Source organism: Aquarana catesbeiana, linkage group LG07, assembly GCF_042186555.1.
Source record: "Aquarana catesbeiana isolate 2022-GZ linkage group LG07, ASM4218655v1, whole genome shotgun sequence".
NCBI classification, from domain to species: Eukaryota; Metazoa; Chordata; class Amphibia; order Anura; family Ranidae; genus Aquarana; species Aquarana catesbeiana.
The window spans coordinates 108,503,484-108,791,841 of NC_133330.1; the positions used below are offsets into that span (position 1 = coordinate 108,503,484).

At 44.1% G+C, this 288,358-nt stretch overlaps 1 protein-coding gene across 2 annotated transcripts; it reads right to left on the minus strand.

The window, feature by feature from the left end:
- Window positions 1-6,472: 6,472 nt before the first annotated feature.
- MICALL1 (MICAL like 1) lies at window positions 6,473-241,583 on the minus strand. Of its 2 annotated transcripts, none has more exons than XM_073592611.1 (16): window positions 241,041-241,583; window positions 177,876-177,924; window positions 97,919-98,060; window positions 95,946-96,013; window positions 94,120-94,250; window positions 77,847-78,193; window positions 77,644-77,707; window positions 74,096-74,412; window positions 57,080-57,519; window positions 50,422-50,556; window positions 27,598-27,724; window positions 27,433-27,520; window positions 27,278-27,351; window positions 26,566-26,680; window positions 23,735-23,781; window positions 6,473-17,951 (listed from the first exon to the last, which is right to left on the minus strand). In XM_073592611.1, the coding sequence occupies exons 1-16, from the start codon at window positions 241,184-241,186 to the stop codon at window positions 17,815-17,817; spliced, it is 2,427 nt and encodes an 808-aa protein (XP_073448712.1). In that variant the 5' UTR covers window positions 241,187-241,583; the 3' UTR covers window positions 6,473-17,814. The 2 variants fall into 2 exon arrangements, with proteins under 2 accessions (XP_073448712.1, XP_073448711.1); XM_073592610.1 differs by having other exon boundaries at window positions 27,433-27,523; window positions 241,041-241,579.
- Window positions 241,584-288,358: the final 46,775 nt, after the last annotated feature.

Genomic DNA, 288,358 nt, shown 5'->3' on the forward strand with positions numbered 1-288,358 from the left:
TATCACTTTAAGACCTCATGCACACTAGATAACCTAAAAATGCCATTGTTAAAAATGCGTCAGCTCATTTTTCACTCCCAAAGACCATAACGCATTGCAAAACATTATTTTTGTTTATGAGCATTCAGGCGTTTGAGATCAATAACTACTCTTTAGAACATGACTTTGGAGGATTTTTCTTCTGCCTCTAAACTCCCGACACTAAACACCTAAAAACGCCTATAGTGTGCAAGGACACATAGGCTAACAAAGAAGCGAGTTTAGAGGCAGAAAAAAGCTCATACATCTGTAGAAGCAGCTTTTTTGAGCTGCAGTGTGCATGAGCCCTAAGTCCAGTTTCAGCCTTCCATATTCCCACTCTTCATGGGGAGTTTGCTACTTATAAAAAGTTGTAGAAGAAAACAGAAGAGCCAGAGCACAGGATTATTAAAACATAGTAACATTTATTGGTAAATAATACCCACATTTACAGTGCCTTGAAAAAGTATTCATACCCCTTGAAATTTTCCAAATTTTGTCATGTTACAACCAAAAGCGTAAATGTATTTTATTGGGATTTTATGTGATAGACCAACAAAAAGTGGCACATAATTGTGAAGTGGAAGGAAAATGATAAATGGTTTACAAAATTTTTGATAAATAAATATCTGAAAAAAGTGTGGCGTGCATTTGTATTCAGACCACCAGTAAATATTCAATATTTTGTAGAACCACCATTCACTGCAGTTGCAGCTGAAAGTCTTTTTGGGTATGTCTCTACCAGCTTTGCACATCTAGAGAGTAATTTTCAAGTCTTGCCACAGATTCTAAATTGCGGCCCGCGTTCTGGTTTAATACGGCCCCCCTGATGATTTGGACATTTATATATATCTTTTGTGGCCCCCAAAGATATATACCGTATTGTCGCTGCCTCGAAGGGGACAGGGAGGGGGCAGTATCTCCTGTTTACTCGGCTGCGCCTGTAATAGGAAGTCCCGTCTCCTGGGCTGCCATTGGTCGACTGTTCTGTCTTTCATAGGAGGCAGGACTTTGTATTAAAGAGGCAGCTGAGTAAACAAGAGATTCTCTTGTATGTAATCTGTCGGCGCTGGTCCTGCCCCCTCCGAGGCCGCAGATGGGCATTGATCAGGCTGCACTGATGGCAATGGTAAGGCTACATTCATGGCACATGTGAAACTGCTTTCATGGCACATGTGAGGCTGCACTGATTGCAATGGTAAGGCTGCATTCAAAGCAATGGTGAGGCTGCAGATGGGCACTGAAGCTTATTTTGCTTCACAACTCTTTATTTAAAATTTGTTTTATTGTGAAACTTCTCTCGTGACCACTTCAGCTCCAGAAGAATTTACCCCCTTCCTGACCAGAGCACTGCGTCATTTTAACTGACAATTGCGCGGTCGTGCGACATGGCTCCCAAACAAAATTGACGTCCTCTTTTCCCCACAAATAGAGCTTTCTTTTGGTGGTATTTGATCACCTCTGCAGTTTTAATTTTTTGCGCTATAAACAAAAAAATTGCGTAATTGTGATGAAAACGCATTATTTTTTACTTTTTGCTATAATAAATATCCCCAAAAAACATTTAAAAAAAAAAATTTTTTCCTCAGTTTAGGCCGATACGTATTCTTCTACATATGTTTGGTAAAAAAAAAAAAAAATTCGCTATAAGCGTTTATTGATTGGTTTGCGCAAAAGTTATAGTGTCTACAAAATAGGAGATAGTTTTATGGCATTTTTATTGATAATTTTTTTTTTACTAGTAATGGTGGCGATCAGCGATTTTTATTGTGATTGTGACATTATAGCGGACACATCGGACAATTTTGACACATTTTTGGGACCATTGGCATTAATACAGCGATCAATGCTAAAAAATTGCATTGATTACTGTAAAAATGTCACTGGCAGTGAAGGGGTTAACCACTAGGTAGTGCTGTAGGGGTTAAGTGTGTCCTAGGGCGTGTTTCTAACTGGGGGGGGGGCTGTGTGTGACACTACACTGATCGCCTCTCCCGATCACAGGGAGCAGAGATCAGTGACAGTGTCACTAGGCAGAACGGGGAGATGCTTGTTTACATTAGCTTGTTTGGTAAGCTGCATTAGCTTGTTTACATTAGCATCACCCCGTTCTTCCTCACCGTGAGACGATCGCGGGTATCCCCGTGGACATCAGGTCCGCGGGACCCGCAATCGCGGTCACGGAGCTTCCGGGGGGGCGCGCCCGCGAGCTGCCTCTTAAAGGGCAACGTACAGGTACGTTAATCTGCCTGTACGTGGCCTTCTGCCGCAGTATATCTGCGTGAGGCGGTCGGGAAGCGGTTAAAGTGAAGGTGCGCGTTATACGCCTGTGCGTGTTATATGCTGATATTCGTTGGGGCCACAAAAGATATAGATCTCCAAATAACATGCCCGAGTTCATCTCTTCACCACACACACAGCCACAAAGGCAAGATAATTCTTCTTGGGCGGTGTATACATGCTCGGACGAACACACGTAGACTGAATTTTAATGCTTCAAAGAATGTCAGGCAAAATGGTTGCCCCCCCACGCATGTTCACTTCATCAAATCTGGCCCTCTTTTAAAAAATTCTGGACACCCCTGATCTAAACCATTCCATTGTAGCTCTGGCTGTATGCTTAGGGTCGTTGTAATGCTGGAAGGTGCCTCCACCCCAGTCTTAAGTCTTTTGCAGAATCTAACAGGTTTACTTCTAAGATTGCCCTGTATTTGGCTGCATCCATCTTCCCATCAACTCTGACCAGCTTCCCTGCTGAAGAAAAGCATGCCTACAACATGATGCTGCCACCAACATGTTTCACAGTGGAGATTGTGTGTTCAGGGTGATGTGCAGTGTTAGTTTTTCACCACACATAGCGTTTTGCTTTTAGGTCAAAGTTGACCAGAGCGCCATCTTCCACATGTTTGCTGTGTCTCCCACATGGCTTCCTGCAAATGGGACTTCTTATTGCTTTCTTTTAACAATAGCTTTCTTCTTGCCATTCTTCCATAAAGACCAGATGTGTGGAGTGCACAGCTAATAGTTGTCCTGTGGACAGATTCTCTCACCTGAGCTGTGGATCTCTTCAGCTCCTCCAGAGTTACCATGGGCCCCTTGGCTGCTTCTCTGATTAATGTTCTTCTTGCCCGGCCAGTCAGTTTAGGTGGACGGCAATGTCTTGGTAGGTTTGCAGTTGTTCAATACCCTTTCCATTTTCGGATGATGGATTGAACAGTGCTCAGTGAGATGTTCAAAGCTTAGGATATTATTTTTATAACCTAACCCTGCTTTAAACTTCTCCACATCTTTATCCCTGACCTGTCTGGTGTGTTCCTTGGCCTTCAAGATGCTGTTTGTTCACTAAGGTTCTCTAACAAACTTCTAAGGGCATCACAGAACAGCTGTATTTATACTGAGATTAAATTACACACAGATGAACTCTAGTTACTAATTAGGCAACTTCTGAAGGCAATTGGTTCCACTCAATTTTAGTAGGGGTATCAGAGTTAAGGGGGCAGAATACAAATGCATGCCACACCTTTCAGATATTTATTTGAAAAAATGTTGAAAACCATTTATCATTTTCCTTTAACTCCACAATTATGTGCCACTTTGTGTTGGTCAATCACATAAAATCCCAATAAAATACATTTACGTTTTTGGTTGTAACATCAAGCAAGGCACTGCACTGTACATCAAAGATGATGATGTGCAGCTTGAACACAGAAGGGGGTGTTGTACAGAATTAGATGGAAAACAGGCAACTGACTTGCCAGAAACAACTGAAAACAGCTGTGTCTATGGCCGTCCTCCATGTTCACGGCAGGCTCCAGGATCAGAGGGTGGCTGGGCACTACACATTTCAGAGGCTTTGCCCCCTTTGTCAGTTGTCTCTAGCAAGTCTAGCTCCATTGTGTTCGGCTATTTGTGTATACCAGCATCTGTCCGTTTTCCATCTAATTCTGTACATCTCACTATGCGTTCAAGCTGCACATCATCTTTTTTTATGCCAGTGTGCATATTGCTTACTGTGACGAACGCGGGTGTCAGATCCCTACCCTCCTCGCTAACTTGCGACGAAGGACCAGCCAACCTCACACCATGCTGTCACTAACATAACAATGCCACTCTCAGCTGCGCTCAGCACAAAGATTTTTCACCTTGCGGGAAAACAATCTAGGTGCGAGCAGCCTGAGAGCGATTGTCACTATGCAATTAACCCTTTAACTGCCACCACCCCCATTTTAAAAGACCGAGCCGGGGGAGACTCGTAATTTTAGCAATACCAATTATGATTTCAGAATAAGCGTCTGCAACACACACTGCCACCACAGACAGGTCTGCTCAGAGACCTTACACTAAAACAGTAGCGCTCTTAAGAGGCAGGTTCATTTATAGCTTGCATTAAGAGCTTTAGCGGCAAGGTTAACACTTTTCAACATAAGGGTTTATTATGAAAAGGTCAAGTTGGTACAAATAAAACATTTACAGAAAAAAGATGTTTCAAATAGATGGCAATATACAGCCACAAAGAAATAAGGTAGAATTGGGAATGAAGAATACTTGCAATTAATGTCCAAAGGTTGATCAGAGTTCGATCGATGAGCTAGGTAATCGGTTCTCAAACTTGGCAGATGTTCCTGCTTGGATGGTAAAAGGAGAACTGACCATTGTCTTGGCTTCTCCTCTTTTCTGTCAAATCAAAGGGGGTCTTGACAGCAACCAGAGACCAATCGTCTGGTCATCTTGTTTAGGGGTTGGTTGCTGGGAGGTGTCTACACTCATGACCACGTCCCAGGTACACTTTGTGATACATATTCATATCTCTGCATCTATAGTGTTTACAGACGCCAAATATCCATATTATTGTTCAGCGTTAAATTTGCTTCAAAACAAATCTAAACATGCCATATCTCTATTGTCTAGTCTACTTAGGAGGAATAAGGGGTACCAGTGGTTTCCCATATGACCTGACATAGGGGTGTCTGGACTTGAAAAGTCCACATTATGGCTGTGCTATTATTACTTTGGAAGGTATGAAACATCCTGAAATTTCATACTTATTCCACTTATGTGCATTCAGGTATTTACGACCGACGTCTGCTGGTTCTCTGAATGGAGATGGTGACAATTTTACAACAGGCCTGAACATCCTGCCACGCCAACATGAGCTGTTTTTACTGACCTAGCCTAGTTCTGCTTTCTCTTTTAAGATAACCTTTTCTTTGAAATTTTTAAAAGCTATGAATTCCTAACACAAGGGAGGAGGGAGTTCAGATTTTTCTGTAATGTTACACAGTTAGCCAAGATATCATTGCTGCCCTAAGGTTCAAAACAACATGGCAATTAGCTACAGCGTTTCATGTCCAGTACGGGATATCTTTACACTTACCAATAAATGTTACAATGTTTTATTAGTCCTGCCCTCTGGTTCTTCTGTTTTATTCTACATGCTATTATGGATCCTTCTTTGATGTTCGCAGGAGCTGTGGATTTTGGAATACTTCCACTTCATGTATCCTAGAGCTACTCAATCCACTCCACAGTCACTTTTATCACCTCCACCAGTGGATTTTTCTTGAAATTTGTCCTATAGAGCCAAGTACTTTGAGTAATAAGACGCTTGTTTTTGTTTTGTTTTTTTTGTCTTGTCTTTAGCGGGTCTCCTTTCTCCTCTTTGTTGATATTTAGGATTTAATTTGTGGACTTTCACTCAACACAGACTGAGGGCTGGGAACTGATTGTTGTTTTTTTTTTTTTTTTATAAAGTTGTGTTTTAAAAGGATTACTCTTGAGCTGGGTTCACACTAGTGTGAATTGGATTTGGGTTTCCCAGTTTGCATGACAGGAGATTGTGACTGGTTCTCAATGGAGCCGGGTTCACACATCTACGAAGCGGCTGCATAGCGGATTGCACAGGGGTCCTGTGCGTCTTTAGGTCAGTTTCAGGTCCGAATTCAGGTAAAAATTCAGGCCTGATTTGTCCATGAAACAGAGAACAGGGATGCACCTGACCCCTGCTGTCAGCTGCATCTGTGTTTAGTGTGAACCCAGCCTCGGAGCTGTCTCATACATGACACCATCTGTTGTACTCAATTCTTGTTCCCTGTAATGCAACATTTACTAATACAATTAACATTAGTCTTCATTATTAAAGCAAAGAGCAGTAGCCCATAGCAACCAAGATTAATGGCTCTCTGAATTAAATGCTGCTACCAGGAATATGGATGCTATGGGTTACAGCATTTTGCATGTGATTGCTGCTTTCTGCGATACCTCACCAAATTAGTCTGATAATGTTGTCTTGACACCACATCAGGTTCCAGCTGCTTTTCTGTAATGAAGGAAAATAAAAGCAAAAATAATTTTTCCTAATCCTGATTTTTAAAAACATCACCTTTATTTTGTGCTATAAAAAGCCTATGTGAAACATTAGCATTGCCTCAGTATTAACAATATACACAAGCAAAAATCGATATAATGTTGATTTATTTTAATACAGAAGTTTCTTTCCAAACAGTGCAATAATTTAATTATTATAAAAATACACACAAATAGGCAGCTACAGCGCAAGAACAGCGTAACCTTGGTAAGTGCCAGGCTGGTACTGTGGTATCACAAGATATTGACAAGGGTAGACAATACAAATTACATTAGCTTCTCCAAATCAAGCATCTTTAGCTCTTACAAAGTGACTTACAAAGCCAAATTTACAGTGTGACTTGCACTTGGTATACCAATGACACTAAACCTTTATTGTCCATGGCAGCTAGCTCAATGATATAAGAATGTAACAGATGTATGACACCATATGCATTTGGCACTATGTATCAAAGTATCTTAAAATTCACAATCTTTGCTCTTTATAAAAGGTGCAGTTTTTAAAAGGGACAGCTTTTTATATTTCTCCAAGACTTCAGCAGCAAGTTATGTCCCTCTGTATTCCCTGGTACATTTAACTGCTATGGAAATTTCAAATTTGCCCTCTATTAAGGTGAATGCAAGAGGAAGTGTCTCCTACCAAAGCAGAAAAGTAGCAGGAATAACTTAAAACGTTGTGACCTTGTTACCGACTTTTTGCAAGTCAAACGACAGAAAAACTATTTTGAATGCTTATTTGCAGTGTTTTTCCTTTCCAATAATTATTTTTTATTAAGCTGATATACGCCTTTGAGATTCAAAAATGTAACTACTCCAGGAAAAGTAAATTCCCTAGCAACGTTCCCTCCTTTCTTGCACATAATAGTCTTCAGGGAGCATCTAATTACTCTCTGTGCTGGTTCAGTATTTTTGCTCCTCCCTTCAGCTCCCTACATAACCTTTATGTAGCTGACGGGGGGGGGGGGGGGTTAGCAAGGGGAATACCAAGGAATATCACCTAAGTGACACCTCTGAGTCTGCTGGGGGCTGCTGACATCACATCCAAGATGGCAGTGCCCAGCAGCAGTCTCAGGACTTTTGGATGTCTACATAAGGGAGGTTTTTATGGTTAAACATGCATAAAATACATTAAAGGCACCTTTTGCAAAGATTTAACAAATGCCCCAACTTTAATAAAACTAAAAGTCTGCATTTATTACATTTTTGCACTGAAGCCTACAGGACATGGCAACGCAATCAGTGCATCATGGGTGCAATGCCCTGCTCCTGCATAGTTTACATTCCAGCCTCAAGTCCATACGGAGGTACATACCCCTTCTGTTATGGGACTGAAGGAATTAAAAAATGAACTATAAAGTTCAGTGATTTCACTGCACTTGTGCCCTGTAAATGGACCTATGAATAGATGATACGGCTGTGTGGATAGAGCCAAGCACTTCCATGCTAAATACAAAAGTCAACAGGATATTTCAAGGAAAAGCACCCTGTGATTCAGGTAGGCAGGAGTGGTTTGAGGGTGGAGGCTTGTTGAGAACCATGTGACCAGTGTTTTAGGTTGTACCCTAAATATGTGTGTAACATGAGACATGGTTCCAAAGATGAACTGAGCCTTTAAAACGCACATATAACATTTTATGGAAAGATTTATGTTGACATGAATAGTCCGGTGACAGGAGTTGCTAACTAAAATACAGAGGTTAATATATAAAAGCAGGCAGGAAAGCAGTGACCTTCAGTTTTGACTGGAGTGACCTCTTAAATCCACCTTAAAATATGTACAAAGGCTTTCTGCTGAATGCTAAAAAAAAACAAAAAAAAAGTTGTTTTTTTTTTCTTTGCTTAAGGTCTAAATGGTCATTAAAACGTTTATGAGAAGAAAAGAAAAAGGTAATGTAGGAAAAACGGTTCCCATCAAAGCTCCAACAAAATCACAAATGGCCTGCATCATTTTTGTAGTAATAAACCAACATCCAAAAGATGTCTAGCAACTTGAAATGTTGAATCAACAGATTAGAGGAAGAAAGGGGATTTCCTGTGGCCCTGTCTTCCTATTATAAGCACTGAAGACTGATCACTTAACAGGTGGACCAAAATGCTTCCTATTGTGTAACCTACATGAGTAGCGTGGAGCAGCAATTAAAGTGGCATTAAACGCTATGTTTTTTTTGTTTAAATAACAAACATGTTATACTTACCTGCTCTATGCAGCGATTTTGCACAGAGCAGTCCCGATCCTTCTCTTCTCAGGTCACTTGGCGGCACTCCTGGCCCCTCCCTCCTGCCCCCAGAGCAAGCCACTTGCTATGGGAGCACCCGAGCAGGCTCGCTCCCGAGCCGCTGCTCTGTGTCCCATTCAGACAAGGAATCGCAGCTTGGCCTCGCCTCCCCTCTCTCCTCATTGGCTCACTGATTGACAGCAGCGAGAGCCAATGGCGCCTGCTGCTGTCTAAGCCAATGAGGAGGGAGAGTTCACAGATAGCTGAGGCTCTCATTCAAACGATGGATCGAGATGGCGCCCAGGTAAGCATTAAGGGGCTAGAGGGGGGGCTGCTGCACACACATTTTTTATTTAGGTAAAATAAAACCCTTAGAACCACTTTAATCTTGCATGATAAACTCTGTGGGACTGTTAACTAAATTATGCTACTTTTGTAACATATACTACAGGAAGTTGTTTCCATATTTTGAGTGACTGACAATAGCTCTTCACAATTAATCTCTGGTGGTTTCCAGAGCATAATTAAAAAAATAAAAATCACCTGTGTAGCTCTAACCTAACCTTTGTAATGGAGATCTTCCAACCTGCTGGCTGTAAGTCCTCGATAAAGCACTTACTGGCCCCTGTGGATAGTTTCTAAATCTTTTTTATTAGGTGATAGCCGTATATGATGGTAAACTGAATTTCCTGTCACCAAGAGAGATGCAAAAATGGCTAAGGGTCCAGGAAGTGGACTGTTTTACCAAAACTTACAGCTGGTAAACGGTGGGATCAGGGACACACAGGGAACAGCACACATACAATTCATTTACATTTCCCTGTTTTTCTGTAACAAAGACCCTATTTAAATATTATCTTGGTTTCCCTCACAAGTTATCAAGCATTCTTTTTTGATAATATAGTAAAACAAATGGTTAAAAAAAATCACAAACAACAATAAGAAATAAAACTAAAAAGAACAAAAAACACATCTAGAGTGATAAGGCTACAAATAAATGACTTTTAACTTGTCACATAGTGTTTCATAAGAAATAAAAGAAATCTTGTACTTGACATAAAATCCTTTTCTTGACGTCTATGGAGCGACACAGAACCTCATACAGTATACTGTCAGTTTGTAGCAAACACAACCAAGAGCATGATCACAAGCACAGAGGGGAGAACCTGTGTCCCTCAATGGACTCAGAGAAAAGGATTTTTTTTCCCCCATCCATTTAGGGACACACACATTATACTGCCATCCACAGAAGAAATGGAGACAGAGGACAAAATACACTGGCCAGCACAGGATAACCCCACCCATAACCATCATGCCACAGCTTTTTTCTTGTGTGCTCAGGAGAGAGGTAGCGTCTTCTTCAGCTTTGCTGTTCCATCTAGTAGATTCATGTCAGATAGGTTAAATTGTGGAAGCCTCTCCAGTCAGCCAATGAGCACGTGTAGACTCATGCCAGGTATGAAATCCTGGAAATGTCTCTCCACTCAGCCACAGAACACAGATTCCCCCATTTTATCATGTAGTTCTCTCTGCGACAGTCATGACATTTCTACAGCTGCCCAGATTCAGGCCGGATATGGAAATCCTGGAAGGTTCTCCTGTTAATCAAACAGCACAAATTCTATCTATGCTGGTGTTCTCCCTGCAGGAGTCTTGAAGTTGGCAGTGACAACCCAGTCTTTCCCCAGTTCACAAAGGACTCTTCTATTCAGGTCAGACCAATTTGTCTGGCCATTCCCTATGGAGTCAACAGCTGAGGCAGTTTCAGTCTTTGTTTTAAGAACTGAGGCTTAGTACATGGTACTTTCTACAGTAGGATCTGTAGGTAATGGATGTTATTCTGTGCTGAAATAAAGGATTTGTGACCCAAGACCTAGTGTTTTTCAGACAGATTAGTACTGCATAACCAACACATGTTCCAGCAAAGCTTCTCTGGGCTTTTAAAAGCAGGGGCCTCATGCCAATGCAGACCATACTTATAGACCACAGTCAGTTTGTACTTGGGCAATCTAGTTTTAAAGCTTCCTCTGATTTACTGTAAAAGCTGCAGTGGCTTTTTAGGTGAAGTTGTTCCCAAGCAGCACCATCTACCCCCGGGGTCAGCAACCTGTCGATCGTGGGAAACCATCAGGCCAATCACAATCAGGGCTGTGCTGATGCTTCCCCCAGTCTCCACCGCTCTCCTTTTAATAGAGGAGGCTGGGGGGCAATTTTTTATTTCCTCTATGTTGTTCAGGTAGATCTCAACCTCTGAAAGGTTGCCTATCCCTGATCGACCCTGATGCAGATGTTGACAAATGTTCTGAACATAGTGCTTTCCCCTGAGGGATCAGTGAATTCTTTCCCAGCATTTATCCGTATCTGCCCAGTATTTTTTTTTTTTTAGATGGCCCAGTACTAGCTGAAGTCCTATTACAGGCCTACTTGTTGCCATTGATACTGTAGTATATTTGGACAGAGAATTAGTTTACCCCTTAGCCTTTTGTTTGGCTTTCTCTTCTATTTTTGACAAACAGAACTCAAGGTCACTTTGCACATGCAAGTGAACCGCATGATGTAGTCACACTTGGCTCTTGTGAAAGGGGGCTCCTTAGGATCTTATTTAGCTGTCTGCTGGGGACCACCTCTGACCCATGGTTTGCTAATGTCCATTTTCCCCTCTTCATCCAAATCTGACACAGACATCCTTGGCTTCTATGATTTGGTCAGGTTCCCTTTGTGGATCCGTTATTAGATGGGGTTTCTTTGTCCAATTTGAAAGCAGAATTGTTCTGATATATTTCAACATGTAGCTATTACCCTGCATCAAAGAATTCGTTTTTTTCTACCATGTTCTGTCACTAGCTTCAATTGTTCTACCCCTGAGAACAAGTGTTCCCTTTCTTCCGTAACTTCATTTTCTTTCTCTGCTTCGTTGTCAAGACCCTCCAAGCCTGATTTCCAGTCCACCCACAATGTCCGGCACTCAAAATTTGCCAAGCTTTCCTCAGCTTGAAGGTGTGCCCCCCACTTCTAAGGGGGGAGGCTGTTTGTAGATGCTTTGTCAACTTGCATTTCCAAAGCTTGGGTGCAGGAGGTAGTATCACAAGGCTACACACTGGAATTTTGCTCTCTGGCCCCTCCTCAATTTCTTACCTCCAAACTTTCTGTCACCACAAAAATTAGCAGATCTCAAGCCCTCAGGTCTTCTGGATGAAAGGGTCATTGCCCCAATTTCTGCGGCAGAATGTTTTTTTTTTTTTTTTTTAGAAGGATTTTTTTAAATCCCACTTGTTTACCATCCCCATACCTACAGGGGACGTTTGCGCAATCCTGGATTGCAAAGTAGTGAATGTCGTCATTTGAATCCGGAAACTCCCCATAAAATCCACATTTTTCGCTTCCTGTCTTTACCAGAGAGACATCTGTAAACATCAAAAGATGTCTACTTGTCCCCATCTTTTTAGTGCATCAGCAATTCCTGTGCTTTTCTGTGAGTGTCTTTACAATCAGTTCATGGCCTTGCCCATCAGACTTTTGTCTGAACCCAAGGTGCTCACCCTGGCATTAGTCTGGCTGTGCTCTAGTGGCATCTCCATTGTGGAATACTAAGATGACTTCCTGTTGGAGGGAAAAGTCAGTGTGGGCTCTGTCAGGCCACGTGGCTTTGGCTGTCCAAATGTTACAATGGTTCAGATGGATCCTAAACCTTCAGTAATTATTGCTAGAACTGACTTATTGTTTGGAGTATCAAGGCACAGTCTTGGGCACAGAATAAGCCAGAGTATTTCTTCCTCAGGAGAAACTTTAGGCTCTCCCATCAGATACAAGCTCTTGAGTTCAGGGGTAGCCCAATCCTCTGCTTTTGTGTAAGAGGTCTGCACATATCCTCCTTCAAAACAGTTCCATTTGCTCAGTTTCACTCCAGACCTCTATAACACAGCATTCTGCTATCCAGGACTATCCTAAGTCCTGGACAAATAGATTTGTTTGTCACAGAGGAGCAGACTGTCCCATGGCTCAGGAATCTAGAACCAGAGAAGTCCTTCTCTCTGATCTTTTGAAGGATCCTTAGGATGGATGCCAGTCTGTTGGACTAGAAGCCCTGTTGGTACCAATGACTTGGTCATCAGAGGTGTTTTGTTTCCTGATCAACATCCTGAAGATTCTGGTGATTTAGCTGTCTCTGCAGCACCAGATGTTCTGCAGAAAGACCATCTGTTCTGGATTCTGTCGGACAATGCCACAACCGTGGTGTACATCAACCACCAGGGAGGAACCAGAAGACTTGCCACTGCAAGAGTGGTAGATCAGATCCTGCCCTTGGAAGAACTTCATTTTACAGCCATGTCAACCTGGTACATTCCAGGTATCACAAACTGCCAAGAAGATTTCCTCTACCGGAAGCACCTGGACCCTAGAGAGTGGTCCCTACACATGGGTTCCAGAATCTGTCTCAACAGTGGGGGATGCAGAATGTGGAAATCCTGGCCTCTATATTTAACAGCTAACTGGACAGGTTTTTCTCCAGATGCAGGAATACTCCAGCAGAAGTAGTGGATGCTCTGGTGACTATTTGGGATCAGTACACTCATCTGGCTTTTTTCCCCCTAAAACTTTGTTTCCTGGTCTGCTTCACAGGATCAAAATGGAGGGCATTCCAATGATCCTCTTTGGTCCAGGTGGATGTAGTACACTGATTTTGTAAAACTCCTGGCAGATGCTCCATGGGCTGTGCCGGATTGTCAGGTTCGTCCATTTTAAGGAATGCTGCCACCCGGTTTCAAGGTTGCATGGTTAAAGCGACAGGGACATCTCTTCATATGATGCTAAAAGTTAGTTAGTTCTTGTTTTTCAGAAACTGACATTTGAACCCATTAGACACATTCCACCCTATACTATGAGGTGATATTCCTTGTAGCCATCACTTTTCTGAGGCAAGTGTCTGAACTGCAAGGAACCCTTTCTGGGTTTGTATAGAGACAAGGTAGTGTTAAGGACAGGGCTTCCTTCTTGCCCAAGTTAGATTTGGTCTTTCACCTAATCCAGTACATAAGTTTTTTTCTGCCCGTGTCCAGTCTGTTTATCCAAATGAAATGTTCCCATTATTGTCTGGATGTAGTATGGGCTGTGGACTATCTCTCAGCTATGGCTTTTGCAGAAAAAAAATATTCTATTTTTATTCACTCAGATAGACCCAGGAGGATACTCTGGCTCTCCACAATTTCTTATTAAGGCACACTCAACTGGATCTGTGAGTGCTTTTGGGACTTTTGGGCAGCTTTTCCCAGTTTGCAAGGCTACCACTTGTTCTTCTGTTTTTTGCTGAGTTTACCCAGGAGCATATCCAGCCTCATCCGATGCCAGCTCCTGGCATCGGTTCCTTTGGGTGGCTCTTTGAGCTGCAGGTAAGTCCCTAGTTTTGTGAAATTTTTGGGAGGCCTGTTGTAGTTTCAATAAAAAAAAAACTTACTACCCTTAATATCATTCTTTTGTTTACCTCCATGTGGTCTAAGTTTATGGGGCTGTTTGTTTCTATGCCTGGGAGCTGTAATGCACTCCGGATGCCCTCCCCCTTGTTGTCATAAACAAGCGGGGGTTCGCGCGGGCCTGGTCTGTTGTGCATTGGCGCCAAGCTTCACGCCAGACACGTGATGTCCACTGGCATTGTAATACCAGCACGCCTTTTACAATCCTTGCTTGATTCATGGGGAGCCTTTGGTACCATTTGTGGGTGGCGAGTGGCGCTCCAACAAGTGTGCCTCTCCCTACATATCACGCCAGCGTGACGCTGGGGGAGGACCCTGGGGTGTACCAGGTGCCTATAAAGACCCCATTCTGATTTGTTTGTCCTGTTAGTTGCTGCTATTGGGCTTACTGCACACCACATTCTGACCAGGATTCCCTTTGGGAACACAAGGTAACCACTATAGGAGATTGTTCTTTTCACAGTGATATTTCAGTAACATTTTTTCTTTTGTTTATGTTATTCATCCTTTGCCTTCGTTTGGAATACTGCTTGATGGGCTCCATGCAACACTCTATTTAATCACCATTCTCTACTCTGCTTTTCACTCAGTGGTCTTGGCCCAACATGTTTCCATCCACACTTTGCTCCTATGTGTCTAAACACCAATATTTATGGGTTATTTTATCTATTGCATTAGCACCATTCATCACATTACAGTTATACACCTAATTATATTTTGTAGACACTTTTGGAGCCACTGCTGTGCATTGCCAGCGACTGTAACATGGAAACCCTCATCCCTTTGGGGAATTGTAGGTGCGCGTCCGGCATACTCATGGGTTCTCACCACCACAGCTCCTGGGATAGACACTCGTGATGGTCCACATCTTTCCAGTACCACATGTCTGTACTCTGAGTCAATATGTAAGTAAGGGGGGTGGTAATTCTCCTTTCTCCTGGCTTTTCTCTTTCTTTATTCATCTTCCCCAGCATTTAGGTTCAACATTTGATCATACCGGCCTTTATACATCTTCTACAGATAGTAGAGGAAGTGGGGAAAAAAAAGCACGCCAAGCTCTTCAAGATGCATATATGTTCTTAATATACGATTTATTTTATTTCACAAAATTTCTGCCCTTTTAATGATCTTCTATATGGAGCAATATTGGCTCACACCATTACATACTCTATAGTAGGAATATGTAATTAGTGGACCTCCAGCTGTTGCAAAACTACAAGTCCCATCCTGCCTCTGCCTCTGGGTGTCATGCTTGTGGCTGTCAGAGTCTTGCTATGCCTTATGGGACTTTTAGTTCTGCAACAGCTGGAGGTTCGCTAATTGCATATCCCTGCTCTATAGTGACATGATGATATCCATGTATACAGATGCATTGCAATGTGGCATGGGTTTGTATATGGACAAATTATTTACACTGATATATGTATAAAATGGATGTGTTATGATCTATGTACATGTTCAAATAAATACGATATAGTGATTTTCTAGTTTTCTTCTTGTGCCTCATTTAAAGACCCCCTTCCATTTTTTATTGCAAGTAATAGGGATGGTGACACCTTTTTGCAGGCGCTTCATTTAAAGTCCCAAAAATTTCCCCTTTCTAGTCTAGTCTGTTGTAGTTTGTTGCTATGTTACCCAGCTCTCTGTTGGACTGCTTTTGGATGTCCCAACAGTCTAAGCATTCCTGTGTCCCTCAATGGATGAGAAATAACTTAACCTTTACCTAGGTACGCATCGAACACGGGAAAACAAAACATCAGATCTGTCTGTTTAGATAACTATGTGATGAACTGGAAGCAATACAGTGCTGTTCATGCTTCTAAAAAAGGGATTTTAAAGATACATAGCCTGCCAATTAGGGCTTCTGTTTAAACACCATCTAGCAGCACTTTTAAAATAAGCAGATGTCATTTGTTTGCAGCCAAGCCACTAGTAGCAAGAAGCTCCCAACTAGTCTCGTTTTTACAGGCAACTTGTTAGTTTTGGGTAAAGGGAAGAAGGATTAGAACACCTATCTGGTTTTTACTGCTGACCAGGGATACAATTAGAGAGAGCTTTCCCCTTACTTGCTGTCACTGATTCACCAGATAGGAAGAAGGGACCAGATTGGGGCTCTAATCCATACGGTTTCCAAAAAGTAAAAACTTTTTGGCGGGACTAATACTTTATATATAGGTATGTAACTTGTGAAGGCAGCTTCAAGTTACAAAAGACAAAATACAGAAATGAATTAATCCATATCGAATTAGCTTTACCATGCCTGCAAACGCATGTGCAATATAATCTAGATCTGATGGACACTGACAAGAAATGGAGGAATGTTAAGCTACAACTAAATTATTAAAGGAACTTGATTAGCAGCTTGTTTCTATATGTGGCTTGTAGTTTCTCTCCAGATAGAGAAAGACAGTTAAATAATTTACTGCACATGACGTTATGTACATCCAATCAAAATCTTTCTAGGGATTGATGTGATATTGTCAGATATTAACCACAGTCATACAGCGGAATTATTCAGCATGGAAATCCATGAACAGAAAAAACAGTCTGGTGACCAACTACATAGTCTGCCACCGGCCTTCGGTGTACTTTAATGTGATTTCTGAACAAAATGTCAGCTGCATAGTGGAAAAACAGGGTTCTCCAAATTAAAACTTCATCTCAAACATCTACTCTTAAAAGCCTTGAAATTTCTTTCACATGGAACTTTCAGTGCCATCATGTCTATGTTTGCATAGGTCAGTTTGTGATCTGGGTTTGTGGGCTCTTTACATTACTACAAACAAGACAACAAACACACTGTTTAATATCGGACTTTCAGAAAGGTTTGGATGACAATGCATGTATATGAAAAACACCACCAGCCAGGAGGATGGCTGACTGTGCTATAAATGTGTAGCTTATCTGCTACTGTTTCCTTTTTGAAAAGCTGACATTGTGATTAGGATATTAGCTATCAACTTGCTGCAATATCATTTAGTCAACTTTGGACCTCAGCTAGTAATTTTAGGCAAATATGCCTAGATGCTGGGACACATGGAGTCTACTTACAAATGTTTTCCCCCGAGACTCACACAATCTTCACCCAAGAGTTACACATTTTTCAAATTGGAAAATGTGTGAATCTTGAGCGAAAGCTGTGTGAAAACATTTGCACAGATATCACATGCTGAAAAAAAGTGTTTGTGAATCTGCAGAAATGCAATTTTAATAATGCAACAAAAATCTTACCAAGCAGAACTTATTTGGGTTCAGAAATAGAATGCTGTAAAAGCCTACAATAAACCAGAAATGTATTGTAAAGGAAGAAGAATTGATTGCAGCGAGTGCTATAGTAGTGCTTTACATTAAATTTCTAGCATCATGAGCTACAGCTACGCTTTATATAAGAGAAATTAAAAGGCTGTCCAAAACAGAACAGCTCTGCTGACCCAAGGACATTACATTTCAGGTGATGCTCATTTGTTGGTCTAGTAAACTGAATTAAGCTGTTACTTATTTACTAACTAAATGACTGGGAGTCATAAAACTACCTGCATTTCACATAAGACATATTAATGAGGTTACCCGGGTGCATATTTTTTCAGCAAGATTAGAACCTTATTAATCTCCCACGGTTATGGACTGTAGTTCATATCATATCTGGAGTCTCCTGTGATTTGATGGGAAGATTGACAGCTTAGTCTGAAGTGGAAGGGAAGGCACAGCAAAGATGTGGTTCGTTTATTCCCTTCCTTATCATTTCTGATCTACCTCTTAGCCCCTTCTCCTTTCTCTTTTTTGTCCTTTGGGCTTTTTTGCTTTGCATCTTTAGGGGAAAGCAATTTAAGAACTTTCATAGGTTTGAGTTTTCCTTTCTTCTTCTTTTGAGGATCTGCATGAAAATCTGAAAGAACCAAACGAGCAATGAGATGCAGATAATGCAAAGGCCGAAATAGAAAATAAAGTTAAGTACAATCTTAAAACATATACATGTGTACACAGGTACTTTAATCTGCATATATACAGTTGTGTTTAAAATAACAGCAGTGTGTTTAAAAAAGTGAGTAAAGCTCAAAATCCTTACAATAGCTTTTATTTCCATACACGCAAATGCATTGGGAACATTGCACTGTCTGATCCAAATCAAAAAATTAAGAAAAATGTTTCAAATTTGTTATTACTTTACAGAAAGTGAAGAAAAAGCAATATCGGGCTTTATAATGATGTGACCTAACCCAACCTGATTGTAGCAGTGGCAAGTCTCCATCCCTGATATGTATTAAACAACAGAAAGAAGAAAGAAATGGAACTAAATGGAACTTATTCAAATCATTTATAAAATTATTTATTAATAACAAATCACATTATAGAGAGTGTCAATCTGTAAATACAGGACATAATGCACTATGGTACACTTGTATGAATATATAGTTGTTATACAGAGTAAGGTAAAACATAAGCATTTTTTTTTTTACCTAAAATCATTTAGAATGTCACTACAGGCAGCATTGGTCTGTGTATGTTGTATTAAAATGGTAGAGGAAAGTTCATCAACTTCTGTGAAATTTCAAAATGGAAGCTCTATTTGATGCTGGTACAGGGCAAATTACGCAACGTTAAAAAGCAGATAAATGGAACATACATATTAGTCCGTTGGTAGTACTTACCATATAACAATGTTTATGAGACTAGTGGTGTTTTGGCAGCCGTCTAGGGATCTCACCGAGATCAAATGAAGGCTGTAGTATTTTATAGTGTTTCATAATTAAGCTGATAGAGATCAGCTGGCTCACTGCTCTTAACTCTCTCCCCCGGGAACCTCCCTGTGTCTAAGCCACCAATCAAGGCAGCTGGGGAGTTACTCCCTCGGCGTCCTGGAGGGTTATCCCCGACAGCTGCCGTCGTCACTGTGGCAACGGCATGACGCTCCGACGTCACGCGCATGCGCGATGGGTCACGGGTGCGCGTGATGCTCATGGGGTCCAGTGACGATTGCTGGATGCCGCTGGCACAACAGGACTCCACCTAGCAGCACAAAGTTGAAATGTGCCACTCGGAGCTTGAGAGGAGAACCACTGGAATGAACCAGAGTCTCCTCCGTGTTCCGGGAAGCGGGAAAAGGCAAGAGATACCCATTCCTGGGAGGGCGGAGAGGAACATTGGCGGGCGTTCACCAAAGGCTGGAATGCAAGAAAAGCAAGATTGCATACATGTAAAAAAGACTCCATGTAGTAAACATCATGTGTATATCACCCTTATAGTGTCATTACTATTGTATGTATTTAATTATTTAATTTATTTACATAGGCCTGAAGATCCCAGTAACATCGCAATCGGTGTTCTAATAAGGCATATGATTAAATTAAACTAAATGAAATGGCAAACGGTGATTAACTTGTTTTGGCAAAGTAGTGGCCTATAGATGAAAATCCGGCGCCGCCCATATTAGAGCGACACTTTGTTTCAATCAACCTCTCGATCAGGGGTAGGTATCCCGTCGAGGGTGGCCTGAAACTTGCTCATATTCGCCAAAGTAATAAAAAAAAAGCAAACAATGAAAGGAATAACTGGACCAATAGCCTGCTTTTCACAACTCCTATGTGTTAGAGGGAGGGAAACGGGTGTTTAACCACCCAAAATTATATAGAATAGGAAACACATATACATGAATTGTAGGTGCTGCAGTACGGTCTGGATGGGACTCCTCACCTCAGCCCCGGGGGAGATGATCATCCTTGTCCCCTGTCTTCCCTTGGACCTAAGGTTGGGCGCACCATTGGGCCGTATTGTAAGTTCCACACCTTTATTTTGAGAGATTGTTCTCCATTCAAAGGATATCCTATATTTATAGATATTATTGATTTAATTTCAGAGCATTTTACTCCTGATGATTGGCATGAGCCATGAAACGTGCGTCGAGTTACATCGAACTGATGCCTAGACAAGTTTGGCTCACCATGAGCAATCAATTATGTTCATTGAATTTTTATGAACGGATGAGTGTTTTTATGTAACTGTAATGCTTATGTTTTACCTTACTCTGTATAACAACTATATATTCATACAAGTGTATCATAGTACATTGTGTCCTGTATTTACAGATTGACATTCTCTATAACTTGATTTGGTATTAATAAATCATTTTATAAATGATTTGAATAAGGTATCCATTCAGTGACCTGCCTCACACAAAGTCCCAATTCTTTCTGTTGCTTTTCCAAAAAAAAAATAGTAGTGTCTTCATTTTTCTTTATAAACTCAAACATTTACTGTATAAACTAAAACATGCTTGAAGATTTAACTTTCCTGTGAAAACTGAACTATTATTTAGTTGTATGACTGTTTCTGAGAACTGTTTCACATCTGTGTTGCATGGAGTCCACCAACTTCTGGGACCTGTGAACAGGTATTCCAGCCCAGGACGATTGCACTACATTCCACAATTCCTCTGCATTTCTTGGTTTTACCTCAGAAACAGCATTTTTATGTCAACCCACAAGTTTTCTAATGGATTAAGGTCTGGGGATTGGACTGGCCACTGCAGAATGTTAATCTTGTTGGTCTGGAACCAAGATGCTGCTCACATACTGGTGTGTTCAGGGTCGTTGTCTTGTTGATGCACCCATTTCAAGGGCATTTCTTCTTCAGCATAAGGCAACATAAACCTCTTCAAGTATTTTGATGCATTCAAACTGATCCATGAGAAACATCTCCATATCATGATGCTTGCGCCACCAGGCTTTAAGGTCTTCACTGTGTACTGTGGCTTGAATTCATTGTTTGGGGGTCGTCTGACAAACTGTCTGTGGCCCCTAGACCCAAAAAAAAATAATCTTGCCTTCATCAGTCCACAAAATGTTGCCCCATTTCACTTTAAGCCAGTCAATGTGTTCTTTGGTAAATTGTAACCTCTTCAGCACATTTAGTTTTTTCAACAATGGGACTTTGCGGGGGCCTCTTGCTGATAGCTTGATCTCACATAGGCGTATTTTAATTGTTAGAGCACTCACAGTTAACCTGTTAGATCTTCTTTGATCACCCTGGAGCTGATCATTGGCTAAGTCTTCGCCATTTTGGCTATTCTACCATCCATTTGAATGATAGTTTTTCATTTTCCTCCAGGTCTTTATGGTTTTGGTTGCCATTTTAAAGCATTTGAGATCATTTTAGCTGAGAAGCCTATCAGTTTCTGCACTTCTTTATATGTTTGCCCCTCTCTAATCAACTTTTTAATCAAAGTACGCTGTTTTCCTGCACGATATCTAAAACTACCCATTTTTCCTCAGATTTTCTTGAGAGAAATGCACTATTATCCAGCATGTACAACATTTGCTGCCTTCGTGCCACCTGTTTGACGCCTGTTTTTTCACAGACTAAATTATCTCACTAACTCCACACTGCTATTATTTTGAACACGCCCCTTTCAATTAATGATTTGATTACACAGAATCAGCAGCATGCATGACTGTTGGGTCTGTTGGTTTAATATTACTCTACTACACCGACTAGTAAATTATTTGCCCTGTAGAAATGTAATTAATACCAAAAACAGTGATTGATCTGGTTAGTGATGTTGGACTGCTATTATTTTGAACACTAAATACTGATACACAATTCAACTTCAAATACGTGAACGGGGCTCTGACTAGGCCATGCAAGGACACTCACCTTCTTCTCCTTCAACCACTGTGTGGTTATTTTTGCTGTGTGCTTTGGGTTATTGTCATGTTGAAAGGTAAACCTTCTTCCCATTGCCAACTTCCTGGTAGAAGGCAGCAGATGTTCCTCAGGAATTTGATGGTATGTTGCCCCATCCATTTTCCTTCTATCCTGACAAGTGCTCCAGTTCCTGTTGCAGAGAAACACCTCCATAACAGGATATTACCACCCCCGTGCTTTACTATAGGTAATAGGTGGTTGAGGCCAAATAATTAAATTTTAGTCTCATCTAACCATAACACCTGTTTCCTTGTGGTCTCAGAATCTCAAATGTGCATTTTGGCAAAGCTCAGTTGTGACTGCATGTGGCCTTTCTTGAGCAGTGGCTTTTTTCTTGCAACCCTCCTATACAGACTACATTTGTGGAGAATTTGTGATATTGTAGTCACATGCACACAATGACCACTCTTTGTCATAAATTCCTGCAATTACTTCAGAGTTGCTATAGGTCTCTTGGTAGCCTCTCTGACCAGTTTCCTCCTGGCTCTTTCATTCAGTTTGGAGTGACACCCTGATCCTGTGTTGTACCAAATACCTTCCACTTCTTAATAATAGACTTCTAGGCATTGATAAAGCCTTTGACATTTTTTTGTATCCATCTCCTGTCTTGTGCCTTTCTTGAAAAGTGGCTTTTTTCTTGCAACCCTCGCATACAAGCCACATTTGTGGAGAAATTGTGGTATTGTTGTCACATGCACACAATGAACAGTCTTTGTCATAAATTCCTGCAACTGCTGTAGAGTTGCTGTAGACCTCTTGGTAGCCTCTCTGACCAGTTTCCTCCTGTCTCTTTCATCCAGTTTGGAGCGATGTCCTGATCTAAGGAGGGTCTGTGTTGTACCAAATATCTTCCACTTCTTAATAAAGTACTTCTAGGCTTTGATAAAGCTTTTGAACTTTTTTTGTATCCATCTCTTGAATTGTGCCTGTCCACAACTTAATCCCGGAGATATTTTGACAGTGCCTTGCCACCCATAGTTGGTTGTCTTCTTCAGTTGCACTATCAAGGACTGAAATGCTCCAGGAAAGCTCTTTTCATGCTGTGCTAATCAAAATGGCCACAGCTGATCGAAGCTGAAAGTCAAAAGCCTTTGTGTGACATTGAGAATGTGATTGACATTGACACCTGATTACTTTTACAAGTCATTTTTCGGAGGGGGGTGATCCTTTTCCCAACTCCGTGATTCTGCTTTTGAATTTTTTTCTGATATGTTGGTGTTCTATCTTTCACTTGGATGTTATCAGTTGCACTGAGTAAATACAGCTGGATAAAACAAAAACTGTCAGTTTTCATTACAAGGGGGGGATTCTTTTCTATACCCGCTGTATGCTGTGTAGATTTCTCACATTTAGTGAATATCTTATTGGGAGATTTATTGCCAGGCAGGATCCTAAAGGTTGGGAGTGCAAGGTTTTGGCCTTCACCAGTTGGTCCTCTCTTTTGTACCTGTTTTTTGAGTTTCCAGTCCTTCCTTTGAGACGCTTTTGGATGGTTTCCAAAATCCTGTGTCCCTCAATGAATGAGAAAGAAAATAAGATTTCTATACTGATCTTAAAATCTATTTCCTGAATTTCATATAGGAACACAGGTCCCACCTGTGTGTTTTTTGCTTTGCCGTTGGCAATGTATGTTGTGGAAGGAAGGGTTATTCAGGAGCTGGCTTACAATTTTTCTATTTGCCAGGGCCACAATCTCGGGACATTATAACCCAACTGTTTCTAAAGTCCTGATTGCTTTTTAACGGACTCCAAGAAATGGGTGTTACAGTAAGTACAAAGATCCTATTTTTAAAAATATTTTCTCTTTTTGCAATTCACATAAATAAAATTCTTAGGTTCCATGTATTTATGTTATACATGTTAAAAAAAAATGGCTAACAGAAAAATTGAACTAGAAATAATGTCTGCTAATACAGAGCATCTACAAATAATTCATTAAATATTTTCCATTCATTTTTAATTTCTTACCTTTCTTTTGGATCATAGCTGCTATTAATTTATCTTCTTCTTCTTCCCTAAAAAAATGAAAGTATGTAAATATGGAGGATCAGGCGACTATTTTTTTGTTTTTATGCTTCATTTTTGACAGCATTTGGCCATAACCTGTGTCACCGCATTCTCACCGAGTTCTCTGTGTTAGACACCCTGCTCTCCTGACAGCTGAGGCTCAGCGGCTCCAGTGCATCCGTGCCTTCTTAAGCTGGCCATGCATTCAGTTTATTTTGGTCAGTCAGTGGGCTGATTGAAACAAAGTGAATGGATTCCCTCATCCACAAATTTGAGGTGGATGAGGGAATCCTCCCTGTTGTGCTATTGTATTCTTAGAGTGGAGACTCCTCTGGGCAGTTACAGTGAAGCCCTGTTCATTTTAATGGGTTGCGCTCAAGGGGTATGCCCCAAGTAGTGCACCGAGCAGTACAGGAGGTATAATTCCTGCCCTGGCATGAGTACATTCCTAGCCCCTACTTTCCCAGCTAAAGGAGGAGCAGTTGAGGGGCAGCAAAAATGTGGCTTAACCAGGAGGTTTTACTGCCTTCCTCAAGTGTAAACGAGCCCTTACACACTCCCATGCCAATTCAGCCATTCACAGTGTCCCTGACCACCACCACACCAGTCCCAGTGTCACCAAAGGTCTTAAAATCACCATCTGGGGCGGGTGCCCTAATAGAAGCATAGCCGTCACTAAAGGAGGTTTTGCAAGCAATTAACTACTGTAAACTCTCTTTGAACAAATTGTCTGACCAACTTAAAACTATCAAGGAAGAGCTGTCCTTTGTTAGGCATGACCTGCAAATGGTTCGCAAAAGGACCACTGCCCTGGAGGGGAGAGTTAGCCTAGTGGAGGATGATGCTCCACTAAGAACTGTAAGAGAGCAAATGATTAACTATGAGATAAAAATGAAAAACAGGATGCAAAGAAAAAATGTGAGGATTGTAGGGCTCCCTGAACGAAGTTAGGGTCCGGACCCTACTGCATTTCTGGAGAAGCGGTTTAAAGATTTATTTCGAGAGGACACTTTTTCACCTTTTTTTTTTTTTTGCAATGGAGAGAGCCCACAGGGTGCCCTCTAGACCTCCCCCACCAGGAGGCCCTCCAAGATCCCTCCTGGTAAAATTGTTTTAATATAAGGACAGAGTGACTATATTACATAAAGCCAGAGAAATAGATAATATCCTCTATAATGGTACCAGGGTATCTATATACCCTGATTTTTCACCTGACTTGCAAAAAAACGGAGGGCGAAGTTTGGTGAAATTAAACGCAAACTACAACAACTGAAAGTAACTTATGCGTTACTATATCCAGCAAGATTGCAGGTAACCGCCTTAGGGGAGACTTTGTTTATGGATACTCATGAGGGAGTGGCGGGTGGTTGGCAACACATAAGGGGAGACTATAGAAGAACTAGAACACTTTACCCTGAGGATAGGAACCGGGAATTTCACCGGCAGCACGATTGATTTCAAGACACAGCACATCACTCATTTTAAATATTAGGGAGTTGGGGGGGGGGGGGGGGTGGTATTTAGGATAGAGGGAACAATGTGCACATTAGGGGTATGGGTTTTTTTTTCTTTGTGTTATTTTTGTTGGCTTACATGGTTCTTTTTAGAGGGAGGGGGGAAGGTTTGAATATGAAGATAATAATATCAAACACGGTGAACATATGGGAAGATCACATTAGAAAGCCTCAATATAAACCTAGAGAAGAGGTGAGAGAGACACGGCAGAGTATTAGATGATATGACTGGTATAAAAGGTTCTTGAAGGGGTGCATGAAGAACAAACACATTTTTTTCACAGGCAATATTTGGTCACAAAAAGTCACAGAAAAAGTACATTAAGAAGAATAGGTATTGGTCAAAGAAAAATTGCACGTCGTTTATAGAAATTTGAATATCAATGGTTAATGGGGTTTGGGATTCACAGGTCTTCGGGTCCTGGGCGCCAGTATGTTTACTAAAGAAAGCCAGCTCTGATTCCTTGCAGCTTCACAGCTGGCTTCCCACTGCATCTGCGCTAGTCGCGCTGCCCTTTGTAAATGGACCCACAGCCTCCCTGGACATGCGATGCATCCTACAGTTCTGACCTCAATGCATCAGTGCTCCCAGCAAAAAGTAGATGTAGTAGTGGGAGCTGGGGCATTCTAAACAGGTGCTTCCATTCAAACACCCTGCTTTGCATTATTCCATTCAACTCTGCTAAATATTTCCCCCTCTCCCAACCCCTCCTTTTCGCTGCAGTGTATAAGGGATAATTTATGCATCTGCGATGATGTCATGGTGAATAAAACTACTAACACCACAAGAACCTCAAAATGAAGCAACATTCACACACCTCATGAAAGCAGAACTAAACTCTCCTATCCTATACAGCCAAGGAAGCTGCCACTTTATATTTCAATACATACTCTTATATAGTTGAAATCAATGGTTGAGGAAAGTATCTAATTTGTCAATAGCCACGGGAGATTTCAGTATTTCATTGATACTTTAAAGGGGAATGCTTGGATAACTGAAACCTGTATAGAGTAAGGAGGCCGCCTTTGCTGACCTCCCCTTACGGATATACTAGATCACTGACTGCCTTGCTAATTCAATGGCTTCTATACTTTCTTAGTCCAAAAATCTCACTTCACTCTGAACATGATGATCTTTATACTTGTTCCCAATTAGTGTTTTCATGTACTGAAGCCTGAGACAGCCAAGTAAGTAGTATTTTCAGGCATGCAATGACAGCTTCCATATTTCTCCAACTATAGCTTTCCTTTAACCATTTCATACACAGTGGGGTGTACCTTTGCTTGTCTTCATCCAGGCACTTTACAATAGCATTTCTCTGCTCAATGAGTGTCACCAGCTCTTGCATTAATACTCGCTCTCTCTCCTTATCCTCATCCAACCAGTCTTTCTCTGTAGAGAATTAGATATGTATTAGTGAAATAGAAAAACTCACACTGATACCTTTATTATGGTCTCCCAGATTTACACTCTTATGTCTAAAAAAATAATACTTTGATGTAAGGCCTACTTACCTATAGAATCCCATTGCAAAGATCTGCAGCTTCTCTAGTGATCAGCTCACTTCAACTGTTGTTTAAGGCTACATTTACATACATACATTTACATAGACGACTAGCACTGGTTAGCACCGGTGCAAATGACAGGGCAGGAATCTACTGATTCTTACAGCCATTTCTGCCACCTGTGAGCAGCTAGCTGTGGCCGCTGAGCCCTGTACAATTCAATGACCGGTTAGCAGCTGGCGCAGCTATCTGTGACTGTCCCCCCAGCCAGCAATTACCTGCAGTGACCGTGCAGTATACAGATCATCCAAAAAAGGTATATAGTGGCAGTATTTTAATGTAAAAAGAAGATTTATAAGCTGTGGGCAACTGTGTGGGGGGCGGATGAACTATTTTCATATTACTGGGTTTAGTAACACTAAGTTGTACAATCCACAAATTAAAAAATGGTGCTTTATACATATACACATTATGTCATACATACCTGGTTTATTGAGAAGACAGCGAAGCTCATACTCTACATCTGCCTGACGCTGCTCAAGGTCTTGCTGTTTGGTCCTACAAGAATTAGAAAATATAAAAAAAAGGATCTAACAGCCCCAGTGGTATTATACACAACATGTAACCAGATCAACTCACGTGTATACAAGCTCAGACTCCCTTCTCACCAGGGCATGCTTCTCCTGAATCAGCTTGAACCAGTCTACCAACAAACTGTCCTCATCTGCTTCTGTGTGAACAAGAGAAAATTAGATATTGGTATCTTTTTTAATAGGAGTTTTCAGCACTCATCTCTCTTCTTACCATCCTCCATCCTTCGTAGCTTGTGTTCAAGTTCCACCCCACGTCTTTCTAGCTCATCCAGACGCAGCTCAATCTCTTCCATTTCCATTTGAATCTCATGTTCTGGGATGTAGTCATCAGCCTGAACCTGGTTATGGAAATAGGAAAGTTAATAGGAGTAAAAATGGAAAAAAAAAAAGTCACTGAGCATACACTTGGATCTGTGCTGAAAATTCAAGTCTAATCATCAGTTCCTTTCTTTCCAAGCCACTGTAAAAATATAGTGGCTGGATGGTAAGGGCATAGAAGGGGATTGGGGGAGTGGGTGGGTTGGTGGATTTTCAAGACAAGGGAATACATGTTCTTGCCACATTCATTAAACAAAAAAGCAAGGAGCCCCTTGTCAAGAGGAGACGAAAGGCTGCAGGGCCATCACCAACATTTATATCAGTTAGCAAAAATTAGAGATGGGAAGGCCTGGAAAAAAAACAGATAAAAATAAATTTGGAAACATGCATTTTTTTCCTAAAGTTTTTTTTTTTTTGTGTGTGAAAAGTGTAAACAAAAAAAAAAAATAAAAAAAAAAAAAAAAAAAGGAGTGGGGAATATGTTCTTTTACAATGATAAATAATATATCTATGACATGGTATTCATACTATATAACATGAAGTGTGAATGTGGATATTACTGCGCTAACTCTGAATTAGGTGAAAAAGCTGCTACATTAGCATATGACAAAAATGCTAGAAAGTGAATAAATATAAATGTAGCGCTAAAAAATGTGGAAAAGTCCAATGCCTATAACAGTCCTAAAAAGGAACAATAAAAATGTCCGCCACTCAACAGTAGCTAACGAAGGATGTAATGCACTGGAACTCTCCAACAGTGAGGGCATCAAAAGTGATGCATCTTCAACCAATATACAGGTGAAGTAAATGTACTCTTACCAGATCAGGTGGACTCGAATGTCAGCAACAACGAGTCATAAAAGACAAGGATGCCAGACATCGGCAGGTCAACGAGACTCCAGGGGACCAAGGACCTCCAAACACAACGCCAAGGAATGTTATAAACAGCCGTCGTACCGGACCACAGATGTTGGAAACACCAGGACTGGAACTTGGGTACAGGAGGTAAAGCTGGACCCCACAGGAACTCTTGTCCAAAAGTATATGCAAAGAAAAAATACCTCCATGTGGTGTAGGTCAAAAAAGGGTGTTTTTTATTTCTAAAAACCAGCATACATATATAAGAATAAAAACTGTGATCACAGAGTAAAAAATGGTGGGCAATGTGAGAAGCAGAAAGCATATGCCCCAGTTGAAGTCCTTTGGGACAAAACGCGTCGGGATTGGCTTTCTGCTTCTCACATTGCCCCCATTTTTTACTTGGTGATCACAGTTTTTATTGGAATTGTGTTTGAAGGTCCTTGGTCCCCTGGAGTCTCGTTGAACCTGCCGATGTCCGGCATCCTTGCCTTTATGACTCGTTGACGCTGACATTCGAGTCCATCTGTTCTGGTAAGAATAGATTTACTTTGCCTGTATATTGGTTGAAGATGCACCACTTTTGATGCCCTCACTGTTGGAGAGTTCCAGTGCATTACATCCTTCATTAGCTACTGTTGAGTGGCGGACATTTTTATTGGTCCTTTTTAGGACTGTTATAGGCATTGGATTTTTCCACATTCCCATTATTATTGCATGATGACATCATTTTGGATTAGTCACAAGCATATGTGTTTATTTTTTAGCGCTACATTTATATTTATTTACATAACATGAAGACCTTAACCGCTTCAGCTCCAGAAGGTTTTACCTCCTTCACAACCAGGCCATTTTTTGCTTTGTGGCACAGCGCTATTTTACTTGATAATTGCGCGGTCATGCAACACTGTACCCAAATTAAATTAATATTTTTTTTTTCACACAAATAGAGCTTTCTTTTGCTGGTATTTGATCATCTCTGGGGTTTTTTATTATATAAATGAAATGAAAAAAAGATTGACAATTTTGAAAAAAAAAGAAATCCCAAAAAATGTATATGGACTATGGTTTACAGTTATAGCGTCTACAAACTATGGGATGAATATTGGAATATCTATTTATCTATTTTATACTAGTAATGGCGGTGATCAGTGACGTATAGCAGGATGATGGGCAATCTGATATTGACTGACACTTTGTGGGAATTAACTGCCACTGACATCAGTAGTGACATTATTAGAGTGATCAGTGCTAATAATATGCATTGTCACTGTACTAATGACACTGGGCAGGAAGTAGTTAACATATAGGGCGATCAAGGGGTTAAATCTGTGCCTAACAAGTGTTTGTGTGTGTGTACTGTGTGCTACTTTTCCTGTGGATCTAGTTGTTTTCATTCCCTACTTAGCAGGGGGTGAAAAAAATAGGATTTTTTATAACAGCTTACCTGTAAAATCCTTTTCTTTCGATGGACATCACGGGACACAGAGCCACAGTAATAAGTGATGGGTTATGTAGGTACCATTAGGTATTGGACACTGGTCACACCCTAAGCAGGAAGTTCAACCCCCTATATAATCCCTCCCCTTCCAGGGATAACTCAGTTTTGTAGCAAAGCAATATAAGTGTATTAGAAGAGGGGTAGGACCTCTGTGTCCTGTGATGTCCATCGAAAGAAAAGGATTTTACAGGTAAGCCGTTATAAAAAATCCTATTTTCTTTCTCGGACATCACGGTACACAGAGCCATAGTAATAACTGATGGGATGTCCCAAAGCAATGCCAACTGAGGGGGGGGGGAAATCACAACCAAGTAGGGTGCAATCAGACCTGAGGACCTTGTACCGCTATCTGCAGCACACTATGCCCAAAGGCGCTATCCTCCTGCTAAAATCTGGTGAATGTATGGACTGAAGACCAGGTTGCGGCCTTGCAGATCTGAGCCATAGAGGCCTGGTGATGCACTGCCCAAGAAGCACTAATAGCCCTTGTGGAATGTGCCCTGATCTGAAACGGAGGAATCTTCAGTTTCAAACCGTAAGCTTGAATAATCAATTGTCTAATCCATTTAGAAATGGTAGCTTTTGACGCTGCCTGTCCTCTGCTGGGGCCCTCTGGCAGCACGAACAAAACGTCCGTTCTGCGAATTTGAGCAGTTGCTTCCAGATAGGTCTTGATTGCTCTTACTACATCCAAAGAATGTAGTGACCTTTCTTCCGGAGAACAGGGATCTGGAAAAAAGGAAGGCAGAACAATGTCTTGGTTTAGATGAAAATCTGAAACCACCTTCGGTAAAAAACTAGGATGAGTGCGCAGTACCACTCTATCCTTGTGTACAATCAAATAAGGCTCTTTACAAGAAAGAGCTGCCAATTCTGATACTCTTTTAGCAGAAGAGATGGCTACCAGAAAAATTAGTTTCCTTGTCAGCAAGATCAAAGGAATCTGATGTATTGGTTCAAAAGGCTGTTTCTGTAACACTGACAGAACCAAGTTCAAGTCCCAGGGGTTTAGGGGCGCCTTAACCGGAGGATTAAGACGCATCACCCCCTGCATAAAGTTTCGGACCAAAGAATGCAAAGCAAGTGGCCGTTGAAACAATACTGATAAGGCCGAGACCTGGCCCTTGATGGTACTCAAGGCCAGCTTCATCTCTAATCCTAATTGTGGAAAATCAAGAATTCTACCTATCACATATTTTCTGGGATGCCAACCCCTGGATTCACACCAGGATACATAAGCTTTCCAGACTCCATGATAAATCATTCTGGAAGCTGGCTTCCTTGCATTGATCAAGGTAGATATGACAGGACCTGAAGGCCCACGACTCTTCAGAATGTGGGTCTCAATAGCCAAACCATCAAATTTAGCATTTGTAAGGCAGGATGGAACACTGGACCTTGAGATAACCGGTCTGGGCGTACCGGTAGGGTCCACGGGAAACCCACCGTCATCCTTACTATTTCTGCATACCAAGTCCTTCTGGGCCAAGCGGGGGCCACCAGAAGTACTGACTTCCTTTCCTGCCTGATCCTGCGAAGGAGTTGTGGCAGTAGCAGAATAGGCGGGAATGCATAAATCAGTGAGAACCGATGCTACGGAATCACCAACGCATCCGTCCCACATGCAAGAGGATCCCTCGTCCTTGCAACAAATCTGTATCTTTTTGTTGAATCGGGATGCAAAGAGATCTACATCTGGGCAAAACCAGACCGAATAACATCTGAGAGGCAATATGCACACTAAAATTCAAGTTAGACTTACCGGTAACTTGTTTTCCTTGTGTCTTTCAGGACAGCACTTGAGAGAGTGACTCCTCCCCTTGCCAACAGGAAACACCTCTTCCACCAAACTTTAAAAGGAGGCTCCTTTCCACACATTGTCAGTAGTAGTAGAGAACCTCCGGCCCCAAACTGGTACACATAATCGAGATATGATTAGTCACAGTATATATATATGTAAAAACAATAGGGCGGGATGCTGCTGTCCTGAAAGACTCAAGGAAAACAAGTAACCGGTAAGTCTAACTTGAATTTTCCCTTATCGTCTTTCAGGACAGCACTTGAGAGGATAATAGAGACTTACCCCCCTAGGGAGGGACCACAGCCTGCAGAACCTTTCTGCCAAAAGCCTGATCACCTGCTGATAGGAGATCCAGTCTGTAATGACGGACAAACGTTAAGTAGCTTGACCACATAGCCGCCTTACAAATCTGATCTGGGGTGGCACCAGCTCTTTCTGCCCATGTAGTGGCCTGGGCTCTTGTTGAATGAGCCCTAATTCCCAGCGGGGAAGATAAACCCATTTGAGAATAGGCTACATAAATAGCTGTCTTAAGCCATCTAGCCAATGATGCTTTTGATGCTGTTGGCCTTTTTTGTTTCCAGAAAAAAGAACAAATAATGAATCTGAAACTCTAAACCCACCTGTTACTTCCAAATAATGTAATAGGATACGTCTTACGTCTAAATTGTGAAACTGCCCTTCCTTTTCACCCGAAGGGTTAGCACAAAAGGTTGGTAGAGTATTCTCCTGAGACCTGTTACTAAAGCTTGCCACTTTTGGCAAAAACCCCGGATCTACTTTAAGGACAACTCTATCAGGAAAAACTGACAAAAAATGCTCTTTTACTGATAGGGCGTGCAGTTCACTAATCCTTCTTGCTGAAGTAATTGCGACCAGAAAAATAGTCTTCAAAGTTAAATTCTTTAGGGATATGGCCTGTAAAGGCTCAAATGGTTCTTTTGCTAGAGCTTGCAGAACCACCGAGAGATCCCAATTTGGGAAATGCTTCACCGGTACCGGTCTAGACCTGGAAAGTGCTTTGAAAAATCTCATGATCAGAGTTTCTGAAGATAAGGATCTCTCCAGATAAACTCCCAAGGCGGCCACCTGCACCTTAAGAGTGCTGACCGCCAGATTCTTGTCTGCACCGTTTTGCAAGAACTCCAGCACTGAAACTAGATCTTTAACCTCCCTATGTTCAGAATGACAGAAAGAAACATAGACTTTCCATACTTTGGCGTAAATATCCCTGGTTACCTTTTTCCTACTGGAAAGTAACATCGTAGTTAAACGTTCAGAAAAGCCTTTGCTTCTCATTAACTGCTCCTCAGATACCAGGCAGTGAGTTTTAACCTGCCTACATCTGGATGATGCACTGGCCCCTGAGTCAACAGATCCTGACTGAGCGGAAGATGCCAACATGGTTTGATTGCCAACTGAAGAATTGTGGAAAACCAAGCCCTCTTTGGCCAATATGGAGTAATCAAAATTATTGATGCTCTCTCTTCCAGTATTTTCCTCAACACTAGGGGGATTAACCTGAATGGAGGAAAAGCATACCCCAGGTGAAAATCCCACGGATGTGCCAGAGCATCTATCCCCTGAGAGCAAATGTCTCTCTGAAGGGAGAAAAAATTTGGGAGCTGCGTGTTTTGTTTTGAAGCAAACAGATCTACCTGCGGAAGGCCCCAAACACTGGTGATTAATGCAAACACCTTCCTGTTCAGACTCCACTCTGATTCCTGAACTTTCTGTCGGCTCAGATAATCCGCTACTTCGTTCAATGTGCCTTTTAGATGGACTGCGGATAGAGATAGTAAGTGGTTCTCCGCCCACTCCAGAATCTCTACTGACAGTAAGTGAAGAGCCCTGCTTCTTGTGCCTCCCTGTTTGTTCTGGTAGGCTATGGCCGTGGCATTGTCCGACAAAATCTGGACATGGCAACCTATGAGGTTTTGAGAGAAGAAAGCTAATGCTAGGGCAACTGCCTTCAGCTCTCTCCAATTTGAGGATTTTTGGGCCTCGAACTGGGACCATGTTCCCTGCGCTAAGGCCTGACCCATGTGGGCCCCCCATCCCTGCAAACTGGCGTCTGTTGTGACCACTTTCCGGTTTGGAAAAGACCAAAGAAGACCTCTTTGCAGTACCACCTGACTTTTCCACCACCAAAGTGAACGTTTGACTCTGGTGGGAATCTTTACTTTTGTATCCAAACTCTCCGTCTTGTGGTTCCATGTCCTTAGAAGGAACCTCTGGAGAGTCCTGAAATGCAGCCTTGCCCATTGGATGGCTGGCATTGAAGAGGTTAATGTCCCCAGAGCCGACATAACCTTTCGGACTGAAATCAGTTGATTTGTTTGTAGTGCCGTTATTACCCTTTGGACCTTGATCTTTTTCTCTTCTGGGAGAAAAATCTTTTTCTCCACTGAATCTATCAAATAACCCAGAAACAGTACTTGTTGGGCTGGGATGAAATTTGATTTTTGAACATTCACTATCCACCCTAGTGACTCCAAATGACTGCGGGATTTGTTCAAATCCTCCTGCAACCTTTCCCTGGATGGGGCAAAAAAGAGGAGGTCGTCCAGATATGGAATTACCGCAATCCCCTGGAGTCGAAGAGGGGTGAGAGCTTCCGCCATTATCTTCGTAAAAATACGAGGAGCTGACGACAGACCGAAGGGAAGGGCCCTGAACTGAAGATGTATAATCTCCTTGCCCATATTCACCGCAAACCTCAGGAACTTCTGGGACTGAGGTGCTACAGGAATATGAAGATAAGCATCCCTCAGATCGATTGATGCCATAAAACAATCTTTTGTCAGAATGTTTCTGACCGTGAAAATTGAGTTCATACAAAACTTTTTGTATAGGACTGACTTGTTCAGGGGTTTTAGGTTGAGGATAAGAAGGAAGTTTCCGGATGGTTTTCTTATCAGAAAGATGTGTGAATAGAAACCCTGACCCTGTTCTTCTGGGGATACTGGTGTCACTACCCTTTGGTGCTTCAGATCCCTTAAAAGGTTCTTCATGGCCAGAGCCTTTGTTAGATCCCTTGGTAGGTTTGTTACAAAGAATCTTTCTGGCGGGGATCCGAAAACTCTATCCTGTAACCTTGGGACAGCATGTCCAAAATATATAGACTTTCTGTCATGCTGGCCCAAAGGGGAAGGAAACCTTGAAGCCTTCCCCCCACTGGTACGCACAAGTCATTGCGTTTTACCGGAGGCTGCAGGAGGATGGAAAAGGACATTTCCTTTTCCCTTTCCCTTCTGCGATGCCCAATTTTTCCTTTTCTCCTGGGGTTTGGTTTGTTCTTGAGCCCTTTGGGAATGAAAAAAATGTTTGACTGGCTGTTTTTTCTTTTTGATGGGAAAAGATTTCTTTTTATCAGCTGTTCTATCTAGAACCGCATCTAAGTCAGGCCCAAAAAGCAAGTCACCCAGGAACGGTATCCCACACAGCTTGTTTTTGGATGCCGCGTCCCCCGGCCAAGTTTTCAACCACAAAGCCCTTCTGGCTGAGTTGGCTAGGGCAGCAGATCTAGCTGTCATTTTAATTGATTCCGCTGATGCATCAGATATAAATGCGACAGCGGCCGACAGAGTTGAGAATGAATCCAAAATCTCTTGTTTTGGTGAGTCTGCTGAGATATGGGCCTTAAGTTGCTCTAACCAGAAATCCATATTTCTGGATACCACTGTAGTTGCCATAGCAGGTTTAAGATTTCCCATGATAGATTGCCAAGCTCTTTTTAGAACCTGGTCCATCCTTTTATCCATGGGATCTCTCAATACCCCATGTCCTCGAATGCCAAATCTGTAGACCTCGAGACCTGGGAAAACGCAGCATCTAGTTTGGGGTTTTTGTTCCAAACCGCCGCTGAATCTTCATCAAAAGGAAAACGCCTTTTTAAGGCTTTGGGAAAGAAAGGCTTTCTCTCTGGCTCTGCCCACTCTTTCTTAATAGCTTCAGAAATAACAGAGTGCACTAGGAAATTGCGATTTTTGTGCTCGCTAAGCCCTGCATACATTTTATCATGCAGAGATAACTCCTTTCTTTCCTTCTCCAGACCCAGTGTGGTATAGATTGCTTTTAACAGGCCATCTACCTGTTCTAAAGACAATTTAAATCTTGAAGGTAAATTTTCTCCTTCCTCACCCTCATCAGAATCCTCAGATTGAGAGGGGGAATGTCCCTCTGGGGTAGGAGATGCCTCAGTCTCCACCGCCGGGACTATAAGTGAGCCTTGGGAGGACTGTGAGGTAGTAGGCTGACTCAGGGATGGGTTTGGTAGGGAAGAGCGAAATGATTGAATAGTAGCATCAAGTTCTTTTTTAACAGATGCAATCAAGTCGCTGCAAGCGGAAGAAGCTTCTTCTTTAACTAGCAAATCAATACAAGCTTGACATAACGTCTTCTCCCATCCTTCAGGTAGCTTGGATTTACATGAAGGACATTTTCTTTTTGCCACTGGATCAGAGCTCTTGGCCTGCCATGAGACAAAAGAAGAAACCATCCCAGTGAGACAACCTGTCCTATACCCAAGGATGCTCACCACAGGTGCACAGTAAGAACTAAACTGCCTTATGTGCCCAGACAGGCCCCTGCCACCGGGGAGGGGGAGAGATAGAGAGAGAGAGAGACACCCCACAGTACAAGGAGGACAGTATACAACTGCCCCTTACCTGGGCCTTGCTGGTGCCTGTGCCTGTCCCACTTGCTGCCGCCATCGATTCCATCGAGGAGCGCTTGCTGTGTTTGTGTGGCTAAACGCCGGTTCTGGACTCGAATAGCGCCAGTGCGCCGGACCGGAACCGCTAAATAAGCACCAGCCCCATTCCTCCCCTTTCCCTCTGCGATTTCCGGTGGAAATGACGCCGCACGCCTGTTCCGTGGGCGCCGCCCCCTCCGGATGCCTCACTTCCGGCGGATGGAGCCCCGCTGCCATCCCCAAGATGGCGGCGGTGCAATAAGCAACAGGCGGTGGACCTGAGAAAAAAGCACAGTAAACGGCCACCGTCTGTCTTGCCGCCGCCTAGGAGCGATGCCCACGACAGTCGGACTCACCCTGAGCCCATATGAAGAGGGAGAGGGAGCCCAGCCAGCAGCACTTCACCTCAGCTGTGGAATGGGAGGAACAGCTCTCATGAGGTAAAAAGTGTTTGATGAAAAATCCAGGAAACCTGAGCTCCCAGGACAGCACCTGAGAGCCCTGACTTCCCCACGAAGTGTTCCCTCCGGAGGAAACACAAAAACTGACAATGTGTGGAAAGGAGCCTCCTTTTAAAGTTTGGTGGAAGAGGCGTTTCCTGTTGGCAAGGGGAGGAGTCACTCTCTCAAGTGCTGTCCTGAAAGACGATAAGGGAAAGTATATTAATGAAAACTGATTGTATAAGAACTGTTAGCTGACACTAGCAGAAATAAGTACTGTGAAATGAAAAATACCATAAAATGAAAAATACCATAAACCTGAAGGTGTATAGGTGAACCACAAAAGTAGATCATATAAAAACTGTGGGCTGACACTAGCAGCAAGTAATTAATGTGGACAGAAGTGAAAAAAATAAAAAGACAATGTGTGTAAGTATTGAAAAAACCACAAATCCCAACTAAGGGGAGGAGCAGTTTTATGCATGTGAACCAAAGATGATGTGAAAATACTATAACATCACAAAACTGTGCTTCACACAAATAGGTGATTATACATATAGTGAGGAGGTAGGAATAAAATAATAAAATGATGAGAATGTGAGTTGTGAGCACATAAACTACTAATAAAACTAAAAGTCCATCCTGAACTAATAGGTTACTGTCGTAACTCAAAGTCCGAAAATGCAACTGAAACGATCAACAACAGCCGGAAATAGTAATGGGGGGCCCTTAAATCCGGGGATGGCATCCACAAGATAAGGTATCCAACATCTGTATGAAAGGGATAGGCAGAGATGGACTCCCAGCCAGCGGCTTGGGAGTCAAACGGGCTTGTAATGGAACGGGGGGAGTAGCTCTTTGTTCCCAACAGCTGAAGATGGTAGAAAGACAGCATCACTCACCGACCAAACCTCTCTGCTCTCACTGACTTGCAGCTTTAAAGGTGCCAGTGGAGGGTTGCTCATCAAGGGTCCGGCTCCGTGGAAAAGATGTAGATCCTCAGATGTAAAGGGATTAGAAAGAAAACTTCCCCATGGTGAAAATCAGCTTATAGAAAGCTTTATTTAAAATAAAGTAATAAAACACACTCTGGCTCTTTAAAAAAAGACAGGTATGAAAGAGTATAAAAAGCTCTATAAAACAAATGGTGGCAAGACAGGCATAACAAACCCTACGCGTTTCGTCCGATAGGACTTCGACTGGGGTATATGACTATCTGCCACTTGTGCATGTATGTATGTATATATATATATATATATATATATATATATATATATATATATATATATATATATATATATATATATATATATATATATATATATATATATATATATATATAAACTTGTAATAGACAATTAATAACAGCTGTTCGCGCCATGCATACCGCCACTTCCGGGTCCCCGGAAAATGGCGTCAGCATCCATCATGAGCCAATGACAGTGGCTCTAATGTTGGCCTGTAGCCAAGCCTCCATATGGATATCCCAATCAAATGGTGCCATAAATCGCATCACCTCACGCCGGATGGCGTGTAGGTCAGGTGATAATCTTCCTCCAATCGAAAATGAGCCAGAGGATGGAACACCCATTCAAACGCATCCCTCCCCCCGACCAATCCCAGACAAAAAAAAGAAAAGGGGCGGTATGCAGCCTCCAATGAGGGATCGTGCTAAGGACGTATGACGTCACTACGGCATACGCCCGGAAGTGACGAGGACAGCAGCGGCGATGGAGCGCAAATGCGGACCACGCCTCGCTAGGGGAAGGCTGATGGGCGGAAGTGCAAAAATGCTGAAGCTTGGAACGCAAATGCGGTCCAACCATCAAAATAAAGGAATGAAGCCCATAACTACGTTTAAAAAAAGCTGACATGGCGCGAACATTGCTAAACAAACCAGAAATGATAATATGCAATAATAAATGGCCAATGTACTATATCACTGCAATAAGGATCCTTGATGGAATTAACACCATACATCAAACTATAGTGATATCGACAAACCTCTGTGTAACCGATTATGGTGTAAAAAGGGGCATTTAGACATATAAATATAAAATATAGATCCCCACTACATACAATAACGAAACGAGCAGTATATATTAGTTGAATCATGTGAAAGGGAAGAAACAATTATTAATAATCTAAAAACTAAGACTAGAAAAGTTGAATCATATAAAAAGGGAGTAATCATTATTAATATTGAGAGTACTACAGCTATCTATAAGAAGACCAATCGGACAGTTGTAAAGCGGGTAAAGATCAAGGATCAAAACTAGGTGAAGAATATTTGGACAAATGTGTTGGGTATGAAAAATATAAACGTGAATCTATCTCCAAGTCAATCACTGCAAACAATGAGGGGCTGATCTAATAGCATAAAACGAGGACAATAAAACAAAAATTAAGACTGATTGATGAAGGCATTTATGTCCCAATCAATATTGAGGCCGAATGGCGAATAACATTTTAATTGGTGTATCCAAAAGGTCTCTAATCTTGATACGCCCCTCTTCATGGATTCACCCCTCCAATGGGGGGTGAATTTATCAATGACTTGGAACTGAGTTCCATTTGGATTTTGATTATGGCAGTGCAAAAAATGTTTGGGAACACTGTGGTTTGTAAGGCCTTTTTTGATGTTAGCTATGTGTTCATTACCTCTCACAGCAAATGTACGTATAGTACGACCCACGTACTGTTTTTTGCAAGGACACGTGATCAAATAGATCATGTATCTAGTTTCACATGTCAAAAAGTGCTTGATCCGATACTCCTTCCCTGTAGAAGTGGAGACGAACGTCTCAGTTCTCCTTCGTCCACAGATATTGTGTAAATAAACGTTGCACCGTTTCCAAGGGAAGAACCCTTTCATATTATGAAAGAAGGAGCGAATCGCAGGGGGGTCAATAGTATTAGGAGCAATTTGACTTTTAATAGAAGGTGCCCCTCTATAAATTACACCGCCTCGTTCGGGAAGAACAGGGCCCAATATTGGGTCATTTTTAAGGACTCTCCAATGTCTTGCTACAATTTCCTTAATCTGTCTGTGTTGTATGGAGAAATTTGTCAGGAGGGACCACTTATGCTTGTTGTCAAGACCACCTTTGGGTTTTCCAACCACCAAAGACTCTCTACTTATCTGCGCAACACTACTTATTTCGTTGTCAATTTCTGCCGGATCATAACCTTTATCAACAAACCTGGATTTCAGAATCTGTGTTTGGTGTAAATAATCTGTGAGATTGCTACAATTGCGTCTAATCATAGACGATATCCTCCTCCTGTGGAGAGGAAGTATTGAGTCCTTACATGTTTTTTTATGCAGGTTAAATGACAACGACATTGGGATAGAGCTGAAGTATGAGGTCAGCTCTTCCGCAATTCATTTTTTAGATCTCGAAATATCAGTAGTTGATGGCCGTTTGGAAACCAAAACGTTTTTTAAACCCACCGACCGGAATGGTTACATTCCGGTCGATAGTTGTCACCACGCTACCTGGCTAAAATCGGTACCACGCAGCCAGTTTACGCGGATTAGACGCAATTGTAGCAATCTCACAGATTATTTACACCAAACACAGATTCTGAAATCCAGGTTTGTTGATAAAGGTTATGATCCGGCAGAAATTGACAACGAAATTAGTAGTGTTGCGCAGATAAGTAGAGAGTCTTTGCTGGTTGGAAAACCCAAAGGTGGTCTCGACAACAAGCATAAGTGGTCCCTCCTGACAAATTTCTCCATACAACACAGACAGATTAAGGAAATTGTAGCAAGACATTGAAGAGTCCTTAAAAATGACCCAATATTGGGCCCTGTTCTTCCCGAACGAGGTGGTGTAATTTATAGAGGGGCACCTTCTATTAAAAGTCAAATTGCTCCTAATACTATTGACCCCCCTGCGATTCGCTCCTTCTTTCATAATATGAAAGGGTTCTTCCCTTGCAAACGGTGCAACGTTTGTTTACACAATATCTGTGGACGAAAGAGAACTGAGACGTTCGTCTCCACTTCTACAGGGAAGGAGTATCGGATCAAGCACTTTTTGACATGTGAAACTAGATACATGATCTATTTGATCACGTGTCCTTGCAAAAAACAGTACGTGGGGAGTATCAAGATTAGAGACCTTTTGGATACACCAATTAAAATGTTATTCGCCATTCGGCCTCAATATTGATTGGGACATAAATGCCTTCATCAATCAGTCTTAATTTTTGTTTTATTGTCCTCGTTTTATGCTATTAGATCAGCCCCTCATTGTTTGCAGTGATTGACTTGGAGATAGATTCACGTTTATATTTTTCATGCCCAACACATTTGTCCAAATATTCTTCACCTAGTTTTGATCCTTGATCTTTACCCGCTTTACAACTGTCTGATTGGTCTTCTTATAGATAGCTGTAGTACTCTCAATATTAATAATGATTACTCCCTTTTTATATGATTCAACTTTTCTAGTCTTAGTTTTTAGATTATTAATAATTGTTTCTTCCCTTTCACATGATTCAACTAATATATACTGCTCGTTTCGTTATTGTATGTAGTGGGGATCTATATTTTATATTTATATGTCTAAATGCCCCTTTTTACACCATAATCGGTTACACAGAGGTTTGTCGATATCACTATAGTTTGATGTATGGTGTTAATTCCATCAAGGATCCTTATTGCAGTGATATAGTACATTGGCCATTTATTATTGCATATTATCATTTCTGGTTTGTTTAGCAATGTTCGCGCCATGTCAGCTTTTTTTAAACGTAGTTATGGGCTTCATTCCTTTATTTTGATGGTTGGACCGCATTTGCGTTCCAAGCTTCAGCATTTTTGCACTTCCGCCCATCAGCCTTCCCCTAGCGAGGCGTGGTCCGCATTTGCGCTCCATCGCCGCCGCTGCTGTCCTCATCACTTCCGGGCGTATGCCGTAGTGACGTCATACGTCCTTAGCACGATCCCTCATTGGAGGCTGCATACCGCCCCTTTTCTTTTTTTTTGTCCGGGATTGGTCGGGGGGAGGGATGCGTTTGAATGGGTGTTCCATCCTCTGGCTCATTTTCGATTGGAGGAAGATTATCACCTGACCTACACGCCGTCCGGCGTGAGGTGACGCGATTTATGGCACCATTTGATTGGGATATCTGTATGGAGGCTTGGCTACAGGCCAACATTAGAGCCATTGTCATTGGCTCATGATGGATGCTGACGCCATTTTCCGGGGACCCGGAAGTGGCGGTATGCATGGCGCGAACAGCTGTTATTAATTGTCTATTACAAGTTATATATATATATATATATATATATATATATATATATATATATACACACAGGCACAAGTGGCAGATAGTCATATACCCCAGTCGAAGTCCTATCGGACGAAACGCGTAGGCTTTGTTATGCCTGTCTTGCCACCATTTGTTTTATAGCGCTTTTTATACTCTTTCATACCTGTCTTTTTTTGAAGAGCCAGAGTGTGTTTTATCACTTTATTTTAAATAAAGCTTTCGATAAGCTGATTTACACCATGGGGAAGTTTTCTTTCTAATCCCTTTACATCTGAGGATCTACATCTTTTCCACGGAGCCGGACCCTTGATGAGCAACCCTCCACTGGCACCTTTAAAGCTGCAAGTCAGTGAGAGCAGAGAGGTTTGGTCGGTGAGTGCTGCTGTCTTTCCACCATCTTCAGCTGTTGGGAACAAAGAGCTACTCCCCCCGCTCCATTACAAGCCCGTTTGACTCCCAAGCCGCTGGCTGGGAGTCCATCTCTGCCGGTAAGGGTATTTTTGCCTATTCCTTTCATACAGATGTTGGATACCTTATCTTGTGGATGCCATCCCCGGATATAAGGGCCCCCCATTACTATTTCCGGCTGTTGTTGATCGTTTCAGTTGCATTTTCGGACTTTGAGTTACGACAGTAACCTATTAGTTCAGGATGGACTTTTAGTTTAATTAGTAGTTTATGTGCTCACAACTCACATTCTCATCATTTTATTATTTTATTCCTACCTCCTCACTATATGTATAATCACCTATTTGTGTGAAGTACAGTTTTGTGATGTTATAGCATTTTCACATCATCTTTGGTTCACATGCATATAACTGCTCCTCCCCTTAGTTGGGATTTGTGTTTTTTTTCAATACTTACACACATTGTCTTTTTATTTTTTTCACTCCTGTCCACATTAATTACTTGCTGCTAGTGTCAGCCCACAGTTTTTATATGATCTACTTATGTGGTTCACCTATACACCTTCAGGTTTATGGTATTTTTCATTTTATGGTATTTTTCATTTCACAGTACTTATTTCTGCTAGTGTCAGCTAACAGTTCTTATACGATCAATTTTCATTAATATACTTTATTGTGCATATTGTCTCTCAGATGTTATTCGGTCTGGTTTTGCCCAATAACGTACATATATTATATTTTTAGCGCCACACTTATTTACATTATATCCCTGTTACAATTTGTCTGATTGTTGTGTTGGCTGCTCTGCTCTCTTGTTGGCGCATTATTATTTTTGATTTCCAGATCTACATCTGGGACCCCCCATCTTTGGCATATGGCCCAAAGGACGTCGGGGTGCAGAGACCATTCCCCTGGTAGTAACTGCTGGCGACTTAGATAGTCCGCCTGCCAGTTCTCTATTCCTGGAATGAAAACTGCCAATATGCATGGCACATGCATCTCTGCCCAGACTAAGATCTGGTTCACCTCCCTTTGAGCAGCTCGGCTCCGGGTGCCTCCCTGATGATTGACATAAGCCACTGCTGTGACATTGTCGGACTGGATCCTGACCGGACAACCCTGTAGCCTGAGAGTCCAGGCTTTTAGGGCTAGATATACCGCCCGGATCTCCAGAATTTGATGGGTAAGGTCCTCTCGGTCTTGGACCATAGCCCCTGGATCACAGACTGTTCCAGGACTGCTCCCCAACCTGACAAACTGGCATCTGTTGTTACCACCATCCAGGAAACCGGTAGAAAGGATTTCCCCTTCTGTAGGTTTTCGAGTATGAGCCACCAATTGAGGCTCTGACGCACCGCATGCGACAGGTGCATCGGAAAGTCTAATGCCTGAACCTTCTTGTTCCAGGCCGACAGAATACTGTGTTGCAGTAGTCTTGAATGGAACTGAGCATAAGGAACTGCTTCGAATGAAGACACCATCTTTCCTAGCAGCCTCAAAGGCGGACAGAAGGCCCCTTCTTGGTCCTGACTGTCCGAATCAGCTCCCTTAAAGCAGTGATCTTTGCCTGAGGAAGAAATACTTTCTCCTGGCTTGTATCTATGATCAGACCCAAATACTCCAGTCTTCTTACTGGTTTTAGGAAAGATTTTTTCTATGTTGAGGATCCAACCTAGAAGTTCTAGATACTTGACCGTGGTCCTCAAGTTCCCGTTCAAGGCAGCTACCGACCGGTCTATCAGGAGCAGGTCATCTAGGTATGCTATGACAGTTATACCCTGAGCCCTTAATCTGGCCAGAGGAGGAGCCAAGATCTTTGTGAACACTCGAGGCGCAGTGGCTATCCCAAAAGGCAGAGCCACAAACTGGAAATGGCGCCCTCCTATCTCGAAGCGTAGAAACTTCTTATGAGCAGGAAAAATGGGCACATGTAGGTATGCATCTCTGATGTCTATCGATGCCAAAAATTCTCCTCCCTGCAGGATGGAGACTACTGTCCGAATCGATTCCATGAAGAAGGACTGTATCCTTAGGAATCGATTCAGATCTCTTAAATCCAGAATGGATCTGACATCCCCATTTGCTTTTGGACCGTAAAAAGGTTGAAATAGAAGCCCAATCCTTGATCCTTTGTGGGAACCACCATAATGACCTCTTGCGACAAAAGTTGCTCTAACGCTAGAAGGAGCGACTGCTTCTTCTCTGGGTCTCTGGGAACACTTGATCTGAGGAAACGAGGAGAGGGAAATTCTTGGAACTCCAACTTGTACCCTAAGGTTACTGTGGAGATTACCCATCTGTCCCAGAAGTCCTCCCGCCAGAGCTTTGAGAACTGTAGCAGTCTTCCCCCCACTCGAGCGAGCGGGGGCGCCCCTTCATGAAGAGGCCTTAGTGTCTTGTCTAGAAGACTTCTTCCCCCAGGACTTCTTCTGTCCCTGGGGTTGACTCTTTTTTCTTGTTCCAGACGGAGGAGGCCATCGTGACTGCCTGGAGGCTGGAGCCCCTGGCGCTGGGGAAAGAGTCTGTTTGAAAGAGGGACGCTTACTCTTCTTCTTAACAGGTAAGAGTGTGCTTTTCCCAGAAGAGATTCTTTTGATATAGTTATCCAAGTCTTCTCCAAACAACCTTGCACCACGAAAAGGAAACCCAGCCAACAACCTCTTACATGGTGCTTCGGCTGACCAATTTTTTAACCATAAGATTCTACGCATATGTACCAACCCGAGTGAAAGACGTGATAGAATCTCTGATGGCGTCAACAACATAACATAAGGCCGCTGGAAGGTTAGCGAACCCCTGGGCCTGCTGTTCAGGTAAAGCTTTGATGACCTGCTTAACATGGTCTGTTAAGTATTGACAGACTCCATTCGCTGCTACTGCAGGTTGAGCCACTGAACCTGCTAAGGAAAAAACATCCTGTAATAAGGATTCCATCTTTTTATCCACAGGACCCCTGAGCATCTGAGCGTTGTCTACAGGACAAGTCAGACTACTATTTACAGAGGAAATGGCCGCATCAATGGCCGGCATTCCCCACATCTTAATAAATTTTTCTTCCATAGGATAAAGTGTTGAAAACTTCTTTGGTGGAAGAAATCGCTTATCTGGGTGATCCCACTCAGAATAAAGGAGCTTTTCAAGTAAATTATGAACAGGAAAAGCAGGTGCTGTTTGAGAGGGTTTCAGCGACCCCAAAGAAGAAGAGGGTTTCTTAACAGATTCAGGTACGGGCAACTTAAATGTGGAGCGGACCAATCCAGTAAGGATCTGTACTAAGACCTTCTCCTCTTGGGAAGCTGAAGAGGGTCCCTCTCCACCAGATTCCTCCAAAGAGGAATCATCCGTCCCATCCCGATCCTCTGAAAGGGATTCGTCTCCTTTATCCCAGAGCTCCTCTACCTGAGGGTCTTGGGAAACAGAGGAAGGCCTAGTACGTTTCTTTCCACTGAGTGAAGAAGTAATCACGGCCAATAATCTTTCCTCTAACCCAGTAATGGTTGAGGAAAAAACCTCTTGTGTAATGTATACAAGGGGCTGAAGTGCCAGAAGCCAGTACAGCCCCAGACCCCAACGGCTCTCCCTGACCAGCCGTCCCTGGCCCCTCAGGGGGGGAGGATGTAGCAGACAGGGGGTCCTCAGAACCTGAACGAGATCCCTTAGTGTCTCTGGTTCTGGGGGTACTTGAACCTCTTCTACCCATAGTGCAAAGCAACAAGGTGTGAGGTATCCAAAATGAACACTGACTGCTGAGCGATGTAGTCTAGCCAAGCCTTGCTACCAAATGCCCAGTCTGGTGTTCCCTTAGTAAATGCAGCCTAGGAGAATGCCTGTGTCCCACCTTATATGCGACCTTCAGCTCTGTGTCCCTCCAAGGCTCAGAGCACCTTTAAAGTGTGCCTTAACAAGCCATGCTTCTGGCACTGTGAGCATCTGAGCACACTGACGCTGTGCCGACGCTCCGCTCCCCCCCCTTTTCGGAAAAACGAGCGCTTCCCATGATAGCTGACCCTTCCGGGACAAGCCTGGAGGCAGGCTGGGGGTGGAGGAAGAAGGAGGAGGCCGGCAGTGATGGGGCCTGCATAAGCAATGGCGGCCTGGCGGCGGCAGCGACGGTGACAGTGACAGTGCGGTTTAAAACCGCCTTACAGCCCATCTGTAGCCTCCCCTTAGCCTGGGGGGAACGTTCCTGAGGAGAAATCCCCCCATCCCATCCTACCTGGAGCCGGTCGGAGGAGCTGTGCAGCGTCGAACGCTGAGATAGATCAGCATGAGAAGGTATGTGCTCTTGGCAGCCCCCGGTGGTCACAACAGGCATAACATGCATTTACCTTAAAGGAGAAAACCTACTAGAATTCAAGGGGGAGTTTTTCAAACAGGCTTACAAGTGGTTGCATACAGCCATACAGCCTGCTGATATGTCATTGCTTCTTTTGTACAATCTAAATAAGTTTGTTTTTTTTTTTGCATGGGTAATTGTAGTTGAAAAGTGAACCATCCCCTTAAAAATAACTTATTTTTCATTGGTCAAGAACCTCTGTAAGACTAGAAATTCACAGAAAATGTGTAGTCAAGTGCCATTATGTTGATTATATCTCCAGCAAAGGGATAACCAGTGGAGCAGTGGGGAAAAAGAGTTGGAGGGACCCTGTGCCAACATGTCAGCAGTATGAATGAGGATTCAAGTATTTTGCTGGAAATGGAGGTGTTGTTGGAAAAAAAAAAGTTCAGCTGCGAATACCATATCCAAGTCTCCCTCCCAGCTTTACCCCATGTTCACCCTACTCTCACAGCTTTTATCCACAGAGAAAGGCAAAATCCTCTAACATCCTTTCTTCACAGAACAAGTGATGAGAGTACTGCCAGCCACAAGTTGTGAAGAAGTAAATGTCAGAGGTATTAAATAAAAGATATGTGGCGCTATTCCATCAATCGGTAGTACCACTAGAAATATAAAATGTAATGGGCAGATCAAACCCCACCTTCTACAGTAAATGTCCGGAGAAAGTACTCAATAAATGTTACCATACACAAGTGGATAAAAGAATGGTGGAGATACAATTCTAAAGTATGGAAAAATTTAGAATCTATAAATATACTTTCAATGCTTAATAAACAATACCGGTTTCCCCTCATTAAGTGAAAACAAAATATTTTTCAATGTGAATCTGTGAAACAATAAAGCTGACTTCTCAAATAAGATACTCAGAACCAAAGTTCATGCAAAAGTGATGAATCAGTGCCTTACAGATAAATCAGTACCTCATAAATAATCACTGTAGATGAAATAAATAAATATACGAATATAAATGATAACTAATATGGTAAAGTGACCCTTAAACGTGAGCTTGCGTATATAAATATTAAAGTGACAAATAGTGCAAAAAAATCATATGTTCAGCAAAAAATGTGCAATAATTGATAAATAGCCAGATGAAAATTTCAATCGTACCATAAAATAATAATAAATAAGTAATTAAGATAAATAAAAAATATTAATTAATTATAATAGGGCAGCCAATCCCACCACAGAGATGCTGTCCCAAACGGTGACAATAGTGCAATGAAGTCCATATAAAGAGTGCAGTAGTGGTGGGTGTTTTCCACAGCAAAGTCTTTAAACACAGTGCAAAAACAATGTGCAGTGACTGGTGATTTTTTCTTTTTCTATGCACGTTTTAGTGCATCTCCCAGGTGTTTCCCCCAGCCTCTCACCTCCAGAAGCGGCCCCCAATGGGCCAAGTAGAGCGGGTGGATAATAACTAGGAGAGGATGTGTTCCCTGCAGCGTGTCTTTAAGCATCAAATGAGTCTGTCTCTCATCCACAGCTCCCAGCGCTCTCAGCGGTCCCAGCAATTTAATCAAGAACAGAGGAGAGGTCTCATGGTGTAGTATTTAAAAACACATTTATTTGGAAAAAAACGTAATAACTTACATTAAAATATGCAGCAAACGGTAGATGTAAGCAGACTTTGCTGTGGAAAACACCCACCACTACTGCACTCTTTATATGGACTTCATTGCACTATTGTCACCGTTTGGGACAGCATCTCTGTGGTGGGATTGGCTGCCCTATTATAATTAATTAATATTTTTTATTTATCTTAATTACTTATTTATTATTATTTTATGGTACGATTGAAATTTTCATCTGGCTATTTATCAATTATTGCACATTTTTTGCTGAACATATGATTTTTTTGCACTATTTGTCACTTTAATATTTATATACGCAAGCTCACGTTTAAGGGTCACTTTACCATATTAGTTATCATTTATATTCGTATATTTATTTCATCTACAGTGATTATTTATGAGGTACTGATTTATCTGTAAGGCACTGATTCATCACTTTTGCATGAACTTTGGTTCTGAGTATCTTATTTGAGAAGTCAGCTTTATTGTTTCACAGATTCACATTGAAAAATATTTTGTTTTCACTTAATGAGGGGAAACCGGTATTGTTTATTAAGCATTGAAAGTATATTTATAGATTCTAAATTTTTCCATTCTTTAGAATTGTATCTCCACCATTCTTTTATCCACTTGTGTATGGTAACATTTATTGAGTACTTTCTCCGGACATTTACTGTAGAAGGTGGGGTTTGATCTGCCCATTACATTTTATATTTCTAGTGGTACTACCGATTGATGGAATAGCGCCACATATCTTTTATTTAATCGAATTTTGGGGAATTGAGTGGACCTGTCTATGTTGGCGGCTCTCCATCGGGTGGTTTACCGTCAGTTTCAAGATTTTCTTGACCACATTGTGGTTTTGCGCACTAGTTCTCATTTATCTAAATGTCAGAGGTAGTTTATAAAAAATGATCCCAAACTTTAAAAATCCCATGGAGCACCATTAAATCTATTATAACCAAATGTAAAGAATATGGCACCACTACAAATCTGGCAACCGAGGGCTGTCCACCAAAACTCACAGACCAAACAAGAAGGGAATGAAATTGTAGATTCAACAAAAAAAACAAAGAGAACATTAAAGGAGCTGCAAAGATCCACAGTGGAGATGGGAGTCCATAGGTCCACTTTATACTCAACAGTGGGGGCAGAGTGTGCACAGCTTACTGTACAGGGGCGGAAAGGTAGATAAATAACTTTAATGCAGAAGAGATAAAGCATGTCTCTTCTGCATTAAAAGGTCCTGACTGATCACCCATTTTTATTTTTTTCAGCTAAAGTTCCACTTTAACCTGTAAGCTCCTTCGGAGCATGCATGCATGCTCCTTAATCAAGCTATCCACACTGGACCCCCTCCCCATCCGCCCCGGTCCTGCTGTACTTGGAGCCAGTGATCACCCGATAGGAGACATCAGTTCACCGCTTCACAGGTCCCAAAATTTGAAATCCTTGCGGCTTTCTCTCTTCTCCCCTGGACCGGTGAAGCGGCAACAATCTCTATCGGGTGATCACTGGCTTCAGGTACAGCGGGACTGGGGGGATGGGGAGGGGGTCCAGTGTAAGTTCACCTTACAGATTTTCTGTAAAGGTGAACTTACCCTTTAAAGTCAGAGCCCTGGTGACCAGAAAGTGAGCAAGTCAATGTTTTGGGGGTGGAATTACTCCATTTCTTTAACAAATCTGCCTGCAGATCTGTCAAGCAAATAAGGGCTCTGACCATACTCCATAGGCCCAGACATTCTGCCATATGTTCCTCCTTACCAAGAGTTAATGTTAATGTTAGATAAACAATATCACATTTTTTTCTCTCACCTTTCGCTTGATAAGAGGAAATCCATGCCCTGGTGCAGGTCGATGTGCAGTTTTTGGTCCTTTCTTGCTTTTTTTATTTGTAGGGGAAGTGATAGGGGAGGGCTTTCTATTGAAGGGGTTTTCCTTACATGTAGGCTGAGAAAAGAGTAAACCACAAATGACAGGTAGAACTGAAAACTTGTTTTTAACAAACGAATATTGGCTTTTTCTGTTTGTTAATGCTCCAACAGATGCGTTTACCTTTATAAAGCATACTACACCCACAGACTTCTTCTCACACTGTTAAAGGCTTTCCAATAACAGGAAAGTCAATAGACATCTGGTATTGTTCACAGTTCTAACCATTATGCTGTTTAAGTATTACTATTTTTCCCAGATTTAAAAGTTTTATACATAAATCAGAAAAAAAAAAGTAGATAAAAAAAGGGGAGGTCGGATACATTACACATACACTCACCGGCCACTTTATTAGGTACACCTGTTTAATTGCTTGGTAACACAAATTGCTAGTCAGCCAATCACATGGCAGCATTTCAACGCATTTAGTCATCTAGATGTGGTGAAGACAACTTACTAAAGTTCAAACCGAGCATCAGAATGGGAAAGAAAGAGGATTTAATTGGCTTTGAACGTGGTATGGTTGCTGGTGCCAGACGGGCTGGTCTGAATATTTCAAAAACTGCTGCTCTACAGGGATTTTCACGCACAACCATCTCTAGGGTTTACAAAGAATAGTCAGAAAAAGAGAAAATGCCTTGTTGATGTCAGAGGTGAAAGGGCAGACTGGTCCGAGATGATAAAAAGACAACAGTAACTTAAATAACCACTCGTTACAAGTTATGAAGAATACCATCTCTGATGAGCTATAGCAGCAGAAGACCACACCAGGTGCCACTCCTGTCTGCTAAAAACAGGAAACTGAGGCTACAATTTGCACAGGCTCACCAAAATTGCACAATAGAGGGTTGGAAAACATTGCCGGGTCTGATGAGTCTCAATTTCAGCTGCGACAGTCAGATGGTAGGGTAGAATTTGGCGTAAACAACATGAAAGCATGGATCCATTCTGCCTTGTATCATCGGTTCAGACTGGTGGTGGTGTAATGGTATGGGGGATATTTTCTTGGCACACTTTGGGCCCCTTAGTACCAATTGAGCATCGTTTAAGCACCACGGCCTACCTGAGTATTGTTGCTGACCATGTCCATCCCTTTATGACTACAATGTACCCATCTTCTGATGGCTACTTCCAGCAGGATAATGCACCATATCACAAAGCTCAAATCATCTCAGTTTTTTTTTACATGACAATGAGTTCACTGTACTCCAATGGCCTCCACAGTCACCAGAACTCAATCCAATAGAGCACCTGTGGGATGTGGTAGAACAGGAGATTCGCATCATGGATGTGCAGCCGACAAATCTGCAGCAACTGCATGATGCTATCGTGTCAATATGGACCAAAATCTCTGAGGAATGTTTCCAACACCTTGTTGAAACTATGCCACAAAGAATTAAGGCAAAAGGGGGTCCAACTCGGTACCAGCAAGGTGTACCTAATAAAGTGGCCAGTGAGTGTATGTAAACCGCTGCAATATAGTACAAAATACGAATTTCATTTCTCCAGTTTAAAAACAAAAGGAAAAATCCAACACTGTTTAAATATTATGGTTGATCTTTTTTTTTTACCACATGTCTAAAAAGACAAAGTTACTCTGAACAGTATGTGCTGACCTAAAACTAAAGTTATTTTGTCTTTTGTTTTTTTTTTTAAAGATTTTAAGTGGAAAAAATAGGACCTTTGACTTACCTCCAAACTATATCTTGGAGTACATGGAGTACTTGGAGAACTTTTTTTTAAAGTGTTACTAAACCCAGGATCTTGCATTCACAATATCTGGTCTCCCAAAGTACACAGAACATGTAAATACAATAGTTTTAGTAAATATAAACTGCTAAATACCTTTTTTCATCAGCGGTTAGAGCAGTCTTGTGACTTCTCTAAGTGTCTGGTTAAAGCTTGTAGGAGGAGTTTTCATTCTACTCTGGCTATCCTATGAGGCTGCAGGACTACTGACCCTCTGTCTGGACAGTGCTGATTGGCCCTGTGCTGATCACATCCCAAGAAACAAAAAAACTCTCTAGCAATACACACCAAACTGAGCATGTGCAGCTTGTCCCCATTGCTCTGATCTATCAGGACATGGTTAGGGGACTGTGAAAAAAGGGGAAGAACAGAGAACACAGGACTAAACAATGCAGATTAACCCCTTAGGTTCCACAGTGAGTATAACAAGCATGCTTTGCTGCATAAACAAACTGATTTTACTGTTGTGGGTTTAGGAACACTAATAGACCATGGGTTATAATGCAGTTACCTTCAGATTATTGGACACTAGCAAAAAGATTTTCTAGGTCCACCCCTAAAGTGCACACATACAACCCCCGCCCACTCAATGAGACTCCAGTTATTTTTAGCAAGCAAATAAGAGTGATCAAGACAAAGAGGAGAGGGGTCTGTATCCTGTATTGTACTCCAAGAAATGTACAGGTAGGTCAAAATTTCTATTATTTTGGTCATACAGAACAGGACATGGCACTTGTACTCATACATCACGGGACGTATGCAAGCAACAAAACAGGAGTTAAAGAACCTGAACAAAAATAAAAACTTAGATTACAGCTTGAAGCACCTTGCGACCAAAAGTCGCATCAGCCGGGGCCTGAACATTTACCTTTTACAACTTGGAAAACTTGTGAACACAGGACAAGGTGGTGGCCTTGCATATCTGGGAAACAGATGCTTGATGCTGAAAGGCAAGAGAGATACCAACAGCTGTGCTGGAATGGGCAGATCCTGATACTGAAGGAGGCACGGTGTTCCTAGGGACATAGGCCTTAGAGATAAGTTTCCTGATCCACCTGGCAATGAGGGCCCACAAGCAGGACAATAAAGGACCCCGACAACCCTAACTTACCACATCCAGACACAGATGTGAGGGGAAGTTGGGAATAGGCATGTTTTATATCTACTGATGCAAGAAATGTCCCTTGTCTAAGAAATGCAATGACAGATTTCATTGATTCCATCAAGAATTTTTATGCACAAAAAAAAAAAAAAAAAAAATCTGTTTAGTGATTTTAAGTATGGGGCAGATGCCCCCATAAGGTTTTGGGACCGTGGATAGGTGTGAACAGAAACCCTAAAAATGCTCTTCTGAAGGAGCTGATACAATCACCCCAGACTAGTGCAAACAACAACATACGTCTCTCCGCTCCATAGAGTGGTGGCATCCCTTAATTGTGAGGAGGGATTCTGGGAAGGCTGAGTGGACATCGGAGACTTAAGCTTTTTCTTGTCGGGCAGGGGCACCTTTTTCCCCAGTCACTTCCTTGATAAATTTATCAATGGATTCCCCAAATAGGCCATCACCACTAAAAAGGCATGCATAGAAGCTGCTTTCTACAAGCAGGTTCAGCAGACTTAGCTTTTAACCACAACATTTTTGAACACACAGACATTCTTGAGACCTAGCAAAAGTACATTATCCAGAGCTTTAACATAAAAAAGGCCCCTTTCACTCATACGGACCATTTGTCAGTTTTTCATCCATCCATTGAAGGATGAAAAACGGACATCAATGCATCTCTATGGAAAAACGGATGTAAATGGATGATTATCCATTTACATCCACTTCCGTCAACATCCGTTTTTTGGAACTGATCAAAGCCCTATTTTTCTTCCGTTAAAAAAGGAATCACACAAAAAAACAGATGTATATGAACAAATGATCAGTTTTTGCATGAAAAAATGGCTCTGGTACTCAAGTGGTTAAGGACTCTAGCTGGAGGGTATGAAAAACAGATGAAGAATGGATGAAAAATTGATGACAAACTGAGGTAAACTTCAGTTCAGTCACGTTTTTTTAAAGAAAAAACTGATGATGAAACGAATGGTCCGCATGTATGAAAGGGGCCTTAGTCTGAGAGCATCAGCTGCACTTATTCTGAGAGAGCAGGGATCTTAAACGCAGGTTCTTGGTCGCTGTTCATTTGTGTTGACTAGTTAGCAATTGTCTGGCGCTCCTTTCTGTATTTTATGGTTTGAACTACTGTTGGGTGCCCATCGTAGAAAGCCTTGCTGTGTGTGAGCTGCCTTGTCAGAGCGACTGAGCTTGCTTGAAGTTTTCCTTCATCTGACTACACTTGCCAGTCTAAAAGTTCCCAGCACCTCTTTGAGAATGTTGTTCTATAGTCGCAGAGAAATCAGCTTTAAATCAGACAGACCACATGGTGCATGCCTGTGCGGAAGTTAGAGTCAGATAAGGGATAGCGGTGTCTTACGACATTGCTCTGGTACAGGTATTACCCTGAGCGGTCTTTTGGGTTTTGTGTAGGCCATCTGCCAAACGCTGCTATTTGACCCTTTTATCCCAGTGGGAAGTCTGCAATCCACCACTGCTAAGCAAGGGGATCCCCAGTTGTGTACTCATGGTTATGGAGTGCAGAATAGATAGCGTTTTCTGTTTCCAGAAAAAGGAGTTGCTATATCCCATAAATGTGGTCTTGTGGCTGTGTCTCTGTAGAAGATGGCAGCAGGAATGCAGCAGCATACCATGCATTTTTGGTGGGAAAGGCGAGTGGGAATTCATCGTCTGGGTGGAGCCTAACACAGCATCCAGTGCCCAAAGCAATTACTACAGGCCGGCCTCAGAAAACAGGGCCCATGTACAGTCCCCCAGGATACACACCGAGGATAACCTATGTGCACAAGGCAGTAAGCAGTCAGATCTTGGCAGAAGTTTCAGATAAAAAAAAAATTGAAAGGTTTAAAAAAGAAAAATACTTCTCTAGAGAAGAACAGGTCTATCACCTAAGGACAACCTGGAATGCATGGGGAAGCGCATAAAAAAAACGCACAAAAAACACGTTAAAACCGCGCATGCAGAAACGCATCTGGAACGGGTCTGGAATGCGTTTTCGTGGTGTGAACCGGCCCTTAGGGAAAACAGATTTGTGAGAATTCAAAAGGGGACAAATGAATCTTCTCTTAACATGTCCTAGCTGTATGCCATGTTAAAGGGGTTGTAAACCCTTGTTTTTTTTAAAAAAACAAACATGGTATACTTACCTCCACTATGCAGTTCACTTTGCACAGATGGGCCCCCGAACCTCCTCTTCTGGGGTCCCACAGCAGCGCTGGTGGCTCCTTCCCGCATCGAGTGTCAATGTTGGAGAAGCGCTCTCCTTGGTGGACACCTGTGCGGGCGTGCTCGAGTCCCGCATCTGTGTCCATTCACACAGAATGCAGGACTCAGCCCCACCCCCAGTCAATGGATTTGATTGACAGCAGCGGGAGCCAATGACTGCACTGCTATCAATCTATCCAATTGGGACACGAGACACCAACTACAAATGGTATGCTCGTTCCTGGACAGAGGATGACAGCGTCCAGGTAAGTAAAACAGGGGGGCTGGGAGGCTGCAGCACTACAAAAGGTTTTTCACCTTAATGCATAGAATGCATTGAGGTGAAAAACCATGAGGGTTTACGACCCCTTTAAGTGATGAAACAGGACACAGGAGTATAATTACATTTCTAAAAAGGATAATATAAAGTCAAACAACAAATAAACCAAGTATTTGTTAAAGCAGTATTAAACCCCAGAGCAAACAAATATTATACTACAGCTTCCCAATTCTTAGATGTGATGGCTGCATTAGTTACCTTTTTTAGGCTTTTTTCTATTTTCATCAGGTGATCCAGATAGCAACTCTTGTATTTCACAAGCTCAAGCTCCCCAGCAGAATGTTTCAGTTTACATGGATGAGACAAACCACTTAACACTAGCAGGTATGATTAAAATGATCAGCTTTTATTTATTCATTTAAAACCTTTATCCCAAAAAGAAAAAAAATAGTTTGCTGTAACTGATTATAAAGTGTGATCTAGAGTCTGGCTTCAATTTGTTAGTGTATCTAAATCTGCCTAATAAATTTAACACTATCCCCCCCCCCCCCACGACTGACTCCTCCAGAGTTGTGTCTCACTAATACCGGAGGTATTGGCCAGATCACCAGGTGAAAAAAGCCAAAGACAGGAAAACTGATGCATCCGACATATCTAATGGTTGGTAAGCTGGTTTAATACCACTTTAATGTACATTGTAATGCTGGCCATACACTAAAAGAAAAATCGTCCGAAATTTGGTCATTTAGACAGTTCGTTCATTTTTTGGCCAGTTAATGGGCACAAATCGGTAATTGGCTGGGATGTTTTTGAGCCAAAAAAAAAACAAAGGACAAGTTTGGAAATTTTCTGCCGAACGATAAATTGAAAGGTTAACGCGTTTCCCGTCCAAACTGTTTGCACTAGGTATATGTAAAAAAACAAACAAAAAACTGATTCATTTATGTACACTGAACGATTTATCGGTCTGAACCATTTTTCGTATAGTGTATGGCCAGCATTAGAGTGTCAGATTTGATTAGCCTTCTGAGTTTTTTTTTTTAAAAGCGCTAGCTTGGTAAAGTGAATGTTATAACCAAACTTAGTGTAAATGTTTATACAGGTAGCTAAGAAAACATTTGTTCTTTACTTGCAGTAATATTTTTTTAACCAGTATGTATTATCACTGTCCTCCAAACTATTACACTTACCTTTACTGGTTGCTTAGCTTCTGGAGAAGGGGTTGTTAGAGCAGGATCAGGATCAGGATGACATAAAGCTTGTTGGCTGGGATTTATTTGTAGACTGTCAGAAGAGGAATCTTTCTTCTCTGGGGAAAGGCTTCCCTGTACTTCGCTTGTATTGGCTAAGTCACTGGATGAGGAGAGGCTGGTATTGGCAGATAGATTACTAGCATCGTGACTATTGGCTGTGGAATGGTTGACAATGCTTGTGTTCCCTACATCTGAAGGTCCAGATGTGGTGGGGGAGTGAATGGTTGGTTCTGAGGAGCTTTTAGGAACATTTTCCGATTCATGACCCTTCGTGGAGGGTTCTGTGGGAAGGCTCTCTGTGCTTAGAGCTGGTGATGGGCTGCCAGATGGAGGCTCTGAATGAGACAGACGGGAAGCCAGACCACTTGAGTGACGGGCTAAAGACAAAAGAAAAAAAAAAAGAAAAAAAAAAAAAAGAGGATGCACACAAAGTACAGTTACAGTAACACTTAAACTGATATTTAACCGATAACTGTGGATAATAAAAATCAAGAAATGGTCTTGTAATACAAAAACACACACAATAAAGCCAGCCATACATAGATCAAAATTTGGGCGGTTCAGCAGAGACCAGCCAAATTTTGATCCACGTATGGACACTGTGGTGGTACAGAAGTCCGTCTACAAATGCTTTGAGTCACCATCTGAGTACCCACCAAACAGGAGCCTTGCTTTATACAAGCGGCCTTACCAGAACCAGATGACGCTTCTTTTCATTCTTTTGAAACAAATAAGTGTTAAAATCTCATTGCTCTTGCATATGTCTTTTTCAGATTTTTGTGCAACAGAGGCAGGATACATAAGAGGTTAAGAGCTCACTGGGTTTCTGCCAGGATCAACAAGTATTTTTCTGTACTAACATCATTTTTATTAGGACAAAAAAAAAAGTAAACTGTGCACGTATTTCAGAAGTACACTACATTTATTAGTCTGGGCTCACACTGGTGCGATGCAGGAACCACAGCGATTCCTGCGTGGGTTCCCGCACCACATCAAAATCACAGGCAGTTCAGACTGCGCTCTGCGAACCACTGCGGGTGTCAATATAAAGTTAATGACTCCCCCAAATTGGTTCGCAAAACGCAGTGTGAACTGTGGAATCAGAACGCATGGATCTGAACTCCCATGTGATCCAATTCCAGTGCGGACAAAAAAAAAAAAAAAAAGAGTCCTGCACCATTTTGGTGCAAATACGATGCAATTTTAGCCATAAAAACTGTATGGCTGGATTCGCACCGCACAGACATCGCATGCGATTTGCACAGGAATGCGCTGCGAGTCACATGCAAATGTCTGCAATTGCATAAGTGTGAACCCAGCCTTAAAAAGTTTTTTTATTTGGGACACTGTTTTACTAACACACACAGAGTTGTTTACATTTTTTTTCCTTTCCTTTTTTTCCCCTATACTTATTTTCAATAGTGAAACGGATTCGGACAGGTACACAATGATGGATGGATGATGGATGGCATTACAGATGAATGCTGCACCCAGAAGTAGGCAGTGTTTAATGTTTAGCAATGAAGCCTTCAATCTGCATGTGATCACAAATGACATTGTAACCACATGATCAAAAAATCACTCTATTGATCATCAGGGCAACCCAGCTGTCACAGCCAGGACTGAGAATTGCAACCGCACAAAGTGTCAACTGCTTGTTCTCAATGGGGAGAACATATACTAATGTTTTCTTTGCATTTGACATCATACGGGGGGAAATGAATATACAGATTGTGAGCAGGAAGGGTTTAAATAACACTCCAGTGCAATTGCTGATAGTACTTTACTTTAAGTGGCAAAATCCCCATGCTGAAAACTGCTGTGCTGAGCTCCCCATTCTGAAACCCCACTCTTGTAACATGCAAGAATTATGTGAACTGAAAAACACTAGTTCTTGGGCCTTATTCACATATCTCTTAGCAGGAACACGGGTTCCTGCTAGAGACTTAAAAAGCACGATTCAAACGCTGAAGCATGTGTCATGCATAGGGCAGCCCATTGACTTTAATAGGTTGCCCTATGCATGTTTGTTGTTCTAAAGAAGCTCAGGGACCAAATTTGAATGGCACCCAAATGTGTGTTGTGCAATTTGTTGCGATTCCAAATCACCTATATGTGAACGGGGCCTTAAGAAAACTAAAAATTGTTATATAGTTAATCTGGTTAAAAAAGACAAGTCCATCTAGTTCAAATAGAAAAAGGGAGAAAAAATTAAAAGGAAAAGTAACCTAGACATTTAAAGTATACGGTGACTTGAAAAAATTTTCCACATTTTGTCATGTTACAACCAAAAACGTAAATGTTTTTTCTATTGGGATTTTATGTGACAGACCAACAAAAAGTGTCCGATAAACTCTTTTGCAGACTTTAACAGGTTTTCTTCTAAGATTGCCCTGTATTTGGCTCCATCCATTTTTCCATCAACTCTGACCAGCTTCCCTGTCCCTGGTGAAGAAAAGCAACCCCACAACATGATGCTGCCACCACCATGTTTCACAGTGGGGATGGTGTGTTCAGGGTGATGTGCAGTGTTAGTTTTCTGTCACATATAGCGTTTTGCTTTTACATACACCAAAAAGTTAAATGTTGGTCTCATCTGACAAGAGCATCTTCTTCCACATGTTTGCTGTGTCCCACACATGGCTTCATGCAAACTGCAAATGTGAATTCTTATGGCTTTCCTTCAACAAGGACTTTCTTATTGCCACTCTTCCATAAGGGCCAGATTTGTGGAGTGCATGACTAATAGTTGCCCTGTGGACAGATTCTCCCACTTGAGCTGTGGATCTCTGCAGCTCCTCTAGAGTTACCATGGGCCTCTTGGCTGCTTCTCTGATTAATGCTCTCCTTACCCGGCCTGTCAGTTTAGGTGGACGGTTATGTCTTGGTCGGTTTGCCATACTCTTTCCATTTTCCAAAGATGGATTGAACAGTACTCTGAGATGTTCAAAGCTTGGGATATTTTTTTATAACCTAGCCCTGCTTTAAACTTCTCCACAACTTTATCCTGACCTGTCTGGTGTGTTCCTTGGTCTTCAGGATGCTGTTTGTTCACCAAGGTTCTTTAACAAACCTCTGAGGGATTCACAGAACAGCTGTATTTATACTAAGATTAAATTACACACAGGTGGACTATATTTACTAATTAGGTGACTTCTGAAGGCAATTGGTTTCACTAGATTTTAGTTAGGGGTATCAACGTAAAGGGGGCTGAATACAAATGCACGCCACACTTTTCAGATATTTGTAAAAAATGTTGAAAATCATTTATCATTTTCCTTCCACTTCACAATTATGTGCCACTTTGTGTTGGTCTATCACATAAAATCTCAATAAAATACATTTACATTTTTGGTTGTAACATGACAAAATGTGGAAAATTTTAAGGGGTATGAAATACTTTTTCAAGGCACTGTAGGAAAATACCAACAATGAACTTCTCTTATTGGCTCCATTCTGGTCTGTTAATTATACAAAGCATTTTAATATATTGGTTGGATAAGTGGGAAAAAAGCTGTCGATCTTGTCAGAAAATCTGATCTGTCCCATGTCCTGTGCAAAATTCCTGTATTATATTTAAGACCCCCCCCTAATTTGTAGTTTGGGAAAAGACACTAAGGGGAGTGATACCACTTAAGGCAACAAAAACGCTGTACGTCCACAATAGAAACTTGATAAATTAGTGCATTTCAGGCAGATCAACAGTTTTTTTTTTTAAATGATTTTTTTTTTTTTACCAAAGACATGTAGTAGAATAGCCCTCAAAATTTCCACTCGCCTACTGGCATTTTGCGAGACAAAAACGATTGAGGGCGAGTGTGGGCTGCCTCCGGGGGGGGGCCTGGCAGGTTGAATGGGAGCCGTTCTCCCAGCAGAAGAGAGAGGGGAGGAAGAGGAGAGCCGGCCAGATTATCAGAGCGGGGGTTGCCCCCTGTAACAGCTTTCATTTGAGTTGCAGTCTGCTCGCCATTGCACACAGTGCCTCCTCCTGGCCAGGTACTTTGATAGACAGAGCATAGATCCAATGCTGGGACGTGTGACGTCTATCAAAGGAGGCGGGCCAGGAGGTGGGACTGTGTGTGACGGCGAGCGGACTGCAATTCAAATAAAAGCTGTTACAGTGGGCAATCCCAGCTCTTATAATCTGGCTGGCTCTCCTCTTCTTCCCCTCTCTCGTTCTCTGGACAGGTCATGCTGCATTGATGAGCACATGTGAATTGCATTGGTGGGCACTGGTCGCGCTGCATTGGTGGGCACTGGTCGCGCTGCATTGGTGGGCACTGGTCGCGCTGCACTGTTGGGCATAGGTGAGCCTGCATTGATGGGCACTGGTGAGGCTGCACTGATAAAGTTGTTAATATTTATTTTTTACCTTAATTCTGAATAAAACAATTTTAAATGTAATTTCATGAGATAATTTTTGAGGGCGTGTTTAGGGGCAGAATTAGGGGCGAGTAACCCTTAAGACGTGGCTAGTAGCTCAGGACTTGAAATTTTGAGCCCTGTAGTAGAATACATTTTGGCCTAACTTTATGATAAAACTATCATAAATGTTTATATGTTTTATAACATAAAGTAGAAAATATTTTTTTTTTTTCCCTTACAATTTTTGGTCTTTTTTCGTTTTTATAGCAAAAAAAAATAAAAAAGCCCAGTGGTGATAAAATACAAATAGAGTTTTCTTTTGGTGGTATGAAAAAAATTATATAAATTTAATTTGTGTAGTGTTGCATGACTTCACAATTGCCAGTTACAGTAGCACAGTGCTGAATAGCAAAAAATGCCCTGGTCATGAAGGGGGTACAACCTTCCAGAGGTCAAGTGGTTAAATAGACTCTATGAACCAGCTACATGAACAAAAAATAATAAATCAAAAATATCCAAGAACTAAATAGCAAAAACTGAAACCACCAACTGTCTTCACAGCTAAGCATTTTTTAATACAAATACCCAAAAAGAAATAACATTTAAAATCCATTGTAACAACAAACCCTAATCCACTGGTCTGCTGAAAAAATATATAATAAACACTACTAGTGATTCTAAAGATAAAGCATGTAAAAATCACCTGGGATCACACTATAAGCTCTGGTTCACACTATGAATCGCGCCAAATTCCTGTGCAAGTCACATGCGATTTAGCGTGGTGTGATGTAAGCCAATTCATTTTGAATGGACTAAAAGCGCACTGCATTGCACCAAAGTAGTACATATACCAATTTTAGAAACGCACTGCAACCGGATCACATGGTTGTTTTGTACCATGCGAACCGATGCAGGAAAACGCATTGCGTTTGTGACCTGCATTTGGGGGTGTCGTTAACACTGCACTGACATCCTCTGCAGATCACAAGGGCAGTACGATTTGAACAGGGTGCAGGAAGTACGCACGGATCCAGGGTTACCCGTGCCGCATTCCAATGTGAATCAGGGCTAAGTGCATAATTTCAACATATTTAGGCACTTTTGATTTGCTTAGTCTGTCATCATTCTGTTTACTATTTATTTCTTTGATGTTTTTGGTTATTTGTATTTTGGTTCATATGGTGGTTCATTGAGTCTAGTTAAACAGGGCTGAATTATCAGTTCTAACATATACACAGCTTTTGCCACACAGCACAGCCCTGTCTAGCGGGAAGAATACCTGATTTGAATTTTTTGCAGTCAAGCAAAATCTACAGGTTTATCCCCACAGCAGCCTGTGACTGGACAGAATTAGTAGCACACTGATGAAGACATCTGTCTGTCACTCTGCTCTCTCCTTCAATCAGCATGTACCCTGTTAGCCAATGAGCACTGAAGCCAAACTGATTAGCTCATTGTACTGTTTCAATTACATGTCCTACATCGTAGTAGCCTGAAATTTATGGCAAAAGTAATTCAATGCTAAAAGGCTGCCTGATTACTTTAACCTGACTCTGAGTGTGCTACACCTACCCTGCCCTTCTGGCTTGCATCTGTTTACTCAACACGTGCGATTTGAAATGCAGATTTTAATGTGAGCAAAGAAAATGAAAAAATAGGATTTTTATTACAGCTTAACTGTAAAATCCTTTTCTTGGAGTACATCATGGGACACAGAGCCTTAAGTAATTACTTAATGGGTTATAGGCTACATTCAGGTGTTGACACTGGTAAACCCAATCATGGAAGTTTACTCCCTATATAACCCCTCCTCCTTCCAGGAGCACATCAGTTTTTGTAGCAAAGCAATATACTTAATCCCAAAAGAGGGGCGGGACCTCTGTGTCCCATGATGTACTCCAAGAAAAGGATTTTACAGGTAAGCTGTAATAAAAATCCTATTTTCTTTATCGTACATCATGGGACACAGAGCCTTAAGTAATTACTTAATGGAACGTCCCATAGCAATGCTACTTCAGGGGAGGGAGAAATAACCCGCAGGGTACCCACAGACTTGAGGATTTATACTGCTGCCTGCAGTACACTGCGCCCGAAGGAGATATCCTCATACCTCCTTACATCCACCTGATAAAATCTTGTGAATGTATGCACTGAAGACTAAGTTGCGGCCTTACAGATCTGAGCCATGGAGGCCTGGTGACGCACTGCTCAAGAAGCACTAACCGACGTGGTAGAATGCAGCCTCACCAGTGCCCATCAATGAAACGGGGGAATTCTACCCCTTACATCATAAGTTTGAATAATCACTTGCCGAATCCACTTAGCGACAGTGGATTTCGACGCTGCCTTTCCTTTCGTAGGACCCTCTGGCAGAATAAATAAGACATCAGTCTTAGGAATCTGAGCAGTTGCCTTAAAATAGATTTTCACTGCTCTCACCACATTACAATGTAGTGACTCTTCTTCCCTGGAACATGGTTTTGGAAAAAACGATGGCAGGACAATATCTTTGTTCAGGTGAAACCTGAAATCATTTTTGATAAAAAAAGCCTGGACGAGGGCAAAACACCACTCTGTCCCCATGACCAATCAAATATGGCTCTTTACAAGAAAGAGCAGCCAATTCCGAAACCCTCCTTGCTGAGGATCCAGCAACCAAAAATACCAACTTGTCAAAAGGACTAGGGGAATATGCTGTATTGGTTCAAATGGCTGTCTTTTGTAACACAGACAAAACTAAGTTCAAGTCCCAAGGGTTCAAGGGAGGTTTGACGGGCGGAATAAGCCACGTCGCCCCTTGTATAAAACCCCAGACTAAGAATGAGTAGCAAGTGGTCCTTTGAAATAAGACCGATAAAGCTGAGACTTGGCCTTTAATAGTACTCAAGGCCAATTTAATTTCTACCCCTAATTGTAGAAAGGCAAGAATTCTGCCTATGATATATCTCCGAGGGTGCCAACCCTTGGATTCACACCAGGAAACATAAGCCCTCCAGACTCTATAGTTCTGGAAGCTGGCTTCCTTGCACTAATCAGGGTAGAGATAACTGACCCAGAAAGCCCATGTTTCTTCAGAATGTGGGTTTCAATAGCTAAGCCGTTAAATTTAAGGACCGTAAGATAGGATGGAATATCGGTCCCTGTGAGAGCAGATCTGGCCATAGTGGGAAGGGACCATGGGCCCTCCACTGCCATCTTTACGATTTCTGCATATCTGCATACCATTACCTTCTGGGCCATGCTGGTACCACCAGAATTGATCCTGCAAAGAAGTCGAGGCAGTAAATGAATAGGGGGGAATGCCTAGATCAGTGAGAACTGATCCCATGGGGTCAACAACGCATCCGTTCCGCATGCGTATGGATCCCTTGTTCTGGCCACAAAGCTGACGAACTTCATGTTGAACCTGGACGCTAGAAGATCTACGTCCAGAGTCCCCCATCTTTGGCAAACAGCCCGAAATATGTTGGAGTGAAGAGACCATTCCGCTGGGAATAACTGCTGGCGACTCAAGTAGTCCGCCTGTCAATTCTCTACTCCCAGAATGAAGACTGCCGATAGGCACATTCCTTTCTGTCCAAGTTAGAATATGGTTCACCTCTCTCTGTGCTGAAAGACCTTCGGTGCCCCCTTGGTGATTGATATAGGCCACAGCTGTGGCATTGTTGGATCGAATCCTGACAGGACAATCCAGTAACCTGAACGTCCAGGTCTTTAGAGCAAGGCGTACTGCCCGAATATCTAGTATATTGACGGACAAGGTTCTTTTCGGTTCTTGACCACTGTCCCTTGACAGTTGTCTTTTCTAGTACTGCTCACCAGCCTGAAAGGCTGGCATCCATTGTTACCACTTTCCAGATGAGTGGTCTGAAGGATTTTCCTTTTAGCAGATTCTGGGTTAGTAACCACCAAGTGAAGCTTTGGGACACTCTTGGGGACAGCTGCATTGGCAAGTCTAAAGCTTGAATTGTTTTGTTCCAAGCAGACAGGGTACTGTTTTGCAACAGTCTTAAATGAAACTGGGCATAGGGAACTGCTTCGAATGAAGCCACCATGGTTCCTAGCAACCTCATGCAAAGGCGAATGGAGGGATTGCCATTTGACCTGACCATCCTCACCAACTCTCTTATGGAGAGGCAAGAGGCAAGAACACCCTTTCCTGGGCTGTGTCTATGATCAGACCCAAGTACTTCAGCTTTTTTAGCGGTATTAAGGAAGATTTCTCTAGGTTGAGAATCCAACCCAACTCTTCAGATAGTTGGTTGTAGCGCGTACGCTTTGCTCCAAATGAGCCACCGACTGATTAATAATAGATCGTCTAGGTAAGCTACGACTGTTATGCCCTGTGCCCTTAACCTGGCTAGAGGTGGGGCCAGCACTCTGGTGAACACCCGGGGTGCTGTGGCTAGCCCGAAGGGCAGGGCTACAAACTGGAAATGCTGCTGTTCTAACTCGAACCGCAGAAACTTTTGATGAGGGGGAAACATAGGGACATGCAGATATGCATCCCTGATGTTGATTGATGCCAGAAGTTCTCCTCCTAGAAGGATAGAAAACTGACCTGATTGTCTCCATGCAAAAGGAGCTGATCTTCAGGAACTGATTTAGATGTTTTAGATCTAGAATGGGTCTGACATCTCCCTTTGGTTTCGGTACCATAAAAAGGTTTGAATAAAACCCCAAACCTTGCTCCTTTGTGGGGATCTGTATGATCACCCCTTGAGCTATTAATCAGTCTAGTGCCTGAAACAGAGATTGTCTTTTCTCTGGATCTTTGGGAACGCTTGACCGCAGGAAGCATGATGGTAGAAAGTCCCGAAATTCCAGCTTGTACCCCAGCATTACCGTGGAGATGACTCATGTGTCCTGAATTTCTTGCTTTCCAGACTTCTGAAAACTGCAGAAGTCTTCCCCCCACCTTGGTGAGGGGGGTTGCCTCTTCATGATGAGACTTTAGGATTCTGCTTTGCAGGTTTCCGACCCCAGGACTTCTTTTGAGCCTGAGTCTGACTCTGAGATCTTTCTCTAGAGTGTGACGGCGGAGGCCGTCGGCCCTGGCGTAGGGAAAAGAGCCCGTTTAAATAAAGGGCATTTTTTACTTTCTTTTGACTGGCAAAAGAGTACTTTTCCCATTAGAAATTGTTTGGATATATTTGTCAAAGTTTTCTCCAAATAGTTGAAAAGGGAGCCCAGTTAGGAGGTCTTTAAATGGTGCTTCAGCTGCCCAAATTTTTTAACCACAGGATTCTACGCATATGCACAAGCGTAAGGCGGATGCCTGGCGAATAGAATCTTTAATAGCATCTATGGCAAAGCATAATGCTTTTGGAAGTTCAGCCAAATCCCGAGCTTGGCAGTCAGTGTGCAGCCTATCACGGACATTCTCTGATCATCATCCGTGGTATGAGGATGAGAGAATGTAAGTGATAGGCTGACCGCTGGGAAATAAAGTTTTCTGCCTATCATGGACGAGGAGGAGGTGCGGCTTTTGAACAATGAATGGCCGCCGAATAGTAATAGCACATGCTGATCGGTGCAGAGCGGCACACGGAGGCATGCACAGGACACAGGTAGGATGCACACAAACACATGTACACAGGTACATATACACATGACATATGCACAAATACACAGGTCACAGGTACATATGCACATGACACATGCACATATACACAGGACACAGGTACATGACACATGCACATATACACAGGACACAGGTACATGACACATGCACATATACACAGGACACAGGTACATGACACATGCACATATACACAGGACACAGGTACATGACACATGCACATATACACAGGACACATGCACATGACACATATACACAGGACACAGGTACATGACACATGCACATATACACAGGACACAGGTACATGACACATGCACATATACACAGGACACATGCACATATACACAGGACACATGCACAGGACACAGGGAGGTATACAGCTGCAGATGGGCATTGTTGACCCTCTTTTTCCACTTACAATAGCTGCTGTATTTCTCACCCACGTCTTATACTCGGGTCAATAAGTTTTTCCCATTCTTTTGTGGTAAATTAGGGCTTCCACTTATACTCGTATAGACTTATACTCGAGTATATACGGTATATGTATATCACACGTTCTCAACATAAAAAAGTGTAAATATGTGAAATCATGTAGGCATGGACGTATGAATCAGAGAGGAACACCAATCCAATGGTCCCACGGCCAAGCATGAACATGAGCACTTTTCTGAGGGGGTGGGTGTTTAGGGGAGCAGGGACCCATCCAGCAGCAGGTACAATGAAATCAGCCACAGTAAAAAACAATTAGCGGCCGGTGGGGGGGGGTAATGTAAGGGGGGTACAGAGCTGCTATCCCCCTAACCCTCTGGTCCCATCATGGGAGAAGAAAACATTTTTGCAGCTTTCTTTTACCTTGCAGAGTCTCCCTCCACACGCTGTTGCAACCAGACATGGACTGAGCTTACAGTGAAGAAAACAGAGTAAGGTATGTGCATAGACTCCCTCTAGTGGAGAATTAAGGCATGACAAAAATGTTTTCCCTAATGGGAGAAATACATACTGTAGATGTTTTTAATACCCAAGTTTCTTCCCTTACCTTATCCTCGCCACAGGATTTGCTGAGTTAACAGGCAATCCAACCTTCACCCATCACGGCGGGGCTGCGTAGCAAACCTTCAAGGAATGGATCCCTAAAACGTGGTTCCAACTTCTCGGTCAGCCGGCTCAAGAAACGCGTCGCACAATCTGTGACGTCACTATCCCTCACCTGGATCACAGTTTGCCTTCCAAGCCTCACTCTGATATCCACACATCGCTGTCGGCCGGATTACATCCAGCGTACCCAGAGATGAACACAGAGGACATACATATACATCCATGGCGAATAGGGACTGACCTCACTGATGACCCCGGTTGCCCTTGGGACCATTTTATGCCTATTTTGCTCTGCGAAAATGTGAGTGTACATCTTTGCTGCATTTTTAAATTAAAGTTGTTATACAGTCTGCACCCAGAGGCGCCGCCGTCTTCTTGTCTTTTACAGTGTCTTGGGAATATGGGTTCTGCTCCCACCGGACAGCTGCCATGAGCGTGGACTTTGTTTACAGCAGATGGGTTTTGCTTTCCCACACATGTCTAAGTGAATGAAAAACCTGCTTTAAGCAGGTCAACTGCAGGTCAAATACACCTACTGTATCAATAGAAATCTAAATTATTTCATAAGAATCTCAAACTGATACTACTGACACAAGTCCAAATGCCTTCTACACAAGCCCTATATCTGTGTCTTTTATATCTGCGTGGAATCGAGCCTTAAGCTTTGTTTACACCAGCGCATTGCAGGAACGCATGCAAAATCATACGCTTTCCTGCAATGCACAAAAACACAATGCTCCTTTGCAGACTTGCAAATTCTCACACGCCAAAAAGCATGGTACCGCAATACCATGCGTTTTAGTGCAGCACAATTTTTTAAATGGTGAAGACACCTTTTTGCATGTTTCTCATGCATAGGGCAGCCCATTGAAATTAATGGGCTGCACTAAACGCGACGCACGGGAACGCACAAAAAAATTTGCTCACTCAGTCACACTTCCTGTTGTTAATAAAGGCTTAAGGTTTGATCTATCGTACAAAACAGAAGTTTTATTAAAACAGGTGTCAATTTCTAAAACTCTTTGATGAATTAGGCCCTATTCACACACTGCAGTGACCTGCGTTTTCCAGCCATAATAAACAATTTTACCAAAACTGCAGTGTTCATCCTCGTGACACATCACAGGAAGCACCCTCATGGCTAACAGGGGACAGAATTAGAATTAGACTTGGGAAACCACATTAATAAATCACTGGGACCAGACGGCTTGCACCCGAGGGTACTTGGGGAACTCAGTCAAGTAACTGCCAGACCATTGTTCCTAATTTTTACTGACAGTCTACTGACTGGATTGGTACCAGCGGATTGGAGCAAAGCCAATGTAGGACCAATATTTAAAAAGGGCCCAAAATACATCCGTGGGAATTACAGACCAGTTAGCCTAACATCATTAGTATGCAAGCTCTTGGAGGGGATGATAAGGGACTATCTACAAGATTTTAGTAATGAAAATGGTATCATTAGCAGTAATCAGCATGAAGAATCATTCTTGCCAAACCAAACTATTAACTTTCTATGAGGAGGTGAGTTGCCATCTAGATAAAGGAAGGCCCGTAGACGTGGTGTATTTGGATTTTGCAAAAGCATTTAACACAGTTCCCATAAAAACGTTTACTGTACAAAATAAGGTCTGATGGCATGGACTATAGGGCGAGTACATGGATTGAAAACTGGCTACAAGGGCGAGTTCAGAGGGTGGTGATAAATGGGGAGTACTCGGAATGGTCAGGGGTGGGTAGTGGGGTCCCACAGGGTTCTGTGTTGGGACCAGTCCTATTTAATTTGTTCATAAACGACCTAGAGGATGGGGTAAACAGTATTTGCAGACGATACAAAGCTAAGCAGGGCAATAACTTCTCAGCAGGATGTGGAAACCTTGCAACAAGATCTGAACAAATTAATGGGGTGGGCAACTACATGGCAAATGAGGTTTAATGTAGAAAAATTTAAAATAATGCATTTGGGTGGCAAAAATATAAATGCAATCTATACACTAGGGCAGGGGTCTCCAAACTACGGCCCTCCAGCTGTTGCGGAACTACACGTCCCATGAGACATGAGAAAACTCTGACATTCACAGACATGACTAGGCATGATGGGAATTGTAGTTCCTGAACAACTGGAGGGCCATAGGTTGGAGACTCCTGTACTAGGGGGAGAACCTCTGGGTGAATCAAGGATGGAAAAGGACCTGGGGGTCCTAGTAGATGATAGGCTCAGCAATGGCATGCAATGCCAAGCTGCTGCTAACAAAGCAAACAAAATGTTGGCATGCATTAAAAAAAGGGATCAACTCCAGGGATAAAGCGATAATTCTCCCACTCTACAAAACTCTGGTCCGGCCGCACCTGGAGTATGCTGTCCAGTTCTGAGCACCAGTCCTCAAGGAGGATGTACTGGAAACGGAGCGAGTACAAAGAAGGGCAACAAAGCTAATAAAGGGTCTAGAGGACATTAGTTATGAAGAAAGGTTGCGAGCACTGAACTTATTCTCTCTGGAGAAGAGACACTTGAGAGGGGATATGATTTCAATATACAAATACCGTACTGGTGACCCCACAATAGGGATAAAACTTTTTTGTGGAAGGGAGTTTAACAAGACACACGGCCACTCATTAAAATTAGAAGAAAAGAGGTTTAACCTTAAACTACATAGAGGGTTCTTTACTGTAAGAGCGGCAAGGATGTGGAATTCCCTTCCACAGGTGGGGGGGCATCGATCGTTTAAAAAAACTATTAGATAAGCATCTGAACAACCATAACATACAGGGATATACAATGTAATACTGAAATATAATCACACACATCGGTTGGACTTGATGGACTTGTGTCTTTTTTCCACCTCACCTACTAAGTAACTATGTAACACAGTGATTATTACTAGCGGCTATAATAGCCGCTAGCAATAATTGCATGTAAAATCCAATAGGCTGGTTGTACCCAAGATGATCGATCAATCAACTTGGGTACAAGCAGCCTGCACATATATGGTTCGAATCTCAGCTGGTTCTGGCTATACCGGTTAAGATTCGAACAGTCTATGGCCGGCTTTACTCTGTTGAGGGAGGCCAATCCAATTCTCTCCTGGATGGAGGAGAATCTGCTTTCCATCAAAGCAACATACATTCCAGAATGCCAGAACTCCCAAGAGAATTTTCTCTCCAGAAACTTCCTGGACAACAATAAATGGCAGCTAAAACATCAACTATTCGGGATGATATGCAGAAGATGGGACACATCATAAGTGGACCCATTGCATCTCCAAGGAATACGAAGCTGCCCCATTTTTTTTCTCCCAGTATGCTTGCAAGGAAACTCTGGGAACAGATGTACTGGCACAGCCCTGGGACTTCAAACTGGGGTATGTGTATCCACCAAGCCCACTAATTTTGAGATTCCTGCAGAGAATGACAGTGGAAAGGGTGACTGTCTTGGCAGTAATTTCTTTCTGACCTCAAAGACCATGATTTACTCTGCTATCCTCTCTGGCAGTCGAGAATACCAGTAGTCCCTTTCTTTCTTTTTCAAGGTCAAGTGCAGCATCTGAATCCAGAAGCATAAGTCTTGAGGGCATGGAAGTTGAGCTGAGCAAGCTTCAGTCCCCTAAGCTGTTCAGATACTGTCATTTCCACTCTTCTAGCCTCCAGGAAGAAAAGTACCAATGCTACATATTACAGAATATGGGAGAAATTTGTTCAATTCTCAGAGACACATTCCTTGAATGCCTTGGATCCACAAGTCCATCACATTCTGGACTTGTTGCAATCAGTTCTGGACCTAGGACTGGGACTTAATACACTCGTATTACGTATTACACACTACACAAGTCACACACTGCTATTGAGAGTTTTTTTTACCTTAAACGCCAGGAATGATTTACAAGCACTTAAGAATTATCACACAATGTAACAAAATGATAATTATTCTTTACCACTTACAGCAACTTTTACATTTTTTGCACGCATGTAAAAAAAAAATCTGCATTTTTGGCTATAAAAGTTACCTAAAACCCTCAGAAAGTTATACATTTTCTGAAAGCAGAGATCCTGGAGAATAAAATGGTAGCAGTTGCAATTTTATATGTCACATTTGCCTGTTTATCAAAAGCATGTTTTCAGAAAAAAAAATTATTTTAGTGTAAACACACAACATAATACCCAATTTTTAGTAACATATAAAAGATGTGGATTACATCAAGTAAAGAGATACCAAAACATGTCAAGTTACAAAATTGACAGCGCCCATGAGACACAGAAAAACTATGACATCCAGAAATCTCCAATGGCAACGTTTTAAACGCCTTGACAGCTTATCAGTTTAGTTACAGTGTTTCTAAAGTCATTTTTTTAAAAATTAAAATAACAAACATGTTATACTTACCTGCTCTGTGCAGTGATATCGCACAGAGTGGCCCCGATACGCCTCTTCTGGGGTCCCCGGTGGCAATCTTGGCTCCTCCTCCTCTTCTTACATCCACCATAGCCAGCCGCTTGCTATGGGGAGAAGCGTGGTCTGTGCACTCTCGACCCGTGTGTCTATGGAGCCGCGCTTCACAGACTTACACAGCAGGACTTAGCAGTGGCTAGTGCTGCTTCTCAAATGCTGTGTGAAGGTAAAGTAAGGGGAGAATAGATGCAGCCGTGCAGTGGGCTGATATCTTCTCTCCTCTTTTACTCTTCACACAGGGGAAGGGGGGCATAGGGAAATTGAAAACGTTTTTTACCCTAATGCAAACAATGCATTAAGGTAAAAAACCTTTAGGTTTAGTAACACTTTAAACTTTGGTCTAGCTATGCTGTTAAAATAATTGCTCTTACACAGAGGTTCATGACAATACCTCACATGTGTGGTGCGATAGTTTCAATACATGTACGCACTTAGTATGGGTTTTATGATTTATTTATTTTTTATACATTTTGTTATAATATTTTTTTTTTTTTTAACTTAGATCCTGCCCTTCACAGCAACTGACTAAGCACAGATTATGCTTGGTTAGATGCTTTCCTTGCTGTGTCATCCAGGGAATTACAGCTCAGAAAATGGAAGTAGTGAATTTATTTTCGCTTCCGGATTTATTCACTGCAGAGGAGTTAGAGGAACGGATGTTTCTCGGTCTCCTCCCACTCAGCACCCTGGGGGGTGGGGGGAGGTCCAGGTAGGGAGACCAAAACACTCACTGTAATAGTGATTATGTGGCTATACAGAAGCCTGGATGATTTTAACTTTGCAGTTGGGAGCTGGCTGTGGAAAATGGGCACAAGCTGATGGCTGCTGCCATCAGCTTGTGCTTTACTCTCCACTCTTTGGACGTACATAGTACATTCAAAAAGCTGAACTAGTTAAAGTGGAGCTCCATCCACTTTTGAAAGGTGGTCTTGAATGAAAGACCACCTCTCCAGTGCTCGTTTTTGGCTAGTTAAAAATAATTTTTTTCTTCTAACTTTCCTTTTTATGAAATACAGCCTGTACTTCCGATCCATCCGGTCCGCAGCGCAGGACGTCATATCCTCTTCTTCGGCAAGCCCCCCAGATGTCTTCTGGGACATGTGTGTGTCCCAGAAGACAGCTGACCATTCACAAAGCGCCGCACGACTCGCGCATGCACAGTAGGAAACGGGCAGTGAAGCGGCAAGGCTCCACTGCTTGTTTCCCTTAATTAGAATGGCGGCGCCTGCACCCAATCCAATGGATGGATCGGCCTCGGGGGGCTGACATCGCGGGCCCCCTAGACAGGCAAGTGTCCTTATTAAAAGTCAGCAGCTACAGTGTTTGTAACTGCTGATTTAAAAAATAAATACATTTTGCGGGTGACTCCAAATGCATGTGGTATAAGTTACAACTCTGTGATGCCATGCCATTAAATGATACATGTAAGTAAAACTAGGCCTAGTACCTACTGGTACATTCTTACCCAGAGGAGAAGCATTTGGAGCTTTGGGTGCTGGTCTTTTTCGTGCTTTAGGGCTGCTGGTTGGGGTAATTCCATACCATGGATGACCTGGCTTTAGATTATTCTCATCTGATTCCTGTTCCTCATCTTCCTCAAATGGATTGTAGGGTTCAAGCTTTGAGGGGATCTGACTTGCAACTTCTGATTCTTTGGAGCTCTTTTCCACATCATCCTTAATCTGCGTTACAGATGGAGGCAGCGGGGCAGCCCTTTTTTTAGGCTCACTTGCTGCCACCAAAGTAATCCAAGGAGGATCTTTAGGTTTTCCATCCTCTTCCCTATAAGGAGAGCAATATCACATATATAAGATGCAAAACTAAATCTACTTGCCAAAATAACAAGGGTTACCATTTAAAGAAACCCACTAACCCCCTATAGATAACATTGCAGGTTTTGATAATTCATTGACAGCAGACAAAAATACAAATATTGTTTCCCCCCATTTAACTAACACTTTTCCCGCTTTGCCAATTTGCTCATTGGATCTCCTTAGGTTTTGATATTCTTTGTTTCCAATATGCCAGTATGCTGTATGATAATGACATTCCTCCAAGATGTTGGTTCCATTAGTATTAAAGTGTTTTTTAAGGTCTCATGCACACTGGACGTTTTGCTATCTCTCCTAGACTCTTTTCCTCCTGGCAGCAGCATGTTGGCAGAAAAAAGGATGGATGCTTGCAATGTAATGTGTGTAACGTGTTTAAGCACATCTACAAGCGTCAATAGCTTGGCAGATAGTTCTGCTGCTAAGAAGCCAATCTGTGGGTGCCAAGCACTGGATGTCCGCCGACACTCGCTGATCGTCTGGCAGAGACACAGAACGGAACTCTGCCTATGTAAACAAGGCAGATCTCTGTTCTGACAGGTGGGGAAGGGATAGATTTTGTGTCCTTGCAAAACAGGGAATAAAATCCATCACTTTCCTAAGTAAAAGCAGTACACACAGTACATTAAAACAGTGGTTAGGCACACAGTTAACCCTTTGATCGCCCTAGATGTTTAACACTTTCTCAGCAAGTGTCATTAGTACAGCAACAGAACAAATAACGCATTCGGTATTTAACTACAAATTCTTAGTGAATTGAACACTTACATAAGTTTTACAGCATACGATTAGCAGTTATTTAACTCTTAGTGAATCAACCCCTTTGTGGAAACCAGTGACCCTAATACAGTGATCAGTGCAAAAAAAAAAAAATAAGATTGACGGTGGATACATCGTGGGACACTACTTTTTTTCTCTTTATTTTGTTTTATTTTTATTTTTTAATAAAAGAATTGTCAAGCATTGTTTTTGTTTTTATTACCTTGTGACACTTTTTTGGTGAATGGGTAGGAGTACTATGTACCCGATACTCATTCACATTCACATGGGGGGTGGGATCTGGGGGCCCCCAGATTGCAATTAGCCCCCTGCACGCAGACCCCCACAACCACAGGCCACAGTTGTGGGAATGAGGCCCTTGTCCCCATCAACACGGGGAGAAGGTGCTTTGGGACGGGGGGGGGGGGGGGGGGGCTCGCTCATCCCACCCCTTCCTGATCTGCCGGGCTGCATGCCCAGATAAGGGTCTGGTATGGATTTTGGAGGGGACCCCACACCACTTTTTTTTGTTTTTTACATATTGGCTTCCCTTTAAATCCATACCAAACCCGAAGGGGGGACGCACGCCATTTCTTTTTTCTTCATACTATTTAATTGTCTGCTTTTTTTTTTTTTTTTTATTTGACAAATACCACATGTGATACTGCCAGAAAAACCCTGGTGGTAATTATCGCATACTTTTTAATGCTCTTATCTATTTTTATACGGTATTTACTGGCACATTCTCCCCCCCCGATAAATACTGCATTATCATTATTTGTTTTGTAAATTGGACTTAGTTTACCGCCTTCGATAATTTAAGCAAATGATACCCTTATCGCATGCGGTAAATGTTCGTGAATTGACCCCAAAGTGTCAGTTAGTGTCTGATTGTCCCCACAATATCGCAGTCGATGATCGCTGCCATTACTAGCATTAAAAAAATAATAACACAGTATATATACACACTATAGATTGTAGATGCTATAACTTTTGCGCAAACCAATCAAAATACACTTATTGGGATTTTTATTACCAAAAATATGTAGCAGAATACATACTGGTCTAGATTTATCAAGAAAAATGTATGATTTTTTAAAATTTTTGTATTGGATATGTTTTATAGCAGAAAGTAAAAAATTTTGTTTTTGTTTTCAAAATTGTCAGACTTTTTTCTTTAGAGCGCAAAAAATAAAAAATGCTGTGGTGATCAAATACCTCCAAAAGAAAGCTCTATTTGTGGAGGAAAAAAATACAGAAATTTTATTTGGGTACAGCGTTGCATGACCTTGAAATTGTCAGATAATATAACAGTGCTGTATCGCAAAAAATGGTCTTGTCATGAAGGTCTACCAGAGCAGAGATCAACTTTGGGTGGTGAGGGTAGGAGTTCTCTACTAAATACCAGAAGGTGTGGCTTAGTGATTGCAGCAGGCAGGGCTTTATCTAGATAGAGATAGAGAAATGGGGAGGTCCTGTGCACTGCCTGAGCCTAGGATTTAAGAAACTCCACAGGAACACAGAGTTTGGTTTATAGACCTACAGAGGAACTTGCAGAAACCAATAAAGCCTTAGTTCGCATATTTTGCAAATGTTAACAAAAACGGTCAGTAGGTTTCTTCATTTAAAATGATTAAAAGCTACATTGTCTCTCATGCTTAGAATAAATAAGGCACTTAAAAAAAAACTCTTCCATTCACAAAACAGTAAAGAACAAAGGCAAGCAGATTTGTGGCTAGTTTACATATGCGGCAGCCCTTGCTGCTCCACTGAAAAGAGATCCATGATGAATCGCTTTTCAGAGGATGGTTGGAAGGCAAAAGGTCATCTCCTCACAATGTATTTTAACCCTGAAAAGCCCGCATCCCTGTGCCGCAACAGCATGCATTACAAATGGTTGTTGCGCAGCCCCATTAACGTGAATGAACTGCGTATGGCAGCAGTCCTGCACACTGACATGTGGTATAATTTCTGCCAGGGTATATGTACAAACCTGTCCAACCGCTGCTGCAGCTTTAGGGGGATGTTGATGGGCAGTAAAACCATTGATTAACCACCTTTTTTTTTTACCAGCCACCTGTTTGAATGATCCCTTAAATTGATGCTAAAGAATAGCCTTATTTTCCAAAAATCATCCATACACAACCACTACTTAATGCCCTGTAATATATTTATCATGAAATCATTTATCACTATTTTTTTCCTCCTCTGTGAACACCTTAACTGCCTTTCTTCTTCATTTCCTTCTGAGCTTCCTCAGGTTTGTTTGGAAGGAGCAAAGAGAGGAGCGTTTGAAGGGTGGTAAAACTGCAGCTCAACTGCAGGGTTTTACCGCCCCCAATCACAAATGTAAACAAGTCCCTAAACTGTTTAAATAACATGCCATCATGGATCAACCTCTTACTTAGAAATCATTGTTATTCACCTTTCCGCAGACCTCTGTCTACCTCTCGGCTTAGGGACTGGTGGAGTTGATATCTGCTGTTCACCTATAATGCAAACAAATTTGATGTGAAACACTTATTGTGATGGTGCTAACTTCCATGTGTGTTTTTCATTTTAAAATGTATCAAAATTAAACAGATTTCTTGCAACATGGGCCTTCTAAGCATCATTTAATTATCTTACCATTCACAAAACTTGTTGGTCGTGCAGGGCTCTGCCCTGCTCCAGATCGAGCTCGAGGCAGAGGCTGAGGCGCTACATCACTAGTCCTCCTTGGTGCTGGCACGGGTCGTGTGTATGGTGCACTATCTGTATCAAGTTCTTTTTGAGGTTTGTTCGGAAGAGGAGGTTTTGGAGGAGCACGTGGTTTAGGTGGGCTTTGGACTGCATTTTGTATAGAATTTTCTTCAACAGACTCAGGACTGCTGGTGCCTGTCCGAGGCCGATGATGGTGAGTACACACAAACGTGCCAGTCTCAGATCCAGGTCGATAAGAACCTGGCAGCAGAGTGCTGGAGCATTCTTTACACCTGTAATATGGGAGGGAAATACTTATATAAATAGGTCACTTTCTTACCAGTTTAGATAGGGGCAAAATGCATGGGGTAAATTTGCCTATAAACAGGTTAAACATGTGCATTCACCTTTAACAACTTTAAGGCTGAACTCCAACTTTCTTTTCACTAGAACTGAATGGCATAATCAGTCCCAGCATAGATCATACCTCTGTACCATGTTGCTCTGTTGTCTGCAGATCCCGATTTCTGGGTTTAGTTGTGGCTTTGTACCATGTGACACACTGTATATCCTGCTGTACCTTCCACAGCCACTTCCCGATGCAGCTAGAATCTGTAACACTCTGTAGTATTTCTACTTTGTAGTCTTTCAGACACTGCAAATGATGTCACTTTCATCACAGCTCTGATGGTAGGTGGAAGCGATTACATCCTAATTAGGATCCAATCTTGCCCAGTCACTCCTACAGGAAGAGTCCAAACCTCCCAAGTCCTGCCTCACAGATCACAGCATAATTCAAGGAGGAAAACCCTTCATAAACAGCCTGTTATGAAAGCTAGCGATTAATCGTTAAAAAAACGTGATCTCGAATTAACCCCCTCATGATTTCTATGCAGAATTTCCTGATTTATTCATGTAACAAGTGTAGAGTTTTCTGCTCACTCAGCTGTCAAAAGAAAAAAAAAAAGGGCACATTGTAACTTTTTGTTCTTAGATCAAAGGAATGAACTTCGGTCTGACATGAGGGAAGTTTAACCATTTAAAGACTAAACCTTTTTCTGACACTTGTTTCTTACAAAGTTAAAATCAATATTTTTTGCTAGAAAATTACTTGGAACCTAAAAACATTATATATATATTTTAGCAGAGACCCTAAGGAATAAAATGGCGATTGTTGCAATATTTTTTGTCACACTGCATTTGCGCACTTCAATAAATTAAAAAAAAAAACTAAACAGTAAAGTTAGCCCAATTTTTTGTATAATGTAAAAGACGATGTTACGCCGCGAGAATCATGAGAGAATCGTGATCTTTATTCTAAGCTAAAAATTTGTGATTCTCACTTTAGCCAGAATCATGCAGCTCTACTAGCTAGGCTGCTGCTGGACAAGATGAATGGATCATAATTAGAATTCAATCCTGCCCAGTTAAATATACTGACCAGTAAGAACAGGGCGAGTCCTGCTCTCTGTGAAGGGATTTGTTTACACATGAAGCAAACACCTTCATAATCTCCCATAGCCCTTTCTCTGTAGTCTTGCAGTAAGCCATTATTCTTTGGCATGCTGCAAAACAAAAATGACAAAGCAGGGGGTATAACACATTTACACCTTTCACTACCCACATGAAGGCCCAGAAACACCCAAAGTAACTCTAGGCCCACCCACATCAACTCCCAGAACTGGTACAAGTGAGTCCCATAGCCCAACCTGAAACTACAGAGGCTCGAAGAATCACGGGACATGTAGTATTAGGACTGGCAAAGGAAGGAAACAGAAAGTCAGAAAAATTAGAAATTCAGCCAGGAGGAGTGACATCAGAGACACACAAACCTGCTGTAAACAGCTAAAGGAGGTAAGTTACACATGAACTGACAGTGGGGTTGTAATTCATTTACATGCACAATGCATCTGTTTGGGTGGGAAAGCTGGAGTTCTACTTTAACCAGTTGCCAATCGGGCCATAGCCGAATGACAGCTACAGCGCGGTCTGAATAATTCTGGGAGGCCGTCAGATGACGTCCTTCCAGAATCGCGCTCCCGCACACCTCCTGGGGCCTGCACTTGGGAATGTCCATAACCGTCGGGTCTTGAAGACCCAACACATCACGAATCAGGGTAGAGGGCCAAGGACAGCGGCTTTTTACCACATGATCACGCCGTTCAATGACGGCTGGATCTGAAGTGCCCACAGCACTGATCTGTGCTCATCCCATCTTCATTCTAGCTCATCCATGCTCCCATCCATGGCTCACCAATGCTCCATTATGCTCAACCATACCCATCATCCATGGCTCATCTATCCCCATTCTGGCTCATCCATCCTCAGTCAGGGCTCATCCATCCCCATCCATGACTCATTCATGCTCATCCGTGCCACATCAGTGCTCATCCGTGCCACATCCGTGCTCATCCGTGCCACATCAGGGATAATCCATGCCACATCAGTGATCCTACGTGCCACATCAGTGATCCTACGTGCCACATCAGGGATCATCCGTGCCACATAAGTGATAATCAGTGATAAACTCTGCTCCACTCTGAAAGACGACAAGCAAACAAGCATTTTACGTTATATATGAAGTCAGATTCCCACTCTCTATCCACTAACATGCTCCTTCTTCTCTTCTTTCTCACATCAATGTCTTCTATCCTCAAATTATCCTTACTCTACCCCTCCTCTCTACCCTACAGCATGCACATATCACTCTCACTGCTACCCTCTCCCTACTACTGCACCCATCATCTCCTGCATTTGCTGCACCCACATGCTGACATAAACACCAGGGCCATTAGACATGTGCGCTCATGCACATTCCACTCCCATCTTGCCTTCCTCACCCTCCTTTTCCTATTCTCAGTTGACATTTCTCCTAATCCTGGTCCGACATTTTCCAACTGCAACACATATCCAATACCCCTCAGCCTCTGGCAACCATCGCAATTTGCTCAGTTTAATTTCTATCCCGCTTCTTCAAACCAGCCCCCCAATCTCATGCGCCCTTTAGAACACCCGCTCCATCTATAACAAGCCAACATCTGTGCATGACCTTATCATTTCTCATGGCTTTAACATAATGGCCATAACTGAAACCTGGCTTAAAAATTTTGACTCAGCTTCTCCTGCTGCCCTCTTCTAAAGTGGCCTCCATTGCACTGACTCCCCCCGACCCAACGGACAGAAGGGAGGTGGAGTTGGATTCCTTCTATCCCCACAAAGCACCTTCCAAGTCCTTCCTATCCCTGCCTCTATATCACTCTCTTCTTTCAAGATGCACTGCATTCGTCTGTTTTCTCCCATTTCTCTGAGGATGGCAGTAATTTATCGGCCTCCTGGATCAGTATCGTGCTTTTTTGATGACTTCGCTGCCTGGCTACCCTACTTTCTCTCCTACGAAATACTCACTATCATTCTAGGTGACTTCAACATTCCTGTCAATGTTAACAGCCCAGCTACAGCTCAACTTTACCTCATCTTTTGACCTAACCCAATGGACACATACTTCCACTCACTCCAATGGTAATACCATCCCTGTATTCTCCAATCTCTGCAATCCTGGCAACCTCACCAACACCCCCTTTACTCTCTCTGAGCACAACCTCATCAGTTTCACTGTATCCTTGCCTCCAACTACCCATCTCTCCAAGCAGCAAACAATTACTCGTAGGAACCTTCGCCACTTTAACCCTTCTCTTTTTTATTCTGCTACTGACCACCTATATGACATAATCTCTCCCCTGTCCTGGCCACCTCTGTCTACAACAGTTCACTCTCATCATCACTGGATGCAATTGCTCCTCTAACCACACACATAATCAGGCCCCGACCGCTACAACCCTGGCAAAGTGACAACACTAGAAATCCCAAGAGACATTGCCGTGCTCTTGAACGACTGTGGCGTAAAACCAAATGCCTGCAAGACACCCTATATAAATCTGCCCTTCTAAAATACAATTCCTGCCTCCATGCTGCCAAACAAGCCTACTTTGTCTCTCTCTTATTAATAGCTTGTCATCCAGTCCCCGTCAGCTCTTCTCAACTTTTTTTTTTTATCCAAAAAGACGTTTTTATTGAAAGACAAGTACATACAGTCCAAAAAATCTTCAGGTAAGTTGTACAAAACAAATGGGTACAATTCCAGAAATAGATTTGAGAATGTACATTGATATAATCCCCACTACCAAACAATAAATTTACTATGTCCATTTCCTCTCTGATCCCTCCCCTCTGTCCTCAGCAGGCAGGGCTTTCAAGCACTAATCAAATCTAATGCTGGGTACAAAAACGCATTCAACCATTATTAAAACGCAATAGCCTATCCATGACCAGGTCCTCCGGAGCTAGCCCAGGAGTACCAAGCCATGGCTCCCAAAGTTTTTCAAATTTACTTGAACATCCCCTGTGTTGGTATATGATTTTTTCCATTCTCAGTGTATTGCCTAGTGCGGCAATCCATTCCTTGACTGAAGGGGGTGTTTCCGACTTCCAGTGCACCATGATCAACTTGCGGGCCATAAAAAGGGCCCTAGTGAGAGCCTCCCTGACATGAGGGTCCCACTCCAACTCATCCAGTACATTCAAAATGCAGTGTCTGGGGTCCAACGGAATCGAGACCCCAAACACCGCACCCAGCACATCCACCACCTCCCTCCAGTACTTATGCAATCTGGGGCACCTCCATAACATATGTATTAAATCTCCATGATCTCTTTTACATCTAGTACAGGTTGGCGTGGAAAGCAGACCCATATTATGTAGCCTATGAGGTGTATAATACGTTCTCAGAAGTGTATATAGCTGCGTTAGTCTTTGCGTTACGTTCAGTGAACATACTGAAACTGATTGAAGAGCCTCCTCCCATTGATCCTCATCTAAGGGCCCAACATCCAGCTCCCATTTTCCTTTTACTATCAAGGGGTGTTTCATAAGGTATTTGTGGAGTAAAATGCTATAGCTCTGGGAAATGAAGCCTTTAGAGGTCTCAGTACCTTTAAGTAAAGCAATAAGAGGGGTCGAGTCAGTATGCCATTCAGAGGTTTTTGATTGGGTTGTAAATGCATGCCTAAGTTGCATATAATAAAAAAGCATGAAGGCCGGCAGTCCATATAGGTCCCTCAAAGTGTCAAACGATCGTAATTTCCCATCGCTTATAATTTGCTTTAAGTAAAAAATACCAAACCTTTTCCACCTCTCCGCATGCTGTAGTTTAGCCATCTCTGGATAGGATTCATTTCCCCAAATAGGACTATACTCATTAATACCTGCCGCCTCCTGTATTTACTTAGTTTTATTCCATATTTTTTGTATAAGGGCATATGTGGGGAAACTTTGAGGCTTTCCAAAAGCTGAGGCCTCTAGGGCAGTTGGAACAGACTTCCCACCTACCATGTGTAGCATTAAACATTCTGAAGCACTAGGGGTTCTGACTGTAAGGTCCCCCTCCGTGGCCATGGTACCTATCAAATGTTGCATTTGCGATGCCAAGTAGTAAAGCCATGGATTCGGTAATGCAAGACCACCTTCATCTTTAGGGCGTTGTAGAGTTTCTAGTTTTATCCTAGGCGGATGATTCTTCCATATCAGTTCATGAAAAATGGCATTCACAATCCTGAATATCTTTAGTGGAATCACTACTGGTGAATTGTGCAGTATATATAACAATTGAGGCATTAGAATCATTTTAATTAGATTCACCTTGCCTGCAACCGACATACACAGAGCATTCCAGGTCTTGACTCAAACGAAATCGTACCAACAATGGAGAGATATTTAACTGACTGTATTCCCTGATTTTAGTGGAAACCTGTATCCCCAAGTATCTAAAGGAAGGGGTTATAGATATATCCCCCACCTTCTCGACATTTAGCAGATGTTCATCATCTATCGGCATTAGGGCTGATTTGGTCCAGTTTATATTAAGGCCTGAAAATTCCCCAAACCGAACCACCGTATCCATTGTGTTTCTTAGTGATTGATCCGTATCTCCCAAAAGAATCATGGTATCATCAGCATAGAGCATCACCTTCTCCTGTCTATCTCCATAGCAGAAGCCGGTGATATCCTTGTGATCTCTAATCCGTATTGCCAGTGGTTCTATTGCCAGGGCAAACAGCAGGGGGGACAAAGGGCACCCCTGCCGTGTGCCCCGGCCCAGAGCAAAGGGCAGCGACATTCTACCGCTTCTCTAGTTAATCGCCTGAGGGCAAATGATATAACAAACGCACCCAAGAAATGTATATTTCACCAAAGCCAAATCGCCTCATTACCTCCCATAAATACGGCCATTCCACACTATCAAAGGCTTTCATTGCGTCTAGTGACGACAGAGCCCTCTTATCTTTGTTATCCGGCTGGGACTGCATGTTAAGCTATAACCTTCTAAGATTTATTGCTGTGGATTTGTTGGGCATAAACCCTGCCTGATCGGGGTGTATAATTGAAGCAATAGTCTTATTTAACCTGAGAGCCAAAACCTTTGCTAGTATTTTTATATCTGACTGTAGTAGGGATATCGGTCTATACGAGGCTGGGTCCACTGGGTCCTTGCCTGGTTTTAGAATTAACACAATATGGGCCTTAGACATGGAGGGTGGTAGGGTATTGTGTTCTCTTGCAGTATTAAAGACATTTAATAACTTGGGAAGTAGTGTCTCAGAGTAAGTTTTATAAATTTCCATGGGGATGCCATCCCCCCAGGGGCTTTACAGTTAGGGAATTCTGCCACAGCAGTCTGCAACTCATCCAGAGTTAACGGGGTGTCTAGTTCTTTTCTCTGGGAGACCGAGAGATGCGGAAAAACAATACCATCCAGGTAGTTGGATAACTCCTCCGGGGTGCTCCTCAAAGAGGAACAGTATAGTGTTTCATAAAATTCTGCCAGCGTTTGGAGTATCTGGTCTGGGGAGTGTACCAGCCGCCCATCAGCCTTTTTTATAGAACCTATTAATGGGGATCTCTGTTCTGAATTAGCTATTCTAGCCAAAAGACGGCCTGTCGTTTCACCCTCCTCAAAAAAAGCAGTTTTATAGAAAAACCTCTTTTTGTCCGTCGAGGAGGCCAGCAGGTGCTCGTACGCTGATTGAGCCGACTGCCATGCCTCCCTAGCGGAGTCAGTGGGGTCCTGAACATACTTTGCCTCCAGAGAATTAGCATGTGATTCCAGTGTTTCCCGTAGTGCCTCAGAATGCCTTTTAATCTTGGTAACCTCATTACCAAGTATTTTCTTAAGATGGGTCTTAAAGGCCTCCCACTCTGTAAGGACAGACAGATAGCCCGGTTGAGAGGAGAAGAACTTCTTGATATTGCCTTCTATATCTACGTGGGAGGTAAACAGCTGTAGCCAAAAGGCGTTAAATTTCCACGGTGCCCTTAGAAGTGTGGATTGATGAGATACAATAAGGTTTATCACCATATAAAGAGTGATCAGATACACACCGGGGTTTATAAGAGATGTCTAGAACCGAGGAGAGCATAGCCCGGTTTCCCACTGCCAAATCTATTCTAGATAGAGGTGCTTTTGAGAAACAGGAGAACTGTTTAGCAGTGGGATTCCGGTGCCTCCATATATCCATCCAACCCACCTCCTGCAACAATCTAGCCAGAGGCGTTGTCCTGAGGGGAGCAAGAGAGCTCGGGCCCGGGTGTTTATCCAGGGCCGGAGCTAGCCAACTATTGAAGTCTCCCACTAGTAGTAGCGCGAGGTCCGGCTTCCCCTCCAAAAATTCCAGAAGAAGCCGGAGTACCCAAGCATCAAACGGGGGAGGTATATAAACACAGGCCAACACACATATGAGAATACCAAAGCGACAATGCAAAAATACAAATCTACCCTCCTGATCTATTTTTGAATCAAATTCCTGATAATCCAGGGAGTTGTGTATCACCCCCCGAGAAAAGGAGGTGTGAGTGGAGTGGTACGACCACCCAATCCATCTATATTTCATACAACTTTTAGATTCGGACGTTAAATGCGTTTCCTGCAAGCATATAACCGCAGGATAGAATTTTTTCAAGCATGAGAAGATCATAGTGCGTTTTAGGGGGGAGTTCATGCCCCTAACATTCCAGATCATCACCGGAGAGCCCGCAATTTCAAAAACAAAGTCAGCTGCGGGGGTGGGCCATAGAGTGGCCTCCTTGTATAGAAACCACCGGGATCCTGGTTAAAGGAATGGCAGTAGGCTTCAGTAGTATCAGGGTTCCATATAATCGATGGAGAGAAGAATCCTGGACTGCAGAATGGGTTATAAAGTAAAATACAATAGTACAATAACAGAGCACAACGGTGCCAGTGAACAACCATGCAACTGTACTTCCATGTATGGTTTGACGCCCTCACTTCAGTGAGAGACCATGCAAAAATAAAAAATATGATCAACCAGACAGACCTTGCCAACAGGGCAGGTCCATAGGGCCTAACACGGCCTAATGACAGGCCAACTAAAAAAATCACACATCTCAAGCTGAATAAGGGGGGGTTACACAGTTCAGTTCCTTTCACTTAAGAGATATAGGATAATTCCCGGCATTTAGGTAACTTGGAGAGAGACAGGTATGTTGGCGGGTAATGACAAATGGTAAAGAGACAAAGTTAGAATTATGGTAGTAACGTTGCAATAAGAAAAAAGAAACCCCCCCCCCAATAGGGAGGAGGGAGTATGGCGTCTAGGTATACAGACAGACCTCTTTTTATTCGGTGCAATGTCCCGGTCAGTCACCTTCCACATCCGCACGGTGACGGCGTAGCGCCTGTTCGTTGTGATCTAACCAGGCAGACGCCTCTCTGGCAGAATCAAAGAACTGTGCATGACCTTCCGCTGTCACTCGCAATTTCGCTGGGTAGAGCATAGCATATGGCAGTTGTAAGGCTCTGAGGCGCCTCTTTACCTTGCTGAACTTCGCTCTGTTTCTCTGCACCTCGGCCGAGAAGTCTGGATAGTAAGACACTCTTACTCCATTAAACTTTACATTGTTCTGCTCCCTCGCGCAGCGAAACACCGCCTCTCTGTCACGATAGTGTAGCAGCTTGGCCAGCATTGATCTGGGGGGAGCACCTTGTGGAGGAGGCCGCCCCGGTACTCTATGGGCCCTCTCCACTGTAAAAAATGGGGAAAAAGCTTCACGGCCAAATATCTCTACCAGCCAGTTCTCCACAAACGATGTGGGATCCTTACCCTCAGATTTCTCCGGGAGGCCGACAATGCGGACATTGTTTCTGCGCAAACGGTTTTCCGTGTCCTCTGCTCTGTTGTATGTGCCTTGGGCCATACGGTATGCTGCCTTCGCTTCTCGCGCCACGGGGTAATTGCTCCTCTATATCACAAACTCTGCTCTCAACTGCAGTTGCTCTTTCTCTAACCTTTTGAAGGTCTTGTCTTAGTAGAGACACCTTCTCTCTCAGGCCCCCAAACTGCTCCTTCACATCAGTGACTGCAGCCGTGCACACATGAACAGCCTTTAGGATATCAGCCAGTGTGGGTTGCTCCAGGTTCTCTAATATTTCACCCGAGGGTGGGGGGGAGGGAGGACGAGAGATATCTTCTTGAAAAAGCACAGGAGTACTGTCTGTATCATGGCCCCAATCGGCCTGTGTAAAAAGATCTGCAGCCTCCCCATTGCTTGCCGTCCCCCCCAACCCCCCCCACCCGTCCTCCGGGCCAGGCAATTTCTGTGTATAATATGTCATGTCCCTGTATTGCTCCTTACCTGATGCTTTCAATTGTTTCTTGCTGGTATTGTCCCTGGGCTTGTCTGTCGTGCGCGGCGTGCGCTGTGCTTTGGCTGCTGCAGCAGCGGCGCCATCTTGGGAGTCCGGTCCCGCCATCTCCAACAGGCCTCGGCGGGTCTTCCCTCGTGTGCAGAGGGCCGGTGGTGGGTCCGGATGGTGGGGGGTCTCGGAAGCCAGCTGGGGGGCCGAAAAAAGCAGGATCAGAGTTGCCGGGAGAGGATCAGACTATGGATCAGGCAGGAGCTGTGAGAAGTGCGTCCTCTCACATGCCGATCTTCGCCACGCCCCCTCTTCTCAACCCTTAACTCTGCTTCGTCCCCTGCCCCCTCTACCTACCAACTCACTCACTGCCAAAGAAATTGCCAATCACTTCAAAGACAAGATTGATGCAAATCGTGAGGACACCTAAACACAGACGTTAAGGTCTAACCCCACCCAACACACCTTGCCTAACAGTACATTCAACACTCTCATCTTTTGAACTGGCTACTACTGAAGAGGTTACAAAACTTTTCTCAGATGCCCAACTAACCAATTGTCCCCTGGATAATGTTCCCTCACAGCTACTACAGTCACCCTCTTCTTCTATCCTATGCTCCCTCACTCACATCTTCAAACTCTCTCTCTCTAGTGGCACCCCACCCCCCCTGTAAAACATGCGCAGATCACTCCCATACTTAAAAAGCCCTCACTGGACCCCACCAACCTGAATTACTTAAGACCCATCTCACTGCACTCATTCACCTCTAAACTTCTAGAACACTTGGTCTACAACCATTCTAGCTCCTACCTCTGTGAAAATAACCTTCTTGGCCCCTTATAGTTTGACTTTTGCTCGCAGCACTCCACGGAAACTGCCTTACTAAAACTCAATAACGATTTACTAACTGCTAAAACCAACAGCCACTACTACTACTACTTGACCTCTCTGCGGCCTTTGATACTGTTGACCACCCGCTCCTTCTCAATAAACTCATTTCCCTTGGCCTCCAAGATTCTGCTCTATTCTGGTCCTCTGCCTACCTATCACAGCGCTCCTTCGGTGTTACCTACAATTCTGTCCCCTCCATTGCCCCTTTCTGTGGGAGTCCCCCAAGGCTCTGTTCTTTGACCCCTTCTCTTCTCTATCTACACCTCCTCCCTTGGTCACTTGATAACCGCCCATGGCTTCCAATACCACTTATACGCCGATTACACCCAAATCTATCTGTCTACTCCTCACCTCACTCCTTCAGTCTCCTCTCGCATTACTAACTGAGATATAAACATGGATGTCGCACCACTTAAACAAAATCTCTCTAAAACCGAGCTATTATTATTCCCCCCCCGCCCTTGCCCCCCTCCATGACTTTTCCATCAAAATCAACAATGCAACCATCAGCCCCTCCCCTCATGCCAGGGAACTAGGTGTAATCCTAGACTCTGACTTGTCCTTTCAGCACTGCATAAACTGTTAGCACTATATAAATCCTGTAGAATAATAATAATGCCACATCAGTTCTCATCAATGCCATATCCATGCCACTACAGTGCACATCAGTGCCTCACAAAAGTGTAATAGGTAGTCAAATTAGATTTGAAATTTATGTCCTTAGAACACCTGATGGTGCTCCCTGCATGTGGGGCCTCTGTATGTGGACAGGCTGTCTCATCCATGTGGTAGCGCCATACACAGGATGAGTATGTTTTGGGGTGTAATTTGTGATATGCATATTCCGTGTGAGAGAAATAACCTGTTAATATGATGATTTTGTGAAAAAAAAGAAAGAAAAGAAAAAATCTTAATTTTGCAAAGAATTGTGGAAAAAAATTACAACTGCAAAAAACTTACCATGTCTCTTACAAAATACATTGGATTTGGTCATTTGGGGGGGTATTTGTACTTTCCTGGCTTGTTAGTGTCTCAAGAAATGAGATAGGCCGTCAGTACATAAGGTGTGATCAGATATGATCAATTTTCAATGATTGGCACCATAGCTTGGAGACTCTATAACTTTCACAAAGACCAAATAATTCACACTGATTTGGGTTATTTTTACCAAAGATATGTAGCAGTATAAATTTTGGCCAAAATTTATGAAGAAAAATTACTAATTTGCAAAATTTAATAACAGATGCAATTTTTTTACCAAATTTTCAATCTTTTTTCATTTTTTTTAAATAGTTTTTATTGCGCACATGAGTATCAATCATACTGTACATCAGACAGGGGTTACATCAAGATCAATGAAAAAAACCCAACATACATCAGTAGCAATAATGTTGTACATATCAATGTTCTCTTAACTGAGCACATTAAGTCTCCACCCCTATCTTACACTGGAGTATAAGTGCCTTTTTTTTTTTTTTTTTTTTTTAATATATAATAAACATTAAACCAGAACCAAAACCAGTCACATAACCAAAGAAAACTCCTCCCTCCCCGGGGGATGTCTGCATTCAGTGTGGTGTTCGATAGGATACAAGAACCCAATTCTGTCAACCTTGAGAGACGTATATTCACTGGATTTAAAGTTAAAAAATCTTAAGCAGTCTAATGGTCTATCACCCCTCCTCTTCCAACGTGTTCTCAGAGTCAACCCACCGAAACCATACCTTCCTAAACTTCTTGGTAGCCCCTCTAGCTTCATAGGTCATTTTATACATCAGCACATCTGCATTTATTATTTTCATCCACATAATCAGCTGTTCGTCATGTATCCAGCGTCTGGCAATGAGTTTTCTCACACCAAAGAATAGGATCCTAAGGAACTGTTTTGTGTATGCATTCATCTCTTCTTGATCAAAGACCCCAAGGAGGCAACAAAGGGGGGAGCAAATGTTAGGCAAATCAAAGTTATTCGAGATAAATTCAGTTACCTGAGGCCATAATGGTCTCACCTTTTTGCATTCCCAGACCATATGTATGAAAGTGCCTTCTGCCCCCATACATTTATGGCAGATAGCCGATTCGCTTCTGTGCATTCGGTAAAGTCTAGCTGGTGTATAATACTGCTGGTGAAGGAAATGAAACTGAATCACTTTATCCATAGAGGAGATAACAGACACCAAATATGTGTCCAGTACCTCCTGCCACAGTTCTTCCGAGCCCCTTGGGAACCCCTCTAGCTTCATAGGTCATTTTATACATCAGCACATCTGCATTTATTATGTTCATCCACATCCCCAGAGTCTGCTGTTCGTCATGTATCCAGTGTCTGGCAATGAGTTTTCTCACACCAAAGAATAGGATCCTAAGGAACAGTTTTGTGTATGCATTCATCTCTTCTTGATCAAAGACCCCAAGGATGCAACAAAGGGGGAGCAAATGTTAGGCAAATAAAACTTATTCGAGATAAATTCAGTCACCTGAGACCATAATGCTGGTGAAGGAAACAGAACTGAATCATTTTATCTGTAGAGGAGATAACAGACACCAAATATGTGTCCAGTACCTCCTGCCACAGTTCTTCAGACAACTCCAGGACAATGGCCTCCCACCACGCCATGGGCTTAGAAGCTGAAGTCATTACCCCCGGGCCCATTGCCCCATAGTATCTAGAGATTCGCTTAGCTGGATCCGGATCAATCAGAACCTTTTCCAAGTCCGTGTTCTGTAGCGTAATTTCACCTCCCCCAAACTGAGCTATCACTGCATGGCACAGCTGCACATAGCGAAAGAACCAGGTTTTAGGTACTCCAAATTGTTCTCTTAATTGTGTAAATGTACAGAAATGATTATCCTGATAAATGTGGTGCAAGTATTTTATGCCGTATTTTGCCAATGTGCTCTGCCCACCCGGTAAATTCAGAAACTCCTCTAGGGTCCTATTACACCACGGGGGGCTATTTGGAGATAGCCACAAGGGGTCATCTTTCCTCCGTTGAGAGCACAAGTGAAACACTTTCCCAGGAAGTGCCATTATGATCCCACCTTCCTCCCCGGGATCCCTTTTCTGTACAACATATTTTGTAGTGTTTCTTGTCAGGTGGCAACTGCTGCCTCTAACAGGTTAGTGGCATTGGGCGTTTGTGGAAAAAGTTGCCAGTGCAAAAAGGATAGCTGTGAGGCCATAAAATAAGAATGTAAATCAGGAAGGGCCATCCCTTCCATTGTGATTGGCAACTTTAAAACCGCTAAAGATACCCTGGGTGCTTTGGAACCCCATAAAAATCCCACAATAATGGAGTCAATGTGCTTGAAGACCCGTCACAAAAACCGGGGAATTCGTGAGAACATAAAGAAACTTAGGAAGAAAAATCATTTTAAACAGATTTATCCATCCCATCAAGCTGATCGATAAATTCTGCACCTTCTCCCGAAAATTTCCCACAATCGGCGTCACATTCGTCTCCAAAAATTTAAAGATGGGAAGCTGAACCTCAATCCCCAAATACTTAAAAGAGGTAGACAATGGGATGGGGCAGTCCAACGGGACTACCACTGCTTCATCAATAGGGAAGAGGGAGGATTTTTACCAATTAATTCGGAATCCGGAGTAATCTCCAAACTCCTGAATCAATCGGAAGGCTTCTGAGAGGGAAGGCCCCGGATCCTGCAGATATAACAACATGTCATCTGCATAGAATGACACTTGCTCCTCAAACTCCCCAAGTCGCAGACCAGCCAGGTTTGGAGTAGCTCTCAGCTTAACCGCTAGGGGCTCTATACCCAGGGCAAACAGGAGGGGTGAAAGTGGGCACCCCTGCCTGGTGCCCCGAAATATAGGGAAGGAATCTAAGATAATGCCATTAACCCTTAGTCGGTCTTTTTTCATTTATAGCGCAAAAAATAAAAAACCCAGTGGTGATCAAATACCACCAAAAGAAAGTTCTATTTGTGTGAAAAAAATGACAAAAATTTCATATGGGTACAATGTTGCATGACTGAGTAATTGTCATTCAAAATGTGAGAGCACTGAAAGCTAAAAATTGGTCTGGTTAGGAAGGGGGTTTAAGTGCCCAGTGGTTAAATATGTCATAATTTAAAAATATCTAACCATGCAGCAATCACATGCAAGTGTTCAGCCCATGGCAGTCTTCGTCCAGGGCTAATCACTCGCATGTAATCTCTGCATTACGTGCGAGTGGCAGTGATTAGCTGCGAGGGGGTTGGCAGTCTCCTGTTCAATGGGGCTGCCTCCTGCAGCTGATAGCAGAACCTCTGCTGGGTTCTCACATCTGAATCAGAGTGCTGGTGCACTCATAGGTGTGAATGCACCATAATGGATAATAGAGAGGAAAAAAAAAAAAAAAAAGATTTTGGACTGGCACTTAGACACCTTCCCGCCCAGGCCAATTTTCAGCGCTGTCGCACTTTGACAGACAATTGCGCGGTCATGCAACACTGTACCCAAACAATTTTTTTTATCATTTTGTTCCCACAAATAGAGCTTTCTTTTGGTGGTATTTGATCTCCTCTGCGGTTTTTATTTTTTGCACAACAAATTAAAAAAAAGGAAAATTTTGAAAAAAAAACAAGTTTTTCTTTGTTTCCGTTAAAATTTTTGGTAAATAAGTACGTTTTCTGCTTCAATGACGGGCACTGATATGGCTGCACTGATGGGCACTGATATGGCTGCACTGATGGGCACTGATGGGCACCGATGAGGTGGCACCAATGAGGTGGCACTGACGGGCACCACTGGTATGCGGCACTGATGGGCACTCATAGGTGGTACCGATGGGCACTCATAGGCGGCACTGATGGGTACTTATGGGTGGCACTGAGTTGGCACAGATGGGCACTGATGGACACTGATGGGTGGCACTGATGCCCCTAAGGGTGGCATTGCTGGACATTACTGCAACATAATGGTGCCAATCAGTGCCCATTTGTGGACACTGATTGGCACAGATTGGGCACTGACTGGGCACACGTGGATGGCCATGGGGTACATACCTGGCCATCCACATGTTGCCCCTTCCCTGGTGGTCCTAGTGGCGATCCCTGGTGGTCCAGTGTGGTGATCTGAGGGGGGGCTGCGCTGATAAACAATCAGCACAGACCCCCCCTGCCAGGAGAGCCGCCGATCGGCTCTCGTCTACTCGCGTCTGTCAGACGCGAGTGAGGAAGAGCTGATCAACGGCTCTTCCTATTGACGTCGTGATCAGCTGTGATTGGACACGGCTGATCACGTGGTAAAGAGCCTCCGCCGGAGGCTCTTTACCAAGATCGGTGTAGTGGTGTGTCAGACTGACCCACCGATCGCCCGATCGCCGCGATGCATGCCCCCGCGGGCGCGGGGCGGCATGTTATCCTGCTGGACGTCATATGACGCCCAGTCAGGATAACTGAACCACCGCCCGGCTATCATCTGCTATGGGCGGGGCGGGAAGTGGTTAAAAAAAAAAAAAAATTAGTGAGCAGCTTGTCTTATGAAGTTAAAATCCAGGCTATCATTATAGATATACAAAAACTGTGATATAATAGGACACAGAAACCGAGAAATGATTGGCAAAGGGAGGAAAATAACCTCAAAGGGAATAAAAGAAAATGGCTTAAAGGTGTACCTGAAACACTGCCGATGATACAGCTTTCCATCTACTAAGCATCTCTGTACAAGGTGAACATGATGCTGGCATAAGGCACAGGTGCTGCTCAGTGCCACACGAGTGGCTGTACTTGTGGTATCCAAATTACCCTAAATAAGATAAAAAAAACACACTTTACATATACTGAATCTCTCATTATATACTGTTTATGGTTAATTACCTGAATGGTGACCAATAACCAAAGTAAATGGGAAATTAATCTGATTGTAAAAAAAGCAGTAGCCAAAAGTAGAACTAAAGGGCAAAACTTTTTTATTTTTCATTTTGGATAGCGTAAGGTAGGGTTATAAATCCTGTTAATTTTTTTGTGTGCCATTGGATAGATTCCCCTTTACTTTCCATCCAATATTCAAAACAGAAAGTGGGTGGAAATGTAAGTGAATCCCTGATTGTCACCAGGGTAACCAGATCTAGTTTCTCCATTGAAAGATTTCCCATGAGTGCCGATTCACACAGGGGCAACACGACTTCAGCGCGACTTTGCAAGGCAACTTCAACGCGACTTTAATCAACTTACAAAGCAAATTCAAGTCACCCCCCCAGGACAGGCAACTTTGGCTGTGGCCAATCACAGAATAATCAGCTCTCTGGGAGGGAGGGGTTTGCCTGGGTAAACTAAATTTCTTTACCTGTAAAGTTGCTTCAATATAGATGGAGATCTGACTTGGAGGGGACTTCCATTGAATTCTATGGGTACAGGTCGCCTAGAAGTCGCCTTGAAGTAGTACAGGAACCTTTTCTGAAGTCGGAGCGTCTTCAGTAGTGTACATTAAGACGGCTCTCATTGACTATAATGCAATTCCCAATGTCAAGCGACTTGGGTCGACTTGAGGGCTGACAAGTTGGATCCCAAGTCGTTGTAGTGTGAACCGACCCTTACTGTTACGGGGACAACACAAAATTTTAGATTTTCTTTTTACTTTCACTTTCAATGATAACAGTAAACAGGACAAATAAAAAGGGTGAATCTCCCCAACAGGGACACGGACAGCAATAAAAACCTAACAGGTGTTCTGATCCCTCTCCACTCTATTCAAACCAAAAAAAAAGTTTTTCCTTTGGTTACAATTTAGGGTGCAAATATAAATGCAGGTTTTCTAAGAATGCTTATATTAGCATTTCTCTGCTAATAATTAAAAGGTGTATGGGCTGCTGCTGCTGACATTCCCAAAAGACTGTTCTACTTTAATACCCTTTAGGATAGAGGAGCTGATCATTCAAAAGCCGCACCAAGTAATGTGGCTCTCAGTGTCTTTAGTGCCTCAAGCATTATATGAACAGTTAGCATTCATACCTGTCAAGCCTAAGCCATTTGGGCAGTTCAACAGGAATAGGCAAAATTTGTGTACCCCTCTCTGTTCAACACAAACCGGTTGTTAGACTGGCTTCTGTCAAACACTCCTGCTGAAAAAACAGTATTCAATTAGGCACCGCACAGGATGGGGGGGGGGGCCATGACTGAGAGCTCTGACCGGAGTGTTCTGGCAGCCACCCCCCTGTCAGAACACAATAGCTCAGCAGGGGAGATGTACTAACATCACATAATTAGTACAGCGGTTCCGACCTGAGCTGTCTGTTTTTTTGTAGTGTGTACGAGGCTTAACATCCCCTCTGCTCGGGAGCGAGAGCAGACTGAACCATGAGCGTGCAGAAGAGCTCCTATCTAAAGGTGCTTAGAGAAAAAAGGTAAAAACACACTCCCATTATTGCCACATAAGAGAATGGCTAATGGGAGTGTGTTTATTACAACCACTTTAACTCTATTAAGTGGGGCTATTTTTTACCTGAGGCTGTGCAACTTGACTCTCTCCTTGCTGCGGTGGGGAAGTCTGTTTGAACTGAGGAACTCCAGCTGTGAAGATAAATAAAAGTATACATTAACGAGAATAAAATGGTAGCAGAGTGCAAACTACCAGAAAAAGAGTAATGCTGGCCATACACTGATCAAAATTTGGCCAATTCAGCAGGGACTGGCCGACTTTCAATCAGTGTGTGGCTGTCCCCATCTCCTTGTGAGGATGGAGGAATCCCCCCTTCTGGGATATTTTATTGAGACAGCAGTATCCGCAGATGTCATAATATACCCAAAAGGCAAATGAAATATTTACTGCCACCGTTGTGCTGATAAGGTGGAAACCAAAAGCACCCAGTGATTAATCCCAATGGGGAGCAGCTCACTGTCACAATCGACCCCCAAGATTACTGAAAGGTCTGAAAGCGTTTTTGTATAGTCCACTCTGGACTGCCATCCTCATATATGAATCTGAATTACAGATGAATACATCAAGATGGAAATCCCATATGCATGGAAAAAGAAGTCACCAATTGTGAATTACCACTTAAAAACGATTTATTATAAAACTAAAAAGGTTAGAAAGACAGAAATAGTGTCCGAATGTAATCAAACGTTACAGACTCAGACTCCAGCACCAGAAACCAGTCACTCACATAGCTCAAACGCATCTAAGCGTGACAACACCAATGGGAACCCGCCATACACATGCAAGTTTCGTCTGAATGAGGAAGTCAAAACTGAACGCTTTTGAGGTACGATAGTGCCTGGTTTGTGGCACCAGATTGTGAGTCCATAGCGTGGGATTTAGGACATGCTGACATTATTTCTGCCTATGTGAGTGTAACCTTTTTGTTTTAAAGTGGTACTTCACTATTCACTAGAACCCAAAACGGTTAGCCATGCCAACCACTCTAAAGCTAAAACCAGCCAGTGGGGCAGAACTCAGACCAGGCAGCAAGCACAGAATTGAGGCCAACCAGGCCTGAAACTAGTCAAGTGATTCAGTCTGCAGTACCATTGATGAAACCCTGCATAATAAATAAAAAAATAAGAATAAAAAAAGGTGCTGCAACCTGGTGATCTTTGATCTCTACATGTTGTTCAGGTAGATCTCCACCTCTCAAAGGTAGCCTACCTCTAGTGCTCAAAATAAAGTTGTTCCAAGTACACAAGAATATCAGCGCGCACACACACACAGATGGGTGTCCAAAGTGAAAATGTCCAGGTATGAGCTATTTTCATTGTCCCAAATGTCAGCACAGTAGAGAACGCATACATGGTGCCAAGCTTTATGCCATGTAGACTCAACAGTAAGTTAGAGGATATCTTTTCAATGTGAGGGAAATTTCTTCTTAGGCTTGGTTCACATATATGCGAATTGGATGCGTTTTGAACGCGACACGTAAACTGGCAAGCCTTCTCTATGGAGCCGGTTCACATATCTGCTGGCCGGCCGCGGTCTATTTTAAAAAAAAATTCTGTGCGTTTTCTAGTCCGGTTCATGTGCAATTTCAAGTAAAAATTTGAACCTGAATCGCACCTGAACTGGTGAACAAAACTGAACCAGATTCCTTTAAAAAAATGCAGGGAAATTGCGGTCGAAACATATGGGAACAGAACCAGCGACAGCTGTCATAGAAACAAATATCCCCATTGAAACTAGCCCTTAGACGAGTGAATGTTCCTGAAGAAGACAAGGACAACAACATAAATGTGACAGTGGTTCTAAACCAGGGGTAGGCAACCTTGGCCCTCCAGCTGTAGTGAAACTACAAGTCCCATGAGACATTGCAAGACCCTGACAATCACAGGCATGACTCCTGGAGGCAGAGGCGTGATAGGATTTGTAGTTTCACCACAGCTAGAGTGCCGAGGTTGCCTACCCCTGTTCTAAATCCTCACCACTCTATCAAAATCTAAAAAGAAAAATGTTTTGCGTTTAGTTATACTTTACTCACTGACCTGGGTTGGAATTACGGAAAAGGTTGTAATACTGAGATACATAGGTCATAATGCTAAGACGGTCTGGCACTTTCATGGATACCATGTCATATGGGTCGAGCAATGCCGGTATTTCCAGCTCACGCTCTGCCACATCAAAAGCCTGAATGGAAAGAAAAAGGGCAAAAAGCAGGTGAAAAGGAGAACACTTTAGAAAGTAATGGGCAATCATATGCAGTATTCCATAACAAACAAGTCAGCTTTCATAAATGTTGTACTGCTAAAATCGAGTTTCAGCCAAGGAACACTTTTTATAAAGTTGTGAAGAAAAGACCACAAAAACAGCAATGTAGAAAAGGGAATGTTGGGGAAAACCAAAACACAGTGGGGAACTTTTATCAATACAGTCCTAATGATTGTGGTGTAAATCCATTCGTTGCATGTTAGATTTTATATCACAAGCCAGGAACAGATTTATTTGTATGAAAGTTGTGAACTGAATTAGACTATCTGCACTTGTTTACAAAGTGGAACCCTTGCACTTCTGCAACAGATATAAGCTAAAATCTCACAGAAGAGGTGCTTGCAGCTGTGGTAGAAGACAAAAAAACCTCTAAGGTGGACGACGTCATCAATAACAAGAAATTTCTGAAATAGCACCTCTAAGGGATTATTTACATTATAGAGCTGCATTACCATACATTGTGTTAAAGAGACCATGTCGCCAACTTAAAAAAACTGCAGGTAAATAAATACTTACTAGTGTTTTTCTTTTCTATATATTTTTTCGTATTCATTGCAATGCATGTTTAAAACTTGCTTGAAAAGTGGAATACTCCAGGGAGATTCAATTTCCTAGCACAAGCCCCTCCATCCATGTCATAGTCTTCTCCCAGTTTGGGAGTGTCAAATGTATCTCTGTGCTGGCCCTGCATCTCTTTCCCTTCACCTCCTTACATAACTTTATGTACCTGCCAGGGGAGGAGCAAAGGGTACATACTGTGTCTAGGGCTGATCACTCAAATGTGATCCCAGCATGAGAGATTACATGCGAGTGGGCATGATCAGCTGCCCTAGCCGGCAACCTTCCCTTGCTTTCAATGGAGCTGCCTCTTGCAGCTACAGTATCTCACAAAAGTGAGTACCCCCCTCAGATTTTTGTAAATATTTTATTAGATCTTTTCATGTGACAACATAGGAAATTACACTTTGCTACAATGTAAAGTAGTGAGTGTACAGCTTGTATAACAGTGTAAATTTGCTGTCCCCTCAAAATAACTCAACACACAGCCATTAATGTCAAGACCGCTGGCAATAAAAGTGAGTACACCCCTAATTGAAAATGTCCGAACTGGGCCCAATTAGCCATTTTCCCTCCCCCGGTGTCATGTGATTCATTAGTGTTACAAGGTCTCAGGTGTGAATGGGGAGCAGGTTTGTTAAATTTGATGTCATCGCTCTCACTCTCTCATACTGGTCACTGGAAGTTCAACATGGTGCCTCATGGCAAAGAGCTCTCTGAGGATCTGAAAAAAAGAACTGTTGCTCTACATAAAGATGGCCTAGGCTATAAGAAGATTGCCAAGACCCTGAAACTGAGCTGCAGCACGGTGGCCAAGACCATACAGCGATTTAACATGACAGGTTCCACTCAGAACAGGCCTTGCCGTGGTCGACCAAAGAAGCTGAGTGCACGTGCTCAGCGTCATATCCAGAGATTGTCTTTGGGAAAGAGACGTATGAGTGCTGCCAGCATTGCTGCAGAGGTTGAAGGGGTGGAGGTCAGCCTGTCAGTGCTCAGACCATAGGCAGCACACTGCATCAAATTGGTCTGCAGGGCTGTCGTCCCAGAAGGAAGCCTCTTCTAAAGATGATGTACAAGAAAGCCTGGAAAGTTTGCTAAAGACAAGCAGACTAAAGGACATGGATTATTGGAACCATGTCCTGTGGTCTGATGAGACCAAGATAAACTTATTTGGTTCAGAGGGTGTCAAGCGTGTGTGGCGGCAACCAGGCGAGGATTACAAAGACAAGTGTCTTGCCTACAGTCAAGCATGTTGGTGGGAGTGTCATAGTCTGGGGCTGCATGAGTGCTGCGGGCACTGGGGAGCTACAGTTTATTGAGGGAACCATGAATACCAACATATACTCTGACATACTGAAGGAGAGCATGATCCCCTCCCTTCAGAGACTGGGCCGCAGGGCAGTATTCCAACATGATAACGACCCTAAACACACCTCCAAGACAACCACTGCCTTGCTAAAGATGCTGAAGGTAAAGGCGATGGACTGGTCAAGCATGTCTCAAGACCTAAACCCTATTGGGGAATCCTCAAACGGAAGGTGGAGGAGCGCAAGGTCTCCAACATCCACCAGCTCAGTGATGTCATCATAGAGGAGTGGAAAAGGACTCCAGTGGCAACCTGTGAAGCTCTGGTGAACTCCATGCCCAAGAGGGTTAAGGCAGTGCTGGAAAATAATGGTGGTCACACAAAATATTGACACGTTGGGCCCAATTTGGACATTTTCACTTAGGGATGTACTTACTTTTGTTGCCAGCAGTTTAGACATTAATGGCTGTGTGTTGAGTTATTTTGAGGGGACGGCAAATTTATACTGTTATACAAGCTGTACACTCACTATTTTATATTGTAGCAAAGTGTCATTTCTTCAGCGTTGTCACATGAAAAGATAGAATGAAATATTTACAAAAATATGAGATACTGTAATTGCAGGAACTCCAGCTGGGGTTCTCGCATATAAATCGTTGGCAGAGTGCATTTGCAAGTGTGAATGCACCCTTATACCTTGTAATAGTATGTATAAAAACATTTGATAAAATTGACAAGATAAGCAAATGCAGCACAGGGCATAAGTAAATTATAACAGATATAACAACAAGTCTAGATTGATGACTGTATCAATAATTACTGATACTGCATTTTGCTGACGACTGGAAAAACCTTGAGGGATTCACAACACACTAGTATAGTAGCCAACAGTCAACAAAGCATTCATGACTGTTCATGCCTGTGCTTACCATAGAGAATGGTTGTCTCCATGAAGAAAGATGTGCATGTTGTAACCAAGAAGCAGATCAGGGCACATAATGCTAGTTAGTAAAAGTCCTAAACATCAAGTAAAGTGCACCAGCAAAAAACAGCCTCACTTATTAGGATTTATAAAGGAAGACCACTCAATGACTGTACTTAAGAAATGAAAGGTGATGTAATTGCTTATTGTTGGGTGAAATAGTTTTCCTTCAAGCACTACGATAAAACATGTCCAATATGCCATGTGAGAGGGAGAGACGGCACTAGGAGACATTTAGGTGTGCTGCAGTGCACACTGAAAAACAACGAACACACTGTCAGGAGGAGAGAGCAAAGGGATGAGATCATCACTTTTCTACTGACCAATCAGCAGGCTAATCACACCTCTTGAAACTGTTTCCTGTTATACTCATATGTAGGTTTGAACATGAAACATGACAACAATCCACAGCCCACCCCTTTCATGAATCCTGGGGTGCTTCTCCCCAACACTTCTGCTGATTTTTTTCCTTTATGCAATATGAGCGCTTTAACTACAGAGAAAATTCAGGTCACCAGCCTGACTCTCCTGTCCGGCAGGGCTGTGTAAATCTCAGGACTGGCCGGACAAAACTGCAAGTGCTTTAAGTTGCAATTCAGGTTTCATACCTTTTTTTAATGCTTTCACGGCAGATTACAACTCATAGAAAAGGGCTGACTTTGTACAAGAGAATAAATTCTCTAAGATAAATATAGCTTTTCATTTTAAATCACTAAGGTTATCACAGGCTTGTCATGCATGTTTTTCCTTTTAAAATGCCAGATAAATTACATTGCTGAGCTTTTAAAGCACCTATACTTTGTTTGTGAAGGCAGGAAACACTAGGAAGGAAGTTTGATGAAGAATGAGATGTGCATTACTGAACCACTTAGGGGTTAGCATCCTTGTTTATTGAAAATATTATGTATATAACATTTTGCAGGTTTGCCCTGCCGAGTAAAGCACATTTGGTGATTTGCAGTTTTTTTTGGGGGGTGCATTTGTACAAGCGTTTTTGCTGGCGTCTAAGACTACCTGTCAAAACTAGACACCCATCCCCACCCCCCAAAAAATATCCTCCAAATATGGCAGAAGAGGAGGGGGGAGAAGGAGGAAGAGCAGAACGCCCCCTCTTAACCCTTTCATGACTAAGCCTATTTTTGAAATTTGGTGTTTACAAGTTAAAATCCATTTTTTCCTTGTCAAAAGTAGTTTATTGAGTATACAATGTCATAAAGATACATAAAGTAAGTTTACAATGATCTTTAAAGTAAGCTCATTGTTTTACAGTAGGGTTTATATAGGTAAATATCATGAAATTTCAAATATTAAACATTGGGTTCACGTAAACCTAAATTAAAGATATATGTCATTTCCTTAGTTACTTTTGTAGGTATTTAAATGATTTATACCTACTATACATATTGTTTACAGGTAGAGTGTATATAGGTCAAATAAATTCTGATAATGAGCTTTAATCGTAAGGTGGAGAAAAGGAAAGAGAAAGAAGAAAAAGGGTAGAAAGGTAGAGGTATGGTCCACAAGGTTGTCCCGCTTGTCAGTTTATTATTCTTTTTAGTTCTCTTTGAAGCCTTAGAATGGGTGTCTCTGCAAGTCATTTAATCTGTTACCATGGCAACAGGACAGAGTCATTGAAGTTTGACAGGAACTGTTGTTTTATCCAAGGATGCCAAAGTTTTTCAAATTTTGGAATTTGATCGATGGCTACCATCTTAGCATGGGACATTGTATTATTCATTCTGTGAATTGTTTCTGCTAGTACCAATGTAGGAGATTTCCATGCCTTGGCCACTGTTTGTTTTGCAGCCGTTATTAGTTGGATCATAAGTTTGAATTGAGAGAGTGTTAACCATTCCGGTTTTAGATTAAGTAAAGTTATATATGGATCTGGTTGTATTATTTTTTTAAATATTTTAGATGCAATCACGAAGACTTCCTTCCAGAAGGTTTGGATTACTGGGCACGTCCACCATATGTGTAAATGTGTGCCTATTTCTGGGCATCCTCGAAAACAAAGAGCTGAGGTAATAGGTGAATATTTTGCCACTCTAGCGGGTACAAGGTACCAGCGAGTTAGGACTTTATAATTTGTCTCCAGTGCTAAGATGTTGGGTGAAGATGACTTAGATGTGAGCCATATGTTAGACCAGTCCGTGTCTTCTAAAGTTCGTCCCAGGTCCTCCTCCCACCTCTGAACGTAAGAGGGTCTATTAAGATTTGCTACTCCATAAAATTGATTATAAAGTGATGAAATTGTACCTTTAGCAAATGGATCTTTTGTACAGATTGATTCAAAAATGGATAATTGGGATAATGGTGTATCCCCCTTTAGGAATGGTGTATAGAAGTTTTTGATTTGGAGATATCTAAATATCTCAGAGTTTGGTAGATCATATTTTTCTCTAAGCGATGGGAATGAAAGGAATGATTTAGATGCTATGAAGTCATTTAGTGTCTGAATGCCTGATGTTGTCCAAGCTTTAAAAGAATTTGGGTAGATCCATGCCGGATAAAAGGCCGGATTTCTGATAAAAGAAAGGAGAGGATTGTGTGGAGATTGTAACTGATATTTGGTTTTTAGTTTATCCCAGAGAGATAAGAAGTGTTTAGTTATGGGATTATGAATTTTAAAGCGGTCTTTAGGATCAAGCCATAATAAGTTTGATATTAATAGAGGGTCATTTTCTGAAGCCTCTATAAATACCCATAATGGGATTTCCTGTTTTGCATGGTATTTGGACAGACTGGCCAAATGTGCTGCTCTGTAGTAGTTATTAGGATATCCCAGGCCTCCTTTATTTTTGGGAAGATGTAGTGTGTGTATAGGTATACGTGGTTTAGAAGAGCCCCATGTAAACGAAGTTGCTCTTTTTTGTACTATTCTCAAAAAATAGGAAGGAATTGGAATAGGGAGGACTCTGAATAGATAAAGCAATTTGGGTAGAATAGTCATTTTGATTGCATTAATCTTCCCTATCCAGGATAAAGGAAGTTGCGACCATTGTTTTATTAGGTTTGTGATCTGTATTAATACAGGAGGATAATTGGTTGAGAATAAGTCAGAATGAGATGCTGTTAAATGAATTCCAAGATATGGGATTGATTTTTCTGCCCATGTGAATGGGAGTGCAGCCCTAGCCGGGATCAATTCCATGTTTGTGAGTGAAATATTAAGCACTAGGCATTTCTTAGGATTAATCATAAGGCCGGATAGGGCTGCAAATCCATCAAGAGCTGGTATTAAGTTAGGACCAGAGACCTGTGGTGATGATAGAAAAAGTAATATATCGTCTGCAAATATACATAATTTGCGTGTAATACCTCCTACTTCAATGCCAGTTATAGTTTGGTTTGTTCTGATGTATTGGGCCATGGGTTCGAGTATAAGGGCAAATAATAAGGGAGATAATGGGCAACCCTGTCGGGTACCTCTTTCGATATTAAAGGCGTCAGATTTGTATCCAGCATATTTTATATAGGCTTTGGGTTTATTATATAATGCTTTGATCCATGTTAAAAAGTGGGGTCCAAAACCCCATTCTTGTAATGAATATTGCATATATTGCCAGGATACTGTGTCAAATGCCCTCTTAATATCGAGAGATAGAAAACATAAAGGGATTTTCTGTTTTTTAGCAATATGTGCCAATAACACTGCCCTACGTATATTATCGCCTGCCTGTCTATTTGGCATGAAGCCTACTTGATCTCTATGTATTAATTTTCCTATAATGCTATTGAGGCGTTTTGCTATTATTTTTGCTAATAATTTAATATCAAGGTTTAACAGAGAGATAGGCCGATAATTCACACAGGAAGTATCATCAGAAAGGGGTTTTGGGATCATACAAACAATTGCCATTAATGTTTCTTGCCGAAAAGAATGTCCATCTAGAAGTTTGTTAAAAGTTTCAGTGAGAATGGGAGAGAGTATTTCTGAGAATGTTTTATAGTATAAAGCCGAGTAGCCGTCTGGGCCTGGTCTTTTATTAAGTTTTAGGTCTTTTATGGCGTTAGCAACTTCATCTATAGTTATAGGCTCATCCAAACTGCTTTTTTGATTCTGAGATAACTCGGGTAAGGTTATTTTTGAGAAGAAGGATTCAGCCTCTGTAGGATTAAATTCATTGTTTGTCTTGTATAAAGTTGCGAGATGTGAGTGAAATTTATGGACTATTTTAACTGGATTACAAGTATAAACATTTTTTGATAATTTCAAACGTATTGGTTTGAAAGATTTGTTAGTTGAATTTAATGCCCGAGCCAAATATGTACCTGGTTTGTTTGTATTCATGTAGAAATTGTGTTTGGAGCGTTTGAGGGATTTATCAACTGACTCAGTGAGAAATAGATCGTATTCCAATCTAGATTTTTCCAGATGAGATTTTGTACTCTGAGATGGATTATCTTGGAATGATATGTAGGCTGCATTAAAATTGAGTTCTAGTTTTTTTGCTAGATTTTTGCGTTCCTGTTTAAATAGTGCCATTTGTCTTTGTATTGTACCACGCAAGACAGGCTTATGAGCTTCCCACAGTGTTATTGGGGAGATGTCTGTTGTATTATTAATTGATATGTATTCCTTTAAAGCTTGTTCAATGGCCATCTGATGTAGTGGGTGTTTGAGCATTATGTCCGGTAAGTACCACGTTGGGTCATGCGCTTTTGGTATGGCTGAGGCTATAGTAGTGTATACTGCATTATGGTCAGACCACGGAATCGGAATTATATCTGATGCAATAATTTCTGGTATCATTCCTATTGTTAGAAAAATATGATCTATTCTGGTGAAGTTTTGATGAGGGTGCGAGAAATAAGTGAATTTCTTTTTCATTGGGTTACTTTCTCTCCACGAATCTACCAGATTGTATTTGGAAAGAAGTTGAGAAAAAGGTAATCTAGAGGTTATTTTGGATGGTGTAAAAGGTGATTTATCTAGAAATGGGAGGAGGACCTGGTTCGAATCCCCACACATTATCACTGTTCCTATTTTGTGTGTATTAATCACTTGTAATATATGTGAGAGGAATGGTGTAGGTTGTTTGTTAGGAGCGTAGTAGGAAATCACCACGATTGCTGTATCCATTATATAACCCATGAGTATCACGTATCTACCTTCTGGGTCTTTAATTTCTGATGATAAGGTGAATGGTGTGGATCGGTGAAATGCAATTAGAGTTCCCCTTTGCTTGGTACAGGCAGAAGCCGTGTAAATTTGTTGATAAAATGGAGAAATATATTTTGGAGTAGAATCTTTGGTGAAGTGTGTTTCTTGGAGGCATACTATGTGAGCCTTCTTGTTATGGAAAGTACGGAAGGCTTTGGTCCTTTTTTGAGGGACATTTATTCCCTAAACATTCAGGGAAAGTATATTCAGTGGTGCCATGGCAACAGATCAAATAGTTTTGACTTACTTTTTGTTATGCAGAGCTGACTGCGCAGATCAACCTGTGTGGACTGAAGAGATGAAAAGATAGAAAAGAAACCAGTGAATTCTGGAGTAAAGAGTAAACAAAAAACATATGAGATTAGATGATACATTGTATAAATTATTTTTTGCAAGTAATCACAATTTACCCGTGAAAGAGAATAAATATCTCTCTCAGGGGAATAAGTGCCTTCGTCACACTCCCACATAATATGGTTGGGAGAATGAGGAGGGCTAATGGGGGTACACGGATCTTCCACTTGCAGGAGAGAAGTGCTATGTCAAAAGACATCAAAATGATGTTTCATTAATTGGAGTGCAAAATATAGTTTTTGTTGAAATTATTTATCCCAGGGTGGTTGTATATGGTTAGTCTTGCCCTAGGCTAAATAATTCAGTTAGAAAGGTACTGTTAATAACTTTGGTATTGATGAAGATAGTTTGAATTATTTTGGGATTTTAACCCTTTTAGAGTAAACAATTACATATTTTATTCATATGTAACTGTTTAGATATGTTAACTCATAAAATTGAGGTTGTATTGCTTCAGATTAGAATAAACAAAAATATAATTCTAGGAACTAGTTAGGTAATAATATATTTGTTTTAAGAAAAAAAAGAAAAAGCTTCCATTACTTCTGAATTATTGAACATATTTGTCCTAAAAAGTAATAAATCTATTGTTATTACCTGATAATATATAACTGAACAAGAATTTCCTTATTTCACTTATATATTCTAAGGCTATATGAATCAGAAGCAATAAGAAATGTAACTGGAATGTAACATGATCCCACACAGTGTGTGACTATCAGAATGTAGTTACATTCAGTTATAAATACAGGTTTTTTTATAGAGAACCATCTCTTAGTATAATAAATGAAGAGATATCAGGAATTAGGATGTCAGTCCATTGAATCTTCTTGGTCCATGGATAATGTGGCATAACGGCCTCTTTTGTGAGAATGATGATTCCCATTTTGTTCTGGAATTTTCTGGGTGCAGCCTGAAGGTGAAGATGATGCCATTCTTCTGCGCGTGGGAGAGTTGCTGCTTGTGGGTTCTGTCAGATTTAATTTTAAAAGGGTTTGTTGTAGTTCATCTGCTGATCTGCTTCTGTAAATTGTACCTTGGTGGTTAAATCTGACTGAAAAGGGGAAGCCCCATTGATACATAATGTTGTGGCGTAGCAGTTCCATTAGTTGGGGTTTCATGGATCGTCTTTTAGTAATAGTAAGTTGGGATAGGTCAGCAAAAATTTGATAATTGTGTCCTTGAAAATTAAGTTCCTTTTTTTCTCTTGCAGCAATTAGTATTTGTTCTTTCGTTCTGTAATAATGAAATTTTGTGATTATATCACGTGGGGGTCCATCTTTCTTTTTGGCTGTGAGGGCTCTGTGTACTCTGTCCAGTTCTAAACGTTCAATAGGGATATCTGGCTTTAGTTCTTGTAATAGAGCAGTAATAGTAGATTGCAGGTCTGTCACAGTTTCAGGTATTCCCCTTATGCGCAAGTTTGAACGTCTGGCTCTATTTTCGTAATCTTCGAGCTTAGTTTGAAGTATTAAATTCTCTTCTTTTAATTGTTCCAATTCTGTTATATTTTCTTGGGTTGTAATTTCAATTTCATCCATTTTTATTTCTAGGGCTGCGGTGCGGTTTCCCAGCTCTCTTATTTCTTTGGTTAGGCTTTTTGTTATTTGGTCTGAGGTTTGTTTTAAAGCCTTATGAAGTATCTTTTCAAACTGTAATAATATTTCTGGGGATGCTGAGGAGGCTTGTGGAGAAGTTTGTGAGAGGATTTGTTCTGTATCTGACTCAAATGGAGAGTCTTGCTGTGACATTTTCTGTCTGTGAGAGCGCCCTGATGCTGTATCTTGTGAGGTGACTGGAGCTGCTTCAGCTGCAGTGAGTGCCTGTGAGCTCTTTGTGAGGTGATTTTTATTTCTGCCACAGTTTCTTCCCAGTACCATATTTCCTGCCCAAACTTTCACAGTTTGTTCCCAGGGGCAAAAAGGTTCAAATGGATACCTTTTGAGCCTGCAGGCTCCGCTTTGTCCTTCTCTTCTCTCCTCAGCGGTGTGGAGCTCTAACAATGCATGTCTGCTCCGCCCATCTCCCCTCCTAAAATCCATTTTTTTTGCTAGAAAATTACTTAGAACCCCCAAACATTATATATATTTTTTTAGCAGAGAATCTAGAGAATAAAATGGAGATTGTTGAAATATTTTATATCACGCGGTATTTGTGCAGCGGTGTTTTAAACGCAAATTTTTGGAAAAGGGACACTTCCACGAATTTTAAAAAATCCAAACAGTAAAGTTACCCCAATTTTTTTGTATAATGTGAAAGATGATGTTACGCTGAGTAAATAGATACCAAGCATGTCAGGCTTTATAATTGCACGCACTCGTGGAATGGCGACAAACTATGGTAGCTATGAATTTCCATAGGCGACGCTTTAAATTTTTTTTTACGGTTACCAGGTTAGAGTTACAGAGGAGGTCTAGGGCTAGAATTATTGCTCTCGCTCTGACGATTGCGGCGATACCTCACATGTGTTATTTGAACACCGTTTACATATGCGTGCGCAACTTCTGTATGCGTTTTCTTCGCTGCGCGAGCTCGCGGGGACGGGGGCGCTTTAAAAAAAATTTTTTTTTTTTATATTTATTTTAATACTTAAAAATTGTGCTTAAAAAAAAAAATTAGTTTTTTTTACTTTTATTGCTGTCACAAGGAATGTAAACATCCCTTGTGACAGTAATAGGTGGTGACAGGTACTCTTTATGGAGAGATCGGGGGTCTAAAAGACCCCCCATCCCTCCTTTACACTTCACAGTATTCAGATCCCCAAAAACGGCGATTCTGAACACTGTATATTTTTTTAAATTCGGCGCCATTGGCAGCCGAGTAAACGGGAAGTGACGTCATAACGTCGCTTCCGCTTTTACATTGAGAAGGCTGGAACGAAGCCGCCCACAGCTTCGTTCCTGCCCGCCCCCAGACGTCGGAGGCAGACGATTGGACACCGGGCCTCCCGATCGCACGGGAGGCCCGGTAAGAGCGTCGGGAGGGGGGGATGTCCCCTCCCGCTCCTCCGGTATAACAGCCGAGCGGCTTTCAGCCGCATCGGTTGTTATATACAGGTAGCCGATCGCCCGCTCTGAACAACAGTACCGGGATGATGCCTGCAGCTGCGGGCATCATCCCGGTATAACCCCCGAAAGCCAAGTACGCAGATGTGCGTACGGTCGGCGGGAAGGGGTTAAATTAGGTTCCGCTTTAAGGTATTTCACCTTCATGCATGAGAGCAGCGCCTCTCCCAGCTCTCACCTTCTTTTCTGGACAAATTGATAGCAGCATCCATTGGCTCCTGCTGCTATCAGTCAAATCTTATGATGAGGGAGCGAGGCAGGGCTGAGCCCCACTGCCTGTCTATAGGCGCAGACAGCGGGGCTTGGGAGGGAGCCCGCATGAGTGTCCCCATAGAAGGTGGCTTTCTATGTTTCTATGGGTGCACTTGCAAATTGGGAGGAGCCAGGAGTGCCAGTGTGGAACCCCAGAAGAGGCGGATAGTGGCTGCTCTGCGCAAAACCTTTGCACAGAGCAGGTAAGTATGACGTATCTTTATTTTAATTAAAAAATGGAAGCTTTAGAAACACTTTAAGGCCCCTTTCACACTGGGGCGGTGAGTGCTTCGGCGGTAAAGCACCGCTATTTTTAACGACGCTTTACTGTCAATTTTGCGGCGTTATTTGGCCGCTAGCAGGGCACTTTTACCCCCCACTAGTGGCCGAGAAAGGGTTAAAACCACCCGCAGCAGCGCTGTGCCGGCGGTATAGCCATGCTGCCCCGTTGTATACATCACTCCTTCACCGCTCCAAAGATGCTGCTAGCAGGACCTTTTTTAGCATCCTGCCAGCGCACCACTCCAGTGTGAAAGACCTCGGGGCTTTCACATTGGAGAGACAGCAGTGGCTCTTTCAAGGCGCTTTGCAAGAGCTATTTTTAGCGTTATATTGCCTGCAAAGCGCCCCAGTGTGAAAGGGGTCTAGGATAAATGGTTCACTTCGAGTATATGGCAGAACCACCTGCATAAAAGTGGTCCAATTGAGGCCTTCAATGCGTAGATCAACTAATATAAAAAGGAATATGTAAAAAAAGTGACTAGTATCAGGGACATCGTGATATAATAATACTCAACATTCAGCTAAGCATCATCAAAAATGTGTCAAAACTAATAAAAGTTGTAATGAAAAGGCGAGCATGAAGGAATCTAGGGCTGCAACAACTATTTTCATACTTGATTAGTTGGCCGATTATTGTTTTGATTAATCGGTTAATAACCTTTAAAAAAAGTGTGGTGTATAATTTAGTTAATATGTAAAGTTTAAAAAAAAGCAATTTATTCTTAAATATCTCTATGCAGTGGTAAATAAAAATAACCAACTATATGGTTAAGGAGTAAAATCTTTAATCTACTCTGAGAATAACAGACAGAAGAGATATACTCTATATACTATAAGAGGTTGTATCTGGTAAATATCATCAGACTCAATCAATTTATTTTTCAGAATCAGAATAAATCAAATGTATTTTTATTTAAAAGAAAATAAAAGTTAAAGACTGTTTTGCAGATTTTCAAACATAACTGTAATATAATATATGCTGGCCACAAAAAAACGTCTTCCTTCAAAAAAAAAAAATGTCATTTTATTATCGTTAGTGGGGTCAAATCGATGTTCATTTTCAACCACAGTGACGGGAAAATGTAGAAATAATAGAAAACCTCCTGGTGAAAGGAATTTTCAGACTGTGTATGTGGTTTTCGTTCAGAAATTACATTCATTTTAAAACAATGTTAAAAACAAGTGAAAATTTCAAACATTCTTTCATTCAGCGAATGTACAAAGATTTTTCGTATGAATATTCTCATCTGAAAATTGATCCATGTGGCCAGTATAAGGCTCGGTACACACCACTGCAGTTTGCTTTTGATCTGTTTCTGCAGTGCTTTTTGCTGTGAGTTTTGATTTTTTTTGCATGTGATTTTGCTGCGATTTGCGTTTTAGCATTTTTTGTGCCCTTTTTTTGGCCAATTTGTTGTTGGGCAGATTTAAAAAAACACAAGTTGCTGCAAAAACGCATTACGTGCTTTTCTGCAGCTTCTCCATTGAAGTATATTGAACCAAAAAAACACAGTTTTATATTAAAAAAATATGTACTGTGGTGCGTTTCTGCAAAAAGCACCAAAAAACGCATAGGTGTAAACAAGGCCTAAGATGTTTAGTTACATATAACAGGGTTAAAAAAAAAAAATTTAGCCCTTTAATAGTAAAAAAGAGCAAATAATCGCTACTGTAAGGGTTTTTTTTGTTTTTTTTTTTTACTGTGCAAAAGTGAAAGTAATATTTACAGTAGCGATTATTTGCTCTTTTTGTACTATAAAGGGCTAATTTTAGTTTCTTTTACCCCATTATGTCACTGGCCAATTAATTGATTATGAAAATAGTAATTGATTAATTTCATAATTGATCGATTAGTTGTCGATCGATTAGTTGTTTCGATCCTAAAGGAATCTAAATAGCATCAAAATAATCTTCCAGCAAACAATAATGGTAACCACACAAGGGAGACTAGACTCCTATTGATCCTACTATCACTGCATAACGTTTTTAACTGATTTTACCTGTAATATCTAAAAAAAAGTTGTATATCTTTTTACAAACATTATCATCCTTGGGGGGCCTATAAAGTCCCATCATTTCTAGTTTATTTTTATTTATCATTCCAGTTATACTTTAATATTACTTTGATCTTGCTAAAAGGATGTGGCAAGATCATTCACACTTTGCCATTTTTGTGCGTTGCGTTAATGCACTTTGTGTTACATGTTACTGTCCACTGTGTCAAATAAATGGTTTGCCTTTTCACAGATTAGTTCCTCTATGCCTGGCCTGTAGGATGGTAATTTCAGCCGCACATATTCTTCTGAATTATCATTATCTATGGTTAGGCTGGCCATACATTATACAACTATCAAGTACAATTTTCCTTTAGATTTCCCAAAACCATATAATATGAGGTGAAAACTAAACACTTTCAATTTGTATGTCATCAGGTAGGCCCTTTCACCACATAGTTGAAGGTAAATCTAAAGGAAATTGAATAAGAAAATTGTATAATGTATGGCCAGTCTAAAGCAGGCCATACACTGTTCGAACCTTGGCTGGTTCAGTGGGAACCGGTCGAGATTCAAACCATGTATGGGCAGGCTGAATGTACCAAGTTGATCGATCAACATGGGTACAACCAGCATGAAGTGTTTTACCTGTGATTATCATTAGCGGTTACTACAGCCGCTAGTAATTATCACAGTCTTCTCCCGGTGGGGACAGCTTCCCCCACCCCCGGCGGGAGAAGACAGACAATGGCCTGGCAGGAGAGATTCCCACATCCACACTGTCTATGCTGATGGGGAATCAAGCAAATTTCTTAAAATCGCTCTGTGTATGGCCGGCCTAAGTCAGCTTTGAAATGGACTTAACACTGCCTTCAATTGTAAAAAAAAAAAAAAAAATCTGTTCGCACATACAGTTTAAAAAAAAAAAAAAAAAAAGTGTCTGGTAAACCCAATACACTACAGACTAGAGGATATAAACAGTATTCATTTTTTTGGCGAAAATATTTTCATTTTAGTCGACTGAAATACAACTAAAGCTAAAACAATTCGGGTGGCTAAAATATGGCTAAAACTAAAATGGCATTTTAGTCATAGTTACATAGTAGGCGAGGTTGAAAAAAGACACAAGTCCATCAAGTCCAACCTATGTGCGATTATGTGTCAGTATTACATTGTATATCCCTGTATGTTGCGGTCATTAAGGTGCTTATCTAATAGTTTCTTGAAGCCATCTATGCTCCCCGCTGAGACCACCGCCTGTGGAAGGGAATTCCACATCCTTGCCGCTCTTACAGTCAAAAGACTGACTAAAACTAAATGGAAATTTGACGTCAAAATTAACACTGGTTATATATTACAACGGCTAAATCTGTGTCTGTAGTGCATAGTCAAGCCTTAACACAAATAATAACATATTGTTAGATTTTTACTCCAGGATTATACAAGTTTGGAAATTCTAGAGAAATGCTTAAGTAATGCATTACAATATAACTAAACCCATTAGATTTTAGTAGACTAACATACAACTAAGACAAACAATTCAGATGACTAAAATAGAACTAAAATGTCAATTTAGTCAAAAGATTATGACTAAAACGAAACGGAAATTTGACGCCAAAATAACACTGATAAACAAACTTTACTGCAGGATTCAAAATACTGTTGTGTGGGTCTTCAGCCAAGGATCAAACTGGAAACTGGCCCTCCGTGGGTAATATGTCCCTGCCCATCATTCTTAACAAGATATTTGCCAATTTGTGATTGTGAGTTTTGCAAGATGTAACCTTTAATGCTTTTTACTTTCCTACAAAGACAAAAAAATTAAATCTTTTCATTAATGGTGCACAAAAATTTCCGCCGCCGAAAATTATCGGCCGAAAACTGTGTTTTTTCATTCGGCCGAATGAAAAAGTCAGCCGATACCAAAAGAGGGCGTGGTCTGCCCCGGGTGCCACCCATTGCTGCCCAGTCCTCCACTCCCTCCTTCTCCTCCTCCACTCGCCGCGTTCTCCGTGTTTCACGGAGCTGAACTGCCCAGCCGCAGTAACAATGTCCCGCCTCCTGTGATAGGCGGCACACTGATCCAATGGTGGGACATTGAATCAGCATGACGGGATTACAGGAGGCGGAACATTGTTACTTCGGCCCCGGCAATTCAAATCCAGTTCCGTGACACACAGAGATCACTGCTGATGCGGGCACAGGCAGGCTGCACATGATGGGCACTGGTAAAGCTGCTGAACACTGGAAAGCTGCACATGATGGATACTGATGGGGCTACTGGGCACTGGCAAGCTGCACATGGTGGACACTGATGGGGCTGCTGGGCACTGGCAAGCTGTACATGATGGACACTGATGGGGATGCTGGGCTGCATATGATGGGCACTGGTGAGGTTGCTGGGCACTGGCAAGCTGCATATGACGGGCACCGACAAGCTGCATATGACAGGCACCGGCAAGCTGCATATGACGGGCACTGGTGGGGCTGCTGGGCACTGGTGGGCTGCATATGACGGGCACTGGTGGGCTGCATATGACGGGCACTGGTGGGGCTGCTGGGCACTGGCAGGCTGCATATGACGGGCACTGGCAGGCTGCTGGGCACTGATAGGCTACATGTGATGGGCACTGGTGAGGCTGCTGAGCACTGATAGGCTGCATATGACGGGCACTGGTGGGGCTACTGGGCACTGGCAAGCTGCATATGATGGGCACTGGTAGGCTGCATATGACGGGCACTGGCAAGCTGCATATGATGGGCACTGGTAGGCTGCATATGACGGGCACTGGTGGGACTGCTGGGTACTGGCAGGCTGCATATGACGGGCACTGGTGGGGCTGCTGGGCACTGGCAGGTGGGCACTGGCAGGCTGCTGGGCACTGATAGGCTGCATATGACGGGCACTGGTGAGGCTGCTGGGCACTGATAGGCTGCATATGACGGGCACTGGTGGGCTGCATATGACGGGCACTGGTGGGCTGCATATGACGGGCACTGGTGGGGCTGCTGGGCACTGGTGGGCTGCATATGACGAGCACTGGTGGGGCTGCTGGGCACTGGCAGGTGGGCACTAATAGGCTGCATATGACGGGCACTGGTGGGCTGCATATGACGGGCACTGGTGAGGCTGCTGGGCACTGGCAAGCTGCATATGATGGGCACTGGTAGGCTGCATATGACGGGCACTGGTGGGGCTGCTGGGCACTGGCAGGCTGCATATGATGGGCACTGGCAGGCTGCTGGGCACTAATAGGCTGCATATGACGGGCACTGGTGGGGCTGCTGGGCACTGATAGGCTGCATATGACGGGCACTGGTGGGCTGCATATGACGGGCACTGGTGGGCTGCATATGATGGGCACGCTGCATATGATGGGCACTGGTGGGCTGCATATGATGGGGACTGGCAGGGCTGCTGGGCACTGGCAGGCTGCATTTGACGGGCACTGGTGAGGCTGCTGGGCACAGGCAAGCTGCATATGATGGGCACTGGTGAGGCTGCTGGGCACAAGCAGGCTGCATTGATCTCTTGAATCACGTCTGCAGTCTCTGACCATCTCCTGTATCACGTCTGCAGTCCCTGACCATCTCCTGTATCACGTCTGCAGTCTCTGACCATCTCCTGTATCACGTCTGCAGTCCCTGACCATCTCCTGTATCACGTCTGCAGTCCCTGACCATCTCCTGTATCACGTCTGCAGTCCCTGACCATCTCCTGTATCACGTCTGCAGTCCCTGACCATCTCCTGTATCACGTCTGCAGTCCCTGACCATCTCCTGTATCACGTCTGCAGTCCCTGACCATCTCCTGTATCACGTCTGCAGTCTCTGACCATCTCCTGTATCACGTCTGCAGTCCCTGACCATCTCCTGTATCACGTCTGCAGTCTCTGACCATCTCTTGTATCATGTCTGCAGTCTCTGACCACCTCTTGTATCATGTCTGCAGTCTCTGACCATCTCTTGTATCATGTCTGCAGTCTCTGACCATCTCTTGTATCATGTCTGCAGTCTCTGACCATCTCTTGTATCATGTCTGCAGTCTCTGACCATCTCTTGTATCATGTCTGCAGTCTCTGACCATCTCCTGTATCATGTCTGCAGTCTCTGACCATCTTCTGTATCATATCTGCTAGAGGTGCATCAAATGGAAATGATGCTAATACTATTAGCAATGTGTTTAAGTTTAAGTAAGAGATTGCAGATATAATACAAGAGATGGTTAGAGACTGCAGACTGCATTTTTCTTGACCTTTCTTGCACTAAAAGGTGCCAATAATGGCAAACAAATTCATATTAATTTAAATTGATGCTATTAAAAAGTTGAATATAATACAATTATATATAAAAATAATATAAATATTTATTAAAACTGTCATTTTCTGTATCATTTTTCGGCCTAGTGCATCCTTCATTTTCAGTATCGGTATCGGTTTCGGCACAAAAATTTCCATTCGGTGCACCCCTACTTTTCATAGATCAAGACAGATATAGATTTTAGACCAAACATTAATATGAAAGTGAACTGATGTAATAGGAGCAACAATCTAATACAATTAAAGCCTTTGTTAGGCCAACTTGGAAAACAGGAAAGTGCAGTTGGATTCTTTTGAAAAGTAATGATGTCAAATAAATGCATAGAGGTCATCCACATCTTAATGAGCACAAGGGATGAGCAAGTATTACTAGGTACTACCAAGCCCAACCTATTATAAGAATGACTTCTAAATGCTTATGATCAAACGTTGCACATTAGTTCATTGCAATTAGGAATGGAAATTGTGTTTGTGTAATTAAAGGAAATAAATCTTATCATGTAAGAGAGTGCTTCACAGAAGTGCACTAAACTAAAACGTATTTAAAACAGTAATTCCCTTGGAATCGCTTTACAAACTATTCATATAGAGTGCGCACAATCACACACGTGAATAAATCTGGCCAGATGCCAACAGAATGTTGTTTAGTTGTGGGATTTTTTCATTGGGCTATATACACATTTCCTGTGGTGACGTCCACTGTAACCATTCACCACAACCATACGCAGGGTGCCCTTGAGTCACTGTCGCCATTTATCAGTAAATTAGAAATGGTCTTTTATTACAGTTAAAAAAAAACAAACAAACAAAAAAAAAAAAAAGGTAGAAACGGACTAGCAATTTCTAAGCATGCAGGGCCCACTGCACAGGAGGGTGTCTAGCTGCTGTGCATGCATCCCAGTATTTTAGTGTACTCAGGAGGCATGGGTGCAGTATTCAGCCTCACTGCCTGCAGCCTATCAATGTGTATTGGCAGGTTGTGACGCGAAAGGGCTGAACGCTGTACCGACTGATACCTGCGTTTAGGACAAGTGCCTAGAGAGCACGTTGTACAGGTAGTCACATCTCTTCCTTTCTTACACCCAGATCCCCATACTTGTAGTCCACCGACACTTCCTGTAGCGTTGTAATACAAGGTCTGTACTCCGGTAGGGACCAGCGGCTGCAGAAAGTCTGCAAGAGCATGTGCATTTCACCCACGAGCCACTAATTGCGGTTGCAATGCTTTGCACAAGCTCCTATAAGTATGGAGAAAGTGGACTTCGCTTTTAACTGTATGCAAATAAAAATTGACATCAATAATGAAGTCTGTCACTAGCATTAACACAGCAGTTTTTGTTTTTCTGAGTCCCCCTGTAACATTATTTCTACTGCCAGCTGAGTCTGCCAGTGGATTTGTTCGAAAAAGCATATTTAATAACACTATTCAGAGTTGCTGAAATTATGGCATCCTGGACTTTGTTAAAAATAACAAATTGTATTGGGAGTCTTCTAATAGGAATTACAATGGGCCTTTATATATCAACGTTGTGCAAAACACGCTAAAACAATTGTAACAAACTCAAAGGACCCTGAAAGTCAGCAAAAACATGTAATGATATTGGAAATGTTCAGCCAATGTCATGTTGGTCTGAGCTCTGCGTTTTCAGGCAAGCTTGTATCATGAATGATCCTAACAAAAGGGTAGGGTGAAGTGTTTATTCATTACCAAAGCTTCACGAATAAATATAAAAAAACAAAAAAAACACAAAACAGTACTGATAATTATACTGATAATTACCCACATAAGCCATCTGCTCAAACCTAATAAAATAGGTCACTACGTATTTTGTGTGCTTCTGCTTAGAACCAGATACATTCCTAAAGCATTAGATAAAGAAAAAAATGTGCATGGAAATCTTTTGGTGTAGTGTAGGCCGTTGTCAATCAACATACATTTTACAAGAAACGTTGCCTTTAGGCACCAATTTGACTTGACGCACCACTTAGGCAAACCACGGGTGAAAGTAGAGCTGTGCGATTCTGGCTAAAATGAGAATCCCATTTTTTTTTGCTTAGATCACGACTCTCTCATGATTCTTGCGGTGTAACATCATCTTTCACATTATACAAAAAAAATTGGGTCAACTTTACGGTTTAGCTTTTTTTTTGTATTCATTCAAGTGTATTTAAAAAAAAAATAAAAATTGCATTTGGAAAACCACTGCGCAAATACAGTGTGACATAAAATATTGCAACAACCACTATTTTATTCTCTGCTAAAACAAATATATATATATATATATATAAAAATATGTTTTGGGGTTTCTAAGTAATTTGCTAGCAAAAAATACTGATTTTAACTTGTAAGAAACAAGTGTCAGAAAAAGGTTTAGTCTTTAAAGTGTTTGTAAACCCTTACAGACCACTTGACTACAGGTAAGCCTATACTAAGGCTTACCTGTAGCTACCGTGGATATCTCCAAAACCTGCACGGTTTAGGAGATATCCCCTGTATCAGCATGTGCCGACGTCATCAGCAAACGTGCACTGAAGAAAAGTACCGAGCGTGCTGTTTCTTCAGTTGATGTGCTGTTAACGGCAGCTCCTGTCATCGCTGCTGAGGCCAATCACAGCATTTGGAGCCTGCGACACCCAGAAATAACTCCAGGAGACATGTCGCTGGCCAGAGTATTGTGCCGGGACCGCTGCAGTGGCTTCGTTCTAAGGTAAGTATTTCATAATGAGCTAGTATGATATGCATACTAGCTCATTATGCCTTTGTCTTGCAAACTTGGCAGGCTACCTGTTTTTTTTCTTGACAGCTGTCGGCTTGAGCAGAGAACGGCTCTGCATTGAATCGAGGAAACTTTTTTTTTAAGATCGGGAGGGGGAGTAGAATCGCAATCTCGATTCTTTAACGATTAATTGTGCAGCTCTATGTGGAAGGAAAGGTAAAATCACTTTATTCATGTGGGGGGGGGGTCTTTTGTATTCTATACAGCGCTACTGTATTCTGCCGGCGGGGGGGGTGCGGGGAGTCTTCCCGGATGGCACAATACAATGGTTACTGGCGCCGCTACCAGTAAATCGCATATATAAAAATCTACTTGGGTAAAATCAGCCTGCTCATACATGGATGGAAATTCGAGGAGTCCCTGCTGAATATGTGGTGGCTTTAACTGATGACCGGAAAGATAAAAACAAAATATAGACAATGAAGGAGAGAAAAATAAGTGAAAACAACAAGAAAAATGGAAAAACTAGCTGTTATGCCATTATTACAATGAGACAAAGCATTCAAAATACCAATGCTGGAAAGAAGCAGCTTTTTTTTTTTGAACGTTTCAGTACTTTAGGTGTTCTTGCAGCCAGTGCTAGGGATTCTTGTTCTGGTTCATCAACGTACACTTCTGTATATTTTAAGAAACTGAAGTCTGCGTGAGAATGAAGTGCAAATACTTCATCAAACCTACAGTATGTACACCACAAAGTGTGAGTAAAGGTCTGAAGCAAAAGCCTGTTATATCTAGGCAGTGGGTGACGTTAAAGCTGGTGTTTCATCTTAACTGCCATCATGGTGGGAAATTTCCACTGCTTGAGTGATGAGGCTATTGAAGGTATGCAAAAATAGGATTTTTATAACAGCTTGCCTGTAAAATCCTTTTCTTGGAAGTACATCACGGGACACAGAGCACCATATTAATTACTGAATGGGTTATACACCACCTTCAGGTGATGGACACTGGTATAATTAAAGCTTGGAAGTCCCACTCCCTATATAACCTCTTACACAGGGAGAACCTCAGTTTTTGTAGCAAAGCAATATACATATATCCCAAAAAAGAGGGGAGGGGCCTCTGTGTCCCGTGATGTACTTCCAAGAAAAGGATTTTACAGGTAAGCTAAAAATCCTATTTTCTTTATCGTACATCACGGGACACAGAGCACATATTAATTACTGAATGGGATGTCCCAAAGCAATGCTATCTGAGGGGAGGGAGACAAGAAAGAAACAAAATACAGACCGCCGTCAGACGTGAGGACCTACACTGCTGCCTGCAGAACACTGCGCCTGAAGGCGGCATCCTCTTGCTGACCTACATCCACTTGATAGAACTTCGTGGATGTATGCACTGATGACCATGTTGCGGCCTTGCAAACCTGAGCCATGGAGGCTTGATGATGAACTGCCCAAGAAGCACTAACTGCCCTGGTAGAGTGTGCTCAATGGCGTCCCTAGGAGGGGCCAGAGGGGGCCCTGACCCCCCCCCCCCCCCAAGATTATGCTGTGCCCCACCATGTGCTCCCCCCCATTTAAACTTTTTTTTTTAATTACAAAAAGGCAATGTCAGCTCCTGCGGGTGATTACTCCCCCCTCCCTCTGCTCGCTAACACTGCATAATGCGAGCGCTCACACAACCAAGGCTGCCCGATCTGCTCCTTCCCCTGCATCCTCATTGGCAGGGAGAAGGACGAGTTGCAGGAAGGACTCCACCAGGACTCTCAGTTACTAAAAGAACAGACTGATTTCTCCCGTCCTTAGGACAGGAGAACCAGCCTGTAAATTCCAAGAGATGCCAGACCAGCGCTGTCAATAGCAGGGGCAGGACAGCAAGAGGGGGCTGAGGAACCCCACAGTGGCAGCACACCAGGGCCCGGTGGCAAGACAACCTTTGCAACCCTGATAGTTCTCCCACTGCTTTGGACCCTTATATTTTCTTGGTATGCTGGCGACATATATCTCTTGTTTTCTGCCTCCCTGGGGGGGGGGGGGGGGCCAATACAGTAGGAAGGGAGCTCACTGCAGAACATGTGAAAGGGCCGTTGTGGGATCGTAGTAAAGGGCCCCAGGATATAGATATAGATATATATATCTATATATAGATATAGATATATATAGATCTATCTATATCTATATATAGATATATCTATATCTATATATATATATATATATAGAATTGCATTTTATAGTTGCCCCCCTAGTTTTGCCCCTGTCCCCCCATGTGCCCCCCCTAAATATGAAAGCTGGAGACACCACTGAGTGTGCTCTAGGACGAAATCTTTCCTTTTAAATCATAAGCCTGAATAATGACCTGACGAATCCACCTAGAAATGGTTGATTTTTGCCCTTTCCTGGGACCTTCTGGCAATACAAACAAGGCGTCAGTTTTCCATATCTGAGCAGTTGCTTCCAGATAGAAATTAACCGCTCATACTACATCAAGGGAGTATAGTAAATCTTCTGTAGAACATGGTTCTGGAAAAAACCAAGGTAAAAAAATATCCTGATTCATATGAAAACTGGATACTACCTTAGATAGAAAGGACAGCGAGGTCGTAAAAATAGGATCTTTATAACAGCTTACCTGTAAAGTCCTTTTCTTGGAGTACATCACGGGACACAGAGCCATAGTAATAACTATGTGGGTTATACAGGCCACCTTTAGGTGATGGACACTGGCACACCATAAGACAGGAAGTTCACTCCCTATATAATCCTTCCCATTACTGGGAGTAGAGGTCGACCGATATATCGGCCGGCCGATATATTGTCCGATATTTGGCTTTTTTTACTTAATTGGCATCGGCTGATTGTGCTGATAAAAAAAGCCGATTCAGCGGGACTTGCAAATGACTTCTGTAATAGAAGTCAATTGCAAGTTGTCTGAAGTTTTCTTCTCTCCTCCTCTGGGCAGCCTGCCAAGTCTGATAAGAAGAAACATTGTATCTCTTTCAGGTTCTTTTATCAATAGACTGAACTCCGTGGAGAAGTTTTCAGTTTAACCATTTAAAGACTAAATCTTTTCTGACACTTGTTGCTTACAAGTAAAAATCCTGTATTTTCTGCTAGAAAATCACTTAGAACCCCCAAACATTATATATTTTTTTTTAGCAGAGACCCTAGGGAATAAAATAGCGGTTGTTGCAATATTTTATGTCACACGGTATTTGTGCAGCGGTCTTTCAAACGCAATTTTTAAAAAAAAAATACACTAATGAAATTAAAAAAAAAAAAAAAAAAAAAAAAAAAGCAGTAAAGTTAGCCCATTTTTTTTTCGTCCAAACGTTTTGGATTACCTGTTTTTGTGTATTTAATATTTAAGATATAGTTATTTTTTTTTAATCTAAATTCTACATACACGTGAACTGATTGGAGGTTTGTTTTGTTTAATAAATGTTTAAATATAAAAAATTTTCTGTATCACTTATTACTTAAGGCTGCTTTCACACTGGAGCGGGCATGCGTTGACGGTAAAACGCTGTTAATTTTAGCGGCGCTTTACCATAATTTTAGCGGCGCTATTCGGCTGCTAGTGGGGCGCTTATAACCCAGCTAGCGGCCGAAGAAGGGGTTAAATGCGCCCCTGAATCGCTGCTGCCAAAACGCTTTGCAGGCACTTCGGCAGCGGTGCGCATTCATTTCAATGGGCAGGAGTGGTGGAGGAGCGGTATACACACCGCTCCAAAGATGCTGCTTGCAGGACTTTTTTTTAACATCCTGCCAGCGCATCGCCTCAGTGGGAAAGCACTCGAGCTTTCACACTGACTGCAGGGGAGCCGTTTTACAGGCGCTATTTTTAGCCCAAAAGCGCCTGAAAAACGCCCCAGTGTGAAAGGGGTCTAACTGTTAGATTTTATGTAATGAAGGGAAAAAAAAAAATCGGCCTAATATATCGGCCCAAAAAAATCGGCATCATATATCGGCCATCGGCCAGCGCGATTTCTAAATATCGGCTTTGGCATCGGCCAGAGAAAAACCCATATCGGTCGACCTCTAACTGGGAGTACCTCAGTTTTTGTAGCAAAGCAATATACGTGTATCCAAAGAAGGGAGGGACCTCTGTGTCCCGTGATGTACTCCAAGAAAAGGATTTTACAGGTAAAAATCTTATTTTCTTTATCGTACATCATGGGACACAGAGCCATAGTAATAACTATGTGGGATGTCCCAGAGCAATGCTATCTGAGGGGAGGGAGACAAACAAAAGTAGGGCGCCATCAGACCTGAGGACCTATACTGCTGCCTGCAGCACACTGCGCCCAAAGGCGATATCCTCATGCCTTTTTACATCCACCTGATAGAATCTGGTGAATGTATAGACTGAAAACCAAGTTGCAGACTTGCAGATCTGAGCCATGGAGGCTTGGTGTTGCACTGCCCACGAAGCACTAACAGCTCTGGTGGAGTGCGCTTTGATTTGAAAAGGTGGAATCTTCCTCTTCAAACCATAAACTTGAACAATTACTTGCCGAATCCACTTAGAAATAGTAGATTTTGCTGCTGCCTGTCCGTTCCTAGGACCTTCAGGCAGCACAAACAACATTCGTTTTCGAATCTGAGCAGTCGCTTTCAGGTAGGCCTTGACTGCTCTCACTACATCCAGCAAATGTAGCGACTTTTCCTCCGTAGAACAAGGTTCAGGAAAAAAATGAACGTAGAACAATATCCTGGTTTAGATGAAAACCTGACACTACCTTCGGTAGAAAGTTAGGATGAGGACACAATATTACCTTATCCTTGTGAATAATCAAATATGGCTCTTTACAAGAAAGAGCCAACTCTGATAGTCTTCTTGCAGAAGAGATGGCTACCAGAAAAACGAATTTCCTTGTCAAAAGGACCAAGGGAATATGTCGTATTGGCTCAAAAGGCTGTTTCTGTAACACCGATAGAACTAAATTTAAGTCCCAAGTAGGGCTGGGGAAAAAAAATCGATTTAAATCTTGAATCGAGTTGAGAGGTCAAATAGATTCAAAATTTAAGCAAATCGATTTTTTTAGATTTTTTTTTTTTTCACCGCGCCGGTCCTGAGGAGCTGCAGGCAGGAGTTTTTAGGCGAGGCCGCGGCTTCGGCCTAGTCCACGGCCTCGCCTAAAAACTCCTGCCCGCAGCTCCTCAGGACCGGCGCGGTGTCCAAAAAAAAAAAAAAACTTGATTCGGATCGTGAATCGAGTTTTTTTTAAGAAAATAGCAGATTTTTTTAGAAAATCTCCCAGCCCTAGTCTCAAGAATTCAGGGGTGACCTAACCGGTGGATTAAGCCGCGTTACCCCCTGTATAAAATTACGGACCAGGGAATGCGAAGCAAGTGGTTGTTGAAACAATACCGATAAGACTGAGACCTGGCCTTTGATAGGACTTAAGGCCAGCTTCATCTTTAACCCTACTTGCAGAAAAGCAAGCATTCTACCTATGACATACTTTCTAGGATGCCAACTCCTGGATTCACACCAGGAAACATATGCCTTCCAGACTCTGTAATAAATGACTCTGGAAGCTGGCTTCCTTGCATTAATCAAGGTAGATATCCCTGACCCTGAAAGCCCACGATTCTTCAGAATGTGGGTTTCAATAGCCAAACCTTTAAATTTAGCGTTTGTAAGGTAGAATGGAATACTGGTCCCTGCGATGGCAGGTCTGGACATGATGGTAGGGTCCATGGGTCCCCTACCGCCATCCCTGCGATCTCTGCATACCAAGATCTTCTGGGCCACAAGAATTACCGACTTCCTTTTCTGCTTGATCCTGCGAAGAAGTCGTGGTAGCAGGGGAATAGGAGAGAATGCATAAATTCACGAAAACCGATCCCACTGGGTCACTAAGGCACCCATTCCACATACGAGTAGATTCCTTGTTCTCGACACAAAGTTGTCGACTTTGCTGTTGAACCTGGACGCAAACAGATCAACATCCGGGACCCCCCATCTTTGGCATTTAGCCAGGAAGATGTCAGGGTGAAGGGAGCAACTGCTGGCGACTCAAGTAGTCCACCTGCCAATTCTCTATCCCTGAAATGAAGATTGCCGATATGCACAGCACGTGCTTTTCTGCCCAGGCTAGGATATGGTTCACCTCTCCCTGGGCTGCATGACTTTTGGTGCCCCCTTGGTGATTGATATAGGCCACTGCTGTGGCGTTGTCGGATTGGATCCCGACAGGACAATTCCGCAATCTGAATGTCCAGGCCCTTAGGGCCAAGCACGCTTCCCGAATCTCTAGAATGTTGATGGGCAAGGTCCTTCCGGTTCTGGACCATCACCCTTGGACAGTCGCCTCGTCCAGGGCTGCTCCCCAACCCAAAAGGCTGGCATCTGTTCTTACCACCTTTCAGGTATTGGTAAGAAGGATTTTCCCTTCTGCAAATTTTTGGTTATCCACCACCAACTGAGGCTCTGGCGCACCTTTGGAGACAGACGCATTGGGAAATCTAGAGCTTGGACCTTCTTGTTCCAAGCCGATAGGATACTGTTTTGCAGTCTCGAATGAAACTGAGCATAATGAACGGCTTTGAATGAAGCCACCATCTTTCCCAACAACCTCATGCAAAGGCGAATAGAAGGTTTCTTTTTTGCTCTGACCACCTGAATCAGCTCCTTTATGGCGCTGATCTTTGCCTGAGGCAAAAATACCCTTTTCTGGGCTGTATCTATGATTAGACCCAAGTACTCTAGTCTCCTTGATGGTTTTAAAGAAGATTTCTCTAGGCTGAGAATCCAACCTAGGTATTCCAGGTAGTTGACTGTTGTGACCATGCTTTGGTCTAAGCGGGCTACCAACTGGTCTATCAAGAGCAGGTCGTCTAGGTAAGCTATAATCTTTATACCTTGTCAGAGAGTTCCCTCCTGGTCAGAGGAGGGGCCAGGACCTTTGTAAACACCCAAGGTGCAGTAGCTAAACTGAAAGGCAGAGCTACAAACTGAAAATGGAGTTTTTCTACCTCAAAAACGTAGATATTTCTGGTGAGGGAGGAAAATAGGCACATGGAGGTATGCATCCTTGTAGGATGGAGACAACTGATCGGATTGACTCCATGTGAAAAGAGCGGATATTCAGGAACCGGTTTCGATCTTTGAGATCTAGAATGGGTCTGACATCTCCATTTGGTTTTGGCAAGGTGAAAAGGTTTGAATAAAACCCCAACCCCTGCTCTTCCATGGAGACCACCATGATCACTTTTTGAGACAAAAGACGGTCCAATGCTTGAAAGAGAGACTTCTTTTTCTCTGGATCTTTGGGGACGTTTGACCTAAGAAATCGAGGAGATGGGAACTCTCAGAACTCTAAATTGTAATCTAGAGCTATTGTGGAGACCACCCATCTGTCTCGAAACTCCTCCTTCCAGACCACTGAGAACTGCAGAAGTCTTCCCCTCACTCGAGCGAGCGGGGGCGCCCCTTCATAAAGACGCTTTAGTATTTTGTCTTGTAGGTTTCCTTCCCCGTTTAAATGAAGGAGCCCATTTAAATGAAGGTCGTTTACTCCTTTTCTTAACTGGCAAGAGGGTACTTTTTCCACTTGAAATTTTTTTGCTGTATTTGCCCAAATCATCATCTGTATTTGCAGACGATACTAAGCTAAGCAGGGCAATAACTTCTCCACAGGATGTGGAAACCTTGCAAAAAGACCTGAACAAATTAATGGGGTGGGTGACTACATGGCAAATGAGGTTCAATGTAGAAAAATGTAAAATAATGCATTTGGGTGGCAAAAATATGAATGCAATCTATACACTGGGGAGAGAACCTCTGGGGGAATCTAGGATGGAAAAGGACCTGGGGGTCCTAGTAGATGATAGGCTCAGCAATGGCATGCAATGCCAAGCTGCTGCTAACAAAGCAAACAGAATATTGGCATGCATTAAAAAGGGGATCAACTCCAGAGATAAAACGATAATTCTCCCACTCTACAAGGCTCTGGTCCGGCCGCACCTGGAGTATGCTGTCCAGTTCTGGGCACCAGTCCTCAGGAAGGATGTACTGGAAATGGACGAGTACAAAGAAGGGCAACAAAGCTAATAAAGGGTCTGGAGGATCTTAGTTATGAGGAAAGGTTGCGAGCACTGAACTTATTCTCTCTGGAGAAGAGATGCTTGAGAGGGGATATGATTTCAATATACAAATACCGTACTGGTGACCCCACAATAGGGATAAAACTTTTTCGCAGAAGAGAGTTAACAAGACTCGTGGCCACTCATTTAAATTAGAAGAAAAGAGGTTTAACCTTAAACTACGTAGAGGGTTCTTTACTGTAAGAGCGGCAAGGATGTGGAATTCCCTTCCACAGGCAGTGGTCTCAGCGGGGAGCATTGATAGCTTCAAGAAACTATTAGATAAGCACCTGAATGACCGCAACATACAGGGATATATAATGTAATACTGACACATAATCACACACATAGGTTGGACTTGATGGACTTGTGTCTTTTTTCAACCTCACCTACTATGTAACTATGTAACTATCCCCAAACAGCCGTTCACCATGGAAAGGAAAACTAGCCAGAAGTTTTTTGCATGGCGCTTCGGCTGACCAATTTTTCAACCACAGGATTCTACACATATGCACCAGCACAAGCGTGAGGCCTGAAAAATAGAATCTCTCATAGCGTCAATTGCAAAACATAAAGTCCTGGCAGCTCGGCCAAATCCTGGGCCTGCTGTTCAGGGATAACCTTGAGCACCTGTCTCAACTGGTCTTTCAAGGATTGACATACACCAATTGCCGCCACTGCAGGTTGAGTCACTGAACCTGCCAAAGAAAATGTGTTTAACAGGAATTCCAATTTTTTGCAACACTTGATGGACCCGATGGCTCAACCTGACCAGTCACCCCAGGTCTTTCAGGGGAGGATGTCATTGTAGAGGTGAGACTAGGGTCCTCAGAGCCTGAGGGAGACACCTTTGGGCCCTTTTTTTGGGGTGTTTCCACCTCCCCTTCTGCAAACCATAGTCCTATGCACAAACGCAGAGGTACTGCCAGAAAAAAATGCACCCACTGCTAAGCAAATAGTCCAGCAACTGCCGCTGCTATTAATGCTCGGCCTGATGCTGAGTAAACGTGCCTTGGGAATGCCTGTGTCACCACTCACATGCCCCCATCTGCTCTTGTTTCCCTCCGTCAGCCTGCAGTCTGGCAAATGGAGCTCTTTATAATGCAGTCCCGCACTGTGGACGTTGAGGCACGCCAATGCCACGCTAAGCCACGCCCCCTCCGTCTTCCCACTGCGCCCCCCTTTTAAAAAAAGACAGTTTCCCGTGTGCGTGTATGGGGGGGGGGGGGTCGGTGGAGAGGAGAGCAGATGGAGAACAGCCGTGCTGAGGTGGTGGAAGGGGGAGCGGAGCGGCATACTGCCGATTGTTCTGGGATCGGCGTGTGTGTGTGTGTGGGGTGGAGAGGAGAAGAGCAGATGGAGAACCGCCGTGCTTAGGTGGTGGAAGAGGGAGTGGAGCGGCATATCGCCGATTGTTCTGGGCTCCCTCTGCCTATTCCGGGAGAGGGGAGAGAAACTCCTATCCAGGTGGGGGGTGTTTTTGTAAGAACCCCCCCCAACATCTTACCTGAGGCTTGGGACTGCTTAGCTGGAGAAAGCCTGCAGCTTCTGCTGACACAGAGCGAGATATGGGAAGCATGAACAAGGTATGTGCTCTTTACAGCCGCCGATGGCGACTTTAAGCATGACATCATTTCACTGCACGGAGAAAATCCATAAGAAAATTTTAAATTCCTTAGGAATCTCCACTTGCCTTATCTCGCTGCAGGATTCTGTGGTAAAACCAAACAGACCCAATCTTCACCCCTCACGGCGGGCTCCGTTAAAAAAACCTTCAAGGACCGGGGTCCCTTTTTATCGGGGTTCCACTCCCTTGGACCCATATAGCAAGGCACATGCTCTTCTGCCCAAGCTAGAATATGGTTTACCTCTTTCTGCGTGGCACTACTCTTGGTGCTGCCTTGATGATTGATATAGGCTACTGCCGTGGCATTGTCGGACTGAATCTGAACAGGATAGTTCCGTAATCTGTCTGTCCAGGCCTTTAAGGCCAGACGTGCCCCCGAATCTCTAGAATGTTGATGGGCAAGGACCACTTCCCCTGGATAGTGTTCCCTTCCAAGACTGCTCCCCAGCCCAAGAGGCTGGCATCGGTTGTCACTATCCTCCAAGTTTCCCCTTTTGCACATTTTTTGCTGACAATCACCAACTGAAACTCTGGCGAACATTTGGAGTCAAGCACATTGGACAATCCAAATCCTGGCTTTTCCTGTTCCAAGCAGCCAGGATACTGTTTTGCAGAAGCCTTGAATGGAATTGGGCATAAGGAACCGCCTCGAATGAGGCTACCATCTTCCCTAACAACCTCATGCAAAGACGGACAGAAGGACTCTTTTGCCCTGATCGTGAGCACTAGTTCTCTTATAGCGCAAACCTTTGCCTGGGGTAAAAACACTCTTCTGTGGGTTGCGTCTATGACCAAACCCAAGTACTCCAGTCTTTTCACTGGTCGTAAGGATGACTTTTCTAGGTTGATGACCCAACCCAAAAGCTTCAGATATTTGACCGTGTTTACCACATTCTGATCTAGCCCTGCTACGGACTGATCTATCAGCAGCAGTTCGTCCAGGTATGCTACTACCGTTATATCCTGGGCTCTTAATCTCGCCAAAAGCGGAGCTAGAACCTTTGTAAACACCAGAGGTGCGGTGGCTTGCCCGAAGGGCAAGGCCACAAACTGAAAATGTCACTGTTCTACTGCGAATCACAGGAATCTCTGATGAGCGGGAAATATTGGAACATGGAGATATGTTCTCCTTAGTCATCCATTTTATTACCTTTGGTATTTTTTTATATTTGATACTACTAGCATATAATAACTCTATTGCAGGCACTGCCTATCCCCCTCCACCACTCCCCTAGGCCTCTGGGATTGCTTCATATGCCTGACTCCTCACAAGACACGCACGGGCAGTCTGACTCCCTTCTGGGATCGCGCGGACCGGCTGAGTTGGATCAAGTAAGGGGATTTCCCTTTTAGAGGCTATCCAATACGGCTTAATCTAATATGATCGGTAACTATATATGAACATGTCCAATACTGTTTTCTCCTTTACTTATTTATTTCTTTTCATTATGAACTTCAACTGGGGTCGAAACGCATCAGTATTTATATACACGAATCATGTACCAAATTATCTCAATGTTTGATTACTGTATATTATTGTGACTGTCACATCAGTGATGTTGCTTTCATTCTTTGTACCACAGCTGATGTTTTGATTGACTGTGTTTATAGTTTCTTTGATATTTTGTTATCATTAAAATCCCATCTACGTAACCTTATGCAGTACTCTTCTACCTTCTTTTTTACTGCCTAGAAAACCCCACGGGGAACAATTCCTTATTTTTATAACATTATTCCGGGTGTTCAGCCTTTTTCTTCTCAATGAGTGTCTTTCCATTTCAAACCCAAGTACTCCAGTCTTTTCACTGGTCGTAAGGATGACTTTTCTAGGTTGATGGCCCAACCCAAAAGCTTCAGATATTTGACCGCGTTTACCACATTCTGATCTAGCCCTGCTACAGACTGATCTATCAGCAGCAGGTCGTCCAGGTATGCTACTACCGTTATACCCTGAGCTCTTAATCTCACCAAAGGGGAGCTAGAACCTTTGTAAACACCCGAGGTGCGGTGGCCAACCCGAAGGGCAAGGCCACAAACTGAAAATGTCACTGTTCTACTGCGAATCGCAGGAATCTCTGATGAGCGGGAAATATTGGATCATGGAGATATGCATCCTTGATGTCTATTGACGCTAGGAGTTCTCCTCCCCGAAGGGTGGATACCACCGAGCGAATTGTTTCCATGCGAAACGAGGGATTGTTTAGAAATTGGTTCAGACCTTTGACATCTAAAATGGGTCTGACATCCCCATTCGGTTTTGGGACCGTGAAGAGGCTTGAATAAAACCCCAACCCCTGTTCTCTTAAGGGAGTCTCTATTATCACCCCCTGAGACAGTAGTAGGCTTAGTGCCTGAAATAATGAAGAAAAGATTGCTGGGGAATGGAATGTGCAGCACTGCCGACATCCTATAATATAAACATAGAGAACATGCAACTAGTGTTCTCTAATAGAAACATAGAGAACATGCAACTAGTGCATTAGGAGCCGCCCCCTTGGACTTTTAAGGCAGAAAGAAGTATAAAGGTACAGAAGTATGTAAAAGGCAACTGTGTAAAAGGCCTGGGGCCTTCCTTTTGGGGTTGACGGTGGAGGCTGTCGAAACTGCCTGGAGGCTGTTGTCCCCAGTGGCGGGGAAAAAGAACATGTGAACGAGGGACGTTTACTTTCTTTTAACAAGAAGGAGAGTACTTTTTCCACCTGAGATGTTCTGGATGTATTTATCCAAGTCATCTCCGAACAATCGTTCCCCATGAAAGGGAAAACCAGTCAGGAGCTTTTTACAAGGCAGCTCTGCTTACCAATAGAACCATAGAACCCTTCGCATGTGTACCAACAGAAGGACAAGGCGGGACGATGGAAGAATAGAATCTTTAATAGCGTCACCCGCAAAACAAAGGGCCCTAGGCAGTTCTGCAGTTCGTCTTTAAAGGACTGACAGACGCAAAGTGCTGCAATCACAGGCTGTGCCACTGCACCAGCCATGGAAAAGGAGGCTTTAAGCAAAGATTCCAGCCTTTTATCTGCTGGGTCTTTAAACACCTGAACATTGTTTACTGGACAAGACTTTTATTCAAAGAAACAGCAGCATCCACTGCTGGTACACTCCATTTCTGGGTGAATTTCTCCTCCATAGGATAGATTTTAGAGAATCTTTTAGGAGGAATAAAATACCTATCTGGGTGATCCCAGTCAGCATAAATAAGCTGTTCCAGCAACGGGTGCATAGGAAAAGCGTGTGAACCCTGAGGAGGTTTCAGTGAACCCAAAAGAGGAGAAGGGAGCTTCAGACGTTTCTGCTAAGGGTAACTTATAACCAAAAACGCACTGTGTTTCAGTGAGTGATTGAATTAGCAATTTTTGCGACTGTGAAGCTGAAAAAGATTCCTCTGGGACAGAGTCCTCAATTGAGGAACCATCCTCCTGCCCCTCTAGTGAGCCCACCAGGGGCACATCCGAATCCTCTACCCACTCCTGATCCGCAGATGACGGGTCCAGGACAGGGGAAGGGGACCTTTCACACTTCCTCCCAGCCTGGGAGGAGGATGCGAACAAACTAGATATCTTCCCCTCCAAACCAGCTAAGGCTGTGGCCAAATCGTCTTTAGTGACGTATGCAGAGGCTGGAGTGTTGGAGGTAGCTACAATGCCTGACGGATCCAATGGCTCAGGTTGGTTAGCCGTTTCAGGACTTTCAGGGGAGGAAGATACTGTGGAGGTAAGACTAGGATACTCAGAACCTGACTGCTGCGCTTATGCGCCCCTCCTCCCTGTTTTTGTTCTTTTATTTTGGGAATACATAGTCCTAAGCACAAAGCAGAGGTACATTAAACATGCATCAATTACTGAGCCTAGTCTTAGCAATGGTTAATATGCTGCTATTAAATGCTACAGCAAGATGCTGAGTAGATGGGTCTGAATATGCTTGTATCCAACACCCAGCGCTTATATGCCCATGGAAAAAGTGTCTGTGTCCCTCCATCAGCCACCACTCTTTACACACAGCCATAGCTTATGAAGGAGCCGCTGGTCCGCGCCTGCGCCGTGAGAAAACGTGCACGCCAATCCATGTGCGTGCCGGCAGTGCCGAGCCCCGCCCCCCTTGTGACATCCTCTTGAATCAAAGCATATGGAGGGAACGCGCGTGCAAGGCGATTTCACATTGGGAAACCCTGGGGGAGGGAGGGGGGGGTGAGCATCCTGGAGACCTGACCACTGAAAACGATCCCTCTCGAGGCGGCTGACACTAGGAGGATGGAGCAGCCCTAAGTACTGCATGATCCATCTTATTCCAAGGCAAGCATGGGATGTTTTAACACTAGGTATGTTATTTACACCCTCTAGTGGTTGACAAAAGTAAAACAGGCAAGACAACATCTAACGCAATAAAAAGAAGTCCATAGGAATTTTCCCCATTACCTTACCATTCCCGCTGCAGGGTACATGCTGGAATATCACAGTGACCCAATCTTCACTCATCATGGCGGGTTGGAGTCATGCCAGACCTTCAAGGGCGGGGTCCCCTTTGCATATAGGGTCCACTGCCTTGGACCTGTATAGCGCTCTGCCAAGCAACATGTGGTAAAGAAATGTGACTAAGGTGCTAGATCCCAGTTCTCCTTAAGAGAAACGTTACAGGCAAAACCTTGTTCTTCCGTACCGAGGCTCGGTACCATCCACTTTAGCCTTTGTCTCTTTGAACGGATCCGATTGCTCAGCTCCTTGACCGAGTCAGGACCATCTAAGGAGCATTCTAAGCACAAACTTAACCATGACCAACACCTTAGACACTGCCGAAAAAACTGAGGTTCTCCCTGTGTGGGAGGGGTTATATAGGGAGTGAGACTTCCGGTCTTTAATTATGCCAGTGTCCATCACCTGAAGGTTGCATATAACCCATTCAGTAATTAATATGGTGCTCTGTGTCCCGTGATGTACAATAAAGAAAAGACAAGTTGAACTTTTGCTCCAGTGAAAAAGAAAACAACAATCTGTTTTGTTAAAAAAACATTTGGTATTCTTCAACAAAGGTAAAATATATTCCACTTATCAGGGCTTGGGGCATACAGACATTTGATTCTTCATTGTGCAATGCTTGGGAAGATAACATTGATATATTAGGCCAGTGGTGGTCAACCTGAGAAATACACAGGGCCTCACAACTGCAGCCTCCAAAACTTTGAGTGGGCTGCACAATAATGATGCATTTTCTGATTTGTGCATTGCATCAAATTTAGCAGCCCATTCAAAATGAAGGAGTTGAATTGCTCAAAAATGTTCATCCTGCTGCATTTAGTGGGAGTGAAATCTCTATCACTGGTGTCAAAGGCTGGAATCAAAACCCCCGGCACTGGTGTCACTGAACCAAATAACCCCCAGCACTGGCGTGAGTGGACACAAAAATATCCCGCCAGCATTGATGTCAGTGACTGCAATAATAACCCCTAGCATTGTTGTGAGCGGATAAAATAATAACCCCAGCATTAATGTCAGTGGACAAAAATACAACTCCCAGCATTGATGTCAACGACTGCAATATTACCCCCAGCATCGATGTCAGTGGACACAAAAATAATCCACAGCATTGATGTCAATGGACATAAAAATAATCCCCTACATTGATGTCAGTAGACACCATAATCACTTGTAGCATTGATGTCAGTGGGCGTAATAAAAATCCTCAGCACTGGTATCAGTGTTATGCCTTTAACCCATTCCCTGCTGAGGATGTATACCATGGGCCATAACACTGAGAAGGCTGAAAATAGATTACAGGTGCGATAGCAGCCATGAGCTTTATCTTAAGTCTTATCAGCAGGCTGGGTGGCTGAAGGGATCATAGCTTGCCACTGCTTTGCAGATGTTTGAGATTTTTAGGCTTGACATGTTTGTTACCCATCTACTCAACAAAAAAAAAAAATGGGAATTTGATTGCGTTTGTGTGCACTAAAATTTATTTAGAGCATTTTTTTCCCTATAAATATAGGTTTAATAAGGTTTGCACAATGATCATGCAACTTAAAAAATTGCAACTACCACTTTTTTATTCTACAGGACCTGTGCTTTCAGAAAATATACAGAGGTCAATCAACCAGTTCCCTGCCACCGTATAGTAAAATGACGGCGGCAGAAACCCTTCGTCCTTCCGGGCGGGTGTCATTTGACGTCCTCGGCTGCCTGGCATTGTGAAGAGCGCGCGCTCGCCGCATTACTGGGGACCCGATGCACATGCCCGGCGGCCGCAATGTCCGCCAGGCACCCGCGATTGCTCATCACAGAGCAGGGACGAGGATCTGTGTGTGTAATACACATACAGATCCACGACCTGTCAGGGGAGAGGAGAACTGATCATATGTTCCTTGTACAGAGGAACATCGATCGGTCTCCTCCCCCTACAGTTAGAATCACTTCCTAGGACACACATTTAACCCCTTCAGTGCCCCCTGGTGTTAACCCCTTCCCTGCCAGTCACATTTATACAGTAATCAGTGCATATTTATAGCACTGGTCGCTTTATAAATGTCAATGGTCCCAAAATAGTGTCAAAAGTGTCCGATCTGTCCACTGCAATGTCATAGTCATGATAAAAATCACAGATCGCCATTAGTAGTAAAAAAAAAAAAAAAAAAAATTAATAATAAAAATGACAAATCTATCCCCTATTTTGTAGACGCTATAACTTTTGCGCAAACCAACCAATATACGCTTATTGGGATTTTTTTTTTACCAAAATTATGTAGAAGAATACATATCAGCCTAAACTGAGGAAAAAAATGGTTTTAAAACAAAAAAAAAAAAAAAATTGGGATATTTATTATAGCAATAAGTAATAGTGTTTTTTTCAAAATTAACACTTTTTTTGTTTATAGCGCAAAAAATAAAAAATGCGGAGGTGATCAAATACCACCAAAAGAAAGCTCTATTTGTGGGTGAAAAAAAAACGATAAAAATGTAATTTGAGTACAACGTCGCATGACTGCGCATTTGTCATTCATAGTGTGATAGCGCTGAAAACTTAAAATTGGCCTGGGCAGGAAGGGGGTGAAAATGCCCAGTATTGAAGTGGTTAAAGGCAAATATACTGTGCACTGCAAGTGCAGTTGCTCTAAGGGGAAGCACTGCTGATTTCTATCATCTAATCATGTGCAAGCAAAAAAGCTGTTTTTTTATTTCCTACCATGTGATTGAGTAGAAGTGAAGCTTTACCTCATTTACTAAGCTCTGGAGAAAGTGCACAGTATATTTGCCTTTTTTAAATCAACCCCACAATGTCTTGAGGGTTTTAAATGCAACCCCAATTCCAAAAAAGTTGGGTGAAGCTGTGTAAAATCAACATAAATACAGAATGAATGATTTGCAAATCACATAAACCCATATTTTATTTACATTAGAAAATAGAAAACACATCAAAATGTTTAACCTGAAAAAATGTACCATTTTAAAGGGTTTGTAAACCCTTGTTTAAAAAAAATAAAATAAAAATAACAAACATGTCATACTTACCTCCACTGTGCAGGTTGTTTTGCACAGAGTGGCCCTGATCGTCCTCTTCTGGGTCCCCCGGCAGGCGCTGGCAGCTCCTCCCCGCAACAGGTGTCTATATTGGAGAAGTGCTCTCCTTTATGGACACCCATGCAGGCACGCTCCCGAGTCCTGCTTCCATGTGTATTCACACAGAATGCCGGACTCGGCCCCGCCCCCCGCCTCATTGGATTTGATTGACAGCAACGGGAGCCAATGGCTGCGCTGCTATCAATCCATCCAATCAAGAGCCGAGACAATGGGCAGAGAAGAGCGTGTCCCTGAGGGAACAAACTGGCTCAGGTGAGTAAAACGGGGGGGGGGGGGGGGGTGAAAAAACACGAGGGTTTACAACCCCTTTAACCACTTCCATACCAGGCCTATTCTGGCACTCCTCTCCTACATGTAAAAATCATAATTGTTTTGTTAGACAATTACTCAGAACCCCCTAACATTATATATGGTTTTTTAGCAAACACCATAGCCAATAAAATGGTGGTTGTTGGAACTTTTAATCTCGCACGGTATTTGTGCAACAATTTTTCAAATGCTGCAGGCATCATTCAGATATTCCCACTGAAAGCTAAGGACGTCATATGACGGCCTTGGGCTGGAAGTGGTTAAGAAAAAAATAAGGTCATTTCAAAATTGATATCAGCAACACATGTCAAAATAGTTGTGACAGGGCAACAAAAAGCTGGCAAAGCAATTGGTATTGACAAGGAAGAACTGGAAGAATATTTTGCAACTAATTAGGTTAGTTGGTAAGAGGTCAGTAACATGATTGGGTATAAAACAAACATCTTAGAGAGTGTCTCACAAGTAAAGATGGGCAGAGGTTCACCAATCTGTGAAAAGCTGCATCTAAAAATTGTCAAAACAATTTTAGAATAATGTTCCTCAAAGTAAAATTGCAAAGACTTTAAATTTATTATATAAATACATAATGTCATCAGAAGATTCTGAGAATCTGGTGAACTCTGTGCACAAGGGACAAGGTGGAAAAGCAATATTGGATACTCGTGATCTTTGGGCCCTCAGACGGCACTGCAGGAGGAGAGGGACCTTCTGGCTTGTTATTAGTGCTCAGGCCGGGATCTGGGGGTCCCCCTGTAAAAGGTTTCCAGATCTGAGTAAAATATGGGTTTACGAGATTTGAAAATCAGTGCACTCCTGTTTTTATGTAGGTTTTATACAGCGTCCCAAATTTTTGGAATAGGGGTTGCAATCTGAAGCCCAAAAACATGTGCATTAATGTGTGCGTGAAAGATAAAAAAAATTTGCTTTTGGCAGCAAACGGGTTAACAGGTAAATCAGTATATTAATGCACTATTTACCTTGTTAAAATAATTAAAGTAGAACTGGTAGATAATTTATTTTTAATTTTGAATACAATAAGGGATGGTTATTACCCTTGCCAGTTTTTTTTGCCATCTGTGCCCCATTACGGAAATTTCCCCTACTCTAAAACATTAAGTTGTGGCTATGGAACATTTGCCCTCTATTCCAGATGTGTTGACCACTCAAATTCAGAACAATTCATCAGAACAAATAGAGATTGAATCTCCCCAACGGGGGACACAGACAGCCAAAAAAAAAAAAACCCTGACAAGCGTTTTAACACTTCTCCACTCTATCCAAAACTAAAAGTTTCGTCTTCAGTTATACTTAATCGCTTGCCGACCAACCGCCGTCATTATACTGTGGCAGGTCGGCACGTACGTCGGTCCCTTTAAGCAGGATAGCAGGCGCACGCCCGCTGCACTGCGGGGTGCCGATGCACGTGGCCGGCTGTCGCGATGACCGCTGCGATCGTGGGCACCAGAGGCAGAACAGGGAAGTGTGTGTGTGTAAAAACACACAAATCCCTCTTCTGAGAGGAGAGGCAGATTGCGAGTTCCTACTAGCTAGAAATCATAATCTGTCATAATAAACCCAAAGCCTATATAAAATATGCTGGATACAAATCTGATGCCTTTAATATCGAAAGAGGTACCCGACAGGGTTGCCCATTATCTCCCTTATTATTTTCCCTTATACTCGAACCCATGGCCCAATACATCAGAACAAACCAAACTATAACTGGCATTGAAGTAGGAGGTATCACACACAAATTATGTATATTTGCAGACGATATATTACTTTTTCTATCATCACCACAGGTCTCTGGTCCTAACTTAATACCAGCTCTTGATGGATTTGCAGCCCTATCCGGCCTTATGATTAATCCCAAGAAATGCCTAGTGCTTAATATTTCACTCACAAACATGGAGTTGATCCCGGCTAGGGCTGCACTCCCATTCACATGGGCAGAAAAATCAATCCCATATCTTGGAATTCATTTAACAGCATCTCATTCTGACTTATTCTCAACCAATTATCCTCCTGTATTAAGACAGATCACAAATCTAATAAAACAATGGTCGCAACTTCCTTTATCCTGGATAGGGAAGATTAATGCAATCAAAATGGCTATTCTACCCAAATTGCTTTATCTATTCAGAGTCCTCCCTATTCCAATTCCTTCCTATTTTTTGAGAATAGTACAAAAAAGAGCAACTTTGTTTATATGGGGCTCTTCTAAACCACGTATACCTATACACACACTACATCTTCCCAAAAATAAAGGAGGCCTGGGATACCCTAATTTTACTAAGTACTACAGAGCAGCACATTTGGCCAGTCTGTCCAAATACCATGCAAAACAGGAAATCCCATTATGGGTATTTATAGAGGCTTCAGAAAATGACCCTCTATTAATATCAAACTTATTATGGCTTGATCCTAAAGACCGCTTTAAAATTCATAATCCCATAACTAAACACTTCTTATCTCTCTGGGATAAACTAAAAACCAAATATCAGTTACAATCTCCACACAATCCTCTCCTTTCTTTTATCAGAAATCCGGCCTTTTATCCGGCATGGATCTACCCAAATTCTTTTAAAGCTTGGACAACATCAGGCATTCAGACACTAAATGACTTCATAGCATCTAAAATCATTCCTTTCATTCCCATCGCTTAGAGAAAAATATGATCTACCAAACTCTGAGATATTTAGATATCTCCAAATCAAAAATTTCTATACACCATTCCTAAAGGGGGATACACCATTATCCCAATTATCCATTTTTTAATCAATCTGTACAAAAGATCCATTTGCTAAAGGTACAATTTCATCACTTTATAATCAATTATATGGAGTACCAAATCTTAATAGACCCTCTTACGTTCAGAGGTGGGAGGAGGACCTGGGACGAACTTTAGAAGACACGGACTGGTCTAACATATGGCTCACATCTAAGTCATCTTCACCCAACATCTTAGCACTGGAGACAAATTATAAAGTCCTAACTCGCTGGTACCTTGTACCCGCTAGAGTGGCAAAATATTCACCTAATACCTCAGCTCTTTGTTTTCGAGGATGCCCAGAAATAGGCACACATTTACACATATGGTGAACGTGCCCAGTAATCCAAACCTTCTGGAAGGAAGTCTTCGTGATTGCATCTAAAATATTTAAAAAAATAATACAACCAGATCCTTATATAACTTTACTTAATCTAAAACCGGAATGGTTAACACTCTCTCAAATCAAACTTATGATCCAACTAACAACGGCTGCAAAACAAACAGTGGCCAAGGCATGGAAATCTCCTACATTGGTACTAGCAGAAACAATTCACAGAATGAATAATACAATGTCCCATGCTAAGATGTAGCCATCGATCAAAATCAAATTCCAAAATTTGAAAAACTTTGGCATCCTTGGATAAAACAACAGTTCCTGTCAAACTTCAATGACTCTGTCCTGTTGCCATGGTAGCAGATTAAATGACTTACAGAGACACCCATTCTAAGGCTTCAAAGAGAACTAAAAAGAATAATAAACTGACGAGCGGGACAACCTTGTGGACCATACCTCTGCCTTTCTACCCTTTTTCTTCTTTCTCTTTCCTTTTCTCCACCTTACGATTAAAGCTCATTATCAGAATTTATTTGACCTATATACACTCTACTTGTAAACAATATGTATAGTAGGTATAAATCATTTAAATACCTACAAAAGTAACTAAGGAAATGATATATATCTTTAATTTAGGTTTACGTGAACCCAATGTTTAATATTTGAAATTTCATGATATTTACCTATATAAACCCTACTGTAAAACAATGAGCTTACTTTATAGATCCTTGTAAACTTACTTTATGTATCTTTATAATATTGTATACTCAATAAACTTCTTTTGACAAGGAAATCACAATCTGTCATTACCTCCAGTCATTCCCATCCCCCTTCAGTTAGAACACACACTAGGGAACACAGGTAACCCCTTGATTGCCCCCTAGTGTTAACCCCTTCCCTGCCAGTGACATTTACGCAGTAATCAATGCATTTTTATAGCACTGATTGCTGTATAATTGTCAATGGTCCCGAAAATGTGTCAAAAGTGCCTGATCTGTCTGCCATAAGGTCGCAGTCCTGATAAAAATAAAAAAAAAAAAAAAAAAAAAATCGCTAAGCGCCGCCATTACTAGTAAAAAAAAACTCCATAAATCTTTCCCCTATTTTGTAGGCGCTATAACTTTTGCGCAAACCAATCAATATACGCTTATTGCGATTTTTATTACCAAAAATTTTAGAATACATATCGGCCTAAACTGAGGGAAAAAATTTGCTTTTTTAAAAAAAAAAAAAATTGTGGATATTTATTATAGCAAAAAGTACAAAATATTGTGTTTTTTTCAAAATTGGCGCTTTTTTTGTTTATAGTGTAAAAAAAAAAAAAAAAAAAAAAAAAAAAAAAAAAAAAAAAAAAAATCGCAGAGATGATCAAATACCACCAAAAGAAAGCGCTGTTTGTGGGAAAAAAAGGACATCAATTTTGTTTGGGTACAACATCGCATGATTGCGCAATTGCCGTATTGCAAAAAATGGCCTGGTCATTGAGCAGCCAAATCTTCCGGGCCTTAAGTGGTTAAAGTGTTAGTAAACCCAGGACCCTGCATTCACTGTATCTGGTATCCCACAGAACATGGAAATGCAATAGTTTTAGTAAATATAAACTGCTAAATACCTTTTCTCATCAGCAGTTAGAGCAGTCCTGTGACTTCTATGAGTGTCTGGTTAAAGCTTGTAGGAGGAGTTTTCATTCTCCTCTGTCTGTCCTATGAGGATGTAGGATCCCTGACCCTCTGTCTGAACAGTGCCGATTGTATGTGATCAGCACAGGGCCACTCTCCCAAAAAAAAAAAAAAAACTAGCAATACACAAAAAACTGAGCATGTGCAGCTTGTCCCCTAGCCTCTGTACTAGCTGGAGATGGTTTGGGGACTCTGGAAGATTGGGAGGATCAGAGAAGACAGGATCAAACAGCCATTTTACACAATGCAAGAGAATACAAGAAAAGTAAAAGGTAATTAAACTAGAGAACAGATTACGATTAAATACTCATTTTACTAGGTACCTTTGAATTTTGGGTTTTTGAATCAGGATGCTGGGAAAATATAAAAAAAATAAAAAGAAGGACCGGCCATTTTTCAGCACAAAAAATTAAGCACCTCTGCTCCGATTGACCAAAACAAATCAGCAAATTAAACACAAAAGTGTCAGATCTTTGATAACATTAAAATAGTTTCTCAGCAATAGAAACATTTCCAATTCAGGAAATCCACGTCTCTATTCAGGAAAGAAATAAAAGTTTGGTGTTAAGCATGGTGTTAATTTAATGCGTCGGGAGCCGAGCTCTGCCAATTTGGCAGCTTACATTTTATGTTTCACAGACAGCCCAGTGGAAGAGAAACAAAAGATAATAGCAAGCTTCGCAGACTGACACATTTGTTTATTGAAGTAATTGTAAGGCTCTGTTTCCACTATTGCAACTCCAAAGTCACGCAATTTACAGTGCGACTTTGCAATGCGATTTTTTATGTGATGTCATGCGACTGGTGAAAACCATGTGAGAACAAGTCGCACCGCAGTCGGAAGAAAGTAGTGCAAAAACCTTTTTTAGAGTCGCTGTGACTTGAGTCGCACCAATTAGAACGAGGACCATTGAAATACATGGGTTTTGACTTGTCATGCGACTTGACATAAGTTAAGTCGCACAACCAACTCTCAGTAGTGGAAACAGAGCCTAAAAGGTTCTTTTTTTTTTTTTTTTTTTAACAACAAATATGTTATATTTACTTGCTCTGTGCAATGGTTTTGCACACAGCAGCCCCAATCCTCCGCTTCTGGACTCCCCCACCGGCGCTCTTGGCTACTCCTGTCTTCCGAGTGCTCCCATAGCAAGCCCCTTGCTATTGAGGCACTCATGGGGGCTTGATCCCACTCTGTGTGTGTGGCTTGGCCTCACTGATTGACAACAGCAGGAGCTAATGGCTCCCGCTGCTCTCACCGAGTCAAGTGAAGAGGGAGAGTGAGAGTAGCACCGCTGCACTAGGGCACAATACTGGATCAAGATCGGGCTCAGGTAAGTATTTAAAGGGGGGGGGGAGCTGCAAATACATGAATGCAGAAAATGCATTAAAAAGGGTAAATACCTTTAGCCTTTACAACCACTTTAAGGCAAGCAATGGTAATTCGCAACAACTACAATGGGCGATTCTGATCCTTGAGGGCAAACTTAAATATCTTCATGTAGGTTATTTGAATTTGCAAGGAATCAAACAGTTCAGAAATCCAGGCATAAGAATTCTTAGTATGTACAAATTCTGGAGAATGAGAGAATCTGCGTTCTACCTAGGGATTTTTGCCAGGCACTCTAATTCTTGGTAGTCACTTGGCAAAGGGGTCTGATCTCCCTTTCAGCACACCTGAGTTCTTTGTGAGTCCATAGTAGAAAGATTTGATTCAGGATGGAAAGCTGAACCAGCCTCATTAAAATGAATGTATTTTAAAATGTCATGCGAATTGGATGCAGTGTAAGCAGCATCCAATTTGCATAGGTGTGAACCGGGTCTAAGGAATAGAACCTGAGGAGGCAAAAACCTTTTCTGGACCCCTGTTGGCTTTTAATTTACAATCTATTCAAGGGATCATCTCCATTTTCCCCTACTACAATGTATATATCCCCATAAATGTGGTCACAGTTTTATCTGTCCCTTTTTCTTTTCTTGGTATAAGCTGCATGCATTTTGAACATTCACGACAGAGTTTAATGCCACTTCTCCTTGGGGAAGCAGACTCTGTCAGAGAGAAACGCGTTGGAAACTTTCATATGAAGCACCCTGAATGATCATCTGGGGTTATATTTGATCAGTGACTACTGGTATTACATGCAATTGCAGTCCTTTAAAATTGTATGCATATGTGTTTGAAATATTTCTGTTTTAACTTTAAGCTTTTTTGTATAATAAAAATGTAAAATTTTAAATGGATGGTGTGGTACCTTTAAAGTCCTATTAACTTGGTTTTTGTTAGGGATTTATGATATTTCAGTGTCCAATTTGAAAGAGATTGCAAGGTGCGGTGTCCTTCCCACCTTTCTTTCTTTACCATACAGATTTGTAGACATACAGTGTTTCCTTAGCCTGTCATGAAAACTCCATAACATAAAATGAAAGCGTTACTAAACCTAAAAATGTTTACCTTAATACGTTGTTTGCATTAAGGTAAAAAAACATTTTTCGGTTTCTCTGTGCCACCCCTTTCCTATGTGAAGGAGAAAAGAGGGGAGAAGAGATCAGTGCTGTGCAAGGCTGCATCTATTCTCCCCTCTTTATCTCTTTACACAGCATTCGAGCAGCAGCAGGAGCCATTGGCTCTTGCTGCTGTCAATCAGATGCAGTGAAGATGAAGTGGGGGGGCCCAAGTCCCACTATGCAAGTCAATGGAGTGCGGCTCCAAAGACACGCAGGTCAGAAGCAAGCAGAACACGCTCTCCCTGTAGGCAGCAGCTGGCTTTGGTAGTCCTAAAAAGAGGAGGAGCCAAGATCGCTGCCAGGGACCCCAGAAGAGGAGGCTCTGGGCCACTCTGAGCAATACCACTGCACAAAAAAAGGCAAGTATAACACATTTGTTATTTTAATTAAAAAATATATATATATATAAAAAAATAAATAATTTGACTTTAGTAAAACTTTAAGCTCATTTTGTTATACAATGACATACTTCTATTGATTTAACATTACACTGATCCCAGATAGGTTTGCACATGTTGCATTAGAATTGATGTTGTCTGTTTTAATCTAAAAGCCCAATTACAGAGTGTGTCATTGTATACATGATGTCACCTTTTGCCAAATCTCACTGTCTCCAGCTCTGAAACATCTACAAAACAGACACACCCGAATGGCAGCCACATCCAAAAACCTGTTCTCTCTAGCTGGCATTAAAGCAGAAGTATTTACATTTTTAAACCTCTCACGTTTTTTGTTTTTTTGTTTTTCAAACGGACAAAGCAGAAAAAGTAATCTAGTCTTAAAATAGCAATAGAAACATTTTTCATGTTAATTGCATGTACGGTTGATAATGTGTAGATACGTTATATTTACTGGTATTAATTACCTCTCTCAATACTGCCCTAACAATTACCTTTTCCCTCCAAAGTCTTTGTTCAGGGCCGGTTCACACCACACATTTGTGATCCAGATGCATTTCTGCATGTGAGTTTTTGATGTGTTCCAGCAAGATCTTAATGTGTTTTCAGTGCGGTTTTCCTCTTTTTTTTTTTTTTTGCGTTCCGGGGCATTGCAGGGCGTGTGGCCATGTTCCAGATGCATTTCATGTAGAAAAAAAAATGCAGCCTGTTTTACCTTTGTTGACTGCACTGGAACGCACTTCACTGGTGTCATTGCCATTGCAATTCATGTCATCTCCTGCCAATGCATTTTTGATGCAGATTAAAAACGCAATGGACTGCATGTGGTGTGAACTGGTCCCCGACATTACTTACCCTTTAACGATTAGCATGATTTCCTGCACTAAGATGCATGTATAGAAATTACAAAATCATATAAATCATAGAGGCAGCACAGTTCTTTGTTGTGTTCACAAATGTTTGACCTGCTACCCTGCCCCACCTGCCATCAACTTTAATACGCACGTCAAAATAATTTCAAATACTGCGTCAAATTCTGGAAACCTCACTTACAAAAAGATTCTGATAAAATAGAACCAGTTCAGAGGTGACCAACAAAAATAGTGAAAGGTCTTGGGAATAAAACATATCAGGAGAGATTGCATAAACATAAAGCGGATCTTCACCCTCTGTGGTAACTTCCCTCTTCTCGACCCCTCTCCTCTATAGCAATAGGGTTGTGGTTTTTTTTACCTTTTTTTTTTTTTTTTCAAGCAAACCGTGCCGGCCTGCCCCACCATGCACGTCGTTGGCTAAGGCGAATAATGTGCGTAGTGCTCGCTGGGCCACCTGGGATATGCACGTCACCTCTTGATGACATCAGAAGTAAGATGGCGGTGTGAGGCCGAGTAGTGTCTGTTGACAGAAGCATGTCAGCAGGACAACGCTGGATCCGGTGGCTGGGCAAGTATCCACATTGTGCAGACATTGCCTACCGTTAAGCGAGGGTATATAAAAACAGGTCATGTTTTCAGGCTTTCCATTATTTTGCACAGGTGATTTGATCAGTTTCACTGCCTTAGTAACTACTACAGCATTTCATCTGAGAGAAATCCTGAAAACATGACCTGTTGTGGCGCCTTGAGGACTGGAGTTGAGAAACACTAATGTATAATCGGTCACGAGGAAGAAGGGAAAGGGAAGACTTGAGTGCATAAGGTTCAGGAAGGCAGTATTTTCATCAGGAAGCCAAGATCAACAACAAAAGGGAAAAGACCTCAAAGTGTTACTAAACCCACATCCTAACAAACTATCAATAAATGCTGTATTGCATGCTGTTCTGCAAAAAAACTGGTTGATCATGCTGTTCTCAATCCCCACCTTCTGTCCAAGTCCCCAATTCAGTTATGGATTTTGCAGAGCTGTGGTGGCAACTCTGCACATGCTTAGTTTTCAATGAGTTTCTATGCTGAGCATTTCCTCCCCACCACATCTGAGCAGCCCATGTGACTATAGGAGTCACACATTTGAGCGTATACACAGTGGAAAATGACGGTCTCCATGCCCACTAACCAGCTAAACACAATGGGGGTGGGATATTACATGTAGATTAACAGTGGCTTCATCTCCCTCTTATTCTAAGACACAGACACAGGCTGGGGGCTTGACACAGCCTGTGACGGGCAGGGACCCACCCACACAATATTGTCAAAAAATAATGATTTGATTTAAATTATAATTTAAAACAGTTTATTGATATTAAATTATTTATTTTTACTCTGCATCCCAAAGGCTGTTTTTATTTTGAACAGGTGACCACCATCAGAGGACTAGAAGCTCTCCCTGCTTATGTTTCTCTGCAGACAGGCTGGGAAAGATCTGGGTCATGGGACAGCTGTATATCGATTAGAAAAAGGGTACTTAGATGTTTTTGTTTTTTTATTATTATTATTAAAAATATTAATATATTAATAACTAAAATAATTACAGTGCCATCATCCATATACAAAAATAGAAGGGATAATGTAAATTAAACAGTGTGCGTTTAGTATCACTTTAAAATAGCGGGAGAAAAGTTCAAAACCTCAGAAAGTATTTTATTTTAAACGAAAGAATAATTTGTGGAGAATAGCTAAAGGGAATGAGAGGGAAAAGAGCAGGAAAGAGAATGCTAGGAAAATTTCTCTTCACTTTCTGTCCTGTAGACACAATAGGAAACGAGAGGAAAATTCCCCAAAATCAGGGGAATTCTTATCTTAGACAATTGTTACTAGAACATTTGTTCCCATTAGATGACCATGTGGACAGCCTTTGGGTTTGTGTAGATTTTATCAGTTTGACATCAGTTTTGAGACACTTGTGAGATCATTTGGAATTCCTCAGCGGGTGCATTTGCCCAGTAGACAAGCTCATCTGACCTGCTGCAAGTGTATTGTGCATTTACAATGAAATGTGTGGGATCACAAAACTTGTCTAAAGTGAACAAAAGCCCCTCAACACATGCCCTTAATGAGGAGTTCCACCTAATAGTGGAAGCTCTGCTCATCTGCCTCCCTCCCCCCTCTGGTGCCACATTTGGCACCTTTCAGGGGGGAGCAGGTACCAGTCCCCCGCTGCCAGGCCATTCACAAAGAGCAGCGTGCTTCACACATGTGCAGTAGTGAACCGGCTGTGCAGCCGCAAGGCCCATTGGCTAAATGAAAAAATAAAATGAACAGTGTATGGCCCACTTTACTCTTGTCTTTTGCTCTGGTGACAGTGCTAAAATTTTGGATTTCCTAAAACTTTCTGTCTTTGTGACAATGGCTACCAGGGCAAAACGCGGGGTAAATTATCACAGTGGAAACACAGACTGCAATAAAATTTTACAGCAGTTTTAATCCCTCCTCACACTTCTCAAAAGATGGGGAAAACAGTTTTGCCTTCACATATACAAGTAGCAAACAAACTGTGAACAGAAGTGAAGCTTTGTCAGAACAAGAGAACTGCAGAGGGATCTGTGCCATCCATTGACCTACTGAAGGAAGCTTAATGTTTGACACTGGGTATTATGGAGAGTAAACAAATCCTGTTTACGCCAGTGTTCATTGAAGGTCACAGTGCTGAATATCCTACCTGTTGGATGCCCAAAAGCAGTACCAAGTAAGGGGCGTACGAGAACACCACAAAAAGGTTAACAATTTAATAGGGGCAAACGCTTATAACCCAAGAAGAAAATTATAAGCGGATAATCACACAGCCACCTGCAGGACTGCCTTCTAAAAAGTAGCTTCACTGAAACTGCTATATCCACCTTATAAAATTTAAAGAAAGTTTGGATCAAAAGATACAGTAGCAGCTTTGCAAACTTGGGAAACCAAGGACTTCAAGTGTTACTGAACCCAGGACCCTGTATTCACTATATCTGGTCTCCCACAGTACACAGAACATGGAAATTAGGGGTGCAACGGATCAAAAAACCTCACGGTTCAGATCATTCCTTGGATCAGAGTCACGGATCGGATCATTTTTCGGATCAGCAAAAAAAAATCTCCCCACTGCTGTAATATCCATGTCACCTCCCTCACTGTAATGGACATCTCCCCCACTGTAATAGACATCTCACCCACTGTAATAGATATCTCCCCCACTGTAATAGATATCTCCCCCACTGACTGTAATATCCACAATCTCTCCCACTGTAATAGACATCTCACCCACTGTAATAGATATCTCCCCCACTCACTGTAATATCCACAGACATCTCCTGCACTGTTTATCCACAAACATCTCCCCACTGTATACAGTATAGGAAGACTAGTGTTTAGTCTTACCTTACCAGAATAGAAGCCGGTGTAACGACATATTCGGCGACCCATCGCAGCTTGCTACGGAAGTGACGTTCCGTCGCCGTCATCTTGCTACACCCCACACTCGTCCACACTAAATAGGGGGAAAGTGAACATGTTGTTACACCCACCGGAGTTTTGCATTTTACACGTATTTATAACAGTAAAGTCAGTTTATATAGTAAAATACAGTACTTAGAACTCCGTCTGACTGCTTAGATGTTGAATTTTAAAAGCAGCAAACTTCTGTCAGATTAGCAAACCTGTGAGATGAGCAGGGCTGAAGCTGCTTTTAAAATTCAAGATCTTAGTAGTCAGACGGAGTTGTAAGTCCTGTATTTCACTATATAAGCTTACTTTACTGTTATAAATACGTGTAAAATGCAAAATTCCAGTGGGTGTAACAACATGTCCGCTTTCCCCCTTCTTAGTGTATCCTTACTGTGGACGAGTGTGGGGTGTAGCAAGATGGCGGCGACGGGACGTCACTTCCGTAGCAAACTGCGATGGGTCACGGAATATGTTGTTACACCGGCCAGAGGGGTGATGACGTCAGCGCGCAGCTCGCCGCCGACCGGTGTACCAAGATGGCCGCCGCTCCGGAGCTAGGCCGATGCCGCGGCCTTTCCTAAGGTCGAGGCAGCGGAGCAATCCGCGGACCGCGTGGTGTGCCGATTTGAACAGGTTGACCTGTTCAGATCACGGATTGGTGACGATCCGTTGCAACACTAATGGAAATGCAATTATTTTAGTAAATATAAACTGCTAAATACCTTTTCTCATCAGCAGTATCTCACAAGAGTGTGTACATCCCTCACATTTTTTTTTTTTAATTTTATTATATCTTTTTATGTGACAACACTGAAGAAATGACACTTTGCTACAATGTAAAGTAGTGCGTGTACAGCTTGTAAATTTTCTGTCCCCTCAAAATAACTCAACACAGCCATTAATGTCTAAACCGCTGGCAACAAAAGTGAGTACACCCCTAAGTGAAAATGTCCAAATTGGGTCCAATTAGCCTCTCGGTGTCATGTGAGTCGTTAGTTTCACAAGGTCTCAGGTGTGAATGGGGAGCAGGTGTGTTAAATTTGGTGTTAATCGCTCTCACACTGGTCACTGAAAGTTCAACATGGCACCTCATGGCAAAGAACTCTGAAGATGTGAAAAAAAGAATTTCTGCTCCACATAAAGATGGCCTAGGCTATAATGAAAACATAAAATAAAATGTTTACAAAAATGTGAGGGGCGTACTCACTTTTATGAGATACTGTAGCAATCTTGTGACTTCTATCAGTGCCCGGCCAAGTACTGGTTAAAGCATGTAGAGGGAGTTTTAATTCTCCTCTGACTGTCCTATGAGGCTGCAGGACCACTGACCCTCTCTTTGGACAGTGCTAATCAGCCCTGTGCTGATCACATGCAGCCTCCCAAGAAAAAAAAAAAAAAAAAACTCTAACAATACACACCAAACTGATCATGTGCAGAGTGCCCCAAGGCTCTGTTCTATCAGGAAATGGTTTGGGGACAGTGGAAAAAGGGGAGGATCAGAGAAGACAGGATCAAACAGCCTTTTTTATACAATAAGCAGGATTAACCCCTTAGCTTCCACAGTGAGTATAAGGCCCCTTTCACACGATCGGACTGTCCAAGTCCGCCTGTCAGTTTTGACGGCGGACCTGAACAGGCGCTCCATGTTAGCCTATGGAGCGACGGATGTCAGCGGAGACATGTCCGCTGACATCCGACTTGGTCCGATCCGTTAAAGCAGACGGATGGCCCTACGTCCAGGTCCGTCGCTGACGGATCAGATCGGGTGAGATTTGATGAAAACGGACATCCTGTCCGTTTTCATCCGATCCCTCCATAGGTGGCAGCGGCGCCTGACAAGCCCCTCCCCCGCTCAGTGAGCAGAGAGGGACCTGTCATCCGCCAGCTCAGCGGAGATCAACGGACTGATCTCCCGCTGAGCCGGCGGACCGAGGCGGGCTCTGTGAAAACGGAGTTCACCTCGTGTGAAAGGGGCCTTACAAGCGTGCTTTACTGCATATACAGACTGATCTTACTGGTGTGGGTTTAATAACACTTTAAGTCTAAAGGCCCCTGAATTCCCCCAAAAAATGTAAGAATCCATTCTTCTTATGGAAGCTGTAGAATTAAGACCCTGAGAGCCCACACACCATTTAGAGAATGAAAAGAAAAACATGACCTGGGAAAAAGGATGGAAGTCCTCATTTAAATGAAAGGTGTACCATGACCTTGGATAACAAATAGGGCCTAGGCTGGAGTACCACCTTGTGCCTGTAAGGGATGGCTTGGAGAAACAAAGTCTGCAACAAAGTCTGCAGAAAAACTTCCAAACAGGCTCAAAGTGGGGCTTCTAGAGCACTGCAATCAAAAAATAAGAGCGTTCATTGCCTCTATCATCAGATCTATGGACCTTGAATTTATATACCCTGTGACTGAGACAATGGTCCATCTAGTTCAACGTGTGTGTCACTATCATGGTCGATATCCCTGTACATTGTGTTCATAAAAAAAAAAAACCAAACAAACAAACAAAAAAAAACATATCTAAAAGCATCTAGCATTCCCCAATCAAAGAAAAATCTGTAGGGGCAGATTTAGATTAACGGACTATTCTCCAGGATCTAGATGTTGACAACCTTAGTAGCCCACCAGACAATTCTCCATACCGAGAATGTGTACTACCAAGGGTGGAAATCCAGTGTTTAGCGAAGAATGTGAACTACCTTGCAAGTCATTTTGTCCCTTCTTGTGCCTCCCTGAGGATTTATTTACATCATCGCTGTGGCTACGGTAGAATTAACTCTGACAGGGTATTTCTTCAGAAGACTCATCCAGAGCAGCAGTCATAATCAAACCACTCTCAACTGCAACAGATTTATTGGTAGTCTTGTCCCCACCAAACTGTTGCAGTAAATCCCCAGATCTGGAGTTTGGGCATGACACCATACAGGCAGACAGTTCACCAGTGCAGAAGGGATAATGCAGTGATAAGTCAGGGTGCAGGGCTGTCACAGTGAAGTACCATTTTTCAGCTGATCTAAAGGACTCTACCCTTTTTGACTGCTAGACAGACACTTTGGGACCAGATAATCCACCATTAAACTAGCAAGAGTTTCTTGATAGAAAAAATATGACAATGAAGATTAAAATCCAGCAGTACTGGATGAAACATCTTACCCTCTCAGGAAAATGAAAAGTGAATCTGTGCCCAGATCATGCACTCTAAAATATTTACATATTCTGAACAGTAAAAGCACTTAAAAACAAGCTCTTATACATCTCTGCACCTATAAGCATTGTAGATAAAGTAATTTTCACAGTTCACATTGAAAGTTCGGCATGCTAAGCTCCCATTCGAGAGCCACTGAGTGTCAGGCATCAGGTAGTAAACAAAAGGCTCCACTCCTAGCACCAGCTACATAACAGCACAGGCACAGTAAGGCCTCTTTCACATGAGACATCAGTGCCCCGTGCAGGGCCAGGTTTTACCACCACAGGGATGCACAGGTCTTGGGCGCATAGTGTAGCTGCCAGTGGTTGCCCAGCACATTTGGTGTGCATGAGCCCTAAAGCAGCTGGTATGATAAGGGAGGGCTTGTTTAACCACTTACAGACCGGAAGATTTTCCCCCTTAATGACCAGGCCATTTTTTGCCATATGGCACTGCGTTGCTTTAACTGACAACTGCGTGGTCATGCGACGTTGTGCCCAAACAAAATTGATGTCCTTTTTTTTCCTACAAATAGAGCTTTCTTTTGGTGGTATTTGATCGCCTCTGCGGCTTTTATTTTTTGCACTATAAACAAAAAAAGAGCAACAATTTTGAAACAAAAAATAATAATTTTTTACTTTTTACTATAAAATAAAATATCCCCCCCACCCAAAAAAATTAAAATTTCTTCCTCAGTTTAGGCCGATATATATTCTTCTACATATTTTTGCTAAGAAAAAAAAAAATTGCAATAAGCGTATATTGATTGGTTTGTGCAAAAGTTATAGCGTCTACAAAATAGGGGATAGATTTATGACATTTTTAATTTTTTTACTTTACTAATGGCTGCTATCTGCGATTTTTAGCAAGACTGCGACATTGCGGACACTTTTGACACTTTTTGGGACCATTGACATTTATGCAGCGATCAGTGCTATAAAAATGCACTGATTACTGTATACTGGCAGTGAAGGGGTTAACACTAGGGGGTCACATTTAACTGTGCGGGGATGGGACAGACTGGAGAAGGAGGAGACATATCACTGTTCCTAATCACTAGGAACAGCAGATCTGTCTCTCCTCCCGTTAGAACGGGGATAGGTCTGTTTACATGGACAGATCCCCATTCTGTCTCTTGTGCCTGTGCTCAGGTCCCCCGTCATGCATTTGCGGGAACGTGCTGACCTGCCGCCGTATAATGATGGCGGCTGGTTGGCAAGTAAAGTGGAGGTCCACCCTGAAATAAAAAATTGCATAAAAAAATACCTTAACCGCTTGACATCCGGAGGACGTCATATGACGTCCTCGACTTTTGGGGCTTATATCTGAATGATGTCTGAGGCTACAGACATCATTCAAATACCGGCATTTTCAGCCGGCGATTCCGTACACCATAAGAACGATCATAGCGGCTGTTCCGCCGCTTGATCGTTCTTACGGGCGGCGGGAGGGGACGTCCCCCCCCTCCCGCCGGTGCTACTACCGACTCACCTCAGCGATCGGTGAGTCGGATAGCGGATCCGCCGGCGCCGGATGTTCACCATAGAGATTTCCGGCAGACCAGATGGTCGCCGGAGTCTCTATGATCGTTCGGAGGCCGGGCGCGATGTTATGACGTCACGCCCGGCCTCTGCATTCAAAAAAACGGCGCCGCTTCGGCTGCGAAGCGGCGATCGTTTTATTTATTTTTTTTTTGATTTTAGGCTTCCCAGCCTAGAGGTGAGATGTGGGGTCTTATTGACCCCATATCTCACTGTAAAGAGGACTGATCGTGTCATATTCCTATTACAAGGGATGTTTACATTCCTTGTAATAGGAATAAAAGTGATCAAAAAAAAAAAAAAATTTTTAAAGTGTAAAAATAAAAATTTTTAAGTAAAATTAACAATAAAAAAAAAAAAAAATTTTTAAAGCGCCCCTGTCCCCGTGAGCTCGCACGCAGAAGCGAACGCATACGTAAGTCCCGCCCACATATGAAAACGGTGTTCAAACCACACATGTGAGGTATCGCCGCGAACGTTAGAGCGAGAGCAATAATTTTGGCCCTAGACCTCCTCTGTAACTCAAAACATGTAACCAGTAAAAAAATGTTAAAGCGTCGCCTATGGGGATTTTTAAGTACCAAAGTTTGGCGCCATTCCACGAGCGTGTGCAATTTTGAAGCGTGACATGTTGGGTATCTATTTACTCGGCGTAACTTCATCTTTCACACAATGCAAAAAAATTTGGCTAACTTTGCTGTTTTGTTTTTTTTTAAAGCATGAAACTGTTTTTTTTTTTTCAAAAAAAACGCATTTGAAAAATTGCTGCGCAAATACCGTGCAAGATAAAAAGTTGCAATGACTGCCATTGTATTCTCTAGGGTCTCTGCTAAAAAAACATATATAATGTTTGGGGGTTCTATCTAATTTTATAGCAAAGAAATGATGATTTTTGACATGTAGGAGCGAAGTGTCAGAAATGGCCTGGATGCGAAGTGGTTAAAAAAAATGGAGGAAAAAAAATTTTTTACTTACGTGAAAAGGCTGTTGCTAGGCAGTCTTCCTAATCTGCCTCTTCCTACACCGCGGTGATCTTCAGTCTTCTGCTCCCTGCGTTGTCTTCTGGGGAATGGGGCGCGGTGTGTAATGGGAACTGTGTGTGTCCTACAACACATTGTGTCCCATTCACAAAGCGCCGCGCCGCGCCGCTCGCGCGTGCACAGTAGGAAACTGGCAGTGAATCCGCAAGGCTCCACTGCCTGTTTCCCTTACTTAGGATGGCGGTGCCGGGACCCGAGAGCCTCGGACAGCCGACATCGCGGGCACCCAGGACAGGTAAGTCTACTTATTTAAAGTCAGCAGCTACATGTTTGTAGCTGCTGACTTTAAAAAAAAAAAAATTCGCTGGCCGGAATCCCGCTTTAAAAGCTCTTTTACTGCTTGTCAAGAATATCTAAATATTTTAAACACCCATAGTTTTGGAATAGAGACACTTCAAGCATTGGTAAAAAAATCCTTTTCTTCTCTTTGGGCTCTTGCTTTTGCATTGTCACCCTTTCACACAAGCTTTCAATGGAGACTACAAGTGGTCTTTTTAACAGCAGGTGATTCAACCCACCAGTGGCAAATATCAAAACGGCTATTGACCTTCCTAGCTGCATGAACTGTGCAGGAATGTATCCTTAAAAATTACAACAAAGCCTCTTAAATCTGGTTTTGGTCCATCTATAACAGATTAAAAGCACCTGCTGTTTGTTTACTGGCAGGCAGATTGCTAAATTTCTAATCTTCAAAGAATAGAAAGGATTGAACGAGTTAAAAAAATTCTATAAAAAAAAAAGGCAGACTTTGTAGGCATGTCATGATGCGGTAGTTGATAAAAAATATTGTCTTTAGGAGAGCGCATACGCGAGGCTGCTGAGCAGACATGGATGCTTAGAGCTCCGCTGTCACCGGGACAATAACGGCCTCATATCATTGAGTCACAGTCGAAAACCGCATCTCCACGGTAACTATCTTATTCCCCAACTTGTACAGCACAACAACATACAATGTTTAATGGGAAAAAGACAAAATTGAAACAACAACCAGGCAAGGAAACTCTGACTAGAAACGCTTCTAAAATGGCAGCTGCGCATTCCTCCCGCACAACTTTACCTCAGAAAATGACACAGAAGGGGAATTCTAACCCTTCCTCTCCACATTTAATTGACACTGATTCTGAATTCAGATTAACTCCTATATCATTACAAGATATTCATAATGGCACTGACTTATTAAGCCAATTTGAACGTGTCTTACAAAAAGCCCTCCAAAATACCTCAGATACAATAACTGAAAAACTTACAAGAGAAATTCGTGAGGTAGGGCGCCGCACATCAATATTAGAACACAAAGTGGAGGAAATAAATGATATTACCACAGCTCATGCTGATGAATTAGAAGCCCTTAAAGAAGAGAATTCAATCCTTAATTTACGTTTAGAAGATTTTGAAAACAGAGCACGGAGGTCAAACCTGCGAATCCGTGGTATACCAGAAAACATAATAGATCTACAATCAACAATAACAGCACTCTTTCAGGAATTAGCCCCTTCAATCCCCATTGAACGTTTAGAGATTGATAGAATTCATAGATCATTAACCCCCAAAAAAGAAGATGGCCCCCCAGAGATATAGTGTTAAAATTACACGACTTCAAAACAAAGGAGGAGCTAATGGAAGCTGCACGCAATAAAGACACATTCGTTTTTCAGGGTCAGCGTTACCAAATATTTCAAGATCTTTCACAATAGACTCTCCAAAAAAGAAAAGAAATGAAGCCACATTTACAGTTTCTCCAGTACCATCACATTACCTATCGTTGGAGTTTTCCATTCGCTCTTCGATTCACTCATAAAAGTACCACATTCACCTGCAAGACTACGGATGACCTTCTAACTTCAATCCATGATCTTCGATTGACAATCCCAGAGATTGATGGATGGACTAATAAATTTCTGAAGAAATTTCATTCACTATTCTTATAATCCCTAGTCACTACATTAATAGTGACAGGTCATAAGAACTCTCAATGGAAAGGACCATACTACCTTTTCAAGGTTGATTACTTTATCCTTATAAGTTTACAAATATAGTAATATTCTAAGTTTTTAGATGGATTCCTCTCTCTTTTTTTTTTTTTTTATATCCATAGTGCATCAGCATCTTTCTGTAGGTTTTTTCAGTTTAATAAATTGCCTTTATTTACTGATTTTCGAAGGATAGGTTATAAGATTAATCCTTTTTTCAGTTATTTTAATAATACCTTAAACATCATCCTTGATGCGTATTATTTAATAAATGTTTATACAACTTTTGAAGAGGCTACAATTGTCCCGGAGACAATCCACTGCACCTTGTACTTGATCCTCGAGTTACCTGACCCTTTTTGCCGGATACTCTTTGGACGGTTAGTACCCAACGGTAGGTGATAAAATCACCTACCCTTTGATACAAGCTCCTCATAGGAGCTATATTTCTTTATAGGTCATAATAACTTCTCTTTTTTAGTTTTCTTATCGGTATATTAAGTTACTAGCCAATTTGTTTTACCATTACTAAACTCTCCGTTTCCTACCTTTTCATCACCCCCCTTTTTTTTCCCTTCCCCATCTAATTTTTATTTATTATTTTTTATTCATTATTATTCCTTATTTTTTATTTTATTTCCTACTTATTTACTTATTTATCGATTTAATTATACATTTTCAAGAAGTGTTTATTATTCTATATATTTGCTTTTAAAAAAATGTCTTTAAACGTATTATCGCTTAACGCCCAGGGTCTTAATTCACCACAAAAAAGAACAAAAGCTTTTCACTCCTTCTCATCACTTTCTGCACATGTTATATGCCTGCAGGAAACGCACTTCTCAGTTTCATCTGCCCCTAAATTTATAAATCGCCAATATCCTCAAGTCTATATGGCATCAGCATTAACGAAACAAAGAGGTGTGCTAATATCGTTTCAAAATACTACCCCCTTCACGCTGCAGAAAGAAATAAAAGACCCTGAAGGACGTTACATAATAATTACCAGTCTATTGTTAGATAATGTTGTAACTATTGTTTCATATTATGCTCCAAATAGAAATCCCCTTTCGTTTCTCTCACATCTATTTTCAGTAGTGGAATCCCACAAACAAGGTACCCTTATCATTTATAGTGATTCAAACCAAGTGATATACCCTCTCTTCGACAAATCCCCTACACCATTACAACCTCAACGCCTTAATTTTCGACAACTTCTTGAACAACATGCACTCATTGATTCTTGGCGTGAACAAAATCCCAAGAGGAGACAATACACACATTATTCTCATCCTCACAAAACATTTTCTCGTATTGACCACCAATTTGTCCATATTGGTACTTTACCACTAATACAAAATTCATTGATTATCCCATGTGCCTGGTCAGATCACAATATGGTCATAACAACTTTCTCGTCCCTGATTCCTAGACCTAATTATAGATCCTGGAATATAAATGACAATTTATTAGTTGACCCTACATATTGTCTAAGTATCCAAAAAGCTATCAAAGATTACTTAGTGAACAACAAACCAACAGACACAAATCCACTGACTTTATGGGAAGCTCTCAAGCCGTCTATTAGAGGAGTCTGTATCAGCCAAGCCTCTTACCACCGTAAAACTAAACTAAATATTCAAAATAAACTAGAGGATACCTTCTATAAAGCCTCTGAAGATTTTCAAAAATCACCTTCTAATTCCACCAAACTTGTCTATGATAAAGCTAAATTGGAATTGGACCTTTTCCTAACAGACTCAGCTGTACAGACTCTTCGTAGAACAAAACATACATTATATATGAAAGCAAACAAACCAACTACATTTTTAGCATTAGTTCTTTGGAGAGCTAACCACAATCCTAAACCGATTCGTCTACAAATAACCAAAAACACATATTCTAGCAATCCACTGAAAAAACTGAATCAATTCAGCAGAAAACTCAAAGACTTATATCAAAACACACACACACACATTAGACCCAAACAGTCTAGACACTCTACTTTCCTCAATTCACTTACCCTCTCTTTCGAATATACAACAAGATACCTTAGATGAACAAATCTCTAATTTGGAAGTCACATTAGCCATTAAATCCTTGAAACTTCATAAACGTCCAGGCCCCGACGGATTTTCAGCCTCCTTTTATAAACATTTTTCTACACTACTTTCCCCAATTATGACAAACGCATTTAATTCACTCTTAGAAGGACAATCATTTCACGCAGAATCTTTACTAGCTTCAATTTCGATGATACCTAAACCTTAAACGGATGACACTGCATGGTCTAACTATAGGCCCATCTCTATACTTAATATGGATATTAAAATTCTAGCCAAAATCTTATCAAATAGACTTAAAGGGGTTGTAAAGATAAAAATTTTTTCACCTTAATGCATTCTATGCATTAAGGTGAAAAAACTTTTGACAGTACCGCCGCCCCCAGCCCCCCCGTTTTACTTACCTGACGCCTCGAATCTTCGCTGCTCGTCCTCATTGCAGCTCAGCCTGGTCGCTGATTGGCTGCAGTGGATGGATTGAAAGCAGCGCAGCCATTGGCTCGCGCTGCTGTCAATCACATCCGATGACGCGGCGCGCCGGGGGGCGGGGCCGAGTGATACAGCGAGCGGCTATAGCCGCCGGCTGTATCACGGGAGCGCGCCCGCAAGCACTCACCACCATGCGAGGGAGCTCGCATTAAGGTGGTAAATGCTTGCGGGGAGGAGCTGAAACAGCCGCCGAGGGACCCCAGAAGACCAGGTTCGGGGCCACTCTGTGCAGAACGAGCTGCACAGTGAAGGTAAGTATGATATGTTTGTTATTTTAAAAAAAAAAAAAAATTACCTTTACAACCCCTTTAACCCAATTATAGGTACACTGATTCATAAAGACCAAACTGGTTTCATTCCCAATAGACAAACAAGTGATAACATTCGTCGTGCTACACTACTAACCCATATAGCAAGAACTCGCAAAATCCCTGCCTGCTTCCTCTCAATTGACATACAAAAAGCTTATGATACATTGTCTTGGTCCTACTTTCACACCATTCTTCATAGATGGGGTTTTGGTGATAGATTTCTGAAATGGATTTCCTCTCTTTATCATAATCCAAAAGCCTATGTATACTACTCAGGTTACCGCTCTGATCCTTTCAAGATTGAAAGAGGAACCAGGCAGGGATGTCCTTTATCCCCTCTCCTATTCTCATTAGCTATTGAACCTCTAGCACAACTCATTAGATCAAATATAAATATAAAAAGGGATTGAATTGGGAGGTCACCAACACAAGATTTGTATGTTTGCCGATGATGTATTGGTATTTCTAATCTCACCCCTAATATCAGCTCCAAACCTCATCGACATACTTACTAATTTTGGCGACTTATCTGGACTCAAAATTAACCAACACAAATCAAAAGCCCTAAATATCTCATTATCATCAGAAATGCAAAAACAGTTACAAGATTCCCTCCCATTTGTATGGTCGACAACACACGTATCATACCTGGGAATCTCTCTTACTGCAAATCCAGCCAACTTATGCCCACCTATGCTATCACAGCTAACAACCTTAATGAAAAAATGGTCTTCCTTACTGTTAGCTTGGATGGGTAGAATAACAATGGTTAAAATGTCAATATTACCTAAAATTCTATATCTGTTCCGAGTACTCCCTATAAATGTTCCTGCTCATTTTTTCCGTATATTATAACGCAGATCAGCCCAATTTATTTGGAACAATATTAAACCACGTTTACCACAATCTACACTATTCATGCCACGAATCCGTGGAGGCCTGGGCGTACCTAATTTTACAAAATACTACTATGCTTCACAATTAGCCCAACTAACAAAATACCATTCCACAAAAGAAACACCCCTTTGGGTAGCAATAGAATCAGTGGACTGTGATCCACTTTCCATGTCAAATCTGTTATGGCTGTCAACCTCTCAACGTCGTTCAATCTCCACTTAATCCTCTCCTCTCCTCCTTACACAATCCCTCCTTTTATCCAGCTTGGACTTTACCTTCCTCCTTTTCGGCCTGGAAAACTGCGGGTCTAAAGCTGGCCATACACCTATAGATTATCTGCAGATTTTCTATGGTTAGATGGAAAAAGTGCAACAGATTTCTCCATGTTCGCTAAACTGTGTGGAGGAATCTCCCACTTTTTCCATCTAACCATAGAAAATCTGCAGATAATCTATAGGTGTATGGCCAGCTTTACACAGACACATCAATTCTAGGACTCCGATAAAATCATAACATTTCCAACACTCAGTAAATCCCACAATATATCTTCTAATGAAACGTTTAGATATTTACAAATTAAAAACTTTTTGTCCCAAAATGCCCCCACCAACTTGACAACACTGGACTACACTACCTTTGAACGCGCTTGTATATCTGATCCACACAGAAGAGGACTGATTTCAGATCTATATACCCAATTGCTTACCCCAGATGCATTAGATTGGGTACAAATCTGGAAAGATACTAAATCCGCTACACCTAACATTATAGCTCTTGAAACAAACTATAAAGTTCTCACTAGGTGGTACCTAGTACCTGCACGAGTATCTAAATTCCTTCCCCAATATCCCCCTCAATGTTTTCGTGGTTATAGTGACCCAGGTACTCATCTACACATTTGGTGGACTTGCCCCATAGCGCAGGCCTTTTGGTCAAAAATATTTTACTTTCTCTCTACAATGTTTGGCACTACTATACAACTAGATCCTTCTGTAGCTCTCCTAAACAATAAACCACGAAACATCACACAACTTCAATTTAAACTTTTATTAAATGTTACAACTGCTGCAAAACAGACAATAGCAAAAGCTTGGAAGTCAGACAAACTTTGTGAAGTTACGGTGAAACAACGTATAACACAAGCTATGATACACGCAAAAATGGAAGCAATTATACTCGATCAACTTGATAAATTTAATACACTCTGGTTTCCATGGATAACCCATTTCCTACCATCAAATTTAGACTACTCCCTACTTTTACCCTAGCTGTTTCACCATTTTATGGTCAAAATTATATATAACTATGCTTGTATTGAGATAACCTACCCCCTTTTGAAGACCCCACGCCCTCCCAACCTCCTTTCAGTTCCCACCCCATTTCCCCACATAAGTTACTTTACTTTCACTATAAACAACAGTGGGAATATCTTATTTTACTCTCATACCGAATTACACCTTGATAGTAGGATATTAATCATTTTTTTAAACAACTTTTCCTGATTTGCAATAGGGGTGTTCTGTTGGGTACCCAGTCATCTGGGATTTACCGGGCCACATAGCCGGACCTTGGCCCTGGATGTCTGGATACCTTTTTAGGACATCCTAATGATAACTGATTAATTAATAAATATTTTGACCTCTACCCTTTACTCCCTATTATATGATACATTATCTATATCTCCCTTATACAATTTATTATAGAAATATTCATCATAAGAATCATATCCTATATTTATATTGATTGTTAAAATTCCCACATTCCCTTTATATTGTATCTACGCTACTGCAATATTATATTATCTGCTTTTTTTTTTACTTCGAGAAGTTATTGTATAAAAATAACAAGTTTTCAGGAATGTTAAAATTTGTATGATTAATATGTAATGATTTATTCTCAATAAACTATTTAAAAGACAAAAAATATTGTCTTTATTACAAAAATAGTTAAAATAACATATAACAGACACCCTATTACTTGACAAGGTCAACAGATATCCAATAGAACAGACATGGAGGTATGGATCCTTAAACTCTAGGATATGAAAGTCTGTAAAAGGTGCAAAAAAGCGATGTGTATATACAGTATATTAAGGGGTTAGGTCCATGAACTTCTCCATGCATGCTTGTCAATGCGTTTTGCAATTTGATAGCTTCCGCAGAACATACCGGGTAGGTGCTGTTACAGAATTAAAAGTGTACAAAAGAAAAAAGACCATAAGTATCCACGATATTGAATATTTATATATGTGACATTAAGCAATTATGTGTGTGTTTTGTTGTTATGTACATGTACAGAATTTTCCAAGGTGCATATACATATAAACGAAAACGCCACATATATGCTTGCCTGATGGGCCTTGAAACCAGGTATAGAGTGACACCATATAAGACAAACTAAGAATCAAAATGAATCCTTCCAACAGATCGACTTCCAGATGTAAAAGGCGTACAAATTTCATATGTGACACCTGGATTAAGACCCCTTTCACACTGAGGCAGTTTTCAGGCGTTTTAGTGCTAAAAATAGTGCCTGAAAACTGTCCCTTAATGCCTCCCCAGTGTGAAAGCCCAAGTGCTTGCAGGACAGGAAAAAAGTCCTGCAAGCAGCATCTTTGGGGCGGTGTAGGAGCGCTGTATATAGCACCCCGTTAGCGGCCGAAAAGCGCTGCTTAAACAGCGGTAAAGCACCGCTAAAACTAGCAGCGCTTTACGGCTAATGGACCTGCCGCCCCAGTGTGAAAGGGGTCTAAGGAGGGGAAGAAATCTCACCTCCAATATAACCATGGTCACTGGTGATTCTATGAATAGAGTAAGCAATATACTGTAAGGTATCTCTTAGTTTGCAGAATTAGAATAACCTGTATCTTGTTTATGATGTATCTTACCTATTGGGGATGAAAATTAGAGCACAGTGCTGAATGGGGAGGGAGGCCACAGAGTCAGCCACTGGAATTCAAATCTCAATATCTGGGGGTATATGAACATAGATTTCCATATGATGTTTTGGTGTTTCAGTCCATATATCAATTTGGAGCAAGGAGGAGGGGGGGGGGGTGACAAGGTTAGCATAACAGGTATACAGAGTAATCTCTCTAAAGTATGTCAAGCTTTCAAATTGCCAAACACGTTGACAAGCAAGCATGAAGGAGTTCATGGACCCAACTCCTTGATATCTACAGTGCTTTGCAAAAGTATTCAACCCCCTTGACATTTTTCGTGTTTTGTTGCCTCACAACCTGGAATTAACATGGATTGTTTGAGGATTTGCATCATTTAATTTACAGAACATGCCCACAAATTTGAAGATTTTTTTTTTTTATTGTGAAGTAAACAAATAGGACAAAATAACAAAAAAAGTCAATGTGCATAACTATTCACCCACCTCAAGTCAACAGCTTGTATACTTTGTAAAGCCACCTTTTGCGGCTATCACAGCTCCAAGTCGCTTTGGATAAGTCTCTATGAGCTTGCCACATCTTACCATTGGGATTTTTGCCCATACCTCCTTGCAAAACTGCTCCAGCTCCTGCAAGTTGGATGGCTTGTAAACAGCAATCTTTAAGTCTGACCACAGATTTTCTACTGAATTGAGGTCTGCGCTTTGACTAGGCCATTCCAACACATTTACATGTTTCCCCTTAACCACTTGCCACCCGCCCTATTACAAAATGATGGCGGCAGTGTGGTTTGAAAATCCTGACGGGGGGGGAGGGGGAGGCGCGCACCGCGGCAATCGGGGTTGACGCTTATCCCTCGAACACAGCGCATCCACAATCAGGGTAAACCACCAATGAAATTGGCTGTTTACCATGTGATCGGCTGTGTCCAATAACAGCCAGTCGCATGTCAAAACAAATTGTGTTCGCGCCTAATGCGCACAAATCGGAGATGGCGCGTGTCCCTAGGACATAGCCCCATCCCGATCAGGGTAAACAGACAATGAAATGGCTGTTTGTCCACGTGATCGGCTGTGTCCAATCACAGTCAGTAACAAGTATAAACATTGTGGCGGTTTCCAGGGATCTCTCCTCTCTCCTCACACACCGATCGTGTGAGGAGAGAGAAGGAGAGATCTGATCAGTGAGTGAAACATTTTATTTTACATTTACCTGTCACAGCCCATCAGGATCGGTCACAGGCCATCAGGATCGGTCACAGGCCATCAGGATCGGTCACAGGCCATCAGGATCGGTCACAGGCCATCTGGATCGGTCACAGGCCATCTGGATCGGTCACAGGCCATCTGGATCGGTCACAGCCACCGCCATCAGCACCATCTGGATCTGACAGCCCATCTGTCACACAGGCCGCCATCAATACCACTAATGCTACCGTACAAACAGTACCGCCATCAGTATCATCTGGGTCTGACAGCCCATCTGTCATAGCCCATCTATCACACAGGCCCGCCATCATTCCCGCCGCACAGTCCCGCCATAAGTACCATCACACAGGCCATCAGTAACCTGTCAGTACCATCACATAGGTCCGCCATCAGTGAGCTGTCAGTAGCACTACCAGTTCCGTCACACAGGCCCACCAAAAGTACCGCCATCATGTCCAGAAGAGTTTATACAGCTGAGGAGGCATACAACAGCCTTACTATGTCTGACGATGAGAGCAGCAGGGAGCTCTCATTATGCGATTCTGGTTCAGAATACAAGCCAGTGAAGGGTAGTGGATCGGAGTCCAAGTCAGCGGAGGAAACCGCCCCTCCTAAAAGAGTAAGGAGATCAGGACCTAGATCAGAAAACCTGCCTACCACCAGCAGCGCCAGACCCCAGGAAGAGGAGCCCAGTACAAGTACTGGAATTGCACATCCAGCCCAAAAGATCTGGGCCCAGTCCTACCTTCCCGATGCCCTGGCAAACCCCTTATGGTTGCCTGCCAACTCAGGATCCCCTACAATCCCCCCTTTCACTGCACAGCCAGGTGTGCAGCCCAACACTTCAAATGTTTCACAATTGGGTTATTTCTATTTGTTTTTCTCCGAAGATTTGTTGCAGTACATGGTGGACCAAACAAATCTCTATGCAGAGCAATTTATTGCTGCCCACCCCAATTCGTCCTACGCCTGTATGTTCCATTGGCGACGTCTCACACTAGACGAATTCAAATTGTTTTTGGGCCTTACTTTTAATATGGGGCTTACAAAGAAAAACGAAATGCATGCCTACTGGTCCACCCACCCCATGCCCATATACTCTACTGTCATGTCCAGGACACGATATGATTATGCGTTTCCTACATTTCAATGACAATTCGCAGTGCCCTCCCCAAGATCATCCCCACCACGACAAAATTATATAAGCTTCGCCCCCTAATAAATTCTTTTGCCAAACGATTTTCTGAACTGTTTATCCCCGACCAAAATATTTTTGTGTAGACGAATCCCTTATCCACTTTACTGGCTGACTGCAGTTCAAGCAGTATATCCCTAGTAAGAGAGCCAGGTACGGGTTGAAACTGAATAAATTATGTGATCGAGCCACTAGATACAGGTACGCCTTTCGTATTTATGAGAGCAAAGACTCCCAGCTCCATCCCAGTGAGTGCCCCACATATGGATGGAAAGTATTCAGACCCTCTTAAATTTTTCACTCTTTGTTATATTGCAGCCATTTGCTAAAATCATTTAAGTTCATTTTTTTCCTCATTAATATACACACAGCACCCCATATTGACAGAAAAACACAGAATTGTTGACATTTTTGCAGATTTATTAAAAAAGAAAAACTGAAATAGTATTTAGTAGAAGCACCCTTTTGATCTAATACAGCCATGATTCTTTTTGGGAAAGATGCAACAAGTTTTCCACACCTGGATTTGGGGATCCTCTGCCTTTCCTCCTTGCAGATCCTCTCCAGTTCTGTCAGGTTGGATGGTAAACGTTGGTTTAGGTCTCTCCAGAGATGCTTAATTGGGTTTAAGTCAGGGCTCTGGCCGGGCCATTCAAGAACAGTCACGTAGTTGTTGTGAAGCCACTCCTTCGTTATTTTAGCTGTGTGCTTAGGGTCGTCTTAGGGTTGTCTTGTTGGAAGGTAAACCTTCGGCCCAGTCTGAGGTCCTGAGCACTCTGGAGAAGGTTTTCGTCCAGGATATCCCTGTACTTGGCGTGTCAAAATTCCATCTAGAAAGCCGGGTGTACAGCCGATCGAGCACACTCATGTGTGATCAGTCAGCTGGAGCATAGAGCAGGGGAGGCATTAGGAATCCAATGTACCCAGAGCAAGCAGAGCTGGAGTGTTTCACGATACACCATCCTTTTGAAATCTGATATTATTTGATCAAGTGAACTGCTCGGTTTTCCAAATTTTATTCAATATTTTTTCATTATGTAGATGTGTGTTTAACATGCGCATGGGTATTATCTGTGAATTTATGTAAGTTTATGTATATGTTCTTTATTTTTTAATTTTTGTAATAAATACTGAAACTTCTTTTAAAACCTGTGTTATGCCTATAAAGTCCATCATTTCAAACTCCTTCCAATGATCTCAAATTATCGGGATGTGGCATTAACTATTAGTGTGTCGTATCCACAGTACCACTCTGTGGTGATACAAAATTTTTAGAGACAATGTACCCAGAAGCCTAGGCTCACATTGGTACGATTTGACATGTCAAATTGCGTGCCAAATCGGCGGTATTGCCGGCAATGGCACCTTCTAAATCGGTTTGGCGCCGTACCGATTCCCAAAAGTAGTTCCTATTCTACTTTTGGCGACTTCAGGAGGCGATTTGTATAGACATCTGTGCAGGAACCCACAGATGTCTGTCAAATCGCCCCTGAAGTCGGACTGCATTGCCGAGTTGAAATTGTGCGAGTTCAGCTGAACTTGCACGATTTCTAACCCACAGCAATGTGAACCTAGGCTAAAAAAAGACTTGTGACATGCTCCAATGCTATCACATATGGGCTTGTTAGCCCCCTTATGATACCTATTAAGTTGAATGAAAAAAAATACATTTAAAAATGTAAAAAAAAAATGTAACACATAAATAAAAGCAACTCCATTGCCCTGCACACACCTGCAGGTGCACATGAATCACAGGTTGTGCACGTGATTATAAACAGCATCTGAGCCACAAAGATTATATAATCACTGCAAACTTCAAAATGGTAGGAATAATTATAAGGCCACCATTTATGGTATACTGTAAACCAGTAGTTGTCAAAATATTAGCTAAAGGGGGCCTCAAATACAGCCCCTGACATCTCCAAAAGGGCTGCACACAATGTTCAGTATATGTAATGCTTGAGAGGACTGTCAGAACCTAATAAAGAAAATGAGAGTCAGAGAGTGTGGCCATGCTATATTTTTGGCTGGGGATATGCTGCAGAAAACAATATGAAATTAGAAACATGTTACAGGAGGCTGGTAGAGATCAGTGATATTACCCCAATCAATGAACTCAATACAGACTGCTAAAGGGCCAAGGGCCGTACACCATACACCAAATAGCCGCATGCGACTCTCTGTCTGCAGGTTGGGCACCAGGGCTCTAAACTAATGAGCTGTGAAGGTAAAGTGTCACATATTGATAATTTTGGGTACCACCATTTTTGCCATTTAACAGGCATATGCAAGCTTTGAGGCATGACACATTTGCCATCTATTTACTCTAGACTGCCTTATCTTTAATTTTGTACAAAAATATTAGGGAATAAATTGTGTTTGTATGCGTTAAAATAATTTTGGGGTATTTTTTTCTGGAAAATATAGATTGGATAAAAAGTTGCGCAAATATCGCATGACACAAAAAATAAAAAAAACTACCATCTTTTTTATTTTACAGGGCCTCTGCTTTCAGAAAATATATAATATTTTGCGAGTTTTATGTAATTTTATAGCAAAAAATCCACATTTTAACAAATGTGCAAAAAATTTTAAACTTGGTCTACAGGAGAAGTGGTTAAAGCTGAACTCCAGCCTTACCTTGCGCACAAGTGTGCACATCCTCTTATAACTGGGGAGGCAGCTGTGTTCAGAATTAAGCAATTACATTCAAACTCATGTTAAATAGGAGTCATTACACACCTGCCATCATTTAAAGTGCCTCTGATTAACCCCAAATAAAGTTTAGTTGTTCTGGGTGGCACAGTGGTGTAGTGGGTAGCACTTTCACCTAGCAGTAAGAAGGGTCGCTGGTTCGAATCCCAACCACTGACACTACCTGCCTGGAGTTTGCATGTTCTCCCTGTGCCTGCGCGGGTTTACTCCGGGTACTCCGGTTTCCTCCCACACTCCAAAGACATGCTGGTACGTTAATTGGATCCTGTCTAAATTGTCCCTAGTATGTATGAATGTGAGTTAGGGACCTTAGATTGTAAGCTCCTTGAGGGTAGGGACTGATGTGAATGTACAATGTATATGTAAAGCGCTGCGTAAATTGACAGCGCTATATAAGTACCTGAAATAAATAAAAATAAAATAGTAGGTCTTTCCTGGCATTTTCTTAGTCGCATGCTACAGCAAAAGCCATGGTCCACAGAGAGCTTCCAAAGCATTAGAGGGATCAGCCAGAAGGGTACAAAAGAATTTCCAAGGCATTAGATATACCATGGAACACAGTGAAGACAGTCAACAAGTGGAGAAAATATCGCACAACAGTGACATTACCAAGAACTGGACGTCCCTCCAAAATTGATGAAAAGAAAACTGGTCAGGGAGGTTGCCAAGAGGCCTACAGCAACATTAAAGGAGCTGCAGGAATATCTGGCAAGTACTGTCTGTGCAGTCCATGTGACAAAAATCTCCCATATTCTGCATATGTCTGGGCTATGGGGTAGAGTGGCAAGACGGAAGCCTTTTCTTACGAAGAAAAACATCCAAGCCTGGCTAAATTTTGCAAAAACACATTTGAAGTCTCTCAAAAGCATGTGGGAAAATGTGTTATGGTCTGAGGAAACCAAGGTTGAACTTTTTGGTCATAATTCCAAAAAGATATGTTTGGCGCAAAAACAACACTGCACATCACCAAAAGAACACCATACCCACAGTAAAGCATGGTGGTGGCAGCATCATGCTTTGGGGCTGTTTTTTTTCAGCTGGAACAGGGGCCTTAGTCAAGCTAGAGGGAATTATGAACAGTTCTAAATACCAGTCAATATTGGCACAAAATCTTCAGGCTTCTGCTAGAAAGCTGAAGATGAAGAGGAACTTCATATTCTCAATATGACAACGACCCAATGCATACAACCAAATCAACAAAGGAATGGCTTCACCAGAAGATTCAAGTTTTGGAATGGCCCAGCCAGAGCCCAGACCCAAATCCGATTGAAAAATCTGTGGGGTGATCTGAAAAGGGCTGTGCACAGGAGATGCCCTCGCAATCTGACAGATTTGTAGTGTTTTTGCAAAGAAGAGTGGGCAAATATTGCCAAGTCAAGATGTGCCATGATGATAGACTCATAGCCAAAAAGACTGAATGCTGTAATAAAATAAAAAAATCAGCTTCAATAAAAGTATTAGTTTAAGGGTGTGCACACTTATGCAACCATATTATTTATTTTTTTACTTCCCTCCACCTAAAAGATTTCAGTTTGTTGTTCAACTGAGTTGTATAGTTTATAGGTCACATTAAGCCTGGGTTCACACTGTAGCGATGCGGGAACCAGCGCGATTCCAGCGCCGGTTCCCGCATCGCATCTCTCCCACAGGCAGCTCACACTGCCTTCTGCAAACCGCTGCGGGTGTCAATACAATGTTAAGGACACCCCCAGATCGCAGTGCGAACTGTGGATTCAGCCAGGAATCAGATCGCATGGGTGAGAACAGTGTGGGGAAAAAAAGGCCATGCACCTTTTTTCTGCAAATCAAATGCCAGTTCAGCCATACAACTGTATGGCTGAACTGGCATTGCATAGACATCGCATCTGATCGGCACCACAGTGTGGGTGCGAATCACATGTGATATCAGTGGTCGATACAGTGTGAGCCCGGGTTAAAGGTGGAAAAAGTTCTGAAATTACTTATCTTTGTCTCATGCCACAGAAACCTGACATTTTAACATGGTTGTGTAGACTTTTTATATCCACTGTATATAGTTGTACAGACTTCTCCCCTGTACTCAAATTGCTTACATTGCTTTCACTGTAAACAGTGACCTTCTAATCATGCATATTAGTAAGTCAGCTAGTGTCTGCTTCATTTCCTGGTTAGAGGATGTCCAGCATCATCTAGCTCTTTCCTCTCCAGCAGTTGCAGAATACTAAGAGGAGGTACTACAATCACAAATCTTTAGGGATGTACGGAAATTTCACCTGCCGAAACATATGGCCTTTTCGGCAATTTGCCGAAAGACAAAAATAATGGAGTCGAAAATGGGGCGGGGCTCCGCCCCCCCGACCCTGGTGCTGCCCATTACGGGGGTGTCCTATAGCGCAGAAGAAAGAGGAGAGCCGCTGCCGCCTGGTTGCTTTGAGCGCCGGGAACATAACAGCTTTCATTTGAACAGCTCTGTGTTTTCCCGCCGTGCGCCAGGATTGGATGGGTGATCCATCAAAGTGCCCGGACAAGGGGGAGGGGCTGTATGTGAAGGCACATGGAGGGGAACACAGCTATTGAAATGAAAGCTGTTATGTTCCCGGCGCTCTAATCAAGCAGGTCGCGGCAGCTCTCCTCTCTCTTCCCACCCTTCCCCTGCACAGGCTGGCTGGCTGCACTCGGGAGACGCAGGCTGGCTGGCTGCACTCGGGAGACGCAGGCTGGCTGGCTGCACTCGGGAGACGCAGGCTGGCTGGCTGCACTCGGGAGACGCAGGCTGGCTGGCTGCACTCGGGAGATGCAGGCTGGCTGGCTGCACTCGGGAGACGCTGGCTGGCTGGCTGCACTCGGGAGACGCTGGCTGGCTGGCTGCACTCGGGAGACGCAGGCTGGCTGGCTGCACTCGGGAGACGCAGGCTGGCTGGCTGGCTGGCTGCACTCGGGAGACGCAGGCTGGCTGGCTGGCTGGCTGCACTCGGGAGACGCAGGCTGGCTGGCTGGCTGGCTGCACTCGGGAGACGCAGGCTGGCTGGCTGGCTGGCTGCACTCGGGAGACGCAGGCTGGCTGGCTGGCTGGCTGGCTGCACTCGGGAGACGCAGGCTGGCTGGCTGGCTGGCTGGCTGCACTCGGGAGACGCAGGCTGGCTGGCTGGCTGGCTGGCTGCACTCGGGAGACGCAGGCTGGCTGGCTGGCTGGCTGCACTCGGGAGACGCAGGCTGGCTGGCTGGCTGGCTGCACTCGGGAGACGCAGGCTGGCTGGCTGGCTGGCTGCACTCGGGAGACGCAGGCTGGCTGGCTGGCTGGCTGCACTCGGGAGACGCAGGCTGGCTGGCTGGCTGCACTCGGGAGACGCAGGCTGGCTGGCTGGCTGGCTGCACTCGGGAGACGCAGGCTGGCTGGCTGGCTGGCTGCACTCGGGAGACGCAGGCTGGCTGGCTGGCTGGCTGCACTCGGGAGACACAGGCTGGCTGGCTGGCTGCACTCGGGAGACAGGCTGCATCTGACAGACACTGGTGAGGCTGCATTGATCTCTAGTATCATGTCTGCAGTCTCTGACCATCTCCTGTACCACGTCCCCAGTCTCTGACCATCTCCTGTACCACGTCCCCAGTCTCTGACCATCTCCTGTACCACGTCCCCAGTCTCTGACCATCTCCTGTACCACGTCCCCAGTCTCTGACCATCTCCTGTACCACGTCCCCAGTCTCTGACCATCTCCTGTACCACGTCCCCAGTCTCTGACCATCTCCTGTACCACGTCCCCAGTCTCTGACCATCTCCTGTACCACGTCCCCAGTCTCTGACCATCTCCTGTACCACGTCCCCAGTCTCTGACCATCTCCTGTACCACGTCCCCAGTCTCTGACCATCTCCTGTACCACGTCCCCAGTCTCTGACCATCTCCTGTACCACGTCCCCAGTCTCTGACCATCTCCTGTACCACGTCCCCAGTCTCTGACCATCTCCTGTACCACGTCCCCAGTCTCTGACCATCTCCTGTACCACGTCCCCAGTCTCTGACCATCTCCTGTACCACGTCCCCAGTCTCTGACCATCTCCTGCACCACGTCCCCAGTCTCTGACCATCTCCTGCACCACGTCCCCAGTCTCTGACCATCTCCTGCACCACGTCCCCAGTCTCTGACCATCTCCTGCACCACGTCCCCAGTCTCTGACCATCTCCTGCACCACGTCCCCAGTCTCTGACCATCTCCTGCACCACGTCCCCAGTCTCTGACCATCTCCTGTACCACGTCCCCAGTCTCTGACCATCTCCTGTACCACGTCCCCAGTCTCTGACCATCTCCTGTACCACGTCCCCAGTCTCTGACCATCTCCTGTACCACGTCCCCAGTCTCTGACCATCTCCTGTACCACGTCCCCAGTCTCTGACCATCTCCTGTACCACGTCCCCAGTCTCTGACCATCTCCTGTACCACGTCCCCAGTCTCTGACCATCTCCTGTACCACGTCCCCAGTCTCTGACCATCTCCTGTACCACGTCCCCAGTCTCTGACCATCTCCTGTACCACGTCCCCAGTCTCTGACCATCTCCTGTACCACGTCCCCAGTCTCTGACCATCTCCTGTACCACGTCCCCAGTCTCTGACCATCTCCTGTACCACGTCCCCAGTCTCTGACCATCTCCTGTACCACGTCCCCAGTCTCTGACCATCTCCTGTACCACGTCCCCAGTCTCTGACCATCTCCTGTACCACGTCCCCAGTCTCTGACCATCTCCTGTACCATGTCCCCAGTCTCTGACCATCTCCTGTACCAAGTCCCCAGTCTCTGACCATCTCCTGTACCAAGTCCCCAGTCTCTGACCATCTCCTGCACCATGTCCCCAGTCTCTGACCATCTCCTGCACCATGTCCCCAGTCTCTGACCATCTCCTGCACCATGTCCCCAGTCTCTGACCATCTCCTGCACCATGTCCCCAGTCTCTGACCATCTCCTGCACCATGTCCCCAGTCTCTGACCATCTCCTGTATAAAAATATTTTTTTTAAAATAAGTTTTGGTATCGGTCATTTTCGGTATCAGTTTCGGTTTTCGGCCTAATGTATTTTTCATTTTCGGTATCGGTTTCGGCACCAAAAAAACCATTCGGTGCACCCCTACAAATCTTCATTTAGGAATACATTTTCTTTCTAAATACTAGTCATCACTAGTGGGATTAAAAACTCATATGAAAACATACCTGTTTTGTGCACTGATATATTACCATTCTTATCCCGTGTAACTTTCTGAAAGCTTGAACTCATGCCCTAATATATTATTATGACAAACATAATGCAAGGGCTAGACAACTCTGTATGGCCATAAAGACTACCTTTGCTGTAAATAGAGCTTTAAAAACAATAATTATATTGGAGGTTTTCAACAGAATTAGAGCTGTGTCATTAAGCAGAATTGTTTGGCTTTCACACAAGTCTGTCTTTCAAAATCTAGCAATTAACCACAATCTGCCTGTGACAGAAATTTTTGACGCCCGACGTCTCTAATAAACTATCTTGTGACCTGATTATTCTGCCTGGTTAACTTGCCAGAAGTTCCCAGTTTAACCAGCTTCATATTGTTCTATCTATAAACAGGGTGAAGGATATGGTAGCAGTTTAAAGTGATAATAAAAGGAGAAGTATGGCCAAAGTTCTTTGTAAAGTGCACTTAGAAGAAGAAGTATGGGATTTTTATTTTTTATTTTTGAATCATATTTACCTAGATGCTACATCTGTCTCCCGCTCGCTCTAAGGCTGAGAACCGAGCGATTAAACACTGCCAATCGCTCAGTTCTCAGAGCTCCCTGAGCAATGAGCTGGTGACTGTCAGTCACCGCTGTCTGCTCTGTGCCCCCCCCCACGCTTGCACGCTTGGCTGTGGAAGGGATGGTCATGATCTTTCCCTAGCTCAGAAAACAGGTCACAGGGGTGCAGAACAAAAACAAAGGGCCAGTTTATTGTCCTTCAGACTTTAGGAGGGCCGGATTGTGGCCAGCAGGGGTAGAAAATGTCCCGGCCCAGACATCGGTGAGAATAAATATGGCCTCAGGGTTGGTGGTCAACAGGGGGAGGAGTAGCGCCCCCATTAGTAGGAGAAATAGTATCCCATCATTGGTATTGGTGTAAGAAATAGTGGCCCATTGTTGGTGTCAGTAGGAGGAATAGTGCCTCATATTAGTGGGAGGAGTAGTGCCCTAAGGGCCGGACAAAGGCTAGCAAAAGGGCCATATCTGGCACTCGGGCCGCAGTTTGGAGACCCCTGCTTTAAAGCATGAATAACAGAACAGTGCTTTTGCTGTGTCATTTGGCCCCCTGTATCACCTAAAATACCTGGCTGATCGTGCCTGTCTATGCCCTCCCCCTGTAAACGGAGCGCGGTTTATCATGGCTGTTGAGCCCTGACACCCTGGTCAGTTTACGTGCCTCCATCATCTGCAGCTCTCCTGTCTCTCCCCTGTCTTCTCTCCCCCCCTCCCCTCCCTGCCTGTCAGCTCTGTGTCAGTGTCCACCCCCTCCCCTCCTGCTGCTGAAGATACATTTAAAGTTTCATTTCATCCTCTTGGTTTAATAATGCTGTGTGCCCTAGTGTTTGTGCCTTATAAAAATAAGCCATTCTATACCTGATTTCAGAGCGCCACTCGGCACCTCTCTCCTCCTCCCCTCCCGACTGATGTCAGCGGAGGTTTCTCGGCCCCGCCCGCTGCAGCTGTCAGGTCAAGAGAGGAGAGAGGCAGCTAGTCACGTGAGCGCTGCTCTGAAATAAGGTATAGAACAGCTTATTTTGATAAGGCACAGACACTGGGGCACACAGCATTATTAAACAGAGAGGATTGTATGAATTTTATATAGTGGCTTAACAACCACTTTAAGTCTGCACTCCTGAGACCCAGATTCAGCTGATAGTGGGCACAAAGCTGGTCCAGGCTTTGCAGGTATTCTGAAAATTTTGGGATTCGCTTACTCAGTCTCTCAGTGAGCTACTGAGAACCTGAGCTACCCGCTCCAACCCCTTCTACAGTCTGGCACTCCAGTGAATGCTGGAGGAGCAGAGCACAGAGCAGTGACTGACAGTGCTCAGAGCGGACCTGAAAACTGAGCAATCAGCAGTCTTTGATCACTCAGTTCTTGGTGTAGAGGCGGCGGGGACAGATGCGGCATTAGATCAATACTCCATTTACCTAGGTAAGTATGAAAGTTTTTTTTTTTTTTTTAATCCTGCATCTCTTTAAAATCAATTTTTTTCATAAATCAGATACTCATAATAGAACTTACATACATTTGCTTTTTTTCCTCCTCCGAGCTTGTTTTTGTAACTGTTTCCTTAGCAAAACAATTAAGCTGGTTTCACACGGACATTATGTTTTTTTGGTCAGTTCAGTTTTTTTTTGTTTTTTTAACTACTTCAATACAGGGCACTTACACCCCCTTCCTGCCCAAGCCAATTTTCAGCTTTCAGCACTGTCACTGTTTAAATTACATTTGCGCAGTCATGCTACACTGTACCCAAACAGAATATTTATCATTTGTTCCCACAAATAGAGCTTTCTTTTGGTGGTATTTGATTACCTCTGCATGTTTTATTTGTCGCTAAATAAATAAAAAAAAGACCTAAAATTTTGAAAAAAAAAAAAAACTTTCATTTGTTGCCGTTATAAAATTTTGTAAATAAGTAAGCTTTCTCCTTCACTGATAAGGCGGCACTGACGGGCATTGATAAGGCGGCACTGATGGGTGGCACTGGTGGGCACTGAAAGGCGGCACTGCTGGGCACTGATGGCACTGGAAGGCATTGGGGATGGGCACTGATTGGCAGCTGGCTGGGCACCGATTGGCATTTCCCTGGTGGTCTAGGGTGGCATACCTGGTGGTCCAGTGTTGTGACATCCGAGTGGGGGGTGTTGTTGATAAACAATCAGCCCCCCCCCCCCATCAGGAGAGCAGCCGATTGGCTCTCCTCTATTTGCGTCTGTCAGAGGCAAGTGAGGAAAACCCAATCAACGGCTCTTCCTGTTTACATCGTGATCAGCCGTGATTGGACACGGCTGATCACGTGGTAAAGAGCCTCCGTCAGAGGCCCTTTACCGAGATCGGTGTAGCAGTGTATCAGACTGACACACCGATCGCCGTGATGCGCGCCCCCACGGAGGCGTGAGAGCGGCCTTTCTGGAGGGCCGTCATAGGACGTCCACCCAGAATGAGAGCCGCGCAGCCGTCATGACGGTGGGCGGTTGGCAAGCGGTTAAACGGATCAAAAACTGATACGGATGTCAATTTTTACATCCGTTTAAAAAAAAAAAGTGACTGGACTGAACTTCAAACACTATATATAGCTGGTTGCTAAGGAGGGGGCCGGGAAGCCAGCCACCGTATCCTTAAGAACCAATGAATCATCAGCTGTCAGCAGTATTCCCCACTATTAATAAAGGAATTTTCAAAACCCGGCTCGTTTTTTTTTTTACATTTCACTGCCTTTTTGGTGAATGGGTAGGGGTAGTATGTACCCGATACTTATTGGGTAGCATGTACCCGATACCCATTGAAATAATAAAAAAGAATTGGTACCCTCCGAATCTATACTAGACCCGAAGGGCCTGGGGGGGACCCCACTCCATTTTTTCCAGCAATTTTTTTTTTGCCGGCAATTTTTTTTACATTTAGCCACCAGCGGGGACTCAACGGTTGTTAAGGACGCATCGGCCAGCTTCCCAGCTCCCTCCTTCTCTACCAGCTATATACAGTGTGCTTAATGAGGAAAAAAAAAAAAAAAAAAAGGGTTTAAAAACGGATGTCAGCGGATCAGATGTAAACATATCATCCTTTTTTTTTTTACAGATGAAAAAATAGGGTTTTCTTCCGTCATAAAAAAACGGAGCTTAGTGAAGACGATGATCATCCGCTAACGCCCGCTACCCCTTAGAGATACATGTATGTCCATTTTTCATCTGTCAACGGATGGATGAAAAACAGACATACGGAACGGCCACGCGAAAGGGGGCTAACTGTACATGCAGCTATTCAAAGTGCCTCACACACAGGCAGTGCAAGAGGTGGCAGCGGCTCCCAAGCTGTCAAGTAACAATGCGGGTCAGCTGGAGGATCTGATATGAATATTACATATTGGGAAGATCCTTGAGTTCTGCTTTAAAACCAATGGTATAACCGACAGTAATAATATGCCTATACATAAAAATGAACAGCTATCAAACAACAAATTCAAGGTAATAAAAAAAAAAAATCTTTTAAAATGCTTGCAAAAAATGAAAATATAAATCTCAAAAAAGCTAATAAATTGAACTGAACAGTAGATCTGCAAATCACCTGAAAAAAAGGGATTCCAAAGTCTTAACAATCAAAGGGAATCACGCTAATACTATGGTTTCTATGTAGCACAAGGCAGCAGTTTCACAAATCATGCACAATAAAACTACATTTAAAAAAGACCAGAATTTAAAACTTAGAAATAAAATATAATGCTGCAAGTGGAGAGAAAAACCTTAACAAATATACAGTTCATAAATGATCTGGCAGAAAACAGCAATTATGTCCGTTAAGCTGTTCATTACAAAAAACATTCCACATTGAGCTTATAACTTACCAGCCGGTTGTTCTCGAACACATTTTCTTTTGAGAGGGCACCAAAGTCTCTAGAGAGAAATAGGAAGAGGTATGTGAGTGTCAGAAGGAGGAGGGTGAAAGCGAGGATTGTTTCCCCATCAGCTGAAGCAAAACACGGATCCATTACAATAAACAATTTCAGTTTTCTTTCAAACATACATGAAGAAACAGACAGGTGGGAATGACAGCAACTACGTGCTGCCTAGAATACTGGATTTTAAAGAACAAATTATATACCATATTAGAAATAACATAATATAGCATGGTGTTCTCCTAAATTAATTTTGTTATAATAAAGCTACTAAATACTAAAGCTAAAAGCATTTTTATTTTTACCTTACTGCATTCCTTGAATTACGGTAAAAAACGGTTTCTATTTCTCTGCCCCCCCCCCTTCCCCTTCCACGTGTGAAGGGGAACAGTGGGGAGAATAGATCAAGTACTGTGCAGGGCTGCATCTATTTTTCCCTCTCTAACTTTTCGCACTGCACTTGAGCAGCAGCCATTGGCTCCTTCTGATGTGAATCAAATGCAGTGAGGAGGAAGTGGGGGCGGGGCTAAGTCCCGCTGTGTAAGTTTATGGAGCGCAGGCACACAGCTCGGGAGCAAACCCTGCGTACCTCCATAGCAAGCCGCTTGCTATGGGGACACATGAAGAGAAGGAGCCAGGATCTGTGACGGGGGACCCGAGAAGAGGAGAATCGGGGTCGCTCTGTGCAAAACCACTGCACAGAGCAGGTGAGTATAACATGTTTGTTGGGGGGTTTTTTGTTTTTTTATTTGACTTTACTTGTAAATGTTAAAAAAAGCGATGATTTGCTCTTACTTTCACTGTCATTAGTACAAAAAAAATAAAAAAATAAAAAAGGTATTGACCCTCTGTGTGCAGGTAGAAAGCAGTGTTAATTTTAAATTCAAATTTAGTTTTAGTCAAAGTCTTGACTAAAATGGCATTTTGGTTTCAGTCGTATTTTAATCATCTGAATTGTTTTAGTTTTAGTCGTATTTTAGTAGACTAAAATCTGCAGTACATTTTAATTGACTAAAATCAAATGGATTGATTTAAATTGTAATGCATTATTTAAGCATTTCCCCAGAATTTTCAAAACTCCTGCATAGGGTTGCACGGATACTGATATCGGTACCGATACAAAGCATTTGCATGAGTATTGGTACTTGTGGAAATGCTCCAATACTAGTAAACGATACCTTCAGGCTCGGTGCTGTCAGCGGAATTCCCCGCTGATAGCTGAAATGTAAACTCCTGCACTGACTTGGTCAGGTAGCTAGTTAAGGTCTGTCACTTTTGCTGGGTGCCTTCCCCACCTCCTCCTCCCCCCTCCCGCCAGCTGTCACTTCTGCTTGTTGTCTTCTCCTTCCCTCTGCCAGATGTCACCTCTGCCCCCGTGTCTTTCCAGCTCCCTCTCAACATTGTCCTCAACTCCTAAAGCCTACTACTGTTATCCACTGCTGCAAATTACATTTAATATATGTCCACAGCCACCAATACATAGCCCAGCCACCATGCCCTATCTTCTACTACCCCAATTCAACACTTCAGAGGTCCCTTCTGGCCATCCAGCAATCTCCCAATGACCCTCCCATCCCCCTCCTCTCCCTCCCAGCAATCACAGCCTTTCCACCCAAACTATCCCAGCCTCCCACCCCATAACCCCTATCCCACCCACTTTCAACTACCCTGCCTCCCACCCACTCCCAACCTACTCTTCTAGGTAATGGGTATTAGGGTTGTCGAGATACCACTTTTTTAGGACCGAGTACAAGTACCGATACTTTTTTTTTTTTTTTCCCCAAGTACTCGCCGATACCGATTACTGATACCTTTTTTTTTTTTTTTTTTTTAATGTCACGTGACAGTGTTTTTTTTTTTTTTTTGGGGGGAGGGGGTGAACGGTGTCTGTGTTTTTTTTATTTACATTATTATTTTTTACAATAATTTTTTTTTTATTCTTTATTGCAATATGTGTTTTTTTTTTTTTTTTAAATCAGCTTGTTGGGGGGGCTTTGATGAGATATCAGGGTCTTATCTCCCCCTTGAGACAGAGAAAGAGACCAAGGATAGAGATTCCCCAGTCCCTTTCTCTGCAGTCTCAGCTGCACTGAGAATGAATGGAGAGAAGACAGCGGCTCCTCTCCATTCATAAACTGACACATCGTAATCACAGGAGATTACAATGTTTCAGTTATGTGAATGGACAGAGTCAGCTGACTCTGTCCATTCACACAGCGGAGAGGGACAGCAGAACGGAGGGGGACAGAGGAACGGAGGGGGACAGAGGAACGGAGGGGGACAGAGGACGGAGGGGGACAGAGGAACGGAGGGGGACAGAGGAACGGAGGGGGACAGAGGAACTGAGGGGGACAGAGGAACGGAGGGGGACAGAGGAACTGAGGGGGACAGAGGAACTGAGGGGGACAGAGGAACGGAGGGGGACAGAGGAACTGAGGGGGACAGAGGAACGGAGGGGGACAGAGGAACTGAGGGGGGCAACGGAGGGGGACAGAGGAACTGAGGGGGGCAACGGAGGGGGACAGAGGAACTGAGGGGGGCAACGGAGGGGGACAGAGGAACTGAGGGGGGCAACGGAGGGGGACAGAGGAACTGAGGGGGGCAACGGAGGGGGACAGAGGAACTGAGGGGGGCAACGGAGGGGGACAGAGGAACTGAGGGGGGCAACGGAGGGGACAGAGGAACTGAGGGGGGCAACGGAGGGGGACAGAGGAACTGAGGGGGGCAACGGAGGGGGACAGAGGAACTGAGGGGGGCAACGGAGGGGGACAGAGGAACTGAGGGGGGCAACGGAGGGGGACAGAGGAACTGAGGGGGGCAACGGAGGGGGACAGAGGAACTGAGGGGGGCAACGGAGGGGGACAGAGGAACTGAGGGGGGCAACGGAGGGGGACAGAGGAACTGAGGGGGGCAACGGAGGGGGACAGAGGAACTGAGGGGGGGGACAGAGGAACTGAGGGGGGGGACAGAGGAACTGAGGGGGGGGGACAGAGGAACTGAGGGGGGCAACGGAGGGGACAGAGGAACTGAGGGGGGCAACGGAGGGGGACAGAGGAACTGAGGGGGGCAACGGAGGGGGACAGAGGAACTGAGGGGGGGGACAGAGGAACTGAGGGGGGGGACAGAGGAACTGAGGGGGGGGGACAGAGGAACTGAGGGGGGCAACGGAGGGGGACAGAGGAACTGAGGGGGGCAACGGAGGGGGACAGAGGAACGGAGGGGGCAACGGAGGGGGACAGAGGAACGGAGGGGGCAACGGAGGGGGACAGAGGAACGGAGGGGGCAACGGAGGGGGACAGAGGAACGGAGGGGGGCAACGGAGGGGGACAGAGGAACGGAGGGGGGCAACGGAGGGGGACAGAGGAACGGAGGGGGCAACGGAGGGGGACAGAGGAACGGAGGGGGGCAACGGAGGGGGACAGAGGAACGGAGGGGGACAACGGAGGGGACAGAGGAACGGAAGGGGGACAACGGAGGGGGACAGAGGAACGGAGGGGGACAACGGAGGGGGACAGAGGAACGGAGGGGGACAACGGAGGGGGACAGAGGAACGGAGGGGGACAACGGAGGGGGACAGAGGAACGGAGGGGGACAACGGAGGGGGACAGAGGAACGGAGGGGGACAGAGGAACGGAGGGGGACAACGGAGGGGACAGAGGAACGGAGGGGGACAACGGAGGGGGACAGAGGAACGGAGGGGGACAACGGAGGGGGACAGAGGAACGGAGGGGGACAACGGAGGGGGACAGAGGAACGGAGGGGGACAACGGAGGGGGACAGAGGAACTGAGGGGGACAACGGAGGGGGACAGAGGAACTGAGGGGGGCAACGGAGGGGGACAGAGGAACTGAGGGGGGCAACGGAGGGGGACAGAGGAACTGAGGGGGGCAACGGAGGGGGACAGAGGAACTGAGGGGGGCAACGGAGGGGGACAGAGGAACTGAGGGGGGCAACGGAGGGGGACAGAGGAACTGAGGGGGGGGACAGAGGAACTGAGGGGGGGGACAGAGGAACTGAGGGGGGGGACAGAGGAACTGAGGGGGGGGACAGAGGAACTGAGGGGGGGGGACAGAGGAACTGAGGGGGGGGGACAGAGGAACTGAGGGGGGCAACGGAGGGGGACAGAGGAACTGAGGGGGGCAACGGAGGGGGACAGAGGAACTGAGGGGGGCAACGGAGGGGGACAGAGGAACTGAGGGGGGCAACGGAGGGGGACAGAGGAACTGAGGGGGGGGACAGAGGAACTGAGGGGGGGGACAGAGGAACTGAGGGGGGGGGACAGAGGAACTGAGGGGGGCAACGGAGGGGGACAGAGGAACTGAGGGGGGCAACGGAGGGGGACAGAGGAACTGAGGGGGGCAACGGAGGGGGACAGAGGAACGGAGGGGGGCAACGGAGGGGGACAGAGGAACGGAGGGGGACAACGAAGGGGGACAGAGGAACGGAGGGGGACAACGGAGGGGGACAGAGGAACGGAGGGGGACAACGGAGGGGGACAGAGGAACGGAGGGGGACAACGGAGGGGGACAGAGGAACGGAGGGGGACAACGGAGGGGGACAGAGGAACGGAGGGGGACAACGGAGGGGGGACAGAGGAACGGAGGGGGACAACGGAGGGGGACAGAGGAACGGAGGGGGACAACGGAGGGGGACAGAGGAACGGAGGGGGACAACGGAGGGGGACAGAGGAACGGAGGGGGACAACGGAGGGGGACAGAGGAACGGAGGGGGACAACGGAGGGGGACAGAGGAACGGAGGGGGACAACGGAGGGGGACAGAGGAACGGAGGGGGACAACGGAGGGGGACAGAGGAACGGAGGGGGACAACGGAGGGGGACAGAGGAACGGAGGGGGACAACGGAGGGGAGGAACGGAGGGGGACAGAGGAACGGAGGGGGACAGAGGAATGGAGGGGGACAGAGGAACGGAGGGGGACAGGAGGAACGGAGGGGGACAGGAGGAACGGAGGGGGGCAACAGAGGGGGACAGGAGGAACGGAGGGGGGCAACAGAGGGGGACAGGTGGAACGGAGGGGGGCAACAGAGGGGGACAGGAGGAACGGAGGGGGGCAACAGAGGGGGACAGGAGGAACGGAGGGGGGCAACAGAGGGGGACAGGAGGAAAGGAGGGGGGCAACAGAGGGGGACAGGAGGAAAGGAGGGGGGCAACAGAGGGGGACAGGAGGAAAGGAGGGGGGCAACGGAGGGGGACAGAGGAACTAAGGGGGGCAACGGAGGGGGACAGAGGAACTGAGGGGGGCAACGGAGGGGGACAGAGGAACTGAGGGGGGCAACGGAGGGGGACAGAGGAACTGAGGGGGGCAACGGAGGGGGACAGAGGAACTGAGGGGGGCAACGGAGGGGGACAGAGGAACTGAGGGGGGCAACGGAGGGGGACAGAGGAACTGAGGGGGGGGACAGAGGAACTGAGGGGGGGGACAGAGGAACTGAGGGGGGGGGACAGAGGAACTGAGGGGGGCAACGGAGGGGGACAGAGGAACTGAGGGGGGCAACGGAGGGGGACAGAGGAACTGAGGGGGGCAACGGAGGGGGACAGAGGAACGGAGGGGGGCAACGGAGGGGGACAGAGGAACGGAGGGGGGCAACGGAGGGGGACAGAGGAACGGAGGGGGGACAACGGAGGGGGACAACGGAGGGGGACAGAGGAACGGAGGGGGACAACGGAGGGGGACAGAGGAACGGAGGGGGACAACGGAGGGGGACAGAGGAACGGAGGGGGACAACGGAGGGGGACAGAGGAACGGAGGGGGACAACGGAGGGGGACAGAGGAACGGAGGGGGACAGAGGAACGGAGGGGGACAACGGAGGGGGACAGAGGAACGGAGGGGGACAACGGAGGGGGACAGAGGAACGGAGGGGGACAACGGAGGGGGACAGAGGAACGGAGGGGGACAGAGGAACGGAGGGGGACAACGGAGGGGGACAGAGGAACGGAGGGGGACAGAGGAACGGAGGGGGACAACGGAGGGGGACAGAGGAACGGAGGGGGACAACGGAGGGGAGGAACGGAGGGGGACAGAGGAACGGAGGGGGACAGAGGAACGGAGGGGGACAGAGGAACGGAGGGGGACAGAGGAACGGAGGGGGACAGGAGGAACGGAGGGGGACAGGAGGAACGGAGGGGGGCAACAGAGGGGGACAGGAAGAACGGAGGGGGGCAACAGAGGGGGACAGGTGGAACGGAGGGGGGCAACAGAGGGGGACAGGAGGAACGGAGGGGGGCAACAGAGGGGGACAGGAGGAACGGAGGGGGGCAACAGAGGGGGACAGGAGGAAAGGAGGGGGGCAACAGAGGGGGACAGGAGGAAAGGAGGGGGGCAACAGAGGGGGACAGGAGGAAAGGAGGGGGGCAACGGAGGGGAGGAACGGAGGGGGACAGAGGAACGGAGGGGGACAACGGAGGGGAGGAACGGAGGGGGACAGAGGAACGGAGGGGGACAGAGGAACGGAGGGGGACAACGGAGGGGGACAACAGAGGGGGACAGAGGAACGGAGGGGGACAACAGAGGGGGACAGAGGAACGGAGGGGGACAACAGAGGGGGACAGAGGAACGGAGGGGGACAACGGAGGGGGACAGAGGAACGGAGGGGGACAGAGGAACGGAGGGGGACAGAGGAACGGAGGGGGACAGAGGAACGGAGGGGGACAACAGAGGGGGACAGAGGAACGGAGGGGGACAACAGAGGGGGACAGAGGAACGGAGGGGGACAACAGAGGGGGACAGAGGAACGGAGGGGGACAACAGAGGGGGACAGAGGAACGGAGGGGGACAACAGAGGGGGACAGAGGAACGGAGGGGGACAACAGAGGGGGACAGAGGAACGGAGGGGGACAACAGAGGGGGACAGAGGAACGGAGGGGGACAACAGAGGGGGACAGAGGAACGGAGGGGGACAACAGAGGGGGACAGAGGAACGGAGGGGGACAACAGAGGGGGACAGAGGAACGGAGGGGGACAACGGAGGGGGACAGAGGAACGGAGGGGGACAACGGAGGGGGACAGAGGAACGGAGGGGGACAGAGGAACGGAGGGGGACAGAGGAACGGAGGGGGACAGAGGAACGGAGGGGGACAACAGAGGGGGACAGAGGAACGGAGGGGGACAACAGAGGGGGACAGAGGAACGGAGGGGGACAACAGAGGGGGACAGAGGAACGGAGGGGGACAACAGAGGGGGACAGAGGAACGGAGGGGGACAACAGAGGGGGACAGAGGAACGGAGGGGGACAACAGAGGGGGACAGAGGAACGGAGGGGGACAACAGAGGGGGACAGAGGAACGGAGGGGGACAACAGAGGGGGACAGAGGAACGGAGGGGGACAACAGAGGGGGACAGAGGAACGGAGGGGGACAACAGAGGGGGACAGAGGAACGGAGGGGGACAACAGAGGGGGACAGAGGAACGGAGGGGGACAACAGAGGGGGACAGAGGAGGACAACGGAGGGGAGGAACGGAGGGGGACAACGGAGGGGGACAGAGGAACGGAGGGGGACAACGGAGGGGGACAGAGGAACGGAGGGGGACAGAGGAACGGAGGGGGACAGAGGAACGGAGGGGGACAGAGGAACGGAGGGGGACAGAGGAACGGAGGGGGACAGAGGAACAGAGGGGGACAGAGGAGGGGGACAGAGGAACGGAGGGGGCATGGAGGGAGGATGAGGTGACAGTCAGCGGTGATCGCGTGTGGGGGAGTTACAAGCACCGATCACCGCTGTATGTCACAAAGCAGCTGAAAGCCGCGGGGGGAGAAGCTTGTAACTCCCCCACGCGCCGATCACCGATGACTGTCCAGGTATCGGCGGAAGCATCGGGAGCATTTGCCCGAGTACAAGTACTTGGGTAAATGCTCGGTATCGGTGCTGATACCAATACTAGTATCGGTATAACCCTAATAGGTATGATTAATTAGTATCGGCAAGTACTTTAAAAAAAAAGTATCGGTACTCATACTCCGTGTTAAAAAAAAAAAAAAAAAAAAAAACTGTAAACTGCTGTAATGCCATTGCACATATTACCAGAATTTGATACCAACATTAAAAAAAATAAGAAGAAAAGCCTTTTTCTTTGTTTTTCTTTCAGCAGCTTAGTAAATCCTCCTACTTATTTTTATGTGCAATAGACTTTTGTACTACTTACCGTAATGGGCACCAAAGAGATACTGTTAACCACTTGCCGACCGCCTCATGATGATATACGTTGGCGGAATGGCACGGGCAGGCAGAGTAACGTACCCATACGTTACTCCCCTCCTGCGGGCGCCCCCCCCCCAGTGCCCAAGGTGGACGGCATCGTTCCAGGAGCGATCCATCTTGAGGGGGAGGCCACCGATTCATGGCCTCTCCCTCACAATTGCTCCTGACGAATGAGAAGCTTCCTCTGCTTCTGAAACCGTAAACAGAAGCAGAGGAAGTGATGTCATCTCTCCTCGTGCAACCTTTTTGTTCCGGCGCCCGAGGAGAGAAGACATCAGAGTGAGTTACACCAACAGCACACTAACACCAGTACACATAGGCACACAAATCACCCCCCGATCACACCTCCTGCACCCCCTGTCACAGTGACACCAATAGGAGTTTTCATTTTTTTACTGATCACTGCATTGGTGTCATTTTGTGACTGTTATAGGTGTTAGGGCAGTTAGTGGTAGGCCCCTTTAGGTCTAGGGTACCCCCCTACCTCCCCTAATAAAGGTTTAGCCCCTTGATCGCCCACCAGTTAACCCTTTCACCCACTGTCACCAGTGTCTCTAAGTAATCTTTTTTCTGATCCCAGTATTAGTGTTGCGGGTGACGCTAGTTAGCCTGTTAGTTATTTAGGTTCACCGTCAGGTTTTTATAGCTTCAGGTACCCCCATATACTACCTAATAAAAAGTTTTAACCCCCTGATTGCCCCCTAGTTAACCCTTTCACCCCCTGTCACCAGTGATCACCGTATAAGTGTTACGGGTGACGCTGATTAGTTTGTTTTTATAGCGTCAGGGCACCCGACGTTTTATTACCCAATAAAGGTTTAACCCCCTGATCACCTGGCGGGTGATATCAGTTAAGTTTTAGGGCCTGCGTCACCCCAGGCAGCCTAGTGCCAGTAGCGCTAACACCCTTGCACACAGCATACACCTCCCTTAGTGGTATAGTGTCTAAACGGATTAATATCTGATCAGATCGAAACTAGCGTCCCCAGCAGTTTAGGGTTCCCAAAAACGCAGTGTTAGCGGGATCAGCCCAGATACCTGCTAGCACCTGCGTTTTACCCTTCCACCCAGCCTAGCCCACCCAAGTGCAGTATCGATCGATCACTGTCACTTACTAAACACATAACTGCAGCGTTCTCAGAGTCAGGCCTGATCCCTGCGATTGCTAACAGTTTTTTTTGGTAGCGTTTGATACAGTTGCTGACAGCCTAGGAGTTTTTCCTTTCAGTCTCACTAGCGTACCAGTAAATTTAGACCCCAAAACGGCAAATCTAAGGTACACTAGTGAAGAGGCCTACACATTTCTGAGCATGACAGATAGTGAAGAGGAAGTCACTCATCTGTTTCAGGCACAGAATACAATCCTGTAGACCACAGTGGCTCCATGACAGATAGCTCTGACGACGGAGTTGTGGTCCCTGCCAAGGTCAGGGGTACCAGACCCCGTTGTTCTTCTGCTGTTGTTGAGGTGCAAGAACCGCAAGGCTCTTGTATGGAGCAGAGAAGTACTAGTGCCGCTCATCCTTCTGGTGAGCTAGCAAGCACCAGCGCCCTAGTACACCCTGGTCGTACATCCAGCACTGCAGTATCACGTGGCGAGTCCCATAAGTGCAGTTCAAGCTGGCAAGCACATGTAGTTAACCCGCTGCCACCAAGAAAACAAAGACAGGCCCGTCGTGCCCATAGTGTCCTTCCTGCAGAATTTGCCAATCCTAATTGGAAACCCACCACTTCTGCAGCACTCGTACTTCCCCCATTCACTGGCCAACCCGGAATTTAGGTGGAAACAGTTGATTTTACGTCACTTGATTATTATTTGCGGTTTTTCCCAGAAGATCTCTATAGATCTATTGTGAACCAAAGTAATTTGTATGCTGATCAATTCATCGCCGCTAATCCCCAGTTGTCCTCCCTTGCCAGAGATTGGAAAGCAATTACGGTTTCCAAATTTAAGACCTTTCTGGGCCTATCCCTCATGGGCGTAACTAAAAAGAGTGAGTTGCTGTCATATTAGTCCACTGACCCAATTCATCATACGCCCGTGTTCTCTGCTTCCATGGCCAGGACACGATACGAGCAGATCTTGCGGTTCATGCACGTCAACGACAATGAACTCTGTCGTCCTCATTTAGACCCTGGATATGATCGGCACTACAAAATTCGGCCCCACGTAAACCACTTCAACCAACGTTTTGCAGCCTTGTTTACTCCCGATCAAGTTGTCTGCGTTAATGAGTCCCTGATTAAATTTTCTGCCCGCTTGTCTTTCAAACAGTGTCTTCAGAGCAAGCGTGCCAGATACGGAGTCAAGATGTATAAGCTCTGTAAAAGGGCCACAGGCTATACATATAATTTTAAGGTTTACGAGGGAAGAGGAAGTCACGAAGAGCCGCCGAACTGCCCAATTATATAAAGAGCGCTGGCAAGATTGTGTGGGACTTGGTGCCACCCTTATTCGAAAAGGGGTACCATTTGTATGTGGAAAATTACTACACGAGCGTGCCACTTTGTAATCACTTGTTTGATCATCAGATTGGCGCATGTAGCACCGTGCAATCTAATCGCCAGGGCTTACCGGTCCAAATTCCTACAGCAACTGGTGTTGTGGAGAAACCCCTCTGTGTCCACGAATATAACCAAAATATGGGAGGGGTGGTCCTCAGCGACCAGTTGTTGGTGCCGTACCTAGTTGCCCGTAAGGCCAGACGCTGGTACAAAAAAAAGTGCCTGTTTATTTCAATTGGCTTTGCTGAACGCTCATGTGCTATACAGAGCTTCAGGACGGACTGGATCCTTCCTTAAATTCCAGGAAGAGATCGTCAGAGCCCTTCTGTTTCCAGACGGTGCTTCACCTCACCTTCCTAATCCAAATGCAGTAAGCCGGCTGCATGAGAGGCATTTTCCATAGGTCCTCCCTGGTACCCCTACCCAACTAGCCCCCCAAAGAAGATGTTGTGTCTGTAGCAAGTGTGGATATAGGCGTGACACCCACTATTATTGTGCCTCCTGTCCTGACAATCCTGGTCTTTGCATTGGTGAATGATTTGAAAGCTACCATACACTAGTGGAGTTTTAATGTAGGGTACAGCACTGCACAGACTAGGACACACTTTCACAGGGTCTCCCTAGATGCCATCGCATTTTGAGAGACCTGAACCTGGAACCAACCGTTATAAACACTACAACCGTTACAGTTACAAATAAAAAAAAGTGTAAAAAAAACAAAGCAAAAAAAAAAAAAAAAAAAATGTGAAATAAAAAAAAAAAAAAAGTTTTATTGTTCTCTCTCTCTTTCTCTATTGTTCTGCTCTTTTACTGTATTCTATTCTGCAACGTTTTATCATGTTTTCTTTTCAGGTATGTAATTTTTATACTTTACTGTTTACTGTGTTTTATTGTTAACCATTTTTTTGTTTTCAGGTACGCCAGCTGCAGAGCGGATTTATTTATCTTGACAGCAACAGCGTTTGCTCCCACGATACATAAAGCCGTGACTCCAGCGCTGTCGGAGGTGTTTCCCTACCACAGTTAAAAAAAAAAAAAAAAAGAGCATATATGCGGAAGCATGGGGACAGCATGGGTGGAGGAGCGATTTGCTCCTAACTTTTGGGGTGGATGCCCCCATGCTTCGGCATATAAATATATTTTAGGCACAGACTGCATTAAAAAATGTTTTATTTTTTACAATTGCTTTGCAGGTATGGTATGTCTTACTGTTATACTGTAATGTTACTTTGTTTTTACCATCATTTGCTTAGCAGGTACGCCATTCAGTTGCAGCAGGGTTTTATTTATCTTGACAGCAACAGCGTTTGCTCCCATGATACATAAAAGCCATGACTCCACCACCACAGTTAAAAACAAAATGGTGCATGTACGCCCATCATTAGAAGTGGGTGGATGAAGGGAGGTGTTCTAATGGTGGGCATACCCACCGATCAGTCTCTTTTTTTCCCCATTCAGCCCACAGGCTGTATGAAAAAAAAACAAACAAAAAAAAAAAAAACAAAAAAAAAAAAAAAAGATTACAATATATGCCCAACAAGCACCAGCAACGTACTGAATGATGCCTGCGAGTTTAGGTATCATCTTGGTATCATTTTTTTCAACCAGCGGTCGGCTTTCATGTAAAAGCAATCCCAGCGGCTAATTAGCCTCTAGACTGCTTTTACAAGCAGTGAGAGGGAACGCCCCCACTCCCACCGTCTTCCATGGTTTTCTCTGGCTCTCCTGTCCCAACAGGGAACCTGAGAATGCAGCTGGTGGTTCCGTCAGCTAACCATAGAGCTGATCAGAGACCAGAACGGCTCCAAACATCTCTATGGCCTAAGAAACCGGAAGCTACGAGCATTTCATGACTTAGATTTCCCCGGATATAAACAGCGCCATTGGGAAAGCATTTTATCACACAGATCTTGGTGTGGTCAGATGCTTTGAGGGCAAAGGAGAGATCTAGGGTCTGATAGATCGCAATTTTTTCAACAAAAAAAAGGAGTACCTGTCACTACCTATTGCTATCATAGGGGATATTTACATTCCCTGAGATAACAATAAAAATGATTAAAAAAAAAAAAAAAAAAATGAAAGGAACAATTTAAAAATAAAATAAAAAAGCAAAATAAATAATTAAAAAGCACCCGTGTCCATCCCCTGCTCTCACGCAAAGGCGAACGCAAGCGTCGGTCTGGCGTCATATGTAAACAGCAATTGCACCATGCATGTGAAGTAATTGTGTGAAGTAATTTTAGCAGTAGACCTCCTCTGTAAATCTAAAGTGGTAACCTGTAAAGGCTAATGTATGTAGTTTGTCGCTGCTGCACGTTTGTGCGCAGTTTTAAAGCATGTCATGTTTGGTATCCATGTACTCGGCCTTAGATCATCTTTTTTATTTCATCAAACATTTGGGCAATATAGTGTGTTTTAGTGCATTAAACATTTTTTAAAAAGTGTGTGTTTTTACCAAAAGAAAAATGCGTTTGAAAAATCGCTGAGCAAATACTGTGTGAAAAAGAAAAATGCAACACCCACCATTTGAATCTGTAGGGCATTTTCCTTTAAAAAAAAATATATAATGTTTTGGGGTTCAAAGTAATTTTCTTGCAAAAAAAAAAAATATTTTTTCATGTAAACAAAAAGTGTCAGAAAGGGCTTTGTCTTCAAGTGGTTAGAAGAGTGGGTGATGTGTGACATAAGCTTCTAAATGTTGTGCATAAAATGCCAGGATAGTTCAAACCCCCCCAAATGACCCCATCTTGGAAAGTAGACACCCCAAGCTATTTACTGAGAGGTATGGTGAGTATTTTGCAGATCTCGCTTTTCGTTATAAGGTTTTGTAAATTGAAGAAAAAAAAAAAAAAAAAAAAACATTTTTCTTTTATTTCTTCATTTTCAAAAACAAATGGGAGCTGCAAAATACTCACCATGCCACTCAGCAAATAGCTTGGGGTGTCTACTTTCCAAAATTGGGTCATTTGGTGGGGGGTTTTGTGCTAGGTTGGCATTTTATGGCCTTCAAAACTGTGATAGGTAGTGAGGAGTGAAATCAAAAATTTACGCCCTTAGAAAGCCTAAAGGCGGTGCTTGGTTTTCGGGGTCCCGTACGCGGCTAGGCTCCCAAAAAGTCTCACATATGTGGTATCCCCGTACTCAGGAGAAGCAGCAGAATGTATTTTGGGGTGTAATTCCACATATGCCCATGGCATGTTTGAGGAATATATCATTTAGTGACAACTTTGTGCAAAAAAAAAAAAAAAAGTTTGTCATTTTCCCGCAACTTGTGGCAAAATATAAAATATTCCATGGACTCACCATACCTCTTGGCAAATGGCTTGGGGTGTCTACTTTCCAAAATTGGGTCATGGGGGGGGGTGTAATTCCACATATGCCCATGGCATGTTTGAGCAATATATTATTTAGTGACAACTTTTTGAAAAATTACAAAAAAAAAAATATTTTTACAATCACTTGGGACAAAAAAATTAAAAATATTCAATGGGCTAAACCTGCCTCTCAGCAATTTCCTTGGGTGTCTACTTTCCAAAATGGGGTAATTTGGGGGGGGGGGTACTGCCCTGCCATTTTAGCACCTCAAGAAATTAGATCATAAACTAAAAGCTGCGTAAATTCCAGAAAATGTACCCTAGTTTGTAGACGCTATAACTTTTGCGCAAACCAATTAGGGCTGAAACAACTAATCGATTAATCGACAACTAATCGATTATGAAATTAATCGATTACTATTTTCATAATCGATTAATCGGCCAGTAAAATAGTGGGGTTAAAAAAATAAAATGAGCCCTTTATAGTACAAAAAGAGCAAATCGCTACTGTAAATATTACTTTCACCATTCTACAGTAAAAAAAATGAACCCCTTACAGTTGCGATTATTTGCTTTTTTTGTACTATAAAGGGCTCATTTTAGTTTCTTTTAACCCCATTATGTTACTAAACGTCTTAGACCTGGTTCACATCTATGTGTTTTTTGGTGCTTTTTGCAGAAACACACTACAGTTAATTTAACATGGTTTCCTATGGGACACGTTCACATCTATGCTTTTTTTCAGCCGCTGCGTATTTGGAAAGGGTCAAGGACTTTTTTTTTTCTTAATGCAAAATGGTGCTTTTTAGGTTCAATATACTTCAACGGAGAAGCTGCAGAAAAGCATGTAATGCGTTTTTGCAGCAATTTGTATTTTTTAATCTGCCCAACAACAAATTGGCCAAAAAACAGTATTTCTCTTCTAATAGTGTATACAGTATATCTCCTCTAATAGTGAATATACAGTACATCTCTTCTGTCTGTTATTCTCAGAGTGGATTCAATATTTTGCTCCCTAACCATATAGTTGGTTGTTTATATTTACCACTGCATAGAGATATTTAAGAATGAATTGCCTTTTTTTTTAAACTTTACATATTAACTAAATTATACACCACACTTTTTTTTTAAGGTTATTAACCGATTAATCGAAACAATAATCGGCCAACTAATCGATTATGATAATAATCGTTAGTTGCAGCCCTAAAACCAATAAATATACGCTTATTGACTTTTTTTTTACCAAAGACATGTGGCTGAATACATTTTGGCCTAAATGTATGACTAAAATGGAGTTTATTGGATTATTCTTATAACAAAAAGTAAAAAATCTTTTTTTTCAAAATTTTCGGTCTTTCAGCTTATATCACAAGAAATAAAAATCACAGAGGCAATCAAATACCATGAAAAGAAAGGTCTATTTGTGGGAAAAAAAGAAGGACGCAAATTTTGTTTGGGTACAACATTGCATGACCGCACAATTACCAGTTAAAGCGACGCAGTGCCAAATTGTAAAAAAGTCCTCTGGTCTTTAGGCAGTCAAATGGTCCAGGGCTGAAGTGGTTAATGAGTGTAATGTGTGGAACTGCATAGGACAGGGAAAAAGTTGATCAGCCAATACAGCTTGCCAATAGAGTTAGTGGGCTGGAGTTTTAACAGACAGGTGGAGCTCCAAGGGAAGTGGAAGTTCAGGTTGGTAAACGTCCCATCCCCCCCCCCCGCACTCACATTATTGTTCCATTTTTGTTTGTTGATGAAAAACATGCAGCTGCCAAAAACAATGACGAAAATAGTTTCATCTACGAAAAAAACACTGGTAGAAACCAAAAAAAAACAAGCAGAGGTTCTAACTCTTTCCCACTATTTAAAACAAAAGAATGTACTATACCAAATGCACACAATGTGTAAACAGGCTCTATATTTTCTATAGCTGGAAATTAGATGATACACAAGGTTATTTGCCTTTCAGGTGTATACTGTGCACGTAAAATCTTTTTTCTTGGGAGTCCATTGAGGGACACAGGAATTCAGATACAGTTTGGCTATACTGACTCTTACAAAAGTTTTGTACACTGGCAAACAAGCAGTACCAAGGGCAGAGCAAAAAACACATGAGGGGAGGAACCTGTGGCCCTCAACGAACCCCAAGAAAAAGATTTTAAGGCAAGTACAAAAGTCTTCTGCTCTTTATTGTCCATTGAAAGACACATGAATACAGATACAGTTGGGACATCCAGAAGCAGTCCAGCTGAGGGGTGGGCAATAGTCACTGGCGGGTAATCAAGCAAGGGGGGTAGAAACTGCCTGCAAGCCAGAACTACCTGAAGAGCCAACAGCAGAAACCGAACCAGATGTGGTGAAGTCCCGTGCAAGACAGGGAAACTTCCAATAACTATAGGGAGGTCACAGAGGGTCAATTTGATGCCCAAGAGCAGGATTACTAAAGGAAAATGCATGCAGGAAGACAGAGCCTGAACCAGCAAGAAACTGAGAAACAACAGAACAATTGATCAAGGGAGAAAAGGCCACAACGTGATGAGCTCAACAGAAAAATAAAAAAAAGCACTGTGGGAAGCCGCTAGAACAGCTCTACAGAAGAAACTAAAAAGAGAAATTCAAGCATAAGCAAATTATCATGGCGGAACGACTCAAAGGGTGTTAGGGGGTTGTTAGTGACCCCTGAGACCAACAGAGAGCTCAAGGGTATAATCCCGCAAAGTCAGCCGACTAAAAAGAGACATCCCTTCAAAAGCAGGCAGGAAGTATACCACCACCCTAGATTGGTGACAAGGACACCAGAAGAAAATAAAAAGGGGGGTGAACAAAAAATCTCCACATACTGTAAGCTCCCAGACGTATATCTGTGGTCTGACTGAACTCTGAACGACCTGCCTAACCTTGGGCACAGAAGATGGACTCAGGAACCTTCTTCAGGATGCTGCAACAATCCCAAAGGAAGAAACTATACCCAGACAATCAGTGCCATGAAGACTTCCAGAAGTACCCTATGCTGAACAAGGGTTGACTGTGGGAGGGACCCTGCTTGTGTTGCCTGCTGACTGTACAGATGCATATAGAGTCCTCTGAAGATTGTTTCTGCCTGCCATGCAGATGAGAAAGAGCACCCAGGTATGCAAACCTCTCCCTTCGGTATGGAGACTACTGGTGAAGGAGACCTAGACTGCAAAGCATCATCTTTAGGAGAGACGGTGCTGCTGAGATTAGTACTCTTAGCAATGTCCAGTGTAGAGATTAGGTCACTTGTCCTGTTTCCACTCCTTCTCGAAGAGAAACAACAACTAGGTAATGTCTAATGATTAGGGAGACCGATTAAGATAGAGTCTCCTGAAGAGAAGAGAACCATCACTTCTACCCTCTCCCTACTACTGCTTTCATCACCTCCTGCTAATACTTACATAGTCAGTCAGGCTGAAAAAAAGACAACTCCATCCAGTTCAACCACAAAAAAAAAAAAAAAAAAAAAAAAAAATAATCCCATATACACAATCTTTCACCCACAGTTGATCCAGAGGAAGGCGAAAAACCCCAGCAAAGCATGATCCAATTAGCTACAGCAGGGGAAAAAATCCCCCCCCCCCCCTCTTATTAGTTTGGTTGCCCTTCTCTGCACTTTCTCAGTTCCCTGATATCCTTTTTGAGAAGTGGTGCCCAAAACTGAACTGCATATTCCAGATGAGGTCTTACTAATGATTTGTACAGGGGCAAAATGATCTCTCTCTCTGGTGTCCATACCTCTCTTTATACAAGAAAGGACTTTGCTCGTTTTGGAAAGCGCAGTTTGGGATTGCATGCTATTCTTGAATTTGTGATCTACCAAAACCCCCAGATCCTTCTCCACTATGGATTCCTCCATTTGTACTCCCCCTAGTATGTATGATGCATGCATATTCTTAGCCTCCAAGTGCATTACTTTACATTTATCAACATTAAAACTTAATTTGCCACTTAGTTGCCCCAATTAGACAGTGCACTGAGGTCGGCTTGTAAATTGGAGACATCCTGCAAGGACGTTATTCCTCTGCATAGCTTAGTGTCATCTGCAAAGACAGAAATGTTACTTTTAATCCCAGACCCTATATCAGTTATAAAGAGGTTAAAAAGTAAGAGTCCCAGCACTGAACCTTGGGGTAAACCACTGATAACCTTAGACAATTCAGAGTAAGAATCATTAATCACTACTCCCTGAATTCTGTCTTTTGCAAACAGGGGGAGTTTTCCTCTAACTGGGACAGGGCAGTGCTAAAGGGCAGTGCTCCTCTACAGATCAAAACCGTAATTATAAAAAAGTATTATTTTATTATAAAAAAGTTTAAAAAATAGCATATACAATACACAGGATTTGCAAGATGCAGATACAGAGATATGCAATGATAACAGTACAGTTGAAAACAACCACTACTCTGTAGGGAAAGATAGGGAAACAGAGATAACCCAACACGTTTTGAGTCAGCGATATTGGCTCACCTATTGGCCAATCCTGGTAGCAGTGTGAGGAGGGGCTGACAAATATGGAGCGCCCCCTGAGTCACCGGCTCGCGAAGGTGTCTCTGCCACGGTTTCCTGATGGAGAGAGGAGATATCCGGCGTCACAGGGACACCGGATGGGGCGTGGTAACATCTGGTGATGGGCCCACCCCACGTGACGTAACGGCGATGCCGCCCCGCATCGGTGTCTCACTGCACACGTCCGGAGTCATGGCAACCAGGTGAGCCTGGCTCCACAACTCTAGTATAGAGTACCTCCAGAATAAACAAAAGAAATCCAATCTCCATTATAACAAAATTCGCAAATCAGCATAAAACTATTAGTCGTATTGTAGAAAAATACTGGCATGTCCTGACCATGGACCCTCTCATAGGTCCCTTTGTGTCAGATACCCCCTCTTTTACTTTTAGACGGGCTAGATCTCTAAGAGACCAGCTAGTCTTCAGTGACTTTAGGGGAGATGGACAAATATCCCTGCAAGCGTGCAGGAACTTTTACTTGCGGTGGATGTAATTATTGCCAATTTCTAAACACATCAAAAAATATTTTATTACCCAACGGGGAACACTACAGACCAAAACACTACGCTAATTGCCAAACGCCCGATGTAGTGCATCTCCATTCTCCTCCTCTGTGACGGTGCATGCTTCTATGTCTGGAAGACGATACAAGAATTTTGGTAAAGAGTTTATCGCCATATTACCTCAATGAGGACCTGCAATCCAGGTCTTCCCCTTGGTAGACACATAACTGACATACATGATGGGATTTCCCCTAGGATCTCCCTCCTAATCCTCGACCGTATACATCCAGGTATACAGGGAGGGGATTGGAACAACACTTTACTACAGCGTGAACGAAAGGTGGATCTTCTGCCTCAATGCAACCAAACCACCTGGCTTAAACAAATCTATCTCCTTCAGACCCTTTCTGGAGGGTTTTACCTCGGGCTGGGGGGGGGGGGGGGGGGGGGGTGTCTGAATGGGAACCAAATGATCTTAATGAAACATCAAAATTATCCCAATGGGAAATGACTAATCAAGCCCTCGCAGTTTAACAACTGGTATACAAGCTATTGTATTCTAGTCCTTGTTTTCTGGCATTTGATTTTATACATTTTCAATATTTCTCACCTCTCCTTCTTTCCACCAAACCCCCCCCCCCCCCCCCATTTCCATTAAGCAGTGCTATAATTCTTTAATACATATTTTATATAACCTGCTATATATTCTCTGTAGTTGATTGTATATTAATATGATTCCGTGTTCCTTAATTACTTTTTGTTTTTCTGTGTTTTTTGTTTCTGACATGTTTGCCTTTCTGCCATCTCCGTCCGGCTTTGGATGATTTGCTGCACTAAAGCACCCGCCCATCATGTCCCTCACTCATCATCATGTCGCCTTTCATGACGTGTTCAGCATGCCCTTTACTAGAGTTGTGGAGCCAGGCTCACCTGGTTGCCATGACTCCGGACATGTGCTGTGAGATGCCGACGCGGGACCGCATCGCCATTACGTCACGTCCGGCGGGCCGTCACCAGAAGCCAAACGTTACCACCCCCCATCCGGCGTCCCTGTGAAACCGGATATCCCCTCTCTCCATCAGGAAACCGTGGCGGAGGCACCTTCGCGTGCCAGTGACTCGGGGGGCGCTCCATATTTGTCAGCCCCTCCCCACACTGCTACCAGGATTGGCCAATAGGGGTGACAGGACCATATTGGAACATAGTTTCAAACAAGGTAACCTTTTTGGTAACAATTAGCCACGCAGCCTTTTTCTTTGGCGGTACTTGTCAGGGCTGGGTTCAGCCTTCCTCCTCTGAGCTGGCTGCTCAGCTGTCGGCTAATTGCCAGCTCCTATCTCTCCACAGTTACTCAGCTGTTGATGATATCTTGCTCATCAGTCCTGCCTACTTAAGCCGTCCAGTCCAGAGGAGCTCTGACTTCGCCTTGGTCAACATCACAGAAACTGAGACGTTCTTCTGCGATCCTGTTCAAAACTTGCTTTGCTGACATCCCTTCTGGCTCCAGATCCAGCTTGCTGTTCCACAACATTGATCCCCGACTTCTGGCTTGGCTGACTATCCATTCTGGTTACTGAACTTGGGCTATGTTTTGACTACGTTTGTTCTTTTTACTTTTATTAAACAAGTGTGATTTAACTGTACTTCTGACTCGGGCTGATTTCATGGTTTCTGACAGTATTATGGTTATATACAGATATTTACAGATCGGCACCAATCGCATGGGTGCATATTTATGCATGTCACCGAGTGACTTGGTGGTGTGTTTTTTCTGTTCCCAACTTTAATCTTTATTTGGGGCAGATGGAGTATAAGTACCCGAAATGAGTTGTCTCAGACCACTAGCAGGTCCTTCCCTGTTCGTGTGCCATTCAGAAATAAGTTAGGTATGTATGATTTGACACTTATATAGTCATCTTAGTGTAAATTTTCCTTTCTCTGGCTTTAATACTAGATTCATTTTCTCTTTTGTCCCCAGCGATATTTGTCGCTCCGGGTCATATGTGGGATTCCATTGGGGCAGATTTGGAGTGCACTTTGTGAATGACTATTTTGGACCTTAGGTTGCTCTTCTGTGTGCATCTATTTCTCTCTGGACCTGAACTGGTTGGCTTAAGGCTGCAGCTTTTCCCAATATTTTAATCTGGATGCAAGATCTTTGATAAACGGTCTAATTAAATTTCTTGATGTTATGCTTGTAGACGTATTCACGTTCTGTGTTTAACCACATACCCCTGAAGAAGAGAACCAATATCGCTGACTTGAAACGCGTTGGGTTATCTCTGTTGCCCTATCTTTCCCAACAGAGTAGTGGTTGTTTTCAACTGTACTGTTATCAGTGCATATCTCTATATCTGCATCTTGCATATCCTGTGTAATGTATATCCTTTTTTTTACCTTTTTCAAATAAAATATACTTTTTTATAATTACGGTTTTGATCTGTAGAGGAGCACTGCCCTTTAAAGTCCCAGTTAGAGGAAAACTCCTGCTGTTTCAGTTTAGGCTCGGTTCACACTACCGCGACTTGGGATCCGACTTGTAAGCCCTCAAGTCGCCCCAAGTCGCCCCAGAAAGAGATTCACATTACAGTGCATGGGAGCGTCTTAATAGACACTACTGAAGTCGCTCCGACTTCAGAGCGTACTCCCTGTACTACTTGGATCCGACTTTGATCCGACTTCAGCCTATTGACTATCATTGAAGTCGGATCGCCGTCTCGCATGATCCGACTTCGGCATGCGACTTGTGCTCAAATGGGGAACTCCGCGCCAAATTTTAAATAAAAATCCGGCATGGGTTCCCCCTCCAGGGGCATACCAGGCCCTTGGGTCTGGTATGGACCTTGAGGAGAACCCCCTACGCCGAAAAAACGGCGTGGGGGGTCCCCCCCAATCCATACCAGACCCTTATCCGAGCACGCAGCCCGGCCGGACAGGAATGGGGGTGGGGACGAGCGAGCGCCCCCCCCCTCCTGAACCGTACCAGGCCGCATGCCCTCAACATGGGGGGTTTGGTGCCTTGGGGGAGGGGGGCGCGCTGCGGCCCCCCCCACCCCAAAGCACCTTGTCCCCATGTTGATGAGGACAAGGGCCTCTTCCCGACAACCCTGGCCGTTGGTTGTCGGGGTCTGCGGGCGGGGGGCTTATCGGAATCTGGGAGCCTCCTTTAATAAGGGGGCCCCCAGATCCCGGCCCCCCACCCTATGTGAATAGGTATGGGGTACATGGTACCCCTACCCATTCACCTAGGGAAAAAAGCGTCAATAAAAAACACAGTACACAGGTATTTAAAATAATTTATTAGGCAGCTCCGGGATCTTCTTCCGACTCCGGGGGTCTCTCCGGCGTCTTCTCCCGGTGTCCGCATCTTCTGCCGGCTCCACCGCTATCTTCTGGCGCTCTTTTGCCAGCGGTGGTCCGGACCTCTGGATCATCTTCTTCCCTCTTCTCTTCCAGAGATGTTGACACGACGCTCTCCCCAGCCAGAATGGTTTCTGTGCGCTCTGCAAGGGACTTATATAGGCGGTGACCCCGCCCCCTTATGCCGTCACAGTCCCTGGGCATGCTGGGTCTGTGACGTTTTAGGAGGCGTGGTCACCGGGTGATGACCACGCCCCCTTATGACGGCACAGCCCCAGCATGCCCTGGGACAGTGACCTCATAAGGGGGCGGGGTCACCGCCTATATAAGTCCGTTGCGGAGCGTTCAGAGACCATTCCAGCTGGAGAGAGCGTCGTGTCAACATCTCTGGAAGAAAAGAAGAAGGCAGAAGTCCGGACCACCGCTAGCAATTGAGCTGCAGAAGATAGCGGAGGAGCCGGCAGAAGATGCGGACACCGGGAGGAGACGGCGGAGAGACCCCCGAAGTCGGAAGAGGACCCCCGAAGTCGGAAGAAGATCCCGGAGCTGCCTAATAAATTATTTTAAAAAACCTGTGCACTGTTTGTTTTATTGACGCTTTTTTTCCCCCTAGGTGAATGGGTAGGGGTACCATGTACCCCATACTCATTCACATAGGGTGGGGGGCCGGGATCTGGGGGCCCCCTTATTAAAGGGGGCTCCCAGATTCCGATAAGCCCCCCGCCCGCAGACCCCGACAACCAACGGCCAGGGTTGTCGGGAAGAGGCCCTTGTCCTCATCAACATGGGGACAAGGTGCTTTGGGGTGGGGGGGCCGCAGCGCGCCCCCCTGCCCCAAGGCACCAACCCCCCCCATGTTGAGGGCATGCGGCCTGGTACGGTTCAGGAGGGGGGGGGGGCGCTCGCTCGTCCCCACCCCCATTCCTGTCCGGCCGGGCTGCGTGCTCGGATAAGGGTCTGGTATGGATTGGGGGGACCCCCCACGCCGTCCTTTCGGCGTAGGGGGGTTCCCCTCAAGATCCATACCGGACCCAAGGGCCTGGTATGCCCCTGGGGGGGGAACCCATGCCGGATTTTTATTTAAAAATTGGCGCGGAGTTCCCCCTTAAGATTCATACCAAACACAGTGGCGGGGATCCAAGTCGGATCCCCGTTCATTGAAAGTCGGATCCACAAGTCGTGTTGAAGTCGGGTTGAAGTCGTGTTGCAAAGTCGCGTTGAAGTCGTGTTGCCCCTGTGTGAATCGAGCCTTAGGGATGTGGGCTAGATATCCTCATTTGACAATAAGCACCACTTAGTAAATTCTGAATTCAGTCTTTTAGCCAGTTTTCTTTCCATTTACAAATTGATCTTTCCAAGCCTGTAGACTTTACCTTACACATGAGCCGTGTGTGGGAAACTGTCAACCGCTTTTGCAAAATCCATGTATACCACATCCACAGCCATCCCTTTGTCCAAAGTTTTACTTACCTCCTCATAAAAAGAAATCAGGTTTGTTTGACAACTTCTGTCTTTCATGAATCCATGCTGTCTGTTGCTTAAAATGTTTTTTTTTCTCAGCAAGAACTCGTCTATGTGGTCCTTTATTAAACTCTCCAGTATCTTCCCGACTATAGAATTTAAGCTAACACGTCTGTAGTTACTTGGTAAAGACTTTAATCCCTTTTTAAATATGGGCATCACATTGGTCCTGCGCCAATCCAGTGGTACCATTCCAGTCATTAACTAAATATTAGAAACAATGGCCTTAAAATGACAGAGCTCAATTCTTTTAGGATCCGTGGTAGGATGCCATCTGGTCCAGGTGCTTTATCCACCTTTATTCTGTCTAAATATTTCTGGACCATATCACTTGAGCCATTGTGGATCATTTGGGGTTGTGTCACTACCACCCCCATTATGGAGCTCCCCCATGCTCCTTTGTATACACGGACCTGAAGAAAGCATTTAATAAATTTGCCTTCTCTTTGTCCCCCAGTCACCCACTCTAGATTATTTTTTTAAAGGGCCTACATGCTCAGATCTGACCATTTTACTATTAATATATTTGAAGAATTTTTGGGGGTTCGTCCTACTATCTTTTGCAATCTGTCGTTCGGTTTGAATGTTTGCGTCCTTGGTTTCCTTTTTACATATTCTGTTATATTCTTTGTAAAAAACATTTAAACAATGTGCGTTCCTTCATTTTTATATTTTTTAAAAGCTTTTTTTTATTATTTATAGCCATTTCAACTTTGGACATGAGCCACATAGGTTTTATTTTTAGCCTTTTAAACGTATTGCCCATACAAATATACTTTGCAGTGAGTTTACATACAGTCACTTTGAAGAATTCCCATTTCTGTTCCGTATCCATTGATACCAATATTCCCTTCCAGTCTAAGTCCTGGAGAAACCCGCATCCAATTTGCATAGGTGTGAACCCAGCTTTAAAGTTGAGTGGTTTTTATCTTACCCGTATGTGTTTGTTGCTTACAGCTAATAGTAAATGAAATCATGTTATGGTTACTGCTACCCAGATGTTCTTTTATAAGAATATTGGTAACAAGCTCTGCATGGTTTGAGATTACCAGGTCCAGCAGTGCATCATTCATAGTCGGGGCCTCAATAAAATGGGCCATAAAATTGTCTTGTAAATTACTAAGGTCTATAAATTACTGTCCCAGCAGTACCATTACTCTATTCAATTTCCGGGTAGGTACATTATTATCACTGTCCCAGCCCTTTCCATCTGTGCAAGGAGCAGAGTCTCCACCTCTTCACTAACACTGGGTGGCCTATAACTAGAGGTCGACCGATATATCGGCCGATATTTGGCGTTTTTTACTTAATCGGCATCTGCCGATTGTGCTGATAAAAAAGGCTGATTGTAACTTCAGCCTTGACTTGCAAATGACTTCTGTAATAGAAGTCAATGCAAGTTGCCTGACATTATCTGTGGAGAGGATTCTCTCCTCCTCTGGGCAGCCTGCCAAATCTGATAAGAAGATACATTGTATCTCTTCAAGTTCTTTTTATCAATAGACTGTGTGTAGAAGTTCTCAGTTTAACCATTTAAAGACTAAATCTTTTCTGACACTTGTTGCTTACAGGTAAAAATCCTGTATTTTCTGCTAGAAAATCACTTAGAACCCCCAAACATTATATATATTTTTTTTAGCAGAGACCCTAGGGAATAAAATGGTGGTTGTTGCAATATTTTATGTCACACGGTATTTGCGCAGCGGTCTTTCAAACGCAATTTTTTTTTAAAAAATACAGTAATGAATTAAAAAAAAAAAAACTAAGCAGTAAAGTTAGCCCATTTTTTTTCGTCCAAAAGTTTTGATTACTTGTTTTTGTGTATTTAATATTTAAGATAGTTTTTTTTTTTTTTCTAAATTATACATACAAGTGAACTGATTGGAGGTTTGTTTTGTTTAATGTTTAAATGTAAAAAATTTTCTGTATCACTTATTACTTAAGGCTGCTTTCACACTGGGGCAGGCATGCGTTGATGGTAAAACGCTGCTAGTTTTAGCGGCGCTTTACCGTCATTTTAGCGGCGCTATTCGGCTGCTAGCGGGGCGCTTATAACCCAGCTAGCAGCCGAGGAAGGGGTTAAATGCGCCCCTGAAGCGCCGCTGCCAAAACGCTTTGCAGGCGCTTTGGCAGCGGTGCGCATTCATTTCAATGGGCAGGAGTGGTGGAGCAGCGGTATACACCGCTCCAAAGATGCCGTTTGCAGGACTTTTTTTTTTACACCCTGCCAGCGCATCGCCTCAGTGTGACAGCACTCAGGATATCACACTGAGACTGCAGAGGAGCCGTTTTACAGGCACTTTACAGGCGCTCTTTTTAGCCCAAAAGCGCCTGAAAAATGCCCCAGTGTGAAAGGGGTCTAACTGTTAGATTTTATGAGATGAAGGGAAAAAAAAAAAAAAAAAAAAAAATCGGCCAAATATATCGGCCCAAAAAAAAAAAAAAAAAAATCGGCATCACATATCGGCCATCGGCCACCGCGATTTCTAAATATCGGCATCGGCCAGAGAAAAACCCATATCGGTCGACTTCTACCTATAACAAACTCCAATGACAACTTTTGTAGTACGCACACCCATATACAGTTCCACCCATAATGCTTCAGACTCATCACACTCTCCATCAACTAGGTCCTCTTTCACACTCGCTTTGAGATCACTTTTCACATACATCACCCCTCCGTTTTACCCTGTCTTTCCAAAAGAGAGCATAGCCAGGAATATTAATAGCCCAGTCATGAGACGAATGAAGCCAAGATTCAGCAATACCAATTAGATCATAGTTCTGCTCGTGCACCAGAGCTTCCAACTCACCTATTTTGCTTGGCAGACTTCTGGCATTGGTGAAACACTTTAATTCATTGTCACATTTTTCAAACGTATGTTGCATATTTTTTATTTTGGTACAAATAGTACCATGTCCAATGGTTGTTTGTAACATAGGAACCTTCATATCATCTGCCATAGCCCTCCCCCCATCTTTCCCCATTCTACCCACCAATAGGGGCTGACCCCTGTCTGACCCATTATAATCTAATCACCCCCCCCCCCACAATCCTAGTTTAAATATTCCTCCAGCCTTCCCAAAAACCTCTCCCTCAGCAAACAGACCCCCTTTCATTTAGGTGCAAACCATTTTTAGCATATAGGTTGCACCCCAATGAAAAGTCAGCCCAGTGCTCTAAAAACCCAAATTCCTCCTCCTTACAGCAGGTCTTTAGCCATGCATTCAGCTCTCTAATCACCCCCTGCCTTTCCTGTGTTCGCATGGCACAGGCAATATTTCTGAGAATATCACCTTGGAGGTCCTTCCCTTCAACTTGCAGCCTAGTTCTTTAAATTGGTTCTTAACCACTTAAGGACCAAGCCTCTTTTTGAGATTTGTTGTTTACAAGCTAAAAACAGTTTTTTTTGCTAGAAAATTACTTAGAACCCCCAAACATTATACATTTTTTTTCTAACACCCTAGAGAATAAAATGGCGGTTGTTGCAATACTTTCTGTCACACCGTATTTGCGTAGAAGTCTTACCAGCGCACTTTTTAAGGGAAAAAAATACACTTTATTGAATTAAAAAATAAGACAACAGTAAAGTTAGCCCAATTTTTTTTTTATATTGTGAAAGATAATGTTACGCAGAGTAAATTGATACCCAACATGTCACGCTTCAAAATTGCACCAGCTCGTGGAATGGCGACAAAATTTTACCCTTAAACATCTCCATAGGCGACGTTTAAAAAAAATTCTACAGGTTGCACGTTTTGAGTTACAGAGGAGGTCTAGCGCTAGAATTATTTCTCTTGCTCAACCGATCGCGGCGATACCTCACATATGTGGTTTGAGCACCATTTTAATATGCGGCCGCTATTCAAGTATGCATTCGCTTCTGCACGCGAGCTCGGCGGGACGGGGCGCGTTTAAAAAAAAAAAAAAATGTTTTTTCTTATTTATTTTACCTTTTATTTTTTATTTTTTTTTTTTTTTTTTTTTTAACCACTTAAGGACCGCCTAACGCCGATTTACGTCGGCAAGGCGGCACGGGCAGGCAAAATTACGTACATGTACGTGATTTGCCTCTCGCGGGTGGGGGGTCCGATCGGACCCCCCCCCGGTGCCCGAAGCGGTCCCGTTCTGTTCCCCGGCGATCCGAGATGAGGGGGAGGCCATCCGTTCGTGGCCCCCCCCTCGCGATCGCCGCCGGCCAATGGGAACACTCCTTTGCTGCTGTATGCTAAACAGCAGCAAAGGAAATGATGTCATCTCCCCTCGGCTCGGTATTCCGTTCCAGCGCCGAGGGGAGAAGACATCAATGTAAGTGCACAACACACTACACACACAGTAGAACATGCCAGGCATACAAAACACCCCGATCCCCCCCCCGATCGCCCCCCGATCCCCCCCCAATCACCCCCCCCCCCCCTGTCACAAACTGACACCAGCAGGTTTTTTTTTTTTTTTTTCTGATTACTGCATAGTGTCAGTTTGTGACAGTTACAGTGTTGGGACAGTGAGTATTACCCCCCTTTAGGTCTAGGATACCCCCCTAACCCCCCCTAATAAAGTTTTAACCCCTTGATCACCCCCCATCGCCAGTGTCGCTAAGCGATCATTTTTCTGATCGCTGTATTAGTGTCACTGGTGACGCTAGTTAGTGAGGTAAATATTTAGGTTCGCTGTCAGCGTTTTATAGTGACAGGGACCCCCATATACTACCTAATAAATGTTTTAACCCCTTGATTGCCCCCTAGTTAACCCTTTCACCACTGATCACTGTATAACCGTTACGGGTGACGCTGGTTAGTTTGTTTATTTTTTATAGTGTCAGGGCACCCGCCGTTTATTACCGAATAAAGGTTTAGCCCCCTGATCGCCCGGCGGTGATATGCGTCGCCCCAGGCAGCGTCAGATTAGCGCCAGTACCGCTAACACCCACGCACGCAGCATGCGCCTCCCTTAGTGGTATAGTATCTGATCGGATCAATATCTGATCCGATCAGATCTATACTGGCGTCCCCAGCAGTTTAGGGTTCCCAAAAACACAGTGTTAGCGGGATCAGCCCAGATACCCGCTAGCACCTGCGTTTTGCCCCTCCGCCCAGCCCACCCAAGTGCAGTATCGATCGATCACTGTCACTTACAAAACACTAAACGCATAACTGCAGCGTTCGCAGAGTCAGGCCTGATCCCTACGATCGCTAACAGTTTTTTTGGTAGCATTTTGGTGAACTGGCAAGCAAGCACCAGGCAGCGTCAGGTTAGCGCCAGTAGCGCTAACACCCACGCACGCACCGTACACCTCCCTTAGTGGTATAGTATCTGTACGGATCAATATCTGATCCGATCAGATCTATACTAGCGTCCCCAGCAGTTTAGGGTTCCCAAAAACGCAGTGTTAGCGGGATCAGCCCAGATACCTGCTAGCACCTGCGTTTTGCCCCTCCGCCCGGCCCAGCCCAGCCCACCCAAGTGCAGTATCGATCGATCACTGACACTTACAAAACACTAAACGCATAACTGCAGCGTTCGCAGAGTCAGACCTGATCCCTGCGATCGCTAACAGTTTTTTTGGAAGCTTTTTATTGAACTGGCAAGCACCAGCGGCCTAGTACACCCCGGTCGTAGTCAAACCAGCGCTGCAGTAACACTTGGTGACGTGGCGAGTCCCATAAGTGCAGTTCAAGCTGGTGAGGTGGCAAGCACAAGTAGTGTCCCGCTGCCACCAAAAAGACAAACACAGGCCCGTCGTGCCCATAGTGCCCTTCCTGCTGCATTCGCCAATCCTAATTGGGAACCCACCACTTCTGCAGCGCCCGTACTTCCCCCATTCACATCCCCAACCAAATGCAGTCGGCTGCATGAGAGGCATTTTCTTTATGTCCTCCCGAGTACCCCTACCCAACGAACCCCCCCAAAAAAGATGTCGTGTCTGCAGCAAACGCGGATATAGGCGTGACACCCTCTATTATTGTCCCTCCTGTCCTGACAATCCTGGTCTTTGCATTGGTGAATGTTTTGAACGCTACCATACACTAGTTGAGTATTAGCGTAGGGTACAGCATTGCACAGACTAGGACACACTTTCACAGGGTCTCCCAAGATGCCATCGCATTTTGAGAGACCCGAACCCCTGGAACCGGTTACCGTTATAAAAGTTAGTTACAAAAAAAGTGTAAAAAAAAAATATATATATATAAAATAAAAAAAAATAGTTGTCGTTTTATTGTTCTCTCTCTCTATTCTCTCTTTCTATTGTTCTGCTCTTTTTTTACTGTATTCTATTCTGCAGTGTTTTATTGTTATTGTTATTATGTTTTATCATGTTTGTTTTTCAGGTATGTAATTATTTATACTTTACTGTTTACTGTGCTTTATTGTTAACCATTTTTTTGTCTTCAGGTACGCCATTCACAACTTTGAATGGTTATACCAGAATGATGCCTGCAGGTTTAGGTATCATCTTGGTATCATTCTTTTCAGCCAGCGGTCGGCTTTCATGTAAAAGCAATCCTAGCGGCTAATTAGCCTCTAGACTGCCTTTACAAGCCGTGGGAGGGAATGCCCCCCCCCCCCCCCCCACCGTCTTCCGTGTTTTTCTCTGGCTCTCCTGTCTCAACAGGGAACCTGAGAATGCAGCCGGTGATTCAGCCAGCTGACCATAGAGCTGATCAGAGACAAGAGTGGCTCCAAACATCTCTATGGCCTAAGAAACCGGAAGCTACGAGCATTTTATGACTTAGATTTCGCCGGATGTAAATAGCGCCATTGGGAAATTGGGGAAGCATTTTATCACACCGATCTTGGTGTGGTCAGATGCTTTGAAGGCAGAGGAGAGATCTAGGGTCTAATAGACCCCAATTTTTTCAAAAAAGAGTACCTGTCACTACCTATTGCTATCATAGGGGATATTTACATTCCCCGAGATAACAATAAAAATGATTTAAAAAAGAAAAAAATGAAAGGAACAGTTTAAAAATAAGATAAAAAAGCAAAAAAATAATAAAGAAAAAAAAAAAAAAAAAAAAAAAAAGCACCCCTGTCGCCCCCTGCTCTTGCGCTAAGGCGAACGCAAGCGGCGGTCTGTCGTCAAACGTAAACAGCAATTGCACCATGCATGTGAGGTATCGCCGCGAAGGTCAGATCGAGGGCAGTAATTTTTGCAGTAGACCTCCTCTGCAAATCTAAAGTGGTAACCTGTAAAGGCTTTTAAAGGCTTTTAAAAATGTATTTATTTTGTTGCCACTGCACGTTTGTGCGCAATTGTAAAGCATGTCATGTTTGGTATCCATGTACTCGGTCTAAGATCATCTTTTTTATTTCATCAAACATTTGGGCAATATAGTGTGTTTTAGTGCATTAAAATTTAAAAAAGTGTGTTTTTTCCCCAAAAAATGCGTTTGAAAAATCGCTGCGCAAATACTGTGTGAAAAAAAAAAATGAAACACCCACCATTTTAATCTGTAGGGCATTTGCTTTAAAAAAATATATAATGTTTGGGGGTTCAAAGTAATTTTCTTGCAAAAAAAAAAACTTTTTCATGTAAAAAATAAGTGTCAGAAAGGGCTTTGTCTTCAAGTGGTTAGAAGAGTGGGTGATGTGTGACATAAGCTTCTAAATGTTGTGCATAAAATGCCAGGACAGTTCAAAACCCCCCCCAAATGACCCCATTTTGGAAAGTAGACACCCCAAGCTATTTGCTGAGAGGCATGTCGAGTCCATGGAATATTTTATATTGCGACACAAGTTGCGGGAAAGAGACAAATTTTTTTTTTTTTTTTTTTTTTTTGCACAAAGTTGTCATTAAATGATATATTGCTCAAACATGCCATGGGAATATGTGAAATTACACCCCAAAATACATTCTGCTGCTTCTCCTGAGTACGGGGATACCACATGTGTGAGACTTTTTGGGAGCCTAGCCGTGTACGGGACCCCGAAAACCAAGCACCGCCTTCAGGCTTTCTAAGGGCGTGAATTTTTGATTTCACTCTTCACTGCCTATCACAGTTTCAGAGGCCATGGAATGCCCAGGTGGCACAAAACCCCCCCAAATGACCCCATTTTGGAAAGTAGACACCCCAAGCTATTTGCTGAGAGGTATAGTGAGTATTTTGCAGACCTCACTTTTTGTCACAAAGTTTTGAAATTTGAAAAAAGAAAAAAAAAAAAAAAGTTTTTTCTTGTCTTTCTTCATTTTCAAAAACAAATGAGAGCTGCAAAATACTCACCATGCCTCTCAGCAAATAGCTTGGGGTGTCTACTTTCCAAAATGGGGTCATTTGGGGGGGGGTTTGTGCCACCTGGGCATTCCATGGCCTCCGAAACGGTGTTAGGCAGTGAAGAGTAAAATCAAAAATTCACGCCCTTAAAAACGCTGAAGGCGGTGATTGGTTTTCGGGGTCCCGTACGCGGCTAGGCTCCCAAAAAGTCTCACACATGTGGTATCCCCGTACTCAGGAGAAGCAGCTAAATGTATTTTGGGGTGCAATTCCACATAGGCCCATGGCCTGTGTGAGCAATATATCATTTAGTGACAACTTTGTGCAAAAAAAAAAAAAAAAAAAAAAAAAAGTGTCACTTTCCCGCAACTTGTGTCAAAATATAAAATATTCCATGGACTCAATATGCCTCTCAGCAAATAGCTTGGGGTGTCTACTTTCCAAAATGGGGTCATTTGGGGGGGGGTTGTGCCACCTGGGCATTCCATGGCCTCCGAAACTGTGATAGGCAGTGAAGAGTGAAATCAAAAAGTTACACCCTTAGAAATCCTGAAGGCGGTGATTGGTTTTCGGGGTCCCATACGCGGCTAGGCTCCCAAAAAATCCCACACATGTGGTATCCCCGTACTCAGGAGAAGTAGCTGAATATATTTTGGGGTGCAATTCCACATAGGCCCATGGCCTGTGTGAGCAATATATCATTTAGTGACAACTTTTTGTAAATATTTTTTTTTTTTTTTTTTTTTGTCATTATTCAATCACTTGGGACAAAAAAAATAAATATTCAATGGGTTCAACATGCCTATCAGCAATTTCCTTGGGGTGTCTACTTTCCAAAATGGGGTCATTTGGGGGGGTTTTGTACTGCCCTGCCATTTTAGCACCTCAAGAAATGACATAGGCAGTCATAAACTAAAAGCTGTGTAAATTCCAGAAAATGTACCCTAGTTTGTAGACGCTATAACTTTTGCGCAAACCAATAAATATACGCTTATTGACATTTTTTTTACCAAAGACATGTGGCCGAATACATTTTGGCCTAAATGTATGACTAAAATTGAGTTTATTGGATTTTTTTTATAACAAAAAGTAGAAAATATCATTTTTTTTCAAAATTTTCGGTCTTTTTCCGTTTATAGCGCAAAAAATAAAAACTGCAGAGGTGATCAAATACCATCAAAAGAAAGCTCTATTTGTGGGAAGAAAAGGACGCAAATTTCGTTTGGGTACAGCATTGCATGACCGCGCAATTAGCAGTTAAAGCGACGCAGTGCCAAATTGGAAAAAGACCTCTGGTCCTTAGGCAGCATAATGGTCCGGGGCTCAAGTGGTTAAAGAACAGTGTAAAGTGTCACTTTTATTCCTATTATAACGAATGTGAACAAGGAAAAAAAGCATGACAGGTCCTCTTAAATATGAGATCTAGGGTCAAAAAGACCTCAGATCTCATATTTACACTATAATGCAATAACATTTTTTGTCATTAAAAAAATTTTTTAAAATGGCCCTTTAAGAGCTATAGGCGGAAGTGACGTTTTGATGTCACTTCCACCCAGCAATGGTATGGAGATGGGTGGGCGCCATCTTCCCCTCACTCGTCTCCATACCCAGCGTGGATGAACATCTGATCGCCTCCTCCACTGCCGCCGGCTCCGGTAAGCGGCGGGGGGCCCCTCTCCCGCAGCCAAAAAAAGTGATCTTGCAGTGAATCCGCCGCAGAGACCACTATTATCGTAAACCGAACCGCCGGCCGAAAAAGAGAATACCTGGGGTTACGGCAGCTAGCGTAGGACGAATATTGGTGTGCGGCGGTCCGGAAGTGGTTAAGGAGCCTCCACCTTCCATATATTGTCATTGGTTCCAACGTGGAGCAAGGCAACTGAGTTATGCCCAGCCCCTCCCAATAATTTTTCAACCCGATCCACGACATGCCAAACCCTGGCACCAGGAAGACAGCAAACCATTCGGTTGAGGCAATCCTGGCGACAAATTATTCTATCAGTCCTTCTGATTATAGAATTCCCTATTACCACCAACTGTCTAGGCCTACCTGCACTCCCCTCACCACCCCTACTAGATGGGCTGCTCTCCCGGCTGTTAGGAGAAGCAGTGACCTCTAGGGCTGCCACCACTGAGCTTGATACCCCACATCTTCACCCAACTTGGCAAATCTGTTAGGGTGCTCAAACCCAGGGCTGGCCTTTCTTTTTGTGTGAGCCCCTACCACCCCCTCTTACTTAACCCACCTGCTGACATACACACAAGGACAGGGAAGCACGTGCACTCAGACACATCCCACTCCCATCTTACTTTCCTCACCCTCCTTCTGCTAACCTCTGGGGATATCTCCCCTAATCCTAGCCCTCTCTATCTCGCCCCCACACCCGGCACCCTCCCTCCTTCAGCATCAGCCACAATCTTCTCAACCTTATCTCGATCCCCCTGCCCCCAAAAACCACCCTCCCCTTCTCATGTGCCCTCTGGAATGCCCGCTCTGTCTGTAATAAGCTCACTCCTGTCCATTACCTTTTTGTCTCCCACTCCCTTAAACTTCTTGCAATCACGGAAACATGGCTTCAAGAGTCAAATTCTGTCTCACACGCAGCCCTCTCCCATGGAGGCCTCACCTGAACTCACTCAGCCAGACCCAGTGGACAGAAAGGAGGTGGAGTTGGTTTGTTTCTATCCCGACTGAGCACCTTTCAAGTCCAGTCTACCCCTCCTTCTCTATCCTTCTCTTCTTTTGAGACACACTGTATTCCTCTGTTTTCTCCCATATCTCTAAGGATTGCAGTGATCTATCGGCTTCCTAGACCAGTGTCACGCTTCCTTGATGACTTCTCTGCTGGCTACCCTACTTTCTCTCGTCTGCAACACCCACTATTATCCTTGGTGATTGCAACATCCCTGCCAATATTAACAGCCCAGCTGCATCCCAACTTTTCAACTTAGCCTCATCCTTTGACCTTACACAATGGACACAGTCCCCCACTCACTCTGATGGTAATACCCTCGACCTTCTTTACTCCCATCTTTGCACCCCTGCAACCTCACCAACACCCCCTTTCCTCTCTGACCACAACCTCATCACTTTCACAATGTGCCACCTGTCCCACCAAGCAGAAAATAAACCTTCGCCACTTTATTCCTTCTCTTTTCTACTCTGCAACTGACGACCTCCATGACAAAATCTCACCCCTGTCTTGCCCCGACCTGGCCACCCCTATCTACAACAGTTCAATTTGATCCTCACTGGACTCTCTTGCTCCTCTCACTACAAAAAATGTCAGGCCCCAACTATTGCAACCTTGGCAGACCGACAACACCAGAAACCTTAAGAGACATAGCAGAGCACTTGAGCGAGTGTGGCGTAAAACCAACTCCCAGCATGCATTCACTCAATATAAATCTGTCTTCTTAAAATACAATTCCTCTCTCCATGCTGCCAAACAAACCTACTTTGTCACCCTCATTAATACTCTGTCCTCCAGTCCTTGTTGTCTCTTCTCTACTTTTAACGCTCTACTTTCTTCACCACCACCTCCACCCAGTAACTCGCTCACTGCTCACGAGATTGCCAATCACTTCAAAAGCAAGACTGATGCAATTCGTGGGGACAGCTCCACTGCACAGACATCTAACCCACTTAACATACCCTGTATAAATCCACTCTCAAAATTCTCCTCTTTTGACCTAGCTACTACCGAAGAGGTCTCTAAAATTTTCTCAGAAGCCCACCTTACCATCTGTCCCCTGAACAATAACATACAAAGCCATTCACAATTCTGCCCTGAGCTACATCACCAATCTTATCTCCAAATATCATCCAAACCGTCCTCTCCGCTCCTCCCAACCCTTCTGCTCTCTAGCTCCCTTGTCTCCTCTTCCCGAGGCTCTCCCATCCTCTGGAGCTCACTACCCCAATCTGTCCGGTTATCTCCTACTCTGTCCACTTTTAGGCAATCCCTGAAAACTCATCTCTTCAGGGAGGCTTAGCCTGCCTCCAACTAAAAACAGAATCTTCTTTTCCCGTCATCAATTTATCCCTCACAGTACCTACCTATTGTTTCACCAGCCCCTCCCTCTTAGATTGTAAGCTTGCAGGAGCAGGGCTCCTCTAACCCTCTTGTTTTGAATTGTACTGTTGGTCTCTCCCTACATTGTAAAGTGCTGCGCAAACTGTTGGTGCTATATAAATCCTGAATAATAATAATATTATTATTAATATGCTCTGGGAAGCCATACTGGAGCCCTGGGTATAATGCTCCCCCAGAAAGTGGGGTGCACTTGGGATGGGGGAACAAATTCACTCCACCTACCTAAAAAGACTGATGGGTCTGCCAGGCACTACCCGGTCCAGAAACACAATATGTATTCCTTGTGTAGAGCCAAGACTCCAAGCCACAGAAAAGGGGGAAACAGAGACAAAAGTCCCCCCCCCCCCCAACACACCCACAGGATCCAAAGGCACCCAGGGAATAGACCTTTTTAGCAAGGGTTTAAAATGATTAGCGTTGCCCACAGGTGAGAAGTTGCCACTAATACCTGACACCTGTGAGGTCTCATGCAGCTAAATCTTGCATGTGTTAGGTGCTTCATAAGCATGCACAGCACAAAGGTCCATTAAGCTGACTTTCTTCAGAGGAGGTTATCTAATCATCCCACAATGGGGGTACCAGAAAATGGAACCAGTGTGAGTCAAGGACCCAAATCTCTGGGAGGTAGAAGAGCTGCACAATTAATCGTTAAAAATTTGCGATCTCGATTTAACACCCCTGACGATCTCTATTGCAGAGTTTGCCGATTCTTTCATATAACAAATGGAGAGACTTATCTGCTCACTCAGCTGTCAAAAGAAAACATCCGGGCAGTTTGCCAAGTTTTTAACATGAAACATTGCAACTAACTCTTCCTTCTTAGATCAAAAGGATAAACTTCTGTGTGTAAAGAAAAAATCCAGGCAGTCTGTCAAGTTTTTAACAATGTGTAAATGCAGGAAGTTTAACCACTTAAGGTCTAAATCTTTTTCTGACGTTTGTTTCTTAAGTTAAAATCAATATTTTTTGCTAGAAAATTACTTGGAACCCCCAAACATTATATATATTTTAGCAGAGACCCTAGGGAATAAAATGTCAATTGCTGCAATATTTTATGTCACACTGTATTTGCCAAGCGGTCTTTCAAACGCAATTTTTTGGGAAAAAATACACTTCAATGAATTAAAAAAAAGAAAAAACGAAACAGTAAAATTAGCCCAATTGTTACGCCGTGAGAATCGTGAGAGAATCGTGATCTATCTTCTAAGCAAAAAAAAAAAAAAATCATGATTCTCATTTTAGCCAGAATCGTGCAGCTCTAGGAGGTGGTGGGGATTTTCAAAAGATGTTAAGAGGCTGGGTCATAGACAAGCAAACCTGGACCTAGTCGATCTTGTATGCCAGGGAAAAGGGATGCTGAGGGGTAACGTAGCACGAGGGTTTGTAGAGAACCCAAGTGCAGGGGATTTTTCAGAGGAGTGTCTGGATAGGGAAAAAATCCACTGCCAAAATGTAGCAGAGAGAGTAAAACCATCCTTTTAAGCATGGATTTAAGGAGGGATTCCTGATGCCTGTTTGTTGAATTTTAAAATGTGAACAGTTCCTGAACTAGTTTGACAGTCTCCCTGTTAAGGTGGATCACTCGTATGTCAACAGTGAGAGCAGACCACCGTTTTACAAATTCCCAAAGGAAAAAAAAAAAAAAAAAACGCACTCAGGACTCTTTAGGGTACTTACTTTCTGTATAGAAGAAGGAATCAAACAGAGGGTGTAGAAGAAAGGTTTTCAGGCATAGGAGCTCTAAAAAAAATAATAAAAAAAAAAAAAAAACACAAGGCCTGGCACAGCAGGCTAAACCTTCAGATAGAATGCACTGAATCTATAAGATCTGACACAACCCCTTGTAAACCTGAAGTGATGGTAAGAGATTGTGATGCCTCAAAAACAGTATCTTTAGAGACTGTTGGAAAGCTGAATATGAATTAGAGTTGGTAATAGGGGCCACATGCTTAGAATTCTCTAAGGTCTCTGGGGTGTCAGAAACAGACTCTGCAGGGGAAGGCACCAAAGTGCGCTAAGTGGTACTATGGGCACTGTGGTACAATAACTGAGCACATATGACCAAAAAGTCCTGGGTAAACATATTGGACTCTGTGGACCTGGGGCCCAACAGAGCTGAGAAAGACTACCATGATGATAGCGAACATATAACAGGTGTCTCCGGTTCCAGATGACAGGCATTGATTCCTTCCCACTTCAGCAAAATCTAAACAAAAAACAAAACGTTTTTACCTAGAGATGCACTTAAAAGTGGACTGTGTGTGTGAAAAAACAAGGTTCTCTTTATTGATAGTCTCCTCCCCCTATAAATAAATTAAAAAAAAAAAAAAAAAAAACGGGGCGTGGCCTGAGCTCCCGACCTTCTCCCGGCTGACTAAGTCTATTTTGCTCTATCTTGCCCCCATTATACACGGCATGTACTCGAAAGAAACAGAAGACGAAGGGAAAATTAAAAGCTGCAAAACCCGATAAGGCCGGGGGAGATCTAGAACAATACCTCACGTACTCTCAGCTAGCCTCCCCTGCTTCCAATATGGCGGAACCGCGTGGTGAGACACACGAGGCCCAGTTCCCTGATAACCGGCCTGCATCCCCTGCTGCATCTATGGAATCTGACTCCTATTCGGACACCCCCGCTGCTCTACAGTCAGGACCACAGACCTCTCTACCCCGATCCCGTGGTGTGGCAGTGGATGTGGAGCTGCGGGCACTTATACAGGTCCTTCCAACCAAGGCCGACATCAAGAATCTCATCGGCTGTCTGGGAGGAACAGCATCGCAGAGACATACAAGATGTAAAGGGAGAGATGCGATCCCTGTCCACGAGATGGTCTGCGGGAGAGACCTCCGTTTTAGAACTAGAGCGGTGAGTATCCACACTAGAACACCTGCAGGACGCCCATGTTGATGCTGCAGCTACATATGGGGAAAGAAATGGAGGACAGAAATAGGCACAATAATCTGCGCCTACGGGGTCTGCCAAAAGCGACAGGAACCGAGGACCTGGCTGCCACGGCTGCGGCTATCTTCTATAGACTCCCGGGTGATGTGCTCCCCCCCCCCCCGAGGCTGGTGTTTGACCGGATCCACAGGGCCCTGGGTCCATGCTCTGCAGACCCTAACAAGCCGCGGGATGTTATTTGCCGACTCCACCACTACTCCCATAAGGAAGACATACGCCGCAGAGCACGGGAGGCCAGTGAGGTGGAATTTGATGGGACGCATGTTAAAATTCTGCTAGATGTCTCCAGGGCCACCTTACAAAGACATGCCATGCTTCGACCCGTCCTGGAATTAGCTCATCAACATGCGACTACCTATTGTTGGGGATACCCGCTCTCTGGAGACATCGAGGAGATATTCCCAGCCCAGACTGCAGAGGCAACGCCGGAGGTCCCGGGCACCAATACCAGACGGTGCACGTGAGTCTTAATTTGACCCCCCTGTCCACTCGGGACTGTACCAGCCATTGACTAACCCCGACTGAGGTTCCTCCTCAACAGGGCACTGATTGTTCCTATTGCTTCAAACCCCTTGGGGATTTTTCAGCGGTCCCTTTTACTACACCAACTGGATTTAAAAGGCCCGGCTCCGTGTTGTTTACCCCTCCTCCACCGGTTGACTTTACTGTTTTTGATCCCTGGTGTGCCCCCCCCCAAGGGGAAGAGAAATTGTTATGCTATTCTGTTGTTTTAGTGGGGGGAGGTTATTAGGGAGGAGGACAGGGCGTGCGCCAGGGACCCCGTGGGCCTGGGGGGATGCGGGCATGGCCCCCCCAGTGGCAAAGAAGGTCCCGAGATCTGGGCTCCACTGGCTGGGTTGAGTGGGATGGGTCGGGTGTGCTCCCTGGCGGCCTACTCCAGTTGCTCCCCCACATAGGTCGGCACATCTCTCGTCCGGGCTCGGTCAAGATATGCTAGTGCAAGCCTTCTGCTTGCTACCTTTAGTTGCTCCTTTCCCCCCTACTTAATTTAATTTCTTTTTATTTAATTTTTTCCCTTTTGTTTGTTGTCTTGTCCTTTCTAGCAGAGGTTGGGTTGCTAGGCCTCGCTCTACTGACATCCTACACTGTCTATATCTCTTAATCTTTTCCTCCACCCTCCTTTCTTCTGTTTCCCCCCTTTAGATTTCTTTTTCCTCTATGACTCAGGTTGAGGATGGATGGCCTTCAGAAATACTCCATAAACACGAAAGGCCTGAACACGCCGGAGAAACAGCGCATGCTCATGAATGACTTAAAAACGTGCTCGGGTAGACATAGCCTTCATTCAAGAAACTCATTTTAAAGAGGACCTGTCCTTAAGAACAGATTTTATCCCCTAACCTACCATTCTACTAATAAAACTAAACCTAGAGGAGTTTCCATCCTCCTATCCAGTAAACTGCAGTGGACCCTTCGACACTCCTTGGTAGATGGAGAGGGGCGCTTTTCATTCATCAAAGGTCTCATGGGTGAAGTACATCTGACACTGGCGACTATATACGGCCCGAATAACCATTAAGATACTTTTATACAACACACCATCCTTACTGTTAGACTTCCAAGAAGGCCAACTGATTCTCGGAGGGGATTTCAACATCCCTCTGGCCCCTAAAATGGATACTTACTCAGGCTCCTCCTCCTCCTCTGTCCTGACTGGCTCTCGAAAGCGGATTGCACAGACTCTATACAGGGCCCAACTGATTGATGTATGGCGCCTTCAACACTCCAGGGAGAGGGATTACACATTCTATTCCTCTCCCCATAAAATCTATACAAGAATAGGATTACTTTCTTATCCCCCACAGCCAACTCCACGTGGTAAAGAATTCCTCCATCGGCCACAGGACGTGGTCCAACCATGCTCCCATCTCACTGGCTTATGCACTCTCTAATACTCCCTCCCATAGGACGCGCTTTTGGCAACTAAATTAAAGCCTTCTACAGAGACCGGAGGAAGTAACCAGGGAATGAAATTTCTACTTAAACACTACAGCAGACTGCAACCCGAGAGTGGTGTGGGAGGCCCAAAAGCCTGGTATTAGAGGTATCTTCATAAAAAGAGAAAAAGAGAGAAAGAGAGAAAGAGAGAAAGAGAGATTGAGAGAAAGAGATTCTTCTCTCCAAACTCCATATCGTCGAGTCAGAACATAAACAATCCCACACTCCCCTCTAGAATGCAGAACTTGCCTCCCTCCGCACCCAAATCAACGACCTTCTTTGCTATAGGGCCAAGGGGGTGCTGCAAAAATGCCACCTTACAACATACGAATCTGGAGACAAGTGTGGAAAAAGTTTAGCCAGAAAGATTAGGGATATTAAACTGCAAGCTCAAATCACCACATCGACTGACCCGAAGATTAGCTTACCTAACCAAATAACTAAAGCATTTTGGGATTTTTACGCGACCCTTTATAAAACTTACCGACCCCGACAGACTCCCGAAACCTGATAGATGATTACATATCGTCCGTCCAGATCCCTACCTTAACACCAGAAAGTAGAGACGAACTAGATGCCCCGATAACACCAGAGGAACTGGAACTGGCACTTGACTCAAAGAACCCGGGTAAGGCCCCAGGACCCGACGGCTTCACCCTTCAATATTATAAGATCTTATTCCCAATACTCGAGTCCTCGTATGGTAAATTTTCACAATGACCTAAGGACGGAAGCAGCCTTCTCCAACGATACCCTAAGGGCGCATATTGCCGTTATCCCAAAGGAAGGCAAGGACCCGACATTATGTAGCAGTTATAGACCCATCTCCCTCCTGAACACTGACCTTAAGCTGTTCACCAAGATCTTGGCGACCCGCCTAGCCCGACATTTGCAGAATCCGTTTCACCTAGATCAAGTGGGATTTATCCCTACTAGGAAAGCTAGGGACTGTACAACTAAAGTCTTGAATCTGCTACACATTGCCAATCAGACTCACACGCCCTCTGTGTTTGTTAACACCGACGCGGAAAAGGAGTTTGATCGCGTTAATTGGAAATACCGTATTTATCGGCGTATAACGCGCACTTTTTTCCCCTTAAAATCAGGGGAAAGTCGCAGGTGCGTGTTATACCCCGATCCCCTGCGATCCCGAGCTGTCAAAGTGTCAAAATCGCCGACCGCGATTTGAAAATGGCGCCGCCGGCGCCGAAATTCACAGAGCCGATCCTCGGCTCTTTCCGGCGGCTCTCGTTTACTTTCGGCTCCACTCGTAGTCCCGAGCGGAGCTATCCGAACCTACTCGGATAGCTCCGCTCGGGACTACGAGTGGAACCGAAAGTGAACGAGAGCCGCCGGAAAGAGCCGAGGATCGGCTCTGTGTATTTCGGCGCCGGCGGCGCCATTTTCAAATCGCGGTTGGCGATTTTGAAGCCCACAAAGCAGGGACAGGGGATCGAAGCCTGCACTGGGGCAAGGCTGCACTGGGGAAGGCTGCACTGGGGAAGGCTGCACTGGGGAAGGCTGCACTGACATGGCTGCACTGACATGGCTGCACTGACATGGCTGCACTGGGAAGGCTGCACTGACATGGCTGCACTGGGGCAAGGCTGCACTGAGAAGGCTGCAATGATCGGCATTTAAATGTAAGTTTTTTTCCCTTCAACTTCCCTCCTAAAAGTTTTTTTTTTCCTTAAAATTCCCTCCTAAATTGGGGTGCGTGTTATACGCCGGTGCGTGTTATACGCCGATAAATACGGTATATGTTTGCGGTCCTTCGACACATTGGCCTGGGGGAAACTATAATTAAGTGGATTGCCCAAATGTATTCAACCCCTGCAGCGCAGGTCAAAGCCAACGGAGTCCTTTCAGACCCTTTCCCGATCACGAACGGGACTAGACAGTGTTGCCCATTGTCGCCTCTTTTACTGTATCTGTCCTATCCCTGGAGCCGTTCCTTTGCAAAGTTAGAATGAACCCAGACATCCAAGGCCTCACAGTTGGAGACACGCAATATAAAGTCTCTGCATATGCGGACAACTTACTTTTCTCCCTAACTAATCCCTCCATCTCACTCCCGAACCTCTTCCGGGCATTTGAACTCTAAGGAGATATATCCAACCTTTAAATCAACTACAACAAATCGGGAGGCTATGGGTGTTGGAATGTCGCCTGCCCTTATGTCAACGCTTCGCTCTAATTTCAATTTCAAATGGACATCTACCGCCCTGAAATACCTGGGCACTTTTGTCCCAACCGACCTGTCCCGTACCTTTGCACTAAACTTTCCACCCCTGCTGACTAAAACCCGGACCCTGTTGGAATCCTAGCACAAGGACCTTCACTCCTGGTTCGGTAGGTGTAACTTTAAGATGTGTATTCTGCCCAAGTTCCTCTACCTACTCCAGGCACTTCGAATTCGAATCCCACTTCAGTTTTTTAGACAGGTGCACACTCTGTTCAATGGATTTATCTGGGCAAATAAGAAACCTTGCTTACTCCGCCCCCTTCTGTCCCTTCCCAATCTCAGCGCTGGCTTGGCATTCCTGATGTACAGAAATACAACCAAGCAACCCATGTAGGTAGCTTCATTGACTGGTGCCGTCATCATGATTCTAAGCTCTGGATGCGGTTGGAACAGGCCCAAACACACGTGCCGTTAAAAGGGAGCTATCTGGTGCTATGATCACTTACCAGCATTGCTGAAAAAACACCCCCTACTAGGTACAATGCTTCGCATAGGCTCACAAACTTGCTTTAAACAATCTCTATCCATGCCTGATTTACCGTTGTTTCCCATTATAGGAAAGCCAGTTTCCTCCTGGGCTAGACCCCCAAGTTTGCGAAACTCTAAACACAGCAAACCGCACCCGAGCACAACAATTCCTGATAAACGGTTTGTGGCCCTCTCTGGAGATACTAAGAAGCGACATGGTCCATTTAAGCTGCCCTTCTGGACCGCCCACCAATTAAGACACTACCTTACATACATACCAAACCCGTAAGAGTTTTAGCAAACTCTTAACAACATTCGAGGAACACTGATCGACAGACGGTACTCTTCCACAGGTTTTATCTACAACGTATAACCTCCTGACCTCCCCGGCGGAACAAATGACCCTACCTTTCATAAGCAAATGGGAAAGAGATCTGAACCGTACATACACCTCTGCCCAAATTCAGCATATCATCACGTTCGCCTTCAAATCAACCATTTGTACAAAAGTACACGTTTTACATAAATGTTACTAAGACACGCCCGCGCTTTGCTGGAGATACCAGGGGGACAGGGGCACACTACTGCACGTATTTTTGGTCCTGTCCGAAGCAATCTCTCTTTTGGTCCACAGTCAGAACAACCATTCAGAAGTTTACGGAATACATTGTTCCGAATGATCCGGCTTTTTTCTTAATACAGATCTCCACCATCTTGGCTAAACTATACAAAAAAAATCTGTTGTGCGTCACCTATTGAATGCTGCAAAATCGTGTATCCCCCTTCACTGGAAGAAGCAATCCCCACCGACTGTAGTAAGTTGGCTCCGGAAGGTAGAGGATATTAATAAAATGGAAGACCTAGTTCTTACCACGCGACACCAACAGGAAAAATATTCCAAGACGTGGGTGCTATGGAATAAGTTCATTCTCTCCCCAGAGGGAGCTGCCCTTCTGGCCTCTTGATAAGGCTGATACAATGCAAGTTCGCACTCTACAGCTACCCTGAATCAACCAGGTTCCTACCCTGTTCATACCCTGGCGGTTTTGTCCCTGTACCCTTCTCTGGTCTCATCCTTCTTCCCCCCCCCCCTCCTCTTTTTTTTTTACTCCTCTCTGCCCCCTTTCTTCCTCTCCTTTCCTTTTTTTTCTACTACATACCCATTGTTAAGGTTATGGAAGACGGAAAAAGGTAGAAGGTGTTACAGGCTTTTTTCTCTACCTAATCCTTCAGGCTGACAATTGTGTATAGATATGGCTTTTGTTACTTGGTACTAACTCAGAGAACGTTTCTCATTCTCACAGCTTTAATGCCAAATGTATGCACAAGTCCTTGTTCTCTTCTTTCTATGATACCGTTACTTATGTCTGCATTTTATGGCTGCACTGCCTTGGCCCATGTCAGGCATAAAAAAAAAAAAAACATATTTGCAAAAAATTAAATAGTAATAAAAAAAAAACAAACAAAAACAAAAACACACCTTGTGAATGCTAGAGAAAATAAAGGCCACTTCCTGGAGGTGCTGGTGATGTCACTGTAACCTGCCACTACCTCTTGGAAAAGCTGCAGGAGCACATTCTCAAGAGCTCTTACCTTTCAGGACTGGGCTCAGCCCTTCCTTCTCAAAGCTGGCCACTCAGCTGTCGGCTAATTGCCAGCTCCTATCTCTCTACAGTGACTCACTGGTTGATGATATCCTGCTCGTCAGTCCTGCCTACTTAAGCCGACCAGTCCAGATGATCTCTGCCTTCGCCTTGGTCACATCTCTAGAGACGTTCTCCTGTGTTCCTGTTAAAGACTTGCTTGGCTGACATTCATTCTGGCTCCAGATCCTGCTTGCTGTTCTACTACGCTCATCTCTGACTCCCTGACGTTTTGGCTTGTCTGACTATCCATTCCGGAATGAGGGGGGGCGTGGTCTAGACATGGTAGCGTGAGGACGTTCTCCTACAGAGCTCCTGACCGGCGGCTCTCCCGCAGCTTACCAGAGCAGACCCCTGAATGTCCAGAAAGACAGACCGGTACCTCGCCGCTACCCCATACAGCATGGATTGCTATTTATGGCCACAACAACCCGCGGCATCTACCCCCGCGATTTCCAAGATGGCGCCGGCCCGTCACTCGGCCACGTTGAAAAATAACACAGAGTAGGGTCCATTACAGCAGCAGGCAGATAATCACACTCTGCCACCGTTTTCACTTCCTAGTGATCTCTCCCCCTGCCTTCCCAGCAGCAAAGGATGACCTGTGCAGCCCAGAGCTCTCTGCCTCCCCCACGGCTTCTGCATCGCATGGAGTCCTGTGTTACAGCCTGGATCATAACACAGATGGACAGGGATGAACCTCTTCTCCTCATCAAGGCACAGCGAGTAAATACTCTAACCAACCCCATTCACAAGATATCCCCCTAAATGCTGATTCAGTACAAAAGCTGTGGGCATTCTTACAACAGTTACCCACAAGAAATGACCTAGAGACAATGGTCCATAGAATGGAGACAGCCTTAAAGGGGAAGTGCAAAACCTCAAGAAAGAGGTGTCTGCCATAGACTCTCGTGTTACTGTCCTGGTACAGGAACAGCAGACAGTGACACAGACTGTGCAGGTCCTACAAACCTCTAATTCTGACCTCACTGACCAAATGATACAACTACAACTGCACCTTGACGATTTAGAGAATCGCAGCCGATGACAAAACAGACTGAGAGAGATCCCAGAATCTGTCCCGCAATCAGAGTTACGCTCAACAGTGACTAATATCTTTAACCGTTACTTGGACCGCACGCCGGATGCAGAAAGAATTATTGATAGGGTGCACAGAACCATGGGAGCCAGATCCAGTCCTCCTTACAGACCCTGAGATGTCCTCTGCTGTCTGCACTCTTTTATCCTCTAAGAGGGGATATTACGGAGAGTATGGCAGGTGGGGGGGGGTCTTGGAATTTGATGGAGCTACGATCCACGTTCTTCCAGACATTTCCAGAAAGACGCTTCTGATGCGGCGATCACTTAGACCTCTCCTGGATGGCCTTAGCGAGAAGGGGCTTACAAATGGGGCATCCATTCCACCTCATAGTACGAAAAGGTCCTGATACCTTCCCCCTACGCCACCCGTCAGAGCTGCTGGATCTGTATGCCTTCACAGAGATGGACCCAATCCCAATTCCCAACTGGCTCACAGTGATCGTTCCCAGGGACTCTCAACATCAGGCCCCCCTGAGCAGACCACAAAGGGCCCGACACAATCGTCGCTACCAGGGGGGGTGTCTCGCAGGCTCTCTCAGCGGGGAACTCCAGACATCAAGTTCTGACTGAGGAGGCGGCCAGTTGATACTACCTACATAACCATCCAGTATACCTGCGACTCGACATTCTTCTTGTTCCAGATTAACCTAGCATGCACTGACTACCCCCCTTTTCTTTTTATCCAGGGGGGGCGCACCCGAAATGCTACATGAACATCGGATGGGCCCGAGTTCACACACACACACACACACACACACACACGCGCAGAATTCATGCCTACCCTAAGTAACAGGAATGTAGGGTCTCCCCCTTTAAATGGGCTTCCCCCTTTTTCATGCTATCTATACATAATCTGGATGCCAGTACGCCTTTATATTTTGTTTGTTCCTTATGGTTGGTTTCCAGGTTGATATTGCTGTTATTGTTTTCATTAATGGTTCGTATCCCTTACACTTTGTTGTCCTTAGTGCCATCGTTGATTTGCCAACTGTGCGGTCACACCCCTGTCCTGCTGCATTGCCTCAAGAGGGGCCTATTGGTCACACATCTGCATGACCTAGTTGAGACTATTTTTTATTTTGTTTGAGTCTAACACACATGACCAGCACTGTCACTAATCATCCTTTAGGGGGTTCCTACCTATTTTACCCAAAGGGGCTGTGTTTATTTCATTTCTATTTTTACTCATTTTTATTTTCTCCCCCTTTTGGCTTTCCAGTCTCACCCTACCATGCACCACAGGTGCCTTAAATACGAACTTAAAAATAGCTGCAGGGGCCCCAATGGTTGGGGCTCTGTGCCTAACTGTGCCTTACCACTCTCCACTCTAGGACTACTCTGCCCTGGTGGCAGTAGCTCTCCACTGTGGAATCCTTATCTTTTTCTAAACCCTTTTTCTATCTTTAACCCAATCTCTCTCTCTCTCTCCAGACAGTGATCATCACGAACTCTCTGGCACTCTGACTGTAAAGGTCCTGTCTTGGAATGTCAAGGGGTTAAATTCCCCCAGAGAAGCGCACTAGCTGTCTGGCAGAGCTCTGGAGACACAGGGTTGACATCGCCTTTCTCCAAGAGACTAATTTTAGGGCAGACAAGATACCCAAACTAGCAAGTAAATATTTTCCAATGTCTTATCACAGTCCGTCCTCAACCTCTAAATCTAAAGGGACGAGTATACTCCTATCTAAATCCCTTCCCTGGCAATTCCTTGAGGTGTACCATGATCAGGAGGGCAGGTTCCTGCTACTGAAAGGGAAAATTTATTTTCAGACCTTCACTCTTTCTTCACTCTTGAACATTTACCTTCCTAATTCTAATCAACTTCTTATTCCCGAAACCTTTTTGTCCACCCTCGACTCTTTCCTTGAAGGAACCCTTATATTAGGAGGGGACTTCAATTTGACTTTAGATCCCCACAGGGACTCACCCTCCAACTCCTCTTCTCTACCACAGGGAACCCGCCTCCGTCTCAAAGACCTTCTGCATGCCCATCAACTAATTGATATCTGGAGAATATTTCATCTGCAAGAGTGGGACTATACTTTCTATTCTTCTGTTCACGGTTCTTACTTTTTCCTACTGAAGCACACAGCGTTACCCCTAGTTACCAAAACGGAAAAATCGGTCTCATTACACTCTCTGACCACGCTCCAATTGTACTGGACTCTCTCACAAATGTCACCAAGGACCTCCACATGGCGGCTAAATGAAGCACTCCTCAAGGACCCAGAAGTTGCCACCGATATCCGTAAAGAACTTGCCTCCTATTTCTCCACCAACGCTGGCTCCGTTGAGAACCCGATCTCTGTTTGGTCAGCACATAAGTGCTATATCAGGGGAATCTTAATCAAACATGGGCATGCGGCCAAACAACTTTGCATTAAAACCTTATCCAACCTATTAACTTAACTTCATATCTTAGAACTTCAACACATAAATCGGACAGAACGTACGCCGGAAGCAGAACTAGTCAGACTCCGGGAGGCAATCAGGGAACACTATGTACAAGGCGAAACAAGTGCTATTAAAGGCTCATCGCTCCTTTTATGAGTATGGCGATAAATGTGGCCATTTATTGGCCAACGCACTACGAACTAAACGTTCTCATATCTCATATGTTCCGGCTTTACTCTTCTCAACAGGCTCTAAAAAGTCCATACCTCTCCCAACCTGGCAGAGATGTTCCGAAACTTTTATTCCAAATTGTAGAACTTAGATTCTACTTCTGACTCAACATCCCATACCTCCGCAGACACCCGAGCTTATCTCGAGGAAACCAAACTGCCCACACTGACGCTTGAAGAGAGGGAGGCTCTATCCCAGCCCATTACTGCCGAGGAATTTGCAACTGCAATAAATGACACCCAGCCTGGTAAGGCGCCCGGACCCGACGGATTCACCCTCCCCTACTACAAAACATACCATCACCTAATGATACCTTACTTCCTTGCAGCGTTCAACGCCATTTAAGATGGACACAGTTTGCGATCAAGTGCTGGGACTCTGGAGGAGAAGCCGGATGTGGGCAGGGTCGGGTCAGGGCTGAGCCTGGGTTGCTGGGTGTCCCTCACGCCGTGATGTCTGCTAAAACAGGCTTGCGGACCATGCACTAGTCTACGGTCGCCCCCCCCCCCTCCACCTCCGGCCCGAACGGCGTTGTCGGTCCCAGCGGTCACTGCTCCCGGTATTTTGGCCTCGGGCCCCAACTGCGGAAGGTGGAGACGGTGGGAACGGTGCCCCGAATCCTCAGCTGCAGCGGCCACTACGGACTGGAGCTCGGACGGGTCCACTGAGCCTCCGCAAAACGTGTGCCGGTGCCTGTTGGGAGGAGAGAGGAGAGGAGACAAGCACAGACCACTACGCACCAGAACCTGAGGGGATGGCTCGCTGGGATTGAAGGACGGAGGAGGGATAGAGAGCGGCAGAGAGTGACAGCCTAATACAGAAGCTTGATGGTAAATTCAAAGAAATCTTATGGAACAGGCGCAAGCCCCAGGAGTGAAGAAAGTGGGTAAGACTCTGGTTCATTTCTCTGCCTGAAGATGGGTAAGTGATGTACTGGATCACCTGTAATATTGCTAAGGTGCAGGGAAACCTTGTTCATAACGTGACTGTTATACCGCCTCACCAGTATATGCGACTATACTATAACAAAGTAGCATCAAATATAACACCATTCTTTAATAAAAATCTGGTTTGTTATGGCATTGAATGATGGTTAAGTGAGGCATTGGACTGCTCCCAATGCTGCTAGTCTGCTAAGCTGTATAGAAACATTGCTTCATATGCGACTGTTATACCGCCTCACTTGTATATATGACTATACTATAATAAGGTACCACCATTATATAAAACTATATCATAATAATAAGCTGGTTTATATCTGTGCTGAGAGGTGGGTAAGTGACGCATAGGAGTACTCTCAATAGTGCTAAGCTGCATGGAAACTGTACACCTTATCTGACCATTACACCGCTGCACCTGCATATGTGACTTTACTACAACAAGAGATCACCATTACATAATAGCATACTATAATAACAGGCTGACTTATTCCTGAGTCGGAAGATGGGTAAATGATGCAGCGGATTAATTCCATTGATGTAAGCTGTATGGAAATTTTGCATCATAGGTGACTGTTATACTGTTCCACATATATAAGTGATTGTAGTATAATAACGTATCGCTATAATATAACATTACAGCGGAGTAATAATTGTGGTGCAACGAATTAAATATCTTGGGGGATCAAGGTAACCCTCAGTATCAGGGGGAAAAGTCAGAAAACAGCAGCACACACAGCAGATTGGGGGCCCCCAACTCGGTGCAGGTGGAGAATGAGAGGAAAATCAACAAAAGGACCTGCGAACCCACCCAGAACAAGTGCAAGCCCGGGAACCATCAGAAAATATATGATGAACGAAAGTAATAAAGAAAGCAATTCAACAGGTGCAAAAAATAAAACTCCAGACCGACCGACTAAAATGGGTACAAGAAAAGAAATGGCGGATATGGACATAAGACCCCCCAGTAACGAGGTAGAAGTAGAAATGCCAGTAGAGATCCAACAGGCAAATCAGCTTCCTACCAAGGGAGAAATCGCTGAAATGTTTGCGAAACTGGAGGCCTCAATCAAAGGTGAGATCAGTGCTGTACACGAGAACATGAGCCACCTATTAACCAGAGTGGAGGAAGTAGAAACAACAGTGGACAAGCAAGGAGAAGAAATAAAAAACTTGAGACATCAGATAGAAGTGCTGCAGAAGGAACAGAGGTATATAAAGGTACAAAATGGAAGACCAAGAGAATCGCAGCAGAAGAAAAAACCTCCGGATTAGAGGCCTCCCGGAAGCGCAAGGTGAAAAAGAAAATTTACAGGAAAAAATGGAGGAAATTTTCAAAGTTTTGAAGAATCCTAGCAATATCAGCAGTAATTTAAACCTAGATAGAGTCCATCGAATTAGGAAGCCAGCCGAAATCAGGGGAGATGCTCCGCGTGATGTAATAGTGCGGTTTCATAATTTCCAGGACAAAGAGCAGATTAGCATGAATTTAAGGAGAAACCCACAAGTGAAGTACGGTGAAACAAGTTTACACATTTTCCAGGACCTAGCCGCAGAAACCCTAAGCAGAAGAAGAATTTTGAAACCATTACTAGCTGCCTTAAAGGCGAACGAGGTCCAATACTCCTGGGGCTTCCCTGCCAATCTAACTGGACGTAAGGATGGCCGTAAGGCGGTGTTGAGATTTCCGGAGGAGACTCAGAATTTCTGCGACCGACTTGGAATCCCAGTAATGGAGATCCCGGGGTGGTGGGAGAAAAGCGGAAATCAGGAACATTTAGGGGACCCAATCACATGGAAACCAATACTAATGACAAAAGAACACAGGGATTGAAAGAGGCCCTGAACATAAAATGATTGAAAATGGATTTATCTTTCTCTTCTTTCTCTTCGCTCTCTGTCTCTCTCTCTATATGATCTAAAGTCGGTGGGGGTTGGGGGGTGGGGTGGGCGGAGGGTGTGTGGGAGGGATGGCTGGGATTACACCCAGAGGGAAGCCTTTGGCCAGACTAGACCCTCATCCGAGCTCAACCTCTGGGGAGTAAACCGTGTGGCCAGGTGGAGTGGGTAGGCCAAGGTTTTTTGTTTAGGGGCTCATGTGGCACCCCAATACTCCCCCCAACTCGTTGGGAAAGGGGAAAGGGCGAGGAGCTGGGCGGGAGGGATATGGGGGGAGGGAGGTGGGTGGGCGAGAGGAGGGGGGAGGGGGGTTGGGGGAGGGGAGGGTACATGGGTGGGGAGGGAGGAGGGGGGTTGGGGGAGGGGGGGTTAAGGGTAGGACGAGACCAATCCATTCCTTGGTGGATCCGACTATACAGCCAGGAGGGGCTATGTAAAGGTGTAAATGGGGTAAAAACAACAGGATGGCTAGGATAAATATAGTCACATATAATGTGAGGGGCATTAACTCTCCCATAAAATGTGCGAACATAATGGGAGAATTGAGATCCCTGAAAGCAGAGGTGGTCTTCCTACAGGAGACCCACCTATACCTTGGTAAAAGCAAGAGAATAGCTACAAGCGAGTTTCCGTATTGGATCTATGGAGACTCCCCGATAAGAGGTGCAAAAGGAGTTGCGATTGGTTTTGCAAAAGGGAGTTGGGTTCACAATAGAGGAGAGAGTAATTGACCCGGAGGGTCGCTTCCTGTTCATAAGAGGTAACCTGAATGGGATGGAATGCTCCCTGGCGAATATTTACTTCCCAAACACCAACCAAGGAAGGTTCCTACTGGGAATCCTGGCAAAGTTTGAAGTCTTTAAGAAAGGAAGGGCCATTATCGCAGGAGATTTCAATATATGTTTAGAGTCAGGTAAAGACAGTACGTCGCATGCTCGGGGGTCTGAAGGCAAGTGGATGAATAAACTCAAGAAAAAACTGCGTCAACAGCAGTTGGTAGATATATGGAGGATGCAACATCAGAATATAAGAGATTACACCTTCTATTCCCCCGTCCATGCGACGTACTCTAGGCTGGATTTATTTTTCGTGGAGCATCGGTATGTGGAAGAGGTAGAGAGTACAAATATAGGGCCAATGACGTTTTCGGACCATGCCCCGGTTAGCCTACAAATAAAATTAAGTAAGCATAAAACACGGAGCAATAACTGGATACTTAATGAGGATCTCCTACATGATGAAAAGATAGATAAACTTATTAGAGAAGAACTAGAATTTTACTTTAAAGTTAATACCGCTGAGGAAACATCTGAAACAATGGTCTGGGAGGCCCATAAAGCCTACATCAGAGGGATCATGATAAAGGCGGGTGTGGAGAAAAAGAGAAGCCAGGGAGAGACCTTTCGCGTGCTACAGGAGAAAATCATTAAATTAGAGCAACATCATAAGATATCGGGGGATGGCGAAACATTGGTAAAACTATATAGGAGTAGGGAGGCTATACGGCAGTTAATTGAACAGGAAAATCGGAAGAAGTATAATCTTGTAAAAAAGGAAAGGTACGTAGGCAGTAATAGACCTGGTAGACTCCTGGCGAAGATATTAAGCAAAAAGAAAAATAACAAATATATTGACAAGATAAGGTCTAGAACAAATGAGATCCACTACAAGGATCCAGATATTGCAAGGATGTTTCAAGAATTTTATGGTGAGCTTTACTCCATAAATAGAAATGTAACAACTAAGGAGAGGGAACAAAAACAAGTGAAAATTAAAAATTACCTAAGCGAAGTGGGAATGACCAAAATATCGGAAAATGAGCGTACCACACTGGAGACCCCTATTACAGAGATTGAAGTAAGAAAGGCAATTAGGGAAACACAAGTAGGTAAGAGCCCAGGACCGGATGGGTTGACAGTGCTTTATTATAAAAAATATCAAGACTATCTAATTCCTAAATTGTGTGCCTATATGAATGACATAGGAGACAAGGGGGAAATGAGCAGAGAAGCCTTGGCAGCCAATATTACGGTTATTCAAAAAGAGGATAAGGATGCGACAGTATGTTCAAGCTACAGGCCTATTTCCCTGCTAAATGTGGATACTAAACTATTCGCAAAAGTGATTGCGGGCAGAATGAAGCAGGTAATAAAGAGGATCATCCATCCGGACCAGGTGGGGTTTATTACAGGTAGGCAGGGACGGGATAACAGCATCAAAGCCCTTCTATTAGCTCAGGAAATCAAAAAGAGTGGAGTCCCAGGTCTACTACTATCTATAGACGCTGAAAAAGCGTTCAATAGAGTAGACTGGGACTTCATGATGAGCACGCTCGAGGAAGTAGGTTGTGGGGAGAGGATGTGTAAATGGATTAGGGCCTTGTACTCAAGGCCATCGGCAAGAGTGAAAATAAACGGGACCCTCTCTGAGCCAATTGACACGTACAATGGTACAAGACAGGGGTGGCCAATCTCTCCCATGCTTTTTCTGTTGACATTAGAACCCCTCCTTTCAAGGATAAGACAGAATAGGGATATAAGTGGGGTCGTAATAGGGAATACGGAATACAAACTTGCCGCCTTTGCAGACGACATCCTGCTGTATATAACCCAGCCAAGGATTTCCCTCCCGAATATTATGGCTAACCTAGTAGAATACGGAAAGTTATCAAACTTCAAAGTAAACCCAACTAAATCTGAAGCATTACAGATAAACCACACCAAGGAAAGCGACCACTCTTACCAAAAATATTTCCCCTTTGTGTGGGGGAAAAAAGAACTGAATTATTTGGGGGTAAAAATCACTACATCAACGGAAACGCTATACCAAGTGAACTTTATCGCTCTGTTAAATGAGGTAAAAGCTGAATTGAATAGAATTCATCTGGGTCAATTATCCTGGGCGGGAAGAATCAACATATACAAAATGGTTTTACTACCAAAAATAACCTATAAAATGCAAATGTTACCAATAACACTACCACATACATATCTCAGAAGGCTACACTCAACGTTTACAAAATTTATTTGGAGGGGAAAGACACCAAGATTAAAATTTTCACAACTGATTAACACTAAAAGGTAAAGGGGGATGGGGAGCACCGGATATAAGGAAATATTACGAAGCTATCGCTCTAGCCAGAGTTATCGAATGGGTCAAAAACAAAGAAAAACAATGGGTAGTAATAGAAAATAAAATTAGTGACACTAAATTGGATAAGATTATATGGATTTCGCCTCAACAGAGAAAATACAGAAACACATGTAATCACTAAACATGCACTCAAGATATGGGACACCCTACACAGAAAGGAACACTGGGAATACAATTCACCTTTAATGCCACTCAAAGATTTAGAACAGTTTGCACCAGGGAAAGAGGAATGGTTTGGCAAATGGTTATTAGAAGAAAATATACAACTAAAGGACGTAATGCACAGGGGTAGAATATGCCCATTCCAAGAGCTGCAGGATAAAAGAGATATGATAATTATTAACCCCTGGCGTTATAACCAATTAAAACATTATATAGATTCATTGCCACAACCAATTAGATCGATGGATAATTTATTACCACTTGAAAAAAATCTGCGTAGATAAAGAGGAGAGGGGGGGTTTCTCCCGGATATACAAAGTTCTAGTCGAACTAGGAAGGATAGAAACCTCGGACTATATAGGGAAATGGGAGAAGGAGTTAGAGAGAATTCTTACAGATACAGAAGTTTCCCTGATTTTGAAAAGAGTTTCAGCTACAACCGTTAATAGTAAACTCCTAGAATTAAACTTTAAATGCCTGACCAGAATGTACCTGACCCCCGATCGGGTACATAAAATACAAAGGGATAAGTCGCAACTTTGTTGGAGGGGCTGTTCAGAACTAGGGACAATGGCCCATATTTGGTGGCTATGTCCGGAAATGAGAAGGTTCTGGGGCAAAGTAAGAAAATATATTAAAGTAATCACTAATTTAGACGTCCCAAATGACCCTTGGACATGCTTATTCCACATGAGTGATATGCCTACTAAAACATATCTCAGAACACTCTTGCCACATCTTTTTGATGCAGCTAAGAGCTTAATCCCTAAGTATTGGCAAAGGAAAGGAGAGGCCAAAGATGAGGGAATGGTTTCATAGAATTAATGAGATACAGTGTCTGGAGTATCTAAGGTTTAGCGAAGGGACAAAAATGGGGGCCTATGAAACAAAATAGAAAGACTGGGAAAAATTTAAAGAATCCCCAAAAGCGGTTGAGATGTGGTCTACATAAGTAGAGGAACGCAGAGGGATGGATGGGCACGGTCTCGGGGGAGAGGTAGGGGGTGGGGGGGAGAGGTAGGGGGTGGGGGGGGGGGTATTGGTAAGAGGGAAGCATTAGTAAACTTTGGGATGAATATTTATCTGTCTTGTTTTGTAATATATTGATTTGGATTAACAAGCAAATATAAAAGCCACGGTGATGTGACGATAAGATGGGAAAGAAATTTGAATTTTAAATAATTGAAAAATCTTTTCCCGGGAGAAACTTTCAAACTGAAGTGGCAAAAAAAAAAAAAAAAAAAAGAAAAAGATGGACACAGTTTGCCAGCTGATATGCTGGGTGCCTTTATCACAGTACTACCCAAGCCGGGCAAGGACCCACTGCTGTGTGGTAGTTATAGGCCTATCTCCCTCCTGAATGGTGACGTCAAAGCTCTTCACCAAAATTTTAGCTTCCAGATTGGATGTCTTGATGCAATGTTTAGTTGCTGCAGACCAAGTCGGCTTCATCCAGAACAGCGAAGCCAGGGACAACACTATCCGGACCCTGGACGTCATAGCAAAAGCAAAAAAATCCCACATTCCCCTTCTACTCTTGTCTACAGACGCTGAGAAGGCATTTGACAGGGTGGATTGGGTCTTCCTCCGGGAAACACTTAAATTTGTAGGAATGCCTAACCCCACCCTGTCCTGGATAGCAGCACTCTACAAAAACCCCACAGCTACGGTACGGGTAAATGGCCACAACTCCACCCCTTTCTCAATCTCAAATGGCACTACACAAGGCTGCCCCCTGTCCCCTTTGCTGTTCTTTCCCTGGAGCCCTTTCTGCACCACACCACAAGAGGTAACCTGTCTGTTAGAGGCATTCAAGCCGGCCCACACCAACACAAAGTGGCAGCTTATGCCGACGACCTCTTATTAACTGAACCCCTTGTTCTCCTTGCCTTCTCTGTTTCAGGAGCTGAAAGGGTACGGAGCACTAAGTTTAAGGTCAACCTACAAAAATCAGAGGCCTTGAATGTCTCCCTGCCGGACTCCACAGTGGTGAGACTGTGCCCCTTTTTCCCCCATTTAAATGGGCAACACACGCTCGATACAATACTTGGGAACAAAAATTTCCGCAAACCTGAAAGAAATTTTTCCCCTCAACTACCAGCCTTTTTTAATCGACATTAAGCGCGGATCTCAAAAAATGGGACCCTTTGGCTCTGTCATGGATCGGTCGCTGTAATGTTCTTAAGATGAATGCGATGCCCAGACTCTTGTACTTATTACAAACACTGCCCTTTTAAAATACCTCAGTCTTATTTTCACGCGGTTCGATCAGCATTTATTAAATTCATCTGGCGAGGTAAACATCCACACCTTGGCAAAATGTAGTTGTTAAGACCCAAGCTCAGAGGCGGTATTGGATTCCCAGATCCTGATCTGTATTACACTGCGACACATATGGCCAGGGTTGTTGACTGGTGCAGACATAGCAACACAAAACTATGGGTAACACTGGAACAGGAAATCACCCATTCACCACTTGCTGGCTTACCATGGGTAGAGAAAATCCACACTAACCACCTGACAGCTCATCCTTTGGCCCTACCCTAGCGGAAATAGATAGACAAAAGAATCTATCTTCACTGAGCAATTTCCTTTCGCCAATGAAACCATTAGTTGGACATCCAGGGTTCAAACCCAGCCTCACTGATCCAACTTTCCATTCGCAAGCCCACGGGGGCTCCTGAGGGCTTCCCAGTTTTTACAGTCTTCTGGCTGGTTCCCCGTAGAGACTGTGCTCTCTGGACGAGCTCCTCTAACATTAGTTTATTGGAGGACTAATCAGCTCTCACACTTTCTTGGCTCACTGCCTAAACCAACGCTATCTTTGCTGGAACTCCATTCTGATAAGGATCCCCCGTACCTGGCAAAATGGGAGAGGGACTTCGGAGTTACATTTTCGGAACCCCAAAAGGAACGCATACTCTTATTTACTACATAGAGCAGACTTCTGTGCAAAGATCAGGAGATCACATACAAAATAACTACACAATGGTATAGAACCCCATCAGTCCTGGCAAAGATCTTCCCCAATCAAACGGACTGCTGTTGGCGCTGCGGCCTTCACCAGGGAACTATTCTGCACATTTTCTGGGAATGCCCTGTGCTCAAAACTTTTTGGGAACCAGTCCTTAAACTCATACATAAATTTACTGACATTTCCCTACAGGACAACCCAGCCGCGGTCCTATTAAACCTTACTGCTTTATCAAGGAAACGTTATCACAAACACCTCCTTAATGCTGCACGAGCGGTGGCTCAATGTTTCGCAAAGGGTGAAGGATATAGAGCAAATGGAAGACTTGACCTCGGTTCTGCGAGATAGGGTGGAGGAACTTAAGACTAGATGGTTTTACTGGGTTCAATTCCGCTTCTCCGATGAATTTCTCCAATACGCATGAACAGGATTTATGTCAGTGAATCCTGCTGTCTGACAGGTCCTGACGACCCAGGCTCCCAGGGGATGACACATCTCCCACCCTCCTGCAAGCCCCCCCCCCCACTCACCCTTTTTTTTTGTTTTGTTTTTTCTCCCCCCCACCCTCTCTCTCCATCCCCTTCTACTATTCTCTTTCTCACCTTGGTCTATCCCTGACTTCTACCTGATCTCAGGTAATTTCCAAAGGAAAGGAAAAAAAAAAAGAGTGGTGTGCGCAGAACCTAGTAATACACACTGTTATAGACTACCCATAGGGACCTGGTGGATCTCTCTTTTTCTTCGAAGAAAGTGAGATTGCTTCCAATGCAGACTGAATGGAGGGGCTACGGCATTCTTTTATGAACACTATTTTCTTCTTGTACCATATGAATATGCTTTAATCCTCCATAACATATCTTGGAGTATTGGTTGAGATAATGATGTTGACTACTGATTACATGTCCCTTCAAAGTTACCCTCTAACTGTATCTGCTGCAGACCCTTCAATAAAAACTAAAATAAAAAAAATAAAAAAAATTTAAAAAGTGAATGAAATTTAAACCAAACATTCAGTGATGATGAATCAATGTAATTTAAAACACATGCATCAGGAAGATCCATCTGATGTAAATGTTTGGAGTATGTCAGATTTACTCCTGTATAAATATACTCCTATGTGTTTCTTACACACGGGAAGGGGGCTATTAGTAAAGAACACATTGTATTTTGATGCAAGGTCCACTTTAAAGCACCCCTCTGGCATGAACCAACATTGGCCAGATCGGCCAAATATTCCAAATCTGTGGTAGCAGGCAGACACCAAACTCAACAGTTCTTGGGGAATTTCTAATTCACAAGAAAGCCAACCTGCCGTGATTAATACTGCTCTCCCATAATGTGTAGTCAACAATTGCTTCCGACACTCACCTGTCCCCATCATCGTCGATTTTGTTCTGGCATGGCAGGAAGTCCCCACCAGAACACGGTACTGTGTACTGTATGTAGCTGATGCTGCATACAGTTTAATCAGCACTGACAGTAGGCACATGTATTGGTTAAGAAAATGGTTAGTTTGGGCCAGCTGTCCCCAAAAAAGCTATTTAAATGATAGCAAATCTGGAGTTAGGCTTTGAGGATTCATTACCACGGGCATCTAAGATGCATAGTGTGTATAGTTTTGCATGCATCTAAACACAGCACTATAGTAATCAATGAGACCATACACACAGCTATGTCTATATGCAAAAATGTGCACTGCGCTTAGTGATATTCTAAAAAAAGTAGGACACAAATGCGTTTCCGGCCACACAGACCGGCAGATTTTACACATGTGCTTGTATAAACCCATGTAACTGCGTATATACACACACACAAAGTCAGTAGAAAAATTGTAAACATCTAAACATGAGTACTTTAGGTGTGTATTTTATGCAGGATCTGCTAGCTCTGGCAGCAAGAATCTGTATTTCATGCAAAATATACGCATATACCCATGTGAATGAAGCCTAAGCATTACATATTATAACAAAAAGGTCACAGAGAAGAAGCACTTGGATATGACACCATACAGTATCAGTATGAGTCACAGAAACACAAGACAGAACAGCATTTATTACCATGATTCATAGAAAATAAATAATGTATGTAATCCATAAGGGCATAGTCGTTCATCGGTAGAGCTCACACAAGCTGATCAGTAACATGGATTGGCTGCTCCTTTGATTATTTGTTATAAAAACGAACTTAATTAAAGATTTGACAAGTGTCGAAACCCAGAAATACAGATGAATGGGCCAAATAGCACATTTACAGAAGAGACAAAACTACACAATAAGATTACCCAAAGGCAATGATTGCTGAGTCAGTGACCAATGGTATCGTCATACACAGCTTAGTACAGTCCTTCCAGAAATACTGAAAGTCAACTCTGCAGAGAACATCACACACTTGTCATATACACATTAGGTGATGGCACGTAATATTGGGGAAATACATTATTTTTCTTAGTCAACTAACTCAAAGTAGAACTAAAGAAAAATGTTCCTGTCATTTTGGAAGAGCTTACTGAATGTCAAGTTTTTTCTTCATTATCCCTGCTGCACTATTGTATTTTGACAGCGGGACACTTCTGCCGTCAGAATACAAAACATTTTCAACAAGCCCATTTAAAATCAGTAGGTCCTTAGATCAACTATTCTTTAACGGGTATGGCCATAGATGGATCAGAATTCAGCCAGTCCAAATTTAAATCCATCTTTGGCTAGCTTACAGTGGTTGTTATAGCTGAAGGTTTATTACCTTCATGCATTATTTATACATGAAGGGAAAAAAAAAAAAAAAAAAAAACCTTCTGTTTACAGCTCCCTCCTCTTCCTTACCTAAGCCCCATCTTAATCCATCGATGTGCACAATAGTGGCACAGCTCTCCCGGGTCTCACCATCCTCATTGGCTTCCGTTGTTGTCAACCACAGCCAGTGAGGGAGCAGGGCCAAGCAATACCCTGTGGGTCTTATGGGCACACAGAGGTGGCTCTGGAGTGAGCACACATGAGTGCCCCCAGAGCAAGCAGGGTCCCGTTAAGAGGAGGATCAGGGCTGCTCTGTGCAAAACCAGTGTACAAAGCAGAGAAAAATATAAATTATATATATATATATATATATATATATATATATATATATATATATATATATATATATATACACACACACACACACATACACAAATAAAAAGTAAATGTTTTTATTTAAAAAATAAATAAATAAAATGTAAACCTTAGGCAGGCCATAAACGGTGCAAATTTCTTTCCTGGAACCACAAGTTCCAGGAAAGAAATTTGCACAATTTCCCCATCAACACAGGCAGTGCTGACAGGGGAATCCCTCCTGCCAAGCAATTGTCTGCTCCCAGCAGGGGAAGCCATCCCATTGGTTGCTCCCAAGCTGAATCGATCAACTAGATACATTCAGCCTGCCCACACATGGTTCAAATCTCGGCTGGTTCCTGCTGAGCCGTCCGAGATTTGAACCGTCTACGGCCGGCCTTAATATCACTTTAAGTGTTAGATAGATATTTTAATTTAAAAAAATTAAAAATAAAATAAAAAAAAAAAAAAAAAAAAAAAAAAAAGATTCCCCCCATCCACACATTTACGGTGGATGGAGGAATCCTCCCTGCTGTGCTATTGTTGACAGCAGGAATTTCCCCACTATGAGAATACAATGATTGGCTTCATGCACTGATTGAACGACCAATTTTCTAAATTCTCATTTGAGAGAAGCCAATTAGATCAACTTCTCTCTAGCAGGAGTGACCATGGATGAAACAAGATGTGTCCAGAAACCCTTGCTTAACGACAGGTACTTTCTGCACATTTCAGATACTTGCCCACCCAGTGGATCCAGCGTTGTCCTGCTGAGATCCTCTTCTCTCCCGTACCACCCTGTTTTTGTGTGATGTCATCAGGAGGCTGCCAACTCTTCCAGGTGCAGTTGGTGCGCCTCCTGATGACATGCTGCTAATTCAACCCCTCCTCCTTTACTGAATGAAAGGATATTTATCCTGGGATATGTGACATGCACATCCCAGGAGGCAAAGGGAACACAGCGCATGTCATTTGCATAGGTGAGAGATATGTAGGTTGGACCAATGGCTTTAAAAAAAAATAAAAGACAACGCTGTTTGTGTAAATGAGGTGTGATTGCTTTGAGGGTGAAGATCTGCTTTTAAAGTCATGAATCCCAGTTTAGGGAAATTGTACAGGCAGATTTTATAGTGTTTGGACAGGCATACATGGAGGATACCAGGACACGTCTCCTCCTCAGACCACGACTCTCCTGTACGGGTCAGTGGAGGGTACAGGGTACACAGCCTGTCCTGGCGTTGAGGACATTATCGGACACATTATTCCTAACCTGCCTGTGTATGAATGCTCTAAGGAACAGATGGCCCACAGACACTGGATCTCTGCATGATCTGAGGGAATCAGTCAGACCTGGACTGTGTCATCCCAGGTGTATGTACACATCATCTGATCTCATGATGAACATATGGAACAGAACTTCCCACACCAATCTTAGTATTCCTCCCATAGCACATGGATGGTTAGCAATGTTATGGTGATGTAAACATTTGGGGTGTTGTATTCCCTTCATCCATCACAAGAGAATTCTCTGACATTCTAGGAGTAGATCCCCCTCACCCAGTGCAGTGATCAGATTGGGGCTGAGCTCCCACACAGCCTGACCTTAGAGGGTCAGCTCCTGGGCCAAGGAAGGGGCGGTACTTACATGAGGTCGGGTCTCTGGCGGTGTACGAGGGCGCAGAACGCTAGACCGTCCCGGAAGGAGGAACTGAGGTCGCTGATCCGGACTCCCGGGTAGCCCTCACACTGCTGGGCACACCACTGCTGTAGAGCCCTGGAGGCGGACATCATGGTCGGGCTCTACAGACTCACTACAGTCATGTGACAGGTGTACGGGGGGCCTGGCGGCGACCACTCGTCCTCTACCGGCGGGAAAGACTCACTCAGTCCCCTGTGTTCCCGTCCCGGCAATCTTGAGTTTTCTCTCCGGGTCTTTCAACGTCGTTCCCGGGCGGTGTCTGTCCTCTGCTGGCCCCGCCTCCCGTCACAGCTCCTCTTGTGTAGAGGGCGCGCCAGCAGCGCCGAGTGTTGCAGAGATCGTCCAGTGCGGGCTTCACCTCACATCCATCCCTTCCCTCTGACTTGTCCTTCAGGAGGAGGAACTGCAGTCTGCTCACATCATTTGTAATAAAAACATCTTTGCCATTCTGACGCTTCCCTCCAACCACTTTGCATATTAATTTATATACTGTGAGTCTGTACTTGCCAAATATGCAGCCATTTTAACTGTGGGCAGCTGAAGCTGCTGTCTGTTCACTTCCTGGATACACACATTCACACCTCCAGCCCTGCAGCTCTTATTGGCCCTTTTATGACTCATCCCCCCTCCCTTCCTGGCAAATTCCCAGGAGAGTGTGAGAGAGAGCTGTGCATGATGTCATAAGCCTAGGCTAATGACCAGACATGAAACAGGAAGTGGTCTGTATAAGGTATTTACTGGCGGAAAAACAATGTTTTATTATCCAAAGTTAAAACAAGGGCAGAAGATTTTATAGATGGAAAATTTAAAAAAAAATGACTGAAGGTCCACTTTCATTAGGTGTAATGGATGGAGCTCTATGAATGGGAGCTCTGTTATATCACTAGGGGTGTTTAAAAAAGAGCTGAACTTGTCCTACAAACTGACTTGAGGACAAGAAGGATCCTATAATATGGGGGACCAGCCTGAGAAATCACACCTGAGCAATTTAAAGAGCTTTTCTAGAATAACTTCAATGCTCAACTCCAAGGTGGTTTCTAAATGCAAATGACCTATGTGCAAGATCATAAGTCCCCCCCCCCTATAATGTAGGTTATAAGGGACCCTGATTGGACAGCGGTTCCCACCCCCCTTCTCCAGATGGAACACCAACATCTTTTCTTTGGGAGAGACTCCATCATTTTGTGTCACCGTTACTCCAGGCCTGAGGCCGACCCTTGAATAAAGAATGTCCATTCGCAATGCTTTTCAATGGTTTAGTCCAGGGGTCTCCAAACCAGGGCTTTTTTCAGCAGGAATGTGAAGAAAGGCAGTTCTGGCACCTCCAGCACTGAATGAATGTAATAGCAAGGGATGCTGGGATGTGCTTGAGGGTCTATTGATGCTGACTGTCGGGGGATCTATTGTTCCTGGAGGGGGTCTATTTTTGCATGGAGGAGGTCCATTATTGTTGCTGGTGGGGGATCTTTTGTTGCTGGGGGGGAGCTTATGTTCCTGGTGGGGTCAGTTTTTGCTGGAAAGGATCTACTGTTGAGAGAGGGGTTTATTGTTGCTGGCTATTGGAGGGCATCTATTTTTGCGTGGCAGTCTATTGTTGCTGGGGAGGTCTATTGTTGGTTGGGCTTACGTTGCTGGGGGGGGGGTCAATTGTTGCTGGAAAGGTTCTACTGTTGAGGGAGTGGTCTATTGATGCTGGTTGCTGGAGAGTCTATTAATGCTGGCCTGATGCTGGGAAATTTGTTGTTGCTGCTAAGGGTCTATTATTGTTGGGATCTATTGTTGCTGGGGGGAATCCTATTGTTGCTGGGAACGGTCTATTGCTGCTAGCTGCAGGGGATCTACTTTACTGCTTTTTTATCATTAACAAATTCCATACAAATCACAAAATTATACTTGGTTCTGTATTCTCTCTCTAAAAGGGGCGCCGCTGGGACTCAAAAGGGGGAGTTCCTGCACCTATTCTCTGGGGAAAAAAAGCCCTGCTCCAAACTACGGATCTCCAGTTGTTCAGGAACTACTATGTCTGTGAATGTCAGAGTTTTACAATGCCTCATGGGACGTGTAGTTCCACAACAGCTGGAGGGCCATAGTTTGGAGATCCCTGGTTTAGTCCATATTCTGACTTCCTGAACAGTGTCATTACAGTGTAGCATACAATTTCTCCATTAAACGACCCCTGAACGTTAGTCTCTACAGTACAACGCACTATACCACAGCTCTCACCAGCCTTTTGAGAGCAGCCATTGCTTCCCTTACTCTTCCAGGAGTCCCCTAGCAGTGGGTTCTCACACATTGAGCCTGTTTAACTGCTTGCCGACCGCCGCACACAGATGTATGTCGGCAGAATGGCACAGGCAGGCAAATGGGCGTACAGGTACGTCCCTTTAAATTTGCCAACGTTCGGGCGCGCGCGCCTGCTGCACGCCACGGGAGCACGCCCGTGGGTCCCGGGAACTCGATTTTCTCCGGCGGCCCGCAATTGCGGTGTGGAGAGGAAGAACGGGGGGAGATGCCTATGTAAACAAGGCATTTCCCTGTTCTGCCTTGGGTAATGACAGAGATTCACTGCTCCCTGTGATCTGGATCAGTGATCGCTGTCATATCCTAGGTAGTCCCTCCCCCCCACAGTTAGAATCACTCCCTAGGACACAGTTAACCCCTTCATTGCCTCCTAGTGGTTAACCCCTTCCCTGCCAGTGTCATTTACACATGTCAGAAACCATGAATCAGACCGAGACAGAAGTACAGTTAAATCACACTTGTTTATTAATAAAAATAAAAAGGTAAATAGAGTAAGCGTAGTCAAAGCATAGCCAGAGTTCAGTAACGGATCAGGTAATCAGCTAGGCCAGAAGTCAGGGATCCAAGTAGTGGAACAGCAAGCAGGCAAAGGAGCCAGAAGGGATGTCAGCAAAGCCAGTCTTTAAACAGGAATGCAGGAGATGGTTTCTTGCGATGTGACCAAGGCGAAGGCAGGGATGAAGTGAGCTGGACAGCTTTAAGTAGGCAGGTCAGACGAGCAGGATTAGGAACAGCTGGGTAACTGTGGAGAGAGATGAGAGCTGGCAATTAGCTGACAGCTGAGCGGCCAGCTCAGAGAAGGAAGGGCTGAGGCAGCCCTGACAACACAGTAATCAGTGCATTTTTATAGCACTGATCGCTGTATAAATGACAATGGTCCCAAAATAGTGTCAAAAGTGTCCGTCCCGGGATAGGCATCCAAGACTGATATATGCAAACAAGCTCGTCACTCGTAGAAGAAGTTTTCTGTGTGTTTTTTCTTGTAAGTGAAGTGAGTACCCTCACCATTGTTTTAATAAAAACCAAACTCTGATTGAATTACTACACTATTTGGCCCCTTCTTTCCTTTAATCCCCCTCCTGCTCCACTGAGAGACAAAGACCCACTAACCGCTCCATCCAGCCCAGGAATCTAAGTGAGAGGCAGTTAGGAGTACAAGGGAGAAGCAGCCATTACCAGCAACTTTATGCTTTTACCTCTTTACTGCAAGGTAAGGGGCCACTTCACACCACTGTGTGTCCTGTGCACGAAGAGGAGATCACCCCCATGCTCTCAGCACCTTATTGCACTTTTTTGCACATTTTCTGATAGCCACAAAATTGGACTACATTCCCAGTCCAATTATATATTTTGCACACGTTTGCCTTTGTTTGAATTTCCACAAGTTCTACAGTGGACCTATTTTGGTTATATGTTTATTATACACGGCATTTGCAATTTTTGCACATGTTGATTGCACGTTGCACATTTAATTTATTAATTGCTGTTTTTTGCACAATGTTTTTTTGCCTATTTGCACAATCCATTGAGGTTTTTAGTGATTGTATACTGATTTTAGTGTTTCCAGTTAGATACTTATCACATCTGGCCTTAAGTCTTTATTGAATGATTTTCTTGCACTTTGCTATTACCTCCAATTATTGTGGAACATCACACTGCACCTATTGGGTATAGAAGTGCTCTATAGTGATTGTACATATTCTTATATTGTTTCTGGTTTTTTATATATTTATATCATTTTACATGTTTATTTACCTTTGTACTACTACCTCTAGCAGCATAGTTTTTTTTTTTCCCTTTGTACTACTACTACTTCTAGCAGCATAGTTTTTTTTTTTTTTTTTAAAGAACAGCGCAGCACCAATTTTTACATACCTTATTTCTATTGCTGTATGGGCTGAGTTTGACCTATATTCGGTGCTTGCAGCAGTTCAACGTTCATTGCCATTCCTTTACATGGTAGCGCAGGAATAACTACACATTTCTGAGCCCAGCCCTAACACTGACACAGGTCACAAGCCTAGATAGTTTTGGCCAGGAGTGTCCTGTTCCCATACCTGAACTAACTGGCCTTACCCACTACAGATAATAAATTGGGGCACCTACTCCACCCACTATCATCACCAAGGGTGAAGGGCATCATTAAGGCCTCTTGCACGATACTCCTGTTTGAGCATCTACTTTTTCAGACTTTTTTTTTGGTATGTATTTGCCCGTATTTACGCACATTTTCACATATTTGCACGCATTTCACGCAAATGCGTGTGTAGCACCCTGGAGTTTAGGCAGGGTTGCTCCTCAAAAATGTACTTGCCAGGAATAGTCATCTTGGCTAATTGATAGAGATCTATTGATTTCTTCCTAAGTTTGACCGTGTTGCACTTTTCTCTTCTACCACTAGGTGGCTAGGTACCTGGTGGTACTAGATACAAGAAGGGCATTGCCAGGTCGGATTATGGGTATATGGTGTATCTCAGCCAATGGGCAGGGGTTTTCTTGAATCCCTTGGCCTGCTGGGAGAACTATATATTCGGTTGAAGTCAGGTGATCGGTGTTCTGTGCCACCTGGACGGCCGTCTGGGTGGACGTGTGTTTTACTGCCTGGGCTGCTAGGCCGGAGAGTGGGCCTATCCCAGGGGCATCTGGCTGCTAGGCTGTCTGAGGGCCTATCCAGAAGCAAGAGAGCAGTGCAGGGTTGGGATTGCAGCTTGCAGTCCAACCAGAAGTGACAGTTCTGCCGGCCGGAGAACCTGTCAGTGGTCGGAGGTAGAGGGGAAGCTGTCGCCACAAAGGGACCATCTGCCTTATTACCAGGGACCACAGTGAGTAACTGAAGCAAGTACCGGAGTCACATTCTCACTGAACGGGCACAGTGGAGAATCGGGAATCTTCAGACAGTGATCAAGTCAGGGACCAAGCCAGCGGAGGTGACGCTTGCAGAGCAGCCTTGTGTGTCAAGGCAGGGACCGAGCAGGCCAGCAGGGATGAAGCTTGATAAGTATCGGGAGTGCCAAGCTTGGGACCCAGCAGAGAGGCGGGGTGATGCTTGAGGAAGATACCACTGTGGAGATTGGAGGAGCTCAAAGGATTCAGTGGCAGTGAAATAAAGGCTCTAGTGAGAGACCGGGAGCTCAGTGGGCTGAAGAACTACAAGAAGAAGTTGTAGTGTAGGCAGTGGCGTAGCGTGGGGGGTGCAGGGGGTGCCGTGGCCCCGGGCGTGACATTTAGGGGGGCGCAATTTCGTGCCAGTAGTGTCACTACTGGCTGCCTCCTCCTAATTTAATTTCCTGTGTCCCCCGCGCTCCGCCCCATGTCCAGTGTTTGGCGCCCTGTGATTGGGCGTATGGGGGTCATGTGCGGCGTGGGGCTGGCCTATCCGCGATCACGGTTGCTCCTGCCTCCGCACATGACCCCCATACGCCCAATCACAGTGCGCCGGGAAACAATGAACATGCTGGCCGGAGTGCGGGGGAGACGAGCACTGGAGAGTGTAAGCGCCGGGGCAGCTGTCTTCTCCTCCTCCTCCTCCTATCCTCCAGACCGATGCAAGACAAAAAGGTGAGGAATGGATAAACACAGGGGGGGGAAGAGACAGGCGCCGTATATGTGGTATCAGTATAGGAAGACTAGGCAGGACAGTATAGTGTACAGTGTAGTGTAGTGGTCAGTATAGTGTAGTGGTCAGTGTAGTGGGTAGTGTAGTGGTCAGTGTGGTGTAGTGGTCAGTGTGGTGTAGTGGTCAGTGTAGTGGTCAGTGTGGTATAGTGGTCAGTGTGGTATAGTGGTCAGTGTGGTGTAGTGGTCAGTGTAGTGTAGTGGTCAATGTAGTGTAGTGGACAGTGTAGTATAGTGGTCAGTATGGTGTAGTGGACAGTGTGGTGTAGTGGTCAGTGTAGTGTAGTGGACAGTGTAGTGTAGTGGTCAGTGTGGTGTAGTGGTTAGTGTAGTGGACAGTGTAGTATAGTGGTCAGTATAGTGTAGTGGACAGTGTAGTGTAGTGGTCAGTGTAGTATAGTGGACAGTGTAGTATTGTAGTCTGTATAGTGTAGTGGATAGTGTAGTGGTCAGTGTAGTATTGTGGTCAGTGTAGTATTGTGGTCAGTATAGTGTAGTGGACAGTGTAGTATAGTGGACAGTGTAATATTGTAGTCTGTATAGTGTAGTGGTCAGTATAGTGTAGTGGTCAGTGTAGTATTGTGGTCTGTATAGTGTAGTGGTCAGTGTAGTATAATGGTCAATGTAGTGTAATGGACAGTGTAGTGGTCAGTATAGTGTAGTGGACAGTGTAGTGTAGTGGTCAGTGAGTGTAGTATTGTGGTCTGTGTAGTGTAGTAGACAGTGTAGTGGTCAGTATAGTGGTCAGTGTAGTGGTCAGTGTAGTGTAGTGGACAGTATAGTGGTCAGTGTAGTGTAGTTCTCAGTGTAGTAGTCAGTATAGTGGACAGTATAGTGTAGTGGTCAGTATAGTGGGCAGTATAGTGGTTAGTGTAGTTGTCAGTATAGTGTAGTGGACAGTGTAGTGGAGTGTATAGTATAGTGGTCAGTGTAGTATAGTGGACAGTGTAATGGTCACTGTAGTATAGTGGTCAGTATAGTATAGTGGACAGTGTAGCTCTCAGTGTAGTGGTCAGTATAGTGGTCAGTGTAGTGTAGTGGACAGTATAGTGGTCAGTGTAGTGGACAGTATAGTATAGTGGTCAGTGTAGTGTGTAATGGTCAGTATAGGAATCAGGTAGGTCAGTACTACTGTATTTGAAGGGACTCGGGGAGTGATAAAAGTCCACAGGTTGGGGGGGGGGGCGCAAATTACTTGCCTTGCCCCGGGTGCTGACAACCCACGCTACGCCACTGAGTGTAGAAGACAGCATTCCTGCACATGCAGATGTGGCTTCTTGCTGGAGGCCTTTCCCTGCACGGCTGTTCTCCTATTGAAGTCTCGGAGTCTGCTAAAGTCTGCTAATAAACCCTCTTTCCCCCCATAAAAGTTTGTAAGAGAAATAAACATCTCTTTTACACTCATGAAGTATCTGGCGCCCAATAACTTCCACCTTGCACCCACTATGCCTCACAACCCACCACATACAGAAGGATGTCAGCTATCTCTGGCCCTGGAGGTTCTCATTAGACTGAAGGAGGCCGGAGACCTTACTATATGTGAAAACCTGTTCTCACGTTCTCTTTCTGCACAATATGTAAATAAGTAATTGCGTGCATTTGTGCGCATTTGCGCGCATGAGGCATAAATTACTGAGCAAAAAGCAGATTTTTTTTTTTTTTTTTACTGAAGCATGCATGGTACTTGTTTACGCACCTGTGTGCATAGGCACATTACAATTAATAAGATGTATTTTAGCTCAGTAAAAAAAAAAAAAAGCTGTACTGAGCTTTTTCAAGTTGCAGTGTGCAAGAGGCCTAAAAGGACACTACATCCTACACCTGCCAACAACCTGGTTGGTGAAGAGACTAAAAATACTGTGGGTGTTAAATACTGGGCATTTTTCCACATTTTTTTATATTACAGCCTTATTCCAAATGGATTAAATTAATTATTTTACTCAAAATTCTACAAACAATACCCCATAATGACAATGTGAAAGAAGTTTGTTTGAAATCTTTGCAAATTAAATTTAAAAAACAAAAAAAATCACATCTACATAAGTATTCAAAGCCTTTGCTCAATACTTTGTTGAAGCACCTTTTGGCACCAATTACAGCCTCAAGTCTTTTTCAGCATGATGCTACAAGCTTGGCACACCTATTTTGGACAGTTTCTCCCATTCTTCTGTGCAGGACGTCTGAAGCTTCATCAGGTTGGATGGGGAGCATCGGTGCACAGCCATTTTCAGATCTCATCAGAGATGTTCAGTCGGGTTAAAGTTTGGGCTCTGGCTGGGCCACTTAAGGACATTCACAGTTGTCCCATAGCCACATGGTCCCATAGCCATATTATTACTTTCTTGTGTTACTTCAAGGTCTATCATTGACCATTCATCTATATCATTTGTAGATACTGAATCCCCTATCAAATTCCGATAGATATTGTACCTTTTACCAATTCTCTGTACACATATGTGTTTCCCGTCTATCATATTCATCTATTGATCTATGTATTTATATTCACCTATTGATTTATGCTTTTTTACTCATCATGCGTTTCTTGTGTTAGATATTCTTGCCATGCACTCCATACTGTATTTCTAGCTGAAATTCTGTCTATATTTATATATATATATATATTTTATATTGTTTGTACATTCGTGTGTGCTTGTGTATGTGTATATATATGCACACATATTTATATATATATATATATATATATATATATATATATATATATACACACATTTTTTCTGATCTCTGTTCCACCTAGAACGCTTGAACGTGGACTGGTATGGAACACAGAAAATCGCATTTCCCATTTCAGGCCACATTTTCCAACTAGCCATTATGTCAATGTACATATTTTGGCCTACTGGCCCATAAAGACTGCGCCCTGGTTCTCAAAGGCTCTGATGAAGAGGTTATCCTCGAAACGCGTCAGCCGATTCTAAACACCCGCCTCAACATGGGCTTATGATACTTTTAACCCATTTTTTATTTTTAATTTCTATGTTTTTTTATATTTTGTCACCTGTTTGCATAACACGTAGTATTGGTATTATTCAATTGTTTTTATTTGCTTTCATTTGCTTCCATTCACATATGAATAATGATGTGAGCAATTGATCACGCGCCCTTCATCCATCACTCTCCATATAGCCTTATCTGACCACCCCGGGGTCAATTTCTGGGCAGCGGGACATGCAACACCATCTCTTTTAGCTTTGCTACAGTTCACAATACTACTTTTTCAAACCCAAACAGATCCTCACAAGCGCAGGAGTAATCTTTCCCTGTCCACAATGTCCCATAGCCACTCCTTTGTTATCTTGGCTGTGTGCATAGATGCATAGGGTCATTGTCCTGTTGGAAGTTGAACCTTCGTGAATCTGCAGCAATACTTTCATGCCCTGTCTGTCTGCTTTCCTCTGGTTGTATATCAGCCTTAGGGCCTGCACTCTCACACCTATCTGCTTAAGTAATCTTCCCTCAAGCATGGCTCCACCCCAGCCTCTAACGCTATATTAACCAGTGCTCCAGAGGACCTGCTTTCCTGAACCACCCAGAGCCCCATCCGCGGCAGTCAGCCATAAAGTTCACTACCTTAGCGGTGCACTCCTGACCCCAACAATGTGCATCTGTCACCTGGCCTCAGGTGACCTGACACCAAGTCTGAGCGCTCTGGAGCAGGTTTTCATCAAAGATGTCTCTGTACATTGCTGCATTAATCTTTCCCTCAATCCTGACTAGTCTCCCAGTTCTTGTTGAAAAACATCCCCACAGCATGATGCATGCTTCACTGTAGGGATGGTATTGGCCAGGTGATGAGCGGTGCCTGGTTTCCTCCAGATATGACACTTGGTATTTAGACCAAAGAGTTCAATCTTTGTTTCATCAGATCAGAGAATTTTGTTTCTCATGGTCTGAGAGTTCTTCCGGTGCCTTTTGGCAAACTCCAGGCAGGCTGTCATGTGCCTTTTACTGAGGGTGGCTTCGGTCTGGCGACTCTAACATACGGGCCTGATTGGTGGAGTGCTGCAGAGATGGTTGTTCTTTTGGAAAGTTCTCCTCTCTCCACAGAGAAACGCTGGAGCTCTGTCAGAGGGACCATTGGGTTCTTGGTCACCTCCCTGACTAAGGCACTTCTCCCCCGAACACTCAGTTTGGCCGGGTGGCCCGCTCTAGGAAGAGTTCTGTTGGTTCTAAACCTCTTCCATTTATGGATGATGGAGGCCACTGTGCTCACCTTCAAGGCTGCAGACATTTTTCTGTACCCTTCTCCAGATCTGTGCCTCGATACAATCCTGTCTTGGAGGTCTACAGACAATTCCTTGGACTTCATGGCTTGGTTTGTGCTCTGACATGCACTGTTAACTGTGGGGCCTTATATAGACAGGTGTGTGCCTTTCCAAATCATGTATAATCAACTGAATTTACCACAGGTGGACTCCAATCAAGTTATAGAAACATCTTAAGGATGATCAGTGCCTGAAATTTCTGCAAATTGAGAAAGGGTGTGCTGAAGATTTGAGAAAATAGTGCAGCGATTGGTGAAGATAAAAGGACATTGTCTGCAAATAAATTGAGTTTGTAATGAAGGCCTGCATTTGTTACACTGGTGATATAGGGGTTTTCTCTTATGGTAATGGCCAGTGGCTCGGGAGCAAGGATGAAAAAGATTGGAGAGAGTAATATCCCGTGTATTGCACAGTAGTCAATGAGGCCAAATACAAGGTTGATATCCATGCGAGAATGGAGTCCCCAAAACTCCTGTGTCTGATTACAATGTGAGTAATCCCAAGAGAGGAAATTGAGTGCTTCATATATGGGGAGAGAAGTAATCTGGGGCTTTTGCAGTGCGGCGAACAAGGATTATTTTATTAATGTTGTCCCTCACCTGGCAAGGACAGAGTTCTCTATGCATAATGCCGCGTACACACAAGTGGACTTTTCAGCATCAAAGGTCCGACGGACTTTCAACGGAGTTACGACGGACTTTCGAACGACCGGACTTGCCCACATGCGAACGGACTAAAGTCCTTTCGAAAGTCCGTTGGTTTGAACGTGATGACGTACGAAGGGACTAGAATAAGGAAGTTCATAGCCAGTAGCCATTAGCTGCCCTTGCGTCCTTTTTTGTCCATCGGACTAGCATACAGACGAACAGATTTTTCGACCGGACTCGAGTCCGTTGGAAAGATCTGAAACATGTTCCAAATCTAAAGTCCGTCTGATTTTCGACAGAAAAAGTCCACTGAAGGTTCGATGAAGCCCACACACGGTCGGATTGTCCGACGGATTCGTTCCGTCGGACCAGTCCAGTCAAAAAGTCCAGTCGTGTGTACACGGCTTTAGGGTACTAAGATATTTGTTGCCTAGCATTTTTGCCTAGAAGTTTCATATCTACTTGTAAGGACCCCCGGGAGGGGGAAGCATTCCTCTTAGCAGCATTGAAATGATGGTTCAATGCTGGGTAAGGTGAGGCACAAATGGAGGAGAGAACATTTTATAATAGAGGCCTGCAAAGCCGACAGGGCCTGGAGTTTTGGAGGACTTGAAGATTTAGGTAGCGAGAGCAACTTCAGATTACTGAATGTTCACAATATGGCTAAGACAAAGGCCTCTGAGAGGGTGGACAGAAGTACATGTTAAAAACCTATCTGCTTTAGATTGTGAGAAAGAAGCAGGGTTATCATATAAGGATACCAAAAAATAGCTTCTCCTCCCGGCCTAAGAAGAAGTGGGTCCTGAGACCCAATTGAATCCTAAGACTCCCTGGCCATTCCAGTCTCAGGACCCGCTTCCTGATTGGCCAAGAGGAGAATCATGAAAACAATAGCGAATATTCGCTATTGTCACACAACTGCTCTGCGCCCCAAGCCCACCCACCCTTTTTTTAAGCCAATTAGAGCCTCAGGCTCTAATCACGTGCTTTAAAAAACAAAACAAAAAAACATTAAAATACATTTGTCCGGCGCCCTGCATGTAGATTAGGGGTCGGGCACATGGATTAGGGGGGCAGCGCCCCTGTGCCCTGTATGGATGGGCCGCCACTGTCCAAATATGTTAATATTTAATTTCTCAACTGAACTGTCAAGCCTTAAAATCAAGCCGGTGTCATAGTTGATCACATGTGCAGCACCATGGCAACTGAAGATCAAACAGAGGCTAAGATGACAGCTTCCTTGGCTGTAAAGGATAGGAGGGATTATTTCCACTTTAACCACTTATTTACCAAGGCACATTGTCAGGGCTGAGCCCTTCCTTCCTCTGAGCTGACTGCTCAGCTGTCGGCTAACTGCCAGCCTCTTATCTCTCCACAGTGTCTCACCTGTTGATGATATCCTGCTCGTCAGTCCTGCCTACTTAAGCCGTCCAGCCCAGATGATCTCTGCCTTCGCCTTGGTCTACATCACAGAGACTGTCTGATCTCCTGCGTCCCTGTTAAAGACTTGCTTGGCTGAAATTCCTTCTGGCTCAAGATCCTGCGTGCTGTTCCACTACACTGATCTCTGGCTTCCTAACTTTCTGGATTGTCTGACTATCCGTTCCGTTTACCGAATTTTGGCTATGTTTTGACTACGTTTGTTCTATTTACTTTTATTATTAAACAAGTGTGATTTAACTGTACTTCTGTTTCGGTCTGATTCATGGTTTTTGACAGTAGGCGAAGGCCATGAGTTCAGAAGATGCAGTCAATCCACTTGTTGCACGGCTCACCTGCAATCTTCCACTGTGGCTGCTCCAGTACAACCTGTGTTGCAGGCCATCCCTGCTGCTGCTCCAGTCTCTGTGCAGGCACCCGCCTCTAGTATTACTTCTATAAGAGGTATGTCTGGTTCCGCTCCGCTTCCCCAGCGATTTGGGGATGATCCAGTCCAATGCAGAGGGTTTCTCAACCAGGTTGAGTTATAGTTTGAGATGCTGCCCCAGGCGTTTCCCACAGACAGAAGCAAAGTAGGTTTCGTGATATCTTTGCTTTCTGAGAGAGCCTTGGCCTGTGCAAACCCTCTATGGGAGACGCAAAAACCTGTTGTCTTAAGTTACCCTAAGTTTGCGGCTTCTTTTAAAAGGGTATTTGACGTTCCCGCACGCTCCACTTCTGCTGCCAAGTGCCTCATGTCCATCAAACAGAGTACGGGAACTGTTGCCGATTACGCCATTGAATTACGCACTCTGGCAGCAGAGGTTGCTTGGAACAATGAGGCCCTCATGGCTGCTTTTTCTCATGGTCTCTCGGATAAAGGATGAGATAGCAGCCCGAGATATACCCACTGGAGACGTTGATCACGTTTGCCATCCTCATTGACTCCAGACTCAGAGAGACTCTCTTTTAAGGAGCGCTTGCGGAAGCCTCCTGTACATTTGTCTCGAGCTTTTCAGTCCCACCCTTGCCTCCCTCACCTCCCATGCCTCCTGGTACTGAGTTGGTCAGTGAAGGTAAACCCATGCACTTGGGCTTCATGTGTCTCTGCGGATGAGAGAACCTATAGGAGGAGAGAGCTTGTGCCTTTATTGTGGCCAGGCAAGTCACTTTTCGAAGTCTTGTCCTACCCATCCTGGAAACTCCTGAACCTTGAGGTCCTGTCACGGACAGACCTTAGGTGTCGTTGCTTCGTCCCCAGTTATCCAGAAGGATAAGCCCCTGGTTTCGGTTACCTTTTCTTGGGTTGAGTCGTCCGTCGAGATACAGGCTCTAATGGACTCTGGGGCTGCAGGCCTGTTCATTGATGCTGCCTTTGTATTGAAGCACTCGATTCCGCTGCAGCTGCGTGACACTCCACTTGCCATTGAGGCTCTTGACGGGAGACCTCTACAGCCTGCCCATGTGACTCATGAGACTGTTCCGTTGTCCATGGCCATAGGGGCTCTTCACCATGAGATAATCCAATTTCAAGTTATTTCCTCACCTAAGTTTCCGCTGGTTATTGGTTATCTTTGGTTACAGAAGCACAACCCCTCTTTTGATTGGCTCCGTGCTCCGTTCTCTCCTGGTCGCCACAATGCAGTAAGACATGCTTCCAGAAGGTAGCCAAGGTCCTGTGCACCTCTTCACTCTCCTCCCTGCTGGACATTTATAACATTTATAGGTAAAGTTGATCCAGGGAAAATCCGATTGCCTCTTGGGGGATCAGGAAGGAATTTTTTCCCCTGCTGTAGCAAATTGGAGCATGCTCTGCTGGGGTTTTTTGCCTTCCTCTGGATCAACTGAGGGTATACAATTGGGTATATTGGATTGTACAATATTTTTTATTTTATTTATTTATTGTTTTTAAGGTTGAACTGGATGGACTTGTGTCTTTTTTCAACCTAACTATGTAACTATGGATGAGTACCGCTATTTTAGTGATGTCTTTGACAAAGGTCAAGCCGGTAGTTTGCCTCCACACCAGTCGTATGATTGCGCAAATGACCTTCAACCTGGTGCCATACCCCCTTGTGGCCGGGTTTACCCTTTGTCGGTCTTGGAGGATAAGGCCATGGAGGAGTATGTTGCAGATGCACTTCTTCGAGGTTTCATCCGCAAATTGTCCTCTCCTGCTGGTGCTGGTTTCTTCTTTGTGAAGAAGAAGAAGAAGAGTGGTGAACTGAGACCTTGTATTGATTATAGGGGTCTCAATCGTTTCACGATTAAGAATTCCTATCCAATTCCGTTGACTACAGGGTTATTTGACTGCCTCAAGGGAGCAACGGTTTTCACAAAGCTTGATTTGAGAGGGGCATACAATCTCGTGAGGATTAAGGAGGGCGACGAGTGGAAAACTGCGTTTAATACCAGAACAGGCCATTATGAGTACCTCGTAATGCCTTTTGGCCTTTGTAATGCCCTGGCAGTTTTCCAGAAATGTATTAACGATGTCCTCCGAGATTTGTTGCAGTTATGTGTGGTTGTTTATCCCAACGATATCCTCATATTTTCCAAGACCCTGGAGAGCCACCACACAGATGTCTGTCGTGTGCTTCAGAAACTAAGAGAGAACAATCTCTATTGTAAATTGGAGAAGTGCAAATTCCATCGTGAACAGGTTAAATTCCTGGGTTATGTCATTTCCACTGATGTTTTTTGATGGACCCAGAGAAACTTTTAGCAGTCCTACAGTGGCCCCGACCCACATTCTCTGCAGCGTTTTCTTGGCTTTGCCAACTATTATCGGAAGTTTATTCATAACTTCTCGTCTCTGGTCAAGCCCCTTACTGATATGACCAGAAAGGACAATAATCCACAGAGTTGGTCTCCGGAGTCCATTAAGGCCTTTGAGAGTCTCAAGGCTACCTTTGTTTCTGCTCCTGGGTTGGCACATCCTGATCCTACTTTACCTTTTAGCCTTGAGGTTGATGCTTCTGAGACTGGAGTTGACGCCCTTCTGTTTCAACATCCTATTCCTACCTCTGAGAGCGCTGTGCATCCTTGTGGCTACTTTTCCAAGAAATTGTCACCTGCGGAGTGCAGTTACGAGATTGGTGACAGAGAACTGTTAGCGATCATTTTAGCCCTGAAAGAATGGAGACATCTCCTTGAAGGTACCACTGTGCCGGTTCTCATTCTTACTGACCATAAGAATCTCACATTCTTGTCTGAGGCTAAACGCCTCTCTCCCAGAAGGGCGCGATGGGCTCTTTTCTTGTCAAGTTTCAATTACATTGTTTCATTCTTACCCGGTACTAAGAATGTAAGGGCTGACCCTTTGTTACTACAATTTTTCTCCACTTCCAAGGAGTCGGTTCCAGTTCCTGTGATTCCTCCTAATCGGATTCTGGCTACGGTTCGCACCAGTCTCACTTCTCCTTTGGGTGACAAAATTCTCGCTGCTCAGGTCCATGAACAAAAAACTGGCCACTGCCCCACCTATAACTGCCCTTCACAGCAAGGAGCACATGGAGGGGCATATACATGTAAGACAAAAACAATTCCATAGCTCAACTCACCAACCAGTCTGCTGACCATCCAAATTAACCTGTCTAACCGTCTGTTAAAAGCAGGGGTTTAGTTAGCACACATTTGCAAACGCATGTGAAAGCTGCAAGGCCTCGTCATGGCACCCTGTATTGCTTGCAGTCCTAACACTACAAATTTATAAGTGTCTCCACAGTGGAAGCACATGCATGGAATGGAATGGATAGGTGTGGGGTAGGTGAGCCTGGAGGCAGCCCAAGTCCCCTTAAAGGAACAGGAGCACAATGGACACCCAGCAAGAGCACAATGGCAGCGAAGGTGCCCAATGTGTCCCCGGACCATATATACAAACAGTAACAAAAAACTGGCCACTGACCCCACCTATAACTGGCCTTCACAGCAAGGAGCACATGAAGGAGCATAATATACATGTAAGACAAAAACAATTCCATAGCTCAACTCAGGTCCATGATCAAAAAGGGGTTGGAAGCCTGATCCCCAGTCAGGCGACCAAAGAATGGGGCATATTGGACTATTCCGGTACAGTAATTAAGGATAACCATATAGAGCAAGTAACGGCAGTAATAAAAATTATTATAATTCATTTATTGATGCAACGGACAAAACATGATAATACAATAACACTTAATAAAAGTACAGGCATATCACCAGTGGATTCAATAGTATACAGTACAGCACAAAATCTCAGATATCATATTCCTCGACTAGTTTCGCGGACACAATCCGCTTCGTCAGGAGGGAATCTGGAGATTAATTATTCTGACTAAACAGTCTGAACCTGACAATTAAAAAACATACAATGAAGTTTACAAAAATACATAATCAGTACAATTTATGTTCCAGCATCAAAATTTACAAATAGGTAATGAAAATAAGGGGGGGGGGGACGAATCTGCTTACCCAGGTCCCAGCAGACCCCAGGCGCAAGGCCCCACCGCCAACAAATGATCTCCCACGGCGACCTGGGGGAGCTGACGAAATAACGGGATAGTAAGGATAAAATGTATATTGGAATTAAGGTAACCTAGATTGCCACACACAAGAAAAAGTGAAACATGAAATAGTGAGCATGGAGAAAAAGTGATGACAAGGGGGGGGGTGATTGGTGAATGATGTGAAAGATGCCAAAAAATGAAGTCGCATTATGCAGAGAACAAAAGGTGACCAAACAAATAGGAGGAGGTGATGATGAACAGGGCATAGAGGTGTTGTATGATGTGGGTGAGAGGGTGAACAAGTGAGGAGATGGGGCACTTGTTCACCCTCTCACCCACATCATACAACACCTCTATGCCCTGTTCATCATCACCTCCTCCTATTTGTTTGGTCACCTTTTGTAATCTTTTATTCTCTGCATAATGCGACTTCATTTTTTGGCATCTTTCACATCATTCACCAATCACCCCCCCCCCTTGTCATCACTTTTTCTCCATGCTCACTATTTCATGTTTCACTTTTTCTTGTGTGTGGCAATCTAGGTTACCTTAATTCCAATATACATTTTATCCTTACTATCCCGTTATTTCGTCAGCTCCCCCAGGTCGCCGTGGGAGATCATTTGTTGGTGGTGGGGCCTTGCGCCTGGGGTCTGCTGGGACCTGGGTAAGCAGATTCGTCCCCCCCCCCCTTATTTTCATTACCTATTTGTAAATTTTGATGCTGGAACATAAATTGTACTGATTATGTATTTTTGTAAACTTCATTGTATGTTTTTTAATTGTCAGGTTCAGACTGTTTAGTCAGAATAATTCATCTCCAGATTCCCTCCTGACGAAGCGGATTGTGTCCGCGAAACTAGTCGAGGAATATGATATCTGAGATTTTGTGCTGTACTGTATACTATTGAATCCACTGGTGATATGCCTGTACTTTTATTAAGTGTTATTGTATTATCATGTTTTGTCCGTTGCATCAATAAATGAATTATAATAATTTTTATTACTGCCGTTACTTGCTCTATATGGTTATCCTTAATTACTGTACCGGAATAGTCCAATATGCCCCATTCTTTGGTCGCCTGACTGGGGATCAGGCTTCCAACCCCTTTTTGATATTGATTTCTGGATGATGGTACATATGCACTTTTGCTACCTTTATATTTTATTGTAGAGAGGCCACTTCTCTAATCAGGTCCATGATCCTCCTGAGAAACCTTATGACCGCTGCTTTGTCCCAGAGAGTTTCCGTACTGCCGTGCTCCAGACTTACCATTCTCCCAAGGCTGCTGGCCACCCTGGGAAGAATAAACTCTTTTGGGCCATTTCCCAACAATTCTGGTGGCCTAGTCTACGTGCTGATGTGACCGCCTTCGTAGCTGCCTGTTCTGTGTGTGCTCAGAGTAAGACTCCACGACACCTTCCAGTGGGCCTCCCACAACCCATACCCAATGGAGAGAGGCCCTGGACACACCTGTCTATGGATTTCATTGTGGAGTTACCCAACTCCCAGGGCAACACTGTTATCCTTATGGTGGTTGACCGGTTCTTGAAAATGTCTCATTGTATTCCACTTAAGAAGATGCCCACTTCTAAGGAACTTGCTTCCATTTTTGCTCGGGAGATCTTTCGCTTACATGGGCTACCCAAGTTGATTGTCTCGGACAGGGGTAGTTAGTTTGTGTCCCGGTTCTGGCGAGCCTTTTGTGCACAGTTGTGAATTCAGTTTGCTTCCTCCTCTGCATATCACTTGCAGTCTTATGATGCCGCAGAACGAGCCAATTAGTCCTTGGAGCAATTCCTACATTGTTCCGCAGAGTATTCCTGCATTAGAGGAGCATCTCCATGGTCTTCGTTCCACTTGGGCACAAGTCCAGGAGGCTTTGCAACATATTATTATATTATAATAATTATTATATTATAATATTAGGTACAGACTCCATGCTCACCGCAGACGTCTGCCTGCGCCTTCCTACCAGGTCGGGGGCAGGGTCTGGCTGTCATCTCGCAACCTCCAACTTCGTGTTCCCTCTCTGAAGTTCGCACCTTGGTTTATTGGGCCTTTCCATATTCTTCACAGGATTAACCCAGTGGCTTACGCATTAGGCCTTCCTTCTAATATGCTTATCTCTAATGTATTTCATGTCTCCTTATTAAAACCTTTGGTCTGCAACCTCTTTACCACCTCCGTGCCACGTCCTCACCCTGTACAGGTTGAGAACCATGAGGAGTATGAAGTACACTCCATTGTTGGCTCCCGTAGGTTCTATGGGCGCATACAGTACCTAGTGCATTGGAAAGTGTACGGTCCAGAGGAACGCTCTTGGGTCTCATCCTCGGACGTACATACCCCTGTCCTCCTCCGTGATTTCCATAGATGTTTTCCCCTCAAGCCTGGTGGTCCTCCGAGGGGGAGGGGTCATTGATCAGGGGGTACTGTCAGGGCTGGGCTCAGCCCTTCCTTCCTCTGAGCTGGCCACTCAGCTGTCGGCTAATTGCCAGCTCCTATCACTCCACAGTGACTCACCTGTTGATGATATCCTGCTCATCAGTCCTGCCTGCTTAAGCCGTCCAGCATAGATGATCTCTGCCTTCGCCTTGGTCTACATCACAGAGACTCCTGCATTCCTATTAAAGACTTGCTTGGCTGACATTCCTTCTGCCTCCAGATTTTGCTTGCTGTTCCACTACGCTGATCTCTGGCTTCCTGACGTTCTGGCTTGTCTGAATATGCGTTCCGATTACCGAACTTTGGCTATGTTTTGACTATGTTTATTCTATTTACTTTTATTGTTAAACAGGTGTGATTTAACTGTACTTCTGTCTCGGTCTGATTCATGGTTTCTGACACACATTTGTAAACGTCATGGTAGACAAATGGTTAAATCAAGCTCACAACTCCTGCTGCAGCTGTGAGCTTGATACCGGATTTACAAACCGACAAAAGTGATCAAGCAGCTTTAGAGGCTAATCTAATCTAATAGACCCCAATGTCTCCATAAAGAGGACCTTGTCACCTGCCCATGCTATCACACGGGGACCTTCTGAATGAAGAGTACCTGCCATTCCAAGAGTACAGATGTCTGCAGAGCACGGCTGGTTCAGGTGCTTAGGCAGGAACATGGTACTGATGTGCAAATGAACAAGTACAGACAGCAGGCAAAAATGCAATCAGAAAACAGGCAGCAGGCAAAAAATAGGTTGATACAGAGGCAGTGGGTCAGTTCAGATGCAGGCAGAGCCGTGGTGAGAAAACAGGCAAGGATCAATACACACAAAATCAAAATCCAATCTAATGCAGCTTGTCAATCACTAAGGTGAACCTAATATCAAAGCTATCCCCTACCACGCTATGGAAAAATGAAATAGTAAAACAATATATAAAGACCCAATGTAAATCAAGAAGCGCTAGATACTCCCCAGCAGCTGTACTACAATAGCCCCCAAAGCATGTATAATTATATGAGAACAGTGAGTAACCACAAACTCTCATACAGCGCAAAAAAAAGTTCTACACATCTTTCAGAAAACAATGTTGCAATATTCTAACATCAAATAAAACAATTTTGTGCTATTAAAATTAAATACTGTGTCCATATATGTAAATCCCATGAAAAGTTAAGTGCAATATTTTTTTTTAATCAGATTTTTTAAATTGAATTTTTTAGAAACAGTAAACAGTGTCATGCTTTCCCCTAAGCAGGTGGTCAGATACTATAGCTGGCTTCTGTGTTTTTAACCTATAGTAGCCCCCTTTCTCATAAGGCAAGCAAGTCTACCGGTACTCGGTTGCCCCCAGGACTTATACACAATGCTATAGTGCCTGGCAGAAGGCAGAGTGGTTCAATGACAGTCTGGGTACAAGGCAGGCAGAGTTCAGGGAGTAATCAATATCCGATCCAAGGTCGTCAGCAAGGAAATCCAAACAACAGAGCAGGACAGACAAACAGGCAGATTGAACACATGTAACAAATGCAATATCCCAAGCATGATACTGCAGGCTTGGCTTGCTTAAATCAGGTTTGGTCTCCTCCACACATTCACCTTGCAAGTAGAAAGACAGACAAGGAGCATGCCATAGCCAAACCCAGGATGCTAGAATGAGGAGCAGGAGCGCAAGATGCTCCTGACATTACCTACCCCCCCCCCCCCCGAGGAGGGGCCCTTACAGACAAGTTGGACATCCGGAACAGGACCATCAGGCTGGGCAAAGATCAGGGAATCAGTGAGGTCAGGTTGGTTAGCAGGCAACATGTCACTGATGAGGCTATACAACTTAGACAGATTTGAGCAGATGTAGTTGCAGAAGGGTGAGGCCAGGTTATTAAAAGTCCAAAATATGAAAAAGCAGGAGGCTCAATTGGCATGGGATGAACCGGAATATCTGGTGCAGACAGACTGGACAGCATCATCAAGTGTAAAGGCAGCAGAACTTGAGGACAAGTTAGCCTGGATATGCGTCCAAGGGCGTTTAGGGACAGACAAAGGTAGGGGTAATCCAGAGGGCTGGACTTTTGAGGACTTAGAGCAAGCTTTTACATAGGAGCAGGAGTCCTTATGGAGAGAGGGCCACCAAAGCCTGCAAGAAACCAATCTATCTGAGGGGAGGGGACACCAACAAAAGTACCCCACACAGTGGAACAATTTATTTTTTAATAAATTATAATATGACTAACATATTTTAACTTTAAGATGTTAAAAAATGTTTGTCATATTATCATTTATTTAAAAAATAATTTGTTCTATGAATATGAACTTTGGGGACGGCACCCCTGCGACCCTTATGGACGGGCCGCCGCTGAAAGTACTTTATGCCTAAGGTGGAGGGGAACAAACAGAGGGTAGATTGGGCAGAACAGACTGAGCCTTTAAAATAGAGTCCAAAAGGTCAGGGGAAAAGGCCCCCAATACCTGTGCTGGAGATAAGATATTGTGAAATTTAGAGAAACTTTCCAAAAAGGGTCAAGGACATGAGAGGCCCCATGAGAGGCTTAGTCCACCCCTAGAGGTGCCCACAGCTTATTGTGCAGAAAAGAGGAAGTTTATGCCCCGAGGAGACAGTGAACTGTGGCATCCCTGCCGATGGTTGTTGCAGCTATAGAAGAGGACTCAAGCACTGGCTGGGATCAGAGAGTGATCATGGAGCCATGGGGATGATGGCAGCGGCAGGTGCTCCGGCCACCTCTCCCCCTGGGGAATTCAACGGAGGAGCAGGGCCACAGTATACATCCCTGCTGCGGGGGACAGCCAGTGCTGAGCTTGGGGAGCTGGAGTCCACTGCAGAGCAGTGTCATCTCGGAGCTAGCCACCTGGCTTGTGTGCACTGTGCAGCAGGTCAGCGTGTAATCCGCAGCCCAGCAGTTTAGCGTGTCTGCAATTACCATCCAAGTGTTAAGTGTTCCTTCCTGCCCAGTGCCCATCTACCAGGTGCTATTCCCTAGTACACTGAGTGCACACTGATATCTGTACACTGAGTGCGACTCAGTGTACAGATATCAGTGTTATATACAGTATCTCACAAAAGTGAGTACACCCCTCACATTTTTGTAAATTTTTTATTATATCCTTTAATGTGACAACACTGAAGAAATGACACTTTGATACAATGTAAAGTAGTGAGTGTATAGCTTGTATAACAGTGTAAATTTGCTGTCCCCTTAAAATAACCCAACACACAGCCATTAATGTCTAAACCACTGGCAACAAAAGTGAGTACACCCCTAAGTGAAAATGTCCAAATTGGGCCCAAAGTGTCAACATTTTGTGTGGCCATCATTATTTTCCAGCACTGCCTTCACTGCATTCAAGGGGTATGAATACTTTTTCAAGGCACTGTATATAACACTGATATTGCTATCAGTGTTATATGAGTGAGTTCCACTCAATGTGAGTGCTATTACCTACCAGTATGGTGGCCTGAATTCATGGGAGGAGCCCGGAGCCTCTGTACGCTCGATGTGTTGCAGCTTCTCCGTTCGTGGTCTTTGTCGGAAGTTCTCGCTCCCTGTTGCAGGTAGGATTCGAACCTTTTCCGTTTCACACGCAATGTTACAATTCGTTATGTTTCCTATCCCGCATCTCTTTCATACTTAGCTGCCTCCGAGTCATTGTCGCTCGTGTCCTGACATCATTCGGCACAGGCATAGTACATACGTAGATTCCCTCTGCCTTGCGTGTCATCCCATTCACAAACATACGATTTGTTCATAGATCCAAGGCTCCACGCCGCTGTCAGTCGCCTCCTCATCCATTCGAGATTAGCATGTATTGATTGCACAGGTTCTGTGGATGGTTGAGGTGGTAATTAGACCTGCCTGGTGCCTTCCCTGCACTTTGATTAGCCTCGGGTGGTTGTTATGTGTTCGGCTTTAGAGTAGGGGATGGCACCTTATCACTCTCCACAGTCTGATTCATGTCGGTTTAATTTCATACACTTCACAACAGATTCGTATCGGATTCATTGCATACACTCTACAACCGATTCGTAACAGAATCAATTCATACACTTTACAACCGATTCGTATCAGTTTAATTTCATACACGCTACTACCTAATTCGAATCTAGTCGCGTCGGCGGCACAACATTTCGTATCGGATCCATTTCATACTCTCCAGTCTGATTTATGTTGGACTCATTTCATACACTCTACAACCGGTTTGTATCAGATGCATTTCATACAACCGATTAGTATCAGATTCATTTAATTCACTTTACAACCGATTCGTATTGGATTTATCACATACACTTTACTACTGTAGCCATGGTGTTGCAGCTAGTAACAAACAATCCGCCAAATCAGAAGAAAACAACAATGGATGGTGGCGCAGGTCAAAGTATGGAAACAAGCAATGCAAGTTCATAAGAAAGTCCTTTGAGTAAATACAGCTCTGTGTGACGATGCACAGTCTGTATGGTAGGGCAGCCTTGTAGGGGGAGTTGAAGCCACTCCAGATATGTAAGAGAGAAAACAAAGCAACAGGCGCCTATTAGTAAGACTGTTTGAATTTAATAACAAATTGCATTAAAACACTCACATGTAAAAAACTGTTGTTGAGCGCAGGGGAGTCCAGTAAAGTCATATACTATCTCTGCAGTCCGGATGGAGACAGGCTCTGTTTCTCTATGCTGTCGGCATCCTGATCCACAGTACACTTCCGGGATTCGTGCGGGATCAACAGCCAGGCTTGGAGCATGGCCAGACAGTCACAAAGAGGACTTCATACATTACTTCCAGAGACAATGAACAGTCTTTTGCGAGTTTTGTTTTTGATGTTTTATTGGGGGGGTACAACTTGGATAGGGATAAGGAATATGGGATGCCCATAGGATTTGTCATTGCCATCATATTTATAATTGAATCACAAAAGCAGAATGTTTGAGCCAGAAGATTAGATGTGACTGGACATTAAATGTAAATTTCCTCCTGCATCTCCATGCAGACTTTTACTTCTCTTGCCTCTCCATGCAGACTGTTACTCCTCCTGCATCTCCATGCAGACTGTTACTCCTCCTGCACAAACTTGCTTCTTTCTACCCACACTGGTGTACTCCTGCACACACTTGTAGTTACTGAAATTAAGTATGTCACATCTTCTTCTATTGGGTAATAGGGGCCCACTCTGAATAAGTCCCTTTACTGGCTCTGGCTGCTCGCTGCTACTAGGCCTGAGGCCTGCAGAACTTGTCCCCGGGGGCCTAGTAGGTTAAAAGCATGTCTTTAGGTAATGGACTACTGTTCCCAGCCAGCCCAACTTGCAAATCGTGTGCCCTCAGGACACACTGACTTGACACAGATTCCCACAGTGTCTTCTCTGATCCAGGACTCCCCATCATCCACCGTGTGTATGATGAAGACTCTGCTAATGAACGTGTAAGAGCAGAGTTCCCTCAAAGACTTCCTGGCACATCCAGCCCTCAACTGTGGTAGCACTCACCGACCTTTCACAGCCCTGAGTCCTTGATGGGGAACTTGACCGGACCATGCATTCCGACAGCTTCACCTGCCCCCCTGCTCCAGGAGTTCTCTACCATCCGACCGTGTGGTGGCAGAGACATTGCCAATGACCATGTAGAGGTAATGTTCCCTCACAGTTCTCCCCGGGCATCCTCCTGTGATCGGCGGACCCCCCCCCCAGATGGGGATGGCCTCCTGCTGCTGCCTAACATCACATTTCTCACTGTACTCAGCCGACTTCTCCCCTCAGTGGCATATCACCTCAGCTTATATATGAGGCCTGCCCCCTGCCAATACCAATTGGGGATTGGTCAGGGCTCACACACAAAGTGCCTGCCACTCCAGTTCCAGGCCCAGCCCCTCTTCCAGAATCTTCTCTCTGGAAGCAGGGGAGGTGCCTCAGAACTGAAGTGCAGGTGGTCACACCCACTGCTACTCTAACCACTCCCAGCCCCCAGATCAAAACAGACAGGCCTAGCTTGCAGCATAGACCTGCCTAAATTTGCCTGTGCTGAAAAACCCTAGTAATATAACCCTTACTAGCACCTACCTACTGGTAGAGGGTGCTACACTACCGATTTGCATCGGATTATTTCATTAACCTTACAACCAATTTTGCATTGGTTCATGTCATACCCTACAAACGGTTCATATTGGTTCATATCATCTGCATTATGTCATTTTCCCTACCAACCGATTCGTATCGGTTTATGTCATACCCTATTACCGATTAATTTCTGACTCATTCCATACTCTTTACACTCTGATTCGAACCTAGTCACATCGGCGGCACAGCGGTTCGCATCAGATACATTGCACACGCTGATTCATATCAGTTCATGTCATACCCTACAAGTGTTTCCTATTGATTCATGTAATTTACTCTGTTCATATAATTTACCCTACTAACCGATTCATATCGGATTAATTTCATACGCATCACAGTCTAATTCTAACCTAGTCACATCGGAGGCACAATGGTTCACGCCAACTACATCACACACCAATTCTTATTGGTTCATGTCACTTACCCTACTACCGATTTGTTTCGGATTTATTGCATAACTACTACAGTCCGATTCAAACCTAGTCGTGTCTGCAGCACAATGATTCGTATCGGATACATTTTTCTTATATTCTCTTAAACACAGCTATATCCGGTTAGGGTCACAATCCATTCCTACACATTCAAATTTTTTGCTATCCTTTTCTCTTTTTGCCTATCAACGGGTTCTTTTCTTGCAGTCGTTGCAAGCATGCCTCTAAACAGCACAAACTCTTGCAATCGTTGCAAAGCACGTCTCCATCAGCACAAACCTCTTGCAATCGTTGCAAGCACACACTAAAATACAACTTCTTATGCCGCGTACACACGACCGGTTTTGCTGACGGAATAAACTCCGAAGGTTTCTCTGACGGAACTTCGACAGAATTCCATTCAAGCGGTCTTGCCTACACGCGGTCAAACCAAAGTCCGACCAAAGTCCGACCGTCCAGAACGAGGTGACGTACAGCACGTACGATGGGACTAGAAAAAGGAAGTTCAATAGCCAGTAACCAATAGCTTCCGTCTCATACTTGCTTCAGAGCATGCGTCGTTTTTGGTCCCTCGGAACAGCATACAGACGATCGGTTTCATCAGAAATATTTAGAACATGTTTCATTTCTAGATCCATCAGAATTTTCGAAAAAAAAAAGTCAGATGAGGCATACACACGATCGGAATAGACGATGAAAAGCTTCCGTCAGACTTTTTCTGTTGGACATTCGGCTTGTGTGTACGTGGCTTTATAGTCACTACAAGCACATCTTCAGTGACTCAACTCACTTGCAATCATTGCAACCACACATCCAGTACAACTCTTTGCAATCATTGCAAGCACGTATCTCAGCATAAACTTCTTGCAATCGTTGCAAGCACGCATCTCCCCATAACATCTTGCAATCGTTGCAAGCACATTTCCAGTGGCACACCAACAGTCACACTTCATTTTTTAGTGGTACTTAATCGGCTACTCATCTTCAGTGGCATTTTCATATGAGCCACTCATTGTTTTCTCCCTAAGGTTGGTCGAGTTTCAGGTTCCATCCTGCACCAGGTTGGACGTTATATTTCTAGGTAAAAAAAAACAAAACAACAAAAAACCCCAAAAACATAGGGATCCCATCTTCACCAGGGCCAGTCGCATCACAGGGGTGGGACAGCCCGGTCTAGGGGGAAAAAAAAGTTTTATATATATATATATATATATATATATATATATATATATATAATGTATTGCACTTACAGTATGTCACCCTTACTGCAGGTTTTCCGGTCGAACAAGTTTCGATCCCAACCAGGACCTTGCTACCAGAGTGTCAGTTAGGTGTGTAATTCATGTAATTTATCCTGCAGCACCCTCAACTAAACCATTACTTCACATACATCATTTGGGATGCTCATCGGGCATTGGTTATTGTCACTGCATGACACTCTGTTTTCGAAAGGCTACCCTTCACCTCACAGACAAGGTCACTGAAGGTTGAGCTTGCTAAGAGTGCAAGCGTTAGCAGTCCCTGGCGTTCTGGTCCACAGAACCCCATGCACTCTTTTGAGTTTTCTAAATTTCCACTCAACAAGGTTCTACACAATAGAACACAGTCGGCTCTTATCTGTGCCTGTAGTTCCTTTTCCTGTACTTATCCTTTTTCCTTCTATAGCACTGACCCCCGAAGGAGCTGCTGATATTTTGATTGGGCCTGCACTCTGCTTTACACCCCCTATAACTCGGCTCAGTCCCCTTGACACAGCTGTGGTGTAATGTTAGTGTGCAGCAGGAACTTAGAGCCCTTGCACACTGGGGCGGTTTGCAGGCGCTATTGCGCTAATAATAGCGCCTGCAAACCGCCCCGAAAGTGCCGCTACTTTCATTCCAGTGTGCAAGCCCCGAGGGCTTGCACACTGGAGCGATGCGCTGGCAGGACGGTAAAAAAAGTCCTGCTAGCAGCATCTTCGGAGCGGTGAAGGAGCGGTGTGTACACCGCTCCTTTACCGCTCCTGCCCATTGAAATCAATGGGACGGCGCGGCTATACCGCCGGCAAAGCGCCTCTGCAGAGGCGCTTTGCGGTGGTATTTAACCCTTTCTCGGCCGCTAGCGGGGGGTAAAACCGCCCCGCTAGCGGCCGCATACCGACGGTAAAACGCCGCTAATAATAGCGGCGTTTTACCGCCGACGCCGCCCCCCGCCCCAGTGTGCAAGGGCTCTTAAAGACAATTTCACAATATGTAATATGATATACCTATTGGGCTTGTCTGAGGCAAGTTCTCCAATGATCTTGCTTATGCCGCGTACACACGGTCGGACTTTTCGTCTACAAAAGTCCAACGGACGCCGACGGACTAAAGCTGGCTGGTAATCCGATCGTGTGTGGGCTTCTCCGGACTTTCAGCAGACTTTTTCAGCCTCAAATCCGACGGACTTTAGATTTGAAACATGCTTCAAATCTTTACGTCGTAACTACGACGGACCCCGAAATCCGCTCGTCTGTGTGCTAGTCCGACGGACAAAAACCCATGCTAGGGCAGCTATTGGCTACTGGCTATGAACTTCCTTATTTTAGTCCGGTGTACGTCATCACGTACGAATCCGTCGGACTTTTGTGTGGTCGTGTGTAGGCAAGTCCGTTCGTTAGAAAGTCTGCTGCAAGTCCGCCGAAAGTCCGCAGGAAGTCTGTCGGACAGGCTGTCGGACTTTTGTAGACGAAAAGTCCGACCGTGTGTACGCGGCATTAGTGTACAATTTGTCTGCACCTCATTCTTCTCATACTCCAAGTCTGAATTCCCTTTGCTTTGCTTCAATTTTTGGCCATCACTGGTTCGCAGGACCTCGGCCTCCAGAAATCCTCCTAATTCCCGGTTTCACTCAGTCATCACTGTTCGGGCTGTATCCCATTGTGGCAGCTGACCAGGTCTGGGGCCACACATGGACAGGACAAACAGTGGTCTTCGCTATAGATAATAAAGCTATGACCAACATCCTCAACAAGGGAACCTGGAGCCAATCCAACGACTACTCCTATCCCACCTTGATCACAGCTAACAATGGATTGAAGTCTCACCTTGCCAACGCAACCCAGCTCATTAATCACTCGTTGTCTCGCAACACATTAAAGGCCTATCGTACTGCTTGGAACACCTACTGCAGGTTTCTAGCCTCATGCCCCGGAGTAACCACAGACGACATTAGGCACGTCCTAGCCTTCGTATCTTATTGCCACACAAAGCTGGCTCTTTCTTATAACACTATCAGGCTATACTTAGTCAGCATCCAGCATTTTCTGTCCCTACAGGACCCCGGAAAGCCATCCTTTGTTTACAGCCAATACAGTCAGACCCCTCTTACATGGCATCCAGAAGCCTCAGCCCGCAACCAACAGCAAACGCTTGCCCATCACAAGTACCATCTTTAGGGACATATCTGAAATCCTGCCGTTCCCCGTTCAGGGTTCTGCTCAGCCTGGTTACCCAGCGGCCATCTACCTGGCCTATGGGTTTTTGCAGCCTTGTGAATTCACATTTAGTGGCAGCAGGAGCCAGATACTATACAGACACCACCTAACTCGCTTACCAAACCGTTACATTCTTCAGACGACCAACACCTGGTGCCCAGTAATGGTACTCAACCGGCTACTGTCCCACCTACCCAGCCAAAAGACTCTAGCCCGCTGTTGCCTTTTCTGCCAGCCCCCTGAGTGTCAGCCAATTTATCAGGCACGTTAAAATTCTACTACTCAACTTAGGCCCTGACTCCAGTCGGTACAATGGACTCTTCCTCCAGATCAATGCAGGGCCTAAGTTGAGTAGTAGAATTCCCTACCTGGGTATTTTTGCCCCCTTTTCTTGGCATACTGACCAGACGACCAAGGCACAACTCAGGTCTATGTTATGTTGTAAGTCTTGTCGCGGGGCTTTTATGTGATCCACGTTTGTCTCGGTCATAGGGCCACGACCATAAATATATATATTACTGACATCTGAACACTGAGTGCCACTCAGTGTACAGATATCAGTGTTATATATATATATATATATATATATATAAAAAACACAGAGAGAGAGAGAGAGAATAGCACTCCATTTCATGGTTATGCAGTAATATGTGTCTGTCAGCTCCCCTTTCCCCCTGTGTTCACCTTTAGACCCTCCACCCTGGCCTCTAATTAGAACACTATATTAACCTGGGCATTAGGGATGAGCTTTGAGTTTGAGTTGAACCCATGTGCGCATCGCGGCCCATAATTCACTGCGGCATCGCAGTGCATTGCTGGCTGATGATTGGCCAAGCATGCACTATGACCCGCATGCTTGGCCAATCACAGCGCTGTCTGTACAGAGAGCCATAATTGGCCAAAGCCAGGGTGGCTTTGGCCAATTATGGCTCAGGGGGTTTAGTACACGCCCCACACTATATAAGGCCGCCTGCACATCGCCCCTCTGTAGTGTGTGCCGGCGTTGGACAGGCAGCTACAGTATTTACAGTTAGTGTACTGTGTCCTCTGCACAGTGTGCACCTAAAGCTACCTGAAGAAAATTGGTGGTGTTCTTCTGATCCTATTAATACCACAGGCAGGCAGCTACAGCTTTTACAGTTGGTGTACTGTGTCCTCAGCACAGTGTGCACCTAAAGCTACCTGAAGACAATTGCTGTTGTTCTGCTCCTATTAATACCACAGGCAGGCAGCTACAGTATTTACAGTTAGTGTACTGTGTCCTCTGCACAGTGTGCACCTAAAGCTACTTGAAGACAATTGGTGGTGTTCTTCTGATCCTATTAATACCACAGACAGGCAGCTACAGTATTTACAGTTAGTGTACTGTGTCCTCTGCACAGTGTGCACCTAAAGCTACCTGAAGACAATTGCTGTTGTTCTGCTCCTATTAATACCACAGGCAGGCAGCTGCAGTATTTACAGTTAGGGTACTGCGTCCTCTGCACAGTGTGCACCTAAAGCTACCTGAAGACAATTGCTGTTGTTCTGCTCCTATTAATACCACAGACAGGCAGCTACAGTATTTACAGTTAGTGTACTGTGTCCTCTGCACAGTGTGCACCTAAAGCTACCTGAAGAAAATTGCTGTTGTTCTGCTCCTAATAATATCACAGGCAGGCAGCTACAGTATTTACAGTTAGTGTACTGTGTCCTCTGCACAGTGTGCACCTAAAGCTACTTGAAGACAATTGGTGGTGTTCTTCTGATCCCATTAATAACACAGACAGGCAGCTACAGTATTTACAGTTAGTGTACTGTGTCCTCTGCACAGTGTGCACCTAAAGCTACCTGAAGACAATTGCTGTTGTTCTGCTCCTATTAATACCACAGGCATGCAGCTGCAGTATTTACAGTTAGTGTACTGTGTCCTCTGCACAGTGTGCACCTAAAGCTACCTGAAGACAATTGCTGGTGTTCTTATACTAATAATACTACAGGCAGGCAGTTGATTCCGCTAGCTGCAGTATCAGTATATATATATATATATATATATATATATATATCCCAGCTTTGTATGCCATTAGTATGTCTGGAAGGCCAACAAGGAGAGGCAGACAGTCACAAACCAATAAAAGTGGGCAAGCAGGCTCTGTGTCTAGAGGCAACAGCGCGTGGCCGTGGGACACGCTTGTCCTTCTTTTTTTCAGCAGCTGGCCGTGTTGAGCCGCAACATGCGGAAGACTTGGTAGAGTGGATGACCAAGCCGTCCTCATCCTCCTCATCCTCTCTCACCCAGGCTCAGGGTACTTTGTCTGGCAAAGCAGCTGCCAACGAGGCCTCTTCCCTCGGCGCAATGGCATCAGTCACTCCTACCCTAGCCCCACCATGTCCTCCTGAGGAGTCCTCCAAACTGTTTGACCACAGTGTTGGGTACATGCTCCAGGAGGATGCCCAGCATTTAAGGCTCCAATGATGGTACCCAGCTAGAGGAAGGCAGTAACGTGAGCCCAGAGAGAGGGGGTGCCCAAGAAGGACAGCAATCTGGAAGTTCATGTTCCCCCAGCTGCAGCATACTGCCAGCTTTGCTCCAGTGATGAGGAGGGACAGGATGATGAGGTCACTGACTCCACGTGGGTGCCTGATAGGAGAGAGGAGGAGGAGGCACATCACCAATGAGGCAGGTTAAGAGCAGCACACCGACTGCATCACACCGCAGAGCTCCGCATGTGCAGGGCGCTGCTGTATGCGCATTATTCCAAAAGTTCTTTGGTGTGGGCCTTTTTTGAGAAGAGTGCATCAGATCCCACCGCTGCTATTTGCAACATATGTCTCAAGCGTATCTCGCGTGGCCAAAACATCACCCGCTTAGGTACCACATGATTGACCAGACATATGTCGACCTGCCATGCAGTTCGTTGGCAAGCGTACCTAAAAGACCCACACCAAAGAACAAAGAGGATCTCCAACCCCACTATACCTTCAGTCCTCTCTGAGACCTGCACTGAGAGGAATGAAGGTGTAGAATTAGGTGTGTCACAGCCAAGTACTTGGGGGCAATCTGCTATCGGTACACCGGTGTCAGATTGTACCAGGCAAATTTCCCTGCCCCAGCTGCTGCACCGCAGAAAGAAGTTTGCTCCCAGCCATCCACATGCTCAGCAGTTGAATGCTAGCACTTCAACTGCTGCCTTTTCAGTTGGTAGACTCTGCCCCCTTCCGTGAGTTTGTGAAATGTACGGTTCCTCAGTGGCAGGTTCCCAAACGCCACTTTTTCTCACGGAAGGCGATTCCGACTCTCTACCGGCATGTGGAAGGCAATGTCTTGGCCTCGCTGGACAGGGCGGTCAGCGATAAGGTGCATATTACCGCTGACTCATGGTCCAGCAGGCATGGACAGGGACGTTACCTATCTTTCACCGCGCACTGGCTGACTCTTCTGGCAGCTGGGAAGGATGCAGGACAGGGTGCAGTAGTGTTGGAGGTTGTTCCGCCACCATACCTCCAAAATTCTACTAGTGGTGATTCTGCCGCACCTCTCTCCTCCACCCCCTCCTCTTCTTCTTCCTCCATGGCCTCTTCCTGTGCTGATTTGTCCTCGGAACCAGTGGTGCTCCGTAGGCGTTCAAGGGGCTACGCAAGCACGCAGGCAAAAAGATGCCATGCGGTGCTTGAGCTGGTGTGCTTGGGGGACAGGAGCCACACTGGGGCAGAGATTCTGTCAGCTCTGCAGGGGCAGGTTCAGAGGTGGTTGACGCCACGCCAGCTTAAGGCAGGTATGGTGGTTTGCGACAATGGCACCAACCTCCTCTCCGCCCTCCATTAGGGACAACTGACCCTGTTTGGTTCACGTCCTTAACTTGGTGGTGCAGCGGTTCTTGGGCAGGTACCCAGGCTTACAGGATGTCCTGAGGCAGGCCAGGAAAGTCTGTGTGCATTTCCGCAGGTCATATAATGCCAGTGCTCAGCTGGCTGACCTCCAAAAGGAATTTAACCTGCCCAAGAACCGCCTAATCTGTGACATGCCCACCAGGTGGAACTCAACGTTGGCCATGCTGCAGCGGCTGCACACACAGCAGAGGGCCGTCAATGAGTACCTATGCGACTATGGCACCAGGATAGGGTCAGGGGACCTTGTTTTTTTTTCCCCATGCCAGTGGGCTATGATCAGGGATGCATGCACTGTCCTGTCACCGTTTGAGGAGGCCACGAGGATGGTGAGCAGTGACAGTGCATGCATCAGTGACACTGTACCTCTTGTGCACCTGTTGGAGCACACGCTACGTGGAATAATGGACAGGGCACCTAAGGCAGAACAGAGGGAGGAAGAGGAGGACTTCCTTACCTCTCAAGGCCCCCTTTATCCAGACAGTGTTCCTGCGTGCCCGCTGATCACTCAGGAAGAGGACGAGGAGGAGGATTGTGTCAGCATGGAGGTGGAGCCTGGCACTCAGCATCAGCAGCAGTCTTCAAGGGATCATTTACAGTCCCAAGAAACCCATGGACTTGTACGTGGCTGGGAGGAGGTGGCTGCGGATCATGTCGTCCCAGAGGACTCCGGACCAAATGCCTCAGCAAACCTAAGCTGCATGGCCTCCCTGATCCTGCAAAGCCTGTGGAAGTATCCTCGTATTCGTGGTATCAAGGAGAGGGATCAATACTGGCTGGCAACCCTCCTTGATCCACTTTACAAGGGTAAGGTTGCGGACCTTTTTGCCATCGCAGAGGATGAAACATCTTCGGGAGGCCTTGCAGAAAGGTCTGTGCAACGCGTTCCCAGAGACTGGGAGGTTACAAACTCCTGTTCCTGGACAACGTGTTGCTGAGGCTTCGGTCAGTCAAAGAAGGAGCGGTGGAGAAGGTGGCCATCTGACCGATGCGTTCAGACAATTTTTTAGTGCGCAGCCCCAAGGTATGATTGGTTCCAGCAACCATCGCCAGCGTCTGTTTAACATGGTGCAGGAATACCTAGGGGCAAGATCTGACTTGGACACCTTTCCCACTGAAAATCCTCTGGGTTACTGGGTCTTGAGGATGGATCACTGGCCAGAGCTTGCACAGTATGCAATTGAGCTACTGGCCTGTCCTGCATCCAGCGTTCCTTAGGAACGCACATTCAGTGCTGCTGGAGGCTTTGTAACCGATCACAGGGTGCACCTGTTCACTGACTCGGTCGATCGACTGACCTTCATAAAAATCAATCAGTCTTGGATCACCACCAGCTGCCAAGCACCTGATGCTGATGTAACCGAATAATTTTTTTTGAAATGTCAGATCCCTTCAAGACTGCCTATGCTGATGCTGAGTGACTATCCTGTTATGCTGAGTGATTATCCTCTTCCTCCTCAATGATCATGCTGATAGCTTGTAAAAACATTTTTGGTTCTGGGCGCCGCCACCAGTGGCTAAGGCCCAATTTTTCAGCCCCTGTTTAACAGGGGCGTGTAATTACAATTTTTGATGCAATACTTTGCAGCAGGGCTCGTTCCTGCGCTCCAACTAAAGTATCTGTGAGGGGTTGCAGTGTTGTGGCACCAGCACCAGTGCCCAAGGCCCAATTTTTCTGCCCCTGTTCAACAGGGACATGTAATTACAATTCTTGATCTAATGTTTCACAGCAGGGCCCATTCCTGCGTCCACCAAGAGTAACTATGAGGGCTTACAGTGTTGTGGCAACACCACCAAAGGCCCAATTTTTCTGCCCCTGATCAACAGGTGCATGTAATTACAATTCTTGATATAATATTTCACAGCAGGGCCCATTCCAGCGCCCACCAAGAGTAATGCCCCGTACACACGGTCGGATTTTCCGATGGACAATGTCCGATCGGAGCGTGTTGTCGGAAATTCCGACCGTGTGTGGGCGCCATCGGACATTTTCCATCGGATTTTCCGACACACAAAGTTGGACAGCAGGAGATAAAATTTTCCGACAACAAAATCCGATCGCGTCAATTCCGACCGTGTGTGGCCTGTTCCGACACACAAAGTGCCACGCATGCTCAGAAGAAATTCCGACACGAGACAGCTCGTTCTGGTAAACGTAGCGTTCGGAATGGATACAGCACTTTCGTCACGCTGCAATGTTCAAAATGGTTTAATACAGCGCACTCTCTTCTTCTTTATAATGTGACAAGAATTAAGTCGTTTTGCTGCTCATATTCACACACACTTCTCACAAACTTATTTCGTTACTATTTATCGGGATTCCCTCAATATATTTTGATTTCTCACATCTGACAACAACATTTTTTATTTTTTTTTGGACTTTAATGTAGATTCTTTTTTTGTGTTTCTCTTTTTTATTTATTTTTTTTTGATTATTTTGATTTGTATTCCCGAAAATGTTTGTGTGTGTTTTTGGTGACAAGTTCCCACAACACCACTAATATGTTGTTCTATTTAATCTGTAGGAGATTGTTTGGTGTTGTTGTCCCTTGTTAATTTCACATTGTACTTTAGAAATGTACCTGAATCGTCACCAACAAACTGTCCTTTTTGGATGAAAACACACACAGGAGAGTAGAATTTACCCAAAAAAATTTTATTAAGGGCTCACAACTAAACAAAGAGGGAGGCAACGCTGGAGAAACTGCAGAAGTGGGCGAAGCCTTGGACCCCTGGGGCAGACATCAACTATTTAAAAGCAAAATTGGTGGCCTGAGGAGTCCATATCATAAGGGAGGGCAGTCTGGTCCAGAAGTCCCAGAGATCCGGAAAGCAGCAGATGACATCTGTGTCCCCAGGCTGTGGTCATATGAGAGACTGCATCTTCTGTCAGACCAGACTGAACCCAGGGTCATCACTCTCAGGTCTTCCTTCCACGCTTCCTTACAGGCTTTGGCTGTGGTGGTGGAGTTGTGGCAGCAGGAGGAGGAGGAGGATCGTCCCTCTCAATGACATCCGTCTTGTGTGTCAGTTCCCCACTCTCCCCCTTACGAAGGACTTTATAAATCAGGTCCTCAGAGATCTTGCGTTGACCCTCCTGCATGCCCTGCAATTTTGTGGCAGCCATGCAGGCAAAGGCCTCTTCAGGACTGGGGAAGGCTCGGAGGGACGCCGAAGCCTCCTGGATCAGCCTGTACGCTGAATCCTGCACGGGACTCGGAGTGGCCTTCCTGGCTCGTTTATGTGGCAGGCAGAGGGGAGGAACCTGAGACTCAGTCAGGCTGCGACTTGTCCCAGGCTTCTCTTGGCTGCCACTTAGCCCCGCCTCCTCCTGGCTGCCACTAATCCCCGCCTCCTCCTGGCTGACACTAATAATCCCCGCCTCCTCCTGACTGCCACATTCCACAGCCTCCTCCTGGCTGAGGTCTTCCTGTGTATGAAAAAGGGACATAGTTTTAGTTTTTTATTCATCAATCACACACAATTTTCACCTCCTGACTGCTGCAAATTCAATGTTAACAAATATAACAGACTATCCTTCTGAGCCCAGCAGTTTTCATTCTTTTCCCAATTTTGGGTGCCCACTACTGTCTATTGATATGTAAAGCACTTTTTTTAATCAGCAATTAGTGATCAGTAATAATAACATCTAATAAACATCATTTATTTATTGACCAGAAATCTGTAGAAGAATGCTATACCTGACTCCAGCTGGGCTCCTCCATTTCTTCCTGGCTGGAAGGCCCAGGTTGGACATCGGAAGCCTCAGCTGGGGTGGAAGGAAGCGTGGAAGGAAGAGTAGAGAGGGATTCCCTGACTTCAGTGTGGTCTGACAGAAATCGCAGTCTCTCATAGTACCACAGCCTGGGGACATAAACGTCATCTGCTGCAGCTCCGGACCTCTGGGAATCTGTGACCTTCTTGCACTCCCTAAGATAAGTGCTCCTCAGGCCACCAATTTTAGCTTTCAAATAAGGGATGGTTGCTGTGGGGACCACCGGCTTCACCAACTCCAGCAGTTTCTCCAGCGCTGCCTGCCTCTTCTGTTTGTGATTATAGTGGGGGTGTCTCACTTGCCACAGACAGGGCAGCTCCCTGTACTTGTCTATGAACAGGGGCAGGAAATTGTGGTCGTTGAACCCATCCATTTTCTCTGTAAGACACAACACAAGACAAAGCCTAATGTCAGGCCAAACTCCCCTAATCTTGTTACAATATAGGCTTCCATTTCAAAGCAGTATAGGCCCAAGTTTAGATCCTACCTTCGTTAGCACGATCGGCGTCTCCGATGCTCCTTCCTCCGCTCACAGATCGTACGTAAGACGCGCGTGTTACGATTTATACACACTGCGCATGCGTATAACTCCGCCCGCCCCTGACGTTCTTTCTAGTCTATTCCCCGCCCCTTTTCGTTTGACGCAGTGGGGGAAGAGCACATGGCGGATAGACAGCAGGATCGTGCTAATTGTAGCAACGAGGAGGAGGAGGAGGAAAGGCTGGAGCCTGAAACGTCCCAATCCAGAAGGAGATTAAAGGACTCAAATATGTCCTTTGGGGAGATGTTGGAGATGGTGGACATCCTGAAGAAGGCCGACTATGATGGAAAGTATGGGCCTTACCCCAACCCCAATGTCCGCAAGGCCAAGATCATGGTGAAAGTGGTCAGGAGTCTGCACCGGAAATTCGGGGTACGACGATCGAAAGATCAGCTCAGGAAGCGGTGGTCGGACCTGAAATTACGAGAACACGAGCAGTACAGAAAGATCCGGAGAGTGCTGCAAAAAAGTAAGTAGTTGTGCTGTGTTCCTATTCTTTATGTTTATTACGTTCGTGCTGCTCCATGTGCTTTTAGGAACTGTTGTACAGTTTAAAATGGCAACTTTCATGTTCATGGGAACATTATTCGTTCGGATCACACATTGTTATTTCGGACGATAAAATACCATTGTTTAGGCCATATGCATTTGGCCACCATTTTGACGCCCTATACTTGTCTTCAAAGAATTGGGTTGTGTAGATGGCTTTGTTACTAGAATGAAATGCAAACTAGATTGTGTGTAAGGAGAGGACACTGAGCAGCTGTTTTCACATCTGGACACTGGAGCACTAGTGTGGGACACAAGAACACCATTTTTATTAGGGGGGGCCACACAGGTGCCCCAGTGTATACTATAGGGGGGGCTACATCTGTGAAGCTTTTACCAAACAGGTAAAGTATTGCAGCTTGACAAAGGGCACTAAAAAAGCTACATCTTGGAACTCGGCTAAAATAGACAATTGTACCCCACTTCCAAGCAATGTTTCATCTTTATAGTTCTGACATTAAATATCTGTGTGCTAATTATACCATTTTTGTTTTACATAGGGGAGAAAAGACTCGGAGGACACCCCTCATCCGAGGAGACCAGAGCCCCCCCCTCTGGAAGAAGGGGAAATCCCCCCAACACAAGATGAGCAGGAGGATGAAGACGTGGTGGAAGTAGTTACCACAACAGGTGAGTGTCTGCGACCACAGGCTCAGATAAGAGATGGATTGCGGCATTTTTTTGAAACCTAATTTATTTTGGGTTTCCTCTCTTTTAGGTGATCGTGAGGTTGTGGATCCAGATCCTTTCACATCCGAAAGTGCCCAGACCCTGATCGGGGAGATCATGGGGTGTAATTTACAATTGGAAAACATCAAGCAAAACATCAATGATGTTATTCCAAAATATAAAAACATCATTGATGTTTTGGGGCGAGTTTAAAACCCCTCCAAATCACTTTCTTCTTTTGTGTGCTACAATGTGCGAAATGTTTTTGTGATTTTTCCCAAAGCCAAATTTGGAGGATGCACACAGTGTGTCAACATGTGCTATCTGCCATCACGGGAGATCAATGGACGCGTTTTGGGGGTGCAACCCCTTCCTCAATTATAAAGTAGCGGTGAGGAAGGGCTTTCTCCCCCAAAACACATCCCTTGATCCCCCGTGCTGGCAGCTAGCACATGTTGACATTGGGAAATTTGTGTGCATCTTCCAAATTTGGCTTTTCCAGGGGTGATTTCCCCCCATCTGAACGCTATATCAAACACAGTTCCTAAATACTCATGTCTGATATAGCCTTCCAGTTCTACCAAATGTGAACTTTGTAAGATCAAGATTTGTGTCTTTCTTGTTGGTTTTACACAGGCCTGTTTTCTATAAAATGGACATTTTGATTTTGGATAATGACACCACAAAAATTGGTATACAACAAACATGTTGGTTTGTCAGAAAAACCTTTGGTAAATGCACATGTGATTGTGCAGGTATTAAAAAGATTGTTTATCAAGAATGTGTGGATTATTGTCTCACGCTACAACACTTTTGGGGTGATGTAATTGTTGTTTTATGAGAAAATGGGGGTTATTTCCTAAGGGGAAATCCACTTTGCACTACAAGTGCAGTTTCAGTGCAGTTGCAAGTGCACTTGTAGTGAAAAGTGTCGTTCCATTTAGTAAATAACAGCCAACAGTGCTTTGTATAAGGTTACACAATCACGACATTTTCTGCACTCCACACATTTCTGTCAGGGTCAGCTCAAACAAACACAAGCAGTAAATGTCCACAAAGAAGAGCCTGGGGGGAGATGCCTGTCGAGAACTTGAGGTCCTGCAGGCTTCTCCCTATGGCCAAATACCGCAAGGTAGCGACCAGCCTCTGCTCCGGAGTGATGGCTTGCCTCATGCAGGTATCCTGCCTGCTAATATAAGGGGTCAGCTAAGCCAACATATGGTGAAACACGGGGTCCGTCATCCTGAGAAAGTTCCTGAAATCATCAGGATTATTCTCACGGATCTCACGGAGCAAAGGCATATGAGAGAACTGGTGACGCTGAAGCAACCAATTCTTAGTCCATGAACTCCTCCCCACCCTGTTCATGGACTGGACTTGTGTCAAGGTCAGGACCCCAACACCAAGCCCCCGCACAGCACGAACTGTACGAGGAGTACGCATACGAAACATGGCTAGAAAACGGTCGGCTGCTCAGAACGAAGTAACAGAACACACTGAAGAACAGCAAGGCCTGTGAAGAGCGACCTGAAAAACAGCAACGAGCAGGCAAGATCACACAGAAAACTGATACGAACTGACTGCACGCACTGAAGAGCAGATACAAACCCACAAGCACAAACTGAACAGCAGAAAACGATCTGAAAGCCACGAGTCTGAAAAAGCGCGAATCGTCTCTCACCAAACTTTTACTAACAGAGATTAGCAAAAGGAGCCCAAAGGGTACCGCGCTTGGTTCTGAACCGGCCTTTTCTAGTCTCGTCGTACGTGGTGTACGTGACCGCATGGTTGTCGATCGGAAATTCCGACAACTTTGTGCGACCGTGTGTAAGCAAAACAAGTTTGAGCCAACATCCGTCGGAAAAAATCCTAGGATTTTGTTGTCAGAATGTCCGAACAAAGTCCGACCGTGTGTACGGGGCATAACTGTGAGGATTTACAGTGTTGTGGCACCAGTACCACCACCACCAAAGGCCCAATTTTTCTGCCCCTGTTCAGCAATGGCACGTAATTACAATTCTTGATCTAATATTTCACAGCAGGGCCCGTTCCTGCGCCCACCAAGAGTAACTGTGAGGGCTTACAATGTTGTGGCAACACCAACACCTAAGGCCCCAATTTCTGCAGAGTATATAGGGCAGGCCCCTACTTTCAAACATCCAACTTACAAACGAGTCCTACTTGCAAATGGAAGGAGACAACAGGAAGTGAGATGAAATCTACCCCTAGGAAGGGAAATTCTCTCCTGTAAGAGTTAATATGGGAAAAATGTGTTTCCTCTCCACTGATGCTTTATCACCAATCCTTGTTTCACTAAAAACCCCAAATTTTCAAAAAACATTTGTCATTGGGACAAAATGTGAGGTGAAATCTTCTGAAGAGGTGCACAGACAGCAAAACAAATGTTACAGGGGTGATAACCCTTCCCTATGTTTTCCAAAAAGCTTAAAAATAGATTTTTTGGCAGGAGCTACACTTTAAAAATGTACCAGTTCAAAATTACAAACAGATTCTACTTAACAACAAACCTACAGTCCCTGTCTTGTTTGCACCGCCTGTATACTGCTGTTCAGAGTATATAGGGCCTGGGGGCCCCACACCTTTCCTTTTTTTAATTTCCTTAATATCCATACAATACCCAAAGGGTCGGGTAATAGACTGGGGGGGGGGGGTACCCATGCCGTTTGTCTCACTGATTTTCATCCATATTGCCGGGACCCGGGACATTACATTAAAGCCGCAAGCAGTTTTAAATGACTTTTATTCATTTAAAACTGTCATTTTGTGCAGGGACTGTTCTAAGCACAGGAAACACGCACCACTTTACAGGCATACTATAGACACCCCCCAGGTACGATATTTAAAGGAATATTTCACCTTTTTTTTCACTTTAAGCATCATTAAAATCATTACTCCCGAAAAAACGGGCGTTTTTAAAACTTTTTTTTGCATTGATACATGTCCCCTGGGGCAGGACCCAGGTCCCCAAACCCTTTTTAGGACAATACCATGCATATTAGCCTTTAAAATTAGCACTTTTGATTTAGAACGTTCGAGTTCCATAGACTTTAAAGGGGTTCTAAAGTTTGCGCAAACTTTCGGTCCATTCGCAGGTTCTGGTGCGAACCGAACCGGGGGGGGGGGGGGGGGGTGTTTGGCTCATCCCTACTGGGCATTGCAAGCCAACCTTGCTGATCAACCATTGTGTGTTAGCTTTCGTGTGTACTTGCTGTGTTTCCTATGTCTGATTCCAGTTACCGACCTTGGCCTGTTCTCGACTATCTCTGTCTGCTTGTGACCCTGACCTTAGGCGTGTTATGTTTATCCTTGTCTGCTAGTCGCCCCGACATTTGGCTTATCCCTTTACTTTCCTTGTTGTTCCAGCCTACTGCCTCCTTCCTCTTCTCCTGTAGTCTACCGTGAGCTTGAGCTGTGAGACCCTGGGTGCCGTGACCTGGAGCCAGACTGCAGCGCAGCGCAGTCCATCCTCACCACTAGAGGCCATTCTCACCACCTGCTGGCTCTTAGTCCAGCAGGAACGTACAGGAATCATCTGACGCGTTTCATTTCTTATGACAAGTGCTTGAGTAAGCACTTGTCATAAGTGTGAAACGCGTCAGTGAATTCCTGTACGTTCCTGCTGTAGTGTCTTGTGCATTCCATGTTCCAGTTTTCATTAATAAAAGCACTTGCATCTTGTCCTGTGTGCGGCCATCCAGATTACTTCGTCTAATTTTGCTTGCCAGGCAAATGTGGGGATAAAATGACTTGAGGTGTATTTAGTAATAGATTTATTCACCATGAGGTGAATTTTTACCACTTGCCACCTGCCCACCATCAAATGACGTAGGAGCAGTGCGGCTCTCGTTCTCCGGGGACGTCATATGAAGAAAAAAAAAAACGTTATTTAAAAAATGTACCCACAGAAACTAAGGAAAACTTTTTTTTAAATTTTCAGTCTTTTTTTCTTTTTTTTTGTAAAAAATAAAAAACCTAGCAGTGATCAAATACCACAAAAATAAAGCTCTATTTGTGTAAAGAAAATGATTACAAATTCATATGGGTACAGTGTTGCATGACCGCGCAATTGTCATTCAAAATGTGAATTTACTTTTTTATTTTATTTAGGGGCCTGGAAAGCATTGTACCAGTGATGCAGGTCTCCTGTAGGCTGTCAGTGTGAACTGTCTGTCGTATATCATACAGGCAAGCAGTTTCACACTGACAGGAAGACTCAATGAAATACCACAACGCTCAACAGTGTCATGATAGTTAATTGAAAAATACAAGCCGCAAAGGATGTCAGGACTTGCAGTTCATTCATACAGAGAGCTATGTTTTCAAAAAGGCATTGATGATGCTCATTGCAGTAGAAAACAGAAAATTGAATTGAACCTTTCTGTAATTTTCCTTTCCTGGTGCCTACCCATGGCAGCATACCAATGGTTGGTTGCTCCGCCCCCAACTCACGCACAGGACCACTTTAACTCTATAAATAAAAGAGTTGTTCCTCCCTGCCGGCATTCTTGTAACTAGACCTCAGAACCTTAAGGATTATTGAAGGGAGGGTGTATGCTGCCATGGGTAGGCACCAGGAAAGGAAAATTACGGAAAGGTGAGTATTCAGTTTTCCATTTTCCTGGTGCCTCCATGGCAGCATACCAATGGTAAATAACTCGCTTACAGGGAGGGTACTGCAATGAGAAATTTAATGAAAACTACAGCACAGATAACTCTCCCCAAATTCTCGGGAAGTAAGAACCGCCGGGTCTACACTATAGTGCGACATGAAAGTGTTGAAGGACTGGCTGCTCGGCAAATTGTCTCAGGGGAGACCCGCGCCAAGGCTGCCCAAGAGGAGCCCATTCCCCGCGTTGAATGCGCATTGACCGCATCTGGAACTGGGAGAGCACTAGCCCGATACACTCTCTGGATTAACGGCACGATCCAGCTTGCCAGGGTTGTTTTGGATGCTGCCATTCCCTTTCTGGCACTTTTTGGGATGATAAACAATCTTTGATCTTTACGGAACTGTTGCGTTAAACTTAAATAGTGCCTCAGGGACCTGGCTATATAAAGTTCGTGTAGTCTTGAAGAAGCTGGGTCCTCCCCAAAAGCTGGAAGAACCCATTCTTGATTAAGATGGTAGACTGAAGGCACTTTAGGAAAGAATTGATGAATGGGCTGCAAAACCACCCTGTCTGGGGAAAAAGGTGATGTAAGGTTCCTGTGATCCTAGAGCTTGGATCTCTGATACTCTGTGACCTGAAGTGATGGCGATCAGGAATACCATCTTCAAGGAAATATCCTCCAAGGTGCACTCTACTGTGGGAGCAAAAGGAGGATTTGATAGAACATAAAGCACAATAATCAAGTCTCATTTGGGGTAGAACATTTTCCTGGGAGGTCGCAATCTTAGGACTGCCTTCAAAAAGCGTTCGATAAGAGAGTTCAATGCCCAACGTGTATCCGTTAGCACTGAAAGAGCTGAGACCTGGACCTTAAGTCCAAACCATTCTGCAAGAAGAGAAGTACATTCTGGACTCCGGGATCCAAGGGATCGAAATGGTTAACCTCTGCCAGCTCTGTAAACTTTCTCCATACCCTGTAATAGGTGGCATTAGTGGAAGACTTTCTTGCCTGTAGTAGTGTTTGAATAACACTATGTGAACATCCTAATTCATCCAACCTTTTCCGCTCAACTTCCAGGCCCTCAAGTCTAGGATTTCCGAATGCGGGTGAAAGAAATTGTCCTGAGACAGAAGGTTGTTCAGGCGCGGAAGGGGCAGCGGTTCGCACAAAGCCATCCTGACTAGGAGTGCGAACCACGGCCTTGTCCACCACCAAAGACAGGACTTCATTGCGGGTGTGACCAACATCCTCTGTTTTAGGCGATTCTTCCTCCATTGTGATAGAAACCCCAGCTGGAACCCTCGTAGATGCCACTTGGCCAACTTCACCATGGGTATACATGAAGAAAGGGACCCCAGCAGGCTCAGACAGTCTGATGCCATCATAGAATGGCTTGCCAGTGCTCTTTTCACTTTCCCTATCAGAGCCGGAATCTTTTCTGATGGGAGTGAAACTGCTCTCCCTGGAGTGTTGAAGAGTGCTCCCAGATATGTCATCTTCTGCGTAGGTGTGAGCTGGCTTTTGGAGTTATTGATCAGCCACCCGAACCTGCTCAAAGTGTCTAGTACCAATCGTCTAAAAAGTGTAGCACCCAAATCCATTTCTCTCGAAGAGGAGCTAAGATTGCAACTAGCACCTTGGTGAAGGTCCTGGGAGCTGTTGAGATTCCGAAGGGAAGGCATTGAAATTGGAGATGTAAGTCGGCTACTTTGAATCGTAGGAATGGTTGAAACTGCTGTAGGATGGGTATATGGAGATATGCATCTCTGAGGTCTGTAGAGATCATCCAATCCCCTGGTTGTACTGAAAGAATTACTGTGTTTAAGGATTCCATTTTGAAATGTTCTAAATGGATGTATTTATTCAACCTCTTCAGGTCCAACACGGGCCTCCAACCGCCCGGCTTCTTGGGGACCAAAAAGACTGGGGAATAAAATCCTAAGCATTTTTCCAAGTCCAGAACCGGCACTACTGCTTGATGACGAATAAGAATTTGCACATACTGAAGAAGAACCTCCCTCTTCTCCTTGGAGGTTGGAATTTTGGTGGGCTGGAAGGAAAATGGTGGGGGGCGTTTTCTGAATTTCCAGAAATGCCCTTGAAGGACAGTGGAAACTGCCCACTGATCTACACAGTTCTCCACCCAAACCTGGGCGAACACCCTGAGTCGAGCTCCCACTGGACTGGTTTGGATGGAAAAGGAATCAAAAAGACTTCTGGCCCTCAACCGTGGATGTTGAGGCTTTAGGTTTACCCATCTTCAAAAGGTGGCCTGCAAGCCCTTCCAGCCTCTTCTGTATTCCCTACCTCTACCTGGGCCGTAAGTTCTGGAATCCTTCACCCTCTGCTGGACAGCTGGACGTGAAACAAATCTCTTCCTCCTGCTTCTGTCCTGGGGAATTAGACTGCTTTTCCCCGTCACCCTGGTGATTGCTGCATCCATTTTGTCACCGAACAGAGCTTTCCCATTATAGGGAATGTGACACCAGGATTGTTTTCAAGTTGGGTCGGCCGACCACGGCTTTAGCCATAATGCCCTTCTGGCAGTGATGGAGTACAGCATAGCTCTGGAGGAGCATTTTAAGACATCAATTGCAGCCTCTGCCATGAAATCTGAGGCCAACTTTAGCTCATCAAGTGCGTTGATGATTTCGTTAGAGCCCACACCCTAGGAGGGCTGTTTCGATGTTGTCTGACCACACCCTGGTAGCCCTTGAGATCGAAGTCAGAGCTACCGCTGGTTTACATGCCCCTCCTGCTGCTTGATAAGATTGTTTTAGATCTGAATCGATCCTTCGGTCAAGGACATCCCTAAAAGGAGACCGCGTCTTCTAGAGGTAGTGTATTTCTGGCTAACCTCATAATTGAGGCGTTTACCGTCGGTACTGAATCAAAAAGCTGCGCATCTGCCTCTGCCAGCGGATATAATTTGAGAAATCGATTGAAAGCTAAGGGTCTCTTGTCCACTTTCTGCCATTCATCCGTCACCACTTCCTTGATTTCTTCCATCAAAGGGAAGGCTGATCATTTTTTCTTTAGGTGAGGAAAATATCTTTTTGTTTTAGATGGAGGTTCTGGGTCCTCCTCCCATTGGATAGCGTCCTTTACTGCGTTGACAAACGGCTCTACTAGAGCAAAATTAAAGGTTGAAGTATTTTCCTCCCCCCTCTGTCTCGTCTTCAGAATTAACCTCTGAATCAGGTTGCGGGGTAGGTGTGTTTACTGACAATTCGCCTGAGGGTGGGAATACTTGGTCTTGGGAAAGGGCCAACCCCCGGATAGAATCTTTGATTAGGTTTTTGATTGATTCCATGGATTCCTGTTTGTCTCTTTCCTTGTCTCCTGTGGCTTCTAGGAGGCACTCACCACATACCAATTTATCAGGAAGAGCTTGTTTCCCACACACCCAGCATGTTTTATCTCCTGGATACACAGGTCTGTGCTGGGAGTCATGTCTGCTTGAGGTATGTCAGGGTGATCTCTGACCACTGCGAGAAGCATGGGCCGAGGATGAGTGGGAATGACCCGAGCTTCTATGACCCTTTAATCTCCTATCTGGAGAGCTTCTGTGGGATGACCTGCGGGATGATCCATGGTGCAGGCTAAAAAATAAAAAAATGGAAACAAAAAAGATGTTTTAACCAGCCCGGGTGCATTGCTCTCCCTTACCCCTATCTAGAGTGTTAAACAAGAAGTGTTGGGCATGTGGCGCTGCACCACTCCCTGATAAATTGGTCTGTAAGGACTGTCTCAGGGACTACGCAGCCAATCGAGAGCTAGAGAGTCATCAGGTGGTCGATCTGCTCAAACAGACCATAAAGGACTCTTTCTCAGAGCTGGCGGCCATAATACCCACACATGCAGCTTCTCAGGCTGTTCAGGCTCAAGACCCCTACACTCCGGGTCTTTCATAGGGCAGTAACCCGCTACCTACTTCGTGAAGCACAGCCAGACCCCGAGGATCCTTCTGGAGAGTCATCGGAGGAAGCTGAACCATCGGCTTTCAGTTTTTCCTTGGTCCAACCATTTGTT

Bases quoted from the DNA above. Each gene is read 5' to 3' on its own strand.
- MICALL1 (XM_073592610.1), bottom strand. From the start codon at position 241,186: ATGATGTCCGCCTCCAGGGCTCTACAGCAGTGGTGTGCCCAGCAGTGT. The intron at 57,520-74,095 runs GTAAGAATGTAC...TTTTGTCTTTAG, and splicing joins TCCAAATGCTTCTCCTCTGG to CCCGTCACTCAAGTGGTCTG. The intron at 27,524-27,597 runs GTAAGAAGAGAG...TTGTTCACACAG, and splicing joins GCTACGAAGGATGGAGGATG to AAGCAGATGAGGACAGTTTG.